The sequence below is a fragment of the Marmota flaviventris genome, chromosome 6, assembly GCF_047511675.1.
Source record: "Marmota flaviventris isolate mMarFla1 chromosome 6, mMarFla1.hap1, whole genome shotgun sequence".
Classification (NCBI taxonomy): Eukaryota; Metazoa; Chordata; class Mammalia; order Rodentia; family Sciuridae; genus Marmota; species Marmota flaviventris.
The window spans coordinates 98,240,292-98,528,649 of record NC_092503.1 but is presented as its reverse complement, the minus strand read 5'-3'; the positions used below and the strand labels follow the sequence as shown (position 1 = coordinate 98,528,649).

The following is a 288,358-nucleotide window of genomic DNA, read 5'->3' as shown; positions in this document are numbered from 1 at the left end:
GACCCTGGGTTTGATCCTCAAAGCACATAAAAACAAATAAATAAATTAAAAGTTAAATTATTTTTTTAAAAAAGAAGTGTAAATATTGGAGGAGAAAGAGAGAAGGCATAAGGTACAGAAAAGAGCAGACTTTTGAAAAAGAACAAATAGAATGAAGAGACCCTCCTGAAACCAGGTGGCTGAAGCCAGTCTATGCCAGTGTTTGCTGCATCTCATGGCTCTTACAAAGTACAGCACCAGAAAGCTGAATGGTTTCTTCACAGTTTGTACAACTGGATTATTGACAACTGTCATAAAATCAAACACCAAGAAAATATATTTCTTTTCAATGAACTTTAAATAAACAAACAAACCAAGATCCTCATATTTCTACCTGTAGGTTATTGGCCTGTCGTTATTAAAGACACCAATTTAGATACATACATTGTGGATAAATTTGATATATATTTTATTTATATATTGTTGTAGTTGTTGTTTTGTCTCTTTAGGGTTCTTTAATATTGAAAGGATCCAGGACAATCATACATTATTAATAAATATTTCAAAATAAAGAAAAGCCCCAAATAGGAAGTAAAGGAGTGAAAGAGAGAGAAGGGAGGAAATATGTTTAGGTGTGGGGGAGAGTAAGAATATCAATGTAAGGGAATGAGAAGGGACATGATGGAAGCTCTTACATTTTTAAATTTAAAAAAAAAGAATATTATGAAGCCAGCACGGTGGCACACGCCTGTAATCCCAATGGCTTGAGAGGCTAAGGCAGGAGAATTGCAAGTTCAAAACCAGCCTCGGCAATAACAAGGTGCTAAGCAACTCAGTGAGACCCTGTCCCTAAATAAGATATAAAATAGGAGAACATTATAATTATACATAGTATTTGCACCAGAACTAAATAACCAGGAACCGGCTTTTCTGCTGCAGTGAGTTTCTACTTCTGTCAAGTGTGTGGCAAGATCCCTTTTGATTCCAATCTCACCTGCAAACACACATCAGACCAGATTCTGTTCTCTTGATCCCTCTGCTTATTCATACTTTAGTAAAAATACATCATAAAACATTTTAACACCCGTCTTGGGGCTAATGTACCTTTATTATTCACCCTCTTAGAAATTGTACATGAGCAAACAAACAGACATGACTGAAATAAGCTGTATTTTCTGTATTCTATATTTTCACATTAATTTGTTTTCAAATTAATTTAGTATAATTTTTCTCTAACTAAAAAATCTTTGATTTTTAGCAGGATTGCATTATAGAGATGCATTAAAGGAGTACAAAATAAGAGTATTGACTCTTAGTAGGAATGTATATTAGTACAATGATTATGGAGAATATGGAGGTTCCTTTAAATAAAATCTAAAATTAGATTTATCATATTATTCAATTATCCCATCCTAGGTATAAATCCAAAAGAAATGAAGTCAGCATACCAACAAGATACCTGCAGATCAATATTTATTGTAGCATTATTCACAACACCCAAGATATATAATCAGCCTAGGTATCCATCAACACACAAATGGAAAAAGAAAATGTGATATATACACACAGTGGAATATTATTGATCCACAAAAAAAGAACAAAATTCTGTCATTGGCAAAATATGAATAGAACTGGAGAAAATTATGCCACATGAAATAAGCCATGCACAGAAGACAAGCACCACATATTCACTTTTAATACTTTTATATGTAGAAGGTAAAAAAGAAAACAAAAAAAAAAACCTTTTTAAAGTTTACCTAAATTTAAAATAATAATTACTAAAGGGAAGGAAAGGGAAAGTGTGACTAAGGGGAGGCTGGATTTGATCAGTGCATACCTTATGCATGTATAGAAATATCACATTGAACCTCCTTAATATGTACAATTAATACATGTTAATAAAAAAATTAATAGGGAAATAAAAGAGGAGGACAGTGATATCTCACTACTGAGTCTTCTTGTGCAGGAGCAAGGTATGTCTTTGTCTTTGCTTTAACTTTAGTCTTTTATTCCCTTCATTATAGTTTTAAGTAATATTTATATTTTTAGAGCATAATTATTTGTTTCTTTTACACATTTCAGTCATGTGCCACATAACAACATTCAGTCTATAATGGATCACATACACAATGGTGGTCACATAAGATTATATCATCTAGTGACATTGTGCCCATCTTACTTTTTGTAAATGTACTCTATTACATTCCTGCAGCCACAAAATCACCTAAACACACATTTCTCAGAACACATCCCCACTATTCAGAGATGTATGACTGTATTTTATTACATTATATTTATCATCTGGTTATTATTTGTATGAAGACTACTGTTGCTTTCCTTGTTTTCTAAATAACTTACTCAACCATGTTATTATTTTGAATGTATTTTTCAGTTTAGAAAACATGTTCTCATGTTTTCCAGATGTATAATTATGATAACTGCAAAGGCTGGAGATTTGCATTCCTGCTATTTATTTTGTACAACTAATTACATGAGAAAATATTTGCAGAACATCCCTGACTGATAATGGTGATAAGTGTCATTTCTAATGTTATTCATGACAACTAAAGGGATGATGTTGTGTTTTTTAAAAGGTACATTTTACTATCAGATTAAAATTACTACCCATTTATATTTTTGTAAGATTGTTTACCTTTATGAATAATATAATATGGTTTTTCTTCACTGTAGTTCTCAAGAATCTCACCAAAATACGGTGGCTGACTTAGAGTTATGAAATATTAAATGCCAGATGCAAACCAGTTCAACCCATTGATCAACCTCTAGTTCTGAGTAAAAATTGCCTCTAGCATCCACTACTAAATCTCCTGATTTCTCTAAGCTACACTATGCTAGGAAGATTCAACTCTGTTGGCTAAAGGGAGGGAGCAGGACTAGGTGTTTTTCATAGGTAGGTTGCAAAGGAATCCTTGGTATGGTCCATAAATGATTGATATATAATTTGTAGCAAAATAACGTGATTTATATATCAATTACATTACTATCACCAAGCACATTCATCACACCTAACCTACACGCAGAAGAAATAATTCTTGGGGTTTTACCAGTGATAGGGAAATCAAGGACAAACTAGTCAGAAGCCAGGAATATGGACTAATCACATTTAATTAATTAATTGGCATTAATTTCAGCTCCATAAATCCTTCAACCCATTTAGATTAGGAAAATAAATATGTTTAAGGAAGAAATTCTACAAGAAAGATGACTTAATCACTCATTTTGTAAACATCACAGACAGGAATAAATATAAGTCTAAAACAAGTGTTTCTGAGGACAAGGCTCTGTGCTCAGTAGGCAAGGCTCAAAGGCAAGCATAACAATTTCATCTCCACGAAGGGGGAAGGGAATTCTTCATTCCATGAAACACATTTCAATAAACTAAAGTCAACAGTCCTGTGCTAAGTCCAAATAGTGTCAAACTAAGCAAATTGAGAAAACATTTTACTTCATGCTAGACTTCCCATACTAGAGGAGTTGTTTTTTTTTTTCTCTTTTATTCTCAAGGAAAAAAAAGGACTCAGAAGTTAAGTGACTTTCCTTGGTGTCAAATCAAGTTTTAGGTCTATGGCATAAGTAGTGGGAGATGAGAAATAAAAAACAAGAAGAACAAATAAATTTATAATAATGAAATAGTCTATTTTTATGATACATATATGTGTGTGTGCACGTATATACACACATATTATATATATATAAAACATGGAAAATTTGTCTTCTCTGCAGTGATTCACATTTTTAAAGGTTTGATTAAGTTCTTATAAGCTATAAAATTTCTTTGTAGAAAGGGCTGACACATAAATTAGTATATAGAATTGTTTTCTAGCTTCTTATTAAAATAATGAGATTGCTACAAAATAATAATTGGAACTTTACATTTAGAAGGTTTGCATATTTTACATACTGCATTTTATTTTCTAATATTGTCAAGTTTTTAATCTTTGAAGAGCATGAACTTTAGTAAAAATCATCAATAATAAAAACAAACTATAAAATGTGCTGTTGGAAGAACATATAGTCAGCCTCCATGTCCCCCTCCTCAGATAGAAAATATTCACAAAACAAAAATTGCATCTGCACTGAACATGAACATTTTTCTTGTTATTATTCCCTAAACAATATATTTTAACAGCTCTTTGTAAGACATTTACACGGCATTAGATATAAAAAGTAATCTAAAGATGACTTAAAGCACACAGGAGGACATTCATAGTTTATGCACAAATATTATGCCATTTTATATAAGGAACTTGAGCATCCCAAGGTTTTGTTATCAGCAGGGGCCCTGGAACAGAGCCCTCATGCGTACTGAGAAAGGACTGTAATTAATGACATACTATTAATAGGTCAAATTAAACAATTTTCTAAGAACAAGAATCCAGTTTCATTTTTTCTCATGATACTAATAAGAATATATTTGTCATACTTCTGGAAAGGTCTTAGGAATGAAGGCATAATGATCAATTGTCTATGTGTAACATTTGCATCTCCTTTTAAAATATCTAAATAATACCTTCCCTGAATATGAGACATGATTTGATTAAACTCTAAAACTGTTTTTTTCAAACTACCTCGTGTTTTTACATTTTATTTTACAACTTTATGAATCAACCACAGACATACTCTTCTATTAATATTTTAACAAAGGGTAAGGGCATAGCTCAGTGGGTAGAGTGCTTGTCTGGTGTGCATAAGACCCTGGATTTGATCCCTAACACTGCACACATTTTTAAAATTTTATTTTAGAATACACAAGCTACCTTCCTGAAACGGAACGGAATAAACAAATGCTTAAAAAAATAAAGAAATGCAAAATGTGGGATCAAACTTAGAGGCATTTTACCCCTGTGCTACATCCCCAACCCTTTTGTAGACAGGATCTCACTCAGTTGAGGAGGTTGGCTTTGAACTTAAGAATTCTACTGCATCAGCCTTCTGAGCTACTAGGATTACAGGCATGGGCCACCACACCTGGCAACAAAATTTTCATAAATTCATTGAGTTCACTGATTGTAACTAGTAAAAATGATAAAGTTTAGACTTTAAGACACTCAGGTCAAGAAATGGATCTTATGATGATTCATCAATAGACAGCTACCCAAGAAAGTCCATACCAAACAATAGGCTGGACATGCCCATTTCTTCACCAAAATGATAAAACCCTGTACTTATACAACATTTTTATTAAGAAACTTCTGCATTGTTTCAAGATGTAACCTTATTGATATCGGAAATTTCTTCTCACACTGTCCTTTTTTTTTTCTTTTTTCTCCTTCTCCTTCTCTTCCTCCTCTCCTCCTGCTCCTCTCACCCTTAAAATATGACATATTAACAAAAATTTAAAGTAATATATATATATATATATATATATATATATATATATATATATATATATATATATATATATCACTTTCCAGTACAAACTGAAAAATTGATTGTTAGGGGAAAAAATGTGATGGCTTCTTTAGTGAAATTCACTGGACAAAATTCCAATGGATGGTAAAGGAAAAGCCCTTGCTTTAATATAGAGAACTCTAGGCAGTTCTATCAGGCCACATATAATTTAGCCATAGAGGTTTTTTTCAATAAAACTGAAAAGTTGACAGATGTAGAAGTTCATGGATGTAGAAATGAAGGTTAACAGAACATTCAATAAATGAACTCTAAATTTTAGAAGTGAAGAAAGCTCTTTAAGATACCACGTTATTATTAATCAGAAAGTTCATAACAACTGGCTCAAAATCTCTGCTGAAGAGCTTTTGGCAGTGAGAACTACTACTTTTCTGAAAAAAACTCAATAAATGCTTCAAAAATTAAGAAACTTAAAAGTAATTCCAGGAATAGCTGCTCATCATGTCCTTCCATAGAAAGATGTCCAAAAGACAGGTTGACTCCTATTTTAGTCAGTATTTTTTCGCTGCTGTGATTAAAAGATATGATCGGTAGAATTTTAGAGAAGAAAAGTTTATTTGAGGGCTCAAGGTTTCAGAGTTCTCATCCATAAGTGGCTGGCTCCATTCCTTGAGATGCAAAGTGAGGCAGGACATCGTGGTGGAAGAGTGTGACAAAGGGAAATAACTCACATGATGATCAGGAAGGAGAGGGAGAGAGGGAGAGAGGGGGAGAGAGGGAGATAGAAGGGGAGAGAGGGGAAGAGAGAAGGAGAGAGAGAGAGAGAACTCACTAAATACAAACTATATACCCTAAAGCCACAAACCTAGTGTCCCACCTCCTTCAGCCATATCCCACCTGCCTTCAGTTACCACTCAATTAATCCCATCAGGTGAACAATTCACTAATTAGGTTAAAGCTTTTGTAACCCAATCATTTCTTCTCTGAACCTTCTTATACTGTCTCACACATGAGCTTTCGGAGAACACCACACATTCAAACCATAATAGATCCTTTGCAGCTCTATTTTATTGCTTATGCTTAAAAATTAATTCAGCAAATTTCTTTTCTCAACTTTACCAAAGGAAAATACTTAAAATAAACTTCTACATCTGGATACTTGCCCACCTGCTGTAATATATCAATTGATTTTTCTGGGTACATGTTTGCCTCTGAGTTAAGCTCCAGGCAAATCATCTCTGAGTTTTGACTGAGAGGACTTTATCATTGCTCTTTCCCTGTCAATAGGGGATGATCTAATGACCTCTTGTTCAAAGAAATGTAACAAGAAGTTATCTAAAGATTTCATACTTGCTACCTTCTGGTACTGTGGAATAAGCTGAGAAAGAAAGGAAAATATCTATTTCCCATAAAGGACACTAGGACTACTTCATTGATGCACAGGGGCTGAAGCAGTTTTGCCCACTCTGATGGTAAAATATTTAATCCCTTACAGGAGATTTGGTGGAGAGGTCAGCTGACCTGGTTTGTCTGGGATTGCCCTGTTTTTACACTGAAAGTCCATGCCTCAGGAAACTTGCACCTTATAGCTACAGTTGGTCACTGTTGATCTGAATCAGATGTCTTTGCATACATGAGACATGTGACAAGGTCAGAATGACACTATGTAAAAGGTTCCACACAGGTTCAGGTAAGTATGATGGAAATACAGTATTCTGGACCTAAATACACAGAGATCCTTGTTATGAATCCCTGCTTTTGACAAACTTCAAAAGTTCAAATTTGCTCCCAGAGAATGAACAAGTCATTTTAACAATTCTACTTCTTCTGAATGTAACAGGTGTAACCTGATACAATGAGAGTACACTGATATATAGAACCATACCAGCTATTTTTCCGTCTTCTGTGGGGCCTACCATACTTCCCTGTAGGATCCTTGTAATGAAATTTACCCTGTAACTAATTTTCTCTGAATTAATTCCCCTGATTATTTGTTACTACTCTGACTCTGACATTATACATCTTTGATTCTAACTATCTAATAGATTAATAGATTTTATATATATTTGAGAGAGAGAGAGAATTTTTTAGTATTTATTTTTTAGTTTTTGGTGGACATAACATCTTTATTTTATTTTTATGTGGTGCTGAGAATCGAACCCAGCGCCCCGCATATGCCAAGCAAGCGCATTACCGCTTGAGCCACATCCCCAGCCCAAATAGATAATATATTTTTAAATTAAATAAAAAATGACATTTAAATAATGTTCTATAGTACTTTCATAATGCAATGAAAACAGTTCTGCCTTAATTCAGTTAATGAAACTCAGGTAAGTGACAAATTATTTTAAATATCATTAAAACAGCTGTATTTAAAATCTATTATAAAAGAGCTTTTTATTTTATTAACTTTTATTCCTGAAGCCCACTAGTTACAGAGGACTCTGGACAAATATAATTCTTTGAAAAACTGGTTGCAAAGAGTTGATGTGATGTAATTCTAAAATATCATCTAATGAAAATTATAAGCAAAGGAAAACAAAACAAAGAAAATTCATTTGGAGACTTTTAAAAACTTTTCTGCAAGTGATTGAGAATGGAGAACTATTTCAGTTCTTTTTGTACTGCCACAATAGCAAGGCAGGGTCCAGAAAATAGCATTTATCCTCTGAGTTTCCCTCAGCCATAGGGAGGATGCAGTTGCATGCTTGAATTATTTTATTTTTATTTGCTGTTGTTCATGTTGGTCTTAAACTCCTAGCCTAGAGCAATCATCCAGCCTCAGCCTCCTGAGTAAGGGACTACAGATGCATGCCATTGCACCCAGCTGTATTTTATTTCTAATTAGACCTTTTTCTGGTTTTTAAAGCAATGAATGATAACAAAAAAAATTTATGAATAAAAATTTAAGTAATTTTCCTAAAGAAATTAAAATCACCTACAATCTTTATGTTTCTTTTTTCTGTTCAGTATTTATGCAGCAAATTTAATGTCATATTTGGAAATACCTTTTTATACTAATTTAAAAACACAGAATTAAACCTATGCTGCTCCTGATTTTCTGAAGAGGAGTGCAATCCAGTGAACAGTCCTGCTAGAGCACTTTCTTGCGGAGGAGAGCAGTGAAATCGTGCCTGGAAACACCATAGCCACTCTTGCCAGGGTGGTTACATAGTATATTCTGCCATCTGTCCCAAAGTTCTTCACAAAGCCACTTCTGCCTGAGTGTGCTACGTCTTCTTTTGATTATGGGCCATTTATTTGACTCCATGAAATTTTTTTCTAGCCAGAGTTTTATTTGTTGCCTTCCCCTACACACAAATAACAATTTTTCTTAGGAAAAGGCGAAGGTGAAAAGGAAAAGTTGAAAAGAAATTTAAATGATAGAAATGAATATACTAAGAGGGAAAAAATGCATATTAAAAATGAATTCTGCCAAGCCCAGTGGAGCATGCCTCTATCCCAGTCACTCCAGAGACTGAAACATTTCAAGACCAGCCAAGGCAACTTAGTAAGACCCTATCCCAAAAATCAAAATAATAAAAAGATATAGTCCATAGAAGGGAAAGATTCTCAGATAAAATCTGTTGGATCCATTCATGACAAACCACCAGATAAAAATATCTGAACTCATCAGGAAGATGTATTTCGCTTACCTTTTCTTTATTTATTTGGATAATGGAAATGTGTATTTAATGACAGCTCAAAAAAGAAGGCCCCCAAAAGGAGAGTCACCCTACTATAAAGGCATTCTGGATAAGAAGAAAGCACCCTCTTTAAGCAATCTCTTTAGGATGACCTTTGAGTACCAGCCAGGAAGTTTGTTTTACATATGCAACAGGAAGTCATGATTTAAAGACCTGTATCCACTGCTACTTCCTAACAATACCATACCCCAACTTGCTTCTGATTTTGTCGGTTTGTTACAACCAATCTAACATTAACAAGAGAAAAAATCATTATCGAGATCCAAAATTCTCTGTGTCTGATAATTGTTTCAATATGAATACTTTTTGTATTTTTTTCTATCTGGTATTTTTATACTTAGCAACCTAGAGAGTTTATTTCTATACTTATCAACATGAAGAGTTTATTTTTTCTTAGATTTTTTTATACATCAATAAATGAATGTTCTGTGTAATGTTATAGGGCTTCTGTTTCCCAAATCTTGAACCTCAAAGAAATATTTATTCACACAGTTCCTTACCAGTTATCTTCCCAATAGTCTGCAATCTTTGGGGAAAAAACTAAACATAACCTACATAAAAGAGAAAGAAAAATAATGGGAAACACATTAAGCATATACAGATACAGACTACAGCTCTCATTTTCAGGAATTGTTCTAAGTATAATCGATACCTTCACCTAGAGCCTCAGTGGTTGACTCTTTCCTCTGGTGGGGTAATTCAAACCTTTATTCCTCATGTGAGAAACTCTGTGTGGTATACAATAGTCCTGTGTTAACTTCACTATTGAATATAGCTGTGAAATGAAAAGCCCTCAGGCACACATCTCACCCTTCCAACTCCACCCCTGCCAGGTGTCCATTTGGTTGTGACAATCCCATTTCTCCTAGATTGTCAAAATCATTAATATGGTATATTTTCCTGTTTCCATAGTAGTATGATAAATCCAGAATGACCATTAAGCAGTCTCCCACTCAAATTTGGAGTAGAGAAAAAAATATATGTGTTCTCCACTCCTGGCTTTGCCTTAGGGAAAAGAAACTTTCACTGCGCTGCCTAATAGATACATTCTTTGACAACTCTCTCACTCTTCCTTTTGTATTGGGAAATTTGGGAAAAGAAGTTTTTGACGTGTCAATTCTCAAACTTTAGGATACAACATGATGTATATATTAAACATTTTTTAAAGTTTTGTGTTATTTTGTAAGAATACAGGCACATTTTTTTCTTAGTATTTCAAAAACCAATTACCCAAAAGAGTAATTTCCACATGAAATCTGGAAGAATAACTTAAAGCACCTTTCCTAATATTTTGAAAACCTTTAGTTTTTATTATTATTTTCTAAAATTTATGGTGATGTAGACATGGGTGTATAGATTTGTATTGTGTGAATGAATAACTAAAAACTGAAGAATTACCTTTACATTATCAAAGACTATACTAGGGTCTCTCTTTTCTAGAGAAATGTTATTTTCTAATTTATTTAACTAAACAACGTATAAACTGAGTGTATGTTAACAATTGCCCATGAGAAAATGGATATTTATAGTATACTTCATGTAAAGCCTTATAAGAATACTACTTAAGCATAAACCATCAACTTGGTTGATTTCCCTTTGTGGCCTTAAGATAGGTTTCCTTACAATTCAGATAAGAATGTTGACTCAAAGAAATATAGGCTTATAATATGCCACCTTGATTCAGAATGAGTACTCTGAAAATTAAAATAAGATCCACATTACTTAAATTTCTGTAGTAATTTCTATATTGGATATATGATTGTTAAATTGTAAAAATAGAAAGCAATTACAATGGGTAACTTCCAGACATAGTAGGACTGTTTATTTTGAATAAAATTGTACAAACCATGATTAAGCATGTGTTACAAATATCTTCTCAGTCTTAGATAAATGGTTTTGAATTTGTCATTAAGTATATTACTCTTTCTGTTTTCTGATGACTTTTTAAATTAATTTTTCTCCTGATTTAAATTAGATGATGTTTTAACCATTTCCTGCCCTAGAAAAAGAAATAAATTTCCATTCTGATCAAGTCGCACCTAGCTCTGTAATAATGAAGCAGATACATAAACTTCCCCATTTGGTTGCTAACCATGAAACTGAATGATGATCTCAAAAGACCAGAAAAACCTTTGCTAGTAGCCTTGGTAGTTCCCTTGGAGATAGGGAAGAACTAAAGGTGAGGGAGAAGTAATGTCGACTCTCTTTACTCTTTATTTTTCTTGGATGCATACAAGAGGAAATACATTAAAATCCAAGTGTATTCCTTTAGTGCTCCCAGTTACTTATTTGTATGGGTATATCATGTTGCTTTGGATTTAACCTTTGAAAAATAGTTAAATAATAGTATTGTTTTTATTTCAACCACTTATAAAACTTAGTCTATTAGTTTTGTATACAATAAAACTTCATTAAATTTTGGGGCAAAGAGGAAGAATGATTTATTTTATTGGTGTATATTCATAATACAAAGCAGCAAATTTCATTGTGGTATAGTTTTACATGCATATAACATAATTTGAGCAGTTTCACTCCCTAATACCTCCCTTTACCTTTCCCTCAACCATCCTTCTAATCCCTTCCTCTACCCCAATGGACTCCTTTACTTACATGACATTCCTTTTCTCTTTCTTTCTTTTCTTCCCTGGCTTCCACATATGAGAGAGAACGTATGACACTTGTCTTTCTGATTCTGGCTCATTTTGCTTAACCTAATGTTTTTCAGATCCATATGTTTTCCTGAAAATGGCAAAATTTCATTCTTCTTTATGACTCTATAATACTTCATTGTGTACACATACCAAATTTTCTTTATGCAGCTTTTTTTTGTTGATGGAATCCTGGACTGGTTCTACAACTTGTTTATTGTGAATTGTGCTGTGATACACAAGGATACAAGTATATTTCTAAAGTATGCTGACTTTAATTCTTCTGGATAAATACTAAGGACTTCTATATCTGGATCATATGGTAGTTAAATTTTTAGTTTTTTAGAAACTGCCATATTATTTTCCATAGTGGCTGTATCAATTTACATTCTCACCAACAATGTATAAGAGTTCTTTTTCCCCCAGCACTTACCAGCATACATTGTTATTGTATTCTTGATTATTTTAGCCAGAATAATTAGGCAAGAGAAAAATAAATGGGAAACAAATATGAAAGGAAGAAGTCAAATTATCGATATCAGCAGGTAATATGATCCTACATTTAGAAGACCTTGAAGGCTGCATCAGAAGACTTCTAGATCTAATAAACAAATTCAGAAAGTAGCAGGATACAAAATCAACACACAAAAATCAATTGTATTTCTATACACCAAGTAAGAAAGAAATCGGGGAAATAATTCCATTCACAATGCCTTTTTAAAAGTAAAATACCTAGGAATAATCCTAAGCAAAGAGGTTAAAGACCTCTACAATAAAAATTATTGAAAAGACACCAGAGCATGGAATGATTTCTCATGTCCATGGATAGGTGAAATTGATATAATTAAAATCTCCGTACTACCAAAAGTGATGTAAAGATGCAATGCAATCCCCATAAAAATACCAAAAGCATTCTTTACAAAACTAGAAAAAAAAATCGTAAAATTCATGGGGAAAAATAAAAGACCCAAAATGAACTTGAGCAAAAAGAGCAATTCTGGAAGCATCATAGTACCAGATCCCAAATAATATTACTGAGTCACAGTAATTTAAAAAAAGTATGATACTGGCATAAAAGCAGAAACACAGATTAATGGAATGGAATAGATGATACTGAGACAAACCTATATAGCCACAGTCATCTGATTCTCAACAAAGGCAACAGAAATATATGAGACACCTCTTTAACAAATGGTACTAGGAAAACTAGATAGTCATAAATAAAAGAATGAAACTAGATCCCTATCTCTTGCCCCATATAAAAGTCAACTAAAATTGGATCCAAGGCCAAGGTATAAGATCAGAAATTTCCCAACTCCTAGAAGAAACATGAGGTAAGCATTCCAACACATAAGTACAAAATGACTTTCTGAATAGGACTCCTATATCTCAGGAAATAAAACCAAGAATCAATAAATGAAATGTCATCAGATTAAAAAGTTTCTGTATGGCAAAGGAAACAACTAATAGATAAAATGAAGACTATAAAATGGGAGAAAATCTTTGACAGCTGCTTGTCTCACAGAGGATTAATATCCAGAATATATAAAGAACTCAAAAACTCAGTACCAAAAAATCAAATAATCTATTTAATAAATGCACAGATTAAGAAGTACATTTTCATTTTGATGTGAAAAAATGTCCAACATCTTTGGCCATCAGGGAATGCAAATCTAAACTACATTGAGATTCCATCTCATTCAAATAAGAACAGCAATCATCAAGGAAGAACAATTCTACCTGATCAATTTTTTTTTTTTCATTTTAAACAAGAAGTTTATTTGAACAACAAGACACTTGACTTGAAGGGAAAACTATCTAGGAATCTTTTTTTTAAAAAAAGAGTAATTTACTCCTACTTAACCCTACATGTCACAGCTATGTACAAAAAAGTTATAAAATTGTGCTTGGTTTTACAATGAAAAACATTAAAATTCTCCAATTGAACAAGGTAAGCAAGGATTTTTATGTTGTTCAGGTTTTTTGTTGTTGTTGTTTGTTTTTTGCTAAAATAGTGAGAGCAAAATAACTTATTGGAATATAAAGATAAGGCTGAATGAGCTTACCACTAATGGAGAAAGGGGATATTTTCACAGAACTAGTATTTTTCCCCATCCCATCTCCATTTGATGTAAATTAAAACATATCATTGGCTTTTTAGTTTGAAAAAAAATGCAGTATGCTTGTGCACATACATCAATTACTTTATATACAATAAAAAATGGGAAGGGGAAAATGAAAGAATAGAGAGAACTATGCTGTAGTAGTCAGGATGTGGTGGAATCAAATTGCAGTTTTCTAATTGAGAATGTATTCTTGGTCTATAAGAACAGAGTTCTGGAGTAAAGTAGCAGGTTCTCTTTTTAGTAGACACCTCCTGTCTGCTGCTGGAACACATCAATTGTATCTTCATCCTCCATTTACAACTGTACAGGTGTGCCTGTTTCATTAATTGGCTGCCAATCAAATCAGAATATGATCTGCCTCATGGACAAATCCTATCGTTCACTATATACTTTCATTTGTTTACTAAGTGGTCTTAATATTAAACTGCACCGCCACTTTCAACTTAATATGATCATTGTTCTCAGTCTTGACTCCTTCCTTGGGCTTTTCATGGGCCACGGAGACTGCCGGAGTCTCCTCAGCTGCCACTTCACAAAAGAGGTACCAGGTCCGCACCAAAGAGCACACAAGCAGCTCCAGGAGCTGCAGAAGAAGAAGGAGCAGCAGTGGTGGACCAGGGAGAAGGCGCCTGATCAATTTTTTTAAACTGATTTACTCTTATAGTAGAAAACATTATTTATAATAGCAAGAAAAACTCATTTTATGTTATGATGTTCTGTAGATGCCATTTTCCATGCACCAAACCAAAATCCAAGATAGAACATAAAGGAAAGCATTCCATGGGGCAGTGGTAGAATGAAAAGTGGCAAAAAGGGAGTGGTTAGAAAATGAGCTTTGAATTGAGACAAACCTGCAGTTGGATGTGGACTGTTTCACCTTGTATCCTAGCTTCTAATTTATTCAACATTCATAAGCCTCGTTTTTCTCATCTCTAAAGTGAAAATACTAATACCTACCCAATGAGATTGTTGCAATATGTAAGTCTAGACACCAGCACATGTGGTACTTTAGTAGAGATTCCATTGGTATTGTTTTAGTCAGCTTTTTCACTGCTGTGACTAAGAGACGTGAAAAGAACAATTTTAGAGGAGGAAAAGTTTATTTAGGGGCTCACAGTTTCAAAGGTCTTAGTTCATAGACAGCTGGCTCCATTCCTTGGGGCTCTAGGTGAGGCAGAACAACATGGTGAAAGAAAGCAGCTTATGTATGATCAAAAAATAGAGAGAAAATATATGCAAAATATATATACAAAATATATACCAAAGCCAGGCCACCAAGGACCCACCTCTTCCAGCTACACCCTACCCACTTTCAGTTACCTCTCAGTTAATCCCATCATGGGGATTGATTTGCCAATTGGATTAAGATTATCTAAAATAATCATTTCTCCTCTAAACCTTCTTGCACTGTCTCACACATGAGCTTTTAGGAGGTACTTCACATCCAAATTATAACCATTTCACCCCCAGCCCTCAAAACCTTATGACCATCTCATCAGGAAAAATACATTTAGTCCATTTCCAAGAGTCCCCATAGTTTCAAAAGTTTCATGATTGCCCAAAAGTTTAAGACCAAAGACTCCTCTGAGATTCAGGACAACTCTGTAATCATGAGCTCCAATAAAAGCAAAGGTGATTTATAAGTATCCAATATATAAAGGTACAGAGTAAACATTTTCATTCACTAAAATAGGGTTATAGAAAGAAGATGAAATGCAGCTGGGCAAACAAGTTCTATAGCTCCAAGTCCAGCATCTGGAGCTCATGGCACAATGAAGTTCTATTCAAAGGGCTTGTGTAACTCCACACTTGTGGCCTGTTGGCTTGTCTCCGCTCAATTCCTGCAGCTTTCCTAAGATGATGTCCCATGTTACTGTCATTCCTTAATCTTGAAGGATCTACACTGCAGCTTCGGCTTCTTCCTCACATCTCCATGTTTTGCCTTCTCAGGGGCTACCTTAAGGACTCTCTGACCCTGCTGCACTTTGCCTGTCCTTCCTTTGAAATCTTGGTTGAAGCCTCCATGACCCCCTAACTCCAGCTTTCTGCATTCCTGCAGAATCAGCACCATGTGGTTGATGCCAAGGTCTGCTGCCATCTCGAGCAGTAGCCAAGCCTCCAGAGATCCTGGCTGCAGCAACCTCTGAGTGTCTGGATGGCTAAGCATGTTGAAAAAAATTTCCTGGGCCCCCTGTGAAAGAAGGGTACCCCACTGGTCTCTTCTCAAGAGAATTTTTTAGTTCCTTGAGTCTGAGATGGATATGATCTTACCAATTCCTGAGATACTACCCTCAAGCCATTTTTCTTATTGTCTTTCTTACTGGCAAAGTCTTCAGCATTTCTTTAGTGGCAGTAATGTCTTTAATTGCAACTTTCTTAGCCTCAGTTTTACCCCTACCTTTCAAGCCCAAGTTTTTCAAATCTTTCTGCTCTGCTTTCTGCTCCTGATTATCACAATAAATTTGTCTAAAGCCACCAGCAATATTTATTTGATTTATTAATAGATATTTATTTGCCAGATTAAGAAATCCATCACTTTTAAAATCAGCCTCACAGACAGTCTCAGAACATGAGCAAAATGCAGACAACTACTCAGCCAGAACACAATACAAATGTCCTCTAGTCCAATTACCAATAGTGCCCTCCTTTTCCTCGAAACCCTCTTGAGCCCTGTTTTCACTGTCTAGAGTCCTATTGGCATTCTGGTCTTCTGAGCTCCCACCAGAATCTGCCATCAAGCTCTGCTTACAACAACCTAAAGTATTTCCAGCTTGCACAGCTAAACATTTTAAAATTCCTCCCACCAATTCCAATAAAGCTCCAAGGGCTTATGAACCACACAGTCAGGTTAGTCACAGCAACAACCCTATTTCTCAGTATCAATTTCTATTTTACTCAGCCTTTTGGCTGCTGTAACTAAAAGACCTGAAAAGAACAATTTTAGAGGAGGTAAAGTTTTTTTAGGGACTCACAGTTTCAGAGGGCTCAATCCATAGACAGCCAACTCCATTCTTTGGGACTTGAGGTGAGGCAGAACAACATGGTGGAAGAATACAGTGGAGAAAAGCAGCTCACATGATGATTAAGAAGCGGATTCAAAATATATACCAAATACAAAATATATACCAAAGCCACGCACCCAGTACCTACCTCCTCCAGCCACACCCTACCCACCTACATTTACCACTCAATTAATCCCATGGTGGGGATTAATTTACAGATTGGGTTAAGACTGTAAATCTTCTTGTACATGAACCTTTTGCAGGGGCATCTCAACAGGTATCAAACTACTCCTTGCTCCTTTACTGTCCAAATTGTCATCGATTAATGAGTACATTTTCAGTAAACTACTATTGATACCAGCAAAGAAAGACTAAAATACAGCAGGTAAAGAGATGATAAGATTTCTTCTATGTAAGTCATTTAAAAATAATAAACAAACAAATGTCATATCCTAACCAAGGAAAGTTTGCCAGGTGTTTTCCCCACTTGAGAAAACATATCTCCTAACACTTTACTTCATTAACCAACTTAACAGGATATAGCTTTCTGAATCCTCCTGTGCATTGTGATTATTAAAATCTTTGGCAGCTAACGTGCTGGAGATGAGAACAGATTAACTCAATTATAACTAGTGAGGCATGCATTATTAGAAAAACTACCTTGCCTCTTATTACTTGGGTTAGCTTGTCAAAAGTAACAAATGAAAGACTATATAACTTTTTCCTGCGATTTCACCTATTATATTCTTGAATATCCTCAAAAGTACTTCTTAATGTCCCAGAAAAGAAACCTGGACTTATCCTCTTTGAATTGCAATATTGAAATGTTCATAACATTAACTTAGCCAGTCAAAATTTGAGCTTTCTATCAGAGCATAAGTTCTACATAATAATTTTTAATTCGTATATAAAGATGTTCTGTTATCAACACTTGACTCTGGGGAGACACAAAGGAAGTCAGCTCTATTCAGGGCCCAACCAACTACCCCACTGCTCCTTCTTTTTAAACTGCAAATGAAAAATTGTTTGCTTCATCCTGTAAGTTGGAAAGTATTTCTAAACTTAATTTTGATTCTAAAATCTTGTATATTATTTATATCTTGTTAGGCACCCTACATGATTTTTGCCTTAAGATATAAAATAAGTCAAAATAAAACCTTTGAAACAGGAGATTAAAATTCAACTTTCCTTTCAACCTCAATCAACTAATGTTAACCGGGTTTATTTGCTCAACACAAAAGCAAGTGAATTTTCTTTTGTGGTTTTAACAATATACATACTATGCATGAGGGACTGTATTGCAAAGGTAAACAGATAATAACTATCTCTATCCTTCCCAAGTTGAAAGTCAAGAATGGGAGATAGGCAATCGATTAATAATAAGATCTGGGACAAAGATTTAGAGAGGGCAAGTATACAAATGTTTCTGGTTCTGGTTTCAGGCTTGGATAACTCAATGGTAATTACTCTCAACCCCCAAGAGAGCACCCAGAGTATCAAAAGATTAGAAGAAAAATAATGCGTTCATTTGGAGTAAGTTAAGTTTTAAGTGTCTTTCCCAGAACAGCTTTGGAAAACATACTTTTCTTGAACCCTACTTTTGGTGTTAACCTGGAATCATCTGACAGGATTAAGGAAATTATAATCCCTTCAGGCATTATGTTTTTATTCTGATAAACCTCCATCATAGGAGAGAGATGGCGACCATGTTCCATCACTGGTAGAAGCAAGACATGTCTCAGACATCAAATTCTTTCATAGATGCTACTAAGAAAAGGAACATAAAATGTAAGTACAACACAAGGAGGATGTTTTGCAGTTTGGGACACATTTTATTCTTTTGGAGAGCAAAGTTTGAAATTCTCCAATTGGAAAGAATCTAGCCATAGGATGCTTAAACTCAGTGGTTGGTCTCTTTATTTCTTCTTTAGTCATATGGGTTGAAAGAAATATTTGGGGCAGAGTCTATATTGTGGATTTTTATTGCTGCTCAGCAGTACTGGAAAAGCAAATTAAAGATTTCTTCTTGATTAGGTTGGAAACAAGGGATCTCAAAAGAACAGTATAAATGGACATTGCTATGGGAAAGGATCCCCAAACTCAGAGATTTTGATTGTCACCTAAAACTCAAGCTGAGTTAACACAGGAAAAGTTAAAGACACTGTATTTCAATGATTCTAAGTTCAAATTCTTTCACTATAAAATGTTAAATGACCTCTGGAATTGGTTTCCTGATCTACCATCTTAAATTTGGTGTTGTTCTGATGGCATCCCAATGTAATTATTATGCCTAATTTTGCACAAACTTGCTAATAGATATTTTGTCATAATCTGAATAGTTTCCTGCATTTTGGATATGAATACTGAGTTTAATCACCACAAAATGCCCTCAGACAGTTGTGTTATGATTTAGTAGTGAATAAAATGTCCCCATGCCATTGTGGTAAGACACAGCAGCTCAGGAAGCTGAGATAGGAGAATCTTAAGTTCAACATCAGCCTCTACAACTTAGCAAGGTCCTAAGCAACTTAGTGAGACTTTGTCTCAAAAAAAAAAAGAAAGAACTGGTAATGTGGCTCAGTGATTAAGCATCCTTGGGTTAAGATCCCTAGTACCCCCCAAAAAATGTTACCATATACTCAGGAAGTCATGGAAACACAGCAGTGTAATATCACATAAACATACATGTCTGGTAATTACAAAGTATAATATAAAAACTCTAAGAGATAAAAGATATAGAATCATTGTTTAACTGACAATGTCTTTTTTCTCTTAGTGGTACACTAAAGATTGTTGCCAGTTATGGTCAAGAGAATCTTACACTTGAAGAAATACAGTAACTGAATGTATTTCCAAAGCAAGGCATTGTCTTTTTAAAATTTCAGTTATGTATCTGTAGAATGTTGATTAAGCTTAGTTGATTTTTTAAAAGTTATTTCCAAAGCTAGAGTCTGGATTTTAAAGAATAGTTCCACCCAATTTTTTAAGGTATTGCATATTTTGGTGCTACATGATGACTAGAATTCTTAATTATTGGGGAAGTATTTTAAAAAGAAAACAATTTTTTTTTAAATTTTTTATTGTTGGTTGTTCAAAACATTACATAGTTCTTGACATATCATATTTCACACTTTGATTCAAGTGAGTTATGAACTCCCATTTTTACCCCATATACAGATTGCAGAATCACATCAGTTACACATCCATTGATTTACATATTGCCATACTAGTGTCTGTTGTATTCTGCTGCCTTTCCTATCCTCTACTATCCCCCCTCCCCTCCCCTCCCCTCCCCTCTTCTCTCTCTACCCCCTCTACTGTCATTCATTTCTCCCCCTTGTATTATTTTTCCCTTTCCTCTCACTTCCTCTTGTATGTACTTTTGTATAACCCTGAGGGTCTCCTTCCATTTCCATGCAATTTCCCTTCTCTCTCCCTTTCCCTCCCACCTCTCATCCCTGTTTAATGTTAATCTTCTTCTCCTGCTCTTCGTCCCTACTCTGTTCTTAGTTACTCTTTAAAATTTGAAGTACTAAGGCATTCTAGCTAATGATAGCTAGAATGCCTTAGTACTTCAAATTTTAAAATTTTAGCGCTTTAGAAATTGTTTTCTGGTACCCCAATTGGAGTAAAAGAAAACAATTTCTAAAGCGCTAAAATTTTAAAATTTGAAGTACTAAGGCATTCTAGCTAATGATAGCAGGCACCTTTATGGGCCTGGAGGAATAACTTCACTGGCATGTGTACACAAAGTGATTTAGATTCTGCATAATTTTTTCCAGGTATTTCAGAAAAACATCTCTAAGACAAAGTTTGTCTTTGACGAGGGATATAAATTTCAGTAATTCAAGTTTTCTAAATTAGTAGCAGATAATTTATGAATTCCATAACTATAGAACACCTGATTACATAGCAACTACACAGGATTCTGGCTGATGCAAACAAATGGAAAAAGTTCTGAACATCAAGGCATTTGTCGTCCAGTGTTATACTAATACCAAGACCCTCAAATAATTCTCAGACCACACATTGCCATTCCAATTAAACCTTTATTGCTGGCCAGTGGCAGACACTCTGCTCTCCAAAGAACAAGATAGTCAGAGTGGCATGCCCGCCTTCAGATGGCCTCATTTTAAGCCAAAAAATCACAAAAGGGATGTTTGGGGGTTTAGCCAATGTAAGCAAGCAAGTACAGAAGCTGAATTGGTCAGTTAATGAGACAATGCAATGGGTACATTGGTATTTCCTATAACTTTCCAGGTTGGCATAGCAGCAAGCAAGCAGAAAGGAAGTGGGTTGAAATGACCCTGTTGAGTACAAGTTAGAGAATGTTTACTAATATCTAGACAATTAATCTCTGACAAGCTAAATTGCCCAAGAAATATGGAAAGCAAAGGGAACAATTTTACATTGTATAAAAATTGCTATTTTGTGTTGCCAAGTATGTTATGCTAGGTAACTATTAATGGGTACAGAGGTGCGGCTTTCCCACACGAGAAGCATTTCTTACATGATATGGAGTCTCAGAGTAAAATGGAGTCTGTTTGGTCATTGCCCATATAGCCTGGCCCATAACACCAGAAAAGGAAATAGGAAATTTATACAAATAAACATAACTCTAAATTATAAAGAGCTTCCACGATCACATTAGCCAAGAACCCTGGCAGCAAGATGATCATATGCCTCTTTATTATGAATGAAAGTAGAAGGGGTGAGGAAGATCAGGCTGCAAAATATAGCTATGTAATATGAGGTGCTACTCTAAAAAATGTAAATGCATTTTTTCTCAAAGGCAACTTCAGTGTACACTTTAGAGTGACTACATTTTATTCTGGGGGACCATTAAAGAAAAACAGAGAATATCACTTTTGCTTATGATGCCACAGCATTGGATTTTTAAAAAATAGAATTAAAACATACGATTAAAATAAGATCTCTCCTTTTAAAACTGTTACTGTCTCAGAATCCAAGCTCAAGTACTTTAAGCCTCATAATTTTTTCATAAATGATTTGAAGGTTCTTACTACAACAAACAATCAACTTTGTGTTAATGGGCTAATACAATGATTTAGTGCTTTTCTTTTTATGCACTTCAAACAAATACATTTTTGTGTCCAAATCTTCTTTTGATTTTCTGGGATGTGAGTTTTGTACAGACCTGTTCATTTCACTTTCTACAAAATTACTTATTTATGAGACTACCTTTCTAAATACACTGTGATAGAGCAGCAGAGATGGTTGAATAGAGGTACTTTCTACCTGCTACTGAGAAGAAAGCCAGGGCAACAAAGGAATAATTGTGTTGCAAGACAACTGAGGGAGAACACTGGAAAATAGAAGGGAAGTGACAGGAACTCTACACAGCACATTCAGAAAGCTTATCTAAAGAAAAGACCAAAGCAAATTGCAACTTTCAACTGTGGCTCCCTGAGAGAGGAGGGCACTGCAGGGAGAAAAGGCAAACTCTGAAAAGTGTCAACACCAATCATAGCAAAGGACAGTCCTAACTACAGAATTCCTTATGATCCTTACAGACTTGTAATCCACTTTGGGGAGCTGGCTGGTTTAAGACTGGCTGCTCTACTCCAAGTAAGAACACACTGGGTCTTCCCCAAACTACCGAATCCAAGTTGCTGCAATAGTCACTGCTAGATGTCATCCTGCCTTAGGGGATAGCATCTGGACCCCAACAGAAGCCTCCAGTCAGTTTGCCTCATTGGGTAAAAAAGTCCCCCTCAATATCCTGAAGCTTCAGGACTAGAGGCTGTCATAGTCACAAGCCTGAGTCCCACCCATGCTTGTCCTAGTGGGATTTAGGGAAGTTCTCTTTTGCACCTTGGGCTTGTAGCTAAGTTGCAGAGTCCCAGCTTTGCTGGCACCTGTCCACTGGAAGCTAGAAAAAGCTCTAGTCAAGACCTGTAGCTCCAGGAATACAGGTACCAGTGTCCCCAGCGCCTTGGAAATGCCTGTGTTCACCCAGCCTGACTAGACAAGGTCTACTTCCCAGCCCACTGCCTTGAAACTGCGGCTGCTGGTACAAAGAGCTGCGATCTCATTCAAGCTTGTCCTGGAAATAAGGGAAAGGACCCATCTCTGCCTTGCAACTCTAGGACTGTGACTATTAACATCATAAGCCTCATTTTAGGGGAAAGTCTCCACATCCTGTACCTCTAAAAGCATGGATACAGTGCCACAAGCCAAAGGTTACCTGCCTATGCCTAGGGAAGTTCTCCTCCATGTTCCAGAGATTTAGGACCTTAGACACTGAAGTCAAAATCTCTGGTCCGACATGTGCTTGTCTGTTAGGATTTGGAGAAGTAATCATCCACATCTCACAGCACTGAGACTACAGCACTGCTGCCACAAGACCCAGACCCATCAGTGCTCAACCCTATGGAGCTAGAGGGCACATGTTTTTGGTCTGGGATTCTGGGAGAGAATGTACTGAATCTGTAGATCAATTTTAGGAAATTATTATTTTACCAATTTTAAGTCTTTCAGTATATGAGCTCACAAAACTTTTCCATTTGTTTAGACCTTCTTTAATTTTTTCCGACTTTATTTTTTAGTTTTTAGTGTGTAAGTCCTAAACCTATTTTAGTAAATTTATCCCCAAGTACTTATTTTTTTTCTTTTTGATGCTATTGTGAATATTTTCTCAATTTCATTTAAAGATTGTTTGTTGCTGGTGTATAAGAAATGCAATTAATTTTTGCACATTCATTTTTGTATCCCGAAATCTTACTAAACCCATTTATTAGGTCAAGTAGTTTATTAGTAAATAAATATTTTAAGTCTTTTTTTCACTTTACAACATATAAATATTGATAACATGTCAAGTCAGTTTATATATGCTTTTGTAACTTCCATTTTAATAGTTTTATGGTATTCCACAGTCTATGAAAAAATTTATTCATTCCCCTATTGATAGACTTTTACATTGATTCCTCTCATCTTTGCTTTGCCATCACAAAAAATATTAAATATTATTGCTCATGCATCTAAGTTCTCAATTACATTCATACCTTTATATTCAGATTCTGAAAAAGGAAATCAACTGGCCACAGTGTATATTTATCTAAACTTTAAGTAAATATCTTGAATTGCTCCTCAAAAGGATCTAAAATTTCTTTCATCAAAAGACAAGATACATTTATTAAGGGAGAATCTCAAAATAGCTAACATATTTTCATAAGTCTTGAGGTAAAAAGAAACCCCCTCCCCAATAAAGAAGCAATACTCTTCCTTTGGTAGTATAATGGGTATATATACAACAAAGTATATATACCCATCAAAACTACTACAGGGGAAGGCATCTTCCTTTCCCAGAAAATTTTAATCAGAAATAACAGTGAGGAACTACGAGGATTTACTTAGGTGCAATTGATTGATCACTCTGTGAAGCTTCCTGATTTTTTTTTTTTCCTTACTGACTCCCAGGTGAATATGATTCACTAGGTCTCAGAATAGAAGGAACTTATTTGGAATGCAGAAACACATGATGCTGACTGGTTATAACTGTATGCTCAGTAAGTCCTTCTTCAAAAAATAATTCCTCAAGTTTGTATATACTTACACACTGATACACAGAAAAATAAGAAACACACACACACACACACACACACACACACACACGAGCTCCGTATATAGGCTGTCCATGTGAGTTTTGTCATGAAATCATTAAACTCTCTTGATACCAGGGAGACAAGACTATAATCATATTCCAAAGAAAGTGTAATGGTACTCCCCCAAGGAGATCCTTATTGGGTGTCACTCAAACTTCTAAAGAGAGTTTTAAGTACTTCATTGCCTCAGAATAGGAGGGCTTCTGACTCTAAGAAGATACAGATAAGAGGTATAATGCATATACCTTGTCAGCATCACAGTCTTTATTTCACTATGAAACTATCATCCAGAATTGTGCAGAGAAATATAATGGAGACAAAAATCTTCAACAGGAATAATATAACAAAACCTATATGCTGAGTAAGTGTATCAGATTCAACATAAAGACTGGGATTCTTTCTGCCTTGCCAATAAATTCTCAGAATCAAGAAGTGAACTAAAAATGTGAACCCCACATAAAATGGACAAAAGAAACAAGAAATGCAGGCCATCCTAGCCTAGAAATTATAAACTTAGCCACAAAATTAAGTTTTATCAATGATTTCTTTTAGTGAGAAAACACTGATTGATAGCAGAATCCAGGGTGTAGGATTTCTACCTGATGGAGTGGTATAGGACTAAATTAACACTAGAGTGAAATCTATTAGTCAAAGATTTATTTTTCCTTGATTCAAAATGGTGTTTTAGCTTTCATCTAAGCAGTAAATCACATATCTACTAGGGAATTTCCATATGAAAGCCATTATGTTAAAAGCTTGGGCAAAACAATAATATATGGCAACTGCCTTAAACTTGTGGACACAGATTCATTGAAATAATAAAGAAAATTTATATTAATTCATAAAGACATTAAAAAAAGAAAATAAAGATGATACATAAATTAACCATCATATATACTTTAAAAGTATATTTTTTTAATTGAAAGCATTCCCTCCAAAAACGGGAACAAGACAGGGATGCCATCTTTCACCACTTCCATTTAACAGAATTCTTGAAACACTGGCCAGAGCAATTAGAAAGATGAAAGAAATTAAAGGGATACACATAGGAAAAGAAGAACTCAAATTAGCACCATTTGCTGATGATATTATTCAATACCTAGAAGACCCAAAAAATTCCACAGAAAAACTTTTAGAACTAATAAATGAATTCAGCAAAGTAGCAGGATATAAAATCAACACCCATAAATCAAAGGCATTTCTGTATATCAGTGACAAACCCTCAGAAATGGAAATGAGGAAAACTACCCCATTTATAATAGTCTCAAAAAATAAATAAATAAAATACTTGGGAATCAATTAAACAAAAGAGGTGAAAAACCTCTACAATAAAAACTACAGAATGCTAAAGAAAAAAATTAAATAAGACCTTAGAAGGTGGAAAGATCTCCCTTGTTCTTGGATAGGCAGAATTAATATTGTTAAAATGACCATACTACCAAAAGCACTATACAGATTTAATGTAATTCCAATCAAAATCCCAATGACATTCCTCATAAAAATAGAAAAAACAGTCATGAAATTCACCTGGAAAAATAAGAGACCCAGAATACATACAGTAATCCTTAGCAAGAAGAGTGAAGCAGGTGGAATCTTAAACTACTCTACAGAGCAAAAGTAACAAAAATGACATGGTATTGGCACCGAAATAGACTTGTAGACCAATGGTACAGAATAGAGGACACAGAGACTAGCCCACATAATTACAGTTATCTTATATTAAACAAAGTTTCCAAAAACATATATTGGAGAAAATATAACCTCTTCAACAAATGGTGCTGGGAAAACTGGAAATCCATATGCGTCAAAATGAAATTAAACCCCTATCTCTCACCATGCACGCATCTCAAAGTGGATCAAGAACCTAGGAATTAAACCAGATACTCTGTGCCTAATAGAGGAAAAAGTAGGCCCAAATCTTCATCATGTCGGATTAGGCCTTGACTTCCTTAATAAGACTCCTATAGCACAAGAATTAAAATCAAGTATCAATAATTAGGATGGATTCAAACTTAAAAGCTTCTTTTCAGCAAAAGAAACAATCAGTGAGGTGAATAGAGAAACTACAGAATAGGATCAAATTTTTACCACACACACATCAATAGAGCACTAATCTCTAGGATATATAAAGAACCCCAAAAAAATCTTAACACCAAAAAAAAAAAAAAAAAAATAACCCAATAAAGGAACTGAACAAACACTTCTCATAAGATTATAGACAATCAATAAACAAATATATGAAAAAGTGTCAACATTTCTTAACAATTAGAGAAATGAAAATAAAAACTACTCTAAGATTTCATCTCACTCCAGTCATAATGGCAGCTATTAAGAAGACAAACAACAATAAGTGTTGGTAAGAATGTGGGGGGAAAGGCACACTCACATTATGGTGGGACTGCAAATTGGTGCAGCCAATATGGAAAGCAGTATGGAGATTCCTTGGAAAACTGGGAATGGAACCACCTTTTTACCTAGCTATCCCACTCGTCGGTAAATACACAAAGGACTTTAAAACATCATACTACAGTGACACAGCCATATATCTATGTTTATATTGATTCACAATAGCTAAACTATGAAACCAATCTAGGTGCCCTTCAGTAGATGAATGGATAAAGGAAACGTGGTATATATACACAAAGGAATATTACTCAGCATTAAAAGAGAATAAAATCATGGCATTTGCAGGTAAATGGAGTTGGAGAATATCATGCTGAATAAATCAAGCCGCAAAAAACAAATGCCAAATGTTTTCTCTGATATAAGGATGCTAACTCATTATGGGTATGGTCAGGGGGAGCATGGGGGGAATATAGAAACTCTAGATAAGACAAAGGTGAGGGAGGGGAAGGGAGGGTGCATGGGGGTAGGAAAGGCAGTAGAATGAGACGAACATTATTACTCTAAGTACATGTATGAAGACACAAATGGTATGATTCTAAATTTTGTACAACTAGAGATTTGAAAAATTGTGCTATATAAGTGTAATATGAATTGAAATACATTCTGCTGTCATATATAACAAATTAGGATAAAATTTTTTAAAAGTGTATTTTTGGGGCTCAATTTTATGATTAACATTCCTGGAAAATTATCATAATTGAAACTGCTATGTTCAAATTATGTTCACATTTTGTGCTGTTAACATAAAATGACTTAAGACCCTTGTTTTTGTCAGATTTTTTGCTATTGTGACTAAAAGATCTGATCAGAACAATTGTAGGAGGAAAAGTTTATTTTAGGACTCATGGCTTCTGAGTTCTCAGTCTATAGACAGCTGACTCCGTTCCTCAGGCTCAAGACGAAGAACAACATCATGGCAGAAGAATGTGGCTGAGAGAAGCAGCTCACAGAAAGCAGAGAGACTCCACTTGCCAGATACAAAATATATATCCCCTGGTGGCTGAGGTTGTGGCTCAGTGGTAGAGTGCTTACCTCGCATGTGTGAGGCAGTGGGTTTGATTCTCAGTACCACATATAAATAAATAAAATAAAGGCCTATTGACAACTAACAAATAAAAACAAACAAACAAATAAATAAATAAATATAAAAGAATATATATACACCAAATCCATAACCCCAATGACCCACCTCCTCCATCCATACTCTACCCATCTTCAGTTAATACTTAATTAATCCCATTAGGGAATTAAGTCACTGATTGGGTTGAGGCTGTCATAGCCCAATCATTTCTACTCTAAACCTTGCATTATCTCACACATGAGCTCTTGGGGGACACCTCACATCCAAACCATAACAATCAATTAAACAAGTTGGTTCTGCTTCAATCTTCCTTCAGTAGTTAGAGATCACCATTTCCCAAACAGGCCTCAGCACTTGGCCAATATTTCCTTTTGGTCAATCTGGTATGTGACAAATAATCTTGCATTTCTATTTCCATTTTTAGTCTATTGATTACAAAACAGAGAACTTTCTGTTCTTGCCTTCTGTTCTTGCAAATTTTTATCTTCGTTTCTAATCCTATCACTATGCTATTTGCCATTGATATATTTTCTCTCTTATATGCTCAAACCTGTAAAAATGTCTTCTTGTAAAGACTAAGGTGATTTATTTTTTATTTGTTCTTTTTAGTTATACATGACAGCAGAGTCATTTTTGACATACTTATATAAACATGTATATGATGTTGAGATTCACTGTGGTGTATTCATACATGTACTTATGTCAGAAAGTTTGTAATTCTCCCTCCTATTTCTATTCCCACCCCCTATCTTTATTCCCCTTTGTCTAATCCACTGAACTTCTATTCTTCCTTTCCCCTCCAGTCTTGTTGTGTGTTAGCATTCACATATCAGAAAGAACATTTGACTTTTGATTTTGTGGGATTGGCTTATTTCACTTAGCATGATAGTCTCCAGATCCTTCCATTTACTGGCCAATGTCATAAAGTCATTCATCTTTATGTCTGAGTAATACTCATTGTGTATATATATCACACTTTCTTTATCCATTCCTCTGTTGAAGGGCACTTACATTGGTTCAATTCAGCAAATGTGAATTGAGCTGTTATAAACATTGATGTGACTGTATCACTGTAGTATGTTGATTTTAAGTCCTTGGTGTATAAACAGAGGAGTGGGATAACCAGGCCAAGTGGTGGTTCCATTTCATGTTTTCTAAGGAATCTTCATACTGCTTTCCAGAGTGGTTGCACCAATTTGCAGTCTTACCAGCAATGCATGAATGTGCCTTTCCCCCCACATCCTCGCCAACACTTATTATTGTATTCTTGATAACTGCCATTCTGACTGGAATGAGGTAAAATCTCAGTGTAGTTTTAATTTGCATTTCTCTAATTGCTAGAGATATTGAACATTTTTTCATATATTTTCTGACCACTCATATTTCTTTTTTTGAGAAGTTCTGTTTAGTTCCTTTGCCTGTTTATTGATTGGATTATTAGTGTTTTTTTTTGGTGTTAAGCTTTTCAAATTCTTTGTATATTAAACTAATGTCTCTATCTGAGATGTGGGTGGCAAAGATTTTCTCCCATTCTGTAGGCTTTCTCTTCATGCTCTTGATTTAGTTTGACTTGTTTTGCATGAAAAGTTACCCAGTGGAAAATCAGCTCTGGATGGGAAAATTCATGATGAAAAAAATCCCAATAAAGACCCACAGATCATTCCTTTCTAGGGAAACTTGGGACAACCACTCTCCCCACAAACCCAAAAAAACAATCAAAAGCCTGTGTTTTAACCACCAGAGGGCAATGCAATCTCAGTAATGGAACTCAGCAATCTTTAAATGAAGCCCACTTACACTTATATTGGAGATGAAATTCATATAAGAATAACAACAGGGGGCTGGGGATGTGGCTCAAGCGGTGGCGCGCTCGCCTGGCATGTGTGCAGACCGGGTTCGATCCTCAGCACCACATACCAACAAAGATGTTGTGTCCGCCGAGAACCAAAAAATAAATGTTAAAAAAATTCTCTCTCTCTCTCTTTAAAAAAAAAAAAAGAATAACAACAGATTATGAATTTACTTTAATTTGTAAATAATCACAAAACTTAATTCTGGTGCTAAGAGTATAACATACACACACATGTAATACTTATTAAATATTTGTAGAAATGCTGTCAATATTGAATTATCCATATTAACATTCAGGCACTGCTTGCCCATCCATATTGCTGAAGACCTACATAAAATTGGAAGATATTCTATATGAATGAGAACTCTGAACATAGGCACTATATGTTGCTCATCAGTTGTTTCTTCTGTACATGGATAAGAACCAGTTTATAGTAACAATAAATATTTGATTAATAAAAACATTTTCTCTTTTTGCTTCTTATATTTCTAGATCATATAATCTTTAACAATAGTTATATGCTACTTGCACAGTTTTTTCAATACAGAGAAAAAGGTATAGAAGTAAAACCAACTTGAATTAATGTCAGATGGGATGTTGAAGGTGTCAGGAAATCAGTGGCTTCATGTACCATTCTGGTTTAGGGATTGTTGAGTAGCAGCAGTATTATCAATTGAAACTAGGAATTCAAGAAGGTGAATGGATTTGTGGAGAATGATAAATTCCATGAAGAGCAAGTTATAATGAGGACCTGGGTAATGCTCATGTGTAAATGTCTAAAAGGCAGTTAGAAATTTTAGTGGAGATGTCAGGGGAAAGTTTTGATTGTGTTTGGAGGCATCTGTGTACAGCTGACAACACAGGCAAACAGGCCACCCAAGGAAATGGATATAGTACGAAGCTAAAACAGCCAATGTCAGCATTTCAGGAGTAAAAACAACTTACAAAGGGTTAAAAGGGGAGAAGATAACTGAGAGTGATAAGATAGGAAGAAAAAGGACCAGGAGAATAGAACTACAGATAAGATGCAATAAATACAAACAATCCGTGATGTCAATGGAGCAGAGAAGTCATGTGCAACACTGTCTAGGTTTGATCATCAGGAGGTCATACATGACCTTGGAGAAAGTCATGTTAATGAGTGTCAGGGTGAGCTCAGAGTGTGCCTGGCTGAACAAAGAATGGGAGGTGGGAAGAGAGCTAACGGCAGTATCCAGTTTTTCAAGGCTTCATCCCTGGAGAAGAGAAAGAGGAAAAAATTGCAGATCAAGATTTCCATCTTGATAGGAGAGACTACATCCAGAATAAACTATAAATTAATAATAAAATAAAGATATCATCTGGAAGACTGTCCCTATTGCAAACCCAAGCATGATCGCTCACCTTAGGTTTTTTTTTCCAGATCCTTCTTGATACCAACTGCCAAGAGCCATCCCAAGTGGTACCAGTTAAAATATGGCTTTTTTCATCATTATTTAATCACTTTATTAAAATATAAATGTGATAAATGAAGTCTCAATTCATTAACCAGAAATCCAGACAATTAAGAGTTCTAAGCAGTAAGGAATAAGTTGATAGGCAAATTTGGTAGTGCCGAATCAGAAGCCAGTATAAGAAACCTAAAGGAAATCAAAAGAAATATAGGCTGCCCAGAGATTTTTTTTAGATGCCTTTGACTTTAATTTATTTTCCTGTGAATAGATTAATAAGCAATGAGGGTTTAGTGTTCATTTATGCCCACATGGACATTGATTGGTTAATTATCAGTCTGATTCAAACATCCCTTGTCACCTTTTTCCAGAGTCACCTTCCTCTGGCATAGTCTTCAAGAACCCCCTCACCCTGATCCTTGTGGTCCTATTCTTCCCTCTCACATGGCTCTAGCCACTGCTGGGGGAGCAGTTTGCATCCTGCCTCTCCTATGCACATTCAGCAGGCTGCTGTCTATAGAGAGAGACAACACAGCTGTAAACTCAATATGAGACTTTCTAACATACAGGTGGAAAACACTAAGAAATTAAAAGCTTCGCCCTCCTCAAGTGCTTTGTGTACTCTCCAAAATAACTCCTTCTCAGCTCCCCTGTGAGACAGGCCATTCTGTTTTTTTTTTTTTTTTTTTTTTTTGGAAAATAAAATTTTTGCTTATGGTATGTGCTATGGTTGGAAGCATCAATCCATGCTGAAGGGTGGTACCAATTTAACAGTATTAAAATGCGGCAGGACCTAGAAGAAGTGGGGCCTAGTGAAAGGTGACCAGATCATGAAGGCCCTCCTGGGAGGGTGATTCTGGAGTGGGTTAGACCACACAGGAATGAATTTCCACAAAGGTAGGTTGTTACAAAAGAGTAAGCCTGGCCCCTTCCCACCTTCTTGCTTAGACTTGTGATCTCCCCCCTTTCTTTCTTTCATGCCTGTGTGCATGTCCATCTACCTTGTGATGCTATCTGCCATGCTATGATACAGTTACAGGCCCTCACCAGATGGACCACACAGTTTTAGAATTTTAGCCTCCCAAACAATGAGCTAAAAGCTTCAGGTATTTTGAGAAAACAACACAAAATGAAGTAACATAATATCCAACCACTCTCTCTACCTACTCCCATCTTATTAGCAGAGCAGTCTAAATCTGATTTATTCCATCATTTTAATACTCTGGGCCTGGGGCCCAGGGGGAGCTCAGCAATCTAACTAATAAGAAACAAATCCTTCTTTTCCAAAAGGAATACTGTGTGAATTGGAGCAAAATCCAGCTGGTGCTTCAAGTTCCACAGGGCCTTTAAGATCCTTTGATTGGATGCCTACATACAGATAGACCTATGGAACAAAGGGCGTACATCTCTAGGTCAAAGACAAATTATCAGACACTACAGCTTGGACCCAGAAGGAAGCATATAAAATAGTTTCCCAGTTGCCTTTTGGTTGCTTGATAATTTGGGAGGTACCCTGGCCTCCTCTGATAACAGTGAGTCACATTATTAAGTAGAGAAAGAATTGTACTTCTCAAGGGTGGATCCCTTAGAAAAAGAAGAAGCTAAGAGATAATTGTTCTACCAAGTCCTCAATAAACTTCTTTGCCAAATACCCTTGTCCTCAATTTCCATCCAGGGAAGTGGAAAGTGGTGATTTATGATTCAGTTATATCTGTTTATTTCATTTAGGAAGAAAGAGACCAAAATCCATTTATTGTGATATGATGCCCAGGATGCCAACTGAAACATCTGATAGGAGCCATCTGGTTTTACTGTCACCAAAACCTTCTTGTCACCGCATCTCATCACAGTGAACAAGAGACATATTTTTGGAATTCATGTTTTGATTATTCTTGCTTACTTATGTAGTACTTGTGATATGATTCGAGGCATCCGAAAAGAATTACCAATATTGGCTCAAAGTTATTCATTCAACAAAACTATTTGTCAGTTGTGGGAATTATCACTGACATTAGAAATAAAAATAGAATAAGACATGGGTCCCCTTCCTGGAGGAGCTTAACAGATAGGAAACTGCTAGCCCCCAGAAAGTGTGACTTGTTCTGTGACAAAGTAAGGTACAAGAGGCTATGAGGGGAACATGAAATCCACCTCTATCTGAGGAAATCCAGGATGGTTTCCTGGAAGAAGTCTCACTAAAAGAGAGTCTAGATGGAGACGTAGGAATTATTCTGTCCCAGAAAAGGCCAAAGTATGTTCTGATAAAGGGATAAACCAAAGAGTATAGACGTCCAAGATAGCCCGGCTCAGTGAGAGAACTAAAATGGTTTAGCATGACTAGAATGCAAACTTTAAGTAATATTATTTTAATAAATGCAGGATGTATAGCAGAGATGTAATTCATTCAAGAAAAAAGGGTCCGTGATAGAATCTTAAATAGAATTATTAATCTGATCTTTAAAGTACAAAATTTGAGCATGTAAAATTTAGAGATTTGGGTTGCTAACATTTAAAAAGTCTCAAAATATGTTTTCTGAGATACAAAAACTTAGCAAACTTTTTACTTTAGAATAATTTATATTTACATTAAAGATGCAAGACAATAGAGTTTGTACATGCCCTATAAGCAGTTTTCCCTATTGTTAAAATTTTGCATTATTACGGTATATTGTTATAATTAATGAACCAATATGGATATTTTATTATTCATTACCATCTATACTTTGTTCAGATTCCCTTAGTTTTACCCTCATGTCATTTTTCTCTTCCAGGATTTCAAACAAGGTACCACTACCCTTGTTTGTCATGTGCCTCTGGTGCTTTTGATGGATGACCTTGACAGTTTATATAGTACTTGTCAATAGAATCCTGCACAGTTTATGTTTGCCTGATATTTTTTTAAACGATAATGAGTGATTTTAATCAACTTCAATTTGTAAAGAGGTGACTGATTGAAGAATATAAGACAGAAGAGAAGGTTCCAGAAGTTCAGTGGTGTCAAGGAAGCAAAAAAACTACATGGGAGCTGGGCTTTGTGAAACCCACCTGGGTTACCAACTGCTGCTTTCAGAAGGCAGGCTCCTGCTCTCACAGAAGGGAGACAGGGACCCTGTTTTCAGATGTTTGCTGACAAGCTTGAGTTTCTCCACAGCCTTTGATTTGCCCAGGTGGGCACTGTAATGGATGACAGGGTTATTCCCAAATGACAGATCCTTGAGATGTCAGAAACTCAGTTAGTGTTTTGTCAAGTCTTCAAAGACCAAGGTTGAGGTTAGTCCGTAAGAGGGCTCAGAGGAGTGTGATGAAGGAGAGGAGCTTTGCCACTCAAAGGATGGATGACATAGATAATTAGAGTACACAGAGTGGCAGTCAAAGCCCCTATCTGACACACAGAGATACTTCCTGAAAAGTGCCTCCTGAAAACTTAGAAGGGTAGACAGGGCAGTTCTAACCTCTGCTTTATCAGCCTTCCCTCTTGTCCTGGTGGTAACTCTCTACTCATTCAGCCCTGGAGCAATATTCAGCTCTTTCACCTCCAGTCTCAGGACTACATAAACAGGAGGAGTAAAAAGAATAACTGAGTGTGGGATGAAGCAGATGGGAGGGAGTTCATGAACCCAAAAGAGGGGGGAGGTGTCTGGCATTTTTCATGATTAGTATGAGACTATGGGCTTGAGAGAGCATATCTGAGCATTTTAGAATATTTCATGGGACTAAGGGTAAGGCTGATCTTAGGCAAAATGGAGTACCCACTGGACAATCATTTCACCAGTATATTTACACATGCTTCCGCCCCACTTCCCCAGCACCAACACCCCATGCTTTCTCTGATTCATCTCTATGCCTCCCGGATTCCTCTCATGGAATGCCTTCTTTACCTCCATCTTCCTCTCACTGTCTTCTTCTGGGGTCACAGCTCATTTTAAGGTCTTAGACTATGTCTAAGCTCACTTTAAGGTCTTAGACACTCCAGAGCTATTGCATGTGCCATTCTCTGCCTTGAAATTTCTCCACATTTCCCACACCCCTTACTGTCTACCCCATTGCATACCATTCTATTGACTTGATAACTCCCATTCACACTTCAGGCAAATGACAAATTCCTAGTGAAGACCATTTTGCCACCTCTGGACACACCAGAGCCTTCCTCTCTAAGAGTGGATCAGCTGTCTTTCATAACATTTTTCTTAGGTTGTGGTAAGGGGCCCATACGATTCTGGATTAATGCCAAATTCTTCCTGTTGTCTGTAAGCTACATCAGGGCAGAAAATATTTCTATTTTTTTTCATCCAATATTGTCAGTGCCTTGCACAGGCCCTGGTAGCTGCTGCATTATCTGTTAGAGGGAGGAAAGGAGAGAAGACAAAACCAACTTGGTTCTTTGACTTGATTAATCTGCTGTCTGGGATCTTGAAACCTGTAGTAGTGCAATTTCAGTTCTTCTTAGTGGATGTGCTAAGAAGCATTCAAAAGTAAAGCTTAGAGAGGATGTTTTAATAGATCATTACCCTATGTACTGTAGTATGGGCTGATAGCACCTACAGTGATAAGAACATTCTTCTTGATTGACACATGCTCTCCTGCCTTATGAGACAGAGAACATCTTCAGACCAACATCGTCTCTATATCCAAAGCCATCTCAAACACAATTACTGTAACTATTAAGGTTCATGGAAATAAAAATATGTTAAAGATGCCACTGTAGCAGAATAACATTTTCTGATTATCAGAAGCAATAATAATACCCCTCATTCAACCTATGACAGTAACTTCAAAAGTGACCTTCCACCAGAAATAATAAATTTGCACATTTGCATACACACACACACACACACACACACACACACGTGTGTGTGTATGTTTTATGAAGACTAGAGCAACAAGGAAAATAGCATTAAGTATTGTTTGGAACCTCAAAGAATATAAATAATTAGTGAGGAATGAAATTTATTTTTCTACATTAAAATGTTGAATAAACAATTGAACTGAAGCAATATTACCCAGAAAAGAAATGAATAACATCCAAAATATATTATAGATGGAACACTACAAACATATATTCCACTATGGCTCCTACCTAAAATAAATGCTAATAGAAGGATTACAGTATTCTAATTACAGGTTTAGGGCACTGGACCTAACCCCAGCTGCCTGAGCTGACCAAAACCCACAGCCTCAAAAGCATGCATTTTTTCCATATACATACACACCTCCCTAATTCCAGATTAACAAAGAGTGGTTTCTGGAACTGAATCACTTAGCAATTGCTTGTTTGTCTACAACTGATACAGTCTTGGAAAATGTGAGTCTCCCCTTAAAAGAGAAGTCCATAAATTGCCATAAGGTAGTAATTTAGGTAATTTCAGAGTTGTCATGAAAAATTCAATAATCAGGTCTTCTTTGTATATACATATATTTTATTTTTCTCTCCTTTTTCTGTTTCAACTTTCCCAGAATTGTTCTCAAATACCTATATTGGCACGTTTTCTCTTTTTTTTCAGTAAGTCAGCAAGCATTTATTAAATGCCTGTTGTGTTTTGCTCACTGTACCATGGATACATAGTTATGGATAAAGGTGGTAACCATTCTTGCTATTATGCAGTTTATAATCCAGAGACAGAAGACAGACACTGAGGGGCTGAGGATAGAGCTCAGTGGAAGAATGCATGCTTAGCATATGCAAGGCCATGAGTTCAATCACCAGCACTAAAAACAATCAACCAAACCCAGAGACAGACCATGAGCAAATAAATATACAAATATGTACACCAGTAAGATTTTTAATTGGAAAGGTCTCTGTAAACTGAAAGTGAGAATTAACAAGAAAAACTCAGCCTTGAATCCACCTGATGGAAACATTCTAACAGAGAGAATCTCAAGTACATGAGATGCTAAGGCTGTAGCAAGCTGAGTATTTTGAAAAGCTATTCAAAAGCCATTGTGGCTGGGGCATCGTATGTGAGGGTAAAAACAATAAAAGATAAAATTAGGAGGTTGTCAAGACCGAGATATTGTAGTATTTTGCAGTCACCAATAAGGAGATTAAATTTTTATGCAAGCAAAATGAGAAATCATCAGAGGTTTTTAAGCAAGAAGTTGAAACCAAAATATAATTTACATTTTAACATATTATTCCAGCTACAATACAGTGATAGATAAAAAGGGAAAAGGTAGAATCAGAAAGGATAGTTAAGAAGCTTTTTTAGTAATTCAAAGAAGAAGTGACAATGGCCTGAACTATGATTGTAATAGAGGAAATACACAGAATGAATCAATTTTGAGTATAGCTTAGAAAGTCAGCTGAGAAGATCTGTGGATGGATTAAATGCAGGGCATGGGGAAGAGAACAATGAGGAATGACTCCTATATTTTGAACTGGGCTTCCAGTAGGGTAGAAGATGATCTGTTTACTAAGAAGGGGGAAAAACAGTTTGGGAGGAGGGAGTTTGAGTTTCTGGTTAAGCTTGTGAAGTTTTGAATGCTGAATAAAGTGATAATACAAACAAAAATCCCAAAGATGGTTGTTAGGTAACATTTCCAGGATTGTACACAGTACACTTTCTAGGTTGAAAGTCCAGTCCTCATTCCAAAGGGAATCCAGTTCTGACAAGAACCTCAGAAAGTACTTTATTCATCTTGTATCTCCAGCTTTAGCCTACCTACTGCCCAAATACAGCTGGATTTCTCTGTATCATTCCACATACTTGCTGAGCATTATTATAGACAGCAATAACAAAACTATTGAAAGCATTACCATACAGAGCTCTTCTCCAAATTTTCTTACGTAAAGGATCACATAGTACTTTCTATGATCATGACAGATTCAAGCAAGTAAAACTTAGTTGCATAAGTTTGAATGGCTTTAGAGAAGAGTTAACTAAAAAGCTAAAAAGGTCAACTTGTCCAAATATCATTTGGGCTGGATCCTGGAACAGAAAAAGGACATTACTGAAAATACTTCTGAAACCCAAATAAGGTCTGTAGTCTTGTTAATAGTATTTATTGCATTGATATTTATTTCTTAGTTATAACAAATATATGATGGTTATATGAGATTTATTCTTAGGGAAAGAGAAGTAGAAAGTACATAAAAACTCTCTGCAATATTTTTGCAACTTTGTGTAAATATAAATTAAAAGAGTCTTTCTAAAGTAAATATATATACATATACACATATATATATTTAAAAAAACAGAAGATACTAATGTATCTTACGGAACCCAGGTAATTGAAATCCCTTATAGGGAAATAGAACCAGGAAAACAGAATTAAATAGTGCTGACAAACATATGGAAAATATTCTATATCCCTAGTAATTGAAAAAACACAAATCAAAATGAGATAGAATGTGATTCCTATGAAACCAGCCAAATTATAATGATAACCAATAAAGAGTAGGGTGTGGGAAAATGATCCTTTTACATACTACAAGGGACATTCAAAATATCAGGATCTTTATATAATAACTAATCAAAGATTTAAGCCCATATTAGAATAAGGAAGGAATTTTTTGGCTCAGGAATCTTAAAAGTTTAGGTCAAGTTTCAAGTGTAGCTAGTCAAGTATATTAAAGCCCAGGTTCTTTCTATCACTCAATTCTGCTTTCTATAGTGATTGCAGTGCCCTGAAGTTGACTCCCCATATTTCATTGGACCACCAGCAGCTCCCACAGCTATAGTCTTCCTCATTTGCACCAACAAGCTAAAAGAATGATTTCCCCAATAGTTCACAAAAAGAAAATATTTCTCACCTCAGTGGCTTGAGTTGTTATAATTGTTTTCCTGAGCCATTCACCTGGCCTAGGGCCTTTTAGATGGGATCCAGCCCTCCAACATCCTTTGGGTAAGAATATCAGAGGGAAGCTCTACTAAAAAAATAGTCAATATTGTGGCAGGCACTGGGATACATCAGTGAACAAAATAGCAAATCATCTGTTCTCCTAGGCTTAATTTTTCAAATAATAATATAAAAATAATATGACAGTGTGTTAAAAGTCAGCATTCTCAGATACATGGACAAATATTTGTGAAACAACTAGATTTTCATACACCTTCGCACACAAATATCTACAAATTTCTACATTAGTATTATCAGTGGTTTTCTCTGGTTGATGGTTTAAATGGGATAATTTTTTATCATTTTGATCCTTTATTTTCTAAATTGTCTACCACAAACATATATGAGCTTGCTACTTTTACAAGTGGATATTGACTTCTACTGATATCTTGTCATGAGAAAAATTCCTGTTAAATGCTCAATTCTTTTCTTGGGATTGGGTGGTAAGAAAGGAAAGGAGATTGTTGTACTGATTTTTCTAAACTGGAGAATTAATGCCAACTAATTTGATCAAATCAAATTTATTTTTGTATCAAATTTTGTTCATTATAGTAAATATTGCTGATGGATTTATATTCTCTAAGGTAAAATTGCTACCTTACTCTTGATATTTTCCAGGATGAATCTTAGACCAGTTTTGAATTTAGGAAAACCAAAACTGTATGCGAGGAATAGACATCAACTACTTCTACTAAGATATGATTACAGAGAGAGGTTTGATTTCACATTTTTTTCCCCACAGCATGACTTCTATCATATATTTTAAATAACTTTAATGCTGTTCAAATCATTCTGTATTAATCTTGGTGTGTGAATTCCAAACTCATTCCCAGAGTAGAGATGTTTGCAAAACAATTTTCCATGAGAAAACAAAGCATCTGACTTTGGTGATATGAAAAAATAAATACTCCATTCAAATTGCCAACTTTTCTCAATTCTCACTATCATCATGAGTGCTACGAACCTCCTTAAGATGTACAGGCTAAAGGTAAGGTTTTTGAGGAAGCTTGTCCTATATAATGAATTCCTATGCTGAGTTCATATGGGGTTTTAAATGACTTAATACACTTTGACCTTTTAGGGTTGAACATTAGGTCAAACAAAACTATAAAGATTCCTTGGAATCTGCTGCCTGAGTGATGAGTGAATACAAATTTATTCCCAGGAGTATCATAATTAAGTTATAATTCCCTCACATATTGAACAAAAATCCCTGAAAATCCTTTATAATTAGGGAAGTTTATAAAGGTCTTGTGCATGTGAGGTGTTTTCTGAGCATTCTGACATCCTAGTTTGAAATATTAATGACTCCCTAATTCCCAGAAGATTCTGTTGCAAAACTGGCCTAAGAGTTGTCCCACAAAGAAACAAGAACAATATTCCCACTATACCTTTGATACTTGTCCTTTTGCTATTTTTTGAATATTTGATGTTGTCTTTTTGCTATTTAAAAGAATATTAAATCATCAGAAATAAATATCAGACAAATCAATAATTTTCATAAACAGAATACCCAATGAACTTATGCAAGTATATCTCATTTCAAAATACGTTTGAAAATCTTGGGTAATAACAGATAACAGATTTGTAATAATTTGGTATTGGAAACTGCTCAAAATACATGAATTGAAACAATCACTTCCAGACAATTGAAACATTTATTTATAACAAATTCAAGCAGGCTAGTCATTTCCTAGAGAATTAGCTTCTTTTGAATTAAGGGCTGGTTAAGTGACAAAGGCCAAGGCAAGTCAAATCTGCCTGACAGAAGATAATTTCTGCAAAAAGAAGAGAGAGAGAGAGAGAGAGAGAGAGAGAGAGAGAGAGAGAGAGAGAGAGAGAGAGAGAAGGAGGGAGAGAGGGAAAAGAAAAGAAAGAAGAAATTAGAAATATCAGGCATAAATGGATTAAAATAATTACTAACCAGATTAATAGCATATACATTTTATTGTTAATATCTTTGTGATTTTCTCAAAGGTGTGAAACTTTAAAAAATATTTTTAGTTGTAGATGGACACAATACTTTCATTTTATTTATTTTATTTTTATGTGGTGCTGAGGATCGAACCCAGTGCCTCACACGTGCTAGGCAAACTCTCTACCACTAGGCTACAACTCCAACTCAGGTGTGAAACTTTTAAAAAGTGAAAATCGCTTACAATGTTTGAGAACAAATATAAGTGGTTTTATTTTTAAAAGACTCCAACACTTTCCAAAATCAAGATCCTCAGAACAATAGCAGTCAGTCTTAAATGTAATTTTTAAATTCTTTTGCAAAACATCCTAATAATAATGACCTAACTATTTAATCCACAGTCAAATATGAAAATACCTGTTGGACATTCATGGTTTAGTATTAGGAAATCCATAAAATAGAAGACCAAAAATATCTTCTAATGTCTAATATGAGCCACAGTGTACAAATACAAATTGACACTGAAAAAAATGTCTACTCTGGCACTTAAAAATCACAAATTCCCTTTTACTGATTGTAATGAATGAAGTATTCCATTGGATTACAAAAGCTTTATAAAAAATACACTTTAAGATTGAGGAATAAAATAAGATAATTAACTTAATAATCAGGTAATTAATTGCTTAGTATATCCCAGGATGAGTATCACTCCTAGCACTGTGCAAAGCAATTTAAATTGTCTTGGTCTTGATTTTCTAGGAGATTGAACCCCAACAGTTCAGGGTCATATGGATTTCACACCTGGAATTTTCAAATTTTGCCATTTACAAAGTAAACTACCCAAAATATATTTATCATGACACTAGCAAAGCTGAAATACACTTCAGGATCTTTAATGTGTATGAGTCTCTTTCAAGGTTCTGGAAGGGACTTTAACAATGTATTTACATGGTGATAGGTTTTTGATAATTTAACTGCAAACAGGTAAGATCCTGTTTCTTTCCACAGGATCTCCTCACCATCATCCCTCTCCTTACATTGAATAGTTTTTGGAGGCATCATTAGTACCTGGGGGGGGGGGGGTCAGATTAAGAAGATTTCCAGTTGAGGATTCCATTAGCTTTAATTTGGAGGGATACAGTCACATACTTTGCAGTGATTTTCATTTATAGTTAAATACCCTTTAACCACCTCAGGGTAGGCTTGGTTTCCAGGAAGTGTCCTATTGCTTCAGCTCATCAGGTATCAAGGCATGAAGATGCGGGACTCAAAGGTCATCAAACAGAAATGTCCTGTGGTATCTGTTACTGGAAATAGAACAATAATGAGGGAGAAACAAAATTATGATCAGACAAATGTATTTCAGATAAATTCACACATAATCTAATAAAATGGTAATGTGGTTTTAAATTACTCTGATATTTTAAATGCATTCTATTCATATCTCACATTATATGTTTATAAAGGATGTAGTATGTCCAGGAAGGCTAAGGTGTACAGATATGTGAATACCTCTCTTTGTATTTATATTTGTTATTATTGAAAGCTGTGCAATATTTTGATGTTGATGACAACTACATTTTATTTTTTGCAAAGCTATTTCAGTTGTTTCTAACACTATAGAATTTTCCAGTTTGGAGAAACTTCCACAATTTTTTAAGGGTGGGAAAACAAAGTCAGAGCTAAATTACTTGCTTTGCTCCAAGCCTTAGAAACAGCTGACAGCTGATCTGGGAATAGGATCTAGTGAAATGTTTTACATTCCACCCACTCCTGCCTTAGGTCCATCCCAGTATGGAGATCTTCCTCTTCTAAAATAACTCTCAATTCAAAATTATGTTATGTTCTTTAAAAACACTTCTCTTTATATATTCATGTTTGAGAGCAAATTTTAAATATTAAAATACCCCATATTTTCTACTTTTGTGATTTTCTAAATAAAAATACCAACTGATGATCTCAAATATAAGGGTCATTTCCTATTAGAAACTCAGGGTCATAAAAATTTTTAAATATTGTGAATGAATTTCTCATTTTTTAAATTCTTTTTATAGCAGAATTGTTATATGTTAATATTAGGCTTAAATTGGAGTTCCCAAATACAATGCTCATAACAAGATACAAACTGAATTTTAAAAGCCAACTTATGTGGAAGTTTCAAGTTAGAATCCTTAAAGATCACTCATACTCAGAAGCTATTTAATTGTCATCTGAGAGTAATTTTTCTTACTCTTCAGCCAACTGTAAATTATTTGGCTGCAGAATAGATGACTTCAGCTATTTTAGTATTAAACCAACATGTGTTTAAATCACTTTCTGGTTTTCATTGATGAGGCTAGCCAAAAGATTGCTTATGGGTAAACTTCCTATTTTATGAGCTAAATGAATTTGCAACTTTAAATGTTAGTAGGTTAATGAATCATTAAAGGATTTTTGTCAGGTGGGAGTCACCTCATTTGTTTTTGTTTTCTCAGGGACCACTATCCCTTATCCAGTACCTTGAAAACTTTTATTTTTGTCTTCGTTTTTCTTAATATTAGTTGAAGGGTAGGTAAATTTTGTTCCGGTTACTCCTTTTAGGTAAGAAACAAAAGTATTTGAATTCATTTGAATAAGAAAGAATTAATATAATGCTTTTGCAAGAGGAAAAGCCTATGCTGAGATAATCCTAGGTGGTAATATACAATGCATTGTGGTAAAATAGCATGGAAAACAAATGAATAAAAATATAACTGACTTATTGTTTAACCCAGGAAGATTTAGTCTACTATAGAAAATATGTATAATCATACTTACCAGTTAGCATTGTTTTTACTGAAGACATAAAGAAAATCCTTAAAAGTTATTTATTGTTCCCACATAGGACTCAGCCTGATGGGGAAGCCTCTACCTGGGATTTGCCTAGTTTGATGGCACAGGTAAATTAGAGAGTACAGGAAGCTTCTTTCTAGACATGGCACAAATCATATTCACCTATATTCTATCCACCAAACTACTCATATGCCTGTCTTCATGTAGGGAGGACTACTGAGGGATCCATAGGTAAGGTTCTTGATTATTGAGAGCAATGATAAAATACAACATGATAAACAAAAACTAAACTAGTGGGCCTTAACCTCCTTTAAACTCCTCTAAAGGTTTGGACCTTCTTCCCAGAAAAAATAGAAATGTAACAAATACAAATGTTCCAAATAATATGCTGGGCTTTGTGAAACCCCTATTATGTACCTCAGAACCTACCTAATATACCTGGGCCTACAGCCCAGAGGTCATAGATTCTAAGTTAAGAATGCCATTTAAATAGCTTTAATGATGTATAGCTTTGGGGCCAGGAGAAAAGTTAGGCATTACATTACAGGATTGTAAGGTCTCGTTTTGAGAAAAACAGAATACATGCTAATTCTGCTGACTATAAACCTTAATCTGTTCACAAGCATATCAGAACAGTTCATAAAATAGACATAAATGAATGTATTAACATTTATAATACATGATAGTTAAAGTTATTTAATCTAACATGGTTTACTCTTAATTGTCAGAAATATTAGTTGAGCCATCTTAACAAAAATGTTCTTTAGACTGAAGCAAGTTTGCTAAACTTCATTTGAACTCTTAACTTAGTCACTTAATTGAGCCTTTGAGGATAACAAAACACCTGTTGGTCAAGCAGTGTTACTTCTATTTATTTTAAGAAACCTTGCCAAATTTGTCGGACTGTGAGAATATACAAGCTCCATTTAAAGTCAGAGAAGACCATAATAATATTAAAATATAAAATGAAAGTAGTATTATTTCATTTGTGTTTGAAGAATGGAAAAGAAAACAAATCAAGAAGAAGAAATGCCAAAAAGCCCAAAATAAATTAGATATTTTTAAGGCATAAGTTTATCCATCTCATTTTAACCTGTATTTTAGTTGTTTATACCAATAATCATTATAAAGTAGACAAAAATAAGTGAGAAAACACTTATTTGTTTAAGGAAGGAATATTATTTGGATGAAACAGATTTGTTGTATTTATTTCGTTTCAGAGAGTATGAAAATTATAATTTCATATTACAAACAAAAATAGCACATATTTTTTCTTAGCTTTTTTTAGGACAAGGTAGGAATCAAATAAATGAATAAGATGTAAGATAACTGAAAAAAACACTGCAATAATCAGAGTCCAAAAATTCAAAATAGAGAAATTCTAGGAGCATTCAGTTACAAAGGATCTATTTTTGAAAGTACTGGCAGAGGGGAACCACAGGCCTAGGCAGCCCTTGGAGCTGCTTACTCAGAGCTCACTGCATCAGTGTTCCCAGACCCCTGAGCAGCTAATAGAACAGGAAATTGGAGAGTAATCTGCCTGGAGAACATTGACCTTCCGTGCAAAGACACTGCCCCAGGGTCCTCAACTATGGAGGAAGGGATCCAGACCCTGGCCCCACTCCCTTGCTTCCATCTCATTTGCTGGGGCTTCCCAATGGTAAAACCCAGCTTGAGGAAGACAAAAATCAGGGGGGAAAAATTCCATGCTGAGATAGATAGGGGGAGGAGAAATGGGAAGTATCTGGTCCAAATATATAAATAGAGAATTGAATGATTTCTGGGGGAACAATGAACATATGAGTGGATTACACTACAGACATGTCTGGCAAAATAGCATTAAATCTTGTTTTATCTTTATTTTTCTCTACCCCTGGCACAGGCTCAGAAGAGGAAGGATGAGGAGGAGGAGCGAGTCTTCTAAATGACTTACAATCTCAATGGTCTATAAATTCCTTGCAGCAGGATGCCACAATTTATGTGTCTTTCTTTTCTGAGCACCTAGCACATATTTTGCACACAATAAACATTTATTGAATTAATTGAATGGATAAGTGAACAAATCACATTTAACAGGATGGGACTGATGTAAATAAATCCTAACAATAAAAATGAGAATCCATATAACACAGGTTGTTAATCCTAATGTAACTCCTCTGGTGGTTTCTCGTAAATCTATGAGAAATAAAAGTACTATAATTCTGTAACACCCTAACCTAGGTTTCAAACTTATTCCTTTAGGTAATCTCATATTATTCTCTTTATATCCAAATATATAACAAGCCCTATGTTTTCGATTTATTTTATGGTAAGATGGTTCTCAAAATATATCATTACTATTTCCTCCAGTTTTCTTTCTGTGTTATATTGTAACATATTAATCTCCAAATGAAAACAGGATGATTTGTTGGAATGAATCACTACTCACTTAGGCCACCCCAGAGAAATAAATCTCAACACTTTCAGGAGAACCAGGGGAACCTTTGTTCTTTTGGCCTCAATTTGACTCAGCCAGAGAGCAATCATCTTTAAACAACATAAGTAAAAGTTAAGTCCCTTAGAGACCTAAAACGTGTAACTAAATCCAATTCTAACTTGCTTTTCACTTGAATGTAAGCACTTCTCCCTATGTAATTCACACTAAGTAATCTTATATCCTCAGGCTAATTATGAAGTCATTCTTTTCCTTTCCCTTTTCTCTTCTCTCCTTCTATACCAGGAGACACATATAAAATATTCCCTTGCAACATAGTCACTTATGTGGAAAAGGAAAGAGAACCATAAATGTGTGTATAATTTGCCAACTCCTTTATGATGTAGCCTAAGATTTTGTTTTAGATTTTGCTCAAAGTTTATGCATTCTACCTTGAACATGAGTACAACAAAAATACCACCTATATAATAGATGGTAGAGGGGAAACTATAGAAAGGGTAGGAGGGATAGAAGAAAAAGAGGGGAGGGGGAAAGAGGGAGAATTTTTTATCTAACCTACCTGTTCATAATTCTTGAATCAGATTCTTCATATCAAAATAGCAAGAAAATAACTGGAGAAAATATTTAAGTTAAACAATGTGTCACCCCAAATATTCCAGAACCCTAAATACATCATGGTCTTAGTTTGATGGACTCTAAACTATAATGTAGGAATTTCTTATTGATTTGGGTGAACTCTAAGGTAAAGAGAAGGAATTAGGAGAAAAAAAGATGTAACTTCCATATAAATGAAAGACCATGGGCTTTCAAATCAGAATATGTAGTTTGGACTGTGAATATAATTTTTAGTTGTGACTGGAAAAGTTCTTTTGACAGAGCAACACAGGATTCTGATGAGTTGCACAATTATTAGGTGTCCATAAGATGAACTAAAAAGAATTTCTGAGGAGAATATTCTGCTGGGACAAGAGAATTTCTTCGGTGGTTTCTCAGTAAAAAGACGTTATGTGATGCAGGAAAAATGAGATGAAACAAAACAAAAACCCTAAACAATAAATACATGAGATTAGTATACATAACCTATAAAGACTCTTCCAGAGTATTCCAAGCACTCTGAGGTCTAGTTGAGTTACCTCTCTAAATCAAAACATTTATCTTTGGAAAGCTGCTTTCATTCAACAATCAACTGATGTACAATTAACGGTCTTATAAAACGATTCAATGCAGTTCATTACCAAAGGGTACATTTTGACAACTAGTTTATCTTAGAGGTTGCAGTACAAAATTATATTGTTTAAAGCAAAGCATTCTTTGTACGATTGAGGTTTTAGTGGTAGGAATTCAATGACATCATTTTTAAAATTTTTTTAAAACATTTTCAAACATGTACATGTCCTAGGATACAATAAAAACCAAGATGAGTAGAACATAGTGAAAACTTGAAGATGGAATTTCAAAGTCAAAATAGGAAAAGGTTAGATAACATAGGCCCTTCTGAGCCATTATTAGAAATTATATTTTAATCCTAGAACAATATGAAGCAATTGAAAGGTTTTAATCAGAGGAATACATGGTCTAGTCAAATATCTCTATATAATTTTAAAACTGTTCAAATTTCATATGCTAGACCACAGTTTATTGGGACCATGGCAGAAAACTTGTCCTTTTTAAAATCTTCCAACATCTAGCACAGTGCCTGATATATGGTACTTCCCAAACAAACTTTGATGTCTTTCTGGTTAATTAACAGTGCTTATAAGAAATGAGGAGGAACCAACCACCAGTAATCTCTACTTCCTTGCATTCACTCTTGAGTAATCCTCTCTATGAGTTAGATAGAAACTCTGACTTGTTTTTAACTAAGAAAAATATGTCAATGGTGATGAAGAATCATCAGTTAAATGATTATAATTTCCATGATTATGTTAAATAAGATAATGACTTCTGTCTTGCCCGCTGGCTGACTTATTTATTCCTGGTTTACATACTTCAATGAAGTAAGGGGCCATGTTGGAGAGATTCATATGGCAGGGAACAGCCTACAGTTGACTAAGAACCGAGACCTTGAATTCAAAAACACTTGAGAAACCGAACTTTGCCAGTGTCTCCACCAGCAAGTAGATCCTTCTGCAGCTGAACCTTCAGATAAGTCTCCACTCTTGCCTCCTGAGAGACCCCAAAACAGAACTCAGTGCAGTCACATCCAGACTCCTGACCCCCCCCCAAAATTGTACTATAACAAATACTTGTTATTTTATATCACTATGTTGTAGCAATTTTTTTGCATAGCTATAGACAACTAATATTGGGGTTGCATGTGCTTAATTCATTCTTTTCTTAGAATAACTAATATAGGTGTGAATATCCAGGAAGCATTTTAGGGCTAAGAGACCAGGTATGCTGGCCACACTATTAATTGTGACCTAAATTAGGTCATTCAGAATTTGTCTCCTAAGGATTTAATAGGGTAAAGGTAAGTCATATTACGAGAGCCAATCTAGAAAAAAAGATTGAGGGACTCCTGTTACCTAGAGTGTAATTATGGGAACGAAACTGGATGGATTTTAAGCAATCTTCGATAGCTTTAGACCAAACAACAACAACAAAACTTTGAAATTTACCCATCCCACGATTTTGATCAGAATTCAGGTATAACAACAGTTACTAATAGGGCATTATGTAAAAATGTGGATGTGTAACCGATGTGATTCTGCAATCTGTATTTGGGGTAAAATTGGGAGTTCATAACCAACTTGAATCTAATGCATGAAATATGATATGTCAAGAGCTTTGTAATGTTTTGAACAACCAATAAAAAAAGAATTCAGGTATAAGATAATAGTTACAGAAATGTATAGCCCCATAACCACATTTCTCTAAATCAAGAATGTCTTTAGGAAAATCCCAGTTTTCATAATGGCTTTATTTTATATTAAGGAAAGAGTTAGATTAAATTTGTGAACAATTTTTTATATTAATAAATCTCAATCATGAAACAATGGTTAGATAAAGTAATCAATGGCAATTGAGCTGAAAGTGGAGAATAATTGAAATTATTTTCAAACAGTTTTGAGAGAATAATATGAAAAGTACAGAAGTACCTTCTGTCTTTCAAGAGACAAAAATAAAGAATGGTATAAAAATCCATTTCTCTAACTGTAAAATAAAGAGATTGCATAGAATTATTGCTAACCTCCCTTGAAGTTCTAATCTTTATAGCCAAAGGACTCAGTATAAGAAATGAAAAAGCACAAGTGAAAAAGCAGTATCTACCCTACTGCCACCCTTCCAAGTAGAGGGGCACACTGAGGTATAAGGGCGAAAATGGAGCACTTACTTTATAAATTCTGGAAACCCAGTCACATTAAATGTCATAAATAAGCCAAGTTGAAGAGATGCCTGGATCCAAGAAAAACTCAGATAACATATTCAGAAAAAAAAAAAAAATGTCATAATAGAAAGTTATAAGCCTGTATTATTACTTACTCTGCTTATTTAATACTGCATCACCCATCGACACAATTAACCATGCACAAAAATCATTCACAATCTAATGGAGAAAAATTAATTTCAGGCTCCTTGCTACTTAAGATTTGGGTATGAGTTAGACATTAATTGTACTCAAAAGGTCCATGTTCATTTAGGACACCAGGGGGCAGCAGTAAACCTGAACAGAGACTGGAATCCAGTTATCAGGCATTCCTGGCTGGGTGGTGAGAGCATGGAAATTTTGATAGCTGCTTTCTTTGTCTTCAATATGTATTTATTATCACAAGAAATGGGGAAACTGACCTATAAGATTGGAATGAGATGAAATATTGTTTTTCTGTGTATTTTTTCTTCCTGGAATTGAATTCAATCTATTTACAAAATGTACAAAATGTACCAAAATCATAGCAAAGAACAATGGAGAAACTCTGAAATATTTCAACCCCTCCTTTTTTATTTTTAATCCCTCAAGCTGTATACAGACATAACCATTAAGATCTAAATTTTGTTCTTAATTGTGGCAAAACCCTTACAGGAAATCTTATGTATGGATGCATGGTAGAATTTGGCACTGTATCCTCTTGTAGGTGGATTCAGTTTTGTAATATTTTTATGAATCAGTAGCCATTACCTTAAATGTTTTTTGATAGTGTATCTATTATCATATTCTAAAAAGGTATAAAATTATGCAATGCATTTTTAAAACAGGAGATGTTAACAATATGTTCAGTCCAGGAATATTTTTAAAGTATATGGATATGTATTTTTATCATCAATATCTCACAATTTTGGAAATGCACTTTACTTACAGACTACAGTTTTTAGAATATCCACTTAGTTAAGAAATCCATTATTAGAATAATTCAAGAACAAAAATAATTCAAAGACAATAATTGACACATGAAAATAAATAAGGCAGGAATATGAATTTTATGACTACTATTTAAGAAAAAATCTTTTAAAATTTTAATAAAAGAATTATGTTTGGGAAAATGTGAATTAGATAAATACAATGAAAGTTATTGGATTGTATAAAATGTGGAATCTGGAATAAAATATATGTCTTTTGTATAATAGTGAAAATTATAATGCTATAAATATAAAGATTCTGGAATGGAATTCAGGAGACAAAGTACTAACGTAGGGCTGGCAAATAGCTTCAAGTTAAGAATCAATTCCAAACAACTCGAATTTATTTCCCTGAACACTTTGCTCAGAATGAGTTATGGGCCACATCTGGGTTCAGCAAGAAAAGTACTATTAAGCACTATTTGCTGTAGATAAGTATAGAAGAAGTATGTTTTGGGGTTGTGGGGGAGTGGTATGCATGTGATATCCCTAAGTAATGTTGCCCACATCTAACCAACTATGCAATTTCTCTTTTTTTCCTGCTTCCAGATCATTAAGGTTGGATGATACTATGTCTATGATTCTTCCCAGTTATATAATTTTAAATCTATGTTCATTATACTTATGTAACTTAAGGTATACACACTTTTAAGATTATGAGTAACATAAAAGCATTGTGAAGATATAGCTCAACTTAGCATTTTTATAGAATTGAGTGCAAAGAAATAATTCAGGACTCTCATAAAATCTGATTCAAAAGGTGTTAACAATTGTGCTCACTAGATAATATTTACAATACACTCATGGATTTATTAAAACAAAACATCAGGGTGTTCCAAGAAGAAATCATTGCTTATTGTTTTCCCTCCAGTAGCTAGAAAAACTCCACAAATAAGTCTCATGACATTGCAACATAAAATATTAAGTACACTTTAGAGATCTGCTTAAGATCCTACCTACTCCCTTAACTATCAAGGATTATATACCACACATAAAAATTTGTAAGGCACTATTAATCATAGATAACTTTTAAAACTCTGTTTGAATCTATCAATATTTTTAAGCCTAAACATAAAAAAGGAAAGGGTATGTTTCTTAGAAAAAAAAAAGAATATCAAGATATAAAAGGAAATAAAAACTAGTAATAATGGCAAGGTACCTTAATGTGGAGTGGCTAAAACCAAACCTGAACTAAACTATATTTGACCTACAGATTACTGTGCACTTTGAGTTCTCACACAGGGAAATGCAAGCTAACTTAGTACATAAGCTAATTGAAATCCATTTAGGGTTTTCCTTTTATAACAAATATCTGAGTGTCTGCCAATCACAGCAACCAAGCTTCAGCCTAATCACAGGTGGACACAACTTATCAGACCATATTTTGTGAAAACAAAAATATCCAAAGGGAAAATCTGTGTTAAATGCACAAAATAATTTGTAGAGTAGCTAAAATTCTACTTCCACAAGCCAGTACTTTTATTTAAACATGGATAGGAATCAGGATTAGAGAGTTGGAATCATTTAGAAACACTATTGCTTGTAACCCTTTCCTAAGTTGAGGGAAGATCAACACAAGTTCTAATACATAGAAAGAAAATAATTTTCTCTCCTCTTCATTCTTTGTTATAAAAAGGCAAATGAGAACACTTAATAGAAAGGGGAATTTTAGACAAAGCTAAATAGAACAGAGAGAGGTTCATGCATTAGACAACTAAGTTTCCTCATATAGGATGTTGATAAATAGTGACAAAAAATCAACAGAGTTTCAAAAGCTTTTAAATCTTTTCGTTTTAAGGCTTAAATATGTTGTTACATGAAGTATTTGAACCCACTGAGAGCTAGAAAAGACACATTCTCTAGAGTTATTCTAAGATGCAGAATTTTACCCTTGAAGTAAGAGTAAATGGTGATCTATATTTTTGTGAGCAGGGAAGAAAATTTTATTCAGGTCCTTAAATCTTATTAAATCATTCTTTGTACAGATTTTGATAAAGTTCCTTTGGAAGAGATGGCTAGTTTTCAACAAAATCCATCTCCTCTTTCTTCTACCACAAGAAATAAGCTGGGCAAGTCACCAAGCCAGAAATGCACTCCCCAGGATATGTGACAATATGTCTGCCTTCTGCACTCCATTCTCTTTACTGCAATGCAAACAGAGGACATAGGAGCCATTTCCTGGTCTTGGTCTTCTTTTAACAGTGGACATTCATAATCTTTTCTCTCTTCCTGTAAGCTGGGACATACACACACCTATGACCCCAGGGTTCAGCATGCAAATAAGGACAACACCTTGGGGAAAGAGGGAATACTAAGGGGAAAGAGATATGAGTCTCTAAAGAGCTGGAGTTGAAATTCCCCAATAATCTAGATTCTGAATCTAGATAATTTCTCCAATAATTATTACATAGCAGGAGAATAATTAATTTTTTTCTTTAAGTCACAGTATTTGGGAGCCACTTTATTGTAGCAGCTTAAGTTTTGTACCAAGGATCTTCTGCAGATAATGTTAAAATGCATTACATAATGTCATATATATATAGATAAATTTAAATCTAGATGAACATAAATGATAAAAAGTAACTAACCCTAACCCTCGCTCTTACAATTAAAAAAAGTTACCATTATGATTATGATTGCATGTAATTTTTAAAATATTTATTTTTTAAATTTTTAGGTGGACACAATATCTTTATTTTTATTTTTATTTGGTGCTGATGATCGAACCCAGTGCCTCATACATGCTAGGCAAACACGCTACCACTGAAGCACAACTCCGGCCCACCATGCATTCTTTTGTTGCTGTTGTTTTTAGTTGTAGTTGGACACAATACCTTTATTTAATTTTTATGTGGTGCTGAGGATCGAAGCCAGTGCCCCACCCATGTTAGGTGAGTGATCTACCACTGAGCCACAACCTCAGCACCATCCCCCATGTATTTTTTAGCAGTCAATGTTCTCCCTTTCTCCAACATCCAAGATCATCACCACCAGGCAGTCCTGAATTTGATGTCTACTATTTTCACAAGTTTTCATAGTTTGACTAAATATGTATGTTTCCATATATGATAAATTGCTTTATTTACAAGTTTTATAGATTTGTATAAGCTAAAAATCTTAACTGCAAACACAAAAGAACTTAAGAAGAAAAATATATATATAGTAGAATATTATATGATTCATAGACTTTCCAGGTTTCTTGGAAAGACGGACTGTGAAACTGCCCATTTCAATCACATCACCAAAACTTCTCTAGTGAAAATATTCAATCTTCTAACCAATTGTGATGCTATGGCATATAGAGGAAATATTATGTGTTTTTGGTCTGTTTGGGCTTTTCAAATAAATTTTCTGGAAACTTGGAATCCTGGGATAAGAGCAAATGTTGGGAAGTTAATTTACAACTGAAAGCATAGTAAAAGAACTCCAGGGAGATTTGCTAACTCTGAGGCATGTGCTTACGTTTTAGGAGAAAATGAGTCCTAGGATGTTGGCAACATCTGTAGGTCATAAAAGCCAGGGAGACACATATATGGCCCCTGTGTGCATTCCAGAGGTAAGAGTGAGAATCCAGGATCCTTTCCACCCATGTCCACATAGCAAAAGATGTTCTCTTTCTTTTTGGGAGAGAGAGGAAAAGTTACTATTCTCTTTTTCTTGTATATAAGGAGAGAATCCATTTTTCTGTCTCTCACCAATGGAGTGTCCAGTTATGCATAATATCAGATTTTTCCACCTGGCTTTCATCATATCATTCCAGAGGTGAGGATTGAGGATAGGGGAGAATCACAAAATGTGACTGTTTATTGTAAAGTAATAAATAAGTCTGTCTTTGATCCAGAGCACCTCATGTGGACATTTAGAATAAAAATTAATAAAGATGAAAATGAAAACCCCAACAATGTCTGGGACCAGGTGCTATAAATTCCAAGACTTCTCCTTACAATGATGGAACACCACCACTGTACTAGCCAAATGTCTTAGGCCAGGTTATGAAGAAGCAGGCTTTGAGGCAGAGATTTCTATACAGGAAGTTATCAGGACTGAGAGAAGATACAGAAGCTTCAGCCAATCCTTTTCCAGGGAAATCTGGACACCAGAGTTGTCCCAGATTTAGAAGCACAAGTTTGGACTCCCAGAATTGATTAGACATTGGATACAAACTTCCTCTGGGGAGCAACCAAAGGCAGCCTTTTTTTTTTTTTTTTTTTTTTTTTTTTTTTTTTTGGCTGTTCTCTGAGATCAAAGCCTGGAGACAGATTCCATTGAGAGCTAGCAGCTGTGACTCTCCTGGAACTCCAAGATGAGGATCTTAATCTTGAAGAAGGAGGATCTGGGCTGCACAGTTGGGCATCTGCTACACTGAGTCACTTCCTTCAAATGTGGCCACCTCCTCACATTGCTCAGTTCTGAATCTATGAACTGCATGGATGTATTTTGTTGGAGGAAATGCTAAAAATATGGTGGTCAGAAAAGGCATATCAACATCAAAGTTTGTGTTCCTACAAGAGCAAAGTTATTATACTAACCTTCTAACTTCAGCTTACAGTCCTCCAGAAAATACAATGGTTATTCTGGCAGGACGGGAGTTGGGGTAAAGAGGAAGGTGACATCAGGATTGGTTTCTGCTGCTAAAACCTAGGAACTTAGTAGTGTCAGTACCTTGACAGCTTTTATATGAGAACATCATATGGAGTTATGAAAACTTTTTATTACAAATATTCAGATTGATGGTGAAATCAGACATAGATATGTCATAGGTAAGTAAAATTAGACTATTTAAGCAATGTTTCCTTTTCTTACTATAGGACAAAAGTAGTGTAATCAGGACACTGGAAAGAGATCGGGAAGATTTTCTTTAATAGATGTTGGCATGAACTTCCATGTTTCTCTAAAAAGAATAGTTTCAGGTTAAAAATCTGATTAAAATTTATGGCAAACTTTCTTGAAGCTCAAATGCTTCTCTTCTAGACATCAAATATATTTAAACCTTGTGAAGTTCTTCATGTAGGTCAATCTGGATATGTGCCAGGAACTATACCATCTGTTAGTCAGCTTTTGATCATTGTCACAAAATACCTGAGATAATGATCTTATAAAGGGAAAAGATTATTTCACTTCAAAGATTCAGAGATCTTACTTCAGGATCCATTAACCCAATTGCTTTTAGCTCTGTGGCAATGCGGCACATCATGGTAAGGAGCACATGGTAGAGCAAAGCTGCTCACATTATGATCAGCATATGAAGAAGAAAGAGAAAGAGACCAAGGTCTCACAATCTTATTTGTGGACATGGACATGCCCCCAGTGACTAAACCCCCCACTATACCCACCTTCTAAAAACTTCATCTCTTCCCAATAGCACCATGACTGGGGACCAAGCCTTTAAGGCCCAGGCATGTAGAGAACATCCCAGATCCAAATTATAGCACCCTCTAAACCAGGTAGACTTCATCAATCTCAGTGCTTTATAACATAAAATGTGATGTTGGATTAGAGTACAATTCAATCCAAGGGTTCATTACCAAGGGTTCATTTATCACCCTTAGCCTCCCTTGTTTCAGTGTTCTTCTGAAATCAGAATTTTGAAACCTAGAGCAATGATTACACCTGGAGTTGTGCTAAGAGACCCTATCCCTGTTGACATTTAAGGTGTACTGCTATTTCTGCCAGAAAAAAAGATAACTCTTTCAAGTCCAATTATTGAAATGGGGGAGGAGGCACCATTATCTAGATCAATTTCTCCATTTCAAATACCAGAGGCTGATTTGATTTGCTCTGGTAAAGAGACTACATCTGCAGTAGAGTGACCACTCTGTTAAGCTAACAAGCACAAGTCGTATTTTCCAAGGTCCAAGCTAAATCCGTGAGCTAAATGAGCCTGTAATAAGGATAACTACACCTGAGTTTTTCAAGTATTTGGAAGTGGAACTAATCCCTATAATTTCCTAGAGATGTAGTACTTCTTTGGTTTATATTTTGATATAAAGATGATATCATTTCAATAGATACCACTGGAATATTCTTCCATAATAGTCTTTATGCCATTTTGGAAATTTATTGATATCTAGCCGAAGAATATACCTAAATAGGATAAATATTGGAAGACTGAATTTGTACAGCTGATAGACCCAGTGTGACATGATTTTGAGCCAAAATTCCATTTATTGCCTGATGTCATTTTCTCTTAAGCCTACAATGATTGATGAACCAGAAAGATATTCTGTATATCTATATCAGCTTCATTTTGATAATGAAATAAATTATCACAAATTTAGCAGCTAAAAAATGCTCATAAAATATTATATAGAGAGTGTGTTATATTGAATAACAAGCTATAGATATGTCAGTAGACACCAAGTCTTTTGTATCATATGCAAACTAAACAAAATTAATACCTATATTAAAGCATATGTACACATTCTATTATATTTCATGTGAGAAAATAGTATGGTTTGTATAAAATTAAAAATAGCATTATTTGTATATACACAGACCAAATACTTTGGTAGTCATTTTGATATTTATTATAATATAGATTTTGTAGTATATTACAGAGATCTAAAGTAATAATGGATAAATTTGCGATTTATTTCTGTGCCTTGTAATGGTGAATTGCCTGTGAATTGTTCAGGGCGGGAATGACACACCTGTACCACATGTCCAGGATGAAGTTCAGGAAAAGGGTACCATAGAGCTTCTTTCCCTTCATAAGCACAATGTAAATAGCCTACATACAACTCCTTGTGACCATTCTCCATGGGCAGAACTTAGTCACAGAGTTATAAGAAAGACTGTAATACGATCAACACTAATACTTACATTAAGTTTATTAAACACCTATTAGTCATTTTACTGAGTCCTAAAGGGAAACTCTTGTTCACTTAATCTTCACAATCAACATAGTTTCACATTACAATTTAATTGTCTGAAGTGACATGTTGGAAAACTAGGATCATACCAATTTACCTAATTCCTTGTTCTTTTTTTCTTTCCACTCTATAATTCATTGCTGACATATATACCATCAATAAAATGTATGTATTTTATTTTTTATTTTTTTAAAGAGAGAGAGAGAATTTTAATATTTATTTTTTAGTTTTCGGTGGACACAACATCTTTGTTTGTTTGTGGTGCTGAGGATCGAACCCGGGCCGCATGCATGCCAGGTGAGCACGCTACCGCTTGAGCCACATCCCCAGCCCAAAAATGTATGTATTTTAAAGTGTGTAAATCACTCTATAGAGCATATGACAACTTTTGAGCTAAGGGCAGAAAGGACACTCACATGTAATATGGTGTATGCTTAGGTATAAGCAAAACCAAAATGCAATAGGTCTTTTCCAACAGGGTCTCTAGACAGACCACATTTCAGGTGCCTTTGCACTTTTCCATTGAGACAAATAAGAAAAAATGGGAGGCCTCTTGATCCATAAATGATGTTCAGCCTAAACATCTTTCCAAATGCCACTCATGACAACGAGCATCTTGTAATTTTATGACCAACATGTTGACCTGATGATGCCAACTACAATAATACTTTTTTTAAGTATGTCTGACACTTTCTATTCAGTACAAGTCCCTATAACACACTGGTGCTATAACAAGCCCCCTGTTAAGAAAATTTGCCCCAAAGATTTCCCTCCTCAGGGCAAAATAAGCTGTTATGAGCCATTCATGGGCTTTTTGTGTGAGCTATGCACATTTGAGCATAGAACTGGCCTTTGGGCTACACGAGGCATGTGTGCCCTTTCCTCCTGCTCTGCCTGTGTTCCCACACAGCATGGGAGATGGGTGACTTGCCAAGATGTCAATCAATCTACTAACTACAAGACATCATGAAGCTAGACTCAAGCCTCTGAAACCTAACCCCTTGCCTTATTTGGAAAGAACATTCCATCAAACCTCCTTTTGTGTGTCCCCCCTATAAACATAAAGACAATCCAGGTGCATACTCTCTTTCCAGAGAACCCCATAGGTCTCAGAGCCATCCCTAATTCCCACAAAAGGTATTTTTATGTTTTGCATGCTTTTTTGCCGTTTTCTTAGTTATTGATGTAGCCAGCTCTTGTGAACCCAGCATAGGTCACACAGCCCGGTTAGCTGAAGATAATAAGCTTTCAGTTAAACATTTCTATTTCAGATACAGGTTGGTGATACATTAAATAACAACCAAATGCCTTGTTATGGAAATCATGGTGTAATTCATAAGTTGGAATAGGACCAAGATGAAGATTTAGAAATAAAATATATTATGGATATCTTTAGAAAAAAAATTGAGTAACAGGAGTTTGCAAAATTTGTATCCTTTATGAGAACAGAAAACAGCCAAATATCAAGAGTGAAAAACCCAACCAGGAAAATTTGGTAGAAAAGAAATGGAAAACTTATGGCTCTGAGTAGGGAAGCTTATGTTACAGACACATTCAAAAGCAAACTATTGAAATAACAGAGTTCTAGCACTTTAAATGCCCCTGTTAGAGAAATGATTCCAATGGATCTATTCTCCACTTTATGTGTTGGGACAGAAAACTAGGGATTGAATCCAGGGGGCACTCTATCACTGGACTACATCCTCACTTTTTTTTTTTTTTTTTTTAAGACAGGGTCTTGCTATTTTGTTCAGCCTGGCCTCAAATTTGCAGTCCTACTGTCTCTGCCTCCAAGTAGCTGGGGATTGCTGGCATGTGTCTCCATGCCCAGTTTTTTTTTTTTTTCCACTTTTAAAAAGGAAAGAAAAGAAGCAATGGCAAACTGCCATGTAGTCTGGTATAAATTAATTCTCAGTGAAGAAACTGTGCATTTGGCATCTCATTGCACTTTGGTTGCCCTTAACTCATGGCATAAGGGAACAAGACAAAAGCAAAGACAAAATATCTCCTGCTGATACTCACCCACCATTCCAATTCATAAGAGTGATTCACTCTTTTAAAACATGTTACCATTAAGCAGAGATTATCAAAGGTGGTGAATAGGATTAAAAATTGAACCAAGGACACAAAGGGCTTGATCTGCTTACAGAAAGAAGTCTTTTAGCATGAAATGAAAAATGGAACATTTCATATCTCTCTCTCCTGTGAGTTTATGGTCTTGTAGGAAACAAACATAGATAAAGAGATTATGCCATCTTAAACACAAGAGTCCAGAAGTTCTTTGTTTCCTTTGTTTTATTAATGGACTCTATTTAGAGCTGTTATATCTTCATAGCAAAATTGAATAAAAGGCACAGAGATTTTATGGTGTATAATTCTTTTTATACACCATTGTTTTCAATTTGTTAATATTTTGTTGAGTAGTTTTGTACCCATGTCCATGAGTGATATTGGTATGTAGTTTTATTTTCTTGTAGTATCTTTTTCTGCTTTTGATATTAAGATAATCCTAGCCTCCTAGAATGAGTTAGGAAGCATTCCCTCTACTTATATCTTCTGAAAGAGATTGTGGAGAACTGGAAAAATTTCTTCCTCTAATATTCAGTGAATTTGTCAATGATGACACCTGGGGCTAATGCTTTCTGTTGACTCAATTTTCATTGTAGATATAGTTAGGATCGGCTGTTTCTTCTTCTGTGAGTTTTTGCATACTGTGTCTTTTAAAGAATTGGTCCATTTTATCTAGGTTATAAAATTTGTGGGCATAGTGCTATTCATAGTATTTCTTTATATCATTTTAATATCCAAGGGATACGTAGTAACATACTCTCTTTATTTTCTAATATTAGTAATTTGAGTCCTCTTTTTTTCCCCCTTAGTCTAAATAGAGGCCTATTAATTGTATTGGTCTTCTTAAAGCTCAAGATTCTGGTTCACTGATTTTTCTCTATTGATTTCTTGTTTAAATTTCATTGTTTTTGTGTTGTTGCTTTTTTGTTTGTTTTTTTGTTTCCTCTAATTCTTACTACTTCTTTTCTTCTGGTCACTTTGGATTTAATTTGTTCTTTTCTTTCAAATATACTAATGTGTAAATTTAGATGGTTGATTTTAGGTTTTTAATCTTTTCTAATACATTAATGCAATTCTATAAATTTCTAAGCACTATCCTCACTTCACCCCACAAATTTCAATAAGTTATATTTTAATGTTTAGTTATCAAAACATTTTTAAATTTCTCTTGAAATTTCTTCATTGATCCATGTATTACTTAGAAATGTGCTTTTTAATCTCTAAGTTTTTTTCCAGCTATCTTTCTATAATTAATGTTTAGTTAAATGCCTTTGTGTTCTAAAAGTAGATATTGTAAAATGTCCATTCTTTTAAGTTTGTTCAGGTTTTAAGACCCAGATATGGTTTATCTTGGTGCATGTTCCATGTGAACTTGAAAAGAATGTATATCGCTGTTATTGCATTAAGTTGTCTACAGAAATCCATTACACACAGCTGTCCAAAATGATTAATGATGATGTTGTATTCAACTTTATCTTGATTTTCTGCCTGCTGAATCTGCTGATTTCTGATAGAGAAGTACTGATGTCCCAAGCTGTAATAGTTGACATCAATTTATCCATGTAATTTGGTCAGTTTTTGCTTTACATATTTTTGTGCCCTGTTATTAGGTGCATATGCATTAAAGATGGTTACATCTTCTTGGAGAAGTGACCCTTTTTTTCATTATATCTCTTTATCACTGATTCCTTTCTTACACTGTCTGAAATTATTATAGATATTCATACTTTCATTTGATTAGTGTTAATATAGCATGTCTTTCTCTGTCCATTTGCTTTTAATCTATATGTATATTTATATTTATATTTAAAGTGGGTATCTTAGTCTGTTTTCTGTTGCTAATGCCAATTCCACACACTGAGAATCTGTAAAGAAAAGAGGTCTATTTTAGCTTATGTTTCCGATCCAAGGTTGAAGGGACACACCTAATGATTGTTTTCTTGCTGGCAGTGACTTGAGGTAGCATGTGATATAACACAACTTGTTTTAATAGCAGACCCATTCTTGAGATAACACATTAATTTATTAATTGAGTCATGCCATAAATGGATTAGTCCATTCTTGAGGCAAAACCTCTAATCACCTCTTGCCTCTTAATATTTCATAATGGGTATTAAATTTCAACATGAGTTTCTATGTACACTGGTTAGCAGAACCCATGAGTTCATCTACTTTTTTTTGCCCTGGGAACATTGTACATTAGCATTAGGAGTACTACCACAGAAGAGATCTGCCTGGTTGACAAAAGAAAGATCCCTTGCTGAAAATAAAGTTTGCAATCTTGATTTTCATGTCAGCATCCAAGAGCAGGATTTCTGCTTTTAAGTCTCATAAAAATAAACTTCTGGTGGCAGTATTCCACAGAGGACACTGTCAGGTGGAGTTTAGCTCAAGCCTCTTTTTCTTTCCTATTGCTGTGAGCCACTAGATACTAAAAAAAAAAAAAAAAAACCATGTTTCTTCCATTAGCACCTTCCTTAGCAAGGTAGAATTCTCAAGCTGCCACTCATAGGAATATTCTTATGTTAAGATGATTTAAAGGCTTCATGATTCTTAACTTCATGAGATAGTTTCTGGAGGCTGGAGTTCTATGGAATCTTGTCAATGATCTTCAGAGTTACCTCTTTCCCACTTAGGACATACCAGGCATCTCCTCCTTGGCAAACTTACTGTTGGTGATGCTCTCACAAAGCTGGTAGCTGCCCAGATGGGGTCTGTTCCTCAGCATACATGGTAGGTTGATAGACAACGCCACATATTGGCCTCTGGGTCTGGAGTCAAGGTGTCCAAAGGTCTGCTTATGATCAGGAAATACTCATAAAAAAACTGGTCCAAATTGCTTGAAAGAAAATCACTTCCAAATCCACTGACCAACTGATCTTTATAATGGACAATGCCAGACCAAAAAGAAAAAAAAAATTAAATGAGAAAAATAATAAAAATGAAAAAGTGGAAGAAAAGGAAAAAATGAAAATTAAAAGAGAAGAAATACAATAAAAAATAAGGAGAAAAGATAAATAAAAAGGAATAAGATGGGAAAAAATCAAAGTAAAGAAACAAACAAAAGAGAAAAAAATAATAACAAACTAAATAGACAAAACCCCCAGGATGCCAAGGAGGAAACAAGCTAACTCTCTTCCTGAAGGTCACTGAAAACCAACTTCTTGAGCACAAAGGACAACCTCAGCCCAGCAAGGATTTAAATGGGGGCTTGGAACTCCCAGGCAAGGGCACAGCAATGATCAGGAAGCTATAAAGTCTGGGGATGAGCCACAGTGCTTTTCTTACATTTTGTTCTCAAGAATGCTTTCCTTTTTAAAAAACCCGTATTGAGATTCCAAATGTGCTTTCGTTTTTTGTAGGGTTGAGTCTTCAATATTCTATTGCAAATTAATACTGGACGCCATTTCTTGGCATTTTCAGAAAACTGTTATAAATTTTGGCTTTAAAAAGTGTAGCTCATCCTGACTACACTTACAATGTTCAATTCCTTTTTCTTTAAACTCTGAGCAGTTAGACCCAAAATGATGCCAATGTCTAACTGGAATTATGAAGATATACAAAGGTGTCCTACTGCATAAGATACAATTATATATATATATATCTTTTTAAAATACCTTTATTTATTTATTTTTACGTATATCATTAATATCTTTAAAGCTGAAGGAAAGATAGCTTTTATCACATTTTCATTTCTGATTCATACTTTTGCCAAGTTTCTTTGGAGTAAGTTCCTCCTTTCCATCAGTCAAGGAACTCATTATCTTCATTTCAATGTCTTTATATATCCAGGCTATAGCCATAGGTTGAGAAAACATAGGTTCTACACTTTCTAGGTTTTTGTTGTTGTTTATCGTGAGCTGTCCAGCCTCTCGCCAAGGTAATTTTCCTGCACAGGAGGGGATAAGCCACCTGAGAAAATAAAAACCTGAAATAATTAATGAAGAAATAAGACAAAGTCAGAATTAGTTTTAAAAGGCATGGAGTATATGATAGGTCCAGCCTACACAGGAGTTCGAGCTGAACAATTAGAAAATGGTTTTGGTGCTTTTATTTAAGAGGTACTTCAAAGGCAGCGATAAGGCTTCAGGGGTGGGGTGTTGCTTCATGATGTCTGTTGGGTGTGTGGGAGACCTTGCCTTTTGGTTTTACTTCCCCCATCGGGTTTCTCCCCACTGAAGTTAAGTTTCCATCTCTGGAGAAGAACATCACATCACATAATCTCTTACCCCTCCCACTCCTCTCCAAGGGGCGCCAAGCCAAAGGGCTCCAAAGTCAAAAGTTTTCTTGACCAATCCCCTTGGGACACAGTGTCTGCTCCCCTGTTCCTGAATCACCCTGCCAATCAGCACCAGCCAAGTCGCCTAGACAACCCTTCTTAAGCTGAAGCTTGCAGACCCAGGCTGCTGCTCTCTTCCTCTCCTTTCTTCCCCTTCAGGCAGCCCCCCAATAAAATTTCTTGGTTGAATTTCCGTCTCAGGTGAATCAGTCACCTTTTAATATCTTGCACTGAACAAGTTGGTTAGCATCTTGGCAGGCTACACCCATCTCAGAGAGGCTGTGTGGTTGCAGCAGGTCACCCCATCTCCGGAGCAGATGGGTGGGAGTTCCCATGAACTGGGGTCATCTTACAGCAGAATTGCTGCTGCTAAGCTCCCAGATACCAGACTTTCCCACTCAATGGTTCCACGCCAATCTGGTCCACACACATTTCACCAGTGGCTCTCAACAGTTGTTGTCGTTCTTTTCAGTTATACATAATAGTAGAGTATATTTTGACCTGATTATACAAACATGGAGTACATCTTATCCTAAAATTAGGATCCCAGGCTTGTGGTTGTTCATGGTGTAAAGATTTATTGTGTTGGATTTAGATATGTACATAGGAAAGTTAAGTCAGATTCATTTCACTGTCTACTCTTTTCTTTTGATCAAGTTGTGAATCTCTTCTATTCAGCATGGGTAGTGGGTTCTAGATGCTGAACTTGGTACTGGTGTTGCAGAGGGTGAGCCAGGATGCTCCCACATGACTTTTAGGAGCTTTTTATCGAAGTATAATCTAAACACAGGAAAGTGCAAAAGTGATCAGTGGACAGCTTGGTGACTATTTACAAACTGAAACCACCTGTGTAATGAGCATCCATTCTGAGACACAAAACACTACCAGCTCCCCTTGCATTCTGTTGTCATTTCCTTCACAATGGTCACCCACATTCTGTTTTCTAACAGCATGGATTTGTTTTGTTTGTTTTTGAACTTTACATAAATAGAACCATGCAGTATTAAATCCTTTGTGTATGCTTCCTTTGCTCAATATTTTTTTGAGACTTATTTATATCAGTTACTTTTTTATTCTAAATCCTGTATTGTCTGACTACAACACAATTTGTTTATTCATCATACTATTCCAAGGCAATTGGGTGGTTCTCAGCTTGGTGATATTAATAGTGCTTCTCTGAATATTCTCATTAAGGTCTTTTGATGAACATACACATCCTTTTTTGTTGGACATATACCTAGAAATAGAATTTCTGATTTATAAGGTATGTGTATTTTTAATTCTATCAGATACTATAGTGAGTACCAATTTAAACACCCAAAACCAGCATGAGGGTTCTTTTCTTCTCTACCATCTACTTTAGTCTGCCTTTTAAATTTCAGTCTTTCTGTGTGTCTCAGTCTGTTTTCTGGCACTATAACTAATTATCTCAAATTGGCTAATTTGTAAAGAATAAATGTCTGATCTGGTGAGAATCTTCTTGCTGGTAAGAACTCTGAGGAATTCTGAGCTAGCACAGGGCATCACATGGTGAGAGGGACACAAACAAGAGACAGAACCAAACTATTTTTTTACTACACACCCCTCTCCAGATAACCTATTAATCCACTAGTTTCTCATCTAATCACTTAAAGGTCTACTGAGTTCCACCTCTTAATATCTCACAAGGGGAACTAAATCTCAACATGAGTTTTGTGGGAACAAACACATCTTAGCATTGTAGGAGTGTAGTGGTATAGTGTTATGGTTTTAATTTGCATTCTCTGATGCCTAACAAACTAGAATATCTTTTCATGCTTTTATTGGCCATTTCCTTTCTATGAAGTACTATTCCAAGTCTTTCAAACATTTTTTTTCCTAGTGGGTAGCCTGCTTTCCCTCCTGGCTTAGAGGTATGCCATTTTGTTATTTTTATATGAATTCCTTGCGGGACACAACGCGGAATGTACTTCCTATCCTCCCTACCCATCCTTTTTTTTTTTTTTTTTTTGTGGTACTGAGGATTGAACCCAGGGCCTTGTGCATGCAAGGCAAGCACTCTGCCAACTGAGCTATACCCTCATCCCTACCCACTCCTGTTAACGCCACTTCCCATTATTCTATGCATTGCACATTCTCGTCCAGCCTCTTCCTGAACATGACATGCACACTTCTACCTTTCAGTTCTGCACTAGCTCCTACTTCTGCCTGGAACATTCTTCACCAGAGAACCTCGTAGTTGTCTCCTCACACCCCCTCTCATCTTTGCTGTAACAACACCTTTCCAGTGAGGCCATCACTGATCTCCCTTTGTGATTTTGCAACCTTTTATATGCTCTAGTTGCTACCCCTGTTCATTATTTTCTCTTTTATAAAAAGTTTTGTATTATGGACATTTTCAAACATAAAAGAAAGAATAATTTAAAGACTTATGTATTTATCATGCAAACATTAATAATCATCAACATTGTTGCAACCTGAATTTATTTTAGCATACTTTAGTCTGCACCTTTAAATATATTTTTTTGTTTTGTTTGCTTTTGTTTTTGTTTTGTACCAGATGGAACCCAGGGGCATTTAACCACTGAGTCACATCCCAGCCCTTTTTGTTTTTTTATTTTGAGATAGTGTCTCACTAAGTTGCTTTGGACCTCACTAAGTTCCTGTGGCTGGCCTCAACTTGCTATCCTCCTGCCTCAACCTCCTGATCCACTAGGATTACAAGGAGTGTACTACCACACCCAGCTAAATATGCAATTTTTTTGAAACACAGACACCATGTGCCATCATTAGGTTTAACAAATTAATAGTTTTAAGTAACAATTCATATTCTGATTCCCCAGTTGTTCCAAAATTATCTTGCTATGTTGTGACTCATACACTTGAATAAAGCTCCAAACAAGGATAAAAAATGAAATAAATAATTAACTTTTATCTTTTCATCTAACCTTCAAGCTCTATTTATATTATGTTTTAATTTTGTTCTGAAGACCTAAGGAATTATTTGCCTTTCAGAGGAATTGTGAATGCATTTTCTGTGAAAGCAGAAGCTACAGTAAAATTTGTTCCAAATATGATCTTCCCTCAATATTATGATTATTCAGAACTGTTTATTGAAATACAGAGCTACAGAAGGTGGGCCAAGGTTCTCATAACTTGAAAGCCCAAGTTAAAAAATACTTGTAATCTCCAGGGTGGACAGATTCAAAGTTCACACAAATATGTTACATTGTCTGAAATATATCAATAAAAATTAAGTATGCTGTAATCCTGATATTTAAAAAAGAATGACAACAAATTTCACAATTGAGAAAAAGGGATTAATTCCAGAATTAATGTGCATGTGCATGCCAAACCATTCTAAGAAATTTATTAAATTTTTATTGTTCAAATGCAGAGTCTACAATATGTATGCTGAATCTGTTCATAAACTATGAAAACTAAAATGGATTTAAGCAGGATTATTAAAGGGTATTTGACATGAACACACAGAAAATATGTTGCATTGGGAATTAAGAGATAAAAGTTGTAGCATGTTCTCTGACTAGATAATTGACATTGGAGAAGTCAATGCCTTTAATTCTTCAGCACCTTTCTCTAAAATGATGTTTAAAAATAAACCTTGTAGTATTTAGTTCATGGGATTGTGAACTTCCTTTGTATAGTGAGATTTTTCTACGTATACCGATAACACTTTCCTCCCAAATATACCTTCTCTTTGACAGACTGTTTTCAACAAATACAAGTATTTTATAACCTGTTTCTTTTCTTTCTTTGCAGAAACTGTAGATATCCACATTGAATTTAAAATGAAGCAATTGTACTCTGAAGCTCATGAGGCTGAGTTTTCAACACTTGATATGTTTGGTGGTTATAAACACTGGGAGCTGTGGCCTTCTGCGATGGACTATGATCATTCTTTCCAGTCAGAGCCACATCCAAGACCATTTCACCACTCTCCCCACACACTGATTGAAATACAGTGTTGTGGTGCTTGCAACAACATTAAGATACCCATTGTCCTCATTTCAAAGTTCAGCCAACGCCTATGCTCTCTACTGAAGTCCACAAACAATATGGGGCTTCATCTGATGTTTTGAAATGACTCCTGTATAAATGTTAGTTTCCCCCTTTTTCTTTCCTAACTACCATTCAATTCACCCTCACCCTCTTCCCTCTAACATTAAAATAGTTGTATAAAATCTGGCTCTTCTACACTGCACTTAGAAGTGGTCCTGAAGGGTGCTATAGTAAGAGATGATTGCATCTGAATACTCTAGAATTTCTTCACAGTTCATTCCAATTTGAAGACTCACAAACCTTATGCATCATCTCAGGTGGAATGTTGAGTTTTATGAGTTTATAACCTGCTATGTAATGTGTTACCATATTTATCCTTTGAAGAAAACCACCTCTTCTTCACATGTGGGAATGAGCTCTGCTAGACATAAGTACAGAGATTATCAGAATGTAGCCAGGCTGTGACTTGGGGGAGCTGAACCAGAAACTGGGTTGGTAAAGAGTGCAAATTCTGGGGAGGAAGGGCGGGCATGGCAAGATTTAGATCCGAGGGTTGGCCAGGTTGGTATGGGATTGGCACTTACAGAGCTCATTGCAGAAGAAAATCTGAGACATGTCCTACATATCTTTCAAAAAGTCACACACAAAGGAACAATTGAATCTCTCTCCTATTTCCTATCCCTGACTGCCTATTTTTAAAACATAATCATCAAAGAGTTCTATTGGATTTGATATTAGATTTCATATATATATACACACATATATATGGAAATTTTTTATTATTCTAAGGAATCTCTTGTGTTCTTACATTTTTCATTAATTTGGGATTGCAATATCCTTATTATGCTTTATGAGTTTTTCTGTCTTGCTAATATAATTGGTTAGTCATTTGGACAATATTTTTTATTGCTTTTCCAATGTTGCTTTGCTATGTAGAAACTTTTTGAGATCTATTATGTTGTCTAAATATTCAATTACATATTTTCAAACTGTCTATAAACATGTTGCTGGTTAGTTTTTTCTAATATTAACTTTCCAATGTTTCTAAAATCAAATAACTATATAATGAATTTGCTTGGGCTTTTTTTCTATCTTAAATATAGAATTAAGGACATCATTTTTTAAAGATAAGTATAAATGACACAGGATATAGTCTTTTCTTTGCCTTAATTTTTAAAAAAAATCAAAGAAAATACAGATTAGCATTATACATATTAACATCTTTAAACCATTTTTTTTCAAAACCACTGCTATTTCCGAAGATTACTTCACCAAGAGCTTAAGAATGAATTCACTACCCAAGTGAGTCTCAAGACAAATTTGGGTATACACACCCTTTCATATAATAGACAAACACACGAAAATTGTTTAATAAAATTTCTTAAAATCACTTATTAAGGAAAAACTATTAAAAAGCAGTGAGAAAAAAAAGAGATGTTGCAAAGAAAAGAACAAAGATCAAAGCAATTGCAAATTCCTCAGAAATATGCAAGCCAATTGTTCTCACCAGCAAACTTGCACACAAAGTACGTTAAAGAAAGTTCTTCAGATGGAAAGAAGAGCAAGATGATGGAAAAATCAAACCTATACAAAGGAATAAAGAGTTCCAGAAATGATTAACTTCATGAGTAAATTCTATTTTCTCATTTTAATTTATTTTAAATATTAGTGACCATTTAAAACAAAAAAATAATAACAATGCATAAATGGGGGTTAAAGCACCTTTAAATGGGCTGGGGTATAGCTTAGAGGTAGAGTACATGCTTAGCAGGCATGAGGCCCTGGGCTTCATCTCGAGTATGCAGGGGGAAAAAAAATTGGAGATGAAATGGAGTACTAAAATACATTCAGTTCATCAGAAGGCAAGAATAAGTGTGGAGAAGTATAAGGAATAGATGGAATAAACTGAAAAGGAATAGAAATAATACTTACATACTCAACCACGTTAAAAACACTTTAAATATAAGTAATCCAAACCAGTAGTTGGAAAACTTTGACCCATAGGCCAAATCCAACCTGCTACCTGTTTTGTAAATAAATTCATATCAGAACACATAGCTATCCTCATTTATTCATGGCTTTTCTACATCTGTTTTCACACTAGTGTTAAAGTTCACTAGATTCCAGGAGAGACTAGTTGGCCTGGAAAGATTAAAGCATTTACTATCTGACTTTTTACTGAAAATGTTTGCTAGCCCCTAGTCAAAACACTCCAAGTAAAAACAGAAATTGGCACACTGAATAAAAAGCAAGATTCATCTACATGCTACTGAGGCCAGGACAAAAGGACAGGCAGGCAGTGTAGATAGATGATCCTGTTGGATTGGGAAGATGGGGGCCTGTTACCAAGGTCACCTGCCTCTAGTGAATTGTTCCTCCCAGCAAGAAGCTGATGTATACCCCCCTGGGTGGCTCCTTTCTTGACTTTTTGGGCAGCTATGGAAAATAGGGAAAGGACAGCTCTGACTTTCTTCCCTAGATGGAATGGGAGGAAGGGGCATTAGAAAAAAAGAAACCTGGAATCTACAAAAGGGGCAAGACACCCCAACGCCCTTGGGCACCAGCTCTCGACCCCCTTCTCTCTAGAGGAGTCAGTCAGTCTCCCTGTCTGTTTGTGTGGTGTGTGTGTGTGTGTGTGTGTGTGTGTGTGTGTGTCTCCCTCTCTGCTCTATCTTTAAATAAAACTTTTCACTCTATTTTAGCATTCCTCAGGTGTTCAGTCTTCAACACCTGGGGACCAGGACCCGATTCTGATTTTCAAGACTGGTTTCACTACCTACAAGAAATTCACTTTTGATATAAAGATGTAGATAAGATAAATGTCACAGGACAGCAAAAATATTATCCTGCAAACTCTTTTCACCAGAATGCTGGGGTATCCATATTAATGTTGGCAAAGTATGTTTCAGAAAAAGAGTGGTTGTCAGGGATAAGAGCAGTGTTTATAGTGAGGAAGGGGTCAGTTCATCAAGGAAACATAATATTCCTAGAAGCAGATGCATCCTCTAAGAGAGTTACAAAATAATTGAAGTAAAAACTGATAAAACTAAAAATAAAGACAAATCCACAACTATAAATGATTTCTATACTCCTCCCTAAGCAACTGAGAAAATAAGTAGACAGAAAAATCATTAAGAACAAAATAAAATAAACAATACTATTAACCAATATTTTCTTACTTATAGAACATGCCATCTAATGACAATAAAGCATACATTCTTTTTAGTTGCAAATAATATAAGTCCAGATCATATACTGCTTTACAAAATGTCTCATTAATTTGAAAAGAATTAATAGAATTTGTTTTTAGGAAATGAAATTAAATTAGAAATCAATAACAGAAAGGTACCTGAAATATATCCAAATATGCATAAATTAACAGCTTAGTTGAGCCTTCTGTCAAAGAGGAAATCATAAGTGGAATTAGAAAACATTTTGAACTTAATAGAAACTTAAACATCAGTATTATCAAAATGTAGAATGGAGCTAAAGCAAGGTTTAGAGAAAAATTGGTGGCATTAAGTGCTTCTATTAGAAAAGTGGAAATATAAAAAGTCAAGTAAACAGTATCTACCCTAAGAAACTAGAAAAGAAGAAATTAAATCCTAAGTCAGAGAAGGCAAAATTGAAGGTAAGAGTAGAAACTAATAAAATACAAATGGGAAAAAACCAGAAAATTTATATATCTAATATCTGGTTCTTTCAAATTATACAAAATCTACTTGAACTAAAGTAATAAATAACAACCAAAGTAACAAATAACAAATGCATTTTAAAAGGTTACAGGACAGAGTCAATATATAAAAAAAATCAATAGGCTTTTTTTTTGTATAAATTAATCTTTTTGTAGAAAATGTTTTTGCATTTTTGTGGTAATGTAAAACAATTTAGGAAGCAAAGTTTTGTTTACTAGGCAGCTCTAGTAATCAAAGAAGTGTGATATTGGTATGGGGAAACACATTCCACATTTATGATCAACTAATTATAACTATAAATGTACAGTACTAAACACTGATAAAACATAAGCATACTCAACATTCACGATAAGGTGATTTTTGATAAAAATACTAAAGTAATAACAGTGTTTTCAACAAACAATACTGTTAGCTCTTTTTTGGTAAAAAATAAATAAATATAAAAATGTCTAGATCTTTGTTGTCCAATTGCCATTAGATATATGTGGCTATTTAAATTCCAATAAATTATATTAAAAATTTAGTTCCCGTAGTTGCAGTAGGCATATTGGCAATTATGAGAACTTGGCAATTATGTGTGACTGCTGGCTACTGATTTGAATAAGTTTTTCATCATTGCACAAATTTCTATTTGACCATGATATTCTAGCAGAAAATAAAGGGGAAATCTCCACAATCTCAGCATATATACACAAAGATGTCTTAACTAGAACACAAAAAGTACAAATTAATAAAAGATGGTAAAATCACACTATAAAAAATGTTTAAATGCCTACTCTTTAAAAGATTACGAAAATAAAAATGCATACCACAGACTTTATTTGCAACATATATCAAAAAGCATGACCCAGAAAATACAGTTACTTACAAAATTAAGAATACACTTATATTCTCAGGATAAATGAAAACATATTTCCTCACAAAGAATTATAAATGAACGTTCATAGCAGTGTTACTTAGAATAGCCCACACTGAAAATAATCCATGTGTCCATAAACAGGTGAACAAATAATCAAATGGAAATATAGTCATGCAAAAGAATACTACTTGGCAATAGAAAAGAAATAAATTATTGATATACCAAGATCATGGATGACTCTCAAAACAACTGAATGAAGAAAGTGAGAAATTAAAGAATCCATAAAGTATGATTCTATGTTTGTAGAACTCTAGAAAATAAAATCTAATCTATAGTGACAGAAAGCAGGTCAGTGGTTGGCTGTAGGAACTTTTATGGACTTGATGGAAATGTTCTAAATGTGATTGTGGTTTCATGGGTGCATATGTATGTCAAAACCTGACAAATATATTCTTATAGAATAATTTTATTGTATATAAATTAAGCCTCAATAAAGTTGATTTTTTAAAAGCTAGTCAATTATATTTATGAAATATATGCATTAAACAAAATTAAGTTTTGAGTTTTATTTGGGGCTTCATATTATCAAGAAGAAAGAAGGAGAAAGGCGGGAGGTAGAAAAAAAATAGAATTTAGACCAATTCCAGCTTACATCAAAATTGTGAAATGGGGACGGGGGAAGATAGTTATTTGATTTATTTGAATTTATTTATTTTTATTTGAAGTATCTTTTGTGCAATCGGAAGTACAAAAGCATCATCATTATTGTTTTTGCCATCAGTATTTTCTTTCCCCTGAGTATCATTTTGTACAAATTTCACTTCACAGGCATTTAGACAGATTTTCATGTAAATACACATTTGGGGAAGAATGTTTCTTTGCTGATTTTCAATGGAGAAATTAGATAATACTTGGCATAAAAAGTCATGTATTCGAATATTTCTCTTTATTATCCATGCCAAGAGGCAAGAATCTCTAATATTCAACAAACTCTTCTAATCTCATTGGCAGTCTGTCTTGTGGAATGCAGAGTTTGGCACCAGAAAACCACATTGTTCCACTGACAATTAGATAACACTGTCAGCCCTTAGCCAATATTAAATTAGAAGAATATCCCAAAAAATGAAATTGAATTATGATTTTCCAAATGTTGTATGTATTTTTTTCCTATTACCTGCATCCCTGATTTTTCCTCAAACTGATTAATCTTCAGGGTTTTCAGGGTATTAAATTAGGCAAGGTGCTTAAAATTCTTAGAGCCTTGGTTTTCTACTTATTGTAAAACGATATAGGATTTAGAAATGCTAACAAAGACATCACAGAACATTTTGTTTGTTACAAATTTAACAATGGAAAAACATGTATGAGTATATTGTTCTTATATAGAAACAGTTTCATTCAAATAGTAAATCAGTTTTGCCAGAATCACAGAAGAAAGTAAATGCTTTCATTTTTCTTCCATGGAGTTATTGAATGAGCATATTTAATAAGTGAATGCATGAAATAGGAGTAATTATTTACAAAGTGCACCCAAAAAGCCCTAAAAATTAAGAATTAGCTGCAATCCTCAGGATAATGAGGTTTGACTCTACAGAGTCTTTTTCAAGTTAGATGAATTTATTGAGGAAAATGTTATCACATATTTCAGGAAGCAGAGGAACAGAGCAACAAATTGTGGTCTTGCCAAAAACAACCACAGAAGCCACAATGTAGATGTCAGGAGGCCTGTTCAGTCACTGTATAAAGGGAACAGATCCCTGGCTGATCTGGGGTCATGGTGGTGCTACCCTTAGGGATGACAGCATTCTAGTAGTGAGTTTCCTGATACGTGATGGTAGAGTATTCCAATGTAGACAATTCGCTTATTCCATTATATGGAGGACCACACAAAAAAGAGTTTAGAATCAGAGTTCAGAGATGAGGTCTCATCATTGTATGAGGCAAACTTGTCCCAATACTTTAGCAATTAGCCACAAATGACATACTGGTGGTTAACCTCAGACCCTTAGCTCCATTGGTGATCATAACAAGATGTTATTAAATCATCACATTTTTAAAAATCCTCTAAGATGTTATTGCCATTCATTCCCCTTTCAGGGATGAGAATATTGGGACTTATCACAATTAAGTTCAAGGTCATACAGCTAGGAAATGGTGGGAGGTCTGTACAAACACTGTCATGTAAAAGACATTTTGTTTCCTATATCTTATTCTTCACACAAGTGTAGGATTTTAATAGAAAAAGCCAATCATCAGAAAGTTATACTAATGATAGCTAATATTTATTACTCTGTACTAGGTTCTCTTCTAAAATTTTTGGTTTATTGATTCACCAACATCTTAGGACTATAGCCATTACATACCCACCTTTATATGATCTTTATACTCACAAATACAGGTCAAAAAAGAATCAAATATCAAGCCTTGGCAAAAGGCAGTCTGCAAAACATATTTTCATATTGCATGAGGCTTGCCTTTAACAGGATCTCGGTCTCTCAGGAGAGTGTAACAAAGAGCAATTGTAATACATGGTTAAAAACAAAAATCATAGCCAGGTGCCATGGCACATGCCTGTAATCCCAGTGGCTCAGAAGGTAGAGGCAGGAGTATCATGAGTTCAAAGCCAGCCTCAGCAAAAGCAAGGCACAAGCAACTTAGTGAGACCCTCTCTCTAAATAAAATACAAAAAAAAAGTAGGGCTGGGGATGTGGTTCAGTGGTCGAGTTCCCCTGAGTTCAACCCCCAATACCCTGCCAAAACACAAAAATCGTATCATGGGAGATTGTATAGGATGTCAGTGGAAGACTTAGGAAAAGTCCCCAAATTGGAAGAATCACTTTGAAATTTGCAAATGACATTCTGAAGGACAGAAAAAAATGAAATGCAGCAATGCAGCATCTCCCTCTTTGACAGATGACTGAATGATGAATTTCAAGCAGTGAACATTTCTTTCAGATGAACATAGCTATGAAATGATTAGTTGGCCTCTAGTGCCAAGTAAACACTGAATTGCAACATAAACTAGAGAGCAAACCCATTTTGGTTATATTAAGACTAGAAACATCCACCCAGGTGGATCTGGGTTTGAATTCTGGATTCATCACTGTCTAGTAGCATGAAGCTCAGTGTTTTCATTTACTCCTAAGGAAGCTCTGAATACTAAAGGAGATGGTTTTCCAATATTATTTAAAGTTACTTAATCGATTGAGTCACTGTTGTCATTAATGTAGGTTGTGACTTCCTAAGGTGGCATTTTTCTTGACAGGACTCAACAACAGTCCACTGTTTCTTTCCTTCCAGGCTCCTAGGACCCTTGCAACCTGAAGGGGCCCATTAACATTTTATGGGGACAGGCAGCTGCATTCATCTCTTTTACCCTCAGGGTGTTTTTAGAGACAGTGATCATTTTATATGTGAAGTTATGACCCAAAATTTTAACTAGTTTGCCTTGAAATGAACAACAGAATCATGGAATGATGTGGCATCATAATAATAAGAGCCAGCTGTCTTTTCCCCCTTTGCCTAGGTGGGTGCCACTCATTCCCTATGATAACTTAAAAACATCTTCCCCACTCTTCAACCCTTGACAAGGTGTGAGGAGCCTTTGCAAGTTAAGTGAGAGGCAGAGAAGGGGCTGTCCCAAAACTTGGAGAAGTTAAAAAGGAAAAGTAAGATTTCTTAAATTAAAAATATCATCAAAGGGATCCTTGAGTAAATAGATTAGAAATGATTTTAGATATCTATAAAATTTTAAAGAGGATAAATCCAAAAATTTATGTTTGATTCTTTATATTCTTTCTTTTTATCCAACAAATACCATCTTTAACCAAAGACTTATTTTCTTCCACATTAACTCTTCTGCATTTGAAAATGCTAATTAGCATTAATTCTTTGCATCTAAAAATGAAAAGTTAATTTACAAGATCCGTGATAAATACAATCCTCAACTACCCCACTCTGATTCTTTCCTCTGGTTTCCTAATTTTACACTGACTAGATTTCTGATTTCCCTTGACTCATGAAGTAGAACTGGAGAATATTGCCCAGATTTCAGTCTTTCAAGGTGTGAACATAAGGAGGTTCATCTTTGAAACATCAAGCCCACTGTTGTGAAAATCTATTCTCCATTATGAAACCATCCAAACCCCAACCACTACTGTTCTGTGTTCTCAATCATTTCCGAATAATACCAGAAGCACAGTTCCCAGCCATGTTTAAGCCTCTACAAATTATCTTCAAGGATGTGCTGTTTCTAGCAAGCCACTTCCTACTAAACAAGCTCCCCCTTTTAATTTTTGCCCCTCAATTGTAAGCAGACTAAAGAACTGCTTTCTTCCATAAGTACTGAGCAATCCTCCAAGGCTCAATTATCCAAAGAATTATTTTCAATACAAAAGTTAAATGAATTTTGAAAACAAGTTTTTGATGGTATTTCTGAAATGACATGTAATACTTCTCTAAATTGCTATCACTAGTTGACTAGTCATTTAGAAGGAGTTATTCTATACATTTCTTAGTCTCCCATCTGGGAATATTTCTCTTTGACCACATGACCAGAGAAAGAGGTTTCCACTAGAGCCTACTAAGGAGTAACCACAAACTGATGTGTGAATTGGACATTGTCACCCAAGTCCCACCTCTTTTTAATAATTATTTAGGTAAGCTCAGAGATTTATTGAAAAAAATGTATCACTAAATTTATCATGGGAAAGAATAGGGAATGACCTAAACAGGGGAGTAAAACCTCTCACAAAAATTTACTTACCTACAGAGGAAAAAAAAAGAAAGGCTGAAAAAGTTTAGGGGAAGTGTCTCTTAAGAATATCAAAGGGAGGTCAGAATAGAGGAAAGGCACCTGGGATGCATGTATGAATATGTGACGAAAATGCCACCATTATGTACAACTTTAATGAACCAATGAAAAAATTCACTTTGCTTTCAACTTTCAAAAAAGAAGAAAATACACATGACCTAATCTTTGGGGATAGGACTTATGTTTGAATCCTTGCTGTTCCCCTCTTCCTATGTAACCAAGAAAAATCTGCTCCTGAGTTTCTTTAGTATGCAAGATGCATAAAATTTACATATTTTATATAGCTGATTCTGAGATTAATAAAAGCATTATTAAAGTTATGAATTCAAGTTTGTTGTTCCAAAATCACTAGATCACAGATGGAAAAAATCAAATAGATTTGTTTTCCTAAATCCACCCGCTGCCACACACTCAAAACTTCTCCTCTACTCCCCAGCCTCTTGTTCTCACCACTTTGTCCTTAAGGCAAGGAAAATCACATCTAAGCTTTTTTATTCCTCCAGGCAACCACTTAAAATCACTGCTTTTGGCTCTAAAAACTTCTATTTACCATTTCCGGTTTAAGGACTTAGGTATTTCCTCCTAATATTTAACTAATGGAGATTGGATTGTTTCCTTTTATCTTAAGTAGTCAATTTGATTTACTGAGCATTTCCAGCCAAGATGACACCCATTACAAAAATATTCAGCTTCTCATCCAACTTAGTCTCCTAATTAGAAAGCCCATCCATCACATCCTTCACACAGGTGAGATTGACAAATGCCATACACTTTTACCACTAGGTGTTCCTAAAGGATCCCAGCATGAGCAAAATAATATTCTCTTGAATCCTCAGGATTCTTACAGAAAGAGAAACAGATGCCTTGCAATCAATAAAATGTGATGTGAATAAGACCAGAGAAAAGAGACTTCTGGTCACCATCAGAGGTAGTCAGAAAATAGTCTGGCATGTTTTGCCCCAGGGGAAGATCAAAATGAATACTTTCTAATTTGCATTTCAGATCACAGCATCTTCAGAGGCGGTCCCTAAAAAGATGCAGCCCTGAGCTCTGTAAATAAGTTAATCCTATGGCCAACCATAGGACAAATCTTAAAGTTTTGGTCAACATATTAGTTTCACATTCTGTAACTGAAGCCAGAATTAGGCAGGCAGATAGGCAAGGGTCAGATCCAGAAAATAGAGGGATTGAAATGTTAATTCCTTCAGAGCCCTTCCTCCACCTTTATCAAGAACCTGTCCCTGCTCTAACCCATGCTAAAGTAACCTGTCCCTATAGGGAGTTGTAACATTGTTAATTAATGTGTCCTGGGCTCCATCCAGCCCTTCCCCAGTCCATCTGCTTCTCACCTTTTGGCCATCCCACTGAGCATCTCCTGGGCCTACTCATGTATGCAGGAAGGAGAAAGATAAGGAAAAGAGATCAGGAGAACAAAGGTAGCCTAGGACATATAAAAAGACAAACACAGCTTCTTGGGCTACCAGGATACCAGCTATAGCTCCCTTCTCCCTCCTGGAATAAGTCTATGTTACCCCTTTTTAAATAAGCCTTGCTTTATATTCTTGCCTTGGCGTGCTTCTCTAATGTTATACTTCAACATGGGAGGGAACAGAACTGGTCCCCAGTAACTGGCAGTATCATATTAATAAGCTTCACCTTCCTGGAGTCATGGAAGCAGGAAGTTGTGAGTACATTATGAAAGTTATCCGAGATCTTAGTAGGATAAATTGAAGTGTTGTTTGTTTTTTTTTTTCTACCATCCTCTCTGCTTCTGTTTTGCCTCTATTTTTCACCACTATCCCTAATGCCACTGTAATGAAGTTTAATTAGCTTCTCCACTTAGAGTCTCCCCTAGTTTCATCTGTTTTCCCTACAACCAAAGTGATCCATCTAGAAGGCAAATCTCTTCTTACTATTTCCTCCTTCAAATCTTTCAAACTTCTTTGACATCTCTTCTTTCCTTTTCTGTTCCTTTTCCTATTCCCAGTGTCTTTATGCTTATCTTTTGCCATGCCACACCATCAGCGTTCTAAAACTTGAAAATACAGAAGGACTTTCCCTCCTATTGAACTGGGCACTGGCTTAAGATCTTTGCAGAAGTTATTTCCTCTGCCTGGAAAGCAAACCAATTATGTCAGAACCTCTGGGCCCAAGTAAGGGAATTTCTTAGAAACTACCTAAGAAATTCTAAAGTACAGCCAGGGTTTAAAAACAGAGTAAGTTAAACCTTTTATAGATTAAAAAAAAATGATTCAGGGAAGTTTTAAGAGTCACTCTAGATCACATGACACAGAACTACTTTTACCTTTTTTTCCCCAAAAATGATAAATGCCATAATTAATTTTACTTTGGATGTCAATAGGAACTATAGATACTTTCTAAGTGTGATTTGTAAAAACTATACTATTTTGAAACAGCAGCTGAATTGGATAAATTATGGAAAACACTTTACTGCTTCTCAATTCTTATTCAGAATGATCCTTCAGTTTCTATTGCAAGTTGTTGTTTTATCTGAAATATCAACAGAGGGCTTTTGATGTCTATTTATTTAAAATTCCTCTTTGGAAATCTTTTTTGGGGAAAGTATAAGCCAGAAATAATTTAGTGGGCTATCATTACAGTAATGTTCCTTACTTCAAATGTGTCATTTGGGGCAAAATTAAAATTTCCATGGAACTTTTAACAGGAACATTTGTTAAAACATTCCAAAGAGAAACCTTTGCAGCTCAATTTAACTAATGTAACTAATGTATGGGTTGATTTTTACTCTTTCCATTTACAACTACAGAAAAGACTCTAAATTTGAAGTTCTATTTGTGCTTCTCCTCCTGCTGCCTAGGATCCTCAAACAGCAGGCTCTCATTGCTTCAGGCACAGAGATGGTCTCTTGTGTTGACATTGGATGCAACCTATCTTACCAGGACAAGGAAGAAGGTCCTTCAACAGTTAGCTGAAATATCGAGATGATATTACGGACAGTTTCCCTCCCCCATGCTCAACACAGGTGAAATCCTTACAGTAGGCCAGGTTCGTGACTGTTACCAGGAGTGACATTTGAATATCTCCTCTAACAATCTAGTTATCAATCACCAGAGTATTTTAACAGAATCACACAAAGGTAAAGCAGACAGTCAGGGCATACAAATATAAATGCATCATCTACTATGATTTAGTATGAAAAGTTATTTTTTATTCCTTGGAATAACTATTTTGAAAAATGAGAAAATGCATAGTGATAACTTCTGTGATTAATACAATGAGCTGGAGGAGCTGGGGTGGGGGTGGATTTATGTGTTTTGCTGCCCTCTGCTGGAGATCAAGAATAAATTCCAGCTCCATTCAAAGTAAAACTGTCTTCATGTTGGAATTGAAAGTGAGTACCTAATAAAGTTCTAAATACCAAAGACAAACTAGCCTTTACTGAGAATTATTCTTCAGACACAGTTTTATTCTGAATGATGATGAATTAGTTTAACTTTACTCAGCATCAGTTACACATGTAAAATTTTTTGAATAAGTGTTTTAATGTTTCACTTTGGGGATCTGCTAACTCCACACTGTCTGTATGGTTCTGGTAAATTGTGTTATTTTACTCCACTGATAAATTTCTTTCATTTAATCTCATTTAATCCTCGTAGTGCGATAAGGTATTATTAATATTTCCCTATTCAACATGTAGAGAAATTGAAACACAAATGAGTTCCATGAATTTTCTGAAGACTCACAGTTAGAAACAAAGTAGGAATTTGAACCCAGGCAGTCTCACTATGGAAGCCATGCTGCTGTGGTTGTGGTTGTGGCTGCCATGCTGAGGATAGAACCCAGGGTCTCATGCATGATAGAAAAGAACCCTACTACTGAGCTACACCCCAGCCCAGAAGCCATGCCTTTGATGACAACATGAATTAAAAGGCACTGAATGTAATATAGTGCTAAGGAAATACTGTAGTGCAGAAATGACTTTGTAGGACAAAATTATTCACTTACACATTTTTAAAAATAGGTGCTCTGTGGGTAGGTCTAAATTTTGACCACAGGAAAAATATTTTGAGGCATAAAATATGCCATGATAATTGACAAGAAATAGTTCATGATACACCAATTTAAAAAACATAAATACTAAAAGAAGATATGGTTTATATCCCATAGGTTTTCTTGTTCTTAGAATTCCTCATGCTTGTGCTGATCCTCTAGGCTATTCTCATTTTCACTATCTTTACAAGATTTGATTATGCTAATGCCTCCTAAACTTTCAAATCTATATTTATAATCCTCTTCTTTAGAGAAGGTTTCCCCAAAGGCACTTACATCAGTTGGCTTGGAATGTCATAAAAAAGTATCACAGACTGGGTAGCTTTAGCAACAGAACTTTACTTTCACACAGTTCCGGAAGCTGAAATTTCAAATCAGGTTGGCAGCATGTTTGGTTTCTAGTGGGGGCTCTCTCCCAGATTAGAGAGAGGCTTTTGGACTTTGTACTTCCATGAAGAGGGGAGAGAACAGGTGAGGGAGGAAGGCAAGCTCTTTTTATAGGATCACAGGCTTAAGATCTCACTTAATCTTAATTGTCTCTAAATAGTTACATTGAAAGTTAGGATTTCAACAGGACTTCAACATATGAAGGGAGAGTGCAATTGAGTCCATAATATCATCTTATACTTTTCTATAGCACTTCTTTTTTAGAATTAATGCATTTGAATCACCTAATTACTTACCTGTGTTTCATTAGACATGCGTTCCCTCAGGCCACATTCTATCTCTATTGCCATCTATGCCAGGTACAGTGCCTAACACTTAATGGTCAGGGGTAAATGCTGTTTGAATGACAGCATGATACCAACTATCTTGTTTCTCTATAAGGTCTTAGAAGCAAAGGCCATAATTAGAACAGGGTAGTAGGATTGTTAGGCCTAAGCAGATATTTGGGCTTTGCTGGAGAGATAACATACAAATAGCCTCATATTCATGTGCTTACTGAAATGCATGGACTTTAATCTCCTCCAAAGTCCTCATCAAAGTAGTGTAATCTGCACATAGATGTAGCTAAACACTGATCAAAGGCCATGACTGGGCAAGGAGGCTGTGCTCCACCTTTTGGGGCAAGTATCTTACCAAATCAATTTGTAGGTTCTTCTTTCAGATGAGCCAATTTTTTGAGGATAGGGTAAACAATTTAGTAAGTGAAATGATATACAAGTCATCCTGAATATGGATAAACTCAACAATCAGTTAAATATATATGTATATTTAATATGTATATTTATTTATTTATATTATATATTTAAATATATATGTAAATTTATTTATTTATTTATATTTTTAAAAAGACCATACTCAGGCTCATACAAAACTTTATTGTACTCCGATAACAAGAATGTAACAAAATTTTGAGCATGACAAAGACAAAATATCTCAATTCTGTTCCTTACAAAAGCATTAAGTACAGTACACAAAGACTGTTTGTAATAGTTTGAAGTGTACTAAAGATATGAAAACATACTAAGATTTATGGAATAATGTTTTTATGGAATAATCTTTCAACTACAGCATTTATTCCCTTTAGCTTTGCTAAAATGAAAATAACATACATGAACATACACATATAAGTGAAATGAAAAATGAAGGCATACAACAAACATTTCAATTAATCAGTAAGTATGAAGTCTTCTTAGTTCTTCTGAAGTGATGTTTCCTTTGAATATATTATACACTGAAACATTACTTTTAAAATATTTTTAATGTTAGTTAATTTGGACCATTCAAATGTAAGCAGTACACTTTCTTAGCATTATCATGGATCTGATTTTGGAGTTTGAAAGTGAAATAAGAAACACATTAAATGTATTCAGAGGTGATATTAAACACACTGAACAACAAGTAGTCCACTGACCCTAAACAAAATAAGCACAGACACCAAAGTAAATGACTCATGTGACAACACAGTCCTACCACAGTATCCTTAGGGGGTTGGTTCCAGGACTTCTACCAACGCCCCACGGACACCAAATCCACAGATACTTAAGTCCCTTTTATAAAATGGCATAGTATTTGGACATAGCCATGCACATCCTCCCATGTACTTTAAATAATCATCTCTAGATTACTTATAATACCTAACACAAGATAAATGCTATGTAAATAGTTATTATATTGTATTGTTTAGGGAATAATGACAAGGAAAAAGTCTATACATGTTCAGTACTGACACAGTTAAAAAAACAATATTTTCAACTCACTGTTAGTTAAATTCATGGATACAGAGGGCCAATTGCACCATCTATCCTAGATGAATATCAGCCCTGATCTTGTTTCCAATGACCAGATACATTTTGGCTAATATGACACATGAGCTATGATATGCAACATGAAATACACACAAGCACAAACTCAAAAGTCCCCTGCATGGAGACTGAATGTGAAGTATTTCACAGTGACAAATGGACTGGTTAACAGGCAATGGTGGATTTTTATATTCAACTTTGATTAAAACAAATGGACTTCACAAGAAACCCTTGAGACTTAATTAATGCTACTAATCTCAAGGCTCCAAATTATTGCGGAGCCTTTTAAATCAGTATGTGACCTTTTATATAATTTTCCTTAAGGAAAAAAAAAATAAAAACACCGAGGTACTTTAGTTACTCTTCAAGGGATTACTGCTGGTTATCTTCCTGAGATGTAAAAGACCACAAAAGAAAAGCACCATGCCTAGGTTGCTGAATGAGGCATCAGACTAATAGTTTGGTCCTTTTCTAAAGGGATCTCTTCCAACAATCACACTAAAACACAGCGATGGATCACAGATCCCCGGGGGGCCTGGCTGCCCTTGGATTCCAGGCTTCCCATGATCTCCATCCTTGCCAGGGATTCCTGGGTCTCCTTGAGGACCTTCTTTGCTTATTCCAGGAGGACCCTCAGGACCTGAGATAGGACATGAGCAACAAGTGAATAGGGCACTTGGGCTTTGATGGGGAAGTCGCTGATTCTGCAATAAATTTAAACTGAAAAACAATTCTTTGAACATTTTACATATTTGCACTAATTCTCTACAAGCTTCTCACTTTCAAAAGAACCTTTAAAAAGTAAATATCAACTTTTGTAAAAATTGGCTAAGCTTAATCATATTACAAATTAAGACACTGAGTGAAAATTTTACCCTTCTGATTTGTGGATTGTTCGAACGTATTTCTTCCTTTCAGTCTTTTATCAATATGATATTAAATTAGCAGGTGATATATAAGTAAGCCAAAGCTTAATGAAGTCATTTTGTGTCTTATTTGCAGTAAAAGTGCCTATTTAAATCATATAAGATTTCATATGTAAATACATTGTCATTATCATAGTATACTAGTCTTCAATATGTACAGGTATTACAACAGTAATTTATCAACTATAGCTTGGCTAGTTTGTTTAATATCTCCAAGGAGAGTTAACTTAGGATACTGGTTTTCTAAAACGATGACTCAAAATAAAAACAAAATATTCAGATTAAGGGACAGAGCACAGTAATTGGGAGCACTTCCTACTACTCTACTTCCTGCTATTACTATTGATAAAAATTTACTTAGCGCTTAACCCTGATTGTAGGTAAAGTCCTAAGTGCTTTAGATAAATAGTATTAAATCATTTGTTCGACTCAAAAGTTTCATGAATTATCTAAAATAAGAGTAATAGTAAACTCTTATGGAAAGCACAAGTCTGATTGCTATGCACTGTTCTAAAAGCACCACGTACATTAATTCATGTAGTTTTCCAATAATGTCGTAATGCATTTTATGAAAAAGGTAACTGAGGCACAGTAAAGCTAAATAGCACAGATAACAGAGGTTACTTGAGACTCAGCTTTTAGCATTATTTTGCTTCCCCAAGAGTCATAAAGACTAAATAGCCTTACACATCAGCTAGGAAGAGGTGAATGAAACCACTCTATGTTAAGGTCTGTAAACAAGTCTGGATGGCGCCTGGCATTTTGCCAGAGGGAGTGGTTAATATTAAGGTCTGTAAACAAGTCTGGATGGCACCTGGCATTTTGCCAGAGGGAGTGGTTTGTGAAGTAATGCTAGTGAGCCATTAAGTGTGGAGATTCCTTATTGGTTGACTGCTGTATCTAGTTTATGTTAATTAAGATAAGCTGTGTGGAATGTATAAATACCTCTGTTGTCCTACAATAAAAGGCTCCTACTCCTGCTGCATCAATCTACACAAGTTGTTCGTCACCCCCCCCCCCCCCTGTTATTTTGCCCAGCCAGCTCTAGACCTTCCAAGGAGTCCAAACAACAGATAATCCTAAATGATTCATGGATAAAAGATATGCATGACAAAATTCCAATAGTATGCATGACAAAACCTCAATGTTTCAACTATAAATGATTAAAGAAAGTCTTGGCTTCAAATTATTTGACATAGTTTTATGATGATTTTTCTTAAAACAAAACATGCAACAAGCTGGATGTGGTGGTGCATACATGTAGCCCCAGCTAATCGGAAGGCTGAGGTAGGAAGATTACTTGAGCTCTGGATTTCACGGCCAGCCTGGGCAGCTTAGGGAGACCCCACCTCAAAAAAGCAACCAACCAAGCAAAAACAAAACACAAAACAAACAAACAAAAAACACAGTACAGCAACACTTAGGAGCACACCCCAGTTCTTACCTGGGGGACCAGGAGGACCTTGCTCTCCAGGATACCCAAACCCTTGGCTCCCCTTTGCCCCATTTCTCCCTGGTAGGCCTGCAGAGAGTCAAACATGTGAGTAAGATGATTTTTCTGTAAAATCGCTGCCTTCTAGAATGTTTCTCTCAAAGCTGATAACATACACATTGAAAGAAAATTATCTATTCAAATATAGTCTGTCATCTATTTTTTATTACTAATGGAAAACAGAATTTGTGAAGTAAAATTTTCAAAACTAATCAGCAGTGTAGATGAAAGATATAATGGGAATTAAATATTGAGAAAACACAATGGTTTGTCATCATTTGTTTATTACACTTGCTTTTTATTACTTTCATGAAATGTTCAAATTGTTCATGTAATATTAAATAAATAGGTTAGAAGTATCAAACAACATTTCACATAAAATTTCAAAGGCAAAGAAGTAAATTATGAGGCAAAATATAATTTTTCCTGTAATATAAAAAAGAATTCTGAATAAGGTAACAGTACAGAAAGCACCAAAGTCAAAATAAAGGAAATAGTGTCTGTGAGTCTTTTTATTTTTTTTTCCTTTGGTACCAGGGATTGAACTCAGGGACACTTGACCATTGAGCCACATCCCAGCCCCATTTTGTATTTTCTTTAGAGACAGGGTCTCACTGAGTTGCTTAGCATGTCACATTTGCTGAGGCTGGCTTTGAACTTATGATCCTCCTACCTCAACCTCTTGAGCCACTGGGATTACAGGTGTGTGCCACCACACTGGGCTATGATTTTCTTTTAAAGACTTTATTAAACTCGATTAAAATTTCTAAATGTATTGTCAACATCTGTACCTTCACATGTTCACAATTTTAACCTCTCTGACAGAATATTCAATAAATAGAACAATTGCTCTTTAACACAGTTGACAAATTATTTAAAGGCTTAAGGGTTTACAAAATATTTTTCCATTATGAAAATAAAAATGAACTTTTACCTACTAGGTAAATAACAGGGTTTAAATTTTAAAATGCCCCCTTATTGTTCATTTTCTTACTCAAACAAATTAAGTACCTTTTAGTCCTCTGGCACCAGGACGTCCAGGGGCACCTATTAGTCCAGGAACACCATCTCTTCCTGGCAATCCAGGAAATCCTCGGGGACCTTCAGGGCCTATGGGACCAGGTGGCCCAGGAACACCTGGGGAACCACGCTGAGATTGGCAATGATCACAATTTTGAATTCTGCCACTCTGAAGTAAGACTGGTAGCTGAGCTTAAAAACAAAGAAACACCACCCTTTATGTTTAAATGGTGAATAGGAGTTAATAACATTTCTAAGCAATTTTTAAATGTATGGAACAAAATCTGAGATTACTGACTATGAGCATATCTCAAAAAATTTAAATTCTAGTAATTTACAGAAATAGTCATTATTCTATTCAATAATTTTATCATAGCAACTGCTTAAAATAGGGCAGAAAGAAAGAGTGCTCCTCCTGCTCAAAAATTGGCAAATTATAGATATTCAAAATATTTAGGCATTGATTTGTCATGATGTGTGTTAATAATTTAATTAATGATGAAATAATAATAAATTCCTTCACTAAAAAACAACAAATACATTTAATATTTCATCTTTATAAATATATCCATACCAAAAGCCCAGAGCAAGTCTTATAAATGTCTATTTTCTTCTTTATTTTGGTTATGTCTTCCACAATTTCTACTAAGAATATGGATTATTTTTGCACTTTGAAAGAAGTTATTAAAAACTATGTTTGAGACTTACCTCTTAACACATCAGTGCAAACTTGACGAATAAACTGTTCTGAAAATTCTCTTCCCTGCATCAAAATATCATGGGTTATAAAATTTGTACGTGTAGCACAAAAAGCAACAAAAATACACAAACACTGAAAGAAGCAGAATACTTACAGGCTTTCCATCCAATCCTGGAGGTCCCTGAGGACCCGCTTCCCCACGCTGCCCCTTAGGACCCACAGGCCCCATCAGGCCATCCACCCCAGATTCTCCTTTCGGTCCAATGGCACCTCTGATTCCAGGTTCTCCCTTTTCACCTCTCTAAAGCCAAAGTAAATCTTTAGAAATTCCTTTTAAATATTTCAGAAGGCACAACTGCATCATAAAAGTCATAAAGGATATGACATATATATATATATATATATACATATACATATATATGTATATATATACACACACACACACATATATATATATATTTATTTATTTATATGTACATATACAGATACAAATTATGGAGAAAATACCATCATTGACCAGAAAAGAAATTTCATACCATCTGAACTGTCATTTATCCACACATCCACATCCAGCTAGGCAACTCAAAAATATGCACTATTTACTGAGCATATTGTACAGCGACAGAGTTATAACAATGACATGACATAGTCCTATTCCAAGGCACTTCCATTCTAGTGAGTAGATAAATATAGAGATGCACACTACTTTTCATAGAAAAATGCAGATCCCAGTTGTGAATAATAATTGATGATTTTCTCAACTCTATGACAATTTACACCTAAGTCAGTATAAATGTCCACATTCTTTTTTTTTTTTTACTATTTTAATAAACATTTATTGAATATCCACTATGTTCCAGGTGAATATCCACTATGTATCAGGGATATTTAAAGCATATTCATACATGACTTTTGCTCTTAGGGGCTCACAGTTAAGTCAGGGATAAATGTCTATATTTTAAAAACCACCAACTAAGAGCTTCTACTGAAGACTATAGAAGATATTTTCTATTTACAACACCAAAATCTAGATATTTACAGTACTGAAAACCCAAACAATGAAGGCTGAGCAAAGATCATATTTGAAGAAACATACCTCTCCTTTTGCACCATGATGGCCTTGAACTCCCTTTGAAAACAGGAAAAAAAACTAATAAATGTGTAAACCTACTAGTATTATGACAAATACCTTTACCACATATTTAATCAAACTTTGATTTTCAGTTTGGAAACTATTGATAGATAGAATTAGTGTCATGAATGGACATAAGAAATCATTATTGCCTTTGTTAAAGAATGCTAGTGACTAGAAAATATGTTACCTGAATAATAAAAAATGTTTGATTTACATTTTTCACCATCAGATATTAATATTTTATTATGCTATAGAGAAAATCATGAAGATTAGAATAGGATTGTGCTGGATTTTAAATGATTATCATTTTAAAGAAAATTAAAACTCAACTGAGATTAAATATAAGGTATGTTCTTTTTATTCTGTGATTCAGACAGGTAATCTATTTTCCCAAGTTTATGTTCTTAAAATTAAATTTTGGTTGAGTACAATTGATAATGGATGAATTAAAGATACTATTAAAGTGATAAGAGTTACTCCATGGTATATATGTCATAAATCACTCTACTGTCATGTATATCTACAAAGAACAATTTTTTTAAAAAAGTTATTAGAGAGAAAATGCCTATTTCTCCAGTGCCTAAACCACTCATTACTGGTAATTAAGAGATTAGAGAGGTATTATTATATACAATATAGCATTTTTACTGGCTGGACACTATGGTGCTGGGCTTAAAAACAAAGAAACACCACCCTTTATGTTTAAATGGTGAACAGGATTTATTAAATATTTCTAAGCAATTTTTAAATATATAGAAAAAATCTGTGATTACTGAATATGTGCATATCTCTTAATAAATTTAATTTCTAGTAATTTCAGAAATAGTTATTATTCTGTTAATAATTTATCAGAGCAGTGGCTGGGGGGCCACTCACTCATCCTTCTAATTACCAGATACATATGGATGGCTCTATTAAATTCTTTCCCACTTATGTCTTTCACATATTCATTCCAATGACATATTAGATGGTACAAATTATCAGAAGAATTCAAATTTTTTATTTTTAAAATTCACTATACACACAGGCTTCAAAATTACCCACCATCAGTTCAGGAAAAGAAATACAGCTTTCACATAGACAAGGAGAGTTTCATATCATATTTTGACTTTGTGAAAATTAAAATCTATGTTAACCAATTTAATATTAAATTTAATATATAACATTTCACATGATGAAGTTTGAGTTGGGATGTACCTTTTGATTTATTTTCAGGTTCTTTAGGCATGGATATTTAAATTAAACAAAGGGAAGAAAAAGTTAGATAAAGTCAATGTTTGTTAGGAAAGAAATGGTAAAGATTTGCGTATTAAAATGTGAGCATAAAACCACCAAATTAAATTTAGTTTTCATATAAAAATCTATTGTAGGTTAAGTAATCTGAGAATTTCAACATCTGAAATACTCCAAAATTTGAAATTTTTTGCACACTGATATGATGCCACAAATGGAAACTTAAAAACACTATGTAAGGTGTATATGAAACATAAATGAGTTTCATGTTTAGACCTGGGTCGCATCCCACAGATAGCTCCTGATGTAATATGCAAAGATTCCAAAATTTTAAAAAAATCTGAAATCTGAATTATACTTGGTCCCAAGTGTTTTAGCTGAGGGGCACTCAACCTATAAATGAACAAAACACTTTCTGTAAGGCCATTCTTTAAATATTAAAGGCTTGTTTCTGAAGATGCAGAAGTGATTCCTAACAGACAAAATCCTACATACACACCAGAGTCAATGTAAGAGGACAGACAAATAGTAAACTGTAGGGATGAGAAATAAATTAGAGCTGAAACTGGAAACAGCTGTCACCAGAGAATCCATTAAGATGATTTCGTGAGAAAAACTGTTTACTTGGACTTCATTCACAAAACAGGGGCCTAAAAATCACACACATGCAGCACTTGATAAAATGACAGGTAACTAAGACTGTTTATATGAAGAAGTTGGGACAGTTATTTGGCTATGGAAAAGCAATAGCAGCTCTGACCCCTGGTACTCAAGGGAGGCTCAGTTCCTGACAGTGGGAAATGAAGCTTCCAATAAACCCAGGGCAGAAGCTTTCTGGAGAATTCGAATCCTGTCTTAGGGGAGAGAGCACATTATTTTCCTTGAGAAGTAGGAAAACAAAAAATAAAGTTAATGGGACCTTGGAGGAAAAACCTTCTATAAGCCAGTAACTAGCTGTTTGATCTTGAATTTCAAAGAACATATCCTTCCATTCAGAGTTACTGTTAATAAGAATTTTTGGTGTGAGTCCCTGGGCTGTGGAGCTTGAATGAATAAGGGGTAGAGATCCTTTGAGAACAGCTATTTCTAGATACTCTGAGGGCTCACTCTGTCTTGCCAGGGAGGGGAACAAAGATAGAGCTGGGTGCATCATCAGTTGAGTTTGAGTCAAATTGAGGAACACAAAAATTAAGAGATCTTTCTTTTAATTTTACATAGGCACACTCAATTAATTTCTTTTCAGTGGCTTTTGATTCTACTGTTAGCTTCTAAATTCTTAAAATGTAGCACTTACCTCCATTCTATATTACAGACAAACTAATATAATTGTGTATGATGAGTGTGTGTGTGTGTGTGTGTGTGTGTGTTTTACTAAGAATTGAACCCAGAAACATTTTACCACTGAGTTACATCCCTATCCCTTTTTGAGACAGGGTCTCACTAAGTTGCTGAGGCTGGCCTTGAAATTGGTGATCCTTTTGCCTTACCCTCCACAGTCACTCAGATTGCAGGTGTGCACCATAGTGTCCAGTGTGTATGTGCATGTGTGTGTGTGTGTGTGTGTGTGTGTGTGTGTATGTATGTATATATATATATATATATATATATATATATATATATATATATATATATATCTTCAAACACTATTCGGTGGGCTATCATATTCCTCCAAGTGAGGGACCCAGAGAGATACTGCTATAGTTTTATTACCCTATCTACAGAGCTGGTATAATTGCTCAATCTTTCTTCTACCCACATTCAGAGCAAGAGGTCCACCTCATGGGAAGACTCACATATCCAGCTTGCCCTTTCAGTCCAGTCCAAACTAGAATTGAACTGACACTGAAGTTATAGCACTACAGCAGCAAACATGCTACATAAGTATTAATCACTTCCGTGCTTTTGGCTCTGACTGATCTTATGTGCCACATGGCATCTCACTGGAGCATTACCTAATGAGAAGGGTTCAGTCAGGGGAGAAGCAGAGCAACTTCTTATATATTTGTTTCACAACACAGTCCCTAGGGAGAGCATTTTAGTAAGTCTCTGGAGTAGTAAATTATCTCTCTGAGCAAACTACAGGGAAACAAGTAACATTCCTTCACCATGTGTGCCCCCCACTATAAACATTTAAAGAAGAAAAGATTAAATGGGAAATATGGATATATGGCCAGCTGCCTCTGGTCAGTAACAGGGTTACCCTAAGAAACAGGTAAAATTTTCTACTTTTAGTCAATAATTTAGCCAGAGTTGGTGGGGGGAGACACTATAAGCCAAAGTTCACAGCCACTACTGTTATCAGGATTAGAAAATGAAAATATAAAAACAAAATCATTATTCCACTACCACCCAGCAGTTCCATCCTTCTATGCTTAAAGTGTGTTACATCTACGCTTGCCTCAATCATTATTACTTCAAACTAAACTTCTCTCAGCATGGCCCAGTTATGTGGCTCGTTATTTCATTTTTTATGAAAGAAAAACAAAAATACCTGTTGCCCAGGAATCCCTTGTCTTCCAGTTTCTCCTTTCTGTCCCTTTAAAATTTAATAAACATTAATGATTATTTTATACATATGATATGATCACATCTGCAATATGTTATACATTATCCTGAAGTCTCAAAGAAATATCACAAAAGCAGTGATATAAATATGTATAAATTAATAGGAAAGTTGGTTAATCAGAGAAAAAAAGAAGTGAGAAGCAGTCAATCTAAAGCTAATGGTTAAATGAATAGAGACAGGAACAAACAACTGATTTCAAGGGAACATGTAAATAATTTCAAATAATGAGGATATTGTACAAGAAAATGGTTGTTTAGTTTTTGTTTTGTATTGGGGCCTTGCACATAATAGGCAATAACTCTACCATCCACAGAGCATGAGAAGAGTTTTAAAACCCAATGGATGTTAACATTTTAATAACTTCAATGACAAACATATATTTAGTTTTAACTACTTTTAAATTTTTCTTTAAAAAATTAAAAATGTACTATTATATTTTAGTAAGACAACATTTGAAAAAAATCTTTAAAGCAGGACAAATAAAAGAAAAATTAAAAAGCTAAAACCACATTTCTCTATTAAATATTTTTGATATCAAAATAAGACATTATGCCAGATTCAAGCACTACAACCCTACATTAGACAAGATAATTAATAGTTTCCTTTTTTTGTGGTGGGGAGTACTGGGGATTGAACTCAGAGGCACTTGATCACTTAGCCACATTCCCAGCACTATTTTGTATTTTATTTAGAGACAGGTTTTCACTGAGTTGCTTTGCACCTTGCTTTTGCTGAGGCTGGCTTTGAACTGGAAATGCTCCTGCCTCAGCCTCCAGAGCTGCTGAAATTACAGGTGTGCAGCCCTACTACTGGCTAATTAGTAGTTTCTAAGAAGATTAATGACTAATAATATAACAATGAATGATCTAGTGACTAAAATTTTAAATCATTCTTGCCTATCAACATTCATTTCCTTATATAAGTGAATTCCCAATATTTATTGAGGAGCACCTATTTGTTGGCATGTAGGGACAGTGAAACAAAGGTGTCAGGAATGTGTGGTGAGAAGGTAGGCACTTACATCAAGAATGAGAAAAATAGTGCCTGATAAGTATACAATATATAGTTAAATATCTGGGCTGGGAATTTAGGAAGGGACATTTGAGAAGGTAGGGAAGGTGACTCACCCTTGAGTGCAACCTGGAAGGATAAGTGAGAAGCAGCCTTTTAAGGAAAAGAATGAAGAGTGAGATTGAGAAATCAGGCAAAGGGCAGAGCAAGCAGCTCCTTTTGGTTAAAGCAGCTGAGCAAGAATAGATAATAGGGGCTAGAGACACAAGAAGAAAAAAAAAAACCTTTGCAAAAGAAGATTCCATCAAACCAGGAGGCACTTTATGGAACAGACTATCTTGAATGTGTGGGGCACTGTTAAAGGATTCCTAAGCAGGTGCATGATGTAGGTACTGCATGTTGATGAAAGTACAGGAAGAAGAGTGTCCACGGGGCTCAAGAGAGCATTTAGGAAAACATCACAGTAACCCAGGACCCCCAATAAGAAATAATTAGGATAGTGGGGACAGCAAAAAGGGACCACATTCAAGAGGTAGTTCATAGCTGATTGAACGACTGAATGTGAAAAGAGAGAAAGAAGGTTTGGGGTCAATCTACAATGTTTTTATGAGGGTGAGGAGGTGGTTGTGTGGTGGTACCAACTACTGTGACAAAGTATAAGGAGCAGGAAGTGGTTGATGGGGAAAGACAACAAATTTAATTTTGTACAAGTTGAATTTGGGGCATCCAAATGTAATACCAAGAAGGCCACTGGAACATGCAGGTCTGGAACCCAGAGACACTGAAAATTTACCTCACTACAAATTTTAAGGTTAACTTAAGGTAATTATAATAATACTTGAAGATTTTTCAGTTGAAAAAATAAACTGGGAAAATCCCTGAATTTTGACATGCCACTCTACAAGATTTCATACATGTTATGAAGAATAAATTTATGAGAAAAGACTACTGAGACTATGAATTTAGCAGACTGTAATGATTATTACTTCAATTTGAAATTTCTTCCTATGTCTCCATGATTTTTATATTTGTGACCTGTTTCAAAATGTTTTTTTTTACTTTAAGTATCATTTTCAAAATTTATAAAATTTAAGAAATAATAGATAAAACTTATGTCAGATAAGTATATCATTGACTCAGCTAAGGGCTTCCTATTCCTGTGTCTTTCTTTAGTTAATGAAAATTAAAAATAAAATTTAAAAAAAAAAACCACTCTACAGTCACTTACGTTAATTAAGATGGTACTATCCTTGTCTTCTAAAATAGAAGCAGGGCTCTCCTTTGCCTTTGTTGCCAGGATACCTAAAACTGAATGTCTTTCTAAAGTGCCTGGTTTTCTTAAGTGTAATATCATTTTCTAGTATAAATTCTCCCTCAACATATTCGCTTGAACATATTTTCTAACTTGGTACTAGTGGTTTCTCATCAAAATTTTTTGCCATAAAGTATGCACACTATGAATATCTAAATCAAATGGTGTCAGAAGCACGTAATAGAATCTGTCTTTATCTTGTGGAATCATTTTGTTCTTAAGTTTTCTACCAGAGCAAAATGGTAAAGAATCTTGAAGCCACATTAGATGTTGTCTGGGAAACTCAGTAGCAAAAGGAGAAAGATAGGATTGAACAATCAGAAATCCATGGTGAAACAGGAAGAAATTGTAAAACCTTTAAAAGAATTTAACAGGACAGAGTCCTCATTTTATTACTATGCCAAAAACAAACAAAAATAAAGCAACATACCTGACTGCCTTTTTCTCCTTGATTTCCTTTGTCCCCCTGCAAAAAAGCAGTTAATGGATATTATAATCTAGCACATTTTATATCTTTTAAAATGAGCATGTTTTTCTTTAGCAAATTCCAACAGTGCTTTCATATACAGAAGCTAACTCCGGATCCAATTATTTTGGGAGACAGTAAAACCATACTATGCCAAAATTATATTTTGGAAGAACACTCTTGTTCTCCTACATTATTTTACCAGGAAGAACATTTCTCTATATTGTTCATAGTTTGAGGTTAAACAAAACAACAGAAGAGGGCTTATTTTGACAAACATTGTTTTATAAAATCAAACTGAAAATCTTCCATTAAACTAATAGTAGCCACAAGTTTATAGGAAACAATGACAAAGTAAAACACGCTGCTGTTTAAATGATATTTTAGAAAACAAATACTTCAAATGGGCTTTTGAAGGAAAATTCATATTCCATAATAATAAGTTTCACAATTTCTCAACTAGAAGGGAAATGAGAGACCGACTGGTACAATGCCCTCATTTCATAGATATGAAACTGCTATCAGGAAAGGTAAGCACTTGACCCAAGTTGAAGGGACACTGTTTCCAAATTTTGTTTCTACCTCATCATCCTATTTAATCAGAGTTGAGAGTTTACAAAAAATACAGATTTTCTTTTTAATGACATATTTTTTAATAAGAAAAATTCTCTTAAGTCCTAACATTCATTCCCCAAAGATTTACTTAACATCCACTAACATTTAATGAGGGGTCATCCCTGTCTTAGCAAAGGATGTCTTCCGCCCATTGGAATAAAAAGGTCAAGAAGTGTGTGTCCTAATCTAGAGGCAAAGTAGATTATACAAAAGGGAAACCAAAATAAAATGGTAGAAAACTGAAATCACCAGGGAGATGAAAACATATGTATGGGTTTGTGTCTTTCCAGAATAACAGCATATTTACTTTTAACCTGAAATACTGAATTTGCTTGAGCATGAACTCCTTTGGCACATGCACTCCATTGTTGCTGAATGCCTTCTAAAAAATAATGGTTTTTAGACAGATTCAGGATTCAGGATTCCTTTACTTGACCAAAATGAGAGAAAGAGGGAGAGGAGCGGGAGGACACTTAGTGTGACTGGTACACCTCATCAAAACATTTAAAATGAGATAGATGATTTGTTTTTTAAACATAATTTTCAGTGAAACTCTATGTAACAGAGTTATAAACAGGAATTCATGGTCAAATATTGTAGTTGTAATTTTTACCCTCTCAGAATTCTGTCCCAATTTTGGTAAGAATTGTGTTCATATTTTGGTAAGAGTGGCACATGTTTGTTTTTTTATTTGTTTGTTTGTTTTGTAGTGCTGGGGAATTGAACCCATGGCTTTGTGTATGCAAGGCAAGCACTCTACCAACTGAGCTATATCCCCAGCCCAAGAGTGCCAGATGATGAATAAAAGCAAATTCCTGGGTCATTTGAATTGACTGCAAAAAAAAAAAAAAAATCTCAAATTTTTAATGGTATATTTATATTTTCTGATTTGCGTGCTTCTTCTCAGGTCTTCATATAGGAGATAATGCCCTTACAGGGGAGAGATGCCAGAGCTACTAAGCATGGGACTGAACACATTCCACAGAGACCAGAGATGGAAGGAGGCATCTCATTACAAACATAATCAGCCCTGTATGCCAATTTTATGAGAGGAAAACTTAAATGAATGTGACTGAATAAAAGAGATGTATAAATATTAAACAATGAATACCGCTTTTCCTTGAATTCCCGGTAGGCCCGTATATCCAGGTTCCCCTGGGAGACCTCTTGCTCCTGGTTCTCCCTAGAAAACAGAAATTCTGTGACTATCACAGATCTGCTTGTGAAAAACACCACTGCTTTATCTCTCCATAACATTTCAAATTTAAGATACACAGTTAAAAAATGGGTGGACAGACTTATTACCATAGAAATTTGTAAAGAATGAAAAGTTTATTGGCATCCCAATAAAATTTCCTACCTTTGCCAGTTGAAAGACTGATAGCATTCATATTTTAAAATTTTATAAATATGTGGTATTTTTATTATACTTCATATCCATAACAATGAACTGAATAATCATTTAATATAAAATAATAAACAGATATTTTTGTTACTGTAAGTTTACTATAACCTTCTTCTAGTCTTTAAGATTGCTTTTTCTCATATTGCTACTTAAAAAGACACTTTTTTGTTACAAATCAGATAAACAAGAAGTTATTGAAAAGTTCATTACCCACTATTTTTACTTCATTATTTTTTGTCTCATTCCAACTCACTACATATAGTTTAGCTAACAAAATGTGCTCACTACATATGCATAATTTTATGTCTTTTAACCTTCAAACATATTAGTATTATGAAGCTGTTTATGTTACATTACATACTTTAAAAATGTTTTCGATTACAGAAGAATATTCAACTTTCTTAATTTACTATTTTATTTAATAAAATTCATACTATTTACATTATAGTTTTCATGGTTTTTATTTTATATTGTTGGGACAAACATTCTTGTACATAAATTTATGCAAGTTTATATTTTGTTCTTTATAGATATGGAATGTTATTGTCTTAGAAATAAATTCATGAACTGTTTTCAGTACAGGAAATATTATATATGAGTTAACTCAATTTCTTCATTCCCCATCATCCTGTAGAGATTTTCCTTTCTGAAATAAGGATTTGTAAAAAAAAAAAAATGACAATATTTAAAATATGTGTGTGAGAAAACATGATTCTGAACATGCTTCCTGAGGTTTTGTTTTGTCATTAGTCTCAAACTATCCCTTTACTATGGTTCACTCTCTTATGAAAACAAAGTTATCTCTCTCTCTCTCTTTCTCTCTCTCTCTCTCTCTCTATCTCTGTGTGAGTGTGTGTGTGTGTGTGTGTGTGTGTGTGTGTCTGTCTGTCTGTCTGTCTGTCTCTATTGGTGCTGGGATAGAATCCAGAGCCTCACACATGCAAGACAAAGGCTCTACCAGTGAGCTACATCCCCAGACCCTAAGTTGTATTCTCTTTGCTCATTGTGTCTACTCCTGAGATATTAAATATTGCTCTAGATTTTTAAAGACTGAAGAAGTTTAAATTCTATTGAAATAAACATCAACCATTTGGCTTGAAGAAAATGCATTTGTGAGAGTCAACCACTTAAGAAAGTTGCATTCTTTGGATTAGAAAAGTATATTCTCATTAGGGTATAACATATCATTTCTAGAAAAAAAAATAAGCCTAAGTTTATTTCATGTCTTTATTACCCAAGGATACAGTATCTAAAAAATAAAAATGAAATCCTATATTGACCATTTCCTTTCATGTATATTAATTTTGTAATATAGGTAATCCTTAATTTCAAGTACATTTTTAAGTGATAAAAATGATAATGTTCTTAATTAATAAATGGAGTGTATAATTTCTTTGAAAATATTCCAAATGCATCAAACAACAATTACCTTGAGCCCAGAAGGTCCAGTTATTCCTTGAAGTCCAGGCTCACCTTTGCTTCCCTATCAATGCATCAAAAACATTTGAATTAAAAAAAAAAAAAAAACATAGTCACAATAATCTGATACAGACACTTAAAAGAATATATTTAAAATAAGCTTTATATTTTCAGCTTTCCGATTGTTTGAAACAGATGCTATAAATTAAGAGAAACTCATTTATTAAGAGAAATTCATTTAAGCAAATTACTGAGCCTGCATATTTATAAGGTTGTTTAAAAGCAAGTGTTAAAGCTGGTAGCTCCAAGTATAGGGGAAGAGAAGAAAATCTTTAGCTGAGTCTCCACACCTCACAGGTGGGAGCCATGAACTTCAACAGCATCTCCTGGGATGAGAATCCTAATCCTTGTCTTGTTTCTCTTTTTCAGTAGGACTCACCTTCAGTATGTAATTGAAGAAAAGAAACGTAGCTTCAAATATGCAATGGGTGTTTGTTTGTTTGTTTCAAGAAATATGAATCAGAAAATGTTTAGGTTTTTTTTGAAGATTCTGATGAAGTCCTAACAGATGAAAATTTGGAAAGCAAGACCAAATTGACAAAGCAAAAAAATTAATATAGGAAAAGAGAACAGTATGAGAGAGTGGGGGGGAGGGATAGATAGATATTGAGAGAGAGAAAAAAAAACACACAAAATCTGCTGGCTAATAAGGTGAGATTGTCAAATATAGTTATGGTTTTCAAACACTTGGATACCCCAAATCACAAGCCCATGTCTGACAAAAGCTCCTAATTAAACAGGTTAGTTAGTATGCATCTATCAGGGGAAGAAATGATCACCTAGCACCAACTTGGGTTCACTAATAAGTAAAGAAAATTTACAACTTTTAAAATGTTTTCTAGACAACTCATGGTAAGAAACACATGAATGTGGGGCTGGGGATGTGGCTCAAGTGGTAGCGCACTCGCCTGGCATGCGTGTGGCCCGGGTTCGATCCTCAGCACCACATACAAACAAAGATGTGTCCGCCAAGAACTAAAAAATAAATATTAAAAAAAATTCTCTCTCTCTCTCTCTCTCTCTCTCTCTCTCTTTAAAAAAAAAAAAAGAAAAGAAACACATGAATGTAATATTTGGATTTAATTTAGGCATTTAAGCATAATATTATGGAATCATAAAACAATGGTTCCTTAAAATTTCTAATTTTACAAGTGATTGGTTAAAACTCACAGAAGTGACAAGACTTGTCCAAAGTTACATGATTTGATTATGCCAATATATCTTAATATAATTTATTTAATGTTAAAAAACTTAAGTATATAGTAGTATGAAAAAGTAGGCTAATAAATATTAATGAATATTTTTAAAAGAGGAATTGTAATCTGAATTGGAAGATTTCTGAAGATCAACTAGAGTGTCAGCCTCATCCATACACTATTTAATAGTGTTTTTGTCACACTGTAGCTAGAACTTCTACCAATGCTACTGAAGGTACAGAATTGATAAACAGTTGATAAAATTCTCAGTAATATGCTAATGCACAGTTAAGTTAACTGAGTTAAATCCAGCCAAACATATGTTTTTGAAATAAAGTTCTATCAGAACACAGTCATATTCCAAACTCATTCATTTCTATATTGCCCATGGATGCCACATATTGCAACAGCAAAACTGAGTCACTGCAATAGAGACAATATGACCCTCAAAACCAAAAATATTTAATATCTGGTTCTTTGCAAAAAGTGCAAGATGAGGGAAAACTTTGCAAAAAGTGCAAGATGAGGGGAAACAACTATTAGGAAATCATATAAAAATAAACAAATGTGAGCAAACAGCTACTTGCTAACCCAGCTAATTGCCTATACATCCAGCATTTACTCAAATAGTGGATGCTAAAATAAAAGCATTGTTCTAAAGTCTTTTTATGGAAAATCCAGTAGGTTTTATAGACCTTCAGCTCAGTGTGAGCCAATAGTGTAATGTGTCGTGTAAAAAAGATGATGAAATGTCAGGCTGCAATCTTAAGAATTAGGGCATTCAGAAGACAATGGGAGAGACCTACTCTATATCCTCCTTATCTATGAAGAACTTCTACTTAGCCAGCCCATTCATTCAAGGGTTTTATAGTAATTCTGACACCTACCGCTGCTAGGACTCATGATACTCCAAACATCCACAGGATTCATCACCAATAAAGGAGTAGCTACTTTTCCCGTATCATTGGACTCATTTCAATATTTCCTTTTTCTTTAAATATTTTAGAAATTAAAAATAGACTAGATTAGATCATCTCCTCATCTGGTATGCCAGGGTCTTTTCCCCTGGAACCTTGTCTGGTCAAAGGCTGAATGCTTCCAAAACAGCTACTCCATCACTTCCGTTTGGAAAGTTATCCTAAAATCTATACACTAAACAGTTGGGAATGGTTTCCTGAGTTTAGTCCAGAAAAGAACTTAGTTTATTCTCGGTCTTATGTATACAGCTTCTTTGTCCCACCTTAGAATTTCTAGACAATATGGAAGGCATAGTTAACAAGCATTTCATTGACAAAGCTGGTAAACTGGCCCACAAGCTAAATCTAAGCAAGGGGGAAAAATCAGTCTCTTAACACAAGACTCTATATTTACAGATTGGTCAAACTGTTATATTAAAGAGTTTCAGTTTTACCTTAAGGATAACCTAACCTGATGTTCTAAATGTATTTGTTAAGCTTACCTTACATTTTTTTAAAAAAATCTGAAAGTAAAGATAGAATGTTATCTTAACCATAGGAATAAGGTAGCATGTGTTTTAACAAAATTTATTAAAAATCCATATGCATTCTAATAAATAAAAATATCAAAAAAGAAGACTAGAAAACTGATAAGAGCCTTGCTCAATCATAACTATGAATGCTCTTGGGTTGGTGCCTTTATCTCCAAGCTCCAATAAGCTCTAAGCATTCTTCAATGCTCCTTGAAACACCTAAAAGGAAGGAGAGACCAACTAATGAGGGACTCTGCTCCATCTCCAGCTTAAGCCTGACCTGATTTATTTTAGCCTGTTTCAAATGCTGAGCTTTTGTCTAAGGTTTCATCCTTACAAGTGAGTGTTTGTAGAATGAAAACCGCATTCATAATAGAATCAACATAGTTAAAATTGTCACTGAAGTTATAAATGGTCACTGTGATCCTATAAGCTCTCAATCTTATGACCCTTATCATACCTACCTTCAATCCTGGTGTGCCAGGCTGACCTGGTGAGCCACTGCTTCCCATCAAACCCTACATTTTAAAGTGGGAATTTCAAAAGTGATTTAGAGAAAAATATTTTAAAATAGTAAATGCATTTCTACGTTACACATTCTCGTAATTAATCCACAAAATCATAATGTAGTACCTTCAAACAAAAATAAAAAAATAAAACCGCAAGACAGAATGAAGGCTAGCAGAGCCCTTATAATGCTGATGTCCAAAAGACCAAAAAAAAAGAGCAAAGAAATCTTTATGTGAGGAAATGTTTATTTTTTCAAACTGTTCAATTTGTCATGATGGCTAAGAAGTAGTTTTCTTCATAGGTATTATCTCAATCAACATTGCTTAAAACTTCTATTATCCTGAACAATATTTTAAGATAATTACAATGTAACATTTTCTGACTATAATAACCTTTCCTCAAGTTACAAAATTGCCACATTTTTAACTAATCATTTGGTTCAAAACAAGAAAATGATAACTACTTTGGCAAGTAGGACCTTATTTAATTTAGAGACTACTATTATATAGAAATTATATGATAATATATATATATATATATATATATATATACACATACATTATATATATGCATTTCCACATTCCACATTACATATATATACATATATATGTATATATATATATATATATATATATATATATATATATATGCACTATAAATAGATATACATGCATGCACACATACAAACACTTGACAAAGGAAATGTAATGTGGAAAAATTTCAAATATTAGAAAGCATAATTTCAGTATGTTCATAATAAAAACACCATGACACTACAATCCTTTGCTGTCAAGTTACAATGTTATTGCCACTACAAAACATGAAATTTGCTAGTTCATAGCAAGTGTGCCAAATATTAGAAATGTTACACATAGCTATTCTTGAGGTCAATGGATACTAGTCAATTCCTCCATTTTTCTAGATAGCTTTTATTAATAACTAAATTTAATTGATTATTTTAATATATAACCTGGTAGTGATGGTGAAAGTAGAGGAAGAGTATTCTATTTTGAAGGGAAGATACTTCTTTAAGTCTTCTTAAAATTTGAATGCATACTTAATAGACATTTTCCTTATTTACTCTGGCATGCAAAATTCACCAAATCTTTCATTCACTAAGTCTGGTTTTTAATTTATCTATTTTTTATAATTTAAAGTCATCAACTTCAAATGTGAAAATGATCTGTTTTACTTGAATAAAAAGCTATTAGAGGCAGTTTGATTCATAAATTAAAGATCAACATCATGTCTAGCAATAAACTTACAATTTCTCTGGAATCTTGCATACATAATTGAATTTTCATAATTTTCAATATAAAACTCATATGTTTCTTATACTCCTGAAAATTCTAAAACAATTTCTTCACTGGTTTAGAAACATTTGCATATGACCTCTTCTGAATACATTATCTTTCATTTTTTTATAAATTATTAAAAATGAAAAAAGAATATTCATCGTGTTTTATACTTTCTCATGGTTCTTAGTACTCTTTTTGGGGGGGTTGGGGGTTACCAAGGATTGAACTCAGAGGCACTTGACCACTGAGCCACATCTCCAACCCTGTTTTGTATTTTATTTAGAGACAGGGTCTCACTGAGTGGCTTAGTGCCTCGCTTTTGCTGAGGCTGGCTTTGAAATCACAATCTTCCTGCCTCAGCCTCCCAAGTCGCTGGGATTTCAGGTATGTGTCACTGTGCCCAGCTAGTATTCTTTTTTAATGAATAATTAGCATATTTGTTTTCTGATTTTTCTACAGTAAGGGTCCTGATATTAGTTTTTTAATTATATGGTGTGTGTGTGTGTGTGTGTGTGGTTTTTTTTTTGTTGTTGTTGTTATTGTTTTTTACTGGGGTGCTCTGTCACATCCTAAGATTTTTATTTTATTTTGAGGTGGTGTCTCACTAAGTTTCCCAGGCTGGCATCAAACTTGCAATCATCCTGTCTCAGCCTCCCAGCTTGCTAGGATTACAAGCAAGCATTACCAATCCTGACTTTGACCTTAAAGTGACCAACTCTTTGAGAGTCTAAAGAAATCTTGACACCTCAAAAAAAAATGGTAATCTATAATTTTTAAATACAAATGGATGAAATTTGTGGACTTCAAAAATCTCATTGTTGTATCTTATCTAGTTTCATGAATTCCAAAACACAAACTCCTGGTACTTAGTAACAACATTTTAAACACCATCATGATAACAATTTTGACCTACTGGTATCCCTGGAGCTCCTTTTTTTCCTAGTGGTCCTGGAGGTCCAATTTCTCCCTAAAAATCAAATACAGACCATATTTTAAACCTTGTATATCAATAATTCTCAGAAATTTTCTACCAAAGCACTACAAAATGAAAATTCAATATTAGTCATTCTAATTTGATACTATAGCCAGGTAAAGCAGAAATATCAGGAATTTAACACCTTAGAGACCTGGGGCTAGATTCTGCATAATCGCTGTCTTATAATTTCATTGTGAAATTTGGAGTGACACTTGCCATTCTACCAAAGGCACCTGGTTGAAGCTATATTTGGCAAGGATTTGGAACTGTGAAGAAATCTTGCCAAAGGTAGAGATGTAGAACCCAAAAAGATGAGTGGTTAAGGGTGCATGCTCAGCTATTGGGGAACAATGTGGGCCAGATATGGGGAGGAGGCAGAAATCTCAATAGCCATGACAACCTTGAAATTTCAAAGTGGACTAAAATGCTATCTGAGGCTACCAGGTAACAGCGCCCCATTTCCCAGCAAGGCTGATAGAACTCCCTCCAGATGAAAATAAAGCAATGAGCTCACAATCAACAATAAAGAAGCAGGGGACAGCAAGTCACACAATCGAGAGGGAACAGAATAACAAAGTACAAATATTGAAATTTAAAACTACATATGAGATCTTTAAAAATCAAAAAATAGAATCATGAAAAACTATCAGGTCTGAAAATATGAGACTATTAAGAAAAAAAAAGATATGGTTTGAAAAATTAGAGCTCCTACAAGTTAAAAATACGATTTCTTCTAAATTTAAAAAAAATTGTTAGTTTAAAAAAGATTCAACTCAGTAAAGGAAGAATAAGTAAAGTAAAAGGCATATTCAGAAACATTCAGCCAGAACACAAGACAAAATTAAAGAAATGAAAATTGAAGGTGGTGTTAAGAGATAGAGTATAAAATTAGAAGGAATAAGATATTTCAGAGGGCTGGGGCTGTAGCTCAGTGGCAGAGCACTTGCCTAGCATGTGTGAGGCATTGGGTTCGATCCCCAGCACCACATAAAAATAAACAAATAAATAAAGGCATTGTGTCCATCTCCAACTACAAAAATAAAAAAAAAATTTAAAAAGGTATTCCAGAAATAGAGAACAGAGAGAATAGAGGTAATATGAAGATAACAGCTGAATTTTTCAGGAATTAACAGAAATTATTTCATAGAGCCAGGAAGAAAACTGAATTCCCAGCAGGATGAATATAGAGAAGTCCACTTCTAGACACATTGTAGCAAGTTTCATAACAATAAAAATAAATAAAATACCTTGAAAGAACCCAAAAGGAAGGAATAGATCATTTACAAAAGAATGATAGTTAAAATGACAGCAAATTTTATGGTGTTAATTAACAATGGAAATCAGGAGACAATGGAAAAAAAAACCCTCAATTTATTAAAAAAAATAATAGTCAATTTTGGGTTGAAATATTGTACAAATTTATCTCTCAAAACTAAGTAAAAAAAGGAACTTTATACTTTAAAAAAGCTGAAAAGTTTACTTCTAAGATATTTATGCAAAGGAACAGCTAAAGACACAGTTCAGGAAGAATAAAATTATCCCAAAAAGGTTGTCTTAAAGCACAAGATAGAGAAGTAATCAAGTAAAACAACACACATAGGGGTAAATCCAAATTAATATTATCTATATACTTCACAAAAGAGCTTCTGAATATACATCATATTTGAATTGCTGGCTGTTGTCATAAATGCTGTAAATATATATTCTGTGTGAAGGTCAGCATCACCTCTTCAATCTTAATAAGCAGATCCAGGACCACTCCTTCCAAATCATTAATACTTGCCTTTTGGCCCATTAATCCTTGGTTTCCAGGAAATCCTGGGATTCCCTAAAAACAAACAAAACAGATTTTAATTTAAAAATTACAGACTGTATCAATAAAGAAGAATCAGTCATAATTAAAATTTTATGTAACTTGCAAGCATGTATATCTGTAAAATATGTATAAATATGTAAATTTGTAAATAATGCATAATTTAAAACTTTTATCATCCATATTACAGTATAAAAGTGTTATCTGCAATAATCCAATTTTGGATAAGGAAAAATTCATGTGATTCAGCATTAGGTGAACATCTACTAATGGTTTAACCTTGAAATAAAGACTTTTAGAAAAAAACTGCAAGGAATTAAATCTTGGTTCTTCTTTCAGACAAACACAAACAATAAAAAGGAAATTTCATTTGAACACATCTTAATGATTTATAATATGTAATGCAAGAAACACTGTCAACTGGTAGGAGTTCAGATTCAGTACAACAGTTCTCAAGGCTCTCCCAATCTCAGCCTTAAAAATTAATGAAATAAAATTATTTCCTCCAATCTGAGTCTCAAAACACCCATAGTAAGCTCTCCTTATGATCCCTACTGGTGCAATCATGAAGTTTTTGCACCAGTTTGCAGACAGAAAGAAAGAAGCACAAAGAATTATTTTATATGGCTCAGCCTAAAAGTACAAGTTCTCTAGCAAGATTCAAAGAAGAATAATGTTACGTATATAAAGATGGATTTAACACATTTATTAGTGGGAAAGCAATTATTAAGTCTTTTAGTGCGTTTACTCAAAATGACTATTTGTCACACAAAACAAAGATGATATTATAATCAATTTTCTTTTCTCATTCACTTTTCTTAGCTCCTTTCCTGATGACACTCCAGTTGAAATGATTAACATTTATTTTTATAAATACATATTGACTCTCTGGCAGAATAGGAAAATTAAATGACAAGGAATTTAGAACCCATTAAGATGTCTTTGAAAAACCTCTGCATCATCAAAGCTTTCAAAGAACAGCAGCACTCTCCAATAATTGAAGGCAGGTGGAGAGTCACCAGTATCCATAGGATCAACTACTTCTACTACATGGAGAGTCTGCCATTATTTCGCTTTTTTTCACATGTTGAGTTTTTGAATGGAATACTGACCCATGTTTAGCCATAACTGTAATGCAAGGTACAAGCACATAATTCTAGTTTTAGAATCTGAACTTGGAATTCAGGTAAATTTCTTTCACAATTTGATGCTCTTCATCTCAATTTATTTTCCATTTCACTACACCCTCAACTGAGAACAAAAGTTGTATCTCAGTAATGCCTATCAATAGGGGCTCAAAATATTATTGACAAAACAAATCTTTATAAACATACTAGAGAATAAAAAAACATAAATTGAAATTTTAAACATTAGGAAGCATGAATACATTATGTCCCCAAAGCTTTTTAAAACATAAAATAAAAATAAATCATTGAGTTTTAAGGAAAACAGATGGAAATAAATCCAGTTCTTCTAAGACAGAAAATGCATATTTTCTATACAATCAATTATCAAAAACATGGTTCAAAATAAGGCCATGATTTGTTGAGAAGCCACTCTTCCCAAATACACATACATAACACACCCACACATGTAAATTTACTGAAGCTTAGACTAAGTTCTGAATTGAATTAAAAATCTGTTTGTAAAATATTATCAGGAGCAAAGTGACTATATGCTGTTCTACACTGGGAAATAAGTGCAATTGTTTCAATGAGATGTCCCCTGATCCCAGAATCCCCAAAGGGGACATATAGTTATCCATGATACTGTCAGACATGACCAGCTAAATTCCTTGCTGCCTACAGTTCTTTACTACTTAGGATTACCATCACTATTCAGATATCTGTGCCCTTACACCATCTATGATATTAATAGTGATTACTTATATATAACACTTATACATAACCTGACTCTACTGCTGATTCTGCATCCAAAGTCAGTCTCTTCACATCTATGAGGAACTATAGTTATGCCCAAGTATTAAAGAACAGTACCCTGACTTCCACCTGCCAGGAGCTCTTGAGAACCCATTTTCCTATAGTTCTTTCCCGGGATTTGACACTTTTTTATCTGATTTCTTCTAATATTGAACTTCTTTTACATTAGCACATAGCCACACACCTTAAATCATTTCAACATATCAGGTATTGAGATTATTTGTGGAAGATTCCAGATTAGGAAAAAAAAAATCCCTTATTGTTTGTCCTCACAAAAAAAATTATATACATTTCACAGAAATTAAGTCAGAATATTTTCTATAAGAAATATGCTAAAATATTACTTATTTTTAAAACACCAAGTATAAAATATTATATATTAAAACAATGTAAAGATTATTTAAGCAAATTTTGGCAAAACTCATATAAGAAACAGAAGTAGAATATTGCTGAGAGAGAGTTTCAGGAGAACTGAAATTATTTAGAGCTATATTAGTTAATAAAACTCTCCAAGGTAATATTTTCCTGGGTTCCAAATATGCGTACTGAAATATACAAGACTTTGCCAGATTTAAATTACCAGAAATATCATTTAAAACCAGTTCGTTAATCCAAAAGTATTTAGTGACAATTACTTCATAGACCAAATGTTTTTCCAAGAAAACTATTTTATATTTTACTTTCAGCCTGTGTGGTTTTGGGTCCAGACAACTGTGAAAATGTTTAAGTATAGAAAGAAACAAGTATTTTATTTGGTAAGAAAAAATGGACATGTTTCCTCCATTACTCTGATTGCAGTCTGGGTTTGAAGAAGAGCAGAAAGTCAACTGGAAACTCTGCATACTGCTGTGGTGAAAGAATGTTGACAAGGGAACATTTCTAGAAGCTTCTCTGTAACCATTTAAACCATTACTATGTACCAAATAAGTCATTGAGAATAGAAACATGTATTTTAGAACAGGCTGCCCTCTATTTTCTAGAAGCTGTTTTTATAATGAAGATAATGTGTCCACTATGCATTACTTAGAAAAGACAAAATATCACATGATACTTTCTCTCATGCAATGATGTATTTACCTTATCCCTGATATTGAATCATCTTAGATCAAACTTGCTTAAATAATGTAATATTTTCAATTCAGTAAAACAGATATAATCCATTGATGGTATTTAGCTTTTCTACACACTGGTAGAGATACTTAATATTGCAGTTATCAAAACATTAGAAACATATTGCATGTTTTATTCTTTGCATCAAGAAGTGATTGATTCATTACTAAGGAGCCAATAAAGGAAAAGGACGTATGTTGCAAGCCTCATTCTAGTTAGATGAAAAGATTAGAAAATGACTATTAATAAAGTGTATAGTAAGAAAGAATGAAGCAGTTAAGTGTAGATGCTGGACTCAGCCAACCCATTTTCCCAGTGGCTGTTGGACCCCAGCAAAGTGACACTTCAATTAGCTGTCACGTCTCGGCAACCCCACTTTATACATGGGGAAAATAAGAGAATTTACCACATAGGGCTGGTACATTCTCTCAGTTAACTTTTCACAGGTAAAGTCCTAGCTCAGTGCTGGCACTAGAATGAACCAGTTTTATAACAGTCTTCATAGCTCCTCCCTAACCTTTAAAAATTGTGAAATAAATGAAGTCAATTCTTTCCCATGTCTCAAAATTTTGTTCTCCATTTTTTAAAAATATATATTTAGTTGTAGATGGACACACTACCTTTATTTTTGTTTCTTTTAGTTTTATGTGGTGCTGGGGATCGAACCCAGGGCCTCACACATGCTCTACACGTGCTCTACTACTGAGCTACAACCCCAGCCCCCTCTTTCTCCATTTTGAGGGTAATTGTGTGTGTGTGTGTGTGTGTGTGTGTGTGTGACCTTTCCACTTTGTCTTTCCCAGTCTCCTTTTCCAAGGTTTCCATAGTACACAGATGACTCTGGCAATCTACCATTTTCCACTGGGGGGCGCCAACAAGCCAACATTGCTCAGCACTGTTTTGCCTTTTTATGTGTGGGTGACTTTGATTATAGAATACTACTGCAATGATTTCTGCTTTGTAAATATTTAATAATTTCATCACCACTTGTTCAGAAGAATATAATTGAGATTTTTGAAATATGTGTGTAGTTGAGCCGCACAGTATTTTTCAATTCCTTTATTTCCACAGTAACTGACAGAACATTATGAATGATACACAACAGATTGCTCTGTGGTAAGATAACTATAAAGAGAAGCAACTCACAATCACAGTTGCCAGACCTAAAAGAAACCAACATACAAGTACTTGCAATAAACCCTTAATAAAGAGATTGCTGGTTTTACTACTCCCACATTATGCTTTAATTAAGGGTGGGGGAAATAATCTGGATGAATTTACTCTAGTCCATAGGTCAGGACCCACGTAGAACTGGCCCCAAATTGTCAACATTTTGAGGCTACTTATGTTTATATACACCATAAAGTGTCACCAATTTGACATTATATGTTGTAGGAAGAGGCCAAGGATATCATAGGAAGGAAAGGCTATTTGTATTTTGTAAAGTTACTTCCAGTTTTGGCATGACTCTTCCACACCTAAAGGCAGTTCTACAATTTTTAAATACCAAGAAGATAGTCTAAACAACGTTACTGTTACATAACTGTTATTGTTAAGGTCAAGACAAAAAATACAAATGTTCCCTAACCTAAAATAATGTATCTAAAAACCCAGAGAAGGCAAAGAAGCACCCATAAAGGAAAGGACAGGGTTAAGAGCCTGGCAGATAGTGCATGCACTGCCACATCATGGGAAAATCTTGTCACTGTCCCAAGCCCAAAAAGTCAACAAAAATCACCTGCCTCATTGTGTCAGTCAGTAAAAGGAAATACATGCGAAAAACATCAATGAGTTACAAGGAACATGTACAAGGAACCAACAAAACACTGAAAATTGATACCATTTTGAAAGAAAATATTCCAAATAATATCTGAACTGTTATAAAATGGGCTCACCCCTCTGAAAACCTGAAAAGGACAGTTCACAATTTTGAAAAAACAAATTACAGAGAGCTTTTCACTACGATGAAAATCAAAAATGGATTTTTCAGAGGCCTTTATAGCTGACTCAATTGTGGAACAGCAGTTACACACCATTTTCCTGAAAAATCTAAAAACTGTACTAATTATTTAAAATCTCCAATAAGATAGACATTATCAAACACAAAATACTTTAAAACACCATATGAAGGGCAAAGGTTGTTTGCTGAAGAAAATAAACTAATAAATGAATTTTAACCTTAATTTATACAGTAAAAAGTGAATGTATACATTTTTGAAAATTAGATATAATTTTTATACTTCTGGGCATTTTTACTTATAACCTCACATTATCAAGTATATTTGTTATTCCATTCAAATCCTTGCACTGCTTAATTGTTTGAGTCCATAGTTGATTTTATTATGTTTATGTAGTAGATAGCCCCATCTTCCTATTGAAAAATAAGATAGACTAATGAGCACTAACTAGAAATAGAAAGGTTTAAAGGAAATGGAAATTACACTAGTTTTCTGTTGACCCATTAAAAAAAAAAAAAAAAAAACCCTGCATTTAGTGACTTAAAAACACACAATTTGCTGTCTTACAATTGTATGAGTCAGAAGTTGAAAGTCAGCAGGGCTGTGCTACCTTCTGAAGTCTGTAGGCAAGAGGCAGTTTAGTTTCCTGACCATTCTGGCTATTGGTATTAATCAGTTCCTTACAGTTGTGGGGTCAAGGACCCCACTTCTTGTTGTCTATAAGCTGATGGTCATTCCCAGCTTCCAGAGGCTGCCATACCCCCTTATACTTATGGCCTCACTGCTCCATCTTCAAAGTCAGCAATGGGGCATCAAGTTCTTCTCAAGTCACATCTTTTTGACACATTCCTCTTTTTTTTTTTTTTAATTTTTTACTGTTGGCTGTTCAAAACATTACATAGTTCTTGATATATCATATTTCACACTTTGATTCAAGTGGGTTATGAGCTCCCATTTTTACCCCATATACAGATTGCAGAATCACATCAGTTACACATCCATTGATTTACATATTGCCATACTAGTGTCTGTTGTGTTCTGCTGCCTTTCCTATCCTCTACTATCCCCCCTCCCCTCCCCTCCCCTCCCCTCTTCTCTCTCTGCCCCCTCTACTGACATTCATTTGTCCCCCTTGTATTATTTTTCCCTTTCCCCTCACTTCCTCTTGTATGTACTTTTGTATAACTCTGAGGGTCTCCTTCCATTTCCATGCAATTCCCCTTCTCTCTCCCTTTCCCTCCCACCTCTCATCCCTTTTTAATGTTAATCTTCTTCTCATGCTCTTCGACCCTACTCTGTTCTTAGTTACTCTCCTTATATCAAAGAAGACATTTGGCATTTGTTTTTTAGGGATTGGCTAGCTTCACTTAGCATAATCTGCTCTAATGCCATCCATTTCCCTGTAAATTCTATGATTTTGTCATTTTTTAATGCAGAGTAATACTCCATTGTGTATAAATGCCACATTTTTTTTTTATCCATTCATCTATTGAAGGGCATCTAGGTTGGTTCCACAGTCTTGCTATTGTGAATGACACATTCCTCTTTTGCATTTTTCCAGTTTTAATCATTTCTGATTAGATTGGATCTACTCAGACAAACCAGGAAAATATCCCCTCTCTTAAGGTCATTCATGTTAATCACATCTGCAAAATCCTTTTCCACATAAGGCAACATATTTACAAGTTCCAAAGATTATGATGTGCATTTCTTTTTGCAGTAGAGGAGAGGGTGCCATTATTTTGCCTACCACAAAAATGTCTAATATCAAAGGGTCAGACGGTTTCTATGCAATTTAAAATTGAAGATAATCTAAACTCAAATTATGAGGCTACTAATACTAAAACCATTTTTAAAAAAAGAATACCTCCAAGAGAAAGCTACAAATCATTTGTTAATATAAATGCAAATGGATTCACCATAACATGTAAATCATGTAATAGTAATTAGACCAATCAGGACCAAGTAGGGTTTGTTTCAAAATATAAGGAGAGTTCAACATCAAGAAATAAATCCAATATCACTGTCCCTCACCCTGCACTTCCTCCCTCCTTTGTATGTTGTGTGCATGTACTAATATGTAACAATTCCCATTAGTATGTACAACTATAATGCACCAATAAAAAAATGTGGGAAGAGAAAAAAGTAATAAATCTATATAATACACTATGCTCATTATTGATTACTATGTTAATAACTTAGAGAAGAAAAATCCAAAATCATGTTACAAGATACTAAAAATGTATCTTCTCCAAACTTTTCATATAGTATTTGTGGAATATCTCTCAATCACCTTGGAATAGAACTTTGAAAACCAGAATCTGAATAAATAAGAAATATTATATTTAGGGAAACATTAGACATTTCTGCTTAAATTTAGAAATAAAGCATAGTCTGTGTTTTAAACTAGCAATTCCCCCTATTAATATATATCTTTCAGGGAAAACTTTGGCATAAGTATGTGAGAATATATGTATCATCAATGGGATAAAAATATAACCATGCTATAGATAAAATGAAATGAGATTTTATATTTTGTCTTATAGCCTGAAATAATAAAATGTCTGTATCATAGAGTCAAAATTTTCAATTAAATCGATATTTTTCTTTAAGAAATGTGTATGGCTGGGTGCAATGGTGTACACCTGTAATCCCAGCAGCTGGGAGGCTGAGGCAGGAAGATCATAAGTTCAAAGTCAGCCTCAGTAACTTAGTTCCTAAGCAATTTAGCTAGACCCTATTTCCAAATTTAAAAAAAAAATAGAATTAAAAGGGCTGGGGATGTGGTTCATTGTTTAGGTGGCCCTAGGTTCAAGTCCTGGTACATAAAAAGAAGAAACATCTATGTATGTATTTTTGTTCATGTATTTGTATGTTCAAAAAAAAAAAGCTTGGAAATAATCTTGTTAAAAGGATAGCAGTTGTAACTTATAGGAATGGGATTGAGGTTAGTGATGGCCAACTTTAAAATTCACAGCACAATTTCTGTATTTTTTGAGTACTTAAATAGATAAAAGGCACAATGATAAAAAATAAATTCATGCAAGTAACTAATGTAACTAATAAGATGTAATAATTTATATAATAAAAATGGCCCTCATAATTTTCTAATCAAATTCTCAAAGAATATCTAAAGAAATTTTTCCCTCACATATAATCATCCAAAAATTTTTTTCAAAATGTTGGACTTTCAAAATAAAAAAGTAAAGGCTTTAAAGGTTATGGCTGTTATTTGGTAAAGAAACTTAGATCAACAAAAAGAAAGGCTGCTGTAGACTCAAAGATTTATGTGGGTAGATCTTAATACAACTCAATTGCTGTGACTTCAGATTAGCTTTCTGAAGTCACAATTGCTGTGACACTTGATTAGCTTTCATGTATCAGTAGGTTATTCTTGCAAATAAGTTTCACACATCCCTAAGTATACTGTGTTACCCAAAGGCATCAGTATTTCTTAGAGAAGGAAAACACTATCATTAAGAAGCACTTTCTTCAAAAGAAGAGCTAAGAATTTGGCACTTATTCCTCTTATAATTTCAGGGCTCAATAAAACTTCTTTCCAATTACAAACAGTTACCCAGAAAAGATAAATTTTCAAATAAATATGTTTTAATAAATAAAATGTTTTAATACTTAGTGATTTCTCAACTTATGATATTCAAAAATATGTCTTCAGAATGCAAAAAAAAAATCAGTGTCACAGAGTTTCTAAATTCAAAGCCCATAATATTGTTGTTTAAAGTAGTTTGATGATAGTTCAGTCTTACTATGCCAATAATATTTACATTATTTTAGATAGGAAAGAATCAGACAAATCCATAATTAAACCTGGTGGGGCTTTATTAACTTGTACAAACAATGGCCAACATTTGCTTGGTATGATTAAATAAAACAATATATTTTCACAATTATTACAACAACAAATGTCATATTTGGGGAGATGAAAAAGCTACAGATACCGCTTGCAAATTTAATTACTGCTTTGGTAAGTCAAAGTTCACATAACTTAGTTTAGATAAAGCCTATTTCAAAATGCATCCTAAGAGTTATTCTCAATCTGGTTTAAAACAAATAATCAATATAACTAGCCAGGGATTATTACAATGGTAAAGAGAAGTAAATTTTTATATATCATATCATCTAAGTTGTTAAAAGTGGTTTGTCTTCGCACCAAGTGCTATGTGAAATTCCTAAGACCAGATATGAGTTTCACAATAAAGTTGGTTCATTCAACACATACCAAGGATGTGCCATACCCAGAGCCTGAAAGAAGGGTGGAAAAAAGTATTACAAATCTGTACAAAAGATTTAAAAACCATACCATACAACTACACATCTAATAAGAACAACAATAGAAATATGGGGTGTTCTCCCTTTACCTTTCTTCACAATCTAAATAAAAAACATAATCAAATGGGCAAATAACCATCTCTACATTACTAATTTTAATAAGTAGATTGCCCCACATGGGAAATTACTATGGTAATTCTACATTAACTTTCCCCAAGATTTTTATGAATGTTTTCTGGCTTTATATATAAAATAATATGTCAAATAATCAGGCCACAGAAAAGGTGATTAAACAAAAGATCTACTTGTCTCTTAAGTAAATGATGACTTGGGCCAGTTTAGCGGTCAACATTACACCATAGAGACAACCATAACATGTGGGTTAGCAAGAATTTGAAAGGCATGAGGAAAGGAAACAGCTCCTGTTCTCAAACATGTTGTAGTGAAACCCATCTGTTTATTCTGGGAAATATGAGACAACAAACATTTCCATAATAAAAAGGCAAAAGATATATGAAGGATTTAATTAAGAATTATGAACTCACCTTCACAGATCCAGAAAACATGCATCCTTTATCCTCACGGAGCTCCAAGGGTCTCAGCTCAGACAGAGAAACCGAATCCCTGCCTACAAATCTTCACCATGAGTCAAAAGGCTCCCTGTCCAAAAGGGTCTGGCTGGTGAGCAGAGAATGAGCAAGTATTTAGCCCAGACTGCCTGACTAAAATTGTTAAACTTGTTGTATAAAAATGTTATACAACAAGGAAGGAACACCAGGACAAGAATAGCTATGATGAATTAGCAATAGAAATTCTGTTACTGTGGTAATTTGATTGGCATCAATGGGCCAAAGCAAATTTGGTAAATATGGTAATTTGGTCTAAAAGTTGATTTAGTTGAAAATGAAAGTTCTTCTTTTGGTTAAAAGTTAGTTTAGTTGAAAATGAGTGTTTTTTTCTTTAATATTTTTTTCTGCTAGTAGTACACTGGGTTTACTGCTGCCTTGATGCTGCTGGTTTCTAACCATCTATTGAGCTGTTCAAGATTAAAATCAGGCTGATTTTGTGAAATCAGGGAAACACACTTTCAGTATTTGAAGATTTTTTAAAACAACCTAATTTTCCCTCATTCCTTGATATAAAAGTTAAAACATAGTCTGGCAAGCTTAGCATCTTAAAAAAAATACTTATGGGAGCAAATAAGATACAGTTAATCAATAATAGGCATCAAAGACGCACTAGGGGAGTGAAACTCAAAGCAACTGAAAGTTGACTAAACCCCATGATGTTTGTCCACGTAGATCCTTTTTGGAATATATTAAAAGTTATACATTTAAATTATATCAACTTTGCAATATCAAGAATACTACAATGAAATATGTGTAAAAAATTACTAAACACAATAACATAAATATACAGAAAATGAAAAATGGAAAGACTTTTTTAAAAATGCACGTTAATTTAGCAAAATTGATGGTGCACATAATATTGGTGATCACAGAGTCTTGCTTTTAAACAAATTGTCATTTAAACCAAGTTGTTTTTTGACTTGCTGTAAACCTGATTTTTTTGTTGTTTTCTTTGAGACAGGGCCTCACTATGTTGCCCAGCTGGTATCAAGCAAGTCTCCTGCCTCAGCTTGCCACCATACTTGGCTTAGCAAACCCAATGTTTTTGATAAATATATGGCCTAACAAGAGTTTTCAATACACAGCTGGGTGTGGTATTACACACCCATAATCCCAGCAGCTGGGGAAGCTGAGGCAGGATGATTTCAAGTTCAAAGCCAGCCTCAGCAAAAGTGAGGCACTAAGCAACTCAGTGAGACCCTGTCTCTAAATAAAATACCTCCCCCACCCCCCCAAAAAAAAATAGGCCTGGGGATATGGTTCAGAGGTTGAGTGCTCCTGAGTTCAATCCCTGATACTGGGCCCCCACCAAAAAATAAAAGAGTTTGCAATACATATTCATATGCATGTTTATACAAGTTGGTTGTATAAAATGATTGTTAAGGATTAGACTATATGAAAAGCCAATGTATTAGTTTCATAATGGCTGCTGTAAGATTGCCATAAATTTGGTAGATTAAAAATAATAGATTTTATTCACTTACAATTTAGAAGTCCAGAAGTCTACATTCAAAGTCTTAACAGTGTTGCACTTCCCCCCTGAAGAAGAACCTATTACTTACTCTTTGAAATTCTGGTGGCTAACAATATGCCATGACTCGTGGGTACATCATTCACTCCAGTCTCAGCTACCATGATCATATTGACTCTTCCTCTTCTGTGTGTGAAAATTTCCCTTGTCTCATTCTCAGAGGGACACCTATGGTCTGATTATACTTAGGGTCCCCTGGGATAAGCCAGTATAATCTCCCTATTATAAGGTACTTCATTTAATCATATCTACAAAGACACTTTCTTCCAAATAAGGTAATATTATCAGGTTTCAGGGGTAAGAACATGATATCTTAAGTGAGTCGTACAATTTTCAAACTAACACAGTCCACCCTCTGACCCTAAAGATTCAAATCTACCTCAACCCAATAGCCCCAAAAGTCTCAACTCCTTATTGTGAAGTTCAAATTCTTATCTAAACAAAATCAGCTCAATAGAGATTTGTTTCATTTTATAAATCAGGTAAGGGCGTGATACATACTGGAACAAAGTCCCCTTTCCAATTGTGAACCTATAGACTAGAAAGCAAGTTATTTATTCCAAAATATAATGTTGAAATAGTATAGGATGACAGTTATAGACATCCCTATTCCAAAAGAAGAAAAATGGAAGGAAGAAAGAGTCACTGGTTCCTAGCAATTTTAACATCCAGCAGGGAAAATTCCCTCAGACTTTAAGGCTTGAAAATGGTACTCTAGGAATAAGGATCTGACCACTCTGCCTGTGACTCCCATCTTGGAGTCACTGTTTTTCTTGAAGGGTAACACATATGAACAGCTGAGTAGTTTATATGATTTTTTCCTGCCTACAGAATTTGGGGAATCCAACAACCTTCCTTAATTTGTCCTGTCTCCACACCATTCAATCTATTCTTAAAATGTGTAGTTTTCCCGTATCTTTCATGGGGATTCATGCAATTAGATAAGAGGCTCTTCTACAGGAATTCTACTAGGATGGTTGAGTCAATAGAGAAGGCATACTCCTTACCTATTTAGGACCAATAAAAGTTTGTTCAGTCATGTTCTTAGCCTTTCCACCAGCATGCTTTTCTAACAGCCAATCTACCAATTTTGATAGCTTCTGCAATGGGGATAAAGCTGAAACATTCCCAAATCATCAAGTGCTCATTCTTCTTTGCCCAAGTTTTTTCCTCAACTTGCCCTTTTCTCCTCACACTTTACTACAAGCAGCAAAAAGAAATCAAACCACACATTCATCACTTTGCTTGGAAATCTCAGCTAAATATTCACCAAGTTCTGCTTTCTAACACAACTACAGTCCAGAGATTTACTGCAAAGAATTAGCTCATGCATTTGTGGGGACTGGCTAAGAAACTACCAAATCCACTGGATAAGCCATGAGGAGGAGCTGTTGAATTACATTGAACTAGATTATTTATTTGTTTTTGAAATGGGGTCTCACTATGTTGGCTAGGCTGGTCTCAAACTCCTAGATTCAAGTGATCCACCCTCCTGAGCCTTCCAAGTGTTGAGGCTACAGGCATGTGGTCTGCTATTTCTTATTAAAAATTTTATGTACACGTGGGAAAAATAAGAATTCATACCCCATTTGAATCAAATGTATGATATATAATATGTCAAGATCAATGTAATGTTTTGAGCAACTAATAAATTTCTGATGTTTTCACACAAAAAATAAATTAAAAAATTTATAAATACTCATTTTTAATGAATCTGTTCTTTATAACTACTCAAAGATATAGATTACCTGTTCAAATATCTTTATTATTATCTAGATATGTTCCATTTCAAAATGCCTTAAGTGATCCTTGGCTAAAACTATTCTTCTTGTTCTATTCTGGTTATTGCTTTGTGTTTCTCTGCCTTCAACCATGCACTAAGATGGCCTCAAGCCCTGCTTTAGTCCATTTCAAATCAGTCCATTTTCTCACTCCCAATTCTGAAAGTTCTTGCCTTTGTTGGTACTAAAGGTGACAGAGTTCAACTAGACTGCTGCCAGGCTTTCTCCTCTCTTGACCCACACTGACTTCCTATTTGCTGTTGGGATTTTTCTAAAACTTAAACCTGATCAACCCACTTCCCTACATAAAACCTTTGGGTGGCTCCCAACTTTATTTGGAGACTTAACACCAATTGACTCAGACAAAACCCCATCATGATCTGACCTCTGCCTGCCCTGACAACTTCATTTACTTCTATCCCTTCCACTCAGTGAACCCAGTTAGCCTGAACTAGCATCAGCTCTTCTCAGAGTATCATGCCTTCTTTTACTTCTGTTTTGGAATATGCTATATGCTCCTGCCTTGCCAACTTAACACAGCTAGACAACTCCTATTTGTCTTCCAAACTTTGGAATGTACCATGTACAATGTAAATATATCAACTACACTGTATGTGAATTTTATCTATTAAAGGTATTATTTTATAGAAAGAACACATCCCTTTCAGTGACATCCCCAACTACATATAGGGTTATGCACATCTTCTACAATTTTTCAAGACCCTGTGCCTTGTTTCATAGCATCCATGCCAGGTTGTCATCTATTGGCTCCTCTGACTTTTTGAAGGTAGAGTCTAATCTTCACATTCTCCTGAGTTAGTATAATGTCTAGTACAAAGTAGGTACTCAGTAAATGCTTTTTGAATGAATAACTTATAACTAATGTGATCCTCAAACATAGTAATTCAAAGCTGAAGCAAATTATAATTAAAGTAGCAAGTGTTCAAATTTAGGTTGTACTTAACTGGATTGAAGTAAATTGGGTATAAATTGCTATTTATAAAGTACATTGCTTTTAGGATTGAATTGTTTTTAGGAATGATCGATACTAGCCTTAAAATTCAAAGAACTGGAGTGTAAATGACTTGTAATTTAAAGCCATGTAATCATTTCCCAATGAAATAAAATCTTTGCGCTCAGTTTGAATTCCAGGAGATGGTATTCCTATGTATCAATCTGCTTACAGGAATGAATCACTATCACACTGCCATAATCTGTGTTTAATTAGCTTTAAAGTATTTTCTAAGAGCTTCTGTCCTTCCAATTTAAGCTCCATTAATTTTCTTGGCTGCCACATTGCACAACAAATATATTGAACATGTCCTTTTTACTGGGGCCAAATCATTCATTACAAATCCTTAAAACCAGTATTCACAGGAACTGGAGTTTTCATTTCTTTGCATCACAAAACAAATAAACATTAGAGGGTTTTGTTCATTTGTTTTCAAAACCTTTCCACAAATGGCAAAGATCATTTTTTTGCAGCATAACATTTCTAACAACCATGTTTCAATGAATTGTCAAAATAACAGAATAGCTTACAATGCTACACATTCTTATTTGGAAGTGATTACAGACCAGGAGGATTATAGCCAGACATTGGCAAATTTTAGATGCATCATCTATTCATCGCTTTCCCAACAGACTATGGTTCCTGGCTTAGGAAACCTGACTGCCTTTTTGTCATTCACCAGGAAAGAGAGGGGAGCTGGAGGAAAGGGATAAGGGATCCTGCTCCTGCCTTCCCATCTGGTAAAGTGGCCTGAGAGAGTTGCTAAGAATCTCACTCAGTAACTCCTAGTTTTCTGTCTACTTGGTTTAGAGAGATTGCATCTAAATAGCCACTACCCCATTCTGATCATTTCCTGTCTTAGCCACTTGTTGGCCTATCTTTTTGAAAATTCTCATTTCATTTCTGTTTTGTTTATCCTTTGACCATCTGTTATTCCCACTAGGCTGGAAGCCTTCTAGAGGCAGTCCCTGTGATTCTCACTCAAACATTAGAAGAATGCAGCAAATGTTGGTAGAAAGGAAGAAGCAAAAACGTAAAATTGGAAAAAAAAAAAAAAAAAAAGTGGGAGCATGCAGGGCAAGAACACATGCAGACCGGGTCAGCTTCTGGCTGAAAGTGAGGTATGGGCAGCCGGAGGGAAGGAAGCACCCCTAATCACCCTCATTTCCCATTTAATATTCTTTTCTCTTTTCTGGTTTTATTAAAAATGACTGAAATTTTTTTATTTTCAAAGTACATGCATTCTCCTTATATTACATTATGGCTTACATAGATTTACTGGTCAGTCTTCCCATTATAGCATTATTTCTATGGGAAAATGAACTGCAGATTCCAAATAACTAACCCACATTTAGAACATGGTTGCTTCATAGGCTATAACCTGGTTCTCAGCAACCCACTCCCCTGTCTGTCTCTGTATCTGCTTCTCTTTGTCTCTTTCTCTTCATACTCTTTCTGAGGGGGAAAAAAAGAACATAATAGTCTCACCCAAGCTCACATTCACATAGCAAGTCCTAAGTTTTATCTTCAATAATGATGATTATGGCTCAGGTAAACTGAGTGCACTCACTCTTCCTGTTAACACTCTGGTTGAGGCCCTGTACCTCAGGCCTAGTCTGTCAAAATAGCCCAGGAATTGTTGCTCTGATTCCAGTCTCTTTCTTTACATCCACTGTATGGATGAAAAACTCATAAACTACTTCTAATGCACTTCTTAGATGGGGTAGTGACAGGAGTAACTTGGATGCTCTCTCTCCTAAATCAAGTAGACAGTCCAATCTACCTTTCTAGTTTTCCTACTACCCAAGCTGGACCCTTCTCTACAGCCTTAGGACCTTATTAAGATGATTTCATGGTTGCTTGGGCACATCTGTAACCATTGTACCTGTGTGCTTTCACTCATGTTAGTCCTCTCTCTTCCTTCCATTCTAGCCATCCTTTCATTACCAAACCTAGCCCCAAATCCTTGGTAAAAATTTCTCAACCATCCAAGATGCAGTACGCTTAGCACTGACCCCATGAATTTGTATAATGTTTTCACAATTTGGTGGGGAGGGGCATAAGACTCACAACAACTCCTATGAAGAGGGCATTGTAAGCACAATTTAGATGAAAAGGAAGGTATTAAGAGATATGAACTTGAGTTACAGAGCTGGAACATGGCAGAGATTGGCTTTTAAACCCTGGTCTTTTGGGTCCATGTCAAGTTCATACACAGCACTGATGACAAACAGCCTTAAGTTGGGTGTCATTTGTATCCTTTATTTCAATTTTCCAAATTAGATTATATGCTTCATAAAGGCAGTAGCTCTGTATAGAACTGGATCCAGTGCAATACAATACCCAAAAATGAGAATTCAGTGAAATCTGAGTAATTCCAAGAGTAATCAATCCCTCTTCCTTGTTTAAGACATCTTGGTGATTTCTCTCTCCATCCAGGTCTTATCTACATTTAGACTCTGAACTCCCAACTGAACACTTTGTGATAAATGCTAGATAAATAATATCTAGCCTTCATTTTACTTCTTGACCTAGGTCCTCCCAAAGCAGATGTGAATTCCTGGAGGACAGATACCTTTGATGATTAAAATGAAATCTACTAGTATTTAAATGTTGGCCACGAGTTTTAGGAATAAAGGGGGGCAGCAATCTATATTTCCAAAACCCATCTGAAGTTAAGAGTTATCTAGGATACTTGCTAAAAAGCTAGAATTCAGTCAGTACTCTCTTAATCATGTCTCTGCACTCCTTTTATTGAAGACACAATCCCCAAGAGCCTACTATGAAAAAGCAGACATGTGGCAAAGCAACACTGACTAAAGAAAAGACCATGATGTTTACCAATGGCTTATCTGGGCCTGAGCATTTGTGGTCATGATTCATACCCCATGCAACATTCTTCCTGGTTTATGAAAGAGGATTCAATCTTTCAGTATGGTACAATGTTCCACAAACCCCTTCTCAACATCCAAACTTTGGAAGTCAGTGAATAAGAACAGGACATCTGGGGGGAGAAATTAAATATCATGAAATAGGATTTCATGACCTGTCAAGAAGGTACTCACAGGCTCTCCCCGTGGTCCATCCTGCCCTGGTGCACCTGGGGATCCTGCTTCTCCCTGTAAATGATTTAATAAAAGGAAAATTCCATTTTTAAGTTCATTTACTAAAATATTATTATATGTTAAAAATTACATATTATAGCATGCTAAACACAGATGAAAATAAGAATTACTTCTGAATTATTAATAACTTTTCCTGACATCAAATAACCTTTAAAAAGTTCATAAAGTGACAATATAAACATCAAAAATTTATACATGGTGACAGATAGTTGAGTTATGAAATAACTGTGATCCTATTTAGTAATTATTTGTTTTATTAGGAGGATTGATATTCTTATCTTCAATGTGAGTGTGACCAATGTTCTATATTAGTCCTTTTCATGTTTACTTTGATCTTAATCTTTACTTTAAAAATGGTCATCCTACTAGACCTAATTTGATGCTGCCTTCCAAGAGTTGCATTTTAATATCTAAATAAAACTTTTATTATAAATGGAGTTACATATAAGTTATTACTTGAAATTATCTGGCCCCATTAATTTGGTATTCACCTATTCAAAATAAATATTTAAAATGTATATTTTTTAGATAACCATCAATACTTTTTAATACTCTTCAGTTATATATCTTTACATTATTATGCTCAGATATTTAAGCATTTTATTTTATATCTACCTTCTGTTATGCTAAAACATCTCCCACATGAATCAGTTGCTAATATATATAAAGAATCTAACACCCTATCTTATAAAACAATAAGCATTAGCTGAATATAATCCTAAACACATAGCACCCACAGATTAATAAACCTAAATTGCCTGAATAAAATTAGAGTAGTAGAGGAGCTTCATGAAATAGATACTCCAATATCTAGAATGTTTAAAACTAATAGTAAGAGCCATGTTTTGCTTCTGTCCAACCAAGTACTGCATCACAAGCCAAGTTCCCTGTTGGCAGTTATTCCACACCTGTTTCACAACAGAGAGAACATTGCATGCTGAGTGAATGAGATCAAGAAGAACTAAAGCATTGTTCTTACAAATGTCTCAGATACCTGCACTGAAACAGGATTAAGGTAGAAAGAGCCTCAGAATATGTGAACAGAAGCATATTACAATTTTATTTTCATAGATCTACTTTCTATTTTCCCCAAATTATAGAAAATGAAGCAAACTTAACAGACATAATCAGCACTTAGAAGAAAATTTAAACGTATCACCTTGTTTAATGAATTCTTTACATTTCATTAGCACAGTGAAATATCAACCAAAGCCAAATATTTTATCTGTTCCACTTTTATTTACAAACACCAGATGACAGTTGAGGACAAAAGCAGCAAAGAATGTTTCCCTATGGATTACCTGTGGGTCCAGTGGTCTCATAGAACAGCTTATGAAAATTTCAGACAAAGTAAAAGAGTATGTTGACTCTATTTAGTTTGAGAGCTCTAGTTTTTAAATGCCTGAAAAATTAGGGAAAAGGATCATAAAAGGTTCTAAATACTATAGAGGAATGATACAATATCTTTATCTGAACTCAACTCTATCAACAATAAGGAAGAATCATTCAAGTCACTGGTTTTCAAATATGGCCCTCAGACCAGCTAGATCTGACTCACTAATTTCTTTCTCCACAGGGGAACTTCTTTGAAAGGAAAAATTTCAATTTGCAGGAGGTGCTGATACTGCTGGCCTTGGGACCACACTTTGAGAGCTATAGCTCTGGTCCTCAGTCTAATTTCTATAGCTAATATCTAAGACGATTTATTTCACAACAGATTTCAAGATAGAGACTTACAGATCAGATGCCTTTTGCTCTCATAAATTCCGGTCTTTTATGAACAACTATTGCATTGTATAGCCATATATTTAGTGCTAAGTGTTATGATGGCCAGATTGTTCAGCAGGAGTCTTGTTTACATGAGTGCTGTTTTCCTGATTTGCATTTGTTAAAAGCAAGAAACTTATCTTACATGTTTTTTTTTAATCGCCTACCATGCTTGAAATAGCCCAAAACATAATATGAGACTATGTCCCCTCTTCTTTACAATCACTAGAGCATAACAAGGAAGGAGCAATTGACTATTGATTCTTAAGTGCTCAATTTCAAGGGAACAAAAGAAACAAACAAACAAAAAATACTTGTGGATAGAGTTACAGCATTTGCTGTTGGAAAATTATGAAGATTAGTTATTATATGGCAATAGCCAGTGATCTTTACCTAGGAAGAATATCTTCATTCTTTTAATAATGTATTTTAACAATGTTTCATTAGGAGATGAAAAGATAATTTGGCCATTTCCCCTAAAATAAAAATGTAATACATAACTAGCCTGAGAAATTCAGTATTACACCCAGAACTTAACCTGAATATTTGACTGATTTCATGATGTGGAAAACCTGGTACAAGTCAGTTTGTTTGGTTTATGGAAAAAACATAAATCACAGTTCCTCCTCTGAGTTATTTTTCTATTCTGCCATTAACTTCCTTTTTGAAATAAAATAATTGAGAAACTGTCATGTTTAACATTTTCCCTCAGTCTAATTTCTATAGCTAATATCTAAGATGATTTATTTCACAACAGACCAGTTATTTTTAAAAAGGAGCTTTAACCAAAAACAGACATGTGAAACTGGCACTGCATATGTATTTCTTTTCATACTGTGGTCTTTGGTACTTACCCACAAAAATAAAAGAATAATATATAATAAAAAGAATAAAAGAAGAGAGTAATTTAGATCACAGTCATTGCAATCCTCAAAATCAGGTGGAAGGTATGGTTTATTTATCATGATAATACAATGGGAGGAAGATCTTAACTTTCTATTAAGGAAATGCTTTATTTTTACTTTGATCTTACTGCATAGTTTATTCTTAGTATATAAACAAATCTTGAGCATGCCTAAGGATATACTGAAGATGTGAGCCTAGGGAAGCTTCTCTGGGCTAACCAAATAAACACAGACAAGATGTGTGGAAGAAATCCTGCAGAGGGTTGCACCCAAACTAGGACTGGGATTCTCACTCTGCCATGAAACCAACTGTGCATATCAGACAAAATCCTTTAATCTCACTGAACATGAATTCATATATTAAATACCACTGGTAATCCCAACTTCACCGATTTTTTTTTTTTTGAGAAAAAATGGAATAGAGCTTTTATGAAAGTGCTTTGCATAGCTCCAGCCATAGAAGGCCAGATCCACTGACATCAAGAAAGTTAGGGTTTTAAAAATCCTTTACTCCTGATTGTTTTAGGTTACATCATTTTCAAATAGCATATATTGGTTTCATATTTGAAAATGTTATGGTTTGCCATAATAAATTAGGAAAAAGGAATATTTAAAAAATTAGATTAGTCCTTATATTAATCTAGTTTCAATGTCATAAAAATAATGGAATCACCAGTTTCATCACTATTTTCTATATTTGAGGAAGAGTATTTGGATGTAACATGATTTTTCAATAATTTGGTGAAAGGAATTTTTATTGGTTATTAAATGATGACTACGTGATCTTAGACAAGTTATTTAATCTCTCTGTTACTTGGATTTCTCATCTATAAGACGATAAAAATATTTTTCCCTTATAACTCAAAATGATTCATGATATTAATGAGAAAAATCATATAAAGTAATGGGGAAAACTGGGTGTGGTAGACAACATGTGCAATCCCAGTTACCCAGGAGGCTGAGGCAGAAGGATTGCAAGTTTCAGGTCAGCCTGAGCAAAATCATGAGACACTGTCTCAAAATAAAAAGAACTGAGGATATAACCCAGTGGTAAAGTGCCCCTGGGCTCAATGCTCAGTAGCCCCTTCCCCCAATTTTTTTTTTTTAATATTGGGGAAAGATCCAGGCATTAAGTAAATATTTTTAAAATGCATATATCTTTTGTTGCATTCTGTCTTTTCCAATCATTTAGTTTCATTTCCAACTTAAAAAACGTATTTCATAATTTGAACCACTCTCTAAAATTCTTAAGTTCTTACTCCTTTACACCTAATTGTTCAGCCACTGTAACTACTTATGCATATCCCAATGTTGAGTAAACCAAACTGAAGGCTGCCTCAGACATTTCCCTGTTCTAGGTATGGAGGGAAATAGCATTGAAATCACACAGCTTAAACTAGACTTTGGTGAAATTTTTGTATTTGCTTCATCGTTTCTCTGTCACATTTTCCACATATATATAAAAGAACTTTCTGCTATATAAAAAGTTCTCAAACCAACAATGCTCTTTGTTCCCTCTCCTCTTTCAATAGGTGAGAACACGTACTTAAAAAAAAAAAAAAAAGGATTAAAACACCCTGCCATCAAACTGTCATACTACCTGCACATCATACTTCTGCACATGTAACTATCTGTGCCTCTCTTTTATTGCCATGTACGGGTCTTCCTCATCTAAAATAATCCCTTCCAACTTTGTTCAGTGTCCTGCTCTTTCCCCTTCTCAAAATGAGGGAGCTCTTTCATCGGATCTGTTTACTGAGCATCTTCTCTTGGAAGTGTCACAGGAAACTACTTTGAAGACATTATTGTTCCCTCTACACCTTCCCAACAGAAAGCATGCCCAATCATTCCAATAAATACTTTCATTGAGTACAGAAAATGCTAACTTTACTATAGATAAAAAAGGATACACTAGAACTAAGAAGCCTAATAAGTCACCCAACTTTTATACTTGCCCTATTATTGCCAGGTATAAGATATTTTAAACTGAAGAAGAGTTTGCAGACAATATGCAAGAAAAAGAAATTAAAAGGAATAACTAAGAGAAAAAACAGAAAATGAAAATCAAAACATTTTAGTAAATTTCTCTTACATAAAAAAACAGAAAGCAGAAGAAAAGTTCAACAAATGCTAAAACCTAGATTAGCAAATATAGAAGCATTTCAGCTATTGAAAAAATTAGAATCCAAAAACTTAGAATAAAAATGGAGAAAAAAGGAAAATGGAAATTAAGAATCAAACTCAGAAAAGAAAATAAAACCAAGTTCACACCCTGCAATGCCCACAAATGGGGAGGTTGAGGCAGGAGGATTGTAAATTCAAGGCCAGCCTAGGCAATTTAGCAAGACCGTCTCAAAATAAAAAGTAAAAAATGGCTGAGGATGTAGCTCAGTGGTAGAGTATCTGTGGGTTCTATTCTTAATGCCATAACCAACTAACTAACTAAATAATTGAAAAAATAATCATCTTAGATATGATGAATGTGATAGATAAATTACTAAAAATTATAGAAGAGATTTAACTTAAAATTTAAAAAGACACCAAGTAGAAAGCTAACCATAACCAAAAAAGAAGGACAATATTTAAAAGAATCAGAAAATGATAGAGGTAGAAGACAAAGAAATCTCAATATAATCCAAGTCCTACAGACATAAACCAAAATGATTTAAAAGATTGTTAAATTGTTCTAGAATTTTTTAAAAAACCACTGAATATAACTAAAAAGGGTTTTGGAGTAATTAAAATTCTTAATTTTGAGATATACTTATGCTATTAGACTTTAAATATGCAAGTGGTGTTTTTCACCCCTTTGGACTTCCATGCAAAAAGATAAAGTCGCCTACTAAGGAAAGACAATTAGACTGACATCAGCAATGTATGTGAAGGCAATGGAGCAACATTTACAAGAAATGAATGAAAAAAACAGTGAGGAACAGTAAGACAATAATTTTATAGTTGGCTAAGTTATTAATCAAGGAACAAGGATACAGAAAGACATGTTAAAATAGACGAATTGATGGATTACTGTATGCACAAGCTCTAAGGAATATACTACAGGAGAAACTTTACCAAACTCAAATGATGCTTATAAAATATTGGCAAGGATGCCAGTAATGAACACTAAGGAAAATTAATTGCAAGTCTGAAATGACAGTGGGCAGAATGGAAAATGGCTTATATTATATGATCTGAGGAAGTTAAAGTATGATAATTAAACAGATAAGAGGAAAAAGATAAGGGGAAGGAAAAATAGAAACAGAATGAGTTCATTAATGCCACATAATGGGGTATAATTTAAGTTTAACACAACAAAGAGTAGATGCTGAAGTAAGGCAAAAAGGAGTCAAAAGGAATCTGAAATGCACATGTGCAATGACTTGAAAAAGAATCAGTACAGAGAATTCTTGAAAAAGATTCAGTATATCACTATCACAAAAACAAATCTTCCTACATACTCAAGAAACTAAAAGCAAAAAATTGCAACGTTTCACATTGAGAAAGAAACAGTAAATACAGTACAATGCACCTACTAAGCATAACAAGATTATAGCATAAATATTATCCCAGTGATAACAGTAAACTATATCAGTCAATGAATAAAAATAGACAATCTATTAAAGGAAAAAAAAACAGGTTGCTTTACAAAGTAAAGACAAATTCTGTGCTGAATATAAGCAACACAGTTAAAAAAAAGCTACTGAAGAAGTTAAAGCTCAAGATGGGCAAAGGTATAGCAAGCAAATAAAAATAAAAACCACCAGAAAGAAGAAGGTATAATCCTGGCATAACAAAAGGTAGAAAGAAAGCTAAAGGAGACAAAAATGATATTTATAATGCTAATGCCACAATTGAAAATGAAGAAATAATAGTTCTGAGTGTCTGTGCAACAAAAAACAGAAACCACATTCCCGAATAGAAGATGGAAAGATAAATAGACAAAAATGAACTAATAATAGGACACAATAAACAAAAATTATATTAAAGATCTAAAGAAAATATTCAATAAGGAAGATCTTACGAATGTATATTGAGATTCATACTCTGAAAATTGAGGTTTACCTTCTCCTATGCACAGGAAACATTCCTGAAAATTGAACATACAATGAGTCAAAGAAAAAAAATAAGTCTTTTATACAAAAGAACTATTACAAATAACATTCTCTGATATAGTGCAATAAAACAAGAAATTGGCAACAGGTCAAACTAAAAGGACTCCAACCTAAAAAAATATTTTAAACTCTTTAAATAACTCTTAGGAAAAACAAATAAAAATTGCAGAATTTCTAAAAATTAATGTTTATGAAGATTTTGTATGTCAGAATCAAGAAGATAGAATTGAAGCAATAATCAGAAAAACACTTATAATTTAACTACTAAGATTAAAAAGTAATAATAAATGAAAATAAATGTATTCAATTGTCAATTGTAAGATCTAGGAAAACTGTGAGAAAAAAGAAAAAAAATAGGATAAAAGTTAAAAAAAATTCCTTAAGGTCAATAATTAAATTCCATGTTAGATATTTGAATAAGTCAACATAATAGACAAACTAGAAACATATCATCAAGAAAAAAAGTAGAGAATGAAGGTATGTATTCATAGTAAATAATAGCAAAGGGTGAATAATCACTGATGCAAAAGAAACTTTAAAAAATTATTGGAGAGGAATTTTCACATTATATAAAAATCACCTGAAAAATGATGGAATGCGAATTTCCAAGAAGACTTAAGTTTAGGATTATTGGCCTTATGAGAAAGAAAATACTTAAGCAGATCAATTTCCACACAAAATTATAAGGGAAAGTTATCTAAGAATAAAAAATCATCAGTCCCAAATAACAGAGGGGAAGATGAAGAAAGACACTGTGTGCTTGACTTTAGTTATAATTATCAATGAGAAATCCTTTCACAAAACATGTCAGAAATAAAATATAGAACATCACTTCCAAACCCTACATAAGAGGGCATGAACAGGCAATGTTAATTAATAATATAATATGTCAAGGAAGTTGAAAATTAGTAAAAGAGAAATTCCTTAAAAAGCACAAACTACCAAAACGTATTCAAGAAAAAAGAAAAAATCTAAACAGCTTTGTATTTAGTAAAGACATTTAATTAGTAATTAAAATATTTTTTACACATACAAAAAGGCCAGGCCCAGATGGCTCCATTCATGAATTATACTACACATCAGAAGAAGAAATGACACCAATCCTACATAAACTCTTCCAGAAAATAGAAACCAGAATTACTTTGATTATAATGCCAGATAAAATATCACAGGAAAACTACTGACCAATACTCTTCATGAACACAAAAACAAAAGGTCTTAATAAAATATTAGTAAATTTAACCCAGCAATATATAAAAACAGTAACATAAGCTGACCAACTGGAGTTTATTCCAATAAAACAAGATCAGAGTTATAAAAAAAATCAATTACTGTTATATACCATATTAATAGGAGGAAAAAACATAGTCAATACACTAAAGTAGTAAAAGAAGAAGAAAAAATGTTGACAAACTTTAACACGATGATTTTCAAAAAACAAAACAAAACTCTCAAGAGACTAGAAATAAAAAGAAATCTCCTCAACCTGATGAATTTTCTTTGTCAAATCAGGAACAAACACTCCGTGGTTAAGGATTGAAGGTTCTCCACTTAATTTCAAAAACAAGCATCAAACTCCTAATTAATATTGTATTTATTAGAGGGCCTGGTACAACAAAACTATCAAAATAAATAAATTCATGTAAATTAGTACAGAAAAAGTAATTTGCCCTTATTTGCAAAAATATTATCATCTATGCAGTAAAAGCAAAGGAATATGCAATGAAAACTATAAGAACTAACAAGTGAGTTTAGCAAGTTTGCAAGATATATGATTAATAGTCTAAAACATTATTCTAATATACTAGTAACAAGAAAACCAGAAATAAATTTTTAAAAATCTATTCATAGGGGCTGGGGTTGTAGCTCAGTGGTGGAATGCTTGCCTTGCATGTGTGAGGCACTGGGTTAAATCCTCAGCACCACAAAAAAATAAACAAAATAAAGATATATTAAAAAATCTATTCACAATATTGTGAAAAAAATATAATAAAATCGGTATGAGTTTAATAAAAGACATATAAAAGATCTGTACACTTATAAAAACTACAAAACTTTGCTGAGAAAAAGTAAAGAAAGCCTCCATAATAGACTCATATGCCATGTTTATTGACTGGAAAGCACAATATTGTTAAAATAGCAATTCTGAACAAATGTAAAGATGTGAAGATGTGAACTCCCACTATAAAAGTTGGAGCTCAATCTCATCCCTTAAATGAAGGCTGGATTTGTTGAGTTGCTTCCAAAGGGTAGAAGATGGAAAGAAAAAAGTAGAGAAACCTGGAAAGTACTCATTTTAACCAAGTGACTGAAGTAGGTCGTCATTGAATAATCATGTGTCTAGCATGTATGCTCCCACAGGATAAGAAGGGCACTTCATCTCTGTTATCTTTCCCCAAACCAACCATAATCTCAGTTTAGTCATGAAAAGAATATCAGGCAACCAACTCAAATGACGTCCTACAAAGTACCTAAACAAAACTCTTCAGAACTGTCAGTCATAAAAAACAAAACATGACTGTCAAACTGTCACAGATCAGAGATGAATAAAGAGGCATGAGGAATTAATGCAATGTGATATTCTGGACTGAATTCTAGAACAGAAAAAGGACATTAGTGGAAAACCTAATGTTTTAAGGAAACTCATGAAACTCAAATAAAGTATGGGGTTTAGTGCCAGCACTGGTTTCTTGGTTTTGACAAATGTACCACAGTTACATAAGATATTAACATCAGGAGAAAGTAGGTAAAAGGTATAAGGGAACTCTCTGAACTGTTTTGCAATTTTTCAACTCTAAAATTATTCCAAACTATACCAAAATTTATTTAACAAGTTAAACAAATTCCAGAAGGCTTGTTTGTTTTTGTTTTGTAAAATTGCATAAGCTAATGATAATTTTTTTTTCATGGATCTAATCTATCTACTAATCCACTATTGCTTTTAAAAAGAAAAATAAATTTATAGTATTAACCTGATTTCAAACCTTAATTAGAATTATGATATATAACTCATATTAGTGAAAGACAAGGAAAATAAAATTAGTGTGATGTTGAGGAAAGGACAGAGGTATAAATTAATGGAACAAATCAGAGAATCTGAAGATAATTTTACACATATATCAATCAATTGATACATGGTGAAAGTGTTAATGTAACTCAATGGGAAATAATAGGTTTCAATAAATATTACTAGAAGAACTGGATCTCCACGTGTAGAAAAAAAAGAACTTTGTCTTTTGTCTCACACCATATGAATAAAATTAATTCAAAATAATCCATAAACCTAAATTTATAAACTAATATTATAAAAAATTAGAAAACATAACATGCCCTAAATGTCACATATCAAGAGTGATGGGGCTGGGGTTATGGCTCAGTGGTAGAGCACTTGCCTAGCATGTGTGAGGCACTGGGTTTGATTCTTAGCACCACATGTAAATAAATAAATAAAATAAAAGATCCATCAACAACTACAAAATGTTTAAAAAAAAGAGTGAGCATGTCAACATGTTAGACACAATAATATATCTATACCCTGAAATATTATCAGCTGTTTGTGTATTCCAGATACACTGACTGAATACATATACATATATATATACCCTTATCCTTTTATCTAACAAGCTACACCATAGAAAAGTTCATTTCTATTTGATAAATGGCTAGTAAAAAGTTTCTTTATGTAATAACATATGATGGTGCTAACCCACCATAATGGGACATGTGCTTTTGAGTTTTCTCAGGAAAGAAGAATGATTGATACTCTACAGATCCCTCTTGCTCTAATTCTCCCATACTCATACCATACCACACAAATGATAATTAATTCAGACTTAGGCATAGAATTTCTTTCTTTAATCCCTTGGGAGATGGAGCTAAGATCTTCTGCCCCAACCTACTAAATAAACCAATCTGAATGGTTTATCAAAGATGCTCAACTTTTTAATATTTGTGATTTTTTTTTGTTTTAAGGAGGAAAAGTTTATTTGAGAGATCATGGTTTCAGACATCTCAGTCTATAGATAGCTGGCTCCACTCCTTGAGGCTCACAATGGGGCAGAACATCATATCATGGCGGAAGAGGTGGTGAAGGAAAGCAGTTCATATTACGATTGATAAGGAGAGAGATATAGGTAGAGAGAGGGGTGCAATTTGCGTGGTCATTAATTCAGGTACTGGATCAGGGGCTATCCATGAGGGGATGAAGAAAAGACAAACAGACACACAAATAAAAAGCTGGGACTGAGTGGTTCACTAAAATCCCTGGTAGGGAGATGGTGACCCAGAACAAGCTCAGCATGTTTATTTTATAGGTTTTATCATTAAAAGGGTTATTGTGAGAAAGTTTCTTCAAAACAAGTAGAACCAAGGTCATAGTTATGAGCAGCCCAATTATGATTATCAACTTGCACCCATAACTTTCTTCACCCAGGCAGCTGGTGTCTGAACCTCAAGGTCAAGAACTGATAGCTATGTGACTGAAATAGAATCTTTTATTGAACAGGGCATCACCATAGCAACTGAACAATCGTAAATCAGCACCTTCACACTGGAAGTTCCCAGAACAGGTGTTGCCTGTGTTTCAGGACAGCTCAAGGATGCTAATCCAGTCACTACTCCCAAGGAGAGAGGGAGGAAGGAAGAGGGATGGTGGGGGGAAAGGGAGAGAAAGGGAGAGAGAGGAAGAGAGAGAGAGAGAGAGAGAGAGAGAGAGAGAGAGAGAGAGACTGACTGACTGACTGCACTCCACTTGCCAGATACAAAGTATATACCCCAAAGGCACATTCCCAAGCCCCCAATGACCCACTCCTTCCAGCCACACTCGACGGGAGGTGGGGAAACATGGGAAAAATGGAGGAACTTTGATTGGGCAAAGGGGAAGGAGGGAAGGGAGGGTGCATAGGGTCAGGAAAGATGGTGGAATGAGATGAACATCATTAACCTAAGTACATGTATGACTGCACATATGGTGTAAGGCTACATAGTGTGCAACCATAGAAATGTAAAGTTGTGCTGCAATTGTGTACAATGAATCAAAATGCATTCTGCTATCATATATACCTAATTAAAATAAATTAGCTAATAAAAATATTCTGTGATTTTATTTCTAAGACATGAGAATTCACAATGCACTCAAGGGAAATTTAGTATCATTTTTACATTAGACTAAAAATAGTTTTAGTTCTTTAATTTTACCCCGATGCTGTATATGAAAAATTCTAATATTGGCATATTCTTCTAATGTTCATTCACAGGTACAAAAACTTTTTCATTTTGTTTATTTTGCTAAATACCTTGAAACCAGGAATACCCATTAATCCATCTTTTCCATGTCTTCCGGGTTCTCCCTAAAAAATAAATACATGTGTTTTAGCATATTTTTATACAATTTTTTCTTTTAAAGCAGACAAACTCTGTTTTTTAAAAAATCTGTTGATGGATATTTATTTATTTATTTATATGCAGTGCTGAGAATCGATCCCAGTGCCTCACACATGCTAGGCAAGCACTCTACCACTGAGCCACAACCCCAGCCCTACTTTACTTTTTATTTAAAGCAAAATACTCAAGAACAATTTTCTACAAAACTCACAGCACGTCCAGGAAGGCCAGGAAAACCAGCATTCCCCTTTTCACCTTTTGCACCCTGAATTTAAAAAGAACACTTAAAAAACAATCTTGACAATAATATTTTCAAGCTCTAACTCAAATTTACATAGGAAAGCTTACAAGTTAATTTCAGTACATAGTGGCAGAATTAGTGGAACTGCAGATTGTGTTGACTCTGCAACTGTTGGCAAAGCATACGTTTAACCATCCCAGTGTTAAGTTTTTACCCAGGTAAAAAAAAAATTTACCTCTAAGACACTGAAAATGTTAATATGCAGAATTTTTATCATAAGCATCTAGACATTGCAACCATCTCTTGATAAATTTGTAAGTAATGGTATTTTAAATGCATGGAAAAAACAAACTTCCTTCTGCGTATGGATACAGGAAGGTGTATAACATTAATTCTGAATGGATATGTTTTTAGCAGATACTGCTTCTAAACAAATCATTCACTGTAAATATTTTTTGAAGTGCACAGTGACCAATAACAATGGATTTTTATACAGCACCATTATTGCAGTCACCAGATATAATACCCACCCCCTTTTTTCCTTTCTACGTTTAAAAGAAGTCCCTCAGACGGGTGAACAAAGGTAATTGCTCTAATTTTGGGCTGGGAATGCAATTCAAGTTTGGTATTTCCCTTACATTAAAAGTTCAATATTGATACTTTGTGATCTATACTTCCCTTTTTGCCATAAAATCCCGGGGATCCTTTATCTCCTTTGGGGCCCATTTCACCCTGAAAGAAAAACATATATAAGTATTAAATTTTAGAGTAATAGTAGTATTTCCTTTATGAAGAAAAAAACACATTATAAATAACAGAGTTTAATATGCTAACATCAAAATAAATAAAAATAAAATAATTTATAGTTTGTTTACAAAAGTCCTATTTTCCAGGCTTCATAAGCCTAATTGGTACTATAATAGGGCTTACAGTTTAGGGCTTACATTTAAAAGAACTTTTGTATAGTAAACTTGTTATCAATTTTAAATATTGTATTAGACATTCTTAACTAAAAACTTTAAGGAGAATTTTTTTAGATTTTTATGTAAGCCACTATATTAATCTTAATCATTTATTTTAACATACTTGTCTTTATTTATATATGAGCAACTATTTATAATATAAAAGCACTTTCCTTTTAATTAAAATATGATATTGCTGTATTTAAAAGGAATAAATGTTTTCAACCTTTGATCCTGGCATTCCATGAAGCCCAGGAAAACCAGGAAGTCCACGGTCACCCTGAAAATAATACTGAAATTAACTAAAGAAAAAATATTTTGTTAATTAAAGAAAAAATTCTTCAGCCTAAGCAGGACTATACAAACTTCAACATTACCCTTATCAAAATTGATTGGAAATAAATCTACAAATACTTAAATTCTCATATGCATCAAATCCTAACTCTATGAAAATTTAGTCCTCATTTTTCAGTGTGTCATTTATGATCATAGAAAGAAGAATTTGGGAGCTACAGGAACCTCATCATCAATCTTGCCTCCGCCCTTAATGAGTTGCCAACCAAGCAGGTGAAAAACCTCTACAATAAAAACTATAGAATGAAAAAAGAAATTGCAAAAAGCAAAAACAAACAAACAAAAAACCTAGAAGGAGGGGGCTGGAGTTGTGGCTCAGCAGTAGACTGCTTGCCTAGCACATGTGAGGCCCTGGTTTCAATCCTCAGCATCACATATAAATGAATAAATACAATAAAGGTATTATATTCAACTAAAAAATTATTTAAAAAATACTAGGAGGATGTAAAAATTACCCACAATCATGGATAGGCAGAATTGATATTGTGAAAATGGCCATATTACCACAAGTGGTCTATAGTTTCAGTTCAGTTCCCATCAAAATACCAATGACATTCTTCACAAAACTAGGGGAAAAAAATCCTAAAATTCATATGGAAAAATGAAAGAACAGCCAAAGCAATACTGAGGAATAAGAGTGATGTTGGAGGCATCATAACTCCTAATCTCATATTATATTACAGAACTACAGAAACAAAAGCAGCATGATATTAGCATTTTTTTAAAGGCCTGAGGGCTAATGGAATAGATGGAAGACACAAAGACAAATCCACATACATACAGTCTGATCCTTGAGGTGCCTAAAACATGTTGGAGGAAAAGACAGCATTTTTAACACAAATGTGCTGGGAAAACTGGATTTCCCTGTGTAGGAGGATAGAACTAGATCCATATCTCTCACTCTGCACAAAAATCAACTCAAAGTATATCAAAGACCTAAGAATTAGACAAGAAACACTGTAACTGCTAGAAGAAAGCAGAGTCAGCACTCCAACATGTGGCCACAGGCACTGACTTCCCTAATGAGGTTCCCAAAGTTCAAGAAATAAAAGGAAGAATCAATAAATGAGATGACTTCAAATTAAAAAGCTTCTGTACAGCAAAGGAAACAATTAAGAATGTGAAGACAGAGCATAAAGAATGAAAAAAATCTTTGAAAATATCTCTTCCAATGGGGCATTAATACCCAGAATATATAATGAACTCAAAGAACTTAACATCAAAAGTTTTAAAACAACCAGTCAATAAATGGGCAAATGAACTAAACAGGCATTTCTCAGTAAAAAAACAAATGGCCAACAGAAATATGAAAAGATAATCAACATCTCTAGCAATAAGAGAAATGCAAATCAAAATTACAGAGATTTCATCTCTCCCCAATCAGAATGGCAATCATCAAAAATACAAATAACAATAATTGCTGGTGAGTATGTGGGGGGAAAGGTATGCTCATACATTGTTGGTGGGACTGAAAATTAGTACAATCACATTGGAGTAGAGTATGGAGATTCTTCAAAAGACTAATAGTGACCCACCATATGACTCAGTCATCCCACTCCTTAGAATTTATTCAAAAGAACTAAAATCAGCATACAATAATGATACATGCCCACACATGTTTATAGCAGTGCAATTCAGGATAGCCAAGTTGTGGAACTAGCTCAAGTGCGTGTCAACAGACAAATGGATAAAGAAAATGTGATATGTATTTATATATAATGGAGTCTTTCTCAGCAATAAAGAAGAATGAAATATCATTTGCTGGTAAATGGATGGAACTGGAGAACATCTCACTGAATGAAATAAGCCAGACTGAGAAAGTCAAGGGTTGGATGAAGGCTTTCTCTCATATGTGGAAGCAAGAGAGAAATACAGATTTTTTTTTTTAATGGAGGATTCCCATGAAACTAGAATAAAGCACCATGAACAGGTAAGAGAGAAACAAGGTAGAGGGAAGAGGAATAGGAAAGGGGAAAAAACCACACAGTCAATATGGCCAAACTATACTATGTGCATATATGAAAATATGACAATGAATTCTACTTTTCTGTGTATCTATAATGCACCAATTAAAAAGAAGACAATAAACTAATAGAAGACAGATAAACAGAGTAGAGGAAGGGCATTGGGAAGAGGAAAGGCCACAAAAAGGGAAACACTGAGGTTTAATATGGAGCAAATTTTATTTTACTTATTAATGACTGTGTCAAGATGAACCCTGTTACTATGTATAACTATAATGCACTAATAAAAACATTGAAGTCTTAATTATGAAGGCACAATGAAGACCAAAAACAAGGACTGTCATGACAAGATTAAGGTCAGGTTCAGTTTTATCTGGGAAAATTAAGACTCTACATACAAACATTGGATTATACTCTAAGATTGTCAGGTGGAGAGAGGAGGAGGTGACCCATTATCTACAAATAAAAAAGGCTATTCACTCACATGATTTGAGGAGTACTATAGTTGTTTAAATCTTATAGAAGGCAACCCTCTAAAAGGAACTTTTTACTCTAAATTTCTATCTTTGATTTTAGATTGCCAAACCATATTTACATACATTTTTAATTTCTATACATTTTAAATATATTATCTGTGAATTAAGATGGTTAAGTTCTCAAACTATCCAACACCCCTCCCCACCTACACTTCTAACAGGCACAGATCCTCTTAATGTACTCCTAAAGCTTTGGTTAAGTGTTAGTATATATTATACTAATGTTCACAGCTAAGCAATATACTCTGATTACTTGCCTTCTCTTGCCCAAATGTTTATTTTTTCCTAGAGCCCCAAACTGCCTGTTTTATTGCTTAATTTACCATAAACTTATTGTTATATCCAATCCCAAACTCCCTCAAATTGTCAAAATCCCTCCTAAATGTACTCATATAACATTGAAAATTTCATATCCTTCAATCAGTCTCTCTTAGAGCTGTCTCTTGACGGGGTGTAGATTCTTTGTTTTTATATTTGTGTTCCCTTCCCTGTTTAGGGGAGCCAACAACCCAATGGCTTCTTGAGAAGGAATTCATGGGAGATAAAATTCTGAGATCTTAAGTCTCTAAAAATGTCTGTAGATTATTCATTTACATAATTGATAAATTACGTGTAGAAGCATAATTCTGAATTCTTTTCAGACTTTTGAAGGCTTTGTTCCATTCTGTTCTTGGCTGAAATGCCATTAAGGCAATGTCTGAAGACTTTCTGCTTCTCATTTGAGAGGTCAGGGGCAGGGGGTGTTTTTCCCCCTCACAAAGCTTATAGATCTAGCTTTCATTTGCAGTGTCCTGATGTTTTATGCCATTGTACCCTTCTGGCTTATAATCATCCTTTATGCCAGGCACTCCATAGGAGGCCTCACCAGACACAATCATGCTTCCAAGTGCATGGAGAACTTACAGGGAAAGGTGAACAACTGAGAAACAGGATGTTGGGATTTTGAACTGATTTTTATTGGCTGTATTTGACAGGGTACTATTTTTAAAAAAAGATGAACTCAGAAAAGAACTGGCCAGTTTGTGAGTAGTAAGTGAAAGGAACAGATTATGTCAAAAAATATAACTGGGAGATACTGAAATTTCTTTTCACATCTCTAACAGGTAAACAATTAAACTGGAAAATGCCTTTAAAAATAAAATTTCCATGGGCTGGGGTTGTGGCTCAGCAGTAGAGCGCTCGTCTGGCATGCACAAGGCCCTGGGTTCAATCCTCAATACCACACAAAAATAAATAAACAAAATAAAGGTATTGTGTACAACTAAAAAATAAATATAAAAAATTTTAAAAAATAAAATTTCCAATTAAAACTCAGCCCATGGGAAAAATTGAATCAAGGATGTGGCTGTAAACATCACCCTTGAAATCTGCAAATCAGTAAAAGTGGATCCAATGAAGCCTTTCAATCCTGACAATATGGTTCAAGGAAAAGGCATAGAGAGTATAGTAGATGCCTAATAAATTTAAGTCACATATTATCATCAAGTGGAGAGAGAGAGACATGACTGAAATAAGATTTTTGGCTGATGCTAATGGTTACAAACAAAAGCCAAAGATAAAAAATTGTAAATATATACAATGTTTATTCCCTGCTGGGTGTGTTTTACTACCAAAAAAAAATCATCTGCATGGATGGATGCCTGTTTGGAATGCAAGAAAAAGTTACCCAGTATCAGCATGAGTTTTAATGTATTTCTGAACTAGTCAACTAATTTAAACAACATACAAAAATAAATGAGTAAAAATAAAATGAAAACAAAGCATCTTTTTAAAAATTATACATCTAATATACCAATATACCTAATACCCAGAGATGATAAATAAGGAAGATCAATTAGTTGGTGTTATCAAACATAAGTATACAAAACTAAACAGTTTTTATTTACAAAAAAAAAAAATATATATATATATATATATATATATATATATATATATATATATATATATATATATATATATATAAAATATTAAGACTGGCTCCCTTTATAATAGGAACAAAAAATGTAAAAAAAAAATTCTAGTAATTTCTAGTATTATAAACCTAAACAAAGCAATGTTAACAATCAGTTAAAAACACTTAATATTGTTATATCAAGTTTTCAAGAGTAAATCTAAAGAAAGATAATAAATAATCATAAATAGAAAAACTCAGTAATGAAAAGATGTCAATCTCTCCAAAATTAATCCATAAATTAAAGAAATATTAATTAAAATATGAATAGAAAGTCTAAGAAACTGCAGGAAATATACCAAGCTTTATCTGGAAAAATAAGCATTCAAGAATAGCCAGGAAACTTTTCATTATAAAAAAATGATCAGAAGGACCAATCCTGCCAATATGAAATCATATTATGAAGTGACAATAATTAAAACAATTTGGCAGTGGAAAAGATGTAGACAGGTCTATGGAACAGAATGGAAAGCCAAAAACACCAAACCAAATGAAATTGGAAAGATGGTTTTTCAAATAAGTGGAGGAAAAGTGATATTCCATAAATATTGTTGTGGTAACTGGCTATCCATTAAGGAAAAAAAGAGAGAATATGAATGCTTATCTAATTTTACTTTAAAATCTAAAAGTTTAAAGGTTAAAAATAATAAAATTCCAAAAATAATTTAATGAATTATTATATTCAAAATGCTATAATGTGGATCCTTTCCATATAGACGTAAAACAAAAACATTTTCTATGTTTACATAAAAAGTAAAATATTTCTGTATAGTTAAAATTGAAAAATTAATCAAAACATAAAATTTATGTAAACCAGGAAAGTATTTTCACATCTATAAACAATTTTTGAAATGTATATAAAATTAATTTTAAAAAGAATAGCACAATATGAAAATAAACATGAACAAAACATAATCTGTCCCCAAGCCACAGATTTTGATAATATATCTTACTAATAAAGAAATGAAATTCCAGCCAGTATTATTTTATTTTATTTTGAGGAGGAAAAGTTTGCTTGAGTTTCAGAGGTCTCAATGTACAGATAACAGGCTCCATTCCTCGGGACTCAGGTAAGGCTGAACAACATGGCAGAAGAGTATGGCAGACGGAAGCAGCTCACATGAAGCAGAGAGAGAGAGAGAAACTCCACTCATCAGATATAAATATATACCCCAAAGCCACACCCCCAATTACCACCTCCTCCAGCCATACCCAACCACTTCAGTTATCACTCAGTTAAACCCCATCAGGTGATTGATTCACTGATTGGCTTAAAACTCTCATAGCCCAATCATTTCTCCTCTGAATCTTCTTGCATTGTCTCAGACATGAGCTTTTCAGGGACACCTCACATCCAAACATTCCACCCTGACCTCCAAAAGCTCAAACTCATCTGACAATGCAAAATACATTTAGTCCAGTCCCAACAGATCCCATGGTCTCAACAGTTCAGAGATTTCTCAAAGTTTAAGTCCAAAGTCTTCTCTGAGGTTCAAGGCAATCTTGCATTGTGAGCTCCTATCAAATTAAAAGCGATTTACAAGTATCTAATATATAATGGTACAGAGTAAATATTTCCATTCACAAAATTGGGGACATAAAAAGAAGGGATAGGACCAAAGCAAGACTGAAATCCTGTAGCTCCATGTTCAGCATCTGGGGCACATGGTATGATGATATTCTCTCCAAAGGGCTTATGTAACTCTACTTCTGTGACCATGTTGGTTACAACTCAACTGGCTTTTCTGTTGGTTTGTCTCTGTTCAATTCCTATAGCTTTCCTAGGATGATGTCTCAAGTTACTGGCATTTTGTATCTCAGGGGTCTCCACTGCAGCTTTAGCTTCCTCCTCAAATCTCCACACATCACCTGCTCAAGGGCTACCTGCAGGGACTCCGACCCTGCTGCACTTTTCCTGGACTCTCAGGCCTTCTTATGAAATCTTGGGGGAAGCTTCCATGATCCCCTAACTCCAGTATCCTGCATTCCTGCAGAACCAGCACCACATTGTTGATGCCAACTTCTGCTGCCATCTCAAGCAGTAGCCAAGCCTTCAGGAACTCTGATTGTGTTAGTCTCTGAGTGCCTGGGTGGCTGAGCACATTGAAAAAAAGTTCCTAGCCCCCTTGTTCTCTCTTCTCAAGAGAATTTTTACTTTAATTTCCTTGAGTCTGAAATGGGTGTGGTCTTGCCAGCTCCTGAGATGCCTCTAGCCATCTTTCTTAGAAAAGTCTTTAGCATTTCTTTAGTTGTTTTGTCTTTAACAACTACAACTTCCTTAAGCCCAGTTTTACTCTCACCTTTCAAGTCCAAGTTTTTTAAATCTTTCTGCTCTGGATTATCACAATAACTTGGCTAACAGCTGCCAGCAATATCCATGCCACTGCATAAATGCTATGCTGCCTAGATATTTCTTCCACCAGATTAAGAAATCCATTGCTTTTAAAGTCAGCTTCACAGAAAATCTCAGGATATGAGCAAAATGCAGACAACTTCTCAGTTAGAACATAACACAAATGGCCTCTAGTCCAATTACCAATAATGTGCTCCCTTTCCTTTAAACCTTCTTGAGCCCTGTCTTCACTGTCTAGAGTTCTATTGGCATTCTGATCTTCTGAATTCCCACCAGAATCAACCATTAATCTCTGCTTACAACAACCTAAAACATTTCCATCTTGCACTACTAAATATCTCAAAATTCCTCCCACCAATTCTAAAAAGCTCAAAATGCTTCTGAACCATATGGTCAGGTTAGTCACAGCAACAATCCCACTTCTCAATTTCTCTTTTAGTCAGCTTTTTCACTGCTGTGAGTAAAAGATAAGATCAGAACAATTGTAGAGGAGGAAAAGTTTATTTGGGGGCTCATGGTTTCAGAGGTCTCAATCCACAGATATCAGGCTCCATTCCTCAGGGCTCAAAGTGAGGCGGAACATCATGGTGGAAGAGTATAGTGGAGGGAAGCAGCTCATGTGATGATCAGAAAGTAGAGAGAGAAAGAGCACCATAACCATTTTAAACTTAAATGGGTAAAAAAAAACTCCAATGAAATATAATGATGATAAGAGCATGTGGAAAGACATTTTCAAACATGTGTTGGGGAATAAGGACTTCCTTAAGGGTAAATAGGCAATTTGTATCAAAGTTTAACTATGAATTTAATTATCCCTTTGCCCCAAAAATCAATTCCACCTTAGAGAATTTTTTCTATAGATATACTAAGAAAAACTTACTGAGAAAGTAAACAAAGATGGTCCTTAGTTTTGTTAAAGATAAAAAATAAGTAAAGATAAGGACCAAAGCATCTCTAGATTAGAGATTTCTTAAACTAGCTAAGAACAGTCCCTGTACTATGTAGTTATTATGAGCCTCTTCTTTATGATTTTTTATGATGTATTTTTAATTGTTCATCTTACCTCTAAACTATAGAGAGTTTTATTTGACTCTCCTCTTTGGCACTTAACACTGACTATCTTGAAATAGTTACTTTGATTGAGTTACATCCTTTATTTGACATCACCCTGTTTGATGAAGGAATTCATCTTTAATTCACTGCTATTTTTCTTTGTAGAAATGATTACTATTGGTCTGGAATTGTAGCTGAGTGGTAGAGCACTTGCCTTGCATGTGTGAGACACTGGATTCAATTCTCAGCACCACATAAAAATAAATCAATAAAAGTATCATGCCCATCTACAATTTAAAAAAAATAATCAAAAAGAAATGACTTTTTTGTTTTTACCAATCTCTAGATTCCCTCTACCTCATGGCATATTGGAGATATCTCTTGATGCTGATGTGGTTTGCACAACTTTCTCAGGTTAACTAAGGAGGAATGAAAGTGGTTGAAGAGCTAGTGTTTGATTCTCTGTGTACTGGCTACCATTTTATAATCTAGATGATGAAACATCTGCTAGCCTAAGTCTCCATACAAATACAGGGGAATTCCTCATTACTGATGATAAATGTGTAGTTTGATGAGTAATAAACATTTATTGTTTTAGGCCATGGACATTTGGGTTTTGCTTGTCACTTTTGCATAACCTACTGTATCCTGGATAATGCCCTGATATGACTAATGATTATATGCTGAATATAGAAAATATTTTCATTCCCCTAATATAGTAAACATTCATGAGTGCTCAAAGAAAACTGAACAAAACAGGTGCTTTTGGGGCCCATGCTCAAGATCGCATCTGAGTTTATAAGAGATTAGAGTCAAGGAGAATTTGAGATGCTTCCATCTCCCATAGGTAGCTTTCAAACTTTTCATGGCTAATAAGTCTGCCCATCTATTAAGTTCATCTAGAGTCATGGTCTTCAAAGTCAAGTCAAAATTATTTATTTGGATAGTCAGAGAAGAGAACATGAAACTAGTAATTTTAAAATCTCATTCTCTTAAATTATCTTTTGGGTGGGTTTTATTTTATATTTACAGAATGCTTTATTTAGTAGCATAGAGATATAATTCCTATGTAAATATGGGGCAACACACCTAAAAGCCTGTAAGTGCAAAGGTTTTGCAATTTAAAAGTTTGATATCGTATGATTAAAGGGTATGATCCCTATTTCCTCAAGAGAGGTTTAGACAATAAATACTCTCTTGTGGCACAGTCAAAACAATGTCAGTTCTCACCTGTCAAGTTCTCTCCCCAACTGTATTCTGGGCAACTGTCAGGCATTCAGAGATTTCTATCACAGGCTAATAGAGTGCAAGGGCACAAGTCACAGTGAGAAAAGCTATTCTGGCCAAAATTTAGAAAAAAAAGAAAGCCAGATTTGAATAAAGACATTTTATTTCAACACTTTGATACTTCAGTAACTTTAGACAAATGATTCAAAATCTTCATTTCCTACTTTTCCAAATTGTGAAATAGAGGTAATTTGCCTTGCAAATTATGTAAAAACAGTCAAATAAATATGATTTTGTTTACCTATATTATAAGACTTTTGTAAGGACAAAATATAAGAAGTGCACACAGAAAATACCAAACAAAACATGTACGAATAAAAGCACACAAAATAGTAAAATATTTCATTGTACTCAATACATCAAGTCTTGCACAAATCTGTGGCTCCTTCTTAAGTCAGATAAAAAGACAAATCCTAAGTGACTAGCAGGAAAATGCTTAATTCTACTAAAATATTTCCTTTCTCTAATAGAGTGATGGACATTCCCTTTGGGTTTGGGAATTACACTGGACTATTCAGGTCTACAGAAAAAATAGACCCCCAAGCTGCTGTTGTGGAGTCACTGTCATAGGTTCTCAATGACCATATAACAGACTCACCCAAACTGAAGATGAAAAATTGAATTTAGAACCAACAAAATCTGAAGTACACTGTGAAATTCAATAAAAATGTTAACTTTCTTAATAATACTAGTAGAGAAAAGAAACCAGGGCAGAAGAGGAATAACTGCCAACAAATGAGGCAGAACAAGGAATTAATCATTCTTTTATAATAAACTAAGATTCTGAATCCATTTTGTAGCCTTAAAAGAAGAAAGACTGAAAGATCAGGAAATAATCGGCACTTTGCAAAAGTGGCCACAGAATTTGCAAAAAAATCAGTCCCACATATACAGGAGACATGCTCAACAAAGCCAAATATCGGAGAATATTTATGGAGCACAAAGCCAGTGCTGTTTGGGAGAAAAGTCTCTGAGGAAGGAAATATCTTTGAAAAAGGGAAATTATGGTACTATTACTTTTATTAAAAGCAATTTTAATAAAAGTAATAGTTGTAATGTCAACTATTAAGGATTCTCTAGATTCAGACAAAGCAGAATATTTTAGAAAACAGATCATGAATTGGGCGTGGTGGCCCACAACTCTTATCCCAGTGACTCAGGAAGCTGAGGAAGGAGGATCTCAACTTCAAGGCCAGTCTTAGAAAGTTAGTGAGACTCTCTCTCAAAATAAAAAATAAAAACGGCTAGAAATGCAGTTGAGTGGTAAAGTACCCCTGGGTTCAATCTCCAATACAAATAGAAAAAAGAAAACAGATTGTATAAATATATGTATGTTTGTGTATTTATCCAATATATTTAGTATTTTTATATTGTTATATCAATGTATTAATTATTTTATAACTATGGTAATAAAATATATCTATTTTTACATAATTAATATCTAGATTTATATTCATATGAGTTTATACTTATCAACATAATAAATTCTATTGAGGAAGGAAGTGGGGCTGAACCCTGGAAACTCCCAACATTTTGAGAGTGAATACAGGAGTAAAAAGCAACAAGTAGACACAAAAAGTGGGCAAGGAGAAAAATCTAAGAGCATGTGGCATCCTAAAAGCCAAGAGAAGAAATGCTTCCAAAAGGAGGGGATAGTCAACTGTGTGTGTCAAATGCTACAAAGATACAAAAATAACAAGACAAAGATAACTAAATAAGACTGACCATTGGATTTCAAAGCTAGGAGACTGGTGATCTAGATATGCAGCAGACAGTTTTGATAAAATCCTACCAGAAGGGGTTACAGCAAGAAAGAGAGATCAGGAAGTACAGAAAACAAATGCAAAGATTTGGGGGTACTTACATTCCATTGAGAAAAATATGGAGTAATAGCCACAGAGGTTATGTGGTGGGAGGAAAGGGGAGTCTGTTTATTTGGTTTCACATGGGTCACCCTTTGGTTTATTGAGAAAATCTAACTAGAAAAGAAAAAAAATTAATGATATAGAAGAGAAGGCTAACTAATAACACCAAGTAGTGGAGAACAATAGGGCTTGTGGACTGTGCAAGGACCGTTTACCTGTCCACAGACAGGAAAGCTGAATGGAGGTACACACACAGGCAAGAGTGCTGATAGAACAGGAAGGAAGTTTAGAGAATCCTGTCTGATTGTTTTAGACAAGGAACTTCAACATTTAAAAGAAAGAATAAAGGATAAATCAAAGATATTTCCAAAATTATCATCAGAAGAATGGTGGTTCCAGTAATAAAGTAACCCTGTAGCTTCCACTGTCCACATGATAAAACAGACTTAAAGAGATTAAGAAGCATGACTTGGGAGCTAAGCAGTCTGAATTCAGAGCTCAACCTATAACCTGCAACTGCTTTAAACCCCCTATTGCCACATGTGTATGTATACACACACACACACACACACACACACACACACACCCTAGTGTCTGTAGTGTGGTGCTATCAGAAAGCTCCATACGTAGACTATCTTTTTTTGAGAAAGTAAAATAAGGAGGCAACTTTGCTAAGCTGTTTCTGACTATTTTTCCCTCATTTACCATTATTAGCTTTAATTTCAGAAACTATTTTTTTGTCTTCAGAAACACTCAATAACTAATATCACTAATATACTAAATTTTATCATCCCATCTCCTAACAAACCTTTAACTTGGCTCTTTATTATTATTCTCTCAAATGTACATTGGGAGCTCCTTGACTATGACTGACTAAATACCAGAAACACCTTGAAAACCACTCAGTATCTCAGTGTTAGAAACCCAGAGTAGGAGACCTGCTTGAGGAGGGCAGGGTCCCCCATCACATGACACCCTGGCATGGACCACAGGAAGGTGAAGTTTTAAAGGGAGACTTTGATGTTAAAAACACTCACAAAGAAAATAAAATAATTTATTTAATAATAATACCTTAGATATAATTAACATTTTATTTATTAAGCCCAGAAAAAAAAAAAAGAAATGAGCTTGTTGGATAGACGAAAAATAAAAATAAATTATCAATACTTCCTGCCTCTCCAAAATTGAGTCTGCCTGTGCTCAATCTGAAAACTCATGAATACGTATCAATTAACCATCACAGCTTAATATAAGTTTTAACAAACATATTTCTCCACACACTTTAAACATGTTACATATCCTTAAGGATGAAAAAGTATTTAAAGTATCTTTTAGCTTTAAAAAAAACAGCTTTAAAGCTGTAATAAAAGAAGTTACCAATTAAAGATCATTTGCTGAATAAGTGTTCCTTTTGACTTTGTAAGTTCAAGGAGAAAAATTCCTGAAAAATCTACATTCTATTGTCTGATATGTGAAAAAAAAAACAGTTAAAGACATAAAAAAAATGTACATCTAATGTTAATTATCTCCAAGTAGAAACTTGTACTGTGAGAATCTTCAGAGAAAAGCCACAAAATGGAAATGATTCTGGGAAAATATCCTAATGGAGAACAGTATCATGTAGAACAACCTCCCAATGGCCACTAGCGTAATACCTTGGTAGGAAACATCTCCTAAATTACCACAAGACAGAGACGTCTCAGGGTTACACTTTTTAACCTTTCCATTTCTGAAAATCAAGAAACCATGTTATAAAGGAACAAAAAAGGGAAAGTCTTTAACTAACTTAGCAAATTATTTAACTCTGGATAATGAATTCCCAAAAGCCCCATGGAACATGAGGAGGAAACCTGGAAGTAGCACATGATGATTTTATTCTCAGTCTATCAAATCAGAGTTTAATTTCAACAATGAACTTATGAAACAAGCAAATCTGAATGAAAACATTACTGGTCTGAAAACAGACGCCCCTGCATCAACACACATCTTATCTTCTCTTCTCCAGTAGAACATATGATTTTGTAAAATTTATGCATCTGTATTTAAGTTAGAACAATGACCCAAAACAGTAGAGCAGTTAAAGATGCTACGGTACAATTATTATTGCTATCTTATTTTTAAATAAGGCACATTTATTCCTACAAAAATTTTGCTCAAGTCCTTCTAAGATGTACAAATAAATACATATATTTGATCTCTAAAACTCCACTAAAGGAAAAAGTAAGTCTTTTTTTTTCATTCATTCATAAATATCAGATACATGCATAATAAATACCCAGATACATGCATAATTTTTTTACATCACATCCCCCTGGACCATTGGTAAAATAGCACATCCCCATCCCCATCAGATTATTTGTGAGAATGTAAAGAGAGCAATGATCCTTTCAACTAGAAACAGGAGAGGTGGCTTGCAACTGGGTTCCTCAGAATATGTATCCTCAACTTCCGAATGGAATCCCTGTTCATTTGAAAGAGGTTGAGCTGCTTCATGATGCCCCCAGAGCATGAATATGTAAGACACTTTCCATTTCTGTTGTCTGTCCTTCTCTATACTGTCTCTAAAGTTTCCTCTATCAAATGAAACTGGTAGAGATTGCTCAGGGGCTAAAAGGACACATGGATGACCAGGGTCACCTCTGTGGACAACAGGACTTAATACTTCTGCTTTGGGAATTAGGTCAACTATTGCTTTTGCTTTACCTACTCTACTTCTCTACATATTATAAACTTGCCTTTACCTATTTCATCTTTTTTTGCTTTTTTTTTATTCAGTCACTAATCTTTCTATGTGATTTCGTTACTGCTTTAACCCATGCCAGCCCAACCTGTACTATATCCCATCTATAATCATGTTACTTGATGAACAAAACAGAACAATAAAACCATCATTTGTAGTAAAAAATACCTAAGCCAGTAACCATACTTTCTTAATTCTCCCAATAAACCTAAAAAGAAATTCCCATTTTGTCAATAAAGAAAATAAGATTTGAAGACATTAAATAACTTGCCCCAAACCCAATACCCTGAAAATAGTTGATCCATCAGACTCAAGAGATACACTTTAAATAGTTGTGATTTTATGCAACCATCAAAACATAAAATGGGTAAAGTTTAGATCAGTGTTTCTGAGATGTGCATGCTATGCACTTTATTTTCCAAAGGTAAGCATTTTGCAAAGTTGGCATGAGAAGATTACTATAGGGTTTTAATCTGGATCAAATAGCAGAATGCCTCCCTGAAAACTGAAAATGAGATTGTGTTCTAGGAATTAAGCTAACAATCAACAAAGGAATTCAAACAAATACAAATAGGTATCTTGAGCATGGACAAGCTACCAGGGCCAATAGGCATTGACTATGCCCATGGGAAGGTACTAACAGATTTAAACAACATGCACTTCAATGGGAAGCATGGCAAATCTCAGAGTTTTAAATAGAGGCAGTAATTTAAATGTGTATACCCATCAATAACCTATGGGAGAAGTCAGGTAAGGTTAAGCCAGTAGACCACTTGCCAGATAAATGGAACTAGACATGCAAGATTGGACTGCCTAAGGCTAACACAGTAACACATTACACTGATATGTGCTTCACTCCTCTCTGAAAAGGGAACTCAACCACAGGAAGAGAACATGCTATCTGGGCAATGCCAACATTTGCTTCATCTGATGACATTCATCTAGTGATAAAAGCCTCTGTGAGCTCTACTGGCCAATGGCCACTGACAAATTCACCAACACTACACATGGAGCCACTATAGGTAATTCTTTTTCAATTTTGAATGACAAAACTACTGACTCCATTTTTATTTATGTGTATTTACCTTTTGGCCATCTCTCCCTGGTTCTCCTTTGTAACCTGGTAGTCCTTGAGAGCCCTAAATTAACCACAAAATTAAATTCTGTTAATCATGTCTTTGGTTCACTAAAAGTGAGATTTATAAACTGTGTACAAATGGATCACATACTTGCATTCCTGGAGGTCCTGGAACACCTGGTGATCCTGAGATTCCCTGATATCCCTAAAGAAAAAGAAACAAATAATTGATATTTCATCATATTTACAAAGAATAGCTTTCCATTTAGTATTCATTCTTTTCTCAAGTTTCTCATACTTAAAACTTATATAGCAAAGCATAAAATACTTAATAAAGCATGCATACCCTCTAATCTTAATGAAATCCTTTGAAAAACATATAGAAAAAGGTTTTAAGTTTCTCTAGATTAATAAAAAAAATCCACAGATTCTTCAATTCAAAGGAAGATTTTGGCATGGAAACACTGAGTCAATGTTCTACAAATACAGAGCTCCTAAAGAAACATTCTGCACGTTAGAAGCACATTCAACACATTTAAGAGAAAAACACCTAAGAATGTTAGAGGATTAGACACATGTAAAACATTTTTGAAATTGCCTGATTAATGATAATCTATTAATCCTCGGAATTAAGTAAATCTTGATGAATGTTATTCTTTACATTAAGTCTAGAACTACTTTTGGATTACTCAGTTTATAAAGCCACTGTTAAACCCAGGAATGTGGCTGTAAAATGTTCCCCCTCAATCCCCAAAGCAGTTGTCTGCTAAGGGTGGGAGAAGAGGGGAGTCACTTTTAACTCCACTGCTTCTTACATGTCCCTCCAAAAACTGGACCATTGGTAAAATAGCATTACTCTTTCAGACAGAAGCAAATTATTCATCTTCACTCAGCACTGGGGAACTAATGTCTTCACAATCTTTAAAACCCTGAATATTTATTTAGGTTTCCTGGGGCCAACATCAGGTTAATTTGGACCACTTAGCACCTATAAAGACATTTAGTACTCTGTCAACTTCTGTCTTTTTCTTCTCTGTTGGGATACAAGTAGCCATGGTCAATAGTATTAACAGATATCTCATTCAGTTTCCAAGCACATCTCCATTCTTAAATCCAAAAGCTTCAATTCCATGTGGTATTCATGTGTGTAGATTCTAGCCTTCACAGTCACCCACTCACTTGTCAGTACAATCTTAACTATAATTTTAGAGACATTATAATTCCCGGCTTTTCTACTCATATTTTCAAATATCCCTTCTAATAGTCTTTGCTGGCTGTAACAATAATAATAATGGTCATCTTGGAAAATTCAATCTTAGATTATTGTTTTTCTCCCTTTACACAGATTTACATTTCCTGTCTTATAAACTGCTTTTTCAGTCACTTCCAGAATAGAAGTGACTATTCTAATAGTATAAATAGCAAAAATTAGTAATAGTAAACATTTTTTATTGTTAGACTTTTTATTAGCAACCACCATCTTCTCCTTCATACCATATTCAATACTTCACATTATTATGTTTTCTCCATGATTTCTCAAATTCAAAATTTTCTCAAGTCCCTTTGTCCAATCCTCAAATATTTCACTTCACCAGACAATAATTGGCCTCATAATCAACTTTTCCATACTCTATACAAGGCAACCAGCAATTTTCAAGCCCACCATCTGCTCTTTGGACTGGCAGTGTTTCAGTGTCAGGGATTATGTATCCCCTTGGGATGATGAACTAAGTCCAACTCATCTCTGTATTTACAGCATTGAACACATTGTTAGGTATATTTTTGTTGATCAAACATTGGAAAAATTTATCTTATGGTTATCCGTGCTACACGCAAGCACGTAAAATCTCTTTGTGTTACGTTTGTGTAGTTTACAGTATAAAATTTAGTAATACACTGTAGTTCATGTTCTAAAGATCAGTCAAAAGAAAGAATAAAGTCCACATTCCTAGAGCTTTCTCAGACCTCTCTATCCCTCTTTTCTCTCTGAATTTCCTTCCTTCCACCACTTTGGAATAAGATATAACTGAAAATAAATTTCAACTCTGTCACTGCTATCAATGAGCAGAATTAGATTATTTATAAATGCCACCACTTAGAATGACTTTCCTTTCCTTTAAAGACCTTTATGTGTTCTCTGGATAATCCAACATGATTTACAACAGGCTCTTGTAATGGGGGGGCAGGGAGAAAACAGCAATTATTTATATCATATTTACCATTTCCACACAGAATACTTTCTATCTATCAATCCTCAAAACCATTCTTTAATGTAGATTTTACAGTATACCCATTTTCAGATTAGGAAATGAAGGCACAGAAAGTTAAGTAACTTGCCTGAAGTTATATAGTTAGTAACCTGGCAGAGCCAGTGGGAACAACCTTTATCAGAAAATGCTTCAGAGGGGATCAGATCTGACCATTCTAGAATGACTCATCAGATTCACAGAGGTCCATTTTTCCAGATTCTTTTTAAACTGTTTACAATTGTGAATGCCCAGAGGAAAGGAATGTTCATAAAATTCCTCAAAAGAAAGTTACCAAGGAGATTGGCTATTGATCAAAATGGTTGGTCATCTGCAAAGTTCACATTTAATGAACTATTTTTCTTTCAGATTTTTCCAAAAGTTAAATCAAATGTCATATCTGCTTTATGACTTTTAAGAAAATTAATATTTTATTATAGAGCCAAAGCTGCTATTCTGTCTCCCCTCTTTGAGGAGGTTGATTGGATGTATTTGATATAGAGGATGCATCCTTTTATAATGGGATTTAAAAAAATGTGGAGATGCCCCAAACTTATTCCCAGCTTACCTCTGACTCATCATGTGACCTCAGGCAGAGTCATCAAATCCCCCAAATCCTGGGAGGCAACACAGTGAAGTGGAAAGACAATGAATTTTGAAATTGGAAAAGACCTTGGGCTGAATTTTTGCTCCTCCCTTTACTTTCTATGGGATTTTTGGCTAAGCCACTTGGCCTACCAAAGGCTTGGTTTTATACCACAAGATACAATAATAATACCCACTTCACTTTTGAAAAGAAGTAAAGTGCAGTCACAGGTGAAGATGTCTGGCAGATGTTAGGAATTCAATCAGTGAGTATTTCTTTTCTTCAGACTCAATGACTAAAGTCCAAAACCACAAGAACACATTGTTTTGCAGAATGTTACTCTATAAGTTTAATAGCCATCTTTAGTGCATTGGGAACCAAAGGTCCCATCATCCTCATTCTGATTTAAGCCCTTTCCACATTTACACTGGACTATGCTGAACATACAAACATGGTCTCAGTGTGTTTCATGACAACTGCTTATGTGTTTGGGGAGGAAATGCAATGTAAGAATAATAAGCATTTCCCACAATATGAGAGTGTTGTGGGATATGTCTTCTTTAAACTCACAATGAGATGCATCTCTGAAATCTTAGCTGCAGAAAGAAATTCAAAGATTATTTTAGAAGTGAGAGGAAACATGCTTAGTAACAAAATAAAGAAAACCATAACCACATCCAACCTGGGGGATCCCAAGGCAAAACTCCAACAGAAACTGGACAAAATTCAGAGAGACACATTTTGGGCGAAAAATCAGGAAAATAAAGGTTAGCAGGGAAGTGCACAACAATTTCCAAGAGGAGCAAGGAATAAAACATTGGTTGACTCATACTAGGGTATACTAAAACAAGAAAAGTACCCTAAAATAGGAAAAATCATAAGCTTTTTCTATATTCTGAGATTTTTTTTAAAACATGAGTGTCTGTGTTTCATTTACAACCGCATCTTTCCTATCATATTCTGATATTAATTTTACAATTTTGTAATTATTAGCAGATCCAAATACCCACCCCACCCCCACCCCCACCCACAAGATTTCTGACAGCACTTAGGTCTTTTCCATGTTCGGTCTCTTTGTAAATGAGTCATATTTTAGGGGAAAAAAATTCTCACTGCCAAATTGTAGGGTTTAAGGATACAGAATCAATTTAATTTTCTTCCATGATTCATAGTTGCATTGCTCCAGAAAATATATATAGCATTGAAATAGATATTAAAGAAAACAAAATCTTCAAATGTGCCAGGGTCACCATTTTTTCTAAGCCTAATTCTAATCATTACACACAATATCTACTTAAACTAAATTTTCAAAGCAGTGAGGAGGATAAATCATTTTCCTTTAATATTATAAACTTAAAATGAGAACAAATTCCAGATAAATTATTTTGATCTCACCCTTCTTTTAAAAATGAAAGAATGTGATTTCAAGCTTCTTTTATTACATAATTTTCTTCAAATTTTTCCAAAATTCCAACAGATACTCTTTGGTAGGGAGTCAGGGAAACTAGGTAACAAAAATCAAGTGTGTACTTTTAATGTCCTCTGTGGGTTTTCTAGTCTGGCAAAGTTCGTAGCTCTGTGCAATGGAACTCCAAGAAAATTCAAAAATCTTTGTCTTTCCAAGTAAAACTAACATAAAAACTAATTTCTTTATTACCTAACTCAATTATTAGATAAGTGTTTGATATGATTTAACTAATTACTCAAATTAAATAACAGACCAATACATACAGAGTATATGAGTAAATGAATGAATATGTAAGCAAACAAACAAATGAATATATGTAACAATTATACCTGAGCTAAGTTTTAAGGAAAACTGTGATGCAATGGGAGGTAAAGCATAAGCAGTAAGAGGAAGCTTTGCTAATAAACAAGCTCAAAGGAATAGAAAATGAAGAACAATTCACAAGAGGATGCCCTTCAACATACCATGTGGCAAGATAGGATAAACCAGGTCCACAGAGCTAGAAAGACAGCAAGCTAAGGAAGTCTGAAATAATAGAGTGGAGGTTACCTGTGCGGCTTGTGAGTTTTAAGGACTATGATCTTTATCCAAGCCGCTAAAGTCATTTAACGAAGGAGGGTCACACAATCAGACTGAGCTCTGAAAAGATCCCTTGCTACACTGTGGAGGAGATCACAGGGGACAAGGGATAGCCATGGACACCAGATGGGAGTCTCCTGCAGGGAAGAAAGAGTAGGAGGCTCAACATGAAGCAACTCAGTTGTATGGGTTCTAAGATGATGACAGGTTGAGGGAGATAGAGATTCTGCAGTTGTGAAATGATGCCCAGGTCTCTAGCCCCTGCCATGTCACTGCTGATGATACCACTGATGAAGAGAGGCACTCTGGAGGAAAATATAGTTGAATTGGTGGCAAAGTTTAAAGTAGCACAAAAACAAAAATACTTCATAGACTAACATAAAAATATATTTGACAGTGAGAGGCTATATACTGTTGTGAACTAAATAGAAGTTCTACTTCAAATTAAAGCAAACTGCATTTGCTACAAAGGAAATTTCGAAATCTTATTCTGCCTTCCCTAAGGAAAGGTGTATGAATGATGAATAACAATTTGCCTTGAAATGAAAAGCACTGTCTATCTTTGAGAAATAATCTCTGCAGAGAAAGCTAAGTTCTTAGACCTGCAGAATTAATTAAACTTTATTGAAGTGCTTCATTCTCTAAGTAAGGTTACACTTAAGTTATAATAAGCTTCCTTAAAAAGAAGAATGCACAACCTTGATTTCCCCTCTCTGTACAAAGGATCGAATCCAGGACCTCGCACATACTAGCCAAGTGTTCTACAACTGAGCTATATCCCCAACCCTTTTTATTTTCTTTTGAGTCTTGATAAGTTTTCCAGACTGGCCTCACACCTTTGATCATCCTGCCTCAGCCTCCCAAGTAGCTGGAATTACAGATATGCACCACTATGCCTGGCCAAGAATGCACAACCCTTTTTAAGGTAGCTAATACCATTTTTAATAATTCTTATTTTACAACCTGAATTTTTCATATTGAAAGGGAGGTTTCAGTAGTCAACACACACTCCACCTCTTACTGCCCTATGATGTCTTTTCCCACAGAATTCAACACCATATGACTGTGTGTGTGTGTGTGTGTGTGTGTGTGTGTTTATTTTCTGTTTCTGCACAATGGAATGTGAGCTTCAAAATGTAAGAGGTTTTTATTTGTTTGTTTTGCTTACCACTCTATTCCCTTAGCCTACAAGAGTGCCAGGAACACAGTAAATACCAATACATACAGGGTATATGAGTAAATGAATGAATAAGAAAGCAAACAAACAAATGACTATTGAGTCCAACCAGTTGTCACTACTGAGTGTTGTAATGGTAGAAATAGTTATGCCATAGCCCTGCAGTCAGGCAGGTATCAATCAAAAGATGACACAACATAAGAACTTATCTTTAACATCATATATGCTACTTGTGTCACTGAAGAATTTCTTGAAGAGCTTAATATACAAATGGCAGTAATGTGTGTATATAAGGTGTACATACATTATCATATTATATATACTACAAATGATATGTAAAATGTAAGCAATCAACCTGGGAAACAAACAGGGAAATAGCTACATGATTTCTATAGAAGGAAAGTGAGGAAAAGAATGAATTAGCTAGTCAGGTAAGCTTTGCCCAAAGCCTTAAGAAGACCTAAGATTGGTTTGGGGGGAGTTTTCTTCCCTTTGGTAGTGGGGACTGAACTCAGGGTACTCTACCCCTGAGCTACACAGCCCCAGCCCTTTTCATTTTGAGAAAAGTTCTCAGTTGCCCAGGTGACCTGGAATTGCAGTCCTCCTGACTCAGCCTCCTGAGTAGCTAGGATTACAGGTGAGCTCCACTGTATTGGGTGAAGACACAAGTTTTAAATAATATTTTATTGCAGAAAATGGAAATAAACTGCCCTAGTATACTATAGAATAATTCATTCAAGGAAAATGGTCCATCTTTTAGTTTATCAGTGAGACTCATGAGGAGAGAGGGATGAAAGGAGAGAGAGAGATGAGGGAGAGGAAGAAAGGAAAGGGAAGAAAAAGAGGAAAGAAAGGAAAGAGGAAAAGGAGGGAGAGGGAGGGAAATAGGAAGAGAGTTAAATGGCAATGGAAGAAAATGAGACAATAGATCTTTCTGCTAAGGAAACTAGATTGAAATGAAGGAGGTTCAGGCAGACACTCTTCTCTTTAGAAGGATGTTTCATACATTTCATGATTACACTGCCTCTTATAATCTTCAAATTAAATAATAGCCATCCCTTTGGCCTTCATCTTGATGTATCTCATCTTCCAGTTCTATCCCTTTGGCCTTCATCTTTATGTATCTCATCTTCCAGTTCTTTAATCTTTATGGCACTCAGCTCCCAACTCTCTATAGCCCTTAAACTGTTGGGCCCACAGTTGGCACCTTATTAAGTTAAGGGTCTGAAAGCAGGAAGACATGAAGAGCTTGTCTCATAGGTCCTATATTTACTATTAGTCACTCGGTCTGTCAATTTTACTATTAATCACTCTGCACACCTCAGGGCTGGTTTACTTCACTTTCCTCTTATTCTCTACATGATTTCCTGAATATTTGGAAACAGCATCTTTTATTTGGACTAACACCTGAAGCACAAGAACTCTTCCCTCACAGACTGTCTTCTGAACTCTTGAACTCTCCCAGTTACTCTCTTCTGAATAATTTCAGTTCCTGCATGTCTCTGTAGAATTCTGAATCAAATCCAGTGTGCCAGAGGCAAGACTGTCATCCTTCTCAATGTACATGTCACATGTCTACTACCTGTGCCAAAACCTGCATCTGCCTTTTAGGCAACCCCATTACATATGTGGATCCCATTTTCACCTTAGTTAAATAATAGCTCATGGACAAGTAGGAGCCACATATTTACTGTGGTTAGATTTCACTCTGTTAGAATAGCCTGTTTTCCAAATTCCCCAAGTCTTTTGGGATCTTTATGTCACCCCAAATATTAAAATAAATTCCCAATAAAAAAATTAAAAGTCATTAAAATCATAATACAGTTAAATTAAAGTAAATGAACATATAGTATAGTACATAATGTTCCAAAAAATAACACTAGAAGAAACAAAAACAGAAAATATTTGATTCTGGGAATTTTTCATTTCTAAAACTTAAAACAAAACTATAAGCCACTGAATAGTCAAAAAAATACATACAACATATAATATAGTATTAATTTTCTCAAAGCATTAAAAAAGCTCTTACTGGTTTATAGAAAAACTCAATAGTCAGTGCAGAAAACAGACAAAGGACAAGAAAAGACACTTTGCAAGAAAGGGATCTCACCCTGAATGTCAGACTTCCTCTATTCAGTTGTCCACTCAAAATTTCTACTAGAATGTCTAATATATCGATTCAACACATTCCCAACCACTCATAACTCCCTCACCTAGTTATGGCTTCCCCATTCTCCCACACCCCATTAGCTTTCCCTGACTTCCCTCTTCCTCTCCAAACTATATCCAACATAGCGGCAAATATTGTGGACTCTCACTTCAAAACACCCCAGGGACAGGAGCAGTACTCTTCACCTCGGTGCCACCACACTGACCCTGATGGCCATTGCCTCACTCCTGGAGTACTGCAGGAACTTCCTGGCTGTTCTCCCTGCCTTTGCTCTTGTCACCCTAAAAAAATCTATTCTCAACCCAGAAGCCAGAATAATTTCTTTTAAAAAATAATTTAGATCACGTCACTTCTCTGTATGAGTGGGTCTGAAACTCACACCAACTAAAAGCCAATATTATCACAATGGTCTGATATATATGCTCTTCCTTCCATTCTCTCTGTCCTACCTATCAAATTCATTTCCTACTAACCTTCTCCCAAATGTACTTTATACTTTAACAAGTCATATAATTTTTTCAATTCCCCACCTCTCCTGACTATCACTTCTTTGTGGAAGCTAGGATCTCTGGTATCTCTAGCCTACTCAGAGGCACATTTGAAGAGGGCAAGGGAAAGAGGGTACTGAACCACTGGGTATCATCTATTGACCAACCCACTGTTTTGTCTGCTGATAGCACTGTGCTGTCATTCTCCCCAACTCACTTCTTAATACCATTGATATGGAAAATCATTTCCAGTATTCTATGGCCTCATCTATCTCATCTTTGTATCTTATAAATATGATAGACTTCATGGAATCAAAAATCTCAGGCTGAGAGAGAAACTAGTGCTTACCAGGCATTATCATCTCATTTCCTGGATGAAGGAACTGAAGACCATAAAAGCAAAGCAACTCTGTAAACAGCAATACAGCCCCAGATTTGCCCAATTACTAGCTAGGGCTTTTTTTTTAATAAAGTACTTCATGAAGAATGACCAATAATGACAGAAAACAGAAACAAGCACTTTTAAAATATAAACTCTTACAAAATCTTAAACTAGTCCTATTTGTGTTTCCACATATGGCCTTCTTTAACAATCAATGTCCTATCAGTATAATGTCTTTAGTAGTACCACCCTGAATTACCTAGCAGACTATGTAAATATTTTCCCCATCTTTCCTTTTGTCATAGTAAAAGAATAAATATTAATATGCTCAGACACTGCACTATAGAAGTTAGTGAATTGAAAGAGAAGTGAGAAAGAAATGGAAGGATTGGAAATCACTCTTAAAATTTTGGTTGAATGCACTTTCCTTATGAAAATTAGTATTTCTCCAGAGTGGAATAATTTACTATTTAAAGCTCCAATTGACTTGGCTTGGTTATAATGTGTGAAAGAGATTCAAATTGCTTATTGAGGGGGATTGTACAGAACCAAATCCAAACAAAGCAGAATTCCCTGCAAACTGTTCCATCCAAGTTTCCTTGGTCCAGATGGCTTCAAGAGCCAGCCAGAGGCTCCACCCACACCTTCCCACTCCAGCTGGTTGCTGGCCCTGGACACACTCTAATGACCCTCAGCTGTTCTGACTCACAGGCTTGCTTTCTCTTCCTGCTTGGCCACCCAATCTCACATCTCCTGCAGAGAGAGAGAAATGGGGGCGGGGTGGGGAGAATTTAAGAAAAAAGTCAGACTTAGGGGAAAACAGGATTTGGGTTGATATCTCAGTTTCTTATTGGTGCTATAACAAATTAACCCAAACATAGTGGCTTTAAACAACACAAACTTATTATTTTATAGTTCTAGAGGTCAGAAGTCTGAAAGAGGTCTTATGGAGCTAAATCAAGGTGTCAGTAGGGCTTTGCTCCTTCTGAAAGCTCTAAGGGAGAATCCATCCCGTCTCTTTTCCAGAGTCTAGAAGCTTCTTTTGATCTCTTGTCTCCTGGGCACCTCACTCTGATCTCTGCTTGCATCATCATCATCATCAAAAAACCCTTCCCTGATTCACACTCCTGTTTTCTTCTTTAAAGAACCTGTGACTACACTGGAACATCCAGATAGTTCAAAATGATTCCATCTCAATATCCTTAAATTAATCACATCTTCACAACATCTTCTGCATAAAAGATAACATTTTCATGAGTATTGAAATTTGAGATGTGAACATGTAGGGGACCATGATTCTGCTCACCACAGTTGCTTGCTTTTATTCTTTGATTTTACTATCAGATACTGCACAGATATACCTAACATAAAATTATACACATATACATATATTCAAAACATATCTAAATGCCACAGGGGAGGGGAGAGGAGGGGAGGGGGGATGGTGGAGGATGGGAAAGGCAGCGGAGCACAACAGACACTAGTATGGCAATATGTAAATCAATGGATGTGTAACTGATGTGATTCTGCAATCTGTGTATGGGGTGAAGGTGGGAGTTCATAACCCACTTGAATCAAAGTGTGGAATATGATATGTCAAGAAATTTGTAATGTTTTGAACAACCAACAATAAAAAAATTAAAAAAAAAACATATCTACACAGGTGCTTAATTAGATGAGGAAATAAGTCTTCTATATCTTAAGTCAGATAATAGAGTAATATCCAAGTTTATTATATGAAGCTAACTGTAATTAATCCCTAGCACTTTATTCAAGGAAAGATTTTTAAAAAAATTTTTAAAGCAAACAGAGCTGATAACCCATGGAGGGCCTCACCTCCCAACATTGCCTAGGATTTTCTTATCATTGAAAAAAGCAAAAGCTGAAATAATTTACCAGTGCTGTCAGGGATGTGCCACAACATTATGCAGTGTTGACAGGTGACATGCCAGCCTGTAAAGTCTACCTGTTTTGAATTTGGTTCATCACCTCAGCTGCCAGTCATAAAAATAGTAGAGCCCAGAAAAGGGATCTCCAGGCAGGAGGGCTCATATTTATAAAAATCATCTTATCCAAGTGTGATTAGGGCAGAACTCACATAGGAGCTCAGGGAAGTATCTTAGTGGGACTAGGAACTGCAGTGAGAAAATGCACAAGATCATAAAGACAGCTTAGGTTAAAGTGAATAAAGGTTGGATTAAAACAGAAATTCCAAGGCAATGTTGCCACAAAACAGAAGCTAAAGATAAATCCAAAAGCAAAGATATTATGTCTCTATTTTAGTTGAGTTGAATTCAATATAAGTAGTCTGATAATTTTTCTCAAAATACATATTCCATGTATTTCTCCAAAATACATATTCTAGCTGTTTCTGTACCAACCTCTTCCCCAAAATACACATTCTAGCTGTTTCTGTACCCACATAAAAGTTTAACTGTCCATCCTCTTATCAAGGTGAAACTTTTGTTTCCTAACTGAAGCTAATGCCCTCTTATCTACTCATTTTCCTACAAATGTCTCTCAAATCTCCCATTTTTTTTCTTTTTACCTCATTTTCATCATGATAAAACTGCTACAACACCCCCACCTTTAAAAAAAATCTACTCTCATCCTACGTCATCCCTATCCTACTGCTCCATTTCTCTGCTCCCCTTTATATCCTTAGGAGAAACATTTATACTCAGTTACCATTTCATCTCCTACTCTTCCCATGTATCTCTTCCAATCCAGCTTTTGTACCATCCTACCAGAAGCACCGTTATCAAGGCCTTTAGTAACGTCCATATAGCAAATTCAACAGTCTAGTCATAAGCCTCAACTTTTCTGACCTCTTGACAACAATGACACAACTGAACACTCCCTTCTTGAAATGCTTCCACCCCTTGGGATGCCATACTCTCCTGGTTTTCCTCCTGCATCACTGATCAGTGCTTCCTATTTCCTTGGCTGATCCTCTGCCTCTTGCTCCTCTAAGCCCTAAGCCCTGTCCACTGCCCCCTTCTCTTCTCTGTCTGTATTCATTCCCTAAATGATTTCATTTACTCCCATGACCTTGAATACAGCTATATGGTGACTCACAACTGGATTCTCCAATTGTCCAAAAATGCATTCTTGATACTCCTCACAAAAGTGACATCTCCCACAGCCTTGCCCAGGGCAGTATATGACACCACAATTCACCCAGTTACTCAAACTAAAATCCTTTGTGACTTCTTCAACATCTCTCTTTCTTACATACCCAACATATAAATTTGTTGGCACTGTGATCAGCTTTAAATGAGAAGATAAGTCAGAATCTGACTACTTCTCTCTTCTGCCACATCATTCTAGTCCACTACTCTTACCTCTTACTTAGAATCATGAAATCATGAAATAATCTCCACATGATCTCCTTCTTTTCACACCTGCCCCCATGTAAGCTACTCTCCAGGTAATATTCATATTTATCCTTTGAAGTTGTAAACCCAGTTAAGTCACTTCCTTTCTCAAAATCCCTGGTTGCCATGGTCAGCTGAGCAGCACAGTTCCAATCATACAGCAGTTCCCAATGACCATTCCTTTATTACCTATTACCTCTCTAGAGGGGCTCACCTACTATCTAAGCCCTTCCCATGCAATGCTGGGGTCAAAGGCCTCAGTATATTAACACAGTTTCAAAGGTTGCCTAGTTTCTTTTATGTTGTTGTTCTTGTTTGTCTTGTTTTGTTTTTGTATTAAATCCATTAGCAAACTTTTCTCAGGGACTTAAGTAACTCTCCTGATGATAGGAGTCTTAATGATTCAACATTAGGCCTCTGGCTCTTTCATTGAACAACATCATCACCACCACCACCACCATAATCATCATCATCATCACCATTTTTATACCAAGGTTTGAACTCAGGGGTGTTTAACCACTGAGTCATAACCCCAGCCTTTTTTATTTGGGGACAGAGTCTCACTAAGTTGCTTATGGTGTCACTAAGTTGCTGAGGCTGGCTCTGAACTTGCAATCCTACTGCCTTAGCCTCTCAAGCCACTAGGATTGCAGGAATTTGCCAACAAGTCTGACTTCCTGAAAACTATTGACTCACAGTACAAACCTTCCCACTCCTTCATGATAAAGTCTCTCAGGAGAAATATTTCTTGGTGAAAACTATTTTTTTAATATTCCAAAGCTAATTCTTGATATTTATTTACTTCTGCAAACATGATGACAGATGACTTATCTATAAATATTGCATAAAATGCTTTAAAGTTGATTTACATTCCCTTTCTGTGTCCCTAAATTTCTCTTAGAACCTTAGATAATATTATTTATTTAATCAGATTATAAGTGTGCTTCAGCGCATATATTCTTAAAAAATGACATCACCTTTGAAAAGACTTTTAAGTTGAAAACTTCCATATACATAAAAAGAAAAGACAAAAGGATTTATCATGATACTGAAAGTCCCTGGTCAATATTTTTCATTGTAGTAAAGATGTATATAATCATGAAGTAGGATCATGAAGTGTCTAGAACAGCACAGAGGAGCACAATGCCTGCTCTAGGCCTGCACTCACACGCCATCTGTAGCTACAAAGCACTCTAAGGGACCTCATCAAATCTGATCCCCAGGCAACCCTGTGTCAACAATGCTGCTTCTTTGGCCAAGCTGACTGTAATGTTTCCCTCACTTTTACTAAATTTAGGTCACTATCTTTCTTATTCTACCTGACTTTGCTTTTCTTAGAGCATTTACTTTAGAAAATGATTCAACATTAGGCCTCTCTTTGAAATACAAATTTTTTAATAGCTTCTTACTAGTTTTACAACCCAGGAATGGCTTCTCAAGGACCTCCTTGCCATCCTTTTATATCATCCTCAGGGAAGACAGCATCCTGATCTTGCAAAGCTGGAGACTATCTTTAATGGGTGCCAAATAGAAGCAAATACAGGTGGGCTAATCAAGGAAGAAAATATTTGAAAAATTGAGGAATAACTCAATGTGTTCCATCTCAAAACCCTACCTTCCTTCTAAGTCCTCCAGTACTTTTCTACTAGCGTGCCCAGCATTTAAAACCTTTCTCTCCCTTTGTTTCAGCAGCATTGAGCCAGTTCTCTCTCCCTGAGGGCAGTAGTCTTGAATAAAGTCATCTTTGCCTGTTTAGCTGTGCCCAGTGCAATTTTTACTTTGACACTATAATCCCAGTACTGGAGATGACTAAGCTTTCAGTACTCACAGGCTTACCATCTTGACCAGGTTGTCCAGGGTAGCCAGGGTTCCCAGGCAGTCCAGGGTCACCCTAGACAGGGGGAAAAAAAAAGTTTCTCAATACAAAACATCCAACCACATTGCTGCAGTCAGGGCCAATAAAGGTTTGAAATCAGTTCTATTATTTGAAGCATTTTGTAGATTTTTTTTTAAAGAAGACATTTCAAAACAGACTTAAGAAAATTATGCTTCATTTTAAATACCTACCTTAAAAAATAATGCCTTAATTATATAAAACTAAATGATTTTTTTCTGTGAGAATGCTGGGTATAACAAGTGAAGTGTTTTTTTTCCTGGAGCAAAATGTCAGCATTTATGGGAGGATACATTTTTTTGGATTTTGAACAGATTGCACAGTGCCACAGCAAATGTTTTTCATGATGGCAATATTTGACTCTTGAGTCTATAGATTTAACTCTGTTATGAATGTTGCACCCCAGGTACCAATACCCTATAATGTAATAATTCAGTTCATAAAATAATTACTTAAAGAACAGTCCACAAGCCTAGCACATGCCTGTAATCAATAATATTCAGGAGGCTGAGGCAGGAGGATTGCAAGTTCAAGGCCAGTATAGGCAACTTAGTGACACCCTGTCTCAAAATTTTAAAAAGGGCTGAAAATATAGCACAGTGATAAAGCACTGTGCTATATTTGGACACTTTTAAAAATGTCCAAATCCATGTGATCTCACACATGGGACTCAGGTTTAAAGCTTCATGGCAATCATTTCTTTCAATGGTGTCAAATGTAATACTCTGCCTATATCGCATTTGAGAAAAATGTCAAAACTCCAAACTTTGAATATGTTCATGAAAACAGGTCCCTGGTCAGACAACTCAGTCCCAATCTTCATAGTCCTTCAGTGCATCTAATGCCTAAGAAATTAAGAAATGTCTTTGTCCTCACAAACGTGAGATCTTGCAAGAACACTGTGCTTTCCACATAGTAGTGAGGCCAGCACATTCTATAGAATTCCAGCATGTTGTCCTATGCCAGTACTGATCATCCAGATGGTCACCAACCATAAAATATAGCATTAAAGAACCATTTTTCTTGTGAGGCGAAGGTGCTTTCTAACTTAATTCTAAGAAATACTTCAAAAGTAATATTCGTCCATCTCTGAGTCCATGAAGTCCATATGGGACATTCTTCTGGAAAATATGAAGTCTCCACCATCAGTATCAGTAAACTTCTGCAAAGGGAACTAATTCCATTCAATAATAACTCTTCCTTGTTTTGAATCAAGAAATCATCCACACAGGACTCTGGCAATTAAGACTACTTTTATAGAGCCAAATTTGCTGATCTGAAAACTACTTTGGACTCCTGGCTACGGAGGCATGTTCCTGAAACATAACAGGAAAGATGGAAAGAACTATGTGAACTCTGTTCAGGAACCCATAAAGAAGGGATGGCCGGGCTATTCACTTACCAGTGGCCCTTCCAAAGGCTTAGCAAGAGGAAAGGCTGAGAAGAAGGAAATGTCATTTTTCAAACAGAGAGAGAAGAGCTATAAATCCAGGAGGAAAGACAATTTGTAATTCTAATTCAAGGGCTTGCAGTTCTGGCTGTGTGTTAGGGAGCAACTTTCTGGGTCTCTAGGGATTTAGAATTTCTCTTATTTGAAAAGGTTCACACTAGCCTCCAGCCTCTGGACCATCCGTCCTGACCCGTGTTCAGAGTGGACTTCCTGCCTTTCAACAAATTCCATCTTAACTTTCTGTTGGGAAAAAAAGATTTTTCTCCTTTTCCACTTAGGCATCAATAAGACAAACTTCTCTGACATTGAAGTGTCCATGTCACTATTTTCTCCTGGTGTCTTTCTCTCTTTTCCTATTGAAATAGTATGGCAGCTCTTATATCACATCACTTTTTCACACCTAGTGTCTTCTCAAAGTTTTCCCTTTGTTAATCTTCACTTATCCTCTGGAGTGAGGCTCCATGAAAAGAAGGTCTATAATTTCTATTTTTTTTTTTTTTGGTGCAATGCTGGGTATCAAGTAGAGATTCAATAAATATATTCTACTGATTTATTTAAAATCAAATCTGTCAACAACCTACTTACATTGCAGAATATTAACTATCAGCAAAACCTGGGAAATCAAAAGGATTTGGAAAGTTTAATCATTATTATGATGAGCTGAAATAAATTTTGGCACAAGAAGAAAAGCCACTCATGTGCTTTTATGCTGCATAAAAGTATAAAACATATTAACAATGATTTACATTGATGAAACCTAAGTTCTCAAAGAGAAAATATCACCCACAAGATAGATCCAGTCAGACCGGATCTATCTATGATCATAACAGTGATCAACACCAGCATGAGGGAAATTAATCTCTTTAGCTGATTGTATTATTGCTGGTAAATCTTATGGATAATTTTGACTGTTTCCCTCACTGAATTATTTGCAAAAGTTCAGGTAGGTTTAGAGTTGTTCCCATAAAACTTAAAGAATAAAGCCCAAACTACTTTAACTGATTAGCAAGAAGACCAATTAAAATAAAATTCTATTTTATTACTATTAAAGCAAACACCTAATCTTTGTTTATTGCTTATTATATACGGAGCACTGCTTTAAAGATTCACATACATTAAATTAGCTAACCCTCATAATAATCCTATGAAGAAGGTACTTTGATTATTTCACTTTTCTATCTAGGGAAACTGAGGCCCACAGAGGTTAGGTAATCTGCCAAGGTCACACAGCAGTGGCAAAGATGACATTCTAAGACAGCCAATTCAGTTCCACAGTCTATACTCCTAAGCACTATTATTCCTGCTCACATGATCAAATGCATATGTTGATCAGACATATGGACCACTTTAAAATCTAACTTGAAAAAAAATCCAAATACATTAAATTAAACATATGACTTACTATTATACAACTGTGACTAAATTTCCCAATCCTTTTTCTTCTAGTTTACTTGAAACATTTGCACATTTTGAATTTTAAAAATATGTGCTCCACTGAAAAGGAATACTTATTTATGCTGAAATGAATTTGTGGCATAGGATTTTTAAGTTGTTGACAGGAGTGGAACCATCAGGGACTAAGCTGAAACATCTCTGGATAAGGCCACTTATGAAGTATAAACATGAACCATTAATGTAAGAAATGGAGTTGTGCTTGCAGAAGTAAGCTGATGTTTCAAGTTGTGCATCTGAAACAAAGCCCTTAACCATGTTTATAAGCCTTCTTCTCAAAAATCCTTAAGCCTCCAGGCCACTCTGGCCTCCTTGGGTATATGTGAACTAAAACTGATTTTTACCATTCTCCACAACCAGTGTTTTCCCTTCCTTGGCACTCAAGAAATCCATTCTTCAGGTTACAAAGAATTCATCAAGTCTATAAAAATTAGCATAAGAATGTTGATATCCAGTGGCCCCCAAAAGTTTCAAAGAGACTTTGGAACTTCAATAGTCCAAAGGAATCTCTAATTGATAGAATTATTAGGGTGAAACAAAAGCCTCAGCAGGAAGATGACTATAGCAAAAGAGATATTTCTGAGCAAAGATGTCATTAAGAAATTATTCCAACCTGGAAAAGAAGGGAAAATGCTTTCTTTCCACTTCTGAACGAATTTTAACGTTTAAGTTAGAACAAATGTGAGGAGGTTGCTTTCACAAATGTTTCTATCACTGTGGAATAGGGAAAGAAGTATCATTTACATGTACAGGCATCTGAAAGGAAGTCACTTGCATACTGGGGATGCCTCAGCTTTTGTGAAGTACAGAGACAGTTCATATAGGATAACTGGGGGGACTGGGGGAATCTTATTTTTTCAATGATCCCATAATTCATTCAATAAAAAATCGTAACTATGAAGCACTGTGCCTAACACTAGAATTCCAAGGAGAATTTCCTTCTTATTAACCTTCACTGTAAACAAAAGAAGTGCTTGTGTGTAAGAATTATCCTGATAAATTGATTATCCCATTAATTTACTCATTCTCTTTATTTGAAATTAATGGGCCAAATGTCCAAAGACAGGTGTATTTTTTGACGCTTGATGAAAAGTTATAATGCCATGATAAGTGTGGAGTGCCAAAATCACTTGAACCTGTTTTTGCAACAGGATTGGGATATTTTTCAGAAATTGACAGAGCTTTAAGTAGACAAATTTCTTTATCTAAAATAGGTGTTTATCCTCCTATTTACCCAGGAATTCTTCCTCTGTTTCAGTCTCATGATGAACTCTGCTCCCAGAACCCTATTTCTGGCTAATAGAAAGGCTAGATCTGCTTCTCACAGGTGACTTTGTTTGATGGACACGGGCAAAATTTTCCAGAAACCATCTAACAAAAATAGCCAATAAGCTTCAGTGAACTCTAAAATACAATCATCTTACCTGCTTTAGTTTGGGCTCTGTTGAACTAATAAAAACCAGATTGATATTGAAAGCTAAAAAATCTCTAAAAGATGTGCAACTCAAATGTTGCTAGGGGTTTCTGTTTTTCACATATAGGTCCCTGACCTGGGTAAGGAACAACCTCCAGGGAAAAAAAGCCCTAAAAGGATGGAAGAGAGAGAGAGAGAGAGAGAGAGAGAGAGAGAGAGAGAGAGAGAGAGAGAGAAAGAGAATGAGTGTTCGTTCCTGTAATCCTGCCAGATTTCCTGAACAAAATGGAAAGCAGATCAAGAAGGCACGCCAATTTCAAGAGTGGTGGAAACTGCAATTTCACTTAAAGTAGTAGGTGGCAATGGGGATAGATCATGACTAAGAAAAGAGAATGAAAATGAAAAACACGTGAAACTGGGAGAAACTGGAAATTAAAGGCTTGACCAGATAAAACAATGGTGTGCTAAAAAATTTGCTGTGAAAATATAAAATTAAGTTACACTAAGAGGTACCTATTAGTTCAGAAATTAATTATTCAAAAACATCAGAGTCTTCAAGTGCCTCTCTAATGGCAGGCAGCCCCCTACAGTCCATGGAGATGGCCTGAGCCTCCCTGGGAGGCAGGAAAGGACCATTGAAAGGCTAGACACAATGGGTTTATGATTTCCCCATTATATCTCTGGAGAATCAAACTATTTTTATGTATAATATTCCAAGGTGAATAGTTATATAAATATTTTTAATAAAGAATCTTTTGGTACAACATACTCATCTGTTTTACAAAGTGTCTTCTTCTAAGAAGTGTAGGTGTTTCTCTCTTACATCACAGCACCCTAAATAATATGTAGTAACTTTAACTAATGAACACTTGGGTTAACTTTCCTAAATGCAATCTAAAAATAAATGACAATAATAAACGATTTACATGGTATGTACTGCAGTCAAATTCCAAGTCAAATAGATGTTTATTTGGAATGAGTTATTGAACATACATTTATTAAACTACATTTATTTCTTAAGTTCAACAGATAGGCATGGAAATGATGGAAAAACATGCAAAAAAAAAGATGGGAAGAAATTAATGATTTTAGATCACATGCTGGGTAGTGAAATGGATCGCATTTTTATATGAATGTATGAATATGTCACAATGAAATCTACCATTCTTTTAATTAATATGAACCAATAATTTTTTTAGAAATAAATTACATCAGTAGTTTGAAAACTAGCCATTGTATTAAAACAATCTTAAAATTCAGTCCAAATGAAACTTGCAATTCGTATTAAACAAAAATTAGTATGGTCACTTCAAATAAGAAGGTGTCAAAACACACAAACATTCTTTTTGTCTACAGAATTAGACCTTCTTTGAAGTTAGATATCATTTTTATGTTATGTAAGGAGTATTTTTAAATAATATTTAATGCACAAAATTTATCTAGAGTGGACAAACAATTTCTTAGGATCTTAGCATATATCTAAGTGATACTATAATAAGCATCAACTTAGTAGCATTCAAATTTAATAGCATAAGAATATATCAGAACATACTGTTATGTAAAAAGTAACTAGCTACAACCCTGCACAAGATAGCTCCAAGGATATGAATATGTATATATACATATGTATGTAAATAATTAAATACAATTGGACCAAAAAATATTCTCCAAAAGTAATTATTATGTTTAAATGAAATAAATACATATGCCTCCATTTATAGAATTAGACATTAAACAATATTAAAGTCAAGTCAAACATTTTTACTTCATGTTTTTCATCTGAAAATCATTTTGGCAAATTAGATATTTAAAAATTTAAAGTATAACTTAACAGCTGTTTTTTATTCATTTATTTTTTAACCAGGTTGGAAGGAAATATCATTCTTGGGCTCTAATAGCAGTATTTGGGGAAAAAAAAACAATAATGGGACCTCAATTTAATGTGTATCAGTGGGATCAGTTTTAGTTTAAAAGCACAGTTCCAAATAGAATACACTTTTTAGAAACCACACTAATACTCAGGTTTTTAACGGTTGTAAGGCAGTAGGAGGGAACTTCACAATGGGGTCAATGGCAATTAAGAATTTCTGCCTTTGAGTAATACTGACTTTTAACAAAAAACAGTATGGTTTGTATTACTCACTTTGGGACCTTGTAGTCCTGGATTTCCTGGAGGACAGATACAGGGAGCTGGAGTCGAACCTACGTCACTGGGACCATTAAGGCACTGCAAAGACAAAAATGGAACTAATCAACAAATGTGGAAAGAAAGATAGACAGCTAAATATTGATATAGATAGAACTAGCTTTATCTATATATACACACATATGTATGTGTATGTATCCATATGTAAAATGGTAAAGATATAGTTACTTTCCAATTTTATTTAGCTCAATCTGCTAAGAAATTCCAAATCACACAAAAAAATATCAATAAGAAGTACATTCAAATTATATAAAATGGGTTCTATTTGTCTAATATACTTACAGCTGAAGAGAGGAAGCTAACTGGTCCCACAACGCAAACATTACCTTAAGGAGAATAAAAATATCCAAGCCTACCTCTCCATTCTGAAAGAAAAACAACACATGTGTTTTAAAATAGGTTTTTAATTATATTTCTAAATTATCTTTGTCATTTACAAGTAGTTTGTTGTCCCAATACAAAGTGTCAAATCTAGAAATAAAACATTTGCTTACACCTATCCTAAAATGTACTTATCTACACAGATTTCTGCTACATCTATAAAAGATAAAAGAAAATATAGGCGAAGAGTGGAAGGCAAAAATCAAAGCACTGAAGCTTCTTGATATAATGACCATGCAAGAACAAAAATACCTTAAGGTGATATTCAGAAGCTGTACTGAACTATTTGGAAATTATTTAAAACACAGAAAAAAGAAGCCAAAGATAACTGCTTCCATTAAAATTTTATTCATTTTACTGTAGAAGAGCTTCTCAACTTATTGCTGAGTATCACACAATTTTAAATAGGTTAATATAATCTTTCCAAACAGTAACAAATTAGATCAGTACATACAATAAACTCTCAAATGCCATGACTTCAAATATTTTAGGAGAGATTTATATTCCAATTTATAAGTATCTAAAAATAAAACCATAGTATTTAAATGATTAACAATCTAGAAAACCTAAGAATGAGTCATTTCTCAAAAGTTCCATATTTGATTTTATTACAGATTCTTTAAATGTGCTGCTCGATGTTCTCAACTCTTCTTTACATGTGGTCTCATTACATGGTTTGTTAGAGAAATAAATGATGATAGCACAACTATGCAAATTAAAAGAATCATGGACAGTCCAAACCTCACTGAGAATCCACATTGTCAAAAAGTTGTCCAGCATTGTATGTTTTTCCATTAAAATAATTCACAATTTTTTGCTTAGGGCAAAAAGGGATGGATTACACACACACACACACACACACACACACACACACACACACACACATAGTCATACACTATAAAATTTTAGCTTATAATCATTTTCCTTTCTATCCCATTAATAAAAATGACTAAATAAATAGGAAATTCCCTTAAATTCTAGAACCATAAGAAAACCTTACTGAGGTAGCAACAACAAAAATAAAATCATTCATTTTAAGTTCAGAAAATGTGCTAGTGAACAGTGAACAGGAAATTTATTTCCTACTCATCAGAAATATATAGTTTGGAATGTTTTGTCTTATGTTTAATTAAGTAGAAAAATGTTCTTTACATACTGATATTTATACGAAGCAATCTAAGTCTTTGGAGCAGGTGTATTCCTGCTTCATCTGAGCACTGGAATAATCACAGCAAAAAGTGATGTGGGGAGAAATCACTTACTGGTGCTTTCATTCATACTTGCACAGTGACATAATTTATTTCAGTTATGAACTTCAAACTATGTATCGCTCTATTTAACTTTGATAATAAAGATTAACTCTACATATTAAATAAGTCTTGGGCATTATCTACTTTTCATTTATTGTTTTGAAAGTACTAAAGCAACACTTGGGAGAAAAAAAATAACCCATCTCACTTACAAATCCAGGAATCTCACATGCTGTCTCGCGGTTGTTCTGCTCTGGGTCACAGTAGATTCGCAACTTTTGGACATCAAACTAGGAATATAAATACAGTATAGTTAAAGTTGAGGCATGAGCTAACTGTTTTATAAAAGCAACTCAAATATGTAGAAACTGCTGCTATGGTTGGTCATTTGATAAGGTTTAGATCCCAGCATTTAGCTAAAACAATAAAAACACAGAGGTTGAATACCCAACATATATTATAAAGATGTGATGCACCCTAAGCACCAAGAACAAATCTGATTTTCTTCAGGAACCCAGTGAAGCTTTTTTAATATCCCTGTATTGAGAGCTAGTCTAGAAAGCATTTCCTAAGGTACATAAAACCTTTCCCAGGTTTTTTTGTATTTACCCTAAATCTCTACAACATTCCAGATCATATGGGGGTAACCTCCAGAGGCCATTCTGGGTTTAGAGACTTAGTTACTGGGATGGAATGCACCAGTTACTGTGTAAATATTTACTACAATTTGACTTAAAGCATTAATACATAGTGACCGTGTGAGTAACCACACATTTGAAAATGACAGAGTCTTCCTGTAACAGAAACAAAGCGGGAGGGAAATACTCTTACCAATTAAAGATTTTCCCAGAAATGTTTTTTAACTACAAACTATTAACCCAAACACAGACTCTAAATAGCTGTCATAAAAGTAAAAATAAAACTTTTAAAAGTATGAACTGCACAAAACACAATCACTTTATTTTTAAGCAATAGTTTTGTTTGTGAAGGACTCTGACATGCATTAATCTAATTTTATCTTCACAGCTGCAAAGAAATTTTTATAGTTCTCACTTACAGCTCTAAACATATCCCCCATTCCATATCCATTATTTGAACTGATTCTCCTGGGAAATATGAAATTAATGTTTCCTAGAATTCTACCCTCTGCCCAGGGGATTATTTTTCTAAGATTTTTTTTATAAAATAGATAAAGTCAAATTTTGCATTCGAATACACACATAAGATTACAAAATTTCACCCATGAACTGACCATATTTCAATTAAAATTTAAAGAGAATTCACGATTAAGCCTAATAAGGTTGATTTAGTAAATACTACGAGAGAGAGGACAGCAGAAATTTGATTTTATCCAATGTAAAAAATAAATCATTATTCTACTACCTGAACAGTTTCTTCTTTCCCAGAGTATTTTCCAATTTGGGTTTGCCCACTGATGAAGATCCCTAAAGCTGGATGTAAGGGCTTATTGTCAATTTGTTGATCATCAATAAACAGAGTTACATCTTGCTCTGTTACTAAGAGACGAATTTGATGCCAGCCTTCATCAAATAATGTCTATGAGAAGAAAATATGAAAGATTCACAAATAAAACCCTTAACTATCTTTCACTGTCTTCCTACTTAGAACCATTGTTAAGAAAATCTGAATCATGCTGATTTTCTGTGTTATATACTAATTCACCCTGCTCTAAGCTGGACCCCATATGCTATCCACCAACTCTTCTGTTAATCCCTACCTGAGTTCCTCTTACATATACCAATGTAGTTTTGCCAAACAATTTACTAAAACAACTCCCTCCTAGTCACTAATGAGATCTTGATCTCTGAATCCAAATGGCTCCTCTCATTCCTCATCCCACAGTCCAATTCTCTCGATATTCTCACACAATTTCCATAACTGAAAGAATCTTGGCCATCTTCATTTCATTCTCTTCTGTTGTTCATTCTTTATCACTTTGAGGGTTCTTCTTCCTCAACCTGCCCTATAAAGAGAGCATCCCTCACAGATCTGTCCTTGACATCTTTCATTCTGCCCTCTGACTACCTCATCCATACCTACAAGCCAAACATTATTTCTATGTAGTAACTCCAATATCTACATCAATAGCGTGGACCTCTCTCCTACACATAGGTCCCAAAATTCTAATACTCAGTAGAATAATCTTGCAAGGGTATCTCACAACCAGTTTAATGGAGTGTGTTACAAAATGAACTGTCCCCCAAACTTCCTTCCACTCCCAAATATTTCCCTTGCATGATAATACTCCCCTTTTCTAAAACATAAGTTTCTTTCTCTGAATTGTAAAAACTCACCAGATACAATTATATCAACTATTTCTCTTAAAAGTTACTCAAATTCACCTCTCTATTTTCATTCTTACTGCCATAATTCAGGCTTGTGGTTATCTTGCTTTGTTTTCTAACATATTTCTGACTTTTCCCTCTCCAAGCCACCCTGCATATCTCCACTATAATTAATTTCTCTCAGTAAAGTTTTGTTAGAGGAGAAGCTCCATATTATCCATTTCTTTATTCCAAGTATCTGACATAATTGCAGGATAAAGCTGAAACCACTGTTTGGGGAACAAATAAGAAGGATTGCTTTGATCATGATACACCTATGATCAAGATCTTTGCATGAAACCCTGTTGTTCACTGAATAAAATCCAAACCAAATTGTATGGCTTTCCAGGATCCTCACAAATTGGGCTCATACCTTGCTAGCCTTTTCATTCATGCATTTTATACTCAAAACATGCCATTCTCTAAATAAAAACTGCATTTGGCTAGTCAATGCCAAACCATTGTCTCAATGTTCTCTTACATCTCTCCCCATCGAAAATCCTATATATTTTCCAAGATCCAATCCCCAAACCATGTCATTTACCATGATTTTCCCATATTTTGTGCTTTATACTTCAATTTAATACAAGTTATTTGAATATTCCATTATAAAAAACCTCCTTAAATTCCTCCACAGGAATTTGTGTTGGATAGACAGATTATTAGGTGTTTGGTTTTTTTTATAAAGAATCTATCACCTTGGTTTTAATAAGGATAGCAGACCACAATTTTAAATTTAATATAGTAATTGAATGAAAAAAATTGTCCAAATGTAAAATATTCATATGTAACCAAGTACATTTCCTAAATTGCATAATATACCTTTAGGCTATCATAATTATAATAATGAGCAAAACTTAATTGTTTTTATCATTGCATCTGTATTATGAACACATGACTTAGAAAATAAACATTTTTCATTTATTAAATATATATTCCTTTGGGTGAAATAAAATGTACTCCTGATTTAAATAAATTCTATACTCATCAACTCATAGGACATGTCAATATAAAACAGTCCAACATGGACTTTGAAATTGACCATATTTAAATTCAATTCTTGATTAGTTGTTTTAGTCATCATTTTCATCACTGTGACCAAAGACCTGACAAGAACAATGTAAAGGAGGGAAAGTTTATTTTGGGGCTCATGATTTCATAGGTTTCAGTCCACAGATGGCTGACCCCATATCTCTGGTCCCAAGGTGAGGCAGAACATCATGGCAGAAGGGTACAGCCAAGGGAAACAGCTCAGAACAAGGCAATCAGGAAGCAGAGAGAGAGCTTCACGTACCATGAAGAAAAAATAAACCTTAAAGGCATGCCCCCAGTGACCTACTTCTTCCAGTACACCTTAACTGCCTACAGTTTCTACTCAGCTAATCAATGTCAGTGGACTAATCCACTGATTGGGTTAAAACTCTCATAATCTGATCATTTTCATCTCTGAACCTTATTGCACTGTCTCACAGGAGTGCATATCTAAACCACAAAGTAGCTGTTTTTCTTTGAGGGCACACTTAACCTTGAACATTGCTTTTTGTTGTTGTTGTTGTTGTTTTTGGTTTTTGTTTTGTGTTTGTGTTTGTTTTTGTCTACAAAATGGCAGTGATAGCTTCTTCACTGGATGGTTATTATCTTTAAATGTTCTTGACACCCAGTAATAGGAATATGAAATATGCTAATTTTCCCCCACTCTTTGTCCTCATACTGATTTAGAAACAAATTTCCTTCCTCTTTGGTGGTGTTTCATAAATAACAAAATTTTAAAATATGAAGTCAACATCTTTTACCCATGTTAAAACTACAATCCTTACCCAACACACACAATCCTAATGATGTTTCCTCATGATTATGAACACCATAATCACACCTGGGCTCTTTACCTTAACTTGAGGGTCAGTGAAGGTGGCCACTTGTGAGCCATTAATTACACTGGTTGTTGTAAATGATAATGTTTTGTCCACACCATTTAAGGTAACTGCTATTTGTGGTTTTCCATCAATGGTTAATATTCTCCATAAATCCCACACTTTCTTGACTTTAAATCTCTGAGTAGAAACAAATACATAGGATGGAGGAAGACCTTCTGGGAAAACATTGCTAGAAAGAAAAGAACATGCATCAGTTTAAAGAATTCTCAGCACCTCTGCAAATATATATATACACACACACAGTGTGTATGTATATGTGTGTGTGTGTGTGTATAGCGTGTGTGTATACAATTTTTAAGTTGTATTAACATATAATGTTTACCTTGTAAATTCTGATAGATCAACTTTTGATGTTATTTCATATCCTTTTATCTTTGTTGGTGAGAGCTGAATTCTTTTCTTAACCTTTTTCTTTACACCTAAACCTAAAAGAATATCAAAACCCTTCTCATCGCGAGCTGCCACAGGAATTCGTGTTGGACAGACAGATTCTATAAAAGCAAAAGCAGTAAAAACTGGTTACTCATGAACTTTTCCCACAAGAAAAGAAATATCAAGGGAAAAACACTACAGAATATAAGAATTACAAAATCTACCTGAGTATACAAACATGAGAAAATATGAAATTGTTTAGACATTCAAGAATGATATTTCAGTTGTCTTTTTTCCCCCAGAAGGTGGATAAAATTAAGACGAAAATGCAACAGGGACATTTAATGGAGTGTTTCATGGACAACACTATGCTTAAGTTTGCAATATGGAGCAAAAGGTGATTACCTTGAGATAATCACCTTCTTCTGTAGCATTAAAGATGGGAAAGGCATTATAATACAATAAAAACTAGTGAAGTGGATTTTACGAGCCTATATGGGATAATGATAACCTGTAACATAGGACATCTTAGATAAACCAAGTTAGTTTAAAGCAAGAAACAAGGTAGGGGTGGGGAACACAAGTCTAAATTCACAAATGAATTCTGAATAGACTAAAGTTATAATTTCATCTTACTCTAACTAGTTCAGAGACCATTAAGAATCAGAATGCTTAGGTGATGAGCAGATTTCCTTATTTATTTTACACTCTGGCTTTTCTGTTAAATCTCAGAGCTTAGTGATATCTAAGTACTCTGGTCTTGCTGGAGTCATAAGAAATGTGTTTTATTTAAAATCCTGCCATGCACAGAAACCAAAGACTGTATATCTGGAGTCCAGACAGAACAATCAAAAATAATACTAGCAAGAGCAAAATAAATTATCCCAAAAGCAATCCACTTACTAAATATTAGATAAATATCAAAGAAGGCAGACCAAGATTCATACAATTTATTTTCTCATTCCAGATTGAATGACCTCATCCTCTTTTACTAGCAAATAACCCTAGTGCCTTGAAATCTATGATGCCTTGGACTGAACTGTCCCTCATCTGAGGAAGTGTCTTCCAAATGCACAAGCAGCAACAATACAATATAGTAAGCATAGATTTTTATAACATTCCATTCAGTGTTAAGTCAGTGGATACAATAGGCTCCAAATAGCCTGTAGTACAACTTGTGCACAAACCAGAAAATAAAAATCTTTTGTACATCACCTCACTAACAATAGATTATGTTATTTTATTGACAAAAAGATAAAATGTAAGAAATGGAAATTCATCCTTGGCTTAGAAAATAGTTAAGTAGAATATAATTTTAAAAGCTAACACAATAGTAAAATAACTTGTTTGAGTTTGTCAATTTGGATATCAACCTTTTTCATTTTAAAATGATTTTACAATGACAGCTTTTGAGGTTACCCTTTCTTCTGTTTGACTGTTATGGGGAAAAGATAATGTGCTTTGTCTTTTCTTTACACATATCCAGACAGCAGTATTATCAAATTCCCTTACCTCATTCTTTACTCCTTTTCTCTTTCATTTTTAATTTGAATTGGCAGAACTTTTGTTGGACATTCAGTATATATAATTTGAACACAAAAACTATTGTTTAGGCTTTAAAGAAATAGGGGTTGTGGGTTTTTTGTTTTAACTAGACATCCAAGCACCTCTATTCACATGTCCCTGTGCTTCTGCTGACGTGGTCACTTCACCCAAGCTCCCACTGCAACAAAGTGATGTTGGCAAAATAAGGAATCAAACTCAGACCTGGGCTGACTCCAGAGATGGCTGGGATACTGTGCAGCCACAGGCCTCAGATTCATGGGGGGAGGGGGGGGAAACAAACCAGGATATCTGACTTGCTTTACTCAGCACAATGTCTAAAACCATCCATGATGCAATACTTCTCAGTAGTTTATTCTTTTTTTGTTGCTATGTAGTATGAAATGTCCTAAGATGCATGCATCCACTTTCCTGTGGGAAGTCTTTGAGTTGTTTTCAGTGTTTGACTATTACAAATCTAAAACTGATCACACATTCCGGAACACATCTTTTGGTGAACATATGAGCTTAATTTTCCACAGAAAAGTACTTAGGAGTCAAGTTGCTGCTTCATAGGGTATGTGTGTGCTTCGCCCTAGTAAACAGTGCCAAATACTTTCCTAAAGTGGTTGTACAACTATTCTATCTCACAAGTAATTCCACTCACACTTAAGAGAGATAAAAGTATGTGCAGTTAGGTTATAGTTATTACACATAATATTTCAGAGAAAGAAAAGAGTTTAGACTATGCTATTCATATGTCCTTCTATGTTCATAATAAAAAGTTTTCTTTTAGCATTAATTAACTAGGTATTACTATAGATGCATCTTGATCCAATTATAAACACTAACAGCAAGGTTTGTATGTTCTAATTTGTATATTTTCATTTCACTTTTCCTATGAATATCCAAACATCAATTTTCATGCATAATAAAAAATGTTATTTCCTTATTTAAAACTATTGCTCCATCATATTTCATATCAGGGAAAATTTATGTTTTGGGATTTACACATCCCTGAAAATTTAAGTTACTCTAAATTCAGATTAGAATTTGACTCTTTTAATATAGAAATAGAATACAAAGTTTTCTATAGATTCTCTAAATAATTAATGAGTTTTTATGAAATACTTTATCCAATTCTAGCCTATCTACCAAGTTTCACCCTTGCTCTCAGCTCAGTGGGTGGAAATTGATGAATACTAGTGCTGGAGGGGCAGAAAAGAAAGGAATCGGGCTCAAGTGGGATTAGAAAAATTCATCATGAAATCATGGGAGCTAAAATACTTGCCACCTCCACAAAAATTCCAATCATCCTGGCCATAGTCCCTGCTAAGTATACCCATACCCCTTAGGACTTTTATTGAACTACAAATTGAACTAAGTAGGGTAGGGTAATATACCAATGCACATTTAGTAAGTATTATAAAGCTTGAATTAAATGATAAAATTATTGAGCAATCTCCAATAAAATAACAATAAGAAGCACAAGTAATTTTTGATTAAAGGAAAAGAAATTAAAAGTACAAGTAAATCACCTCAAGGTAAAAAAACATGGAAGAGATGAAAAACCCCAAAGTTTACTGGGGATGAAGGAGAACAAAGGTTCACTCAAGCAGGCAGTGTTTATCTCTATCCTTCCTGTGCTCCCTCTCCAACTCCTCCTCTTTCTCTCTCAATCCTTCTCATTTGCAATGAGAGAATGGCAGTTTTATCCTTGTGAAAAGTGGACATTTTACCATAAAACACTGGGCTTAAAAACTGAAAAGCTCTAACCAATTAGCAACATACTATAAACAAGCAATAAAGGGAGTAATTTGCATAGAGTTCTGATAACAAATAACAGAGACATGCCCATCTAGTCCAGTCTTCTTGCTTCACAGAATGAAAAAAAAAAAAAATGAGGCTTACTCAAAGTTAAAAGTTGTATGGCTAATTGGAGTAAGAACTACACCTGTCTTCTGTTTTCTGGCCCTAATACACAAGGGAATATCATATACCTCTTTGAAAAAAATACATAAATTTCCTGTATCATCCAAACGTGGGGCAGCAGAAAGCAAAACAGTGAGCACACAGAAGCAGTTTCCTATAGCCTGCATTTTCACCACTTATATCTGCACATGGCCGAGTTCAACACATGCAATCAACATATGGGCCCTGAAACTCAATAATTCCAACCACTGATAGTCAGAAACCCTTGAAGATACAGAAGGAAGGGAACTTTCAGGGAATAAGGGAATAAGAGAAAATTACAGTTTTTTTCTCCTTCCTCAGTCTGTTCTATCAAACCCATGCCTGGTTATCTTGAAGAAGAAACAGAAAAGTTACATAAGCAAGATGGTATAGTATCAAGTTCCACCTCATATTACTCAAAATAAGCACCAATTTAACAATGATTTACAGATCAAAATACCTTTATAGGACTTGCAGAATCCAGTTAGGATGTTGCAGAAACCTGGGTGAGCACAAAGCCAGGAACAGCCAGCTGAGATGAGATAGGTAAGGAGAAATTTCACTTTGTTCATGTCAGACCATCCTCTAAGTGGATATGAAATAGATCCAGGAATGCACATCTTCTTCCTTGAAGAAGAGTGAAGTGTGCCTCTGATGCTTTTACTTTTCAGAGGACTCCCTGAGGAACTGGTTTTTGATCTTGTCTTATTTGGAGTGCTGACAGACCTAGAATAGTTTAGGTGCCTGAGGGACACTAAGAACAAAGAAAATAGGGTGCATCTTGCTGTGGATAGCACAATTCAGTGTAATTAGAAAAAGGTTCACAGTATGAGGCATCACTCAAAAAAGAAAGGAAAAGGGGTAGAGCATGCAGCTGGTGTTCTGACTTTTTTGAAGGGCTACCTGAAGGACTAATATCTATCTTGCCTAAGGGCACTGATGGGAGCAAACAAAATTTGGATGATTAGTGAAGGCTGAGAACAAGGATGAATTGAATAGCTGTGACTACAGAACCAGAGAACAAGCAGGGCCATAGATGTACACTAAAGGGAAGGAGTTTTTGAAAACAGTAGATCTCTCTAATTGAGAAGTTGTGTGTACAAGCCTGGTGCAATGGGATATGCCCATAACACCAGCTACTAAGAGGATGAGATGGGAGTATCATTTGAGTTCAGGAATTTGAGACTAGCCTGGGCAACGTGATGAGATCCAGTCTCAAAAAAACATACAGAAACAGAGAGACAGAAAGTTAGAAAGGGAAAACAGAAATAGACTTACAGAAGTTGCATTCCATTTAAAAAAGAAAAGGTTTCGAGGTCCTTCAGAATGTCTAGCTAGCTGTTTCATAAGGATCCTCTCCTGTACAAAGCCAATCTATAAAGACTGGTTATGTTTCTAGCAAATGTTTGGATCCTAAAACAAAGCTAAAATACACACACACACACACAGAGAGAGAGAGAGAGAGAGAGAGAGAGAGAGAGAGAGAGAGAGAAACATGGCACAAAGGAAAAGGGTAAATCTCCATATACTAATCCTAAAAACATGAAAGTATGTAAATAACTTGAAAAGAACTCAAAATGACCATCATAAGGATGTTATATGATTTGAAAAAAACAACACATAAACAAAATGAGAATATGAACTAAGAGAATGGAAATACAAAAAGGAACCAAGCAGATATGTGGAAGCTGAATAATATAACTGAACTGAAAAATTCACTACAGGGGTTCAATAGCCAACTTGTTGAAGAAGTAAGAAAAAGAAGCCATAAACTAAAGGGAAGGATATTTGAAATTATCCAGCCAAAGATATATAAATAAGAAAGGATAAGAAAAGGTAAAAAATCAATTTAAATTAAGGGACTTATGGAATTCCACTAAGCAAATCAATACAGCATTATAGGAATCTCAGATGGAAAAGAAAATGACAAAGAAACAGCAAGTTTTGTTGATTCAATAACCGCTGAAAATTTTCTAAATCTGGGTAAGAAAACAGATATCCAGAAGAACTCCAGCTAAGGCAACCCAGAAAGGTCCACAATAAGACACCCTAAGATCAAATTATCATTAGTCAAAGACAGAGAATTTATAAAGCAGCAGGACAATAGTGATTTGTCATATAAAGGAAAACTTCCATAAGACTATCTCCAAATTCCTAAGAAGAAATCTTGAAGGACAGATGAGTATGGGGTGATATATTCCAAGTATAGATAGACAAAAACCCACCAACAAAAAATACTATAGCCAGCAAAATTGTTCTTCAAAATTGAAAGAGGAAAAAACAAATTTTCCCAGGTAAACAAAAGTTGAGAGAGTACATCACCATTACACCTGCCTTACAAGAAAAATAAAGGCAGTTCTTCACATTGAACACCTCAAAAGCATAAGAAAACAAAACTTGCTACCAAAGGTAAATGTATAAATACAGAATAATGCAAAAGTTAAAATGTGGTACATAAGTCACTTTCAGTTATAGTCTATAAATAAATAAAGGATATAGTATAAAAATAATAGCTATTATAAATTACTTTAAATGTAAAGGGATGAACACCTCAGTCAAAATAGAGAGATTCAATAGACTAAAAAAAAAAAGAAAGAAAGAAATTAATTCAACAATATCCTGTCTTCAAGAAATTCATTTTAGATTCAAGGATAACATGTAGTAAGTGAGGAAATGGAAAAACTATCCCACGTGAATAGTAAACAAAGAGAACAGAGGAGCCACATTTATGAGAAAGAAATATATATATTTAGTTTAAAAAAAGATATAATAATGTTATTAATTCATCAGAATGAAACAATCATTATAAATATATAATACCCAACATCACATCACCTGAATTTATGAAGCAAATATTGACTAAATTGAAGGGAGAGATAGACAGCAACATAATATTACTGTGAGATTTCAACATTCCACTTTCAATGATTAGAACATCCTAGCAAAAACTCAATAAGGAAACAAAGCACTGAGACAATAGTATAGACAAATGGAAATAACAGATATTTACAGAACCATCTACTCAACAGCAGCAGAACACATACTGTTCTCAAATACATATGAAACATTCTCCATTGGGTCACATGGTAGGTCTCAAAACAAGTCTTAAATTTAATAAGAATGAACGCGTACCAGTACATTTTCCAACCACAATGGAATGAAACTATAAATTAATAGCAGGAGGAAAACTGGAAAATTCAATATATGTGGAAATTAAACAACACATTCTTGAACAACCATTGGGCCAAAGAAGAATCAAAGGGGAAATTAGAAAATATCTGGAGACAAATGAAAACAAAACACAACATATTAAAACTTATGGGATGTAGCAAAATAGTACCAAGGGCAAGTTTGTAATAATAAATACCTACCAAAAAAATAAAGTTCTCAAATAAGCAACATAACTTTATAAATCTCAAAGATCTAGAAAAAGAGGAATAAACGAAGCCCAAAGTTAAAAGAAAGAAACTAAACTAGAACAGAAATAAATGAAACAGAGAATAGAAAAACAGTACAAAAGTCAATAAACTAAAGGTTATTTTATTTAAATAAATCAATGAAATTGGCAAATCCTTTACCTAGATTAACAAAGAAAAAAAAAGACAAAATCAGAAATGAAAGTGATACATTACAACTGATGATGCAACAAAAATAAAAGAGATTATAAAGAACACTATGAAGAAATATGTGTAAACAAATTGGATATTCTAGAAATAAATAAATTCCTAGAAAAATAAAAGATGCTGAAACTGAATTAAGAAAAAATAAAACATATGAAGAGATCTATGCCTTATAATGAGATGGAATCAGTAATCAAAACCTCCCAACAAAGAAAAAAGCCTAGGACTTGATGCCTTCGCTGATGAATACTTTCAAACATTTAAAGAAGAATTAATTCCAGTCCTTTCAAATTCTTTCACTTAATATGAGACTTGCTTTATCCTTTTACCGAAGGGGGAAAAAAAACACCAAAAGAAAACTATAGGCTAATATCACTAAATAAAGATAAAAACATCCTCGGCAACTGAATTACTTCAGCAGCCCCTACCAGGATGGGAGAGGCCAAGGCATGGGGCACACAACTGTAATGTCAGTTACTCAGGTAGATTAAAGAGAGAGAATCCCAAGTTCAAGGCAGATACAGTAAAATCATTTGACAAAATTCAACATCCTTTAGTGATAAAGAATGTCAACAAATTAGGTATTTAGTGAATGTACCTCAGCATATTGAAGCCCATATGTGAAAATTCCATAGCCAACCTTATATTCAATAGCGAAACATTGAAAGATTTTTCTCTAAGATCTGGCACAAAACAAGGATGTCCACTCTTACCACTTCTATTCAAAATAATATTAGCGAAAGCAATTAGGCACAAGAAAATTTTTAAAAATCCAACAAAAAAAAAGAAGTAAAGTTATCTCTGTTTGTAGCTGACATAATCTTACATATAGAAAACCCTAAAAACGGATCTACCATATGATCCAGCTATCACACTTCTGGGAGTGTAAGTATGTGGTGGGGTGGGAGGGTGTGTGCATCCAAAGGAAATTATATCAGTGTGTCAAAGAAACACCTGTATGCTCAGGTTTATTGCTGCATTATTCACAATAGCTAAGATATAAAAAAGGAACCTAAATGCCCATCAATGGATGAATGGATAAAGAAAATGTGGTGTGTGTATATATATATGCATGTGTGTGCACACAAACACACATACCACAATGGAATATTATGTATCCAGAAAAACCAATGATACTCTATCAGTGCAGCAAAATGTATGGAACTAAAAGACACTAGATTAAGTGAAATAAATCAGACACAGTAAGACAAATATTGATTGTTCTCTCTCTTATGTGAATATTTTTAAAAGATTGAATGATAGATTTGAATGCATAATATAGTGATTATTAGAGATTGTAAAGGATGGAGAGAAGGAAGAATAGAGAAATGGTGATAAATAGGTAGCAAATCACAATTAGATAGAATAAGTTCGAGTGTTCTAGACTACAGTAGAAGGCCTATAGCTCACAATAGCCAGAATAGAAAAGCTCAAAGGTTCTTAAGGCAAAACAACATATGGAGATGGAATCTTAATTATCCTTACTTGATCAGTACACATTGTTTAGATGTATTGAAATTTCACATTGCACCCTGTAAATAAGTACAGTTGTTACATATTAATTAACAATGTTTAAAAATATTTGAGACAAAAACGTTAACTACCCTGATTTGATTACACACTGTACACACATATCAAATAATCACTGTATCCCATATTTGTATAATTAAAATAACATTAAAAACAGAAAACCCTAAAGATACTACCGCTACCTCTCCTGGCAAAGGTGTAAGATACAAGCTCAACATTAAAAAAAAAAGGTTTTTATACACTATCATCAAATCATTCAAAGAAGAAATTAAGAAAACAATTCAATTAATAACAGCATCAAAAATTAAAATACTTAAAAATGAACTTAACCAAAGAAGATTAAGACCTATACATTGAAAACTATAAAACATTACTGAAGGGTACAAATAACATGGTACAATCCAATGTTCATGGACTAAAGACTTAACATTGTTAAAATGTTCATACTACCAAAAGCTATCTACATATTCAATGCAATCATTATTAAAATGATAATGGAATTTTTTTACACAGATTAGAAAAGCCCTAAAATCCATGTGGAATCACAAAGGAACATGAATAGCCAAAATATATTGAAAAGTCTTTTTGGTTTCATATTATCAAATAAGGTTATAGTAATCAAAATAGTATGGAATTGAAATGATGACAGCTATAAAGACCAGTGAAACAGATGAGTGGGCCCAGAAACACACACATGTATATAATGATCTTTGACATGGGTGCCAAGACTATACAATGAAGAAGGAAGGAATCATCTCCTCAGCAACTGCTCCTGGAGAAACTAGATATCCACACATAAAATAATAAACCTGGACCATTTTCTTACACCAACCCACAAAAATCAACTCAGAATGAATTTATCATAAGACCTAAAATTATAAAACTCTTGGAAGAAAACAAAGGGTTGTTATGGTTTATATATGAGGTATCCCCTAAAAGCTCATGGTGAGACAACACTAGAACATTCAGAGGTGAAATGAATGGGTTATGAGAGCCTTAACCTAATCAGTGCATTAATCCATTGATGAGGTTAACTGGTGGTAACTGTAGTCAGGTAGGGTATAGTTAGAGGAGGTGGGTCACTGGGGGGGCTTGCCTTTGGGGCATATATTTTGTTCTTGGTGAGGGAGCTCTCTCTCTCTGCTTCCTGATGTGATGTCTTGAGCTACCTTCCTCTGCCACATCCTTCCATCATGATATACTGCCTCACCTCAAACCCAAGGAACGGAGTCAGCCTTCTATGGACTGAGATCTCTGAAACCCTGAGCCCCAAATAAACTTTCCCTCCTCTAAAATTGTTCTTCTCAGGTCCTTTGGTCAGAATAACAAAAAGCTGACTGAAACACTGGTCTTGAAAATGACTTCTTGCATTAACACCAAAAGCATAGGCACCAAAGAAACGATAGACAAAATGGGATGACATCAATTGAAAAGGTCTGTGCAGCAAAGGAAACAATGAAAAGGGTGGAAAGAAAACATGCAAAATGGAAAAAATTACTTGCCAACTATATATCTCATGATTGGTTAATATCCAAAATAAATAAGGAAGTTCTACAACTTGATATTTTCTAAAAACCCTATTAAAAATAGGTGAAAGATTTGAATGGATGGTTTTGCAGACATGACCTACACGATGCTCAATATCCCTAGCCCTCAGGAAAATGAAATCAAAACTACTGTGAGGTATCACCTCACATATGTTAGGACGGCCATTTCCAGAATAATTAGCAGAAAATAACAAGTGTTGACAAGGATATTGAGGCGTTGAACCTCTTGCACACTGTTAGCTGTATGGAAGAGAGTATGATGACTGCTAAAAATATAAAATGGAACTACCAACATGATACAACCATCCTATATTTGGAATTTATCTAAAAGAAATTAACAGAATTATCAAAAGATATCTGTGTACCCAGTTTCACTGCTGCATGATTCACCATAGCCAAGAGGTGAAAACAACCTAAATGACCAAGGATGGAGGAACAGATAAAAAATAAACAAAACAAATCATGGTGTACAAATAGAGTGAAATAGTATTCAGTCATAAAAAGAAAGCATTGTATGAGACCATGTGGATGAACCTGAAAGATATTATGCTAAGTAAAATAAGCTAGTCACAGGACAAAGGCTGCATGATGCTACCTATGAGAATATGTCTAAAATAGAAAAACTTACAGAAGCAAAATGAAAAGTGGTGGTTGTCCATGGTTTGAGGAAATGGAAAAATTGTTCAAGCGATATCAAGTTTCAGCCAGGAAAGATGAAAAATTCCTAAATCTGTTCTTATGACACCGTACAAGGTTCATAGTACTATATACTTAAAACTTATTAGTAAGGTATATCTCATGTTATGTGTTTTTCTGAGAAAGGGAAGGAAGAGGAGACAGGAGAAGTAACATAGTGGCAGTACTAGTAGTAGTAATAAGACAACTTTTAGACATAAACAATTGCCCATTTTAAAAATGGTGGCCCTGACACAAAATACTGGAGGCAATTCCTCCAGGGAAACAGTGGGTCCTTGAAGATGAAATGAATTGTGAGGAAAAAAAAAACATTCTGAAGCAACCATAGCAAAATATAAAAGTGAAAAGTACTAGGAAATAGTAACTTTCAATACTGAGTACAGCTGGACTCTTTGCCATGGAAATATGAATTGGTCAAAGGGTTCAAATACAAATTGCATGACTTGAGATTCTCAAAGACAAGAATGCCTTAATTTAGAGCATTAACCATAATCTAATTGGTACAAAAAGTCAAGTGCCAGAAACCCCATATATTCCATAAGCATAACTTCAAAAACTGCATTTTGTAAGATGACTATTGTACAGCACATACACAAAACTGAATAGACACAGACATTACTTATATTCTTTCTGTGAGTGTGGATGAGGTAATATTGGGCAAGATTTCAAATTCTTTTTTTTTTTTTTTTTGTAGATTGCACATTTGAGCTAAAAGACCTTTTTACCCCATTTTAAGCAGAGCAATAGCAACCCTTTAATGTGTAATTAGAGTTTGTTGAAAAGAATGTATTTACCAAAATACATATCTACAGAAAAAGTCTCTGAATACTGAACAGATGTGTTTTATCAGTTAAATTTATATTTTAGGATTAAAAACAGAGAAGTTTATCCCTGAAAAGTCTACTTTAATAATGAAATATGCCTGGCTTCAAAATAAGAGTATTCTAACTAATCATCCAAGCAATTAAAGATATCAACCCAAAGATGATAAGAATCAACCCAGGGGCTGGGATTGTGGCTCAGTTGTGGAGTGTTCACCTAGCATGTGTGAGGCACTGGGTTCCATCCTCAGCACCCCATAAAAATATAAATAAACAAAATAAAAGTATTATGTCTATCTACAACTGAAAAAAATAATTATTTAAAAAAATAAAAAAGAATCAGCCCAGTATTACTGCAGCTCATTAACGCAGTGATGATCGCATACACTTGGTGCAGCCCCTTTATTCGAAGTGTCATTAGGGAAGATGCTTGATTTTCTATACTTTCCTAATTATTGTAAAGAAAAATGTTTAAATGTTTTTCTCCACTATTTCCACTAAAAAAAATATGAAGAAAATAAACAGCTATGGCATAATTTGTTTCCTAACCACAAACATAGCAATTTTTTCCATCAAATGTGAACCAATACTTTTGGAGTATATGTAACTAAAATGGAAAATAAGAAAAATTTTTCTTTTTACATTAATGTTACTTCTGAAGTACATGAATATTCAATGCCTATAGAAACTCAAAAGATATTATTCTCGCCAAATAATCCAAACATAGACATATCTGTGCCCTGACAGGATTAATGTTTACCAAAGACTGAAGCTTTCTCATACCATGTAGTTATTATAACATGAAGTTAGATTTTGTGGAATGATGCAGAATCACTGTTAAGTACTTTATTTCCAAATGTCCCATGAAAAAAGAATTTAAGCCTTTCTTAAGTGCAATGTTTAACATTTCCCCTGATATTTTCAAATGTCAGTAATTTGACCCTTTTTACCTGAAGAAATGAGAAATTCCCATTCAGAATTATGTACAAAAAATTCACTGTTATTATTTATGTTGACAATATTTACAAATAAGCTAAGTTTATAAAACTGGAAAATTACTAAATAAGCTTCAGTAGAAGATTTTCTGTTATCATGTTAAAAGATTAAGAAAATTATTTAGACAACAAAGTGATAACATAAAACTAGAGTATGAAATTATGTATACAATAGCGTCCTGTTTTAGGTAGACAAATAAACTCTAAGACACATTGAGGAACAAAAAGAAATAGACTGGAATGAAAAATACAGGAAAACTCTTTATCAGTAATTTTATATAAGCGGTTGATTTAATTTTTAATTTTTAATTTTGTTTATTTTATCCCATCATCATCTTAGATGTACTATCACTGAAAGGGAAAATAAATTTAACAAAACATCAGGTTTCTATATTTAGATTTTATCAAAATGTAACTGTTTATAAAAGCAATATTTATCCAGAATATAAAACAGAAATCTGTGCTCACCTCATCTCTAACATAAATAACGTGTCATTACCTAAAGCTACACCAGTGTTAATGAGCAAAATTATATATCAAGATGTAAGAAATTGCAATTATGAAATGTTGCCAAATTACAGGAGGGCTTACCTTCACAAAGCTTTTGCTTCATTATTTCCCTTATTTTGGATATGGCGATATAGTCCTCCACATAGAAGACGTATTTTGAGGAAGGCTTGTTGGCAATGGCTCTGAGTTCCGCATCTTCTGTTTCTGATCCAACGCCGATGGCGAACAGTGTTATTTTATTGTCTCTTGCTGCTTCTGCCGCATCCTTGACTTCATCTTGGGATTTGCCATCCGTAAGCACCACTGCTATCTTGGTCAGAAATCGTGAGGATTTGGCAAAAAGGTAATCCAGTGCAAACTGGATGGCCTTTCCGGTCCTCGTGTTTCCTCCTAAGTAATGGATGGACTCCATGGCTGCTATCAAATTCTCTCCTGAAGCATAACTTCCCAGGGGAATCTCCAGCACAGGGTAGTCGCTATACTGAACCACCCCAACCTGAATAAACTTGGGTCCTATGTCAAAGTTTTTTGTGATATTAACAAGCCATTTTTTCACTATTTCAAAGTTTTCTGGGCCCACACTGTAAGAGCCATCTAAGATGAAAACTAAGTCTGTTGGAGCCGTCCGGCAACCTAAGGAAAAAGGGAAACCATCAGAATGCATTTGTTATATAAAAAACAAAAAGTGTCCTTAGATACATGAAGTTTTGGCTAACATCTTTGCTTGTCTTAAGTAATGAATTAAACATGTTAAGGTTAACGCTAAACTCGAACATTTGTAAAATATAAACCAAGGAATAGGAGAAAAATAAAAACAAATTTTCTGCCAACTTTGACTCAACTAGCTAATATAATTTCATACTATTCTTGTTGGTAAAAGTTAAATGGAACAAAATCACCAAAGCAGTCAACACTTTCACTACATCTAAAATTGGTGTCCAAATGTTAGATCTCTCATCTTCAGCCAATAATGTGGCAAAACATCAACTTAAATGAATCTATATTCAAGGGTATGAAACCATTTCTTTCTCTGTAAACATTTTTATTTTGAGATAACCAGGAAAAATATATAATCTTAAAGTTCTATTAGGAAAAAAAGGTTTTTTGGTGCAAGTTACAGCTAGACAAATTATAAGCAGTTGTGGAAAGAAAAAATCTTAACTCTATAGTGTACAACAGTAAGCCTCTAACCCTATTTTGTTCTTTCAGTACCTGATGATTGCAGGTACCTGACATTATGTTAAAGGCACATAAAATCTATCAAAAAGCTCATAGTGTAGTAAGACAGAAAGTGGCTGGTTTAAGAAAGTAAAAAGAATTAAGAGATCACTGAAGAGGGGACCGCAAACTAATTGTAGAGATCAGGAAAGGTTTTATGGGAAAGCTGATAGGCAATATGAGATATGAGTGTTTTAACTAGGTGAAGAAGAGGATATTCTAATCAAAAGGAACAGCAAGTACAAAGGCCCAGAGATGACACAGAAACAAACTAGAAGACAAACTGGTTAGTTTAAGTAAACCTAAAAGTTGGGAATGGCCAGACTGCATGGATAGGAACAGCCAATTTGCTTTATCCTTTTATAATTTCTGCACTCAATGAAGCAAAAATAGCTATCATTTTATGTCCCATGATATATGGTTTTAAATTCATTTTTGTTTATATTTGCCACATTTGCATTTAGCATGGGGGAAATTACATCTCCCTGGAGATAATGAGTTGAAAAGGACGAAATGAGAAGTCAGAGTACTATGATAGTAAATTTAAGTCTTTTGATTTTACTCATATTAATACTTTCCATTAAGTAGAGATCAGATTCCCAATTTAAAGTTAAAATAAAGATGATTTATTTTCTGCAAATACTTGCAAATAAGCTACCATAATTGTAAAGTAGGTACTAAAGAAAAATTAATTTGTGAAAATAAGTATTCTTAGTATTTCCCTGTCTCCTTAGTAATAAGTTAAACTCTATATTTCCTATTCTGTTGACTTATCTTCCCACCCTTCCCTTCCTTTATCTATATCTACTTGCATACTTGGGATGTTGACAAGGCTCACAGGAAGAAGCTCCAACTTTACAATTATCTTAACTCACTCATAGAAGTCAAAAATAGACTACTGTGAGGTGAATTATATGTAACAGCCAAGAAGTTACAAAAAGTTGTCATTATGTGGATTTGTCACAAAAATTCAACAGTGATTATGACATTATTTGTAACCTGCTATTCTGCAGGTGGTGGTGCCCTCAGAAGGGTGTAACAGACCCAACTCCACCAACCTCTGCCAAAGTTCAGGGCAGGGACCACAGGAATGGAATTTTGCCTAGAGGCAAATTTGAAAGCCCAAGAGAATGCCATTCTTCTGTTAGTTTTGGAAGCCTGATTGGCATTAAAAGGTTATGCTTCTAGTACTTTGTTGGGGGTTGGTGGGGAAACAAGAGGATAGGAAAGATGTGTTTGCAGAGTTCTTCAATGTTGACCCTTCTTAAATACCGAGACTCACTGTCTGAACCTGCTAGTGTTTGTGTGCCACCTGACAAAGATCTTACAAGGTTGGTTGTTCTTGGCCCTCCTTACCCCTCTCCTGTTGGAGCCACAGAGTATGTATTTCATAGCTGTAAGGTTAGCCAAAACTATGAATACAAAAGCAACTATTGGCATTTATAAACCCCAAAGTACAAGAGACCTCCCCTTTAGAGAGATGAGTAGTGTCATAGGAAAGGAATGGAATTGAAAATCAAAAGTATAGTTCAAATACCAGTTACTGCTCTAACCAGCTGAAAGACACTAAGCCACCTAAATTATAAAGGTCTCTCTTCACCCTCAAAATGTAGAGACAGGTTATATATCTTGTAGAGTACTTGGGGGAATTAAACATTAATTATTATTGTTTTAATAAATTTGAAGTCAAATTGAATCAAGCTATCAAAACATATGATGTAACTATTATAGAAACTAATTAATATATAGTTGGGTATTTATGAGTTTTTAAATGTGAACATAACTAAACTCTAAAAAAAGTATGTTATCTATACATAATGGCCTCTGTAGCAGAACTACAATTATTACAATTCTTTGTCTCTAATGCAAGCTTGCTCCTAGGCAATAAGAACATGGTCACCATTTACTGAGATGTCACTATACTGAGCCATTTACATGCATCATTATCCCATTCAGTCCTGGTGATCACCTAAGAAGCATGCACTTTATCTCCATATTGGCAAAGCTCAGAGGTTGCTGAACATGGACTCCAAACCAGACTGGGTATTCCAAAGCCCAGTGCATTATGAGGATAAGGTATTAACACAGAGTAACTTCCAAACTACCTCTGAGAGAAGCTCTTCCTCTCAGCTACATAGCAATTCATTTATCTTAGGGAATTATAGCATCAAAGACAATAAGAATAAGATCCTTAAAACTACTCCTTGAACTCCCAATATTTGATTTACAGAATCAAAATCTGTTGATAACAAAAAGAGACAATGCTGAAATCTCTTACTTGATCTTATTTCCCCATCTTCAGCTAATACAAAATTCTGAAGAAGCAGAACAAGAACTATCCAAAGAAATGTAATGTGATGAGCCATGTTTATTTTCAATTTAATATTTTGGTTTTAGGATTCCTGAAAGGAAAAAATAAATAGATGTATTAGATAAGTGAAGATAAACATGCAATTATTGTACATTTAAATTTAAATTAACTTCATGACTTTAGAATTTAGATGGGTCTAAAATAGACAAAATTTAAATATTTTAATACAGGAAGACAATCAATAGGGGCTGAGGAAGACCACGATAAATCTTTTAATTCATAATCGTCTTGGAAAAATATAAGCTCTGTCTAAAACTTTGAGCTTTGTTTCAAATTTTTATTAGAAATTCTCCTTTGCATAAACCCTGTGAAACATTTTTATGTTCTTTTTAATACCTAAATGGTAGCAAATATTCCTTTAAATATGCATTGGCATTTTTAAAAAATAGTCCAAGGTACCTGGTAAAGATATCTATATGATAAAATAGAGATAAATTAATGTAGAAAATGAGATATTAATTATAAACATTAAGAAATATTTTATCTGATTCATAAACACTCATTTATTTGACTTTAATATATCTTCTAAACATCAGTTCAAGGACTTTATTTCTGGCTAAAATGTGGAAAATTTCAGGATATCATCATTACAATCATGAGAACACACCAGATAAACCACAGACCCGCAATCTTTAACCCAGAAGCAAGAAGAGGATTTAAAGAAACCTAAATGAACTAACATACAGAAGTTACTGCTTTCATTCCTGACAGAGAATCCTCCAGAAGAGAAGGAGTTTGACAAAGCATGAGAAAAATCACTCAAAATTGGTATGTCAGATTGGAATTCAGATTCGAATCCTGAGAAGCCCCAGTGACAGAAAGAATAAATCCTCATGCAGCATGTATTCCCCATGAGCCTAAGCTAAACGCAGAGTAGATGGGAAGTACATGGACTGTTTAGAAGTTAGAATAGCCCACAGAGGCTCTCTCCAATCTTCCCACTGTGCAGATGACCAGAGATTTCCTCAAATACAAAGCAGAGGTCTGCTGAAATCTGTAGTAGGAGCAAAAAGACAGAGAGGAATCCCTCTAAGGCCCTCCAGTCCTGCACTATAGCGAGGAGAGCTCAAAAAGCAGAAAGCCAAGAGGATTAGAAAAACAACTCCAGAAATCTGAAGAGCTAAAAACTATACAGACAAGCTGAAAGAAATCCCCTTTGTCCCAAGATTATGAAATTTTGATTTCTTGGGGAAAAAACATTCTGTATTCTCAAATGCAGAGATTATCTAAATATCAGAAGTACCAAATAGGGTTTGTAAAATAGCTATGATAAATATGTTAAAGGATCCAGTGAGAAAACGAACAACATGCAGAGCTATGAGAAATTCAGAGGAGAGATGACAATTATTTTAAAAGGTCCAAACAGAAACACTTGCAATGAAAAATACATCAGAGAAGAATTCACGCAACAGACTTACCTGCATATACCACAGTGCAATGTCAGTAACTTGAAGACAAGTCAGTATAAATTATCCAAAAATGAAACCCTAAGAAGAAAAAAAAATAATAATGATAAAAGGAATAGAGCATCTGAAATTTGTGAGACAGTACCAAATGCTTTTTATTTAGCATACAGTAATTAAATTTTCTTCAGAGAGAAAAAGGGTAATAAAAAAAAGTTTGAAAAGATATGGCCAAAAATTTTCTAAGCTACCATCTCAAATCCAAAAAGTTCAACAAACCCCAAGCAAGAAACAAAATGAATCACCTCTAGATACATCATAATCAATCAACTGAAAATCAAAACAAAAGAAAATTTCTAAAATTGGTTAGAGGGGAGGAAATTACATTATAATACACAGGGGACAGCAGCAAGAATTTTAGATTGATATTTCACAGTCTAGAATTGGCAATCAGAAACTATAAAAAAATCCTAAATATGTGGATATCTAATATTAAAACATCTGATTATTTGGAGCAAAATATGAAAACAATAAAGAAATAGACACACTGAAAAATAACATGAAGCTTTAACATTCAGGACTCAGCAAATATTACATTAGACAAAGAATACAGTAATGGCATAGAAGATTTGAACATTATCAATTATCTTCACCTCACTGCCATCTGTAGAACTTCCTCTCTGATGATAGCAAAGTACACATATTTTTGAAATGCCTATGGATTAGTCACCAAAAAAGACCATATGCTGGGGGGCTGGACATTCCAAAAAAAAAATTAAAATCACACAGATTATGTTCTTGACCAAATGATGTTAAATTAGAAAATACTGGTGAGGCTATCTGGACCTAGAATTTATTTTTAGAAAGGTTTTTTGATCAGGTTCATTTTATTCAATAGATAACTGAATCAAATTCAAGAGTTGAATTTTTTAATCAAAACCATTCCACGAAGAAAACCACAGGTCTAGATAGCCTTGCCAATAACTTCTTTCAAACATTTACTTAAATGGTCAAAATCAAAATCATTGAGTGAAATTAAATAAAAACAGAGGAAGGGTGAATTTTCCCCAACTTTTTTATCATAAGGCCAACTTAACCCTAAATTGAAAACTGGTCAAATAGAAGAAAACTGTAGTCTACTATTCTTCATGATTATAGATGTAAAAATCTCAACAAAAATAAGCAAATCAAGTTTAGCAATATATACAATAATGTCCAAGTAAAATTTATCACAGAGATATGATTAAGACTTAAAACTGAACATATATAATTTACTAAAGGACTAAAAAAAAATCATAGGTGCATTCTGATTTGTGCGGCAAAACATTTAACAAAATTTAACACTTAATTCATGATAAAACTTTCAGCAAAATAATAAAAAGAAACTTAATATGATAAATGCCTTCTATGAAAAATCTAAAGAAACAGCATATTAAGAGGTGAAATATTGAGTAATTTGTCCCAAAAATCAGTGGTTAAAGATATATTCTCACACCACATCTATTTTAAAAATGTATAGGGAGTCCTGGTTGGGGCCATAGGCAAAAATTAGAAAATAAAAGATGTGAAGATTATAAAAGAAAAAATACAACTGATTTTATTTTCAAGCATATATTATCTACACAGAAAATTCTTTGGACAGGTTGTCCTGGTAGCACACACATATAATTCCAGCTACTTGGGAGGGTGAGGCAGTAGGATCGCAAGTTCAGGGCCAGCCAAGGCAACTTAGTGAGACCCTGTCTCAAAAATAAAATAAAGGGGCTAGAGATGTAGCTCAGTCATACAGTGCTTGTCTGTCATGTGTGAGGCCCTGGGCTCAAGCCCAGTCCTGGAAAAAAAGAAAGAAAAGAAAAATATTTTGATTCTACCAAAAGACTAGTAGAACTAATGAGTTAATTCAGCAAGGTCATAAGACATGATTAATATTTTTTTTTTCAGTAAAAAGATAAACCAACCACAAAATTGGAAGAAAAATTTAATACTGTTTTTAATAGTATTAAAAGTATCACAAACCTATAAATATGGCTAATTAAAAATGTAAGAGATCTAACCTGTTGAAATTTTAATGACTAAATAAATGTAATGATTCATATTCATGTATCCATACAATTTCCATTCCCCTCAAATTATACATTCAATAAAATCCCAAAAAAGAAGTTCAAAAATTTATTCTAAAATTTACAGAAAATGCAAATGGTTTTGAAATTACAGTCTTGATTTAGAAGAACTAAATTGGAGAATTTGCATAATCTGATTTTGACTTAGTATAAAACCACAACAATTAAGAAAGTGTGGTATTGGTATAAGAATAGATGTAGAATGGAGCACAACAGAGCTCAGTAATAGACCCACACTTACATGGTCAATCTATTTTGAACAAAGGTGCCAAGGTAATTGAATAGGAAAGTGTTTTCAATAACATTGTGTTGGGTCAACTGAATAAAATGAACCTTGACCCCAGCTTATTTCCTACAGAAAAAAATTAGATGGAGTGTAGTTCCAAATACAAAAGCTAAAGCTATAAGGCTTCTCAGAAGAAAACATCTTCCTGACCTTAGAATTAGGCAAGTACTTCTTAGGAAACAAATCATTAGCAAATATTTTTAAATGGGTGCATGAGATTTCACCAAAATTAAACATTTCTATTTTCCAAAGGCATTATTAAAAAAAAGTAAGCCAATATTCAGGTTAAACGTTTATGAAAAATGATACATATCCAGATTTTATATAAGATACATATAAATGCACACATATATACATATTTAAATTCTACAAAGTTTTTTCTTCTAAAAGAAAAACAACCTAATTTTTTTCAATTGGCAAAAGATCTTTAATAAACATAGTATAAAAAAAAGATACAGAAATGTCTAATACACATTAAATGACATCCATCATAATTAATCATTAGAGAAATATATATTGAAAACAGAATAAGATGTCATTTCACACCTACAAAACTGGCTAGAAAGAAAAGACTGACAATATCAAATACATTAAAAGATTTTTGGAGAAACTGGAACTCATATGTTGTTGGTGAGAGTGAAAACTGATATAATCACTTTACAAAATTGTTAGGTACGGTTTCTTACAAACTATGGCCAGAAGTTCTTTCATGCTAAGTGTATAACCTAGAAAAATGAAATTGCATGTATACACACAGAAAAAATATTTAATAATGTTTTACAGTAATTTATCCATAATATTCCCAAACTAAACATAACTCAAATGCTAGAAACAAGTTCTGTAACATATTCAGACAATGGGATACTACTTACTCAGCAATAAAAATTTAACCACCAAACAACGTGAATTAGTTTTAAATACCTTCTATTTCATTAATTAAGCCAGACACCAAGAATACATTCAGTTTGATTCCAGTTAATGAAGTCCCCAAATAGGCAAAACTAACCTATAATATTAGATATCAAGTAATGGTTGCCTTGGCTGGCAGAAGGTAACTGGAAAATAGTACAAGTGAACTTGCTGGTGATAGAAATATCTTCTTTATGGCATCAATATTCAGGTACATAAAATTGTGTAAGTCCATTAAACTAGATGCTTAACATTTGTATGATCAACATACACAAACTATACCACAATGAAAAGCAATCTATCCAAAAGAATTAATGTCAAATTAGACAGAGTCCTCTACACAAAGAGCTAAGAAGGTCAAAAAATATACATGAGAAACATTTTTGGTAGGCCATAACCAGAATATGCTATTTCATGGCAATGACACATACTATCAAATATTGTCTAACTTCATCCTCAAAAGTCTCAAAATTTAGTCATGGTTCTTCTATCAAAATTATCCCCAGTATTTCTATATAATATCAAATTCATTAGAATTCTTGGACTAATGTTAATTCCTTAATGTTGCTATACTCAGGATCAACAGCAATTGAAATAGAAGACAGAAAATACATTAAAGGTATGTTATTATAATGTTAATCATTGAAACAAATTGGTTTCATAAATGTTTACAGACATTTCATTGTCTATGTGCTTATGTACAGTTCATATAAAGTTCTACTTATCAGATTTGAGCATTGACTTGAATCCTGGTTAACTTGTTACACACTGATGCCTAGACTGACCTGATAGCTTCAGGTTATTGGGCAAGACCCAAGCATTGTTTAAGAATAAATAGTGCTCCCCATATGCCAACATTCCTCGAAGTTCTAGGAATTCTTGCATAAGACAATGCACAAATGATAACTAAGGAAAACTTCTATGGTTCTATTCCCTTGGTAGAGAAGTCAGCTAGTAGCCCAAAAAAGAATTTCTACAAACAAAAAATGCTAAAGTATTCTTACTCAGAGTGGCTGGGTGACCTTTAGCAACCTCTTTTCTCAAACACTAAAATATCTGAAAATCACCTAGAGATCTTATTTAAATGCACAGTCTGATCAGTGGGTTTGCTTCATAGCTGGGCAGTTTTTCATCATAACAGGGTCTGGGTGACTCTGATCCTGCTGAACTTCTGACCACATCTCAAATAGGCTGTAAAAGGCACTTCAGTTTTTGTCTTTGGTAGTTTTCTCCCCAAACTAAAAATAATGTTGAGATTTCTACAATGATAGCAACAGAATCCCTAGCTTTAAGAGCCACACCCCACTGTTTATCTTTCTGAAACAAATGCAGTGGTGGGGGTAGAGAAGGGGCCACAATTCTGACCTCAGGAGCAAGAACCAAAAATACATTTAGTCTATGTCAGTAAGAATATCAATAAAAAGGAGAAACAACACAAAATAAATAAAACTATTTTTATTTCTAAATGCAACAGGAGCCATTATAACAGATACCACTGAAAGGTAAAGAATCACGAGACCATTATGGAAAACAAGAAGCCAACAAATAGAATAAACTAAAAATGGATCAATTCTTAGAAACATACAACCTAACAAAACCAAATGGTGATTAAATAGAAAATTGGGGTATATCAATAATGAGTAATGAGATTGAATTAGTAATTAAAACCTTTCGACCATAAATAATCCAGGATCAGATGCCTATAACAAACACTTAAAGAAGGACAAACCCCAATTTCTCTCATACTCGAAGACCTGTAGCTCACATTGCCAAGCCAGAAAAAAAAAAAAGAAAAAGAAAAGAAAAGCAAAAAGGGCTTGTCATTAAACTGAAGCTAAGTAAACATTGTTGAGTTTTCTATATATAAAAATTGTAAAAATTGTCTTTCATTATGAAAGAAAGAAACATACATACACACAGTGATACCATTTAGCCTTAAAAAGGAAACCCTGTCATTTGCAGCAACATTAATGAACCTGGAGGATAGTATGCTATTTCTGTGTCAGCCAGACACAGAAAGGAAGATTTGATAGGATCTCACATATATGTATAACTTTAAAAAAAAAAGTCAAACTCATAACAGAGACTAGAATGGTAGCTAACTGAAACCCAGAAGTGGGGGAAAGAAGAGGTAGGTAGTTAAAAGGTACAAGTTTTCAGTTGTAAGATGAATCAATTTTGAAGACCTAAGGTGAAACATGGTAACCATAGTTAATAATAATTTATTGTATACTGAAAATTTGCTGAGAGTAATTCTCAAGTGTCCTCAGCATACAAAAAAATAAAACTTACCTAAGTTAAGGACATGATAGCTTGATTGTGATAATCATTGTGTGAGTATTTCAAAACAGTATGCTGTGTGCCTTAAATATATACAAGCTTATTTATCAGTTATACCACAAAGAGCTGAAGAAAAATGTTTAACCTTATACAAGTAAAAATAAAAATAAGGGAGAAAAAAAAAACAGACTGGCAAAGCCCACAGTGCAGTCAGAAGGCAGTGGCATGTGGAGGGGTGAAGGAAGCGGAAGAGGAAAGAGTCCTGCTGTCAGCTGTCAGGTCTAGTTCAACTCCATTCAGGGACAGGATAGCTCAGCTCATCTACATTCTCAGAAAGAAACGAAAATGAGTCACTTTGTCTAAATTTTGCTTTTCAAAAGGCTTTGGATTATGTGTGATTAAATACTGTCTTGATAGGAATTTAAAATAACTATGTTGGCAAGAGTCAAGCAGGCTGAGATATAATGGATTCCCTCAAGAATGAGATTACTGATTAGAACACGGGTTCCCTTTTTTTTTCCTCCCCAACTGAAATGGCCCTAAACATATAGAAGGACTAGGATGACATTTTGCTGAGAGATCCTGGTAGAGACAACAAATCTGACCCTTGCTAGCTCTTCTCACAGTCGCTTATGGGAAGTGCTATCACAGAGACACAGGCACAGTGCCAAGTTCACCAGACACCTGGGTCTACCCTGCTTCCAGAGCTGTTCAAAACCTGGTTATGGTGGTGCTTATTACAGTTGTGTTTTTAACAGTGTAAATTACATAGTTGCTTGCCTCACTTATAATGGATGGGCTGCTAAAGAATATAGAACATATGTACCATCTTAAACATAGAATTTGGTTTTGGAAAATTTAACCTTATTATGCTGCTTATAACGTTCTTAGTGGGTTCTGAAAAGAGAGAAAATTACTTTTACCAGAATTTTAAAACGTAGGAATTTAAACTGAGATTACCTGTCAATGGAAAATATACATGAGGATACATACGCATCAGGAAATCCAACTATTAGATTTAACACAGCTGTTAATTAACCAGAATTTAAAGAACATCCTTCTTATAGTATTGTAAATGTTTTCATTTGTTGTAATTAGTTATATGTGACAGTGGAATGCACTTTGACACATCATACATAAATGGAGTACAACTTCTCATTCTTCTGGCTGTACATGATATAGAATCCCACTTGTCATGTAGTCATACATGCACAGAGAGTAATAATATCCAATTCATTTTACTATCTTCCTACCCCCATACCCCATCTCCCTTCCCTTCACTTCCCTCTGCCTAATCCAAAGTAACTCTATTCTTCACTAGTCCCCCTGCCTATTGTGAATTAGCATCCGCATATCAGAGAAAACATTCGGCCTTTAGTTTGGGGGGATTGGCTTATTTCACTTAGTTTGATATTCTCCAGCTCCATCCATTTACTAACAAATGCCATCATTTCATTCTTCTTTAAGGCTGAGTTAATATTTCATTGTGTATATATACCACAGTTTCTTTATCCATTCCTCTGTTGAAGGATACCTAGGTTGGTTCCATAGCTTAGCTATTGTGAATTGAGCTGCTATAAACATTGATGTGGCTGTGTCCCTATAGTATGCTGATTTTAACTTCTTCGGGTATAAACTGAAGAGTGGGATAGCTAGGTCAAATGGTGGTTCCATTCCAAGTTTTCTGAGGAATCTCCATACTGCTTTCCATAGTGGTCACACCAATTTGCAGTCCCAGGAGCAGTGTATAAGGATACATGCAACAATAAATGTTGGTGAGGATGTGGGGAAAAGGTACACTAGTACTGTACTTTTTTTTTTAAATGAAGAAAATCCAGTGATCTGCAATTTTTCTTTCAACTATGGAAATAAGGATCTATATTCTTTGTCCTCACAGGATTATTGTGATAATGAAAATTTAGTTTAAAATTTCTTTGAGATAATACTAGTTCATTTAATCTTGGGAAATATGGAGAAAAATAGGTTTACCTGTGTAACAAAACTCTAAACAAGAGGCTAGAACTTAAAGTGAGGGTCTCTGACTCCAGAGCTATTTGTCCTACATTCTCTCAACAATAAACATTTAAGTGACTATTACATGAGGGACATTTCTTAGCTGCTAGGAATTCAGAGATAAAATACTAGTGTGTCAGAGATTAAACACATAATTGAGTGAGATAACTTCAAATAGTACTAAGTGTTATAAAGAAATCAAAACACTAATGTTGGGCTGGGGATGTGGCTCAAGCGGTAGCGCACTCGCCTGGCATGCGTGTGGCCCGGGTTCGATCCTCAGCACCACATACAAACAAAGATGTTGTATCTGCCGAAAACTAAAAAATAAATATTAAAAAAAATTCTCTCTCTCTCTCTCTAAAAAAAAAAAAAAAAAAAAAAACACTAATGTAGAACTAGGGGCCAAGAGAAGGGGAGGGCTCCTTTACATTTGGAGGTCAAGGTGTGCCTCTTCAAAAAAGGTGACCTTTGAGCTGACACTGGAGTAGCATAAAGAAGCCTTGCTTGAGGGGATCTGGGGGCAAACTCTCTTCCATTGATGGAGTCAGTTCTGCTTGTTCTAGAACAGGTCAGTGAACCATGAGGGTAAGAACCTGGAGCAGGTTCAGTCATGGAGCACATTTGGTGTAAAATGCTTCCCCTTAATGCAAAATAAGTTCAGCAGAGGGCTTTCAGCATGGGCGTATCATGATCTGGTGTTCAAGTTAAGTGTATCATCCCGCATTCAAGATCAAAGAGCTCTATAAAGCTTAAAAATTATTTTATTTTCAGGGGAACCGGAAATAAACAGATTAAATCACTAATTATTGTCCTCTTTTGCTTTTCATCTCTTCCATGTCCTTATCTTAGGTGTTACATTCCACTGTCCATCACTGTTAATACTTCATTAATGTCAAAATAAATATTTATGAAAAACCTTCTCAGAATAGTTGCTACAAATTTAAGCATTCCTTCTCCCCTTTCAATAACTACCTTTTAGTAAATCAGCAGAAAGGCAGGAGAATTAGTATGAGGAGTCACTAGGAATGCAATAAAAGCCTTTAAAATGAGGGTCTGTCAGCAAAAAGGACATCTCAAAATTTAGTTGCTATGCTTGGCTCTAAAACCTTCAAATCAAAGTTAAGACTAAAAATAGTTCACTTATGAGACACTAATTCGTGCTTATTTACAGGTTTTGTCTTGAAACTAAATCATAAAACAGTTAAAGATGGGGGAAACAAATTCTAATCCCTGCTCTTTGACTCACACACACACTATCTGGTATTGGAGATTAATGCTCTAATACCAGTGTAGAGTTATATATTCCCATATTAATGTACTGGAAGTATCGATTAAGATGATAAAATTTAGAAGGGTAAAATGCTGGTAACCTAGTAAAAGAAAAAATAAGTAACTAACATATGTATGTTTATAGAGTTTTAGTTTGAGTTATTGTTAAAACAACTGAATGATGTTTATAACTTCTGGAATTACATAGGCCAAATCATGTGTAAAAAAAAATATGTAATTAATCACATCACCTTACTTATGTATAACAATTTATGGTTAAAAACTGAAAATTGACATTTGTTATTGAAATTCTCTAAATAAGCACCCAGCATAATAGGAAGGACAGATAAATATAGCTCCTACATTTTAGAGATAGGTTAACAGATTCAAGGAAACTATTATTTTATATATTGTTTTAAACGCTAAAAATACAAAGATCTCTCTCTTTGTCTCTCTCTCTCTCATACATACATACACACACACACACACACACACACACACACCCTGAAACATCTGATGGGAGAAGAGAAACCTGAGTTGTTCATATTTCATAAAAATTTACCATGAGATATATTCCCAAAGAGGTCAAGAAACAAGACAAGTTGTCACATAATGGCTCAGATACTTTACAATCTGAAAATGAGACTTTAAAAAGATATTTAAAGATACATTCCTGTAGACTCTCTGTTCATGTTATTGATTGTTTCCTTTGCTGTGAAGAACATTTTTAGTTTGATGCCATCCTATTTATCGATTCTTTTTTTTAAAGAGAGAGAGAGAGAGAGAGAATTTTTTAATATTTATTTTTTAGTTTTTGGCGGACACAACGTCTTTGTTTGTATGTGGTGCTGAGGATCGAACCCGGGCCACATGCATGCCAGACGAGCACGCTACCACTTGAGCCACATCCCCAGCCCATTTATTGCTTCTTGATTTTATTTTTTGTGCTTTAGGAGTCTTGTTGAGGAAGTCAATTCCTGAGCTAATATGATGAAGAGTTGGGCCTACTTTTTCTTCTTGTAGGCATAGTTTCTCTGGTCTAATGCCAAGGTCCTCAATCTACTTTGAGTTTTGTGCAAGTTGTACAATTTCAACCTACTACATACGGATTTCCAGTTTTCCCAGAACCATTTGTTGAAGAGGCTATCTTTTCTCCAATGTATGTTTATAGTACCTTTGTCTGGTATGAGATAACTGTATTATGTGGTATGTCTCTGTGACTTCTATTCTGTTCCATTAGTCTTCAATTCTTTTTGTGCTAAAACCATGCCATTTTTGTCACTATTGCTCTGTAGTATAATTAAAATCTAGTATTGTGATGCTGCCTTCATTACTTTTCTTGCTAAGGACTGCTTTGGATATTCTGGGCCTGTTATTTTTCCAAATGAATTTCATGACTGTTTTTCTATTTCTATGAAGAATATCATTGGAACATGATTATTGGAACAGAATGGGAGAAAATTTTTACCACCTGCACTTCACATAGAGCATTAATCTCCAAGATACACAAAGAACTCAAAAAACTTAACACCAATAAAAAAATAATAATAAGTGGGCTAAGGAACTGAACAGGCACTTTACAGAAGAAATATAATAGGTCAACAAATATATAAAAAAATGTTCAACATCTCCAGCAATTAGAGAAATGCAAATTAAAACTACACTGAGATTCCATTTCACTCCAGTCTGAATAACAATTATCAAGAATACAAGTAACTATAAATGTTGGTGAGAATGTGGGGGAAAAGGTTCATTCATATATTGCTGATGAGACTGCAAATCGGTGCAACCCCTATGGAAAGTGGTATGGAGATACCTCAGAAAACTTGGAATGGAACCACCATTTGACCCAGTTATCCCACTCCTCACTTTATACCTAAACGACTTAAAAACAGCATACTATAGTGACACAACCACATCAATGTTTATATCAACTCAATTCACAATAGCTAAGCAATGGAAACAAGCTAGATGCCCTTCAACAGATCAATGGATAAATAAAATGTGGTATATATACACAATGGAATATTACTCACAAGAATAAAGAAGAATGAAATGATGGCATCTGTCAGTAAATGGATAGAGCTGGAGAATCATGCCAAGTGAAATAAGTCAGTCCCCCAAACCCAATGGTTGAATTTTCTCTCTGATATGTGGACGCTAACCTATAATAAGGGAGGATAGGGAGGGGAAGTATAGAAGTTAATTGGACTAGACAAAGGGGAATGAAGGGAAGGGGAGGGAATATAGGAATAGGAAAGACAGAAGAATGAATCAGACATAACTTTTCTGTATTCACATATGAATGAATACATGACCAACGTAACTCCACATCCTGTTCAACCACGAGAATGGGATCAAAATTATAATGGGTTGCACAACATGTGTGTATAATATGTCAAAATATACCTTACTATCATGTGTATCTAAAAACAACAATAAAAAAGACACATTTCTATTTCAAAACACACATGTAAACCAGGGAAAAGAAAGGAATATCATACAGAAAACACTGGACTCAAGCCAGAGAAGCAGCAAAAAGATTTTCCAAGACATGAAGAATCATACTCAGGTCATAAGTGAAGACAGCAGCATATCCAAAAGGAAACCAGAGAAGAGGGGTTCCAGAAGGGTTTCCTGCATGAAGAAGAAGAAAAAAACTGTAGCAGAGATTAAGAGAATACATAAGAGAATGTATAGTACAAGAGAGTGGGGTGGTGGGGAGATCTGTGGGTAGCAGAAAGTGCAAGAGAAAACAAGGCAATTATGAATTAAAAAACAACAAAAACTATTCAAGAAAGAAATACTCAGCTGAATAGTGAAATATATTTATGTAATTATAATAATATAATCAATTATTGACTTAAAAGTGATGTACTGGGTGAGCAGGATAAAAGAAATAGAACAGGTATAAGGGAAATCTTCACTAATTACATTGAAAATTAACAGCTATCATACAAAACTGATGCATCAGAGAATGAGTAAAATCATGCTATTTCAACCTATACAGTAATTACCAAGAAAAAGTTAAAAGAAATTAAAACTTGTGCTTCTGCAGTATAAACATATGAAGCAAGGGATTTCTAAAACCTTTATTATAAGTGTTTAAATAGTAAATTTTGGCTATTTTCATGTGCTATACTTGCCAAAATAATTTTTAAATGGAGATATATTTGTTCCATAATACTGTAATTTAATCATTTTTTTTTTCACTGCTGTTACTAAAAGACCCAACAAGACAAATTTTAGAGTAGGAAATGTTTATTTGGGGGCTTGCAGTTTCAGAGGTCTCAATCCATAGACAGCTGGATTCATTCCTTAGGGCTCCAGGTAGGCAGAATATCATGGTGGAAGATTATGGAGGAGGAAAGAAATTCACATGATGAACAGGAAGCAGGGAGAGAGATCTCCACTCACTAGATACAAATAAGTACTCCAGGAATGCTCCCATTCCTCCAGCCACACCCTACTCGCCTTGAGTTATCACAGTGAATCTGCATCAGGGGATTAAGTCACTGATTGGATTAAGGCTCTCATAACTTGGTCATTTCTTCTCTGAATGTTCTTGCATTAGCTTACACATAAGCTTTTGGGGGACTCCTCACATCCAAAACCATAACAGACTGAGATAAGACAATCAGGTAAAATTGGAAAGCACAAAGAAAAGGGCTTAACAATAAGTGAATTTTCAATAAATAGAAATCATTAATATGAATATAGATGATAAATACATTTAAATTTTATGAATGACAGCAAATTCTGGGATAAGACACATACAGTATTATAACCAAAATGCTATTTGATAAAATCACTATATTTGTAATTTATTTTAAAAATTAATGAGAATAAATTATTCATTTTAAGTTAGTTTTTTTAAAAAAGTTTTCTCTTTTCTGCTATTGAATATTATTAAATATCATGTTTGAAATAAGATCAGAATAATCCATTTCTGATTGAAAATGTTAAGGGTAAAAATGGAATCCCCCAAAACATTACTTTTACTAACCACAATCAAAGTTGATATGCAAACAAAAGACTGAACTTTCAATCTAGATAACAGAGAACTGAATCATCTTCATACTGTGAGCAAAGAAAATTATGTTTTTAAAAATCTACATCATATAATGAGATGATTAAAGCATATGCATGCAAAAATGCAGGGATAAAAAAAGTGTTATACAGGTGTCATGCAATTATTTAATTTAAAAAACTATAAATAAATAGCAGAAAAAAAATTAGCAGAGGGTAGGGAGCCAAAGAGGGGAGAAAAAGGGAAAGTACTGGGAATGAATTAGAGCAAATTATATTCCATGCTTGTATACTTATGCTAACATGAATCCTAACATTGTGTATAACTAAAAGGAACTGAAAAAACAACTGTCATTTTTCTGGAGAAAAGAATCACAGCATTTTTTCATAACTGTATTAACAGCACTGGTTCCCATTCAGATAAAACAAATGGACAGAAGCTCACATCAAAATAGACAGGAGCACACATCCATCTTTCTATTATTAAATGGATGACCTATAAGGACAAGACCTTGTCATTCTTTTTTCATCACTGCATACTTGTTGCCTAAACAGTACCAGGCACACTACTAACACTCAAAAGACATTGCCTTAACTATGTCCTTTTCATTTCCACCTTCTCGTCTATCAGTCCCCTTAGCTTTATCCCACTGATGACTTCCTTATCTTGCACTTCTCTATCTACAATGAAGTCTCTCTGCTAAACTGCTAGTTCCAGAATTTGCTCTCACACTGCAGTTGATGAATGCTTTCTTGATATGTTTGTAGAGTATGTTACATAGTATCTAATAAAGCCACTCAAAAGAGAACTGCAGAAATCTGGTTTCCTGGAGTTTGGAGGGTAGCTAGCTTAAAATCCAATCTGGCCATAGCAACTTCTAAATATTCAAACAACAAAAGAATATACATGTCTGTGTAACCACTTAAAATAAGACTAGTAGAAGATAGCCAAGGAACATGGAGTGTATTTTATTTCCCTGTGCCAGCAAACCCACTAAAAATAGGCCATGGGATTCTGTTGGTAATTTGAAACTGTGCTTATAAATGTAGTCTTTGTTTCTATTCCTAAATTCCTCTTATATTAATATGCGTTAGCCTAATTTCTTATTTTATCTTAATTCAACTCCAAATTTTCATGATAAAGTATCAGAAAAATAGACATTGATTCCCAATGGGAAAACTAATGAAATTTTAAACATCTAACTCAGTTCCAATTTTTTTCTCTAACAATTTAATCCCAATTCATCCATGATACACGAAAAAGAATTCTGAATAGTAAGACACAGAAGTGATAGCTGGATTTGCTTTGCCTATTTAAAAAATAATGAAAGTAGGTAAAGAGTTACATAATAGTACAAAATAATAAATCCAAACTAAGTGGTACAGAGGAAAAAAAAGTAGATGAAAGGAAATTGATGGGAATGAGAATTTTATGTTCATTATGTCCTATTATTCAAATGCATAAAATGATTAATAAGCAACTCTGGCATCCCAGTTAATGTTATTAAATACCATTTCCATTCAAAGGCACAAGCGTTTTTGGAAAATACCAGATTCTAGATCAAGGCACCTGAGACTTGAAACAGGGAAATTTTCTCATTCTAAAACCATGAAAATACTCAAAAGCTTATTGATATTAGTTTAAAAGGATGCAAGAGCCAATTTGAAGAGATTCCACTTATTAAAGATGAAATAATTTGAATTTTAAAATAATTACAATACTTTAAAATTAACAACTTATTAAACGTACATGTTCACAATAATAAATATATTTTAAAATGATGGGTCATTGAAGGTTGCTGGGGCACAAATAGAAGACGGAATCACATGTTTAGCATTTTTTTTACACAATACCTTTATTTTATTTATTTATTTTTATGAGGTGCTGAGGATAAAACCCAGGTCCTCGCATGTGCTAGGCGAGCGCTCTACCACTGAGCCACAACCTCAGTCCCTCAAAGGATCTTTAAGGAATAATTTGAAAAACTATTGCCAATAAATAGGAAAATCTAGAAGAAATGGACAAATTTCTGTACACATATGAACTACCAAAATTTAACTATAAGGATATAAAGAACCTAAGTGGTTCAACAAGAGATAATGAGATTGAATCAGTAATTTTTAAAAAATCTCCCAAATGAAGAAAAGCTCAGGACCAGATGGCTTCATGGCTGAATTTTGGCAAACTTTTAAAGAAATAATGCCAATTCTTCTCAAACTGTTTCATAAAGTAGAAAGGGGAGAAATGCTTCTAAACTCATTCTATGAAGCCAGCCTAACCTGTTACCAAAACTAAACAAAGACACAATAAAATCTCCAATGAACATAGATGGAAAAATCCTCAAAAAAAAAAAAAAATGATTGCAAATCCCAATCAACAGCACATTTTAAAAAGTCATATTCCATGATCAAGTTGGTTGTATTCCAAAAATGGCAGGATAGTTCAATATATGCAAATCAATAAACATAATAAGCACATAAATAGAGTCAAGGATAAAGATCACATGATCATCTCAATAGATGGCAGAAAAAAAATTTTTGATAAAATCCTGCATTCCTTCCTAAGACCCCTGAAAATATTAGATATAAAAGGATCATACCTCAAAATATCAAAGCCTATACATGACAAAACCAAAACCAATATCATACTGAGTGGGGAAAAATGAAATCATTCCCTCTAAGATCCACTCTCACCACTTTTATTTAATATAATACTAGAAATTTTAGTCAGAGGAGTTAGACAAGAGAGAAAAGATAAAAAGTATATAAATAGGAAAGAAGGAAGTCAAATTATCCCTGTGTGTGGATGATATGATTCCTATGTGTGCATAGGAAATCATAAATACTCCAGCAAGAGACTATTAGATCTGATAAACAAATTTAGTAAACTAGCAGGATACAAGGTCAACATATAAAAATCAGTAGCTTGGGCTATGAATGTGACTCAGTGGCATAGTGCTTGCCTTACAATAGGACCATGAGTTTGATCCCAGCACCACACACATATATACACACACACAAACACACACACAGTTCCGTAGTTTTTCACCAATATTTTACACCAATAATTTTTACACCAATAATAAACTTGCTGAGAAAACAATAAGAAAAGTAATCACAATCACAATACACATGCACAAAATACCTAGGAATAAACCCAACTAAGGAAACAAAAAGACTGCTACAATAGAAATTACACAAAAAAGGAAGAAAGAAATTGAAGAAAACACTAAAAGGTGGAAAGAATAGGAAGAATTACTATTATTAAAATAACATTTTACCCAAAGTGACCCACAAACTGAATGAAATCCCCATCAAAATACAAATGACATTCTTCACAGAACTAGAAAAAATAATCCTGATATTCATATAGAAGCACAAAAAACCCTGAATAGCCAAAGCAATTCTGAGAGAAGAGAACATCACAATACCTGATTTCAAAACAACATAGAATTAGCATAAAAACAGACATAGACCAATGGACAGAGTAGAGCACCCCAAAATAAATCCATGCATCTATCTACAGGCAACTGATTCTCAACAAAGGTAATGAAAATATATATAGGAGAAAGGACAGCCTCTTCCACAAATCGTGCTGGGAAAACTGGATATCCACACGGGAAAAAAAAATAAAACTAGAACCCTATCTTTCACCCTATATAAAAACCAACACAAAATGGATTAAAGACCTTAATGTCAGACTTGAAAGTCTGAAACTACTAGAGGAAAACAGGTGAAATACTTCAAAATACTGGCACAGGAACAATTCCCTGAATAGGACTCAAAAAGCACAGGAAACAAAAGCAAGAATTGACAAACAGACAAATAAAATTACATCAAATTAAAAAGTGCAGTAATGGAAACAATCAACAGAGTGAAGGGACAGTCCACAGAATAGAAAGAAATCTTTGCCAGCTACTTATCTGACAAAGGATTAATATCCAGAATAAAGAAACTAAAATATCTTAACAAAAAAGACATAGTAATCCAATCAAGAAATGGACAAATGAATTGAACAGACACTTCTCAATAGAAGAATTACAAATGGCCAATAAATGTATGGGGGAAAAAATGCCTGACATTACAAATCAAGGAGATGCAAATCAAAACTACAATGATTTTTCTATCTCACTCCAATCAGAATAGCTATTATCAAGAAAGAAAAAAAAAAGCAAATGTTGGTGAGGATGTAGAGAAAAACTATTGGTAGGAATGTAAATTAGTATTAGAGGTCTTCTCAAAAAAACTAAAATTATACCTATAATCTAACTATCTCACTACTGGGTTTATATCCAAATGAAATAAAGACAGCATGCAAATCAGATACCTGCATACCCCTCATTATTCTGGCAAATAGGCAAAAATGAATAAATAGCCAAGATATAGAATAGGCATAGAGGTCCATCAACAGCTGAATGGATAAAGTACATTATATATGCACAATGTTAACTTCTTGTTAAGCAAAACAAGCTAGACAGAAAAACAAAGGTATCACGTTTTCTCTTAAATATTGAAACTAAAATTAATTAATTAATTTTTAAAATGAGGATGTCACGAGAACAAAGCAGGTCTAGGAAGCAGATAGAAGGAACATGATCAGTGTACAATATATGCATGTATGGAAATGTCACAGTGGATCTCATTAATTTGTATAATTAATGTACTAACAAGTGCAACAATAATAAAAAACAGAAGAATAGAATTTGAAAATCACATCTTACAACCCTAATGAAATAATTAGATCCAGGTAAGGGTCACTAGTGCCTTCTAGTATTCTTAGGGCAAAGATTAGAGAGAAAATTTACAACACATTCATTAGGCTGGGCTGTACCTGCACCTACTGATAGCCTTCAACACTGTTGAATTAGAATAGACATACATTTGTCCTGGTATGATATAATAGGAGAAACACATCACTACCTGAATCATTTTTACCAATAAAAAGTGGGACCTAATGAATTTACTCAAGTCTCTGATAGCTATCCTATGATAAGAAATTCAGGAATGTGTTAAATGACACCAGGAAGATGAACAACAGAATATATAAAGTGAAAAACTTTACAATTCAACAAGTAAATGGCACTAAAAAAGATTAAGGGGACATAAGAGAGCAGTCAATTGCAAGTAACTGGGGACATTTCAGGGGATCCTGATTCAAACCATCAACTGTAAGTACATATATTTGAGACAATCAGATAAAATTAAACATGGACTGGTGATATTCACCATTTTAAAAAATTCTTTGTGTGTGATACTAGCATGAAGTTTGTGTTCTGCTTTAGGTTCTTAATCAAAGGATAAAAGACTAAGAATAATAAGAGACAGGTCACACGATGGAAGAAAATATTTGTAACATCTAATCAACAAGGATTTTGTCTCCATAATACAAACTTTCATTTTTTATAACAGTGAAATAGTGAACCCAGTTTATTTGATATATATAAGTTTTATACCAATGGTTGTTTTTGTAATCCAGTTTGTATTTTTCTTACTTTAAATCTTTTTAACAGCTGGAGTTACTTAAAAAAAAATATCAGACACAAAATTCTAAGGTGCAGCTAATAGCAGCAGTATTTTCAAAGAGCATGCATGATAATACTGTAAATAGAGATGGCAGAGAGAAAAGCACTATAGTTATAGTGCAATATTTGTCCCAGTTCAAAACAAAACAAAACCTTATCTGGTTTGTAGTTATTTCTAGACTAATTCACCAAATTGGGGGCAAGAGGAAGCTAATCAGGGAAGGAGATGACATTTGAACATGTAATATATAAATTATTACTGCAATTGTCACTATTTTTTAAATATCAAATGCCATTCCACTACATCATTTTTAAAAATGCAAACTATTGTTAACTTGCCTCTTCTATCAGTCTCTAGTTTAAAGTAGAACTTAAGACTGCATAAAGAAAATACCTCAATCTGTACCACTTTTATCAAAATTTAATAAATGTAACTATATTAGAAATTCTAAGTATTATGTGAGGAGTTTTCTGTGATATTTCTAATCAAGTTTGGCATGTTTCAAAAGATTGTGAAACTGTCGAATGGACACAAGAGAAAAAGGTGACCATCAATTCAAATTTCCTTGAAAGTGTAAGAGACTTGGTCTAACTGAATCATTCACTCTTAAAGCATTCTTAACACCAAGAGGACAAGTAGAATTAGAACTCTTTCACGAATATTTTTTATATTCAAACTGTACTTATGATACATTAAAGGGCTTCCTGGTAATGCTTTATGGTGCTTTGGGGTTTCATATAATTAATGTGAACTGTGTACTTGGGTTCATTTTAAAAGATCTGGATCATCATTTTTCTATTTTACATTATCATGGCTCTATGATCACTGTCATGGGATGACCACCAATGTTGTATGTTATGTCTTCAGAAATGAAGACAACCCCTTGCCAAATAATAGTCTTCTTACTGTGATTATGAAACCACTTAGTGTTTCATAGAATCGTTTTCCACAAATACAGTATCTGCCCCTAACCTCAGGTGTTTTAAGTTTACAGGAGAAACTCTAGTGTTAGACTAATGGCATATTGATAAAGACAGTATTTAAATAGAATAGGATTATAATTATTTTTCTGAAATTAAAATTCTTTCCTTTAAAGAAAGACAACTAAACTCTGAAAATAAAAATGCATAGTACATACACATAAAAACCCAAGAGAAGAGCTAGGGGAAAACTATAAGTTGGAGTCAATGATGATGAACCAAAATACTACAATATAAAGGGCACAGAAAACATGCAATGTGGAAATGTGGACCATCATCACCCAATTTAATAATGCACTCAAAGTGCTCAGTAATCTCTAAAATTAATTTCTACAGAGTGAAATGCATGGTTTCTACAGTAGGATGTTTCTATAATAGATTATTAGAATATGAGAAATAAATGATATATAAACAAAAATTATTACAAGTATTTTTATTTATCAATACATACTTATGTACTATAAATCAATGAGTGAAAGTGGTTTGTGGCTTATAGAATATTAGACTGGACATTGGAAGAGTGATATTATTTTAATTCTGCCATCATATAGATTTAAGCAAAAAAGAAAGAATCACTGGGACTATTCTCTTGGACTTGATTTTCTTTTCTATTAAATGTGATAAACATGGACAAGTCTGACATTCTATGAACCTGTGTTTCACAGTAAAATCAAGTTGCACATATTTTCATCATTGTTTTAAAACAAAAGTATATTTATGCCATCCCATGCCCTTTTTCAAGAAATAAACAATAACAAATTTTAAACACTTAACAAGAGCCAAGATATCTATACTAGTGGGTAAAATACAGAGTATTAATTAGAGAAATGTAATAATCCTTCTATTTATATTATCCACAATTACTCTCATTACTTCACTTTTCTTTGAACTCCTCACAGACAGTAATATCTGGTAATTCACTAATTGTTGTTTCTTTTTTTTTTTTTTAAAGAGAGAGAGAGAGAGAGAAAGAGAGAGAATTTTAATATTTATTTTTTAGTTTTCGGCGGACACAACATCTTTATTTGTATGTGGTGCTGAGGATCGAACCCGGACCACCACGCATGCCAGGCGAGCGCGCTACCGCTTGAGCCACATCCCCAGCCCTCACTAATAGTTTTATGTGCAGAGAATTGTGTCTCCAACTGGGTATACTGCCAATGCTGGGCTAGTATTCAACCCTTGCCCTCTAATCATCCTTGTGGGCCACTTATTTAACCTTGGTTAGGCACAGTTATTTCATATGTAGAATTAGTAGGGCACAATAACCCTTCTAGGACTATTGTAAAGATTAAATGGATAATAATGCTCAGGCTATTGTAAGATTAAATAATAAGTAACAAGCATTTACACAGATCCTTACTTTGCAGAATGGAAAGCATCTTTTGTATCCCATAAAGCCCTTAACAGTGCCAAGTCTATAGATGTTTCATAAATATTGGCTGCATCATTAAGTAAATGATAAACATGTACTGAAAAATCTACCTGTGTCTGGCTTTGGAGTAGGCATGGGAGAAAATAAAACTGAAGTCTGTCATAGCCCCTTTTTTTCCTAAGTCAACTGAACACTAAATAATGATATTAGAACTATGAAGTAATTTCAGTGTAGCTTAGAATAATGTGACTGGAGAGAGTCCAAAGTGTTTAAAAATACAAAACAAATATAATAAAACTCATAGTAGTACTTAAATAGGAAATATTTTAGACTATAGATACAGTTTATTTCCCTAAATAAAAATGTCCCTTGGAGTTAAGCTTTAATGAGCTAAATGTGAATATTTGTCTCATTGAAAACCTGTTTTATTTTTCTTGGAAAAGAAATCACAGGAAAAACACTGCAGAGTTTCAAGTTCCATGATAAAGGAGAAAAAACAAAATGGGTTTTCATAGATGGGATGAAATCATGTTTCCATGGGAACCCTGAACTTGTTCTTGCAGTCCAACTTAAGTTGGCAATTTGGGTGTACTTCAACTATAAAAATAGATTTGGTAACTAAAAGAAAAAATTATACATCATATCATGAATATAATTTTCAAATGATAGCTAAATGCATTGGAAGCATCTCACTGGATTAAAGACATATTTTTAAATTTCTCTAATAATTACCAACTTCACTTGGCAAAAGTATCATTTAAATTAGAAACAAATCCAATTAACCAGATTGTGCCAGAATAAACAAAATCTAGAATATGGTTGCCCTCTGATTCCAACATTGGAGCACCAACAGGGACAAGGACTTCCTCTATTACAGACCAGCAGAGTGTGGATTTAAAAGTTTTTATTGAATCAGGATAACCAAAATAGACTCAACATCTTAGCCCAGACAATCAAGGCTACCATTTTTTTAGAATTACGGTTTTTTCCAAATTAGATATCCTTTCATGGCATATGATTGGTAAGCAAAGCACAAATAAGTCACCAAAATGTTTCTGATTTTTATTTATGATTTAAACATTTTGCCTTATATTTTAAATCTATTAAAGCTTTTTTACCCTTAACTACATCATTGTTGTATAGAGATTGACTCCAGCCTTTGAATTTGTTTCATGTGACTCTCTTTTGTATGACTCACTATTTTTCAGACACAAGAGTCAAAGGATAGCAAATATAAACCTGAATAATCAACGCTAATAAATCAAGTTTTATCCATGTGATAACAAAACTGAGAAAATTACGATTAATGTTTAATGCATTATTCTTCCCTCAACTCTTACTTGCATGTTACTTTCTTTCCTGTCACTACCAAGCTTTGGAAGCTAGGTCTTCATCTAATTCCCTCTATTTCCTCGCCTTCTGCTAAATCTTCACTCAGTAACTTTCACTGCAATAACTTTCTCTGAGAGCTTGGGTGGCTGCTCATCTCCTCTACCCTCTTTTATCTCACATAGTGGATTTTAAAAGAACACAGGTGATACAATATTTCATATTCTCTTTGCACCCCTTCCTCTATTGACTCACACCCTCTACCTGCAGAAGCGTCCACCAACCTGATCTGGCAGTGCAACTGCCTATATATCAAGATGGAAACATTTTTGGATATTTGTCCAAATGCAGGTTCTTTTGTACTTTCCTTACACACTGCTGCACACCTTGCATAGTACATGTTTTCAGAGAAACGGGTTTAAATTCTCAATCCAACAATCGCTGTATACTTAAGTTTCTTCAGTCTTTCTGAATCTTACTGTCCCTTCTTTCTGAAAAAAAAAGGGGGGGTAGATAAATCTACCCCTTTTATCTTGAAGGGCTATTGTTAATGCCACCTGAAATGGCATGAAAGCCCTTTGCATAGTCTCAAACTTCTATAATAACTAAATTTAAAAGCATTTTTATTCCTTTTCCCTTAATGTTTTTAACATCAGGATTTGGTGAAAAGCAAGTGATTGCTGTAGTGTAAAGCAATCCTCCTCTCCTGAATGCTCACAGTACGTTATCAGAAAATTTTAAGCAGTTGTTGATCACTTTCTTGTATAGTACACACATTCATGTGTATGTGGGTAGTTCCCAATTTTCTGACTAATTACCCATGAGTCCCTCAAAGGCTGGGTTTAAATCACTAATTCTCATCCATAATAATTCATGTGTTGTAGGCAATCTATTAAATATTTTAAAGGCTCACACATCATTAGTAAGATACTTTCATTTTTTTTCACAATGGTTATAGATTTATTGTAATCCATCTGCTCTTTGATTTTGAATTCTTTTGTTGTGCTGGGGGATCAAACTCAGGGCCTCCCTCATGCTAAGCAAGCGCTTTACCACTGTGCTACATCGCCAGCCCTCCATCTGCACTTTCTGAGATGACTTCTCTTAGAACCACACATCAGTGGAATGACTGGCTAGAACAAAGTGTACAGAATGTGGTTGTGGAATGCTATATAGTCCACTGGGACTTGGGGGATCTATTGCTGTGTTAGTGGCTATGTTCCAACCAACCAAGCCAATCCAGATACCATCCAACTCCACAAGAAGACCAACATTATTATTTTTGGAGAATATTTTAGGAAATTCATATTTTAGCTTTGAAATGGTAAACCAAATAAAACCAAAGGGTGATACAACCAAATATATAAACAGCAAAAAAGATACCTTTCATCTGCTCACACACATGCATGACTTTCATTTTTGACAAAGGAAGTCTTTTAAACCCAAATTCATAGTAAGATAACATAGGTGCTGAGAATCCTATTCTCTCTCCTTTTACTCTGTTCTGTTATCCAAATAATTCCCACTGGACTCATCATCAGAGACTTTGATTAGGGTCAATATCATGCAGATGTGAGACTCACGAGTTGTACACAGCAAGGTTAGGTCAGCATTAGCCACAGCCTCTGACCAAGAGTCCAGTTCAATTCTTTTCTCTAAACACCTGTGAAACCTTGAAGCTATATTTTCTTAACACACATCTTTGACCCAGGCCAAAACTTCTTAACGCATGAGGGGTGAGCTGGATTTTTCCACACCTGCTAGCATTTTTTTAAACAATGAAAAATTTTGAGATCATCTACCTCAATATTTTTATTTTTATAATAACAAGGTTATTAAGTACATAAGAAGTAAATTTATAATTAGAAGGTGAGTACTGATTACATACTCCAATCAACTTAAAAAGTTTTTCCTGTATTAAGCCAATATTACCATATTTGGTGGTAAGTACTCTTCAAATGTATAAATCCTTACATAAATACAGACAATCCACACATTAACTTAAGTTGTAGAAGTTGGATGTTAATTATAAAATATTTTAAGTTTCAAAATAAGAAGAAATGATACTCTCAAATGTAACTAAAGCATGTTGTTAGCTTTTCTATTGAAGTGAGATTTCTATAAAGGACTCTATATGTGTTTTATTGAATGGTATCCACTGTCTATATAACTGGACAAGGGAATAAGAAGGACAACCCTTGGTGGGGTCCCATTCCTAGGTCATGTGAAGCCAAACTACCAATTAAGTCAAGTCTTTCATCTCACATAAACCCCAGGTTAGAACAGAACCATCCAAACTATAACACTCTCCACAGAAGTGACAACAAAGAATTTCCTCAGAGACTCAGCAGAGTACACAGTAAATACATTTAAAGAGCAAGAACCTTCCCTGTGAAGAGAAAAACAAAGAGAATAGTCCTTAAGAAACATGAACTAGAAGACTGAAAGGTACCAGAAAGTCCTTTCAATCCAACTATATTGTTTAACAGATAGAAGCTGATAACTAATGAAGTTAAATATTCTAAGCAATAAATATACTGTAATGACATGGCCAACAGCAAACTTAGGTCAACTCGTCAACAAACTATGTTCTCTCCAATCTAACACACTGCCTCCCTTAAATGGGAAAAAGGTTTAATGTTACTGCTCTAGAAACAACCTCTATAAATCAGCACTCAGTTTAACCACATTCAGTATTCCAGAAGCCTCAAGAAACTACTCCCCTACCCCCAGCTGTTTTCCTCAACACTGGGCAGAAGCACTGCGCTCCAATCCTCACTCTGCAAAGCACCAGGTATATGATGTTCCTGGTAACTGAGTCCTCTGAGAGCTGGTGGCATATGTAAAAATGAGATAGGAAGCCAGTTCTAATCCAGCCCACTGTCAGGGGGACTACCTGCGACAATGAAAGGTCAGGAGTTTCTCATTCTGTGACATGCAATTTTTAATACTGAGTATTAAAAATTATGTGCTACCAAAGAATCCTCATTTCTTGATCTGCACTATGTACTATGTGAAAACAATTCAGTACCTTTTTAAACAGCTATGCTTTAAAAGTGTTTAGAGAAACTAGATTGTCAGAAAAATATTCTGGGGTACCTTTTATGAAGTATAGAGAAAATACAAATATTTGATATTCTTATACTCATGATGGTTTTCTAATAGTATTTCCAGGCATAAAAAGACTTTATAAAAAAAAAAAGAAAGAAAAATATCAGAATTAAGTTCATAGAAGTTGTTAAACATATCACTGTTCTGTTCTTGATACATTTCTTTACATTGCTTAAAATCAAATGCTTTTCCTTAACAGCATAATAAGATCACCATGAATTGATATTGCTATAGATTTGCAAAACAATAGCTCCCTTTTAGATGGAAATAAAACATATCCCTTACTCACTTTAAACATAGAGAAAATACCCAATATATAACTGTCTGTAGTTTCTATCATATATACATCATTTTTAAGAAATTTATGTACTCACTTTGCAAAATGAGGGTTGTTATAATTTCTTGAAATGCCTTTTAACTTCTGAATTATCATGTTTCTTCTCTTATTTTGGAATATAGTATGGACACACTTGTTTAGAGTTTTTGAAGCAGTGATTACTGTTTCCTACTTGTTTTAAATCTTGGCATTATACTATTTTCAGAAGTAAAACCCCAAAATTCTTCCAAGTGTGCTGTCTTTATTTCAAGCACACTTTTTAGTCTTTCTATGTAAGTTGAAAAGAAAAAAATAAACTGGTCCAGTTATATATGCAAGTTCTTCAAGAGATTAAATGAATGATTAGATTAGTAACAGGGTCATAAAAATGACACTTTACTCTCAGAGAAAAATTCTTCTGGAGGAGAGGTATTTTTCACATTATAATTGTGCCTTGAAAGTCAACTTACATGGACAGATTGATATAAAGCCAAAGTGGTGAAAGGTTTTACAAATAAAAATTATTTAAGATAAAAAATATGATTTGGTTTATAAAAAGTCATTAGCAAAGATTGCAGTAAAAATTCCATTGCATAATCAAAGCATACCTATCCTTTGTGATGTTATCAAGGTAAATTCCACTTTATTATGCAATAAAGACAACATTTTATCAAGTAATGTTTTTCTCAGGATGAATAGATCGCCCATCCACCCACTGAATGGGACTTTATTCATTTGGAGGGCAAACATTTATTGAGTACCTGATTTACTGAATACCTGATATTTATTGAATACTTGATCAGCATGTAGGTGTTAGGAAAATGTAATAATCACTTTCAAGGCACTTAACTGTGTGGAGAAAAATTATTATAAATACATCCTGTTTACCCAACAAGTTAAAGGTATATTTTACATTTTTTGGATGTTTAATAATAGCTGAACTATGTTATTATCTAATACTTAATAGAAGTTCAATCAATATTTCTTTATTTTTAATATAATTTCTTATGTATTCACTCAGCATTTATTGCCTGCCTGTGAAATGATACAACATGTGCACAGCAACCTGCACCTCACTGACACAGAAGTGTTCAATAAATGTCTTGATAGGTAAATAGTCGCCAGCCATGGCTACATTTGTGTACACAAGAGATAAACAAAGAATTTTGGTGCAGCAGTTACAGAAAATAATCTGCGGGGGATCCAGGCAAATAAGTAGTGCTGGTAGCAGAGGGAACCAAGGGAGCAAGTATGCAAAATTTTACAAACATCTTAGTATCAACATACACAGCAAGTTTAATATTACTGAGTATTATCATTGTCATCTATGCTCACTTCCTGTAAATCCTACCTAAAATTTCTTCATTACTAAAGACTTGAAAAGGATCAGCATTTTGAATTTTATTTAGGAATAGTTTTTGTATAACTAAGAAGGATGGAGGGCTAAGGGCTGTAGCTCAGTGGCAGAGTGCTTGCCTAGCATGTGTGAAACACTGGGTTCTATCCTTAGCACCGTATAAAAAATTAAACAAATAAAGGCATGCTGTCCATCTACAACTATAATTTTTTTAATAAAAGAAGAATACCATGTAGCCCTCAGAGTTGGAAGAAACATAAAATGTTTTCCAACACTCTACTCAAACTCATCCAGGAAGAGAAAACTTGCTACCGCTACCCTCTAAATAACCTATTTCATCTTTAGATAATTTTAACCTTACATGGTTTTTCCTAATAGAACTCTGAATAATAGCTCATTTTATTGATATAACATAGACCAGGCACTGGACTAAGTAATTACATACAATATTTGATACAACAAGCCTTTGAAATTGAAACTACCATGTTAGTTACATGAGCACAGTGAGGCTCAAAGAGATTTAAAGGAAACTAGTCATACAAAAGCAAAACAGGAAGTTTTGGTGAAGTTCCTTTGAGACCATATGACCTCTGCTTCCCACTACACAACTTGATAAAGTTCTTTTTTAAAAAATTAATGTTTATGTGTTTTATTTAGTTATACATGACAGTAGAATGACTTAATGCACTTTGATATATCATACATAGATGGGGTATAATTTCTTATTTTTCTGAGTATACATGTTGTAGAATCACAGTATATATATATATATATATATATATATATATATATATATATACACATATATATATATGTATATATATATATGTATATATGTATATATATATGTATATATATGTATATTTATATGTATATATATATGTATATATATACACACACACACATATACATACACACACACATACATATATGGATCCATATATATACATATGGTAATAATGTCTGTTTCATTCTACTATCCTTCCTATCCCCTTATACACACACACACACACACACACACACACATATACATACACACACACACACATACATATATGGAGCCATATATATACATATGGTAATAATGTCTGTTTCATTCTACTATCCTTCCTATCCCCGTATTCCTACCCCTCCCCTCCCTTCACTACACTCTACTCAATCTAAAGTAACTCCATTCTCCCCTAGTCTCCCTTCCCTTATTGTGAATTAGCATCTGCATATCAGAGAAAACATTTGGCCTTTAGTTTTGGGGGATTGGCTTATTTTGCTGAACATGATATTCTCCAACTCCATCCATTTACCAGCAAATGCCATAATTTCATTCTTCTTTAAAACTGAGTAATTGATAAAGTTCTTAAGGTAAAATCTGCCTCTTGTGAATTCACATTTTGTAATTCTTCTTAATGAATGCATAAAACCAGTGCTATGTACACAGCCAAGGTTTCCCAACTATTGACATTTGAAACTCTTTATTGTGGCATCTGTCTTGTGCATTTTAGGATGTTTGCAGCATCCCTGGTTTTCATCCAACAGATGCTAGCAGTACCCTCTCCAGTTGTAACAGACAAATATATTCCCAGGTATGGCCAAATGCCTCCAGGGCACAAACTTTCCCCAACAACAACAACAAAAAAAAAATCACTGACTCAGTCAATAAAGGTTTGTCTCAGGACTGGAAAGTAGTCTTTAATGAAAAAAAAAAAAAACTAAATTTGAAGTTTGTTTTAGATTTCATACCAGGAACAAGTTCATATTCTTGGCCCCAAAAATAAATTAATAAGATAAAAAGAATCCATGTGTTTAGAAGACTTGAATTTGCTTGTTAACTTTCTGTTTCAGGCTTCAAGCTTGCAAGAAGCTCTGTTATTCCACTATCAGTGTTTTGAGGATATTGCCTTTATTTAAGAATTGAAATACTTTGGAAATAGTACATCAGGTATTCTCAAAAACCAATTTAAAAGTAAATCAAGAAACGCATGCAAGTTCATGGTTTATATCTTATCTTTATTCCTTGGCCATGAACAATATAGTCCTTTTAAAATGTTCTTTATTTATTTTAGACTCATAGACAATTAATTGTAAAACAGGAGGCAAATAACAATACTGTTGAGGAGTTCTGTTATACTTCACTCACATAATAATAGTCACTATATTTTTCATGTTTTTCAATTCATACATCTGCAAAGCTCTACAAAGATCCCAAACTTATAATGAATTTGTTATATATTCTGAGTCTTTAGTAAATTCAAAGAATATAATGTAAAAGCAGCACTGCTTCTCTAGGGAGTAATTAAATTTACCATATCCAATCCATCTCTATGATGAAATGCAGATTTCCTATTAAAAGACAAATCATTCATTTAAATCAGTTGGATAAGATAGTACTAAAAGAAAATTCATCTGGTTACATTTAAGTTTCAGGAAAAAAAAAAAAAAACATGTACAAAAGGATTCTTTGGCTTTTGGCCTAGAGAATTTTCATGATTGTCAATTGGATATATTTTCATTCAGCTTAGCTCTAATTTTTCAAAGAAAGAGACTCCTAGGGAGGTGTTGGGATAATTACAAAGCAGATCACATATATCAGAACACTCGGATTCCTACAGACAAAAGCTTATTCTGTGATTTTCAATGAGTAGACTAATCCGATGCCCTTGGCTTTTACTAGCCTTTCATTTTTACTCCTATATTGAGATACCATGTGAGTCACTTGTGTATATTCATTTTTTATTAAATGATGACAAGGTGCATACCAGGGGAAGAGAGACCCTTAGTCTATTCAGAATAAAAAAAAAACTTAAAAAAAAATCTTTGGAATACTGGCTAAACTGGTGTTGCATGTGGGACCACTCACTTCTGGGATAACACTAGTCCTGCCAATGTTATTTTCTATGATAATTAGTCCTTGCATTAGTTGTGCTCCATTTGAAGACAAGCTGACAGTAATTGGCAGTAACATTAGTAAGTAGAAGGTAAGTAACATGTTTTCTTTCTATATTCTTTGCTTTTTATTATTACCATGTCCTCTCCAATGAGAAGTATTCTTCCCTTGCCTAATTGTACCCACTAAAGTACTACACTGAATGGTGAGAATGGGTACCCTGGTCTTTTTCCTAACTAGTGAAAATGTTTTCAGTTTTTCCCCATTCAGTGTGACATTGGTTTGGGATTGGCCATATACAGTCTTTATGATGTTAAGGTAAGTTTGTTCTATCCTTTTTTTCTTCAGGGTTTTCATCATGAATGGGTGTTGAAATTTGTTGATGGCTTTCTTTTTTCTTTCTTTCTTTTTTGTTGCATCTATTGGGATAATATGATTTATATCCTTAATTCTAATTATATCATGTATTATGTTTATAGATACAGTGGTTGGTAAAAATGTAAATTAGCACAGCCACTATGCAAATCAGTAGGAAGCTTTCTCAAAACACTAGGAATGAGTAGAATTTGGTCCAGCTATATCACTCCTCGGTATTTACCCAAAAGAATGAAAGTCAGCATACCACAGCAATATATGCATATCCATGTTTACTGCAGCACACAATTCACAATAGCCAAGTAATGGAACCAGCCTAGGTATCTGTCAAGAGATGAATGAACAAAGAAAATGTGTTATATGTGCATAATGGAGTTTACTCCATATGTTAAGGAAAATAAATCAGACTCAGAAAGTCAAGGATCTCTCTCATGTAGAAGATAAAAAAAAAAGAGAAAAATTAAAGAGGAGAGCATTAGGGTAGAGCATAAAGATAAGGGTAAGGGAAGAGGGGCAGGCAAGGGGAGATACTGGTGAACACAATTGATCAAAGTATGTTATGTGCATGTACATATATGCCACAATAAAACCCATTAGTTTGTATGATTATTATGCACCAATTAAAAAACAAGCACAATTTTAAAAAGTGTTCTAATAGGCAGGGAAGGGTCTGTGCTTTCTTATTTCATATTTTATTCATGCCCTAAGCAACATTCTTTATTCTATAACATAAATCATTGAAACATTTATTAATTTGCTTTTCCAAATAACTGAACCATTAAATTTTTAAAATAAAAATAAATTATTCTGAGAATTCAGTGCTTGATTTGTGTAATCCTTTACAATGCTCATTCAGTCTTACAGAGACCACCAGTAATTGGTTTCTAATGATAAGTACAGTTATTATATTTGTTTTTAATAAAGAAATAATTCTAATTTTTAAAAAAACATTAAAACTTAATATAGAACTATATTTGCATAATGCATTAATGGTAAACTACTGACACATCAAAGATGCCCAGGAATGTAATATCTTTAGAAATTGCCAGAGTAAAAAAAATTCACCATGGTTCATGTTAATATTCATCAAAAAATTTTCCATCTTATGAGAACTTAATTAATTAATCATTTAATATGTTTTAAAATTTCAATCTTAGTTGATTCTTCACCTGCAAGGTGTTGGAAGATAATTCTGCCTGGCTTCTGTGTATCTTGAATCAGCTCATACTCCAGACTACCTTCCCAGGGATATGGAGACACATCCCATATGGCCTTGGGAGATGGATAGCATCGCTCTTCTGAGAGGTGGACAAACTTGTTTCCCAAGTGGTGTAATAAAGATGATTTCTTCCTCTAGTACAAATACTGAAGAGATTTGCCAGAACCTTTTTATAAGATTAGGGATTTCTTGAGCTTGGAGTTCTTTAGCTGTGACACATACACATTGGTACGCAACATCCACCTGGGTCCTCCATATCACCCCCATCCCCATAGGACTTGATGGGAAAAGCAACCAACACAAACATGAAGTTCATGCTGTCTGTTGTGAGTAATAAAGTCCTTTGTCTCAGTCCCAAGAGTCTCCTGCCTGCCAGCATCTATAAAACTGTGGAAGATGAACTTGTTAGCTTGCAAGTATGGTAAAAGCTGACTCTTTGCAGTTCTTAACATAAAAATTCTTATGTTAAATAAAAAGTACAAATCACCATGTATAACAGAACTTTACTACTTAGTATGGAGGTCTACAGTGTTCTTTAGCAAAAATGTATGTTCTAGTCTATACTTCTTGCTAAATACAATCAAAACAAAAATATATACTGATTTTAATACTTCCCATCCTGATATTTATATACCATATATCAGTCAGTATTGCTACTTAACAAATCTTAATCTCCTTTTTGAATGTGCGAGACAAACTAATTTTTTAAAACCATATGTAACACTAAAGAATAGGATTGTGTTTCTAAAAATCAGCAGATTTAGCTGAATCAAAACATAAAAACAATGACAGTGTAGGCTTTTTCCTGACATTGTTCTACTTTACCAAGTCTCTTACTGGAAAAATCACATCAAAATGAGACATATGATGAAAATAATGATATATTAGGTTTCATTTGGGCAACTATGCTGAAATATTATAGTTGGAAAGTACTCCATTTAATTAAACTCCATTATTTAACAAAAAGTACTGCTTGACCTATCAGAACAAGTGACCCAAATCACACCAACCACTTTTCTGCCTCTCTCTAAATGGATGGTGTTGAAAAATAGCACTGCTCTTGAGCAAGACACATGCAACATAACTTGTAACATAAAACTAAAACATAAGTCAATATACATGGAAAGAAAAAGTCCTGACCCTCCAGAGGGTGGAAAAAGTCAGAAAAAGTGTTCTCTTTTCTCAAAGTTCAAAAAATAATCACTTTAACCAGTAAATTAGTTTAAACACCACTGACTCCTCTAAAGCCACAGATTTTAAATTGTTATCCCTCTCCCCAAAACCCTTAAAATATTCCATCTTCCTTTAACATTGCTTTAATAGAAGCCTTAATACAAGTTGCACAAACAACTTCTCCTGTTCCAAATGATCACTTCTTTCCATTAGTCTGAGACCCTCAGCTATCAAAAAACTATCTACCACCATGTCAACTGATCTTAATTGATTCTGAACACCTGCTGCCGAATGACTCAAAATTTCTGAACACTTCTAGATATTCATTCTTGGTGACTTCTACCAGTTCCTCAGTAAGACATTCTGAAAGCCTTACATAGCTAGTTAAGAACATGCAATAACTGGTGACATGAAAATCACAGAGCGCTACTCTAACAGCAAAGGTCTGACATTTTCACTTCCTGAAGATTGCCATTTGATAAATTTTCAGATTATTCCTGGCCAAAGGATGTGCTGTTTTCAGGTACTTGATGAAAAGAAAAAAAAATCTACATGAGGAAAGAATCTGGTAAGGATTTGGGCATGAAAATATCTTTTCAGAGAAAGGGACTTCAAATGGCAAAGCTGTGCCACTGATGTGGATCACAGGCAATATTTTGAAATTTTTAATTATACTCACAGACTTTAAATTTAACAGAGCACCTTGTACTTATTATAGAAGTTATAATCAGTATTTATACCTTTGTATAAATTGCTTTGTAATATCATTTTTTTCATCTTATTTCAAATATTATTCCCCAAAATCAACAGTAAAAATAATAAGCAAAATTATTTAAAGAATCCTAATGTCTTGAGTTTTAGTCTTTAAAACTAACAGTACAAATCTTATCAGCATATGCCATTGAAAAAGGAAAACAACACTCAGGCATAGTAAAATGCCAACATATTGCCAACAGGGCAATATTTATGGTCAAGTTTAAGCCAAGGTAAGTCACTTGGCTTTCTTCACCTAAGAAACAGGAATATTCTACTACTCCTTTCTAGAACTAGAGCAAGGTAATTTTTTCAATATGTTCTTCATCATTTAATATATATGAACCATCTATTAATGATTCAACTTTTAAAGAAAGATATTTGTCCCTTTTCTTCATAATTCCAAAGGGAAAAGGCAACTACATGATATATATTTTAAAGCCTTATGAATTAAAGCATAGAAAATAAACCAATTCCTCAATGATATTAACGTTATCTGGCTTTTCAGGAAAGAATTCACAGAGGACTTGAGAATATAAGCAAATACCAGATTGTCAGCTTTCTACTTGAGGCAGCTGCCAACTAGCAGGTCTGCTTTGACTCACACTGTGTTCAGAAAACCCCACTTTCCTAACTCAATTATCTTGAAGTATTTATGTGGTGGTGGTAGTGTTTGGTTTGCTTTTATGATACAATGCGTGGCTTGGTATCTATAGCATTAAAGTTTATACGAAAAGCAGATGTTTTGCCCTGCCACAAAGAACAGAACAAAGTGACAAAACTAAATGAGGCAGGAGTTAAGTTGGGATGACAATGAAACTTTTAATGAGACCAAACTGAAAAAAAAGGTTTGTGCACACTTTCTGCAGAGATTTTTAAGAAGCAGAAAAGATTCTCTCTCTGTAGGATGGCATCTGAAGGGGAGCACACAAGACTATAATGGACTTTGAATAACCCAAGTCCTTTTCCAAGTCTATAATGGTGACATGGAGAATCTTCTTAAGGGAGTAACTTTTCAAAAACTAAAAACAGTACAGTTCCAGATCACCAAAACTGCAATGCTGGTTTTGTGACCCCGACTCGGAGTTACTGGGATGTACCAGGAAACCACAATTCCTGGCAGCTGCACATTCTATGTGAAAATGTTTACCAGATGTGAAGTTCATATGATCTGTGCTGTGTAATAGAAACAAAAATGAATGTGCTGTGTAATATGACATGCTAGTCCATTCTGTGAGCCAGAAGCACAGAATTGGCCTCATATTTAGGCAGACCCTATGGGGTATTAGTTTGGAGCAAAGAGAAAATTTCTTAAGCCCCATCTCCAAACTCCAATTAAAACTAATCTCGTGTGATTGTTAAGTCTAAAATTCTACCAATAAAGATTCCTTCCTTTAGATAAAGAATTCTATCTTTGTAAAATGAAAAGCCCCTTGGGAGACATAAAGTGTTATCAGTTATTATACTTGAGGGTAAATGTATTTCAGATCCTTGTCTTGACAGCTGGTTTTGATAACAGGAATACATGAAGCTCTGTTGTTTGGAGGGAGGGAGGGAGAGAGAGAGAAGGAGGGAGAGAGAGAGGGAAGGAGAGAGAGAGAGAAAGGAAGGGAGGAAGAGAGAGGGAGGGAGGAAGAGAGAGGGGGAGAGAGGAAGAGAGAGAGAGAGAGAAGACAGAGAAATCTCTGAGATAAAATACGTGAATAACTACTTTACCACTATTATTTGTCTATTCATCCATATTCAACAGTATTTACAGATAGCTACTATTCTCCAATGTACTAAGCATTGCAGATGTGAGTCTAGAAAGGTCCAGTAATGGCCTCAACAAGTATAGAATTTTTGGAGGGAAGATATCAAATACACTACTTTAACATATTAGTAGAGCTATTAACAAAGGTAGACACAGGTTCAAGGAGATCTCAAAGAGTACCTAATTCATGTCTGGCAGAGGGAAGAGGGGTGACTTTCCAAGAGGAGGCAGTTTGAACTGTGACTTAAAGGAGAAGAAGGGACCTGCTTGATTTCCTTAACAGGACTGGAAAAAAAGTCTTTGTAAGCACTTGGAAACATAAAAGAACACAATGAGCTCAGAGAAGCAGCAGGTCTGCAGTGAAGTCCCTGTGGATGGAGGGAGTAGAAGTGGTGTTAAAGGGGATGAGTGGCAGGGAAGGTAGTCAGCAGCGTGAAGGGCCTTTTACATCAGTGACAAGCAGTGGGCTTTGTCCTTAAAGCTCAATACAGGAGAAGTTTAAGCAGAGGTGACATATTCTGGTTCAAGTTTTAGAAAGTAGCAATAGAGATAATGGTCCGAGAGACCATGCATGGCAGCAGTCTAGGTGAGAGGCAGGAAGGGCTAGATGTAGTGCAGAAAGCACAGAAACAGAGGTGACAGATATGCCAGAGTTAAAACAGGCCAGAGGTTGATGGTTGCATGGTGTGGTGGGAGTAGAGTACGGGGTAAGAATGAGAACAACTCTAGCCTTTGGCTTGGACATCTAGTGATATCTTTCCTGGGAAAAAGAACTCAGAAGGAAAACCAAATTTGATGGTTGGAGAGTAGAGTAGGAAAAAATAAAATAAATTTCTTAGGTTTTGGACAATTATGTGTGAGTTTCATATAAAGTATTCATGTATGGAAATGTTTACTTGGCAGCTGAATATATGGACTCATATGCCAGGATTGGAAGAGTCGGGGGGAGACACTGATGCTAAGCAGAGTGAGCAGACCCTGGTCTGGCTTACTATTTGTCTTTGAGTAGCAGAGGTTCAGATTTTGACCCATCAAAACTCTTTATATTAAAAAAATTTAAATATGTTAACAGTACAAAAATAGTAATTGTCAGTTCATCCACATTATTGAGTACTATAGAAGCACAAAACTCAAGTGATCCAAGAATACTTAGTGACATTTCATAAATACAAGTAAGGGGAAAATTAAAATGCAAAACTACATAGTAAGCCATAAATATAAATGTAAAATAAAAATAAAAATGACATTCATATAATAGCATTATGGGATGTAATTTCTTTTTGTTTCCAAGTTTTCTTTAAAGATTATGTATTATTTTGGAATCAGACATAATAAACATTTTAAAATTTGTATATGTTTTAGGTAAAGTTAACATTTTAAAAAAATACTGTCTATGACCAGCAAAAAAAAAAAATAACTGAATTATCCTATGCTAACCATATAGGTTGGATTATGCTGAGTAACAAATATATATATAAAAATGCTGTGTATCAAAACAGCAATGATTTATGTTTTGCTCCACTAGGAGCAGGTTAGTGGCTCTCCTTCATGTTCTTCATTTTAGTCTGAGGAGCTAAGCCATTTGCCATAGCAGAATTAAAGAGCTCTGACAGGTCTACACTGAAAATTAAATTATTCCATCCAGAAATGTAACTGGGCCAAAATATATGAGCCTACCATGTAATGGAAATGTACTTATCAAACAGAACTAAGCAAGATCACATATAAATTAAAATTCATTTCCCCTCTACCACTAACAACCAAAAATAAAACTATGGGGGATTTTTACAGCAGTACTGTTAAAAATACAAATCATGATTCTTTAATAGATTGTGAAGTCAGTTTAGGGGGCAATGACCAATATAGCTTAATAGAATGGAATGGGAGGGGAAAGGACAGAACACAGTGCATATATAAAAGGTAAATATATATCATGAAACAGTTTTTATATAAATGCATATGTATCACAATCTAAAATCTGTTTCTTACTGTGAGTTCTATTTTAAAAAAATTATTTGAGAGCCATTGTTCTAAAGGAGGCTTGACTAAGTCAGACCCACAAAAACAAAACAATTCCCAGACCAGGTTCTTCAAGTCCAATGTCCTCTGACTACCTACCATGAGAAATGGGGAAAACTTGGTCACCCTCCATGGTGTCAATCTCAGAGAACTAAGTCCAAGTTTTATTCGTTTCTTTAGTATCATGCGTATTCAATCAATAAATCAATGATGCAATTTTTATTTTAGCATCTTCCAACTATTAAGAGTACCATTGCTTTTTGTTTCTCCTAAACTAAAAACTTTCCAGTTCCCAAATAGGGTTTCCTTAATTCTGTAGAGCCTGTCTGTTAGGAATATATACTATTTTTCTATTAATTTAAATGGCATCCTTAACCAGATGAATGATAATGTAATTTTTTTTACTTTGTATTGATATTGTCATTATCATGTTTTGTAAGGTGTTAATTTTTATCATGCTTACTTATGCTTTTTAATATTTAAGGAAAGAAAATACATTTCAAAACCATATTTAGTTATAAAATACCTATTATTTCTAACTCCTTGTCACAGGCTTACTAACTACAATTTTCAGTACTCTTATTACTTATCTTCAACCAATAAAATTCAAATCTGAAATATGTTCATTCTATATGTCTGTTTATGGGTAAAGTAATTTATAAATTTAGTTTCACATTTCTCATTTCAAAAATGAATTTATCTTAACACAATCATCTCTGTGAAACATCTACAACTGTTTACTTAAACACAAGAGTTTCAACCAATTTCAATGTTTCCAACACCACCCTCAAACACATTGCCATGTTTTTTCCAACCTATTCTTCATAGCACTGCCAGTTCAAAAGCCAGTCTTTTTTTCTGCTGAAAAAATGCTGGCTATGAGCGGGGTGTGTAGCTCACAGTGGTAAAGCATATGCTTAGCATGCATGAAGCCCCGGGTTTCATGCCCAGCCCCCAAAACATAAAAAATTAAATGCTTGCTAAAGAGCCAAGAATAACAAAGCTCTCACATGTTACAATCTTCTTTTACCTCCCAGATGACTCCACTGCCATTAACTAGAATGTCAGATGAGGTTTCCTGAGGAAAAAAAGAGTCAATGGGAACTAATATAATCTACCATCCTGACATTCAAGAGAACCAAATAAATCATGACTAACTGTGTTTAAAAGAATGGAAAATAAAAAGACCATCCTCAAAAATAAGCTAGTGTGCAATTTTTTACCATATAAAAGGAAGCTCTGGTATGGAAAAATGATGAACATCCTGCATTTGTTAATTAAGGAAAGATTACATTCAATTCAACAACAGCAACTTGTTAAAAAATGATGAGTCACAATATGGGGTTCCTTCCTGGTGTTATTCAGCTAGAATTGTACTGGGGGTCAGACTATACTCCAGGCCCAACAAGGCCATAAAGACACAACAGTGCAGGAAGTTGAGCAAGAAAACAAAGCCCAACTGGACTTCAGTATCTCCTCTGTAAAACCTGGGAGAAAGGAGATGAATGAGCTTGAAGATTGTTCCATTTCCAATTGCTCTAGTCCTGCTCTCTTGAATACTTTACTAATTATTTATACCATTAAATTCAAGGTCAATAACTAGCTTTATAAAATAATAAAAAAAAGTCATTTCTTTCCATTTTTCTGAAATAGATCTACAACCTAATTCATAATGAAGGAATCTTCTATAAATTAACATTTTATAATCAAAATTTCACCTGTCACATTTCTATTCCATTCAGAGCTCTAAGGACATACAGCTCATTCATATTCATCCTGTCTCCCTATCTGTGTCTCTGTCTCTGTCTCTGTCTCTCTCCCCCCCCATCTCTGTCTCTCTTTCACACTTCCAGACAAAAAAATAAGCCCATGAAATTTCTCCTCTTAAATAATAAGCATTACATAACTCCAACAGCATGCCTGCAGTGTAGTTTTGAATCCTAAAATGTGAGATATCCTAAACTATTTCATATTGTTCTCAACACATTAAAAAATTAGCAAACAAATACCAGAGCTGAATTTTGACCATTGACCAAGTGGTATGCCAAGAGAGAATTAGTACAAGAGCCTTAAATGCTAGAGAGGTGGAGTGGGGGTGTACAATTGGGCATTGGACATGTTAATTTTCATATGCTAATGGAATTATACCTGGAATTCTATAAATTGATAGCACTACACTTCAAGCTGAGTAAATAATGAAAATATCCTAGGAAAAACCAACTGGAGAGACTTAGACAAATATTAAATATTAAATAGACCTAGTAAATATTTTGGTTAATGCCTTAGAAATTGGGAATAGTATGCAGTGTTTTAAAATATATTTTAAACTTCTAATCTGTTAGACCTAGTGGGATAAAGAGAATAAATGATAGGCATTGATGGTGCCATTAATTATGCATAATTTTTTTTTTTACTAAAAAAGCCCTAAAAGGGATAACAACACATAAATTCAAGACAATAACATTATGATTATCAAATCTGCCTCCTACAATGTGAGGAAACTCATGAAATGAGAAACCCTCATGCTTCATTTCTCACTCAAGTTAGTTGGTTACATTCTGTTATGTAGACTTTTTTATTCAATGGTTTAAAACAGAAACAGCTGCATTGGACTTTATTAATCCTGGAAAACTGACATTTTTAGAGCAAGTTCCAAGTGTGGTCTCAGAATTCCAATATGTAAGATTTTATCCAAAAGAAGATGCTCTTTTTTACTACATCATCCGATTGCTTTTCATAATAACTTGCGAACAAGATTCCCCAGAGTCATATGACCTAGTGGTCCAAGGGAATGATTCAAATGGTCCACATATTATATTACTTGATTCAAAATGTTCACTTCATACCACCAATGACAAAGCAAACACCAAAATGATTTTCATTCCTTTCTACAATTACAGGTGATTTTGAATATTGTCGGATTAATACTGAACATGATAACTTCACAACCCCATGACCTATATTGTTAGAGCATCAAAAGAACAGTGTCACTCAGAGCCTAAAGAAAAGGGATTCAAAGCAGGAGAAGAAAAATTACCCCAGTAGAATTAGATGCCTATCAGACTGAGAAGGGAATGGTTTACAGAAATGAGGAAGAAGAGGGCAAAATGCACTGGCAAAATGAGCCTCAGATAGCTTCCCTGCCTAGCCAAACCCAAGAGGAGCAAGAAGGAGTCATGGTCAGAAGAGAAGACATTAGTACACTGCCTAACACCAATCACTGGGGGCAAGCTATAGTGAACAGAAAAAAAATATCCACATAGTATTAAATAGGAAATTGCAAACATATTGATGGGCATGTACAAATAAGAGTGAACAGTATTCAGTAAAATCCAGCATCATGGAGGAAGACTTTAAACTCAGCAAATTTAATAACTGGCTCTCATAGAAGCATAATAGTAAAAAAAAAAAGTGCAATTAGTTAAATGCAATTAATATAATTAGACATATGTAAGACTATTGATGCATTAAAAAGGAAAGAACCAATTAGTATCTTGGAAAATTAAAAAATTAATGATGGGCATAGCTGAATGGGAAACAGCTAGATAGAAAAATCAAGTTGAAGAATTCTGCCAGATTACAATGCAAAAGGTCAGATTTTACAAAATATTTAAAAAGAAATTTCTGAAGGAAAAACTAAGCATATGGATAAATAATGAGGGAACAGGTAAAAGAAAAGTTTTCAGTGCCAAGTAAACATTTGAATCTTTAGACAGTAAGAGTCTCACAAACACCAAACTGCTTGAATAGCAAAAAAAGACTTATTTTAGACGCATTTTGGTGAAAAATCATAAGTTAAATAAAGCAAAAATCCAATGAGTTTCCATGTATATGGGGGAGGAGAAGGTAGAAGACACATAAAAGAAATGTAATTGAGATTGTCTAGAGATTACTTATGACAAAAATGAGCCAAAAAAGAAATGAGACAAACTTTGAAAATTCTTCAGGAAAATAGTTCAGGGCCTAGCTAAAAAAAAAAAAAAAAAAAAAAAAAAAAAAAAATGCACTTTTAAACATTTTAAACTTCTAGATACTAAAGAACTCAAAAATTCATTATCATTCACCCTCACCAAAACAATTACTAGAGGATGAAAACTACGAATTAGTTGTAGAATAGAATGACAAAATGAAAAAAAATTTACCACCTTCCCCCAACAACCTTCTCAAAGTAAACTTCAATCTGAATTTGTTACTGAAAAAAAAAACAGCATTCTAGAAATAAAATGTATGTCCTGAGACTGGACACACATGCTGGCAATATGGGAATTGATGCATCTGGTCCAGCTCTACAGGAACCCTTCTGAAGAACTTAGAGTTCCCCATGCATCCAATTAACAGTTAACATCTGCTCCTGACAGATACTGTGCCCGCCCTCCCAGCAATTGTGTAAGTGTGTCTTCTCTACGAAGAAGTTGAAAACCCAAATAAGACATTATAAACCTGAGTCTTAACACTCTTTAAATTAGAGCCTTATAATTATACATGTATATACATAGTATTGGGGTTCATTTTGACAAAATCATACATGCAAAGAGTTTAATTTCAATCTCCGTTCTCCTACCTTTCCTCCCCCACTCCCTACCCTTATTCTCCTTCCTCTACTAAACTTCTTTCTTCTATATATACATAAAGTGAAATTCCCTTTGGTATGTTTACATATGGATATAACACGATTTTGTTTTGTTAAATTCATTCCATATTTTTTCCCTTTCCCTTCCTTCCCTCTTCATGCTAGTTCTCCTTCTTCTACTCCACTGATTTTGCCTCTATCTTTATGATATTTGATCTCCTCCCTGACCTCCTCCTTTCCCTTATTTTGCTCTAGTTTTCACATATGAGAGAGAAAACATTCGACCCTTGATTTTCTTGAGTCTGGCTTTTTCACTCAGCATGATTTTCTCCATTTCTATCCATTTACCAGCAAATGCCATTATTTCATTCTTTTTTAAGACTGAGTAAAACTCCATTATTTACACTTTTTAAAATAGGAATAACAACTTATAAAATAAACGCAAGACATGCTTTAGGAAGGAAGGGAGCCCTAGCTCAGGTTCTGAAGAAGGCTAAAATGAAGCATAATCACAGCCTAGAACTATTTGGAAGGATTTATTTGAAATTCATTCACAATGATACACAGAAAACTTTTTCTTTCTTTTTTTTTATTTTTCTTTGTTGGTACTAGGGATTGTCCAGGAGTGCTTTACAACTGAACTACATCCCCAGCCTTTTGTTGCTATTGTTATTTTGTTATTTTGAGACAGGGCTTCACCGAGTTGCTGAGGATAGCTTTGAATTTACCATCCTCCTGCGTCAGCCTCCAAAGTCACTAGGATTACAGATGTACATCACTGGGCATCAGAAAGCTCTAGCACTTCTCCAGTGGGTTCTTACACAGTTTGAGCATCTCTAATTAAAAAATATGAACTACAAAGTGCTCCAAATTTCTAAACTGAGCTCCAACTTGATGGTACAAGTGAAAACTTTCCGCACCTTCCCTTTTGTTATGGGTCACAGTCAAAACACAGGCACACTAAAGGTATTGCATAAAATTACCTTTGGACTGTGTGTACACGGTGTATATAAAACACACATGAATTCTGTGTTAAGTCTGGATCCAATCCCCATGATAAACTGTATTCAAAAATTCAAAAACTCCAAAATCCATATTCTGGTCCCAAGTTTCTCAAATAAGGGGTTCTCAACCTGGACTGAGCCTCCTCTTTTCCCTTTATATTCCAAATTCCTCCCCCTTCACACATATAGATGAACAGGACTGATTTTTTTTCCAAGTTGGAAGAGCACATATCTTTGTATTTCTCTTGGTAGATACTCCATAAACGAATCAGCACTTTACTAACTGAGCCAAAAAGATTTTTCCAAGTACCAAGCAAGAACACAGTACTAAAGGGTAAGTTGTTCATTCATTATGACATCTTCTTTAAATAAAGAAACATTTTATAACAAAATTGTAATGGCAACTAGATGGGCAGAAAGGTTAAGTTTCCTTTGCTTAAATCTTCTTTGTCCTATATATTTTTCTCTCTGGTTCTCCATTGACCATACTTCTCAATCAATTACTGTGCACCTCTTACAGCTTCAAAAGCTCACCATTCACATTATCTAAAATATAATAAAATTATACTTCCATCCCTATGACAAATGGAAATGTTCACCTAGCTATTAATGACCTCCTCACTTCCCAAATCAGTGGCCTATCTCACCCCCACACTTCACTCCTTACTTCACACTGCTTGAGAATCACTCTTGTGATTTTTCATATTCATCTTTTGACAGCTGTCCTTTCTCTTGATGGGTCATTTTCTTTCAGTCTTCTTCTTTTTAGCATCCTATTAACAAACGTGTTCTTAGCTAAATGACCACTGCCTCTCATCCAGAAAATACAGCATGCTCTACTGTTTCAGTGACCACTCTTACTCAAGAACTCCTGGTTCCATAGATTGAACTATCTTGTTTGCTACTTTACCCACAAATCTTCCATTCCGATCAGGCAAGTTATATCAAGCCCACTTGATACAATACAACAGGGAAAGAAATAAGGAAAAAGGAAAAGATAACTAACAATAAAATATATACCTTGAGTAAAACTACAAGCTGGTGGGTCAGTTGTGAACACGGCCCATACCCAGCTGGTAAGCCAGTGTTGTTATGTGGAGTGTGTGCTCACATACATTCTCATGTGGGCTGTGCCCACTCTGATGGATATTCTGGCCTTTCTGATTGTTAAATATTTTAAACCTCACAACTGGCAGTGAGCACTTAAAAAATTTACAGAAGAATGATTCACTGAACAACATGCAATGCTAGCCAAGTACCCAAAAAATCAATCAAACTAACCTATACTTCTATGAGAGGAGTACTAGGCTAGCATCAGAATACTGTGCCCATGACAATTCAAAAATGAATGGAAAAGTAAATCACATATAAAACTAATTAAATGTCTCCCCAGTGGAGAGTTAACACCCAATGTCAGCCTGATAGGAGGTTCCTAATGATATGTTTACAACTCTGTCATTTACCCTCTCCAGTGGGTTATCTGTACTTTGAGTGAGGGCGATGATGACAGCAAATTAAATTTCCAGAAAAAGAACAGCTCATCTATGTGACTGAACAAAAGATTTGGGGTTAAAAATTATCTCAACTGAATGAATAATGGGTCGATTGCAACAAATCAAAATCCAAGAGAAACACACATTAATTTCTGGGATCCAGAGTCTGAACTGTAGAATGCTGGATAAGGAATCAAATAACTTAACAGCAGCAGGTCTGAGTAAACCAGAAGGTCTTAGTTGATGGCAAACTGAAGCCATTAGTGAGAACTGACTGCCAACAATTCATTTGGTCTTATGTTAAACTGAGAAAAGAACAGGACTACACCCCTTCTACTCATCAACCAATGGTTCAAGAGAATAATTTTCTTTTTTCTACCTCTCTTTGGAAGTGCCAGGGTGTTGCCCATGCTAAGTATATACTCTGCCACTGAGGTGTGGCACCAGCCCCAGGCTGAAAGAATTAAAACTGAATGTGTCCAGGGAAAGCCAACCACAATGGAGATACGACTCCAAACCTCCTCCTCAAAAAAAAAAAAAAGTGATTTCAGGATATGATGATGCTCCCCTTGGGGCAAAATGTTGGTTGTCTTCAAATGCTGGTAAGACTGCCACACAAAAATGAAATTAGCTTCTTCCTGCCTCTCCCAAAGCACAGAATTAGATCCAAAGTTTGGAAACTCCAGGAAGGAAGTTCAGGGTCTAATTTAAGGGGAAAAACTTTTTAATAGATGGGGATGCCCCTAAAACTGAGTGCTTCCCATCACTGACAGGGTCTGACATAAAATGTGTACTCATTAGGTATGTTACAGGCAGGGGTTAGAACATCAAGAATTATTCGGATAAAAATTACTTGCATTACAAACAACAATTATTTGTAAGATTCTTTCCAGCCTCATGATTTATATAAACCACAATGTGTCTAATCTGAAACATTTGCCCAATCCAATCATGTTTCAAGATGCTGCTTCATATCCTGGTGCCCTCATGAAGTCAGTTATGGCAAAAACAGATCATTTCATCCACAGTGCTTACCTCCACTGTTAGACCATTTGGTGCTTCATTACACAAAGTATTATTGTGCTTCCTAAAAAGTTTTATTTGAAGTAGTCCACCTCACAACTATATCATAAAGCCCCTGGGACCATGATCTCATGTCTCTACTACCTACCTACTAGCCACTGAAAAGAAACTTGCTGATTCGTTGCTTGTCTAGTTTTTCAGATAGCACATATTCAATATTCTTATAATCATCAACATCTACTTGCTGTAGAAGTGATGAAATATACAGCAACAGCTTCTTTGGGCATGCCTGTATGCCACCTTCTTACTACATCTGAATTCCTTTTTTTTTTTTTCACTTAAAACTTCCTAACTCTCTAATGAGAAAAATAGTTACAAAAGCCAAAATCCATTCTTAAAGCTTTTGCAGATAACAGAACATGCCTTTTTCCTTCCCCCCATTCCCTTAGAACATATCTGCAGATGGCTTGAAAAAACAAAAATCTTAGAAGAAGAAAGGTTGTGAAAGACAAAAAAAAGAGGAAAATCTGAAAATCTATACTCTAAAATAACAGTAGCAATCTCTTGCATGCTACATCTCTTCCTCAGTGCAGCTTGGAAAGTTTTCAGCTGTAAATGGAGTCATAAGGACACCCCCAGGGGAAAATTATTCGCCTCCCCAAAGGGATTGGCATTCTAAAACGATGAAAATAAGAAATAAAAAGTTTTTTCTTCTTATGATAAAGGCTTATATTTGGGGATAGAATCAAATAATGAATAAAGAGGAAATTTACTTAAACATTCAGTTTTCATTTAATTCATTAGTATTTAAATCAAGCTTGAAAATTTAAAATTATAATTGCTTCCCTAGTGTCGCTTAAGATATTTTAGGTCCAAAACTCAAAAATATGGCAGAATACTGAAAGGGAGATTTGGAATTCAATTTAGCAACCATATCCAAAATGGTGTAGAAACATTCAAAATGCACAAACTTATTAAATCATTTGAGCTTATTTAATAACATTAGGTCTGGCCAAAAATGTCTACTGTGAAATTACACTACCCAGCTAAAAATTAAAAGTATTTAGAGACACAGTTAAAGAAACACAGATGCACACATGGCTCTAACTATTCTTTCTATGTAGGTAACAGGCCAGACATTCATTTAATTAACTAATTTAGAATGAATTGGAGATCAAAAATATTCACACTTTTTTTTGTGATCTTAGATGTATAGTCTAAAAAACAATTGATTCTGATTTTCCTTGGACTCTCCATGGCTTGCTTCTCTTGAGTCTCATCCAATTCTATTTACGATGGTTTTGGTTTTTCATTAATAGACTACATATTTGGTGTAAATACTGTGCAAAAACTTATGTACATTAAATACAGAGACCTCACAGAGATCTGAAGAGACCATAGATCTGACCACAGACTCCAACTATAAACTTTCACATTATGGGTGTGGAGGCAATCAACAACCTCTTCAAAGTACTCTACTATAAACATCAGCTGATTTCGGTGAAGAACATGGTGGAATGACAATCAATGACAGATCAGGGCATCTATGGGGAAGTTGACTTAAGAGTCTATAAGTGTGTGAGAACAGGGATTATGTCTTATTAATTGCTGCATCCCTAGCACCTAGTCTTATGGATGGAAAGGGCTGACTAAATGGATGAACTAATGCAGCAGCATGAAGGCACCTGGCTGAAGAGACAGTACACACTGAAACCCAAGGCCACATCTACCCAGAGTAAAGCCTTCTAATTTTCATAAAGTTGTGATCAGGGCTATGACCCTAACCAAAAAGAACTCTACTGTTGCTAAATTCAAGAGCTCATGACAAACTACCTGAACTGCAAGTGAAACCTGAAGATATCCTCAATCCCATACAACCACTATAGTGGTCTTCCAAAACTGGGCCCTGTGGCTAAGGATAACAGCCTCAGACCCATACTTATAGTCATGAAGTCAGTTTTGAAAGCCTCTATTAGAACTGCACATGCATTGCCAGCTTCAAACAGCAGCTCCCCCTGCATTCTCACTTTCTTCTCTCCCACAATAAGGTGAATAATGGCTGGGATCTGAATTTGTATCTGGTCCGTGACCCAGGTATATAAAGATATTCTCATCTAAAGAAGCAACAAGCTTTCCAAAAGACAGGTGTTCAAACCTAAGTGTGACAAAGCTTACAAGTAGGGAGAATATCAGTACTTAGGATAGTAACTAATTTGAGCTTATTTGATTATTTTCTGTCACCAGGCATCACACCAGAGAGTTTATGCATATTGTTTTCTTTAATGCTCCCAACTACACTATAAAGTAGCTCCTGTGATTTATCACTTGATGGCAAATTAAGCTTTCAAAGGTCAAATAGCATTTATAAGGTCATATAGGTATTGTCATCCATGTCTTAATTATGACCTGACATGGCCTGGTTTTATTTGAGTACATAATGTTCTTTGGGCATTCATAAGAAGTAATATTTACTGCTTTTTTTAAAAAAAAAAAGTCTTGTTTCATTTTAGTCCAACATTGCTATCTCTAATTTGCGTACACTATATTTAGAAGTAAATCTGGCATAATATGTACTTTATGAATTACAGGAACATGAATTAATTACACTCTGACAGTCATTACCTCTTATATGTATGTGAATTCAAAATTCTAATTCCAAATGTTTTCATCTACAAAGCATGTAACTACATATCCATATCCATTTCTTCATTATAAAAGCAATGCAAGAGTATTAAAAAATACAGAAAAAAGAAAACTAGAAAAACAAAATCTATCATATCATCACCCAAATATAACTGTTAACATATTGGGAACCATACAATTTAGAGCTCAAAAATATAATTTGATTACTCATATAAACATGATTTCCCTCAAAAAGCCCATAATTTAGAATCAGCAATTTTTTCAAGTGTTGAAAGGACCAATGGAAAACACTTTTATATAATTCCCACATGGAAGTCAAAGAGAAATCTGTTTAGGTACCATGAAAAAGAGCTTGTGACTTTTTTGAAAGAAAAAGATCAGCTATTTTATTATTCAACATTCACAGTAATATCTATCTTCAGTGCATGTGCAAGAAACATGCTGCTCTGGTTTGAATATGTTCCCTCCAAGTCAGGAGTTATCAAGTGTTAGTATTAAGAGGAAATATGTTGAAGAGGCAATTAGTCCAGAAGGACTTCTCTCATGAATGGGAGGCTTTACATGGCTTTCAGCTAGTTTGTTCTTCTGCCTAATGTCACACAAGGAGATGTGTTTCCTCCCCTCCTGAAGATTCCAAGACAAGGTACACTCTTGGAAATAGAGAACAGAACTCACCAGACAACCAAACCTGCTGGCACCTTGACTTTGGACTTCATAGCCTAGAGAACTATGAGAAAATAAATTTCTGTTTTTTATGAGTCACCCAGCCTCAGGTATTTTGTTATAATAGCCTGAAACAGACTGCAACATAAGTCAATAGGAATCTTAGGAAGGAATAAATTCTACATTTCTCAGTGGACTAACTTCCTAAAGGATTTGCTACTTGACATTGACTTAAACTCTACAGACAGATGCTCTAAGATACAACTTTTACATGGCCCATGATGGCCTTTAATGGTGCTTCTAACCAAGGAAAGAGAAAAATATGCAAACAGCAAAATAAAAGGAATCTTGTACAGTCATACATGTGCAGCTCTCCCAGGCTTTTCTAAGTTACCAACTTTTCAATAAGTTGGGAGAAGGCTGGGCTAAGAAACCATTTCCTGGCCCAGGATCTTCTTTAAAATAATGAGAATGTCTGTTTATTTGGCACTTAGTACATTTCAATTACTGTTATTCAATGGTAATATAGATGATATATAGTTTAGATTATAGCTATCTAAATATGCAAGAATTTAATTTAGATAACCAAAAGTTTTCTTGGTTCTTAATTTTCTTCTTGACACCAAGAACTGTATAAACAAATGATTAATAGGTAATGCAGTGCTGCAACCATGGCCAAATTGACCTAGATCAAAATAAGTCAAAATAAAAATAAAATAGCTATAATCTAAATGCTTCCACTTGCCACTAAGAACTCTGCATTTCACCTTCCCTTTTCGCCTGTTTTTTGTTCAGTCCATAGGAACCAAAGTAGGAACTCTGTCTACACCCCTCTAGTTAAGACAATCATTATGTTGCTATGATCTGAAATGTGTCCCACACCTTCAAATTCATATGGTGGACCCTTAACTCCCTGGTGCAATGGTACTTGAGAGACAGCTTTGGGAAATAATCAGATTATAATGGTGGAGCCCTTAGGATGGGCCATTCCCATACAAGAAGAGACAGAAAAGAGCTTGTTGCTTTCTCTCCGCCATGTGAGCACACAGTAAAAAGCTGTCTGCAAGCAAGGAGAAGAGTACTCATCAGGACCTTCACATATCAGCACCTTGATCTTAGACTTCAAGTCTCCAGAACTGTGAGAACTAAATTTCTATGAGAAGTCAATTGCTGTTGCTGTATTTTAATTAAGAAAAACTTTTTTAAAGCCCTGCAATTCTGGCTAGATTTTCAGCCATACACTCCATAGTATGTTGTTTCAGTGGCCCAAGCTAATCAAGTCACAAGTCTTCCCTGCTGCGCAAGTTCTATCTCACATTCTCTCAAGGTTTCTCTTCCAAACCTCAGCCCACAGGTATTAGCTAACCAGTGGTTTAAACAGTGAGAGAAAAGTAAAGGAGCCATCTAATGATTGCAAAGCAGAGTGCCAAAAGGAAAAACTGACTTTCTAAAGGAAATAGCAAAGAGTTTCTTCATTTGCAGAACCCTGGTTATTCACCTTCTTCGCAATACCTGTCTTGGATGATCTCTCCACTTTGTGCCAAGATACTCCTTCAAATTATATTGAACCCCAACAATTGATACGTGGCATAATTGCAATTGATAATCAAAAACAGATTGAGAAGAAATCAAGTAAGACATCCATTGTGCTATGCTTGTTGACTTTTCTAAATTTAAATCAGAACTATTCTTGCCTTATTTGTTTTTTTCAACTCAGGATATTTATAAAATGTTATTTTACATAATAAACTGAAAGGAGTTTTCCATTTTCAAAAGCAAAGTTGCCAATTGACTATGAACAGATTCACTAGATGGAACTTAGCAACTTTTCTTCTGAATTCCCTTTATCTAACATAGCCAGATACTTGGTAAGCACTTACTAGCTATTTGATGAATGGCTGAACACTTACCAGGAATGTTCCTCCCTGGCTTATCTGGAATATTCTATCTTCTTCTGGGTGCCACTGCAAAACACATGCTTAGACACACCCTATGAGTGGAATCAAACTCTCTCTTCCTAATAAAGTAACAAATACACAGAAGGTTTAACATGTTAAGTCTATATTCTAGGAAGTTGTTTCAATAACTTAATCACCTGAAGATTTGAAATTTTACCATCAAAATATAACTAAACACTTTAAGTGTTAGTTTTTATTTAGTAATTACATAGTAAAAGCATAAAAATAAGTTTTCAAATAATGTTTTCAGAAGAATGAAGTTTTCATAAAGCTTAAACTTCATTAGAACTTCTTTTTGCTTTGATTTACCAATTTTTTTTAAATGTTCTTGGTTCTTAATTTTCTTCTTGACACAAAGAACTGTATAAATGAATGATTAATAGGTAATGCATTGCTGCAACCATGGCCAAATTGACCTAGATGAAAATAAATCAAAATAAAAACACTGCTGCATCAAATACCGGCAGCTGGCAGGAGGCCCAGGAGGTCACCAAACTTGGACTTGAGAAAATTCTCAGAGTTTCCTGAAATTTTCAAAGATATCTCTGCATTTTCTTAATAAAAACCAAAATGCCACATTAACAACAAAGAGAAAAAAACTAAATGGAATCCTTTGAAAAGAGAAACCATAGTGAGCAAATTATTGTTTTCACAATGGATGCAATAAATGTATTTTCTTGATGTTGTAAATATTGCTGACACTGCTTTATGATTAAGGAAATCTTTTAAATAAATATTCCTGAAATCAAACTGGGATAAGTGTGACAGGCAGTAGAATTCTACAGTTTTCTGATAGTACTCTACAACATGGATTTTGTGCCTCTTTGTGAACATTACCCAATATTTCAGAAGGCTAAATAGTTAAATGAAAAACATACTGAGCAGAAAACACAGCAAATTTGAGTTGTTAATCAATGCCACCAATAACTATTATTAGCTCTGAGAATATCTCCAAGTCTGTTTCCCCACTTACATTACACAAATACTAATGCCCTTTCCCATTCTAAAAATTGTATGAATACACAGGAATCCTGTGGATATAGCTAATGTACAGACATTTTATAAGGCCTCTCTTTATAAAAAGTGTGACTACTCCATTTCACAATAAAATTGCAAAACATTCATACAGAGTAGTCTTTACAAAAAAAAAAAAAAAATAGATTTCAAGTGCCCAGTTGATCTGGGAAGGTGGATCAAAACCATGATTCTCAGTGTGTGGTCTCTAGTCAGTAGTAGCAACTTCACCTGGGACCTTTTAGCAATGTTGTTCAAAATGTTGTACTAGTTTCTGAGAACCTTCAAGTATGTCATTTATTCTGACATAAATTCTTCCACTAGCTGAAACATAAAAACCATGAAATGAACATATATGTGTTAATAACCTCAATTCCTATTTGCTTTGAGGGTCCCAGTTTCAGAGGTAAAAAGAGAAAGGAGAGCTTAAAAAGAGAGCTTCAGTTTAAACCATTCCTTAGTGTCCAGAGTAAAATATCAGTAGATTCTAATTAAGCATTTACTATGAGACAGACGGTATCTTAAGAAGCTTTCTCCTCACAACAACTCTCTGAGATGGGTCCTATAACCCCAATTATGTAACTTGTCCAAACTCAAACAACTAGTGACAGGGCCAGGATTCAGAGCTAGACAGTCTGGACACAGTGTGTGTCTTTAACCAAGGGTATGTGCAGAAAATTGGGGGAACTCAGCCCCCATGGCTAATTTTCTTTGTGTGAGATTGAACCACATGCCAGAAATAAACATTTCAGCTTTGTTTCTCACAAAAATGATAATGAATCAAGCTAAAGACTTACTATCGAATGCTGAGAAATATAATCCAAAAACAATAAATATAAAATACAAACACATATCCATTTCCTGTGATGTGTTTTGCTCACAAGAGTTTCAAGATTGGCCTTAATAGTAAAACCATGCATGATGGAACAAATAGAACTCTGAAGTGAACCTAAATGAATTCCAGGTAATGCTCATCAAAACATTTCTAAGTGAGCCAGGTTATGTAAACCAAGCCTAATTAAGCTGACTTCTAGATGATTGTATCTGCTCTGGCACTTGTGCCTACCAGTGGAGGATTGTAATGTCACCATGAGGCAATGCAGTATTGATCATTTCTAATTGGCCACTCACTGCAAGCAGTGCTGCCACATCTATCACTCTGAATTGCGACATCAAACTCTCTTAGCTTTTCAGTTAAATTATCCAGAACACTTGATTTGATTACTGAGTTTGAATTTGCTTCCACATGCCTTCTTTTTTCCCCATCAACAGATGTTTCTCTAATCTTTCTTTTTAAAGTTATTTCATAGCAAGCCAAATAGAATACCCTACTTACAGTAAGCTGTAATTACATTTAATTTAATAACATCCAATTCTAATTCCATTCAACTTGTTTTCATTTTGGTGTTTGGGAGTTAGGATTTTGGTTTAGGTTTTTTGGTTTTGTGTATATGTATACATATTTATAACATTAAATTGTAATTTTTAAAATATCCTAATGACTTGATTTCTTGAATAGAACATTTACTAAGATGATTATGGGCTGGCACTTGCTCTCTGTCTAGTCTTCCAGAAGTCACACAGGATAGGGAATGGGCAACTTATATTCTTGCACTTAAAGATACAAGATATAAAAAGACATTTTCAGACATCTAATATTATACTTATCACAGAAATTTAAGAGAATTGAAACTAATTTTTTGGATTAAATACCATAAATATTTCTCACTAGAGCTTTTTGGTCCTAAGAAGATCATAGAGATGATCTTCCAGTCTAATAATGTAAAAGGTGTAGATTTTGTGTGAACATAGTTCAAAGCACTTTGAAATGATTGCAGTTGAGGAAGAAAAGGACTCTTCAATTACTTCACCTACCCTTTTTGCCAGTTTAGGCTTGTCCTTGTTCTGTGTCCTCATTTTTCTATTTTCTTGAACAAACATTGATGTAGCTGGATAAGGTTTCATGTATTCTGTTAAGAGCTAAGAAACAGCAGGCAGTACTCCTAACCTTGGAGATTGCACCCTGTTACTTTTACATGCTTTCCCATGGCTTACATTTTTTATATAAAAAACAGTATTCTGAAAAGTCAGATTTTAAGACTCTTTAAAAATGTGAAAGTTAATAGAGTACAAGCTCCACCAAAAGTCAAATCCTTACCACAGTCAGTAATTAGAAAAAGAGGAGGCTATTGATTTGAAGCTAATCTGCTGAAAAATTTTTTTAGAAAGTTCCATATAAAACACCCAACATAATTGGAAAGATTATTTGAGGATGTCCATATATTCACTTTCTGGTAGAAAGGAAAAATTGTAAATTCCACTCTAAGGGCTCATATAAATACAAAAATCTGATCACGTATCAACAAATTTTTAAATTTGATATTTACAGTTAGTTTTTTGCTCTTGGTTTTGAGTATACATGTTTTGTGTATTTTCAGCTAACAAATATTTAATATATTATTCTAGACACTTTAGAATTATTACTTCATTTAACTCTGATAACAATGTGAAAAGTAAGAGTAAGTGTTATACGACACTTCCAGTCCCTCTTTTATAGATGAGGAAAATTATGCAAGCATTCAAGAGCATGGAGAAGTAAAAGAGCAGGTTTGAACCTGGATCTGCCTTAAAACAAGGCTTCTGTTCCTATCCCCTACCTACACTTCCCCCATTCTCTAAACATAAGCTTAGTACCTGTTCCTTAACAAGTGTATATACCTCAGTGACAAATTGGTGTAGAAGATCACAGCTTGTAAAATAAATATTCTCTGTACAGAAAGTCTTGGTACAGTGAGCACCATGTTCACTACAGCACACATGGGCTGGGACTGGAGTTTTGCCTAGTCTAGATTTTCTTATCCAATGTCAGGTTTTCTAATCCTTTTAAGCCCATTTGCAAAGTCATTCTATTTCAGTATTAGTGGCTTAAAACAGCTAGAGTTTTTTAAGCCAAAATTTTGAAATTTCAGATCTCTATTGAGAAAGAGAAAGAGGGAAACATCCGTTTGAATAATCCAGAGACTGCATCGCTGAATTCTTTCACTTATGAGAATGTAGTTAATCCCTCAAACCCCCAACTACTTTAGGGAGAAAAAAGTCCTATATATGAATGCCTGTAATGTGCACTGATGTCAGGGATGATCTAGGATTATCTCATCAGGAGCCAAAGACTCATGTTATTACAACTAGAAGACTCATCTGTGTTTCATCTTGGTTTTATTTTAGCTCTTGGAAAAGGAAAAAAAAAAATCTTATTCTCTCCTAAATAAAGTATGCAAACTCTACAATGTAATAATTACTAGAAATTATGGTTCTTTTATGGTCCTTTATTGGAACCTACAAAGTTCTGTGTTTTGTTTTTACCATAGGCAAAACCCTACTGATGAATACCTAAGGTTTTCTGGAAAGTAGTCTCTTTCTTCTTTCCTCTAGAAAGGGGAATTTACAGGTGTCTGCCCTTACCCTAACTGAAATCCAACCCCAGAGTTCTCAAACTGCAAGCACTAGCATCAGCTAGAGGGTTTATTGAAACAGATTGCTGGCCCCAACCCCAGAGATTCAGATTCAGTGGGTGGAGCCAGCGCCCTAGATTTTGTACATTAGAAAGTTCCCAGGTGGTGCTGCTACAGCCCAGAGACCACACTTGGAGAATCACTGCTTTCACTCACTTCTTCCTAAACTCTCCATTGCAGGTTGAAATCTGAGATCCGTTTTGGTTTTTGTTTCTTTGGGTTTTTTGTTTTGTTTTGTTTCTTTATGCTGATTACCCATAGTCCCACCCCCAGAGATTGTGATTAACTGGTCAGGGGTGTCAATTAAGCAACATTAAAAAAAAAAAAAAAAAACCTCCACTCCAGGAATAAGTCTACTTGTACAGTAACCTTATCTTTAAGGTTGCTAAAGATAGCTCTTAGACGTCATATTGTACACGATATGTACAACCAATAATATATATTTAAAGGGTTTTTTGTTTGTTTGTTTTTGTTTTTGTTTTTTAAGAAAAGAACCTCTGGTCCACACCACACAGACCCAGACCCACTGTCCTGGATGCTCAGCGTGGCGCTCCCAGCCGAGCTAGGGACACTTCCAAGAAGACCAAGGCAGAGTGGGGATGAGCTTCCAGGAGTTAATCACTGTATGTTATCTCAGAGGCCAAACTCTGAGGCAGAAATCCGCTCCCAGGTAACCTCCCGAGGTTTATGAACACAAGGGAAATTTGCAAGACAGACCCTGACCTCTCTCAGACTTCAGCCTGGGCAGGAATTTTACCGGACAGTTCACCCCCTGCCTCAGCACCAGGGGGAAAACTGCACCCTCGCGTCACGTAACAAATCAAATTGCAGTCCCCGGAGGGTCAGCCCGAAGTCCCCTAGACGTCACTCTGGCTAAGAAAGGAGAGACGGTGGTGTTGCCTTACCTGGTGCGAGTGTCCAGGTTCAGGGTTGCAGTCACAGCCAGCTGCGTGGTGCTCCAGAAGGACCAGGTGTCCCAGGCAATGACAAGCCCGGACCGGGGAAAACCTGGGCTGAATCCGGTTGGCAGCGCTGCGCCTGGAGACCGGTCTCTCTGCAGCAGCCGGTGCCGAGCGCCCCGGCTCAGAAACTCCTCAGCCCCCTGGAGGCGGAGCCGGGAGATAAGATTCAGGCGCCCCACCCGCCCCCTTGGCGGGGCGACTGCCAGAGGGTGGGGTTTGGGATCTGGATCTGGAAGTGAGAACTGTTACTGTTAACTCTGGTAGAGACACAGTCAGTTCAAATCCTGTTAGGACCAGAATATGCACGATTGGGGAATGACAGTGAAGTTGAACAAGGACGTCCAAGAAGGACGAGGAAACCCAGAAAGAGAGGCAGAATGAGCAACTAGTAGGAAAGCAGAAAAGAGGCAACTCCCCGCAAATAGGGCTTGCTTGCTCTGTCATATACACACATTAACACGGTCTCACCTGGTATTTTCTTCTGCCTCCAAAGCTCTGTCCCAGACCTTATCATAGCTCTCTGCTTTTCTTTATTCAGTTCTCTACTCAAATATCACCAAGTGAGTCCTTCCTGCATGTCCTATCAAAATGGAACTCCCACAAGCATTCCCATCCCCAAGCCCACTTTTTCACCAGATCACTTATTGCTCTCTGATTTTTTAAAAAATTTTATGTTTGTTGTTTTCTTGCTTCACATCCAACTCAAGATAAGGACTATGAGGGCAAGGAATTGATTGACTTGTTGCCAATTTTATCATCTGCACAAAGAATACCTGACGTATAGGAGATACTCAATAAATACTGGCTGAATCAATGTGTGAATTAATTCCTCACCCTCGGAAAACCTTCACACACACACACACACACACACACACACACACACAAATGCTTTCCTTCAATAAGAATTTCATTAAATTCAAGTCACATAAGAACATTTTGAAATGATTATTATTCCTACCATTCATTCATGTTAAGTTCTATTATTACGCAAATATGATGAAAGTGAATTGCTTTGGGTTTGGCAATGGATGCTTAGATGTGATAGCTAAATTCCAAGCAATTAAAGAGAAAAATGAGTTGGACTTCATCAAAATTAAAAATGTTTTTACCTCAAATATGACAGCCTACCAATTGAGAAAAATATTTGCAATACACATTCAATAAGATCCTTGCATTCAGATATATGAAGAATTCTTTCACTGCAACAAGACAACCAAATTAAAAATGGGCAAAGCTTCAACAGATGAATGGATAAAGAAAATGTGGTACATATACACAATGGAATATTATTCAACCAAAAAAAAGAATAAAATTATGGCATTTGCTGGTAAATAGATGGAATTGGAGACGATTATGCTAAGTGAAATAAACCAATCCCAAAACACCAAGGGCCAAATGTTCTCTCTGATATGCTGATGCTAACTCACAATAAATTGGGGAGGAGGGAAATAGAAGTTCACTGGATTAGACAAAAGGGAATAAATGGAATGGAGAGAGGGGAAGATGGGAATAGAAAAGAGGGTAGAATGAATCAGACATAACTTCCCTATGTTCTTGTATGAATACATGACCAGTGTAACTCCAAATCATGTACAATCACAAAACTGGGAAGGTATCTCCATGTATGTATGGTATGTCAAAAAACATTCTACTGCCATGTATAAAAAGAGCATATAAAAATATTTTTTTAAATGGGCAAAGGATGTAAATAGACATTTCTCCAAAGAAGATACAGTAATAACCAATAAACACATGAAAGACTGCTGAGTATCATTAGCCACTAGGGAAATGCAAATCAAACCCCAAAACAGATAAACTTCAAACTCACTAGAATGGCTAAATAAAAAAGGCAAACAATAAGTGTTAACAAGAATGTGTTGAAATTGGAACACTGAATATATTCTAAGTGGGATTATAAAAATGGGTCAGCCACTTCAGAAAACAGTTTGGCCATTTTCTACAAAGTTAAACCCAGAGTTACTGTATGATATAGCAATTTCACTTCTAAATATACAGCCAAGAGAACTCAAAAAAGACTGTATCTATTCTAACAATTACTTATGAATGTTCACAACAACATTATTTCATAATAGCTAATGATGGTAATGATCCAAATGTCCATCAGCTATTGAATGAATAAGCAAAATGGGATACATCCATACAAAGCAACATGGTTTTTCTAGAAAAGTGTGAAATGCCACAATAAAAACAAACCCTTGAAATGTTAAATGAGAAAACCTAGTCACAACACACACACACACACACACACACACACACACACACACACACACTTTATGATTCCATCCATATAATTGGGCAGAATAGGCAAATCCATAAAGACATAAAGTAGTGGTTTCCAGGGGCTGAGGGAAAGGAAATTGGGAGTGACTGTTGGTTGGGATGGGGTTTTACTTTGTGGGTGATGAAAATGTTCTGCAATAAGACACTGGTGACAGTTACACAATGTTGAATATGCTAACAACTGGTAAATTTTTCATTTAAAATGGTAAAATTTATGGTATGTGAATTATATTTCAGTTTAAAAAACACTAATTTTTTAACCTTTAAGTGGATTACTTTTATGATGTTTAATTTATGTGTCAGTAAAAATAAAACTAATGAGGAGATATGAAATGCACTGGTTTTAACTCAGCTGTAGAACATTCCTTTAAATTCCATCATGGCTCTCCAGAGAACTACTCTAGTTCTCAATTTTACACAATATTTTAAAAAATGTGTCTGGCACAATCATTGTTTGATTTCATCTTTCCCATCCCCAAAATAGGCAGTGCTAACATCCTTTGAGACAATAGCCTTAAGTAAAAAGAACAAGAAGAACTTTTTTAAAGGCATTAATCAAAGTAGCTGCTGAGATCTTGAAGATGTAATTAAGTTCTATAATCAATTAACATTAAGGTAGGGAGACTATGTGGATGGATTTGACCAGATTCCCCGAGCCCTTTAAAAATAGAGAGTTCCCTCACAAAAGAGAATGTTCAAGGGACATGCTCAGACTGACCTGGAATAAAGCAACTATGCATGTTGTGAACTGCATAAGGAGGTCACAAGGCAAGGACCTGTGGGCAGCCTCCAGGATCTAAGAACCATTCCAGGCTGACAGCTAGAAAAATAGAGACCTCAGTGGTAAAGAAATGAATTCTGTCAAAAACTGAGAGTTTTGGAGATGACCCTGAGCCTAAACAAGAACAACAGCTCTGGGCAACACTTTGATTTCAACCCAGTAAGGATCCTACATCATCATGCCCAGACTTCTAAATCATAGAAACTGTGATATAAGTCATTTGTGATATTTTAAACTTCTAAGTTTGTAGTAAATTTGTTATTCACTAATAGAAAATTAATACCATGACCTTAGCCCAGATGGTCCAGAGAGATTTCCTGAGCTATTCATTTTAATAGATAGTGTATTTTTTATATGTGATTAATGTTATTTAACTATTACATTTCCAGAACATATGTGTCTAAATGTTTAGATTTACAAAATTATGGAAAAGAATGGGCTTGCCAAGCAGAATTTCCCAATTCTTGAATTACTATACTATTGTACCCAAATCTGTAATATTGCTTCTCCCCTCTCAATTACAAAGATCTAAGTCATTGATCCAAAAATTATGATAGAAGAGATCATGAATCTCTCATTTCATTCCTCACTCTATTCCTCACTCTTATCCCAAAACTAGGATATCAATATAGCAGGAGCAGTGTTATAAAAAGATTGGCTGTAATTGATAAATTACTCTTATAAATGCCTCTGACTTGATTCTTCAGGGCTCAATTTCTCAGCTCAAGATTATAATTCTTCCTCTTCTCCGGAAGAATAAACCTACCTTACAGCTCTATTATTGCATTTTAAATCTCAAATTCACAACTACAGCACATTTAATCAATCTACCACAGTGAATCTGAGCCATGCAGCTATAACTAAATAAAAGCCAGAAGTATTTGGATCAGGGGCCAAATCTATTGCTCACCATTATATTCCAAGGGAAACAATAAAAAAAAAATTAACAAGTGAATGAACCTAATGAGACAAAAACAAGGGATAATAAGAATCTATACCATATACTGAATAAATCAATGTTATTCCAAGCACCAGGCTAGATTTGAGGTATATTAGCCCAAAACTAGCCCCTGCCGTCTCTCATGAAAATTCTATTCTAGTGGATGAAGTCTAATCTGGGGAATAAATAACTAAAATTGCCCTAAAATAATGACCATTCACAGGACAGGCTGTTCTTATATGCTCTCTCTAGATTTGCAAGAACAGCCATCCAAGCAAATCTTTTAATGTCTTCACCCTTTCTTCTAACAATCCTAGATAAATGAAAATAACTAAAACTTACATCAAGAGCATATATGAAGGGAGTAAGAAATCACAGATGGTTTATACGAGGAACCAATCTTATTTCCATCTGTGTTTCCCTTTTGACCTTTTTTTTTAGTTGTAGATGGACATAATAATTTTAATTTTGTGTGTGTGTGTGTGTGTGTGTGTATGTAATGCTGAGGATCGAACCTACTGCCTCACACATGCTAGGCAAGAGCTCTACCACTGAGCCACAACCCCAGCTCGACCTTGCTACTTTTGATCACACTAACTTCAGAATTTGTCTTTTCCAACTATCCTAGGCTAGAGTATCAGGCTCTAAGCTATCTTATTTTGCAGGCTGCAATCAGAAAGTTCCCCCCTCTTTTTTTTTTCCTTCCTTCTTTACTTTTAGAATCAGCTTCAGCTTGAGTCTAACAGTTTCTTCTAGGATCCTATTGAAGACAAAAAGATGTAGCCAAGAAACTTCAGTATCTTCACATTTTCCTTCTGTGTCCCTGAAAGATTCAAATGATCTGCATCCCAAGTCACTACAGGCTAAAGTGTAATAAGCTTTTCCCTTATTACATAATGATGATGGCCGACTTCCCAGCCCTGGATAGAGAGAGGCTCCTTCTCTGCCTTTCATCTTCCCTTGCCTAGATAATTTTGCACGGTAAGCTCTGTGACTTGCAGTCCCCGCTTCTAGCCCATATTTCCATATCAATTAGAGCTTTCTGGTTGCAAGCATAGAAACAGTTTCTGTCTAATTTATACACAAAACAAATCCTCTGGAAATATATGGGTAGCTCACAGAAAGATTGGAAAACAGTTTCCTTGACCTATCTCAGGTCATTGTCCTTATACACTGAGTACATTAAGATGTATGATGAGGGGCAGAGAATGCAGCTTATTTATACCACTGCTGGTGTCCCTTTAAGAAACAAAGCAACTCTTGCTACCTGGTCTTTACAAATTTGCCTGAGTCTCTTTTTTTCTAAGCTGGGTTTAGATTAGGAAAAAAAGAGAGTATCTAATAAATCTACTACTGGCCTGCAAAATGCCTGTAATGGGGAAGAAGAAATCCCCAAAATATTTCAGGATTCTATTGCTATAAAAAGGAGGAATTAATGCTAGGTAGACAAAACAAGACAAAGCAAGGACAACAAAGCAAGGGACAATGTGCCCCTTAGGGCTTCTTTAGAACCAACTTCTGAGGTCATCTGTCTCCCAACATGTATGTCCTTGGATTGTAAGCACATCCAGCTAGATGAATGAATCAGAAAGCCTGAGGTCCTATAAGTGTATTCTATCTAAGAAGTTATGCCTTCTAATATCCCTACCTTGGAAATAATTTAGAAATAACCTCAGATGCTCATTGCTCAACAACAAACCTTGGGGTGCTGTTTCCAGAAACATCACAGCACAGAGGTCCATGATTTTTCAGAATTATTCTAATGTCCTTGCTTTGGGCTCTCATGTAAACGTGCACAAAGACTGGTTTAGGGATGGACACATGACCCAAATTGAGCCAGTTAGAGGCTTCTCTAGGATTTGGAAGGAAGGGAAAGAGAGTTTTTCTCTTATTATTTTCTTAGATTATGAACTCTAAAAATTATGTAAGCCTGGATCCTCCTAGAAAAAATCCTGAATGATAAACAAGTCAATAGAGAGAAAAGCAGAACTGCAAAAAGAGAGAAAATAAGTTACCAACATCATTTCAGCATCTACATTCAGACATTACAGGCCTATTTTCGAATTTTTCCATTTTGTGAGCCAATAAATCCCCGTTTTCAAAAAGCTCATTTGAACTAGTTTGCTGTTACTCTCAACCAGAAGAGCTCTAAAGATTAAAAAAAGCTCTTTAATAGAACCTTGACATAAAATCTTTTGATATCTTAAATCCTGCTGAAACCTGTTATTTTTAATGCTAAATATCAAGGCCTAAACAAACATGGCATCAATAATGAATATTTTTCAAAAGTTCTTTTAAAAGTTCCTAAAAGATCTAGGAAATAGATTTCTAATTTGCTTGAATGATCTGCAGGACTTATTTCTGAAGGCATGTCTTTGGATTCATACATGAGAACCCAAATTGGAAGGTATAGATTGGGAGGGAAAAGTCATAAATACACAATTGAAGTGCAGTCAGACATAAATTTTTCCATTTTATGAATTCTTTCTTCTAAATTTCAGAGTCCGAAGTTGTTCTGGCCAAGAGAACGCTGAATGAAATCATATCCCCTAGGGGTTCGGTAGCATTTCTTATATTTTTATCTTAGGACCAAATGGCAAATTCAACTTTCCTCACGTTTAAAAGAGAACATAAAAAAAATGAGAAAGCTTTATTTCTAACTAGCTATGGAAATGGTTTCTTCTTAGGCATCTTTCTGCAGAAACTTCAGGAACTGCTCATCATGGTAAACCCAGTGAAGAGGGAAGACAGCAGAAGGTTTCTCTCTCAGTCAAAGTCGCTTAGACCTAGGGATCTTCTAAAGCAGAAGGAAGATATGTTCTTTGCTGGCTAATTCATTTATGATTGAAATGTTGTGTCTAAATTGAAAGAACATGTTAAGTACTGGTTTTCCTTTGAGTCACAGTTAAAACTTGAGAATAGACTTCTATTAATGAGTTCCCAAGAATTTTTTTTTGGTACCAGGGATTGAACCCATGGGCACTTAACCACTGAGTCACATTCTCATCCCTTTTTATTTTTAATTTTTTATTTAGAGACATTGTCTCACTAAGTTGCTTAGGACCTCACTAAGTTTCTGAGACTGGCTTTGAATTTCTGATCCTCCTGCCTCATGCTCATGAGCTGCTAGAATTACAAGTGTGTGCCACCACGCTTGGCTCTAAGAATTCTTTCTTTTTAACTTGTTTTTTAACTGATAAATAAAAACATAAAAATTATACTTCCCTACTGATAGGGAACCATGTATTGTTTCAATACATATATGCATTTAAACATCTTTAAATTAGGTTAAGCATATCTGTCTTCTCAAAAACTTACCACTTTTTATATTGAAATTTTCAAAATTGATTCTTCTAGATTTTTGAAATGTGCAGTACATTATTGATATCTATAGTCAACGTACTGTTCGAGAGCACATCTTGCTCCTCCCTAAATATATATTAGTATGCATTGAACAACCTCTTCCTGTCCCCTCTCTAACCCTTCTAGCCTCTGGTGACCACCATTCCATTCACTCTCAGCTTCTGACGTCAACTTTTTTGCATTCCACATATGAGTGAAATCATATGGTATTTCTCTTTTCCCCAGAATTCTTTATAAAAATAGTGACAGGATAGGATAGATTTTAAAAGCCAAATTTAAATTAACTTCAAAGTTAACAAATCAATATGTAACAAAATAATTGTTCACAAGTTCCATTAACTAGATATATGTGTGTGTGCGTGTACGTGTGTATGTGTGTGTGTGTGTGTGTGTGTGTGTGTGAAAATGGGAAATATTTGAATATTTTGAGACTAGGTAATATATTTTTCTAAAAATTATAATATGGGAATAGGGCTATAGCTCAGTTGTAGAGCTCTTACCTAGGTTGAGCAAGGCCCTGGGTTTGATTCCAGCATTTTAAAAAAGTAATAAAAATAAAAAACTATAACAATGCCAGCTCTTTAACTTTCCTTAAAGATCATACTTTAATTACTCTGATTATTCTCTTAACAATCCTTTCATATTTCTTTCAGCAGTGCACAGGTCCCTGAGTAATAATTCATGCAGGAAATCTGTAATGACCACTTGGAGTAAACATCCTACAGTATGCTGCTTGTTTAAAAAAGAAATTACCCAAATGGTACTTTTTCCCCAGGTAATGGTTCATCATTTCCTTAAATTTTATTTTTTAATTTTAAATACCATTTTTATAAAGGTCACTTTGACCAGATTTAAGAGAGACTTAATCATGTCATATGAAAAATTAGGATGATGGATGAAATGATAGTCTCTTTCCAGCTCTAAAGTATTCAAATCTCTATGGAGTTAGTCAAGTCATAATTACAATCATATATTACAACTTGCACATTTTGACTTCTCATATTGTGCAAATCACAGCTAGTTAAATAACTACCTTCTGGATTCATAACTTTCTTTTTTAATTCTGGGCATAAAATTTTTCTTTCCTAACCTTCAAGGCTGAATCATTGTTGTAGAGAGGGAGTGCTATATATTTGTATGAATTTTGCCCCAGCCAAACTGCAGAGAGCACTGTGAAGCTCATATTTAAAAATAAATAAATAAATAAACATGCCTTTTTAAAAACTCCAATGCTCTCTCTAGAAGTCATCTTCGTAATTTAGACTACCTGAATGCATTACATCCTGTAGTAAGAAACAGGGAGGAAGATACTTCTCTCCTCTTCCGGCAATGAGTTTCCCCAGCTGAAAGCATGCTAAGGAAGCCTCCAGTGTCAGCAGAGGTCAGGGACTAATGCTTTGGCTGGTTGCACATCAGGCTTTCAAAGATGCCAAGTTATTAGAAGAGCAGTCCTCCTGCTGAGGACAGAGGCATCTGCTAGAATTTGTGTGCAAAAAAAGATGCAACCTTGCCCTCAACATTTCAGAAAGCTGAGTCAGATAAAGCCTTGCAGCCTGGTCTCAGGAAAGCCACAATGTACCTGATAGACAAGGCTCCAAAGGATCCCAGTGCCACCTCTCACTGTGACTGGTGTCTGAGAGCATGGGATTGCACAGGATGGTCTCTGGAGGCTTCTTCCAGACCTGAAAGGCAGCCACTCTGAGTGGTCTGCTTAGCTTTGCTGGAGGAAGATCCTCACCCAGGGTTCTCATCAAGGGACTGTTGAAGTCTACAAGTGTAAGAGGACATTTCCCTCTGAATTATTCTGATTTTTTCCCCTATGGAAATTTAAGAGACTATCAAGTACTTTTAGTAAAGACTTTAACCCATCAAATAGTTACAGAATACAAGAATGAGGTTCCCCAAATGACAACTAAACTAAGGTCAACACTAAAATTACTAAAACCATTTCAAAGTTCTCATAACACTTCTCAACCCCAGTTACTCTCACTGTGCTCTTCTTTAGGAACTTGGAAAACTTAATCTAAGGACAGTTTTATAAAGCTTCAGATCCAGCCCCTTTATTTCTGGTGGATATGGGATGTGGTCAAGGAGGAAAAGTGTTGATTCATGAACAACAATATTTTGCTTTAAAATCCTAATAGGGTGTATAATAATTGCGAGAAGTTCTAGGTGAAAATTCCAGGTAAAAGGATGTTTTATGTCAGTTTCTTTAAAAAAAAATTATCCTTAGGAATAGAAGAATTTGCAAAGTTATAAATTACTTTGTTTATGTTAGATATTTGAAAACTTGATAAGCAAGTATTTAGAATCAGGATTAAGACATAATTTTTGTGCAGTGTCAAAAGTGAAGTTTCAAACAGGAAGAGATTCAGAACTGTACCCTATTTAATATAAATTAGTTTCACTTAGGGAGGGTAAATTTATACTTAACATTTTTAAGTCTACATATATACAGAAATATATATATATATTCTCTCACTCTGTCAACTAAATAAACTTTAAAACAGTGTCAGTTGGCCTTTCTCAAGGATGTGGCCACATAAGTTAAAGTCCCATGCAGAAGAAATTAACCATTCTTCACTGTTAATACAGCAAATATCCTTTCAAATTGAAGGAGAAATGAGTGTTGGCATATTATCAGAATTTTCTAAAATCTGTCATTCAAACTACAAGTAAATTCATGTAAATGGACAAAGGCATCATAATCTCAGATATACATGGAATGAAATGTAAACTCTGATGAATCTTATGTTCCCCATAATACAGAGATATTTCTGTATCAGACACCGTGATAGCCCATGAATAAGCAAGTTCTATGAAGTCTCACAAGAAGATGCATCAAGAGTAGAAGCTGAATACATTGATGGATGTATTAAAAGGAGAGAGAGAGAGAGAAATTTTAAAGCATATGAAACCTATTCCCCCAGAAAATCCTCATCACTAGTGACAATAGACAGGATTGACACTTTGTTTTATAATTAAACCTGAAGTAGTTTAAGGCAAGGAAATATGGATTTTGTATTGCCAAAGAGAAATCTTTGTAACTCTCCTATGCTTCTGGTGGGAGTATAATTTAGTTTGAGCATTCTGGGAAGAAATTTGGCATTATGCATCAACAGTCTTAAAATATCCATACCCTTTGACAAAGTAATAGAGTAATCAGAAAAGTAGACAAAAATTATATGCAAGATATTGATTAAAATATTATTTATAATGAACAAACAAAAAGTAGGGGAGAAAAAAACAAAGCCTCGAGATTATGGATTGAGTAAATCCATAAGCAAAGACCCAAATAATACTTTAGACTTTGGAGACTACCCTGTCTCTTTCACCACTACTACTTTGACATTGTAGTGTGAAAGCAGCCACAGAAAATATTTTAAAAAGGGAGGGGGTGTATCACTGTGTTTCAATAAAACTTTATTAATGAACACTGAGATTGGAATTCATGTAATTTTCAAATACCATTAAATAATCCTTTGATTTTTTTCAACAATTAAAAAAACTTAAAAACCATTTTATCTTGTGGGTTTTACAAAAACAGGTAGCAAGGCAGATTTGTTGAACCCTGAGTTACACTGTAATATTGTCATTAAAATTTTGTGTTCATTAATTGGTCAAATTATCTAATGAGAAAAAAAGACTAGAAGATAATATGCCTAAAATATCCATACCTTTTGACAACTTATAATTGTTATTTCTGAATTGAGATTATGGATAATGTGAATGATTTTCTTTTATTCTTTAACTTTTATATTTTTAGAGTTATTTACATTAACTACATGTTATTTATGATAAAATAATAGAGGACATTTTTGGCTTAAAAAATTCATTTCTTTCTCATTCTTTAGACATTACTCAGAAACTTTGAACTTTCTGAAATTCTTGACAATGCTCACACTGTTGTTTAGCAATAACTTTTAAACAACACCATTTTTTTTCAAACAGAAGCTAACAGTTCATTTATTTTTAGAGATACACACTTCTTAAAATCAAATGCTTACATCTAATCCCCAAAATAAGAGTCTTTTTCTCCTGCTCTTTTATTTCCCTCCCAGTCTTGAGCTCTCTTATTTGGTACCCTTAGCCTCTCCCCAGTTACCAGGCAAGCCACACTGTTCTTCCCCGCTTAATCACTGTAACATCTCTAACCACCCAGCATTTCCAACTGTGCTTATTGCAGCACTTCAAATGCAGTGTTCTGTCCTCCCGCCCACCTAAGCTCACAGGCACTCACTTCCTTCATTTCCACTAACCTGTCAGCTCACCATCAATTAACAAGGAACCAATCCCTTGTTGAGTCAGGCAGTGTTTTTAACTGATAATGGTTCACTCTGTAGGATCTCCAGAAATATTTTTATATTTATTTTAAAAGGAGTTTTGGAATCTTACTGTCTTGACTCAAATGAATAATTAGCTGACAAGCAATTTTCAGCCATATGAGCCAGGATTTCCTAAGTCTGTTTTATAAACACTATCCCCTGAGATATGGCAAGCAAAAAGACAAGATCTGTAATCAGATCATTTTCAGAGATGCTCCATACAATATAGTATTACTTGAGACTCATAATTCATGTTATCATATTAAAGGTTCTGCCAAGATACAAAAGCAAAGATACTCAACTTGGTTTAATTCATTTTTTCCCAAAATTATTTTCAACACCCCTCACCCACCCATTCCTATTTTAATAGGAACACAGAAACATTCAGCAGAAGCAGTGTTCCCAAAATGACAAATTGGGGATACCCTGACCCGACCAATAGAAGTCTGGTTTGGGATGAGAAGAGAGTAGAACAATACTCCTAGCATCTCTCAAATCTTTCTGTATTAGATTGTGATGATCTCAAATGCTGAAAGCCACCTGATCTGGCCTGCAGCCTACCGTATCCCTGCTGCTCTATCATTGGTGCTATTTCAATTTCTACATAGAATACTAAGTGCCTTCAACTCCCTTCTGCTCCACTCCCTCCTGCTTTTCCTTCCAACCATCTCGGACTCCATGCTACAGGTGCTACCATTCTAGCACATTCCAATCATTGCCAAATGCTCAGTCACCAATCATGTATTTCAATTTGAACAAAAAAAAAACATAGCTTTCCTTGGCTGCTTCCAAAAATTAGCATATGTTTTCAGTATTTATAAGACACACACAGCTGACATTTTTAGAAAACTACATTCCATCAGCAAAAACATATGTATCCAACTGTGATGAGATTAGATGTTCCTGCATTTATTTTTCTGAGAATTGAGCATATCCAATATATGGTCTCCTCTGAATGCCTCTCATTGTTTCTTTTTTGGCAGTATCTTTCAAATATCCAATCACCAGGGAAAGTTATGCATGAAGCTTTAATTCAATTAATATCTTGTGAGAAAAACATGTACTTTTCCCCAAAGCAATTTTCTACAGTCAGTCTGCAAAGGACATAGACTATTGTTGCTGCTTAGGATATCATTCACAAAACCAATTATTTCATATCTCAAATATGTGCTCCATTATAACTAGAGCTTAAGGAAACACATGGTCGGTTCAGCATATTTCAGATGCTAGCCACAATATGATATCTGGATTCATTCCGGGCATTTTCAGATAAGTCTCTTTATTGAAGAGAAAAGGCATGACATAATTTCTAACATTAACCCAAAATGTTGACGTGACCCACTACCAACACACACACACACACACACACACACACACACACACACACCATGTTTTAAATTCAACAAGAGTAAAAAGATAAAGAATGGAAAACAAATAATAAGTTCACTTTAGTACAGTATTCTGGAATCTAGGTATAAGCTAAATTGGTTTTATCCTCCCTCAAAAAATATTTCTAGGTGGGTGAGGTGGTGCACTATTGTTAACCCAGCTACTTATGAAGATGAGACAGGAGGATTGCAAGTTCAAGGCCAGCCTCAGCAACATGGCAAACCCTGCTTCAAAAAAGGGAGTGGGGAGGTGGGGAAAGGGGGTATAACTCAGTTGTAGAATGTCCCTGAGTTCAATCGCCAGTACCACAATGAAAAAAGATAAGAAAGGAAGAAAAAGAAAGAAAAAGAAAAAAAGAAAGAATAAATAACTCTAAAACTGATAAGGAGCTTTTTCTATAAACCTGGACTTGATTCAAAGAGAAAACTCTTAAATGGAAATAATTCAGTAAAGTAGTAAGGTGCTATTATATTATTACAGACAATGTTGAATCTCTGGTGAGGATTATTTAAAAAGTGGGACATGACGACACGTTTTTTTGTTAAAGAAGCTTTCTTTTTTTTTTTTTGGAATACAATTTTGTTTTCAATTACACATGTGCACGCGCACACACACACACACACAAAATCTCTAAAGGTGACTCTCGGTCTCTTCATTCTTTTCCTGCATATTCAAGTGTAATACCACTTATTTGAAAGGCAAGTTTTAATGTCTCAATGAATTTCTCTGGCTACTGGTTTTCTTGAAGTTTGTTTGCCTTCACTTTTTATAGAAAATTAGGAGTTGACAATAAATCCACTACAAACCCAATTTTTAGCAACTTTCTGTGGTCTTCCAAGTGGCCCCTCAGGCCTCATCCCCAGCCTTCCTCTCCCTCACTTGGTCATAGGACACTCATTCACACAACCCAGACAGGAAGCTCTTCCTTCACTTTTGTACACTAGGCTCCTCTCTTGCCTCACCCTTGTCATGGCCCTGATCTAGAAGCTACCATTGTAGATCGAAAGATTAATCATTGTATTAGTCAGGATAAGCCAGTGCTATAGTCTGGATGTTTGTATTCCCCTAAATTTATCATCCATGGTGATGGTTTTAGGAGGCAGACCCTTTGGGGAGATAATTAGACCATGAGGGTCTAATAATGATTATATAATTAGACCAAGAGCCCTTGTGAATAGCATTAGTGCCCTTAGAAAGCCCAAAGGATTGCTCTTTTCCTCTTCCACCATGAGGATGTAGCAAGAAGGCTTCATTATTGGCCTAGACAACAAACCCTCACAAGGTGCCTAGATCGTAGATTTCCCAGCTGCTAGAATTATAGGAAATAAATTTCTGTTTATAAGCTACCCAGTATGAGGTATTTTGTTATAGCAGCCCAAACTGATTGAGACAGATTATACTCCAATAACAAGTCAATCCCAAAATTCTGGTGGGCTTAGTATCAGATTATTTCTCATTCTCACCGCTGGCACATCAGCACCCATCCAATTACTTGGGGAATTAGGTGATGACAGCTCTACCATGTTGTATCCCACCTATCTGAAACATGTCTTGCAGCTGAGGAAGAAGATGGGCTCGACTCTGCCTCAGCCCAGAGGTGACACATGCCACTGCCTTCACATTTCATTATCCAGAACTTCAAGAAGACTAGGAAATATCAAAAGCAAAAAGGGGCAGATTTAATACACTCTACGTCTTTGCCACCTGTAGAATGAGGTAACAATTGAATATCACGGTTATGAATTTCGGTTCTTACTGTACCTAATTCCTCAAACCTATGCTGTTTCTCATCCCTAGATTTTCAAACCTGTTTCCTCTGTCTGTCATATCCCTGTGTGTCCCACCCACAAATCCTGTACTAGCTAAGTCCTATTCAGCTGTAAGGTCTTGGCTAAGACTACATTTCTTCTGAGAATTCTTAAGCAGCCTCCTTCCCTCAACCTACATCCTCCCCTGTGTTCTCACTTTTCCCACAATATCTGCTACCATTTATTTTTTATTCTATGTCAAGTACTATTCTGAGCCTTTATATTTAATTAGTACAATAAGCCAGTGAAGTCGTTTCTCAGTCTGAGCCTCCTACAAAACAGCCTGAGCTAATTGCATACATACTACCCTGTGTCAGAGGGACAGTCTCAGGGAGGCAGGAGAGGAAGAAGAGAGCACTGAGTCAGGAACAGAAGGACTCACATGTAAGGGACTGAGATACAGAGCTGGCCCCAGCTTTATAAAAAGAGACTCAGAGAGGCAGAAACATACTCCTATGACTCTGTAAAGTCCGTCCCATCTCTAATTAGACCAGGAGCAGCCATCCTGAAGTCCTGGGTCTCCAGTAGTGGCAGCAGCCTGGCTCTGTACCAACAGAGAGTACAACATGTTACAAGAACTGCTCCATCTAGAAAGCAAGGTGAGGACATGGCTCTAGGGTGGCACAGAACCCAAACCCAAAGCTTTTCATTCAGAAGGTCTTAATTTATTCCCATTTTAAATATAAATTTTCAAACAAGATTGCACAGCTAGAAAGGGACATAATCATTATGCAAATCTAGGAGTATTGGCCCTAAAATATGCAGACCCAACCATTACACTGCTGTAAGAATGCAGACTCCATTTAAGCAAGAACTGCTTTTTCCCCAGCACCTATCACAAATATGGAGTCTAATACCCAGCACGCACTCAATACATATCTGTTGAATGAATAAATAAAGAAAGAATAAGTAAGTTATATTTCAAGAAAGGCCAAATAAATTAATAGGAAGGAAAGATTACACTTTATTGAAGTCCTATGGAAGGTTCCATGGCAGAAATGACATTTAAGTAAGATTTTCCAAAGATTTAGAGAAAAGTCTGATGCAATGATACAATGGGCATATTTGGAGATTGTGGTTTTACTGCAGGGAGGATTGAAATGGGAGAACTTTAAAAGTACATATGAAATTTTGGAAGCTTTCCAAGTTCCAGGTGTATGTGTTGCTGAAGTTGAAGAAAAATCAACAACTGTGTTTATCACAAAAGAAATTTCAGTGTTTGCAGCCAGGGAAGCCAAGAGTATGCCCTAGAATATCCCCACGAATCTCTCAAGCTGTGTTTCACTCTGTACTGTAGGAGCACCCAGTCACTCATTCTGTTCTAGACAAAAGTTCCATTTTGTTGTTTCCCAAGTCTCTATGTCTTAAGATGAAACTGTGTTCTTGTTTTCTATCAAGAGAAACAGAAAACAGTGGTTTGACATTCTATAGTAAGCTTCATAAAATTCAGACAGCTATTTAAACAATTCCCTGGTATTTGACCATTAACTCAGCACACAAAATAAGAGAATAAGAAACGCTTAGAATACAGAAAATGATAATATTGGCTCTAGAAAGGGAATCATCCTCACACATACCCACACAAAGATTTTTTTTACAAGTGTAAAGAATAAAATTACATTCCTTCCTAGGGTAATCTCTGTTTATGTTTTCCTTGTGATACATAATGTATTGTCTTTATGATAAATGAAATCTCCCTGGAATGATTATATCATACATGGGAAGCAAATTGCTGACATATATTTTTATTTAGCAACATGAACATTCCAAACAAATCCACAAGAAAAGAAATCCATAATGCTTCCATTTCCATTTGGTTAATGCCCTCATGCATCAGTAGGAGCAACACAAATAGAGTAACCAAAAATCACTCCTTAGCCACGTACTCCTTTTCCTATGCCCTCTCCCAGGTTTCAGCATCTTGTCCTCCTTGGAAACCATGTCCTGGTTTTCCTGTGGCAACTCCTCATCATTCCCCTTGGAATGCTTATTCCTTTCCATCAAACCATTCAATGTCACAATCCTAGACACTCTCTTCTTTTCATCCTATATTGTCTCACCAGAAAATTTTATTTGCATAATTTACAAATTTATATTTGTATTTTATTTATATTTATATAAATACAAATCCTCTAACCACAGGAAAGAGGAGATACCTCTCCCAAACCAGAGCAGGAGAGACTATAAGAAATCCAAGATGAATGCAAGAAGGGGAGACTGGAATTTCCTACCACCGTGAATGGCATCTTACACAAAGGTCTTGTGGGTTTCCAACCATGGTTGTTTCAGCAGGAGAAGAGAGTTGGATAGGATGGCAGATCTAAGCCAAAGCCAACAGAATAGACTGCAAGTTATTTGGATAATCAAGAATGTGTGAGTTTTTCATGGGCCAAGTGGATGTCCTTCAACTATTGATGGGAGCCCCAGGCACAAGAACCTTGGAGTAGGCTCAGCAGGGCAGCTGATAAGTGGGGGGTTGGAAGAAGTAGTAGAATGTGTGCAAGTTCTTTATGAGGAGGCAGAATTTAGATGTGTTTTGCACATGAGTCACAGGGTCTGGTCAGTATTAGTCCACTGAAGAGGTGCGGGGGACCAGCATACAACAAAGCCAAGTATGGAAGAAACTCTATTCCTTCTTCTTTTCCCTTCCTTCTTCCCTACCTCCCTTACCAGAAGGACCTGGTCCAAGGACAGAAAATTATTCACCCAGCTACAAAGTAAGATGAGTTTAATGTCTAGTTCAAAAACATTTGTTGCAAAGACAAATGCAAGAAGCCCATAGTTCCCACTAATGACAAGTCACACCATCTTGATTCAGTGGACTAGACTGTGTGCTTCCTTCTACATACATCATTCAATTAGACTTCTTTATGTGCTTCTTCCAGGTGCAAGAGGGTTTTTTTGTTTTGTTTTTTACAATACTTGCTGAGGGAAACATGTTAGGAAATGACATCCTCCTAAATAGTTTGAAAACAAAGAACAAAAAGATTAATGCTACCTGGAGTCTTACAGAGCAAAAGCTTTTCAAGTAAGAAAATTAAATTCCATCTATTTATGAGAAAAAAAATGAGCAAATACAAATTCACAACTAAAGTTTTATTAAAGATTAATAAGAAAAGCTTATGAATCCTTCTTTAGAAGTTCCTGAAAACTCAGTCTCAGCACTTTTATGAGTAAAACAATAGCTCTTACAGGCCTGTGGCCTAACAAAATATGACAATGCAACTATAATTTATGACTTCATTTATGGGGATGAAAAAAACATTGTGTATTAGTCAAAGTTATCTCAGGTCATGATCATTCTTCCCATCAAAAATCAAAGCAAAAGTAAAATTCCAAACTCTGTAAAGAGAAAACAGTTTTATAAATGTCATAGACATCTAATATAAAATTAGAAAGTGTAATCTTTTCAGAAAGTACTGAACATTCTAGACCAGGTGTTGACAATCATGGACCAAATCCAGACAATTGCCTCTATTTGTAAATAAAGTTTTATTGGAACACAGCCATGGTCATTTGTTTACATATTTTCCAGAGCTACTTTCACACTAAAACAGCACAGTTGAGTAATTGTGACAGTGACTATGTGGCATCAGAGACTATACAGCCTGCAAAACCTGAAATATTTACTAGGAGAGAGAAAGAGAGGGAAATTTTGTTCATAGCTCTTTTAAAGAAAATTAATAAAGGACCTTGAAAGTAGTTTTCTAATCTCATTTAAGAATTATTTTTATTCTTTAAAGAATGTATTTGAAAGCTGGAGGTGTAATTCAGTGGTAGAGCACTTGCCTAGCGATCATAGGTGCAAAAAAAAATAATAAAAAGAATACATTTGATGAAGATTATCAACCTCAAACTATGTCCAAGAAAAGGAAATAATTTTGCCATTTCTTTATCAATGGTTAACCATTGAGAGCTCATACTGACTCAGGCACAGTTTTTCCGTCTTTGAAAGCTAACAGTGTGCTAGGCAGTGTTTAAGGGAGTACAGCAGAGTCTAGCTCTTCATCAAGTCTGCTTCCTCCTCCTCCTGGGGACACAGCCCGAGTTCATCCAATAGAATGTTCCATTTCCAGGTCCACATAAAGAACTTGTATATCATCCTCCATGTTCTTTCTCTTTTCACTGATTTCATAGAGATGAGCCCAGAAACATGGGAAAGATGGAAGATGGAAAATGAAGAGCCCCAGGTGGAAGAAACTTGAGTAACCAGTCTCAGTTTGGAAGAGAAATTCCTGTCAAGATTGCTGGTTTACATGCCACATCGATGTTTATAGCAGCTCAACGCACAATAGCCAAACTGTGGAATCAGCTTAGATGCTCTTCAACAGATAAATGGATAAGGAAAATGTGATACATATACACAATGAAATATTACTCAGTCTTAAAAAGAATAAAATTATGGCATTTGCAGGTAAATGGATGGAAGTAGAGAATATCATGCTAAGTGAAATAAACCAAATCCAAAAAACCAAAGGCTAAATGTTTTCTCTGATATGCAAATGCTAATTCACAATAAGGGGAGGGAGCTAGGGGAAATAGGTATATTTTGGATTAGGCAGAGGGGAGTAAAGTTAGGGGAGGGGTGTGTGGGAAAGAAGGATAGTAGAATGAATTGGACATTATTACCCTATGTGCATATGTAATTACACAACCAGTGGAATTCTACAACATGTACAACCAGAAGAATGAAAAGTTATACTCCATTTATGTATGATGTGCCAAAATGCATTTTGCTGTTATGTATAACTAATTAAAACAAATAAAATAAATAAAGAAAAAAATATTGCTGGTTTGAGACTTCATGTGATTAAGAAGTTGAATTCTTCAATTCTTGAACCATTATACATTTAGAGATTTATTCATTACAGCAGTTATCGTAGTAGGTATTGTAATTTAATCAAGGAATATTATTATTACTAAATATGCATTAAAATCTAACCATAAGCTCTAAGTAGTCATTTCTGTTAAGATCAGTTATCTGTAAAAATATACCAACTCCTGTAGACATTTTTCACCATTGTTTAAATGTCCTTATTCATCTTGGATAGTAAATACCCCTGTCAAAACTAGAGAATACTAAATAAGTAAAGGGTAAATATGTAAACTATAAAAATGTCCATACTAGCTAGTGGATACAGGTGAGACATAAAGGTGGTCAGGAGAACTTACATTTATATTCCTGATAATGGAATGATATTTGCAATAATTACACAAAGCAGCAGAAATCCTATTTAAATTATAATTTGTTAATTCTCATACGTTTTTACATAGTTTTGGTCAAAATTAAAGACTGATGGAGTATCTTTTCTTTGTTGGAGCATTAAAAATAATAATAATAATACTGTTCGAAGTGGCAAATGATTTCCTTCAAATCTGGACTTTATTTCAAAACAACGGAATATTTTGTGCCACTTAGATTGGAATTTTTTTGTATATTTCTGACTTGGCAAACAGAGCCTGAAACAGAGCCAGAGACTCTCATCTTCCCTTTCCCATAGAACTACCACCAGTCTCCTCTCCCTTGAGCTTTAGACCCACTTTATTCAGTTTATGAGAATAGACTAAAATAAATGGTGGGATGTTTGAACAACCATGAAATAGCTGCCTGGGGGCTATACTTAATGATCTCAAAGGCATTCCAGCTGACACATCCCTGTGTAGATGCCAAGAGGGAGCAGGAGGTTTGGCAGTAGGGGGTTGGAGAGGAGAGAAAAGGAAGCTTAGTTCCATAAGAATGTCATTCTTTGGGCTCACTGTTTCATTATATGTTGTCTATTGAGGAGTCTGCATCCCCCACCTTTCCCCCAAGAGCCAAACTCCTTATAATGGCTGAGAGGCTTACCTCTCCCCATTCTTTTTTTCCCCTTCATCAAAATGTTACAATATAAAATGAGCATATTTATGCATTCATACAGCAATGTGTACTTTTACAAAGTCCTTTCACATCTGTTCTCTGTGATTTCTAGAACAGTCCTTTGGCTAAATAGGAGGATGGTCACAATCCGATGAAGAAACCTAAGCTCAGGGATGCTAGCAACTTCCCCATGTCACATCATGCCTTGGTGAATGATAAAACCTGACCTCCAGGTACCCCACTAAACACATTGCTAAATATCCAAATACCACCTCTCTGAATACTTTCCCTCTTCAAATGGTAATAAGATACTCTAACTCCCTAATCCTGAGATAAATTATGCTCATGCATGAGAATGAAATTGTTTATTTAGTCAGAGCTAGGAATCAAGAAAGGTAAAATGAGGCTAAGGTGGTAGATTCAAGGGTTTGTTTGTAGTGCTGTTGGCTGCTAGACATCTTTGCCTGGGCCCCTACAGTTCCTGGAGCAGTGATAGCAACAGCAGAGGATGGGATTATCTTTCTCTTGGCAATCAAGCAGTAACCACTCCTTTCTGATATAGCCCTCATGAGAACCATTCAGTTCCAATTACCAGATTTGATAACTCCAGGATTGTGCAGGAAAAAATACTGGAAATACTTAAGGGTCACTCAGAAACCTCAAGTGTGAAATAAAAGTTGCATTTATTTAATTAATTGTTCAAAAATCAAATGCAAGACTCTGTCAGTAGGTGAACCAGAAAAACATACTAGCAAGAACATAGCGATATCATTTCTTTCATCCTCCAGTGATAGTTTGTATCTCAGCTATGAGTCAGATGATAACTTTTCCTTTGTCTCTTAGACCACCAACCTTCAGTAACCTAAGCCAATGTTTAATACAGAATGAAAAGAAACCAAACCTGATAAATTACTTAATTCCCTCAGTGGCTCATATGAACATATTTCCTCCCCCTTTTCCTTATTTCATCATACACAAATACACACAATGTAGATGGTTATATAAATGGTTACCATCTTATGTTACATACATTACTTTTCAAATAATCTACTTTTTACTCTTAACTACCACCCATGAAATGTGTAGCTTCTAATCTTCTATTTCTCCCTTCCCTTCCCTTCCCTTCCCTCCCCTCCCCTCCCCTCCCCTCCCCTCCTCTTCTTCTCTCTCTCTCTCTCTCTCTCTCTCTCTCTCTCTCTCTCTCTCTCTCTCTCTCTTCCTCCCTCCCTCTCTCCCCATACTGGGTACTTTATCACTGAGTTACATTCTCAGCCCTTTTAATTTTTTAATTTTATTTCAAAATATGATCTTGCCAAGTTGCCCAGGCCAGCCTCAAACTTGTGATCTTCCTGCCTCAGCCTCTTGAGTAGTTGGGATAACAGGCATGCATCACCACACCCAGCTATTTCATCATTTTCTTACTGAATCAATGAATGTTTATTGTGCCCAATATGTGCCAAGCACTCAGCAGGTCACTTAATCTCAGTTCTACAAAGCTTTCCTGTGAGGTTCATTTATAAATGTTCTTATATTAATGTCATTCATTTAATAAGTATGGACTAAGTCCTGAACTAGCAAGAAATAAGTTTGGATAGATGGCACAGGACCAGGCTGTTATTGCTCTATTGTTTCCTTTCAGATTTCTCAACTTTTCTCCAAATTCCTGATATTATCATGGATTCTTTCACACAATTGACTGCAGCTCAGTAAAACTGGTGCTCATGATGCCTCTGTTCCCAGCCTGGCACTGACCACTAGACATCCATCCCTGCTCTAGAAGGCTTATCTGTCTAGGATATGATGATAACTAATGGCAAATGAATTGCTAACAGAGAAGCTCAATCAAAGGCTATTAGCATATAAGAAAGGAAGAAAGATGGAAACATCTGTGGCTTGCAGATTGTGTGACCAAGTGAGGAATTTTACCACATAAGATCATGTATGAAAGAAATTTTATTATTATCATCATCTTACAAGCGGGAAAACTGAGGCTAAGAGGATTGAGACACTTACCCAAACCTGTCTGAATAGAAAGTCAGTGTCCTTTCTATTCTCTCATACTGTCCTATGGTCTTTACAGCTCATCTTCAGCCTTCCATCATCCCTCAGCCTTCACGTACCCTGTATTCCTAGTTGAAAAGGATTCCAAAATAGGACCACTGCCTGGCACATTAGGTCTGACAGAAAAAGAAAAAACAAAGTTTTACATTTTAATGATAATATTAAATAATAGAAAGTTACAGTATACAAAGCCATTTCACTATTTTTTTATTTTTATTTTATTTTTTATTATTTATTTATTTTGGGGGGTACAGGAATTGAAGTCAGGGGCACTTAACCACTGAGTCACAAGCATAGACTCTTTTTTTATTTTTTATTTTTTTTATTTTGAGACAGGATCTTACTAAGTTGCTTAGGGTCTCACTAAGTTGCTGAGGCTGGCTTTGAGCTTGTAATTCTCCTGCTTCAGCCTCCCAAGCTCCTGAGATTCCAGGCAGGCCTGGCAAAACCAGTTCACATTTAATTCATGCATAGTTAAAATGGTGTGAGAATAATGAAAATGATTTTTTTTTCTATTTTGTGTGTATTTAGCATGGTAAAAAAAAGAAAAGCAAGAAGGAAACTGTGAACATCACCCCAACCACCATTTGTCATCTCAACCCTAAAAAACACAAAATGTTATGTGAGAGTTAGACTTCAAGAATACTTTCCGATTCTGATAAAAATGAAGTATTACATTCTATTGATAGTCTTCCTCATTATATAGCAAATGAATGTTTTATCAATACTATACGAATTTGTCAATCTCTTTTTAACTCAGTTAATTTCATGTGGCTAATTTGGAGCAGCCTTTTCTGCGCCTGTGAGTTGAGGAGTTGCCTCTAGATCTCAGCTTGAAAAACATAAGAAATACCAGAGGTACTTGATCCTGGCATTACATGAGCACAGGTGTGTCATCAGGTGGCTCCAAGACATAAGAGGTAGAGCCTAAGTGAAATAACTCTAATACCACAGGAGAAAGTTAACTGTCACAAGGAAAGCATGGAAAAATTCTTATGGGAGTCCAAAAAGGAAACACATTGAATACTAGACTCTCAGGAAATTTTCTTCAATACTGAATAAGTGTGTTGTTTTAGGAAGTAATGTGTCAAGAATGGGCTTTTAGAACACCAGCCCACGCAGGACACAGGCTCACAGAAGGCCCTGGTCCACCCCTCCACCAGCAGGGCAAACACTCTCCAGACCCTAGGGGCACAGGACCGCCCCTTGGATCCAGCAGATGACTGCAGGAGTCAGGCCCAGCCCAGATCTGTCCACACTGACTTGCCCAGAACCCAGGTCCAGAGTAGGTCGGAGTTCATCCCCCTACCTTGGAGACTAAGCTTAACCCACTTTTATCTTGGGACACTGAAGTCATTGCCATAACCTTCCCCATGCAGTAGTCCCTAACTTTTTGACAACAGACAGGGCCTACAAGCAGCTGCATCTCAGAGCAGGCGTCCTAAAGGTAGTGTGAGGGCCACTCTTGCAACCCCATCTCTCTAAGACATTGTTTCCATCGTGGGGCACCTTTACTATTATCTCAAGTTACCTCGGCTATTGCCGCCACCAACCTTAGATGCAGTAGCATACCCTGAGGGACACCAGCAGGGTCTGGAAGCCCAACAATAAGGTGAGGTACAGACAATCTCGTGAGCACTACAAGAATATAGAGAAGAAACTATAATATCTCAGATTCACACTTCAAAAAAGGAAGACACATAGACATCATGAAAATAACAAGAGAGGAAAGTGCCCCAAACAAACAAGGATACTATAATAAGAGAACCCATGAATAGTGCAGTTGATGAAATGTCAGAAAAGAAGTTCAGAAGGTTCATAATTAAAATGATCTGTGAATTAAAGAATGACCTAAATGAGCAAATACCAGCAAAAATTGATCACTCCAACAAAGAGATAAGAGAGCAAATACAGGTAGCAAAAGATTACTTTAAGAAAGAGATAGAGACTCTGAAGAAAAAAAAAACACTCAGAAATCCTTGAAATGAAGGATACAATAAATCAGATAAAAAACCCAATAGAAAGCAAAACAAAAAGACTAGATCACTTAGAAGAAAGGACATCAGATAGTGAAGACAAAGTACACAATCTGAAAAATAAAGTTGATCACACAGTGAAGATAGTAAGAAACCATGAACAGAACATACAAAAGTTATGGGACAGCATCAAAAGACCAAATCTAAGACTTATTGGGATAGAGGAAGGCACAGAGTTTCAAACCAAAGAAATGCACAATTTCTTCAGTGAGATAATATCAGAAAATTTCCCAAGCATGAAGAACAAATTGGAAAACCAAATACAAGAGGCTTACAGGACACCAAATGTACAAAATTACAACAGATCTACACCAAGGCACATTATAATGAAAATGCTTAGCATACAGAATAAGGATAGAATCTTAAAAGCTGCAAGAAAGAAGAATCAGATCATATATGGGGGAAACAAATTCGTATCTCAGCAGATTTTTCAACCCAGACCCTTAAAGCCAGGAGGTCATGGAACAACATATATCAACCAATAATATTTTATCCAGCAAAACTAAGCTTTAGATTTGATGATGAAATAAAAACCTTCCATGATAAACAAAAGTTAAAAGAATTTACAATTAGAAAGCCTGCACTACAGAACATCCTCAGCAAAATATTCCAAGAAGAAGAAATGGAAAATAATGATGAAAATCGGCAAAGAGAGGTATTAAACTAGATGAAAATCTAATCAGAGGAGAAACCAAGTCAAGTTAAATACCAAAATAAACAAAATTGGCTGGGAAAACAAATAATGTCTCAATGATAACCCTGAAGGTTAATGGCCTAAACTCACCAATCAAAAGTCATAGACTTTTGTCATAGACTAGCAGATTGGAACAACAATAATAAAAAAAAGCAATATGCTGCCTCCAAGAGACTCATCTCATAGGAAAAGACATCCCCAGACTGAAGGTAAAGGGTTGGGAAAAATCATGCAACTCACATGGACTGCAGAAGCAAGCAGGGGTTTCCATTTTCATATCAAATAAAATAGACTTCAAAGTAAAGTCAATCAAAAAGTATAAAGATGGACACTGCATACTGCTCAAGGGAACCATACACCAAAAAGACTTAACAATTATAAATATATATTTCCCAAATAATGGAGCAACTATGTCCATCAAACAAACTCTTCTCAAGTTCGAGAGTCAAATAGACAACAACACAATAATTTTGGGTGATTTTAACACACCTCTTTAATTACTAGATAGATCTTCCAAACAAAAGCTGAACAAAGAAACTATAGATCTCAATAATACAATCAATAACTTAGACTTAACTGACATATATAGAATATTTCATCCTTCAAGGAGAGAATACACATTCTTCTCAGCAGCACATGGATTCTTCTCTAAAATAGATCATATGCTATGTCACAAAGCAACTTTTAGCAAATATAAAAAAGTAGAGATACTACCCTGCATTCTGTCAGATAATAATGAAATGAAATTAGAAATCAATGATAAAATAAGAAATAAAATACACTCCAACACCTGAAAACTAAATAATATGATACTGAATGAACAATAGGTTGCAGAAGACATCAAGGAGGAGATTAAAAATTTTTAGAGTCAATGAGAACACAGATACAACATATCGAAATCTCTGGGACACTATGAAAGCAGTTCTAAGAGGAAAGTTCATTGCATGGTGTTCATTCCTTAAAAGAAGAAAAAGTCAACAAATAAATGACTTAACATTACATCTCAAAGCCCTAGAAAAAGAAGAATAAATCAACACCAAAAGCAGCAGAATACAGGAAAGAATTAAAATCAGAGCTAAAATCAATGAAATTGAAACAAAGGAAACAATTGAAAAAATTGACAGAACAAAAAGTTGGTTCTTTTAAAAAAATAAATAATATTGACAGACCCTTAGCCATGCTAAGGAAGAGAAGGAAAGATAAAACTCAAATTACTAATATATGTGATGAAAAAGGAAATATCATGAAATATACAGAAAAACAGGAGAAAATTCGACATTATTTTGAAAATTTGTACTCCAATAAAACAGAAAATATTGAAGGCATCGACAAATTTCTAGAGTCATATAATTTGCCCAAACTGAATCAGGATGATATACACAATTTAAACAGATCAATTTCAAGTGATGAAATAGGAGACGCCATCAAAAGTCTACCAACCAAGAAAAGACCAGGACCGGATGGATACACAGCTGACTTCGACAAGACCTTTAAAGAAGGACTAATGCCTGTACTCTTCAATGTTATTCAGGGAAAAGAAAAAGAGGGAGCACTTCCAAACTAATTTTATGAGGCCAATATCACCCTGATTCCAAAACCAGGCAAAGACACATCAAAGAAAGAAAACTTCAGACCAATATCTCTAATGAACATAGGTGCAAAAATCCTCAATAAAATTCTGGCAAATGAAATACAAAAACATATCAAAAAAATCATGCACCATGATCAAATAGGATTCATCCCAGGGCTTCAAGGTTGGTTCAACATACGGAAATCAATAAATGTAATTCATCACATCAATAGACTTAAAGATAAGAATCATATGATCATCTCATTAGGCACAGAAAAAGCATTTGACAAAATACAGCATCCCTTTATGTTCAAAACACTAGAAAAACTAGGGATAATAGGAATATATCTCAACATCATAAAGGCTATTTATGCTAAGCCCTAGGCCAACATCATTCTAAATGGAGAAAAATTGAAATTCCCTCTAAAAACTGGAACAAGACAGGGATGCCCTCTTTCACCACTTCTACTTAACATAGTTCTTGAAACACTGGCCAGAGCAATTAGACAGATGAAAGAAATCAAAATGAAACATATAGGAAAAGAAGAGCTCAAATTGGCTCTATTTGCTGATGATATATATAATTCTATACCTAGAAGACCCTAAAAGTTCTACCAGAAAATTTCTAGAACTAATAAATGAATTCAGCAAAGTAGCAGGATATAAAATCAACACCCATAAATCAAAGGCATTTCTGTATATCAGTAAAAAATCCTCAGAAATGGAAACAAGGAAAACTACCCCATTTACAATAGCCTCAAAAAATAAAATACTTGGGAATCAACTTAACAAAAGAGGTAAAAGATCTATATAATGAAAATTACAGAATCCTAAAGAAAGAAGTCAAAGAAGACCTTAGAAGATGGAAAGATCTACCTTGCTCTTGGATAGGCAGAATTAATATTATCAAAATGACCATACTTCCAAAAGCACTATACATATTTAATGCAATTCCGATCAAAATCCCAATGACATTCTTCATAGAAAAAGAAAAAGTAATCATGAAATTCATCTGGAAAAATAAGAGACCCAGAATAGCTAAAGCAATCCTTAGCGGGAAGAGTGAAGCAGGTGGCATTACTCTACCAGACCTTAAACTATACTACAGATCAATAGTAACAAAAACAGCATGGTATTGACACCAAAACAGACAAGTAGACCAATGATACAGAAGAGAGGATGCCACAGTCTGGCTGGGCACAAAATCACGAGCCACCACACAGCTTGTAGATTCAAACAGCAACTCTTTATTCCCGAACTCACACCAGCCGTCTACAATCACGTTCTGGGGAAATCCACGTTCTCTGCCCAAATCCACCTCCACTGCCCAAATCCATGTTCTCTGCCCAACTCCACCTCCACTGGGCTTCTATCTCCAAAATATACTGTCTGAATCCCGTGAGAACTCAAGGGGAACTCAGGCAGCAGGATACGCCCTATTCCCAGGAGGAATAATCTTAAACCTTAAACCTGGAACCTAAACTGGGAACGCCCTAAACACGATTATCTTAAAACCGGGAACACCCTAATCTGCCTTGGTCCTTGAGCAAGGTCACCTACATTCAATGTCGCTGCAACATGTCAGCAACATGGGGTACGCTGGCAAGGAAATTGTCATACCTACTTGGCTAATGGCTCCCAGCAAGAGGACACAGAGACTAACCCACAAAATTACAACTATCTTATATTTAACAAAGGTGCCAAAAACATGCATTGGAGAAAACATATCCTCTTCAACAGTGGTGCTGGGAAAACTGGAAATCCATATGCAACAAAATGAAATTAAACCCTATCTCTTACCATGCACAAAACTCAACTCAAAGTGGATCAAGGACTTAGGAATAAAACCAGAGACCCTGTGTCTAATAGAAGAAAAAGTAGGCCCTAATCTCCATCATGTGGGATTAGGCCCCAACTTCCTTAATAAGATTCCTATAGCACAAGAATTAAAATCAAGAATCAATAAATGGGATGGATTCAAACTAAAAAGTTTCTTCTCAGCAAAGAAGACCTTAGAAGATGGAGAGATCTACCTTGCTCTTGGATACACAGAATTAAAATTAAATAGAGAGCCTACATCTTGGGAGCAAATTTTTACCTCTCACACATCAGATGGAGCACTAATCTCTAGGGTATGTAAAGAACTCAAAAAGCTAAACACCAAAAAGACAAATAACCAAATCAATAAATGGGCCAAGGACCTGAACAGACACTTCTCAGATGATGATATACAATCAATCAACAAATATATGAAAAAATGTTCATCGTTGCTAGCAATTAGAGAAATGCAAATCAAAACCACTCTAAGATTTCATCTCACTCCAGTCGGAATGGTAGCTATTATGAAGGCAAACAACAAAAGTGTTGGCCAGGATGTGGGGGAAAAGGTACACTCATACACTGCTGGTGGGACTGCAAACTGATGCAGCCAATATGGAAAGCAGTATGGAGATTTCTTGGAAAATTGGGAATGGAACCACCATTTGACCCAGCTATCCCTCTCCTTAGTCTATACCCAAAGGACTCAAAAACAGCATACTACAGGGACACAGCCACATCAATGTTTATAGCAGCACAATTCACAATAGCTAAACTATGGAACCAACCCAGATGCCCTTCAATAGATGAATGGATTAAAAAATGTGGCGTATATACACAATGGAATATTACTCAGCAATAAAAGCGAATAAAATCATAGCATTTGCAGGTAAATGGATGGAGTTAGAGAAGATAATGCTAAGTGAAGTTAGCCAATCCCAAATAACCAAATACCGAATGTTTTCTTTGATATAAGGAGGCTGATTCATAGTGGGATAGGAAGGGGGAGCATAGGAGGAATAGAGGAACTCTAGATAGGGTAGAGGGGTGGGAGGGGAAAGTAGGGTGCATGGGGTTAGAAATGATGATGGAACGTGAAGATCATTATTATCCAAAGTATAAGTATGAAGACATGAATTGGTGTGAATATACTTTGTATACAACCAGAGATATGAAAAATTGTGCTCTATATGTGTAATAAGAATTATAATGCATTCCACTGTCATATATAAAATGAGTAAATAAATAAATAGATAAATATTTTTCAAAAGAATGGGATTTTAGGATTGCTATTTTCTGAACAGTAAATTTCCATTGTAAACATTTTTGGTGTCTTCAAATGTCAAGTAATCAACTGATGATTGGAGTCAAACATAAAAGCTTGTGTTCCCAGGCTAGACAAACACCTCAGAAAGCCTTTGTATTGCCTAACATCAGAATTTGTTACAACTGTAGGTATTATGTGGATTTTGACAGAATGGAAAGAAGAAAAAAATTGAAAAGTTTTAAACTGTAGTCAACTAGATATTAGTTCTTGTTGCAGAATGGTCGTCAATTTCATTTTTAATTTTAACATTTACTTTTCTTACACATATTTTTTTTCATAAGAGAAAATAATTTTAGAACAAATATTCCCAGAAAAAGAAAATTATAAACAAAGGTACAAAGACTAGAGCCACATTTCTATTGTTCCATTATTATGAAACATGTGTAGTCAGAGAGAAGAGTTCTGGCTGCCAGATACAACATATAAATGTTTCGAAGTTTACCCATCACAAGCCTATGATGGGAAAGCTCCTCTGTGGTCAGACCAGCACGCAGAACATTGCACAGCATGAAGACGTCTTCCAGATGCATTGCTTGTGTATTGTATTATATAAACCAGATCCAGACACTTCTGCCTCGAATGACTTTCAATATGGAAAGGCTTCCAAGAAAGTATAGGTTTGTTTTCATTATCTTGCAAAGCAGTGTATTATCAATGCACCTGGATGACAAATTACTTTCAATAAAACCCATAATTCCTTACTCAGTAAGTAAAATCTGCTGCCACCCAAAACCATATTGCAAACCTACTGAAGGATCACTTCAGTTAATGAACTCTGAGACCTAAATTTTATTTTTGTCAATGGTCTTCTTAATTACTATTATGTTCCCATAGCTTTCTCAGCATTGGTGCAGTTATTTGGATTAATCCTACTCATTTAAAATATTTTTATGTAAATCAGAATGAAATTCTATTACAATTATGAGATGTCATAGAAATATGTATAATACATTCTAACACCCAATAAATATGCCCCAAACTTTTGAAAAGTAATTTAGCAATATACATAAAATATTCACAAAAGTAAATACACTTTTACCCAGTAATCCCTCTTTTAAGATTCTATCTAAGAAAATCGGGACTTGTAAAATGATTTATGTATGGGTTCCCATTGCAGTGTTATTTATGAATGTGAAAAATACAAAGTCTGATATAAAAGTGTGGTCAAAAATATTTAAAATCCATATACAGTCATTAATTTTCACAAGTATTCAATGCAAAGAAAGGTTTATAATCCAAGATTAAGATAAAAAAAAAAACTAATACTAAAAAGTCAGTAGGAAAACTTCTTTCCAAATAAGTGTAAGCATGGACCAAATGTACACTTGAAATATATCAAGATATTAACAGTGTGAAAGAGCTTTATTAAGAATAATTCTTATTTCTTCTTAAAATTTCCAACATCTTGTAAGTATTTACAGTGAACATGTGCTATTTTTTAAAAAGAAAAAAAAATGAAGACACAGACCAGAAGTAAATCATTTCTGTCACTGATATCCTGTGATGGAAAAAAATCAGTGTGCTGGCCATGGTAGTGCCTGCCTGTAATCCTAATGGTAGAGTGCCCCTGGGTTCAATCCCACATACCACAAAAAAAGAAAGAAAAGAAAAATTTGTGTGATGTTTGGAATCATCATTCCTGTTCAAGAGGAATACAAACAAGAAAACAAGAACATCTCAAAGAGATGAATGAATAAAAAGCATACATAAGTGCCACCAACCTGAGTAGCCATCTGTAGGAGGATTCAGTTTTTTAAATAAATCTGGCTGAAGAGGGGCTAGGATTGTGGCTCAGTGGTAGAGCATTTGTCTAGCACATGTGAGGTGCTGGGTTCTATTCTCAGCACCACATAACAATAAATAAAATAAAGATATTGTGTCCATCTACAACTTTAAAAAAATATATTTTTAAAAAGAATCTAGCTGAAGAGTGTGCCATAACTCAGAGATTCCAATAAAAGGGATCCAGTCTCAGGGAGGTAGGGTAGAAAAGGGATTATATCTCTAGACGCACAAACATGCAGTGGGGGCAACCTGGAGCAAACCTGTCAATCATTTTGTATGGAATGATTTCTCAATCAATAGAAACCAAAGCTGTACTCACTAGAATGTGGATGTCTACAGAACTTTAATAAATGTTAAAATTGGCTCTTCATACCAGGTGCTGTAGCATTCTCCTGGAATCCCAGTTACTACAGAGGCTGAGGCAGAAGGAGCTTCTTTTAAAGGCCAGCCTGAGCAACATCACAAGACCCATCTCGGAAAAAAAGAAAAGAAAAAAAAACAAAAAACAAAAGGAGAAAAGTAGTTCTCTTTATACTTGAGAGCACAGTGAGGAAGACCTACTATTGTCTTAGGTCCTCTTTTGGCCTCATCAGCCTAAGCCAGCTATAAATTAGCTAGGCTGTGTGCGTCTCTCCCAGCAGGTCTATCGAATGCACCTTTTCCTCTCTATCCCCAGTGCTAAAGCCTTTATTGACCTGGATTAGTGCAACAGCCTCCTAGGGCAATGTCTTTCTCTCCCCATGGCTGCCTTGCACATTCGCCAGAATTACCATTCTAAAGCATAAATCTAATTATGTTCTTCCTTAAAATTCCTTTGCAGCTCCCAGATGGCTACATAATAAAATCCATCTGACTACTATGGCAACCCAGGCCTTCCATGAGCTGAACTCAACCATGCTACCCATCTTCTGGCTAGGATCAGTTTGCCCTACACTTCACCGACTTAGTCACTCATGCTTCACCACATGGCCTTCCTTTTCCAAGTTCCCAGGTCTGTGGACACAGTTTTCCCTCAACCTTTCTCTTTGCTTTAAATCAACTAAATCAGATTCACTTAGGGTGATATTTGTGATTTGTATGGGCAGCCAAATCTTAAGAACAACTTATCTAGAATCTATTAAAGTGCTTCCCTTTCTGTACTCTGTTTATTTAGTGCCTCTCTCTGCTCTCCCCAAAAAACTGAATCAGTCCATGGCAGGGACTTGCTCATTCATTTATTCCTTTGTCCAGCAGATATTCATGTGCTTTTTGTGTGGAAAGCATTATTCACTGCTATATCTGTACTCCATCATCTTCTCTTTCCTTTCCACCTCGCATCTAGCCTGGCGCAGAATAGAAGTTAGTGAAAAGGATTCTATGTCACTGAAATCACCACTAAGGTTTTCCAGCTTTTAATCAATATCTTCAGTAGCTTCTTCTTCTTAAAAAGCAATTAGTTAGCAAAGATGGTAGGCTCTTATGCTCTTTTTTTTTTTTACACTAACTTCATATAATTGAGGCCTAGAAAAGATTCCAAAATCCAACTGTCCCAAGGATAGAGAACTCTGAGGGTAGAATTTGTCCTGATCAATTTTCCTCATACAACACAAATTATTTTCTTCTTGGAAAATGTGATGAAGTAAAACAATTCCTTCACAGAAGTGTGTATGTATTTGTTAAGATGAGAAAACATGCCAAAAACATGACATGTATTAAACTGCTATACAGTCATCTCAAGTAAACTTTTGTAATGTAATATCTAAATGAAAATTTTCTCAGCCACTGCCCTCCTGGGGCTCCCTGATCTCTGCCAAGCAAATCCAAGTTTTTTCCCCATCTTTGAACAGCTTCCCCAGGGGCCTGCCACTCCTTCTTCCTCAGCCCACCAACTCATTATCCTGAAGACAGACTCTTGTCAATAACATTTGCTAATCTCCAAATCACAATTTGTTTACTGTTTTCTTCTGTCTGTACATTATTCCCATTTCTACTCTCCCACAGAAAGGGAACAGTAATGCTGATTTTTTTTTCTTTTTCCTAAGTCTTTTTTTACTGATAGTTAATTAACTGTGGATTTTATTAAAATAAAATCTGTTTCAGGAAACAGAAAAATCAAAAAAAAGCCAAAAAGACTTAAAGTCTCCCTTGGTAAGTTTTCATCAACTGGCTAATCAGAAGTCATCCTTGTGTTTAGGCTACTAATTCAGCTATAGTATAATTTTGTGCAAGATTTAAACATGTCCTGTTTAAATCTTGTTACATAGAGTATATTCAAAATTATGAACTGAGGTCCATTTGATTTAAAGCTCTGTGCACTTAAGCACTTTGCTACCATCAACATTCAGTTACACATATATACATGCATACATAATAGCATGCACACACATAAACAAGTACACACACTCACATATGCACACATATGTACACTTATCTCCCAAATAAGATTCCAAGCCCCATGAGGCTGAAACCATGTCATCTACCTTTTTCAATTCTTGTAGCAATTCCCATTGAGTTTAACTTGTATTAATTTTCAACAAAGCAAGTTAACTCCAAATATTCATTCAAGTTTATAAACTGGTACACCTATATTTACTAACCATTTGACCTTATTTAAATAGCTCAGTATCATGTTTTTCCAACTGAACACTGGATAATAACCCCTACTCATCTCATAGAGTTGTGTGATACCCAAAGCTCCCGATACTTGGGCACACACACTATAAAGGGTTATGTGAGGATGAGAAGGGCTTTAAACTAACAGTTCTCATGAAATGAGATGAAAAGAATGTTCACAGGGATGGAATGATATCAAGGCACAGTTTGGATTTTCTTTTCTAAAAAGAGTAGGATTATCTTGTTCTGTTCTTGGCTTTTACTTGATTTAAAGATAATTCTGATTTGACCCTAGAGTTCCATGTATCCTGCTAATTGTTCTTAGGAAAAACAGTAAATGGAAAATGACAGGATCACTGCTGACATTCAGGTCTGTGGATGTATCTCCATGTTAATACAAACCAAAAACAATCAGTCCTCAGAATG

General features: G+C 34.8%; 1 protein-coding gene and 1 pseudogene across 1 annotated transcript; both read right to left on the bottom strand.

Moving 5' to 3' along the window:
• Positions 1-14,000: 14,000 nt before the first annotated feature.
• Positions 14,001-15,699, bottom strand: LOC114095051 (small ubiquitin-related modifier 2 pseudogene; annotated as a pseudogene).
• Positions 15,700-83,591: 67,892 nt separating this feature from the next.
• Col21a1 (collagen type XXI alpha 1 chain) lies at positions 83,592-253,280 on the bottom strand. The gene is made up of 30 exons (XM_027938296.2): positions 253,229-253,280; positions 197,386-197,454; positions 195,875-195,998; positions 192,460-193,011; positions 179,115-179,283; positions 178,745-178,961; positions 175,897-176,070; positions 174,726-174,803; positions 172,820-172,903; positions 166,295-166,357; positions 152,145-152,198; positions 152,001-152,054; positions 137,039-137,092; positions 136,511-136,582; positions 135,821-135,874; positions 135,522-135,575; positions 123,387-123,440; positions 106,041-106,085; positions 104,195-104,248; positions 101,938-101,991; positions 98,739-98,792; positions 97,016-97,087; positions 95,254-95,289; positions 92,426-92,470; positions 88,663-88,695; positions 87,721-87,867; positions 87,575-87,629; positions 86,858-87,058; positions 85,799-85,876; positions 83,592-84,068 (listed from the first exon to the last, which is right to left on the bottom strand). Exons 3-30 carry the CDS (start codon positions 195,960-195,962, stop codon positions 83,881-83,883), a joined length of 2,883 nt encoding a protein of 960 aa, XP_027794097.1. The 5' UTR covers positions 195,963-195,998; positions 197,386-197,454; positions 253,229-253,280; the 3' UTR covers positions 83,592-83,880.
• Positions 253,281-288,358: the final 35,078 nt, after the last annotated feature.

What these genes read in the sequence shown, in the direction of transcription:
- Col21a1 (XM_027938296.2), bottom strand. Translation starts at nt 195,962, where the DNA reads ATGGCTCATCACATTACATTTCTTTGGATAGTTCTTGTTCTGCTTCTT. An exon ending in GAAGCAAAAGCTTTGTGAAG is followed by an intron (nt 179,284 to 192,459) that starts GTAAGCCCTCCT and finishes TTGCTTTTATAG; the next exon opens with AATCTGTCTGTCCAACACGA. An exon ending in CATGTGAGATTCCTGGATTT is followed by an intron (nt 172,904 to 174,725) that starts GTAAGTGAGATG and finishes TTGTCTTTGCAG; the next exon opens with TGCCTTAATGGTCCCAGTGA.